Source organism: Cryptomeria japonica, chromosome 8 (assembly GCF_030272615.1).
Source record: "Cryptomeria japonica chromosome 8, Sugi_1.0, whole genome shotgun sequence".
Classification (NCBI taxonomy): Eukaryota; Viridiplantae; Streptophyta; class Pinopsida; order Cupressales; family Cupressaceae; genus Cryptomeria; species Cryptomeria japonica.
In genome coordinates this window covers 86,777,932-87,066,289 of record NC_081412.1, presented here as the reverse complement: position 1 = coordinate 87,066,289, position 288,358 = coordinate 86,777,932, and the positions used below count along the sequence as shown (strand labels likewise).

Sequence of the window (288,358 nt, the reverse complement as noted above, 5' to 3'; positions counted from 1 at the left end):
CTTCCCCTTTTGTCATGGGCATTTAAGCCCTTGACATTCCAAGATAAAATCCTCATTTATCACAAGGAGAGCAACATGCCCTCCTTGTTTTGACTTGGGAAGAAAATTTCTCTACAATAGTGGATTAAATACCAGCCGCAATATCCTCCTTGATTTTAGCCAAAATAAATATTAAACTTATTAAATTAATAAATAATAGAAAAAGGTAAAAGTAATTTTTAAATTTATTATAATTGAAATGCCGATAAAATTATATAAATTAAAGTAAAAATTTGAATAATTAAAGATTAAATTAATTCTAATAAACTTTAATTATTATTTGTAATTTCATAAAAAGACAAACAATTAAATAAATTCAATTTAAATATAAATTATAAATTACAATAAAAAACTAAATGCAAAGTTAAAATATATTGAAATCTCAATATTAATAAAATAATAATTTTAAAAATTAATAGCTAATACTAAAAATATTAAATTATTCAATAATTTAAAATATATATTTTCATTGAAAACATAATATCTACGTATGTATTAAAAAATTAAAGAAATTTCATTCAATATATATTAACATTAATTATATATATAAATATATTATAATGATTAAATTAAATTAAAAATATAATAATATTAAAAAATTTGAATATATAATTGTTTACTATTTGTACTATATATACATATATACATAGTATAAAATAAAGAAATTTAAAAAGTATTTAAAAAAATTTCAAATAAAAAAAGGTTTAAGTTTTTTTACGTTAGTGAGCATAGATATTTTTTTAAAATAATACATACGTTGGAGTTAATGCCCAGTCAGCATAGATATATTAAAAAAAAATGCGTTAATGCTCACCAAACGATAAACGCCTCGGTTTTGTATGGTTTTGTACGAAACTCTTAATCAATGACATTGAAAAGTGGTGATGTCATGTCAAATGAAGCGTCGGGTAATTCAGAAATTAAAACAACCAATACCCAAAAAATGGTGAATAGTTTTGCAAAAATCTGACAAAAAATGATAAGGACAGAATGAATGGCTCGTATTTCTCCAATCGTCTTGCATCGTTACGGATGCAATGTCAATCGTAGATGGACTCTGACAGTACTATGAGTTGAGAGCTGTGACAACATACAAAAGCCATCGTGAATAAAAAAGCCAATAGAATTTAATTGTATCTGTCAGTTTTAAAAGCACAACCATCGATGCAAAACCTAAGGGATGCGTGCGAAAGAATTGCATTAGTTTGCATGAAAGGAAGGCAGTCCTTTCATGCAGTGACACTGTATGTAGACGATGAAATAGGGAAAAGAACAATCAACGATGAAAACATTTCCAATGGTCTTGCATTCATTTTGGCTAACTTTTAGCCATAGATTTTAAAGATCACCATATTCATCTCATATAAAGAATGCCTCCGGCGTAATAATATTAATTTAAATATCTATCCAAATGCAAATTACACCATTTAATTGAAGTAAATGATTTTATTTTAATTGAAAATCCCAAAATTCCTCCCACTTGCATTCTCCTACAAAATCCACTTGCATGCCTAAATCCCTTCTAGATTCTTCTAACTCTTCTAATTAGCCTAATCCTATCTTGATCATTGTCACATTCCTAAATAAAAGGAAGTCACTTCTCAAAAACCTCCAAAGTCTTCAATAACCATCAAAGGCTTTATGTCTTCAAATGGTTAACCTCTAAAGTCTTCCAAACCATTAAAGACTCTTACATAACCATTTATGGTTAACTCACCTTTCACCTTTGGTTAGAGACTTTCCTCTAACTTAACCATCCTTTTGACTCATGGGTCTCTTCAAAGCATTTATTTCTTTGACTAAGGTACCATTTAACCCTTGCACATTCATTTATCCCTTAGATAAAAGGAATATCCATTAACCTAACCCTAACCCAACCCCCTAGGGTAACCATCATATCCCCTCAAACATTTAATGCTCCTTATCTCTCCTCTCAAGCCTCCTCATGGTGAAACTTGTCAACACGAGATTGGATTGAAAGTCTCACATGGATTGAATATCTTTCAATCCTAACCCTTGTTAAGATTTATCAATCTTAACCCTTAATTTCCCCATTTCTTCTATAAATAGAACCCTTATCCTCAAGCAAAGGAGGAAGCATTAGAGTATTGTTACTATACTGGTATTAGCATAGAGCTTTTTCATAGCATCACTATATACACTTGCATAGAATTTGTTATATCCAACCATCTTGAATCTCCATATGGCATCTATGGCTAGTGCTAAAAGCTGAGAGCTACACTCATTTGGTACTTGGAGAGGGGAGAAACAAGGGAGAAGCATCAAAAGGCATTATGGAAGCATCTTAGGGAGGCTCTTCTCCTTTCTTTTGTTTTGTTAAAATTCTTTCATGCTTTTTGAAATCTCTTTTGATATGTTTGGAATGGTTTTTAGTTCTTTGTTTTGGTTTTTATGGTTGAAACTAACTTATTAACATTGAACTTTGTTGTTGCCTTGTCCCCATTTCCATGACATAAATACATATATACATATATATATACACATATATATACATATGTATACATACATACATATGTATACATATATATATATATATATATATATATATATATATATATATATATATATATATATATATATATACACATGCATATATACATATATGTATACATATATAGATGTGCATACATACATATTCCTGTGAGTTATTCCGGTGAGTTTGGGAAGAGTTTTTGGTCTGGTTTTGTAGTTTGGTTTTGTTGATCACTGTTTTGCAAAATCCGGTATTCCCTCCAGTATATTCTGGTATTATCGGATCTTGTGCTGAGACTTTCAATTATTGTTTGGGATGATCTTGTTTATCTTCATTTTAGATGGTTCATGATTTGGTGCTCTGCAAGTTATCTTTCCTCGTGACAGTTGTTGATTGGTTGTGTTCTTGAGCTTTGAGACGTTGACCGATGAAGATTTGAAAAGAGGAGTTGGTGCAACTTTTCCGGATGATTCTAACATTCTTGCTTGTGTTTCCTATTCATGTCCTATTTTTTTTGGCAATCCGCATTGATCGTTGTGCAAGTTTTTAGTAATTTCTATGAACCGGTGATGATTTGTGTGTTATGTGGTATTTATGGTAGTGTAGTGTGTTGCAAATGATCTTGGCGGGATTTATGGTGCATGTAATCATTTGGGAATTTAAATTAGGTCCATGTTATGTAATGTAAATCATAATATTGGTTCAATGGTTGATCTTTTTATCGTGCAATATAATTTTTGTAATTATGAGTTGAGGGTTGAGGGTTTAGCCGACCTTGTTATCAAGGTTGATGATTTGTATATATAGGTGAGATGCTTATGTAAATTAGGTGTCGGTATTGTGTCTGCATTATCAGAGAGATGAATGTGTGAACAAGGATATATCATTCTTCGAAGTGTTGAGGTGTGTTTGGTGTTGCAGAGTAGACAATTGTGCTTAACCAGAACTATTATCGGGCATTTGTAGATGCTATCGTTGCAGTTCATTCCTTTCGGATTGTAGTCCGAATCATATTGTAAGTCAGTGAGACTTCCTTGAAGGTTGTAGCCTTTCGGGCATATATGTTTTGAGCAATTATCTCTAGGTAGTGTGGGCATAAATGCATGTGTATTCCCCATTGTAATATTTTCACATACTACTATAGAGTATCATCTTACAGTTGGTAGGTTCCTACCGTGGTTTTTCCCTTAACCGGGTTTTCCACGTCAAAATCTTGGTGTTGTGTGTTGTGTTGTTAATTTGCTTATCTATTTGTTACTACAATTTATCAGTTTATGTTTTGAAGTTTAATCTGTTGAGATCTGGTGAAGACTGATTCACCCCACCCCCTCTCAGTCTTCCTTCTTGATTGCTGCTAAAAATTGGTATCAGAGCTAGATCCTTTGGTAGAAGATTAATCACTTGAGGAGATCTGGGATGGCAGCTCAAGGTATTCTTTGCAAGAAGGATAGTTCGAGGTTTGATGAAAGCAACTATACTATGTGGAAGAGATAGATGGAGGTGAATTTGAAATGTCTTAGAGAATATTATTGGAAGATTACCAAGAATGCCTATGTTGTTCCTCAGAGTGGACCATCCACTCCTGATGAGGTTAAGGATGTTGAATATAACATCAGAGTGAAAGAATCATTTCTTAGTGCCCTGATTGATTCTGAATTGACAAATGTTATAGAACTTCAGACCGTACATGAGATCTGGGAGAACCTTGAAATCATGTATGAAGGTGATAGTCAAGTGAAAGTTGCTAAGTTGCAGAGTTTAAAATGAAAGTATGAGACATTGAAGATGGGAGATGATGAGAATATACATTCATACATGGCTAAGGTGAATGATCTTGTCCTTGGTATCAGATCTGCCAATGGAAAGATTGAAGAAGGTGAGATTGTTGCTAAGGTGCTGAGATCTTTGCCTCCTGCTTATGAACATAAGGTTGTCGCTATTGATGAGGTTCGGAGTGTAACTACAGTAACAAGAGATGTATTGGTTGGGAAACTTGCATTTGAGCTGAGCGAATTTGGATAATCACATGGAAAGTTTGAGACAACATACAAGGTATCAACATCTGTGTTCGGTAAATAGAAATATGATCCTAATGAGTGCAGGATATCCAGATATGAAAGAGAAAGGACAGAGATAGCAGAGCAGGAAAGAGAGATAGATGAGCTTGAAGCATTGATTGTCCAGAGATTGCCTAAAGGTGCTGGTAAGTATGATGGAATTTTCCCTTGAAATGTTTCTCTTGTAATAAGAAAGGACATTTTGCTTCTAGATACCCAGAGAGAATGGCTAAGTATGACAGACATGATAAGTTTGATAAGTTTGATAGGAATGATAGATATGAGAAGCATGAAAAGTATGATAAGCCTTATAAATCTAACTGGAAGTTTGGGAACCAAAAGAACTATTATTATGTTGCAGATGAAGATGTTACAGATGATGAATCAGAAGGAGATGAAGTTGTGTTTATTACCATTAAAGAAGATAGCGTAATGCCTTGCCAAGAAACCCTAAATGAAACAACTACAAACACTCAAAAAGAGTGCAAAATTTTTTTAATTTTTTTTAAATTAGAACACATTAACGTACAAGATTAAGATTGTAATAGAAGCTGCACAAATGAAAGACTTAACATAAACTCCTAAAGGGTTTCCCAACGCGAATTAATTAATTAAACTAATCTTTCCTTAAGGTTAATTATTCCATTTTAAGATATACATTTAATCATTAAGTACTTAATTATTCAAATCGATGATTGTTTATATTTTGAACGAGATAACAATAACACTACTATACTTCATTCATATTAACACATTCAATTACATTACAACAATTATTTAATTAAAGATATAAATCCTAACATCTAAATCACATCATAATACATGTGTTTACATTGCAAGGATACTTAATATTTCAATAGCACTTATACCTCAAGTCACATATATAAAATTACATAATTATTACATCAAATTACAACTGCCACGAAGGCATACATACAACAAATGATACAACCGACCACATAAGGGTCCAAGAAATACAAAAATGATCCAAGGAAACAAAGAGGTTCCAATTGGTATAACGGAATGAAATGAATCCAAGAGAAACATCTGGAGCACCTGCGAAGCTAATCCATCGCAAGAAAGCACGAACAAAATACCCAATGGAAAGTGGCACTACCACCCGACCATATGGCCAAAAAAGGAAACACCCCTCCGTGCTAGGAGATACTACTAAGGCCCTCAAGCAAGCCACAACAAAGCATCACATGATCTCGCATACACATCAGGTACTCACATAAGACATAAGCATACAAATGTGACTCTCACAAGAGTGCTCCAAGAAAAGCCAACACATGACTACACACTAGTGAACATAAGGGAAGAGTGTCATTGCATAGTTGGTAAGGGTTATCCTGGCAGGCCTCCCTAGGCCCCGTCCCCCATCCTGGGTTATCTTGGTAGCCTCTCTCGAACCCCCGGCCCCCATCCATGACTCATGCAGACCCAACAAACCTTTCATGAAGACAAGGTAGTTGGTTTGCCATTCTAGGCCTTCCCGCTGCATCTTGAGTATGTACTATCACTCAACCACGAGCGGAGCACAATTTATCTTGATTAATGTTTGTAAAACACAACCCCTATTTTTTAATTAAATTATCACTTATTACTCAACTTTCAATGGGTTATCCTACTAACCTCTTTGGGCACGGCCCCCACTCAAAAGCCACTCTTCCTTATGACACTGCACAACCTCCAAAGAACCCCAAAGAAAAAAACAAAATTCAACTAACACATGGAGTTCAAAAACAACACTGAAGAACAATTTGATTTAACAAACCTTCTACCAAGGCTAAACCACTGGAGGTGTGAAACGAACAATTGGTCTAACCACAACAAGACCACAACCCAAATAGAGCAAGTATGACCACAACCAAAACTTTACCAAATCCACTTGCACGATAAACTTACATACAACAACATGACACGAAAATGACTTGCAAATCAGCACCAAAAATCTACCAAGCAGAGTAAAAACTCAAACAAATATACTTGCACTGTAAACTCATCCATGTTAAGGAATCATAATGATTACTCAAAATATAATTAAAAATTAACATTCTCTAATTGCAGCTCTTTCAATAACAGACTCTTTCGTGATAAAAACACCACAATAGGGAATAACACATAAAGTTGATCTAAGTAAACATACACTCAAATAAACTTGTTCAATACTTGATTTTAAACCATACACCTTAAAAATAATCGCAACAACTCGTAAGCTAATTAAGCCACCATTCAAACAAATATAACTCTTTTCCAATTAAAGCCAATTTGGCTATAAACAACAATCTCATTTGCATTCAAAATTTCTAATAATGAAAATAACCATTAAATACATTGGAGAATTAAAATCATTATTTAAATGAAAAATAAATCTTTCCAATTAAAAATCATATTGACTACCATTATGGGTTGAGAGGCACCACGTTGTGGTGCCCTTTGCCCACATCCGTGGGGTTGGGGATGCACAGCGCCCCCCCATGATTTTGATATATTTAAAAAAATTAAAATTAAAATTGAAATAAAACCCCAATCTGCCAAATTCGACTTAATAGTAATAATTTTTTTTCTTTTTAAACAAAACTACATAACGAAATTTTTACAACACTCCTGGAAAAACAAAACAAACCCTTCCCAAAAAAATTAGCAGCATAAAATCACTGCCCATAAACAAGGTATGTGGTTTTGATAATAAATCGAATGCCAATACATCCAAAATTTTGCCAACAAGAATCTCATGAAACTAAAATCCAACTAAGAAATGTTGAAGTAATTCTCAAATTCCTCAATTTTTCCCAAACCATTGCTCTCAAGAATTGGTAAATTGGCAAACCCCCATACCCAAATTCACAAATAGACAAAGAATAAGTTGAATAAATTTCCATCAAACTTAAATTGATAACATTTAAAAGCCAGCTGTAAGAAATTTTACAAACAAATAACTCTTTCAACCAGACAAGGAAGAAAACAAACAGTTACACAATCTCAGAAAACTAAAAATGAACAACACAAAAGATTCAAGAATCCAACCTTCAAAAGCTTTCCATGGAGGAGTTTGAGGAAGAGAAAACTTATTCCTTCCAAAAGCCAAAATTCTTCAACGAAGAATAAAAAACTAAGTTTTTTTTAATCCAAGAATCTCCTCACTCATTCCCGTGAAAGACCCAGCATAAAATAGAAAATTTTTACCAAATATCTATTTTAGGTTAAAAGTATTTTTTCCAATCATAATATTTTCCCTAAAAGAAATTTTGAAAATCTTTTTTCCCAATATGAGTATTTTCCAATTTAAATAAACCTAAATTCCAACCATTTAAAAAGTTAATGAAAGAAGATATTTTATTTTCAAAAAGTTTATTTTTCTTTTCTAAAATGCATAACCCATATTTAATTCCACCATGTGGTATTAAACAAATACTCTAATTTTCTAGCTTGATAGAATTGATTTATCAATTTATCGTAAAAACAATGGTCTCATTTTTTTTTGTCCCTTATTTAAATATACAAAATAATACACATTAACTATTAATTCCCTTAAGGTATAATAATTAATTTCATATAAAAGACACTAAAGGATAATATAACAATCACAAAATGCATAACACGCAAACTCAAATAAACTAAAATAGAACATGACCCACATACCAATGTCAGAAAAGTGTCCTACTTGGCAAACCGACTAGGTAGACAAAAGACTGACGATGCTCACAATAGATCAAGGCTAGGGTTAACATTAGGGTCTTAGAACTACCTCCTCTACTTCCATTAGGTTAATGAGGTACACTCAAACCTGTGGAGCTAGGTGGAGTCGATACCGTGTACCTGCAATTCCCTGCATCACCAAACCACACATACATATATATACACAAACACGATAAACACACCGGTGAAGGAGAATTGTGACGTTTTGTGTCTCACCGAAATGAGTGATGGAAAATCATCTCCTCGCACCCCATACACTTTCACACAACATGAAGACATATACATAAAGCAACTCGCACATGAAGCAAATGTGTTAGTCCGTCGTTAGTAACACAAATAAAATTAACATTTCCTCATTAATAAAATATGATGAAAAGGCAAAGTTTACAACTACTCATCAATAAGCAATAATGCATAATCAAATTCACTAATCACACTCCAAAGCATATTACCAGAATAAAGCATCACGATCACAATAAACCAACCATCCACATAAGCCACTGAAAAGTCAACCTTGTTCAACGAGGTCAAAAAGGGTCTGAACAGGGTAGGGGTACTGCATTCTCCCCCCTAGGGTTCGAGTTACTCCTGGAAGTCGTAAGGCTAGGATGATAAAACAAGGACACCAAATCGTCACACTCACATATCATAACCCAAAATCATAACTTATCTTAAGGAGAATACAATCCACAAAATCAATATACTAATGTATAGAAATCAACATTCGAGTCCTCTTACTTAACAAAAAGGTTTCCTGTCTTTACTATGTCAATTAGTTAACATAGAAACAATCTTCATTTTATGTTTCTTAATTACGGAAATTAATGTGTTAAGAGAGTTACAACAAGATGCATCATCTTTAATTGCCTAGGTTAAATATACTAACACCCCTATTCAACTTATAGGAACTACTATTCCAACATACATCCATACAAGAAAAGATCTTCTATAGAAATCATTATCCAAAAATATACATATTATATTGAAAAAAAAATCATAACTTAGTTTATCCAAACATGAAAATATTTATTTTATATCAATAAGCATCATAAAGATGGTATTTACATGTCTACTGCAATATCCTAATTATACACACTTCCTACATTACCAGGTTAAGCACAACATACTCTCAAATTAATCTTTAAAATGCAGCTGTAACTAATATTTCACACTACCTCTAAGGTACATAATACATACACATTAAACGTATAAAGGTTCATGGTGTGGAATCGCGTCAATAACAACACTCGAACATCACTCCTGATACAAGATACATTCTCATACAGAAGAATAAACAAATATGATTACCTACATCCAACCATCTAAGGTCTACTTAATTCAATTAGAACCCATGTAGGCTTTTCAAACACTCAACGAGACAATAAATCTATAGATCAAAAATATTTATCTAACATTTATCACACAATCTATAAGATCCAATTCACACTTCTTCCTACTACATCTTAAAATTCAGACAATTACAAACCAATTTCAGCAAAGAAAATACACTTATTTCCTTAACTAATCTCATTATTTATTTAGTTGCCTCATTATGCCTAGAATCACTCTCTACAGTGTTCTCCCTTAACACACTATCAGAGGTTCAAGTGAACATGATAGATATAACGCTTAACACATAGCTAGGGCAAGCCAATACAAACATTCAAAATGACCACCAAAGATCTCAAAAGAACGTCATCTGAATGATGATTGTAAAACACGATGATAAATAGGAAAAATGTCGGCAATTTCAAAAATCAACAAAATCAAAAACATGACAATTGTCAAATTAAATTAAAAAGAATGAGAGTTTAGTAGTCATTTCGTCATAAGAAATTTCAAAAGAAGATGCTAGCCCCATAGCCACAAAACACAAGTCAAAAGATAGTCAAAACACTGCTGCAACAAAAGAACAAAACAAAGTGACAATTTTCAGCCACATCATAGGGAGTAACCGCTACACTACATCCAAGATCACATGTCCTGAGTGCGTTAGAGAATGAACCATAGACACTAAGGCTATTAGACTAACTACTTTACTTTAATACCATGCAATCTTAATTCACAAGTGTCACCTTCCCAACATTATCGTTTATCCATATTACTAAAATTCGCAAATCCATAAGGTAAGGAATAACATCTTTTCTATATTTTCTTTAACCAACCACTATATTCTTATAGTTCTTAACAATTACACAAAAAATTTACAAAGCTAAGAATTCTATTTTTCAAAATAAAATGGAATCACAAAAGATTAATTTCCTATTCTCTACACACATTCTACATGCAGTGATAAGATTATCTTAATCAATATTTTTTTCCCTTCATGATCTATCAATCATCTAAATTACATGGACTACCTAGAGAGTATATGCAAAAAGTATTCTATTTACTTACTCACTCAACATGATGCACTCATAGGCAAAACAAAACACTTTGGTTTTCAATGCAGAATGAAATAGACACTCATTAGTACATGCCTCATAATATTTGTTGCAAACAATCAACTATTTCTATTTAATTTTTTTCCAATTACAAGATTTACTAGCATTTCTATAAATCTTCATGTAAAGCGGAAAAATCGAACCCTAGTTGTTCTCCCCTCCCCAACTCCAAGGAGAGAGAAGGGAGGTCACTAGGGTTGATGGTTTTCACTTAGGAGAGACTTTACATTCAAAAGAGGGGTTGAAACCCACAAGATCCAATCCCACACAATGCAGGATTGGATTCTAAATGAGTTTCAAGGGTTAAGACATCAAGGATACCCTCTTTTGTAAAGAATATAGATAGAATGATTGAACTAGGAATGTGTGTAGAAGCAAGAAAGATTTGCTTATAAACAGAGATAGGGATACGGGATGAAGCTACGGACCTGGAATTAGTAGTAAAATGTTGAGATGATGTTGTTCTGCAAGTTTGAGTGAAAGTTGACGGCCGCCCGGAGTGCACACGGTCCTCCGAAAAATCCGCGAAACAAAGGTGGATCTGTTCGTCTCTGCACAAGGATTCCAGATCTTCAATTACAGCCGCGTACCTACAACCTACACACAGAAAAGAGAGGATGATTGGGAGGTTAGGGATTAGGGGTTTGCCTTTAGGTCAAACTCCAGTTTTGGAATTAACCAAGAAATGAGAATGTTGTAAATGTAAATGTTTGTAATGTAAACAAGTACTGATACCTTGTTGTAAGAATGTTTGTATTCTTACATGCGAAGGTGTAATGTATGTTGTCTGTTGTATGTTGTATGTTGTATGTTGTATGTTGTATGTTGTATGTTGTATGTTGTATGTTGTATGTGATCTCCTCTTCAGTGGTTGAATCCTTGTCTTGAATGCAACACCTAGCCTTGAATGGAGACCTAGAATGCTCAATTGCTTGAAGGAATACTTGAATGCTTGAATGTTTGAATGTTTGAATATAGCTTCCGCGTCTTGCTCTTGCTTATTCCCTTCCTCCTCTTTTAGCAGAGGAAAATTAGTTTATATACTTGTCAATTAGGGTTGAGAGACTGATTTTCCCGACCTTAGGCCGACCTAGAAACATTATTTTCCAATTTGCAAACTTCAAGACCCGATGCCCAAAAGGAGACCGGGCCCAAAATAGGGCCAGGGACCAGGGCGCTGGGTGCCATGGTCCCACCTCCCGGGACAGCAGGGTGCAAGGAGGGATCATGCCAAGGTGCAGAAAAATGCAGTTTTTGGTGTCACAAGCAGGTTTTGGGGTCTCCATTCAGGCTTAACGTTGCATCGCCATCGTGAAGACCCAAATGCAGTCGAAATTGCGAGTGTCGCAATTTTAGGACGCTACATTTAGCCCCCACTTTAGTGGGAGTATAAGCGTACGCCAATACTTCCGGTAAAGTACAAGGAAACAACATTGAAAAACTTTCACCACGTTAAGGAGGCAAGATACACCAAGCCCCCAGTGGACTAAGGATCTTACGACTTCGATTGACAAAGTAAAAGGGAAGATCATGAGGGAGAACCATGACTATCAGTAGTAAGGTTCCCTCACTATGAGTCATGTAAGAAAGATATCAAAAAATTTCAAGGCAAAGCTAAATTTGTCAAGAAATTTTCAAGTATCTTGAAAAGATATGAACGGGATGTATGCCCCCCTACGTTAAAGCGATCACACACGCCTCACCAGGGGTGATTGCTTTAAGGTAGTGATACATATAAGAAATGAGAAGGGAGCACGTTACCACAAGGATTTAGCCCCCAAGTGTGAGATAAGCCCAAGGATAATAGACACAAAACACAAAGCACAAGGTGACTTCGCTGTCCTCGGGGTCAGTATGCTGTATGATAATTCATGTATATCATATGTATGTATGCATAATTGTTCTTCATTCCCCAATCAAGGAAGGTCACCTAGAAGAAGGGAACACATGTGTCTTTTGAGTCAACATGAGAGAGACCAAAAGAGATCTCAATGTTTTGCATCGTCCTCAAGTAGACAACACTAAGGACAACAAATAGAAGAATAAGAATAACACATAGAAGAAGTAACAAAAGAGATCAAGAGAGGAGGAGAGAGTCTGCTATGCTAATGAAACTAGTCTAGCACGTCATCCACCCCCCAATCTTGCTGATCAATATTTCGGGAAGGCAGGAAACATGCTAGAGGAGGAACATCCAACACAGCAGATGGAGCTATCACAAGATCCAAACAAGGGCTATGTTCATGTTCCACGCCACGTTGTTCTTGTCTAGGAGCTAGGATAAGTGCTTTAGAAAATTCGTTAGATAAATGGTTATCAACATCAACATATTCATATTCACTATCAGAGGAAAGAGGAGTAACATTTTCATCTATATCATCATCAAGATTTATAAAAATAGGATCTTTAACTCGCACAGGATCAAGACCATCATGCATCTTATGTTTAGGAGATTTTGGCTCAATTTTCGGCTGAGGAGAAAATGGAATAATACTAGCTGAAGGTGTTTTTGGGGATTGCAAAGTTTGAGAAGCAGCTGCCTGAGCTCTAAGACGACGCTTTCGTCGGCGTTCACGTGTAGAATGATTTCATCTAGTCTTAGTAGGAAGTTGAGGAGATTGAGGAGGAGGAATGTTCTCATCCTTATCACTTGGGTGTTTAGGTTGTGGTCTCTTAGGTTGAACAATAGGAAAAGAGGAAGGTCTCTTCTCTCTATAAGAGGAAGGAGGAGGAACTGCTCCATATAAAGGAGGAATATTTGGTTTAGGAAGGAGACCAAGTCCATCATGATGAGGAGGTATAGGTCTACTTTTAGAAAATTTATTAGTCATAGACGTAATCACATTCATAGGGATGGGTTGGGAATCTTCTTGAGGAAAGACTTTAGTTTTATCTTTCAAAGGAAGAACTTCCTTCTCAAGAATAATAGGAATATCGAGTTTGGGTGTTCTAGGTTCACTTAGAGATAGGATCATATCTTTTTTCCACTTTTGATAAGATTTGAAAAGATGATCACTCCGCGGTGGAAGAGATTGGAATTGTTTAGGCCAAAAATAATCAATAGGAACGCTAGAAGTTCTTTCAGCTGGTTTAAAGAGACTATGATTGATAGTAACAACTTCACCATTATGGGGAAATTTCAAACACTTGTGAATAGGAGAAGCAATAGCTTTCATGGAAGATAGCCAAGGATAGCCTAGCTTCACACGAAATTGTTCAGATGATGGAATAATAGCAAAGTCCACATCAAGGGGTTTGTTATGGACCTCAATAGGTAATGTAATAGAACCAATTGCAGGAGAAGAAAATGCATCAAATAGTTTCACAACCACATTTGTTTTGTCATAGATCACTTGATTCAATTGCAAAGGAAAAAGAAATTCTTCAGTAATGACATTAACCATACAAGAAGGATCAATAAGCACTCCATGGCAAGGTGTATTCTTAACTTTTGCAACTATATATAAAGGACCATCAGGTGCCCTGATAGTTTCACTGGAATCAAATGTGATGGAAGGTTCTTTGGGGATTTTTTGCTGTTCCACAAAGTTAATCACATTCGGAGTCATAGACACAAGATCATCAAGTGAGACAGAGGAATCATTAGTATCAATCACATTAGAGGTATGAGAAGGTAATGGATCGGTAAAAATCTTAAGATTTTGGTTAGGAGGAGCTACAGATGTGTTGCCTTTATCATTCACACCAGAAACAGAGATAGTATTATTATCAATCAGATCTTGAATTTTACCCTTTAAAGAAAAACATTTTTCAGTATCATGCCCAGGTTGACGATGAAATTGACAAAAAGATTTGTTATCAAAATAGGGTGAATTAATCTTTGCAGGATCTATTTGCTTTATAGGAGGAAGAGTAAGCACATTTTGTTCCAATAACTTATTCATAATACTATGCAATGATTCATTCAAAGGAGTAAACTATCTTTCTTTCTTGAAAAACTTGGAAATAGGAGGCACACCTGATGCTGCATTCACATTGTTGTTGATGATGTTTTCATTGAATTTAATTGACTCTCTATTCGGTTTAAACTTCCCAAATGGTTGTTGACTACTATCACCCTTATCACTCGGAGCCATAGGATTTGCTTGTTCCATTTGACTCACAGTCAGTTGATAATTGTGAAGAGTTGCGCACAACTGTTGGAAAGAAGTAAACTCAGAAAACAGAAGTTTTTCTCTAATATCTTTTTGTAAATTAGAAATAAATATTCTTTGAATATCATTGTCAGGTACTGGAAAAGAAATTTGAGAATACAAATGCTTATATCTACCAATGAAATCAGTCACTTTTTCTTTAACACCTTGTTTACAATGCATTAAATCAATCAAAGTAACTTTAGGACTTATATTGTTTTGAAATTGTTGAATAAAAGCATTTGCAAGTTGTTCGAAAGAAGTAATAGAATAAGAAGGCAACGAGCAATACCATTGTAAGGCTTTATCTCTTAATGTTCTAGTAAACAGTTTTGCAAGCAACCTTTGGTCATAAGCAAAATCGGTGCATATTGTTTGAAATGTCTTAACATGTGTTAGAGGATCACCCTTACCATTATAAAGCTCCAAATGCGGGATTTCAACATGTTTAGGATAGCTCGAACAATGTCAAGAGAAAGTGGGCTCGCAACATCAAATGTGGGCACACTAAACTTAGATTGATTCATAGAGGCAATTTGTTGCTGTAAAGAAGAGACAGTTTGTGCAAGATTGTTAATGGTCGCTTCAGTCGAAGAGTTCATATTAGACGTGTTAGATAGTGATGGAGGTATTATGTTATTGAAAGAAGGTATTGATTGAGAGTAAGGTGGTGGGACACTATGATAGTTAGTCATAGGAGATGATTGGAAAGGAGGAACACTACAAGGAGGAATGGAATGATTAAACGAATTGCCCCCTTGCGTCATGTTCATTTGTGGTGATATAATAGGAACACTCATTGAAGGAATGAATGAAGAAGTTGGATCGAATGAAGGCAGAGGGTTGATTGAAGAAGAGGGATTGCCCCCATGACTGGTGATCATAGGTGGAATGTCTTGTATTGAAGTAGTCATTATGTTTGATGTAAAAGTAGGTATACTAGCAATAGAAGTCGTCAAAGGAATAGAATGATTGACTTGAGTAGCAGGTTGTGTATATCCTAAAGTTTCGGCACAACTTTTCATAGGCATCACATTCAAATCTACAATGTGTGCAATACCACGCAAAATATCAATTCCATTCTTATCACTTTGAACCATACGTTTTAGACCCTCAATTAATGAAAGAGCTTGACTATCAGGGTATTCTTGAGACATCCATTGTCGAAAATCATCAAATTGGTTATCCAATTTTGAAAGTTGTTCTACAGAAACCTCATGGAGAGCTTCTTCATCATTAAGAGGATTAGAGGAATTACCCATGTCCTCGTTAAAAAGGTCATTCAAATTAGGTTCCATCTCCTCAGTAATTAAACCTTGGAAAGACTTAATTCTAAGGCTTCATCTAACGGGAATAGTGTAAGTAGGGCTTATTGTTGTAAAACTCATGCACTAAAGAGAGAGAGAAGATTTTGAATTTTATAGGTAGCAAATTTCAATAAAATCAGCCAATCTCCTAGATTTAAGCTGTTAAATACAATCAGGACAATCTCCCGAAATTTCGGAAAAAATGTCAGGGACCGTGGCGAACGGAGTGCACACGGTCCTCGCAACTTTTTTTCAAAATTTTCAGGGATGAAAGTTATGATGATTTTAAAGCCAGTCTGAAAAAATTGAGTGATTTTACGATCTGTAGATAGGCCAAATTAAAGTTGCAATCTCAAAATTGAACCCTACCAAGATTGTTGAAAAATGCAAAATTTGAATTTTGAAAAAGAGAGGGAAACTGAAATTTTGAATTTTATGATTTTAGAGGGAATACTGAAAGCAATGCAGGCTTTGAAATTTAAAAGTTGACTCAATTTCATGCAAAATTCAATTCTGAAAGTGGAAATCAAGGTTGATGCAATTAAACACTTAATTTCAAAAAGTCACAAATTGTAAAAATTTGAATAAAGCACTGAAATTTTGAATGAATGCCAACACACTTTTCAGATTTAGGACTATAAGAAACACAATTTTGACACAAATTTCAATTTCAACAATTTTTTGAATGATTATAAGCCTTTATCCAAGCAATCACTAGACCAACTTTGACTTTAATTTTGAAAGTGTTAGAATTGAAAAAATCAGCCAAAATTCTGGATTTTAGCAGAAAAATATAGTAAGATCTAGCTCTCGAAATTTCGGAAAAAATGTCGGGGACGATGGTGCTCGGGGTACACACGGTCCTCGCAACTTTTTTCCAAATTTTCAGGGATGAAAGATATTGTGATTTTGTTGCGGAATCCAAAGTTACAGCCGATTTGGAGGTGTTTTGATCAGTGAAATTATCAGTCAAAGGTTGAATCAAGAGGGTTTTAAAAATTAGGGTTTTAACACTTAACCACTTAATTTTCAGAACTAAAGCACAAATATGAATTGACAATTTGCAATAGAAGGATAGATCTGAAACAAGCATTAACAATTAAACATTTCACAAGCTCAATTACTAAAAAGAAAATTTTAGGGTTTTTTATGCAATCAACCTCTAAAATTTGCAAAAGATCAAACATGGAAATGTAATTAAGGAAGCAAACTTTTCAGATCTAACCATGAATAATCAGAATGAGGATGTTCACGTTGGGTTCACCAAAATGTAAAGCGGAAAAATCGAACCCTAGTTGTTCTCCCCTCCCCAACTCCAAGGAGAGAGAAGGGAGGTCACTAGGGTTGATGGTTTTCACTTAGGAGAGACTTTACATTCAAAAGAGGGGTTGAAACCCACAAGATCCAATCCCACACAATGCAAGATTGGATTCTAAATGAGTTTCAAGGGTTAAGACATCAAGGATACCCTCTTTTGTAAAGAATATAGATAGAATGATTGAACTAGGAATGTGTGTAGAAGCAAGAAAGATTCGCTTATAAACAGAGATAGGGATACGGGATGAAGCTGCAGACCTGGAATTAGCAGTAAAATGTCGAGACGGTGCTGTTCTGCAAATTTGAGTGAAAGTTGATGGGACGATGGCGCCCGGAGTGCACACGGTCCTCCGAAAAATCCGCGAAACGAAGGTGGATCTGTTCGTCTCTGCACAAGGATTCCAGATCTTCAATTACAGCCGCATACCTGCAACCTACACACAGAAAAGAGAGGATGATTGGGGGGTTAGGGATTAGGGGTTTGCCTTTAGGTCAAACCCCAGTTTTGGAATTAACCAAGAAATGAGAATGTTGTAAATGTAAATGTTTGTAATGTAAACAAGTACTGATACCTTGTTGTAAGAATGTTTGTATTCTTACATGCGAAGGTGTAATGTATGTTGTATGTTGTATGTTGTATGTGATCTCCTCTTCAATGGTTGAATCCTTGTCTTGAATGCAACACCTAGCCTTAATGGAGACTTAGAATGCTCAATTGCTTGAAGGAATACTTGAATGCTTGAATGTTTGAATGTTTGAATATCGCTTCTGCATCTTGCTCTTGCTTATTCCCTTCCTCCTCTTTTAGGAGAGGAAAAGTAGTTTATATACTTGTCAATTAGGGTTGAGAGACTGATTTTCCTGACCTTAGGCCGACCTAGAAACATTATTTTCCAATTTGCAAACTTCAAGACCTGATGCCCAAAAGAAGACCGGGCCCAAAATAGGGCCAGGGACCAGGGCGCTGGGCGCCATGGTCCTGGGGGACCAGGGCGCTGGGCACCCTAGTCTTGAAGGACCAGGGCGCTAGGCGCCATGGTCCCACCTCCCGGGACAGCAGGGTGCAAGGAGGGATCATGCCAAGGTGCAGAAAAATGCAGTTTTTGGTGTCACAAGCAGGTTTCGAGGTCTCCATTCAGGCTTAATGTTGCATCGCCATCGTGAAGACCCAAATGCAATCGAAATTGCGAGTGTCGCAATTTTAGGACGCTACACTTCATAACTAAATAAAGAGAGAAGGGAGATAATTTTTTATATTCAAATACTTCACGTGTATGCATGTATACTAACAAGTTCACACAAGAATGATTTGATTTATCCCTATATGCCTATCAACTTTATTGTACTATTTTTCATTTCACTATCGAGATAAAAGAATGTAAATTGTCTTATCATGATATTTCCTTATATTAAAGATGCCACTAATGTCTTAGTTTCCAAATGAGATCTATAAAAACAATCTTTCCTTGTATGCTAAATTTATAGTGACACCACTCACTACTCTTAATTGATAAAACGCATCATTAACTATGACTATTCATTGGATGTCAAAACATGAGGAGATGACGGAAAATTGAAATTAACCATTAACTAATATAGGGTTATGTAGGCACACCATACACATTCTTCATTTACATATCCTATTTATACAAAATCAATTTAATATGCCAACTGCAATAACATTATTGTACTATTCTTACGGGTCATTATCCGAGGTGATCATATAAAACACACACTAAAATATTTAATGAAAACACATCCAATTCCCTCCTATACCACTATAGCATAATCCTTTTACCCATCTAAGATATCTTCTAACATCAAGTACACACCAATCTCTCCAAGATTCACATAAAGGTTTTAGGAAATCACAACATTCATTCGCAACAAGAAGATATACACATCCATAAGTACACAAAATACAAATATTTTAATTCCTAAAGAGGAGGAGATGGAAGAAATACATCTAATTCACTATGAATATGCACTCAACATTTTCTCTGCAAGCTCTCATAATTACGACACTAACTACAATTACAAGTATAACATAAGAACGCAATCAAACTTTCAGACTTAAGACAATGCATTATTCAAACTATTCAGCTAGTCTAAATAGTATAATATCAGTTACGAAGGTACACCCAATTATCTCTAAAAATGAGAGTAATTGTAGACCTAAACATCTTAAAAGAAAACAATGCACATATAATCACACAACAAGCACTAATCATCAATCAGGAAGAGCAAGAACTGCATACACATGTTACACTTGTTTAGGGTCTTCAGAAAGAGTGAGAGAAGAAACAAAGCATGAAAATCTAAGATCTTCAAAATCCCAAGGGTCAATCACAATCATACATCAGAGAGAGAAGCATACAACGAAAAGACTATATAGTGCACACCAAACTAAGGGCACAAGTTACACTAGAGATCCCAGTGTTTACAAACCTTGGCTATGATACCAAGTGTAATGCCCCGCCAAGAAACCCTAAAGGAAACAACTACAAACACTTGAAAATAGTGTAAATTTTTTATTTATTTTAAATAATTAGAACACATTAACATACAAGATAAACATTGCAATAGAAGTTGCACAAGCGGAAGACTTAACATAAACTCCTAAAGGGTTTCCCAACATGAATTACTTAATTAAACTAATCTTTCTTTAAGGTTAATTAATTCATTTTAAGATATACATTTAACCATTAAGTACTTAATTATTCAAATCAATGATTGTTTATATTTTAAACGAGATAACAATAACATATTATACTTCATTCATATTAACACATTCAATTACATTACAACAATGATTTAATTAAAGATAGAAATCTTAACATCTAAATCACATCATAATATATTTCTTTACATTGCAATTATACTTAGTATTACAATAGCATTTATACCTCAAGTCACATATAAATTACATAATGATTACATCAAATTACAACTGCCAAGAAGGCATACATACAACAAATGATACAACCAACCACATCAGGGTCCAAGAGATACAAAAATGATCCAAGGAAATAAAGAGGTTCCAACTGGTACAACAGAATGAAATGAATCCAAGAGAAACATCTAGAGCACCTGCGAAGCTGATCCATCACCAAAAAGAACGAACAAAATACCCAATGGAAAGTGGCACTACCACCCAACCATGTGGCCCAAAAATGAACCACCCCTCCATGCTAGGAGATAGTACTAAGGACCTCAAGAAAGCCACAACAAAGCATCACATGGTCTCCCATACACATCAGGTACTCACACAAAACATAAGCATAAAAATATGACTCTCACAAGAGTGCTACAAGAAAATCCAACACATGACTACACACTAGTGAACATAAGGGAAGAGTGTCATCGCATAGCTGGTATGGGTTCTCCTAGAAGGCTTCCATAGGCCCCGGCCCCCATCTTGGGTTATCCTGGTAGCCTCTCTCAAACCCCCGGCCCCCATCCATGACTCATGCGGACCCAAAAAACCTTTCGTGAAGACAAGGTAGTTGGTTTTCCATTCCAAGCCTTCCCACTGCATCCTGGGTTTGTACTAGCACTCAACCATGAGCGGGGCACAATTTATCTTGATTAATATTTTTAAAACCCAACCTCTCATTTTTTAATTAAGTTATCACTTATTACTCAACTTTTGATGGGTTATCCTGCTAACCTCTTTGGGCGTGGCCACCACTCGAAATCCATTCTTCTTTATGACACTGCACAACCTCCAAAGAACCCCAAGACAAAACACAAAATTCAACTAACACATGGAGTTCAAAAACAACACCGAAGAACAATTTGATTTAACAAACCTTCTACCAAGGTTAAACCACTGGAGGTGTGAAATGAATAACTAGTCTAACCACAACAAGACCACAACCCAAATAGAGAAAGTACGACCACAACCAAAACTTTACCAAATCCACTTGCACGATAAACTTACATACAACAACATGCCATCATGACACGAAAATGACTTACAAATCAGCACCAAAAATCTACCAAGCAGAGTAAAAACTCAAACAAATGTACTTGGACTCTAAACTCATCCATGTTAAGGAATCGTGATTACTCAAAATATAATTAAAAACTAACATTCTCTAATTGCATCTCTTTCAATAACTAACTCTTTCATGATAAAAACACCACAATAGAGAATAACACATAAAGATGATCTAAGTAAACATACACTCAAATAAACTTGTTCAATACTTTATTTTAAACCATACACCTTAAAAAGAATCGCAACAACTTGTAATCTAATTAAGCCACCATTTAAACAAATACAACTCTTTTCCAATTAAAGCCAATTTGGCTATAAACAAAAATCTCATTTGCATTCAAACTTTCTAATAATGAATATAACCATTAAATACATTGGAGAATTAAAATCATTATTTAAATGAAAAATAAATCTTTCCAATTAAAAAAAATATTGACTAAACATTATTGATGGTTATTCATGTAGCCTTGTTTTCACAAAAATCATTTACAATTATATCCAGACAGATTTAACATTTTCTTGATATTGTAAATTCAAAATACATAGTATAAATACACACACACACACACACACACACACACACACACACACACACACACACACACACACACACACACACACACATATATATATATGAATATACATATATATTATTTTCATCTCACTGAAGGATGACATCGGGATATTTTACGTCCCCGGGGAACAAAATGCGTTCAAGGGTCGAATGGACCCATCTTAGGGCCACCCTAAGAGGGAGGACAGGGGCACCACACCCCTATCTTAGGTCCTTCCCTATCTTGGGGCCTAGATAGGGTCTTGAGGTGTCATCACAACTGAGATGGGAGAAGACTCAAGATGAAGGTGCAAAGAGGTGTCTCAGTCGAGTAGAGAGATGCAATCACATAAGTGAGGGCCTAAGATGTGGTCAAAATTGTGAGGCTCACAATTCTATGATGCTACATTTATCCCCAACTTTAGCGAGAGTATGTCTTATACCACTACTATCGGTAAAGTAGAAGAAAGAGAGGGATAAATATGGAGAGGCACAGCAATACCACAAGGAGTATAAGACATCACTAATCTTGAGGAACAAAAGCCACCAATCTTAGGATCTTAACTCACTCAAACATATGCAAGAGCACACAAAAGAAAAATAACAAGACAAAGCACAAAAAACACACGACAAAAAAAAACACAAGACCATACATCAACTAGCCAAAGAGACGTTGATAAAAATGTCTCAAACAACTAACTGAAACACAAAGACAAATGCCATCACATAAACACCAATAATCACATAAAAGAGAAAAGCTAACATCATCCATGAACCATCAATAGTAAAACTATGAGCTCATGAGAGGAAGGAGAGAGAGGACATGAATACACACTTTGGTGATCCATGATAAGAAAGGCGAACGAAGGGAACCATGGACATCTTGCCCCTAGAATTAGGTGATCCATGGATAAAAGAGGACGTGGAAAACTAGCCCCTAGATTTTTTATAGGTGATCCATGTAAGGGAGGAGAGTGATAACACTGTTAGTTCCACTCAACCTCATGTGCATGTGTGCAAGTGAGGTTCGAAGCACCTCATAGGAGTTTATGCCTGAGTATGCTACAACATGTACAAGATGTATAGTACAAATTTCAAGAAAGTGGTGACATCTCACTCTGAGAGGCTGCCCTCTGGTTTCGAGAATGACCCATTGTATAGAAGAAAAGTGGCGACATTTTGCTCTAAGAGGTTGTCCTCTGGTTCCAAGAATATCCCACTGTACAAAATAAAAATGGTGATATCTTTCTCTAAGAGGTTGTCCTCTGGTTCCAAGAATATCCCATTGTATAAGAGAAAAGCGGCCACATCTCGCTCTAAGAGGCTATGCCTTGGTTCCGAGAATGACCCAGTGTACAAAAGAAAAGTAGCGACATCTTTCTCTAAGAGGTTGTCCTCTGGTTCCAAGAATGACCCACTGTATAAGAGATACAATGTGCAAGAGAAATATAGTACAAAAGGAGCAGTGTGGGTGACCCCCCCTTAAAATGTGAACATAGTTTATTGTTGATATCTTAAGGAAAGTAGAAAAAGGATACCTACCTTCAACACAAAGAAGATATCCATTATGCAACAATGTCATAGATCCAAGAAACAAAGGGAATACTCTTCCAACAAGGATAAGATAGTTGAAAAAGAGATATCTTGCTATAAGTGTAAAGGAGATCCTTGGAGAAGAAGAGATCTTTTCTCAAAAAGACATCTACCTCCAAGAGGAGTTGTCTTAGACAAGTATAACATCATCTAGAATGAAGCACAAAAGAGAACAAGAACTCAATCCTTCCTCCTATTGCTAGGTGAAAGGGATTCTTGATGAAGGATTAATCACTCTTATCCCAATGGGGAAGGGCGAATTTATTATAGATGTACATTACCAAGTGTGAAAGAGGTTGTAGTCAAGGAGTTACACCTTCATCAGGTAATAAAACTCACACCAAAGTGAGAGAAAGAGAGAGATCATTGCCCCCAAAGTGTAGGGATAATTAGAAGAGCTTACACAATCTTATAGAGAGATATTAAACATAAGCAAATGTGCAATGAACTTACATGAACACATGCAAGAAAAGACATTAGTCGATGCAAAATACACGTCTCGAGAAGTGGTAATCTTCTAAGAGAAGAGAGAAAAAGCATCACATACTCCCCAAGATGGATTAATCATAAGTACATACCATTGTTAGAAATGATAATTACATATGAAAAATGCAGCGCGTAAAAGAAATAATGATAAATGAGATAGAAGAAAGAGAAAGGAGCGAAATCCTTTCCCCCCAAGTGAGAAAAACAAGGAGAAGCGCTACACATCTTCTAATGGTGATTATTTTCAAGCGATATGCCCTCCTTAATGGAACAAGTCCTCACAAAGAAGAGGTATGTACTTCACAAGAGATCATTCCATGCTAGGGGGCATATCATACTTGTAAATGATCGAAACCGAAGAAGAGGTAAGTTTTCCAATAGAATTAAGAGAAGAAGAAGAAGAAGTGCATTACCCATTAAAGATTCTCCTATTCAAGCAAAGAGACAAAACCAAAGAACAAGTATATGCTCATATCAAAATAACTATATGTAGGAGAAGAGATTTAATAATGAATAATGCATAAAGATAGAGATAGATCCATTGAAAAAAGAAGAGAAGTGAACTCCATGTTGCTACCCCAAAGTATTTAAAATTGAGGCAATACCACCACAAATAATAGATATCCCCCAGTTAAGTTGGCTAGTTATGTCATATGGTGAAGAGCAACATGAAGAGAAAAGAAGTGCTAAGGCACTATGTTTAGGTCAAGGAAGACAGCTAGATCTATTGTAAGAGAAATTCGTGCATGGTCATATTGCTTTTGAACAAATTTCTTAAATGCATGACATTTTCAAAGAGAATGTGAATATGAATCATGAAAAATGCAATATTCCTCTCCTTTCACTTGTTGAAGATTTTGGTTTTGGTTTTCAAGAGGAAAGGAAATGTTTTTATCATATTTCAATCTTCAATAGATTCTTGTAGCTAGTCTATCAAGATGGTAAATGTGTTTTAGATCATTGTCTTGACATGAAGGAGAAGAATTATTAGAAGAAGAAGGATTATTATCTACGATCCTAAGTTTTCCACTATCTATCCCATCTTGAATAGATTTTTTAAAATTAGGACAATCATCAGCATTATGGTCACAGGTTTGATGAAATGAGCAAAAAGGACGTTTTGAAGAAGAAGCATTCTTGTGGGCTCTTTTGATTTGTGACTTTGGAGATAGATTTTGAAGTTTTGGAGCTTAATGAGTTTATCCATAAAGAGAGAAGTCTCATTTCCTAGGCCTTCTTTAGTAGCTTGCGTAGGAGGGATACAAATTGCTTGCTCAAATTCCCCAATTCCTTGTCCTTGAAAACCTTGTTTTGTTATTATATGAAAGCCACAAATATAAGAATTTTGCAAATGAGTAGTTTGGGGAATAGGATCATGAATTTCTGTAAAATCTGATGTATAAGGGGGAATACAAGGATTTGTAGATGAAGAAGGAATGTCACTTGAAGGGTCATTCTCCTTTCTCTCATCATGCTTATCCTTTTTGGGAGATTAGGAAAGAACATTTTCATCATCTAAAGGTTCATCTTTACTTAGTTCTATGCGAGGGGAAAGATCATGAATAAAATGCATAGCATCATCCTCTCTACATATATTTTGATGTTGAAGATAAGTCCTAGGAGAATAAGGAGGGTCTAAAGATGGAAGAATTTTGATACTTTGATTTTGCCCCCCTTGCTCAAGGGTATGTGTATAAGAACAAGATGGGTCCATATTATTTTCCAATGATTTCTCTTTTTAAAAAAGATCATTGGTTGAAGTATTAGCTCTCATCTCTTTCTAAGATTGGGATCTACAAAATCTTTAAGGTGATTAATATATGAAATGCATTTTGTTAATAACATCACCATAATGCAACAAAAATGATACATGAAAGCGTTGAGATCAATTTGAAAAGGAAAGACTTTGAAATCCTAGCAACACAATATGACCAAGTGTTATTAATGAAAAGAAGCAACATGAAATGAAAGAAGCCATTATCAAACACATGATTGTAATAAATATAAGTTAAAAATAATGTAATCATATGTGAAATAGCAAATAAATCTAGTCCAATGATTGCCATTGAAAGTCTCTTAATTAAAATATTAATTTACTTGGAAAGAAGATTTAAAATTAGGACCTTTTTATGAAAATTAATTAAAAAGTTGAAAGTATTGAAATTTGAATTTGTTTTTGACCTAAAGGGGTGTAAAAATTGATAAAGTACTCCAATTTTTTGGATTTAAGCAGAAAAATACAATCAATTTCATCTCCCGAAATTTTGGGAAAAAAGTTAGGGACCAAGTGCAAAGTGTACTTGGTCCGACCAACTTTTACCGAAATTTTCAGGGATTATAAAAATTATGATTTTATTGTGGAATCCAAAAAAACAGCTGATTTGGAGATGTCTAGATCGGTCAAAGTGGCAATCAAAGGTTGAAATAGGAGATTCTTAAAAATTAGGATTTTGCTTTTTAACCACTTAATTTGCAAAATGAAAAGACAGATTTGAATTGCAATTTTGAAATAGAAATCAGATCTAAAACAAGCAACTAAAATGCTACACTTCACAAGCTCAATTTTCTCAAAATGCAAAATTAGGGTTTCTATGCAATTAACCTCTTAAATTCACAAAAAGATCAAAATTGGAAATGAAATTTTGAAATTCAAATTACAATTATTCAGATTAATAACAAGAAACCAAAATTAAGATGTAAGACGTCGAGTTCACCAAAATGTAAAGTGGAAAATTGGATCCTAGTGGTTCCCCACCTAGGAGAGAGAAAGGAAACCACTAGGAGGATTTGCACTTGGGAAACACTTTACATTCAAAAGAGGGGCTTTAATCCACTAGATCCAAATCCAAGGATGTGAATGCCAAGTGGAATGCAAGGGTTGGAATGTGATTTACCCTCTTTTGTAAATAGATATGTTGACTCGTTGACTATGTAGAAAAGGAGATAAAAATGGATGAAATAGGGAGCGACCAGTTTAGGATCGCGTTGTAATTTCGGATCTGAGATATTTAGAATGATATGGATCTGCCCTGCAAATTTGGAGAAAAGTCATTGGGACCAAGTTGAAAGTGTACTTGGTCCTCCGAGAAATCTGCGTGCCAAAAAGGGTTTTGCCATCTCTACAAATGAAGTCCAAACCTGCAATTACAACTACGTATTTACATCCTACACATAGAAAAGAAGGGGGAAAGAGTTGTGGGTGGGGGTTTGCCTCAGTCAAACCTCGGTTGAGGAATCAACCTTGAAAGAAAGTAATTGCAAATGCTTAAATGTAAATAATAGAAATGTATACCTTGTAGATCTGCAATTGATTGATGATCGTTGCTTTGCTTCTTGAATGTAATCATAAATGTTGTATGAAATGGCATGTAACATGACCAAACCCTAACACACACATTCTTATAAATGAATGTTCTGATTAATTGAGAAAAATAGGTTTTAAGGACCTGAAACCTTTAACAAAAGAGAGAAATAACAAACATTAAGAGTCCAAAGCATAAGAACCACTAACAGAACGACTGGCAAAAAGGTCGGCAAACCAAAAAGACAGCTAAGAAAAAAATAGCAAGGAAACAAAGAAAGTGCTACATAGCTATAGTCTTCAACAGATCCTCCGCCTTCTTCACCAATTGGTCATAGGTGGCCCCAACAGCTTTGAGTTCATCCAGGTCCTTGTTGGGTTTCTTTTCTTTCTTTTTTCCTCTGGTCTGGGTTTTGGGTCCTTGAGCTTCCCCTGTACCTTCCATATTCGGTTCAATATCCAGGATCTCCTTCTCTTCGTTCAGTTTACTGATGAGGGTGTTTGTATTGTTAGAAGAAATCTTCAAGATACTTAAGCTTTGTTCGGCAATACTCTTCAGGCACTCCTCAATTTTATTGACTTTACTAGCAGTGTCCGAGACAGTTTGCTCATTAGCGTCAGCAAGGTTTTTCCTTTCCAGCATATCTTTCTCTATTTTTTCAAACCTGGGGTTAAAGGAGTCTCTTATGTTTTTAGCCTTTGCAATGGTATTTTTTAGGTCCTCTATGTAATCCGCCATGGTCTTCCCTTCCCCGGTGTTGATGGTTTCCAATATTTGAATTATGTTACTGAGTTTTTTGTTGTCGTCATAAGCCATTCCATAGTGTCCATGAAACCTTGCATACCCTCTAGAGGAGGGATATGGGGAGGATCAACCTTACCAGGGGTTTCCTGTTCCTTTTTAGGGGTGTCTCAAATAGTAGTTGTGTCTTCGACCCTAAGAGCCTCGCCCATGGTGACCTTCTTCGGGTTCTGTTCAGCTTCTAAGGTCCTTTCCTGCTTATAAACCTCCAGCTCCTTGACATTCTCCTCCTTCCTCTTTTTCTTGTTTCTAGTCTAGGAGTGTGCTTTAGATTTATTTTTCAGTGACCCTTGAGGATTCTCCTTCTCTGAGTCTTCAGAGACCTCCTCCTCCGAGGAAAGGCTAATCTGGATTATGCCTTTAGGTTTTTTTCCTTTGGAGGAAGAAGGTCTTGTTTTAATGTGTTTCCTCTTCTTACCAGTTTCATAATCCAAAACATCCATACTCTCCTCAGAATCACTCGATGGGTAACTATCAGTCTCCTCATCCACTAAAAAGGCAGAATCAGACCCATCCTCCTTAGACTCTACAAAGGGTTGCATGCGGCCAATTTGATTGGACTTGAGATGGTCATAAATGAGGACCATCAAGCCTTGGTGCATGGCAGTATCCCCCATAGGGTTTTCTTTATAGGCCTTTATGGTTGCATTCATCGAACAGAGTAGAAAATAAGGAAAATTAACCTTCTCATCATGCCTAAAGTGATTCAGCAAGACGAAATGGTACCCATAAACTTTTGTAAACCTACTATCTAAAGTAATGTAGCGCATTAAAACAAAGAGGACATCCCGCCAAGGTTTAACAAAAGCTCTGGGTGGGTAGTAAGTTTTACTTAACTTAACCAGTCATTTTTTCTCCTTCTCGGTTTTTGAGTATCTTTCAATGGCCTCCTTACATCTCTGTAGAAGTTGCACCTCCCTTCTGAGGCCCGTGGCTTGGGCAATGAGGTCTTCGTCATTTTCTACAGTCTGGTCTCCCATTTTCAGTATACCCTTTCTCCAATTTTTGCAGAAAAAACTGGTAACCGTGTCATCCCATCCATGGAGTTTTTCCATGAATTTTGAAAAACCACCCTTCTGTAGAATACTCCAGACCTCCTCCTATTTCCATTCTTTGCAGCTGCTTGGCTCATATCATCTCCTGTTACCACCCATTTTTTCTCTGTTAAGGGTCAGATTTTGAAACTTGCAGAATATATTAGCCAGAAAGCTTTTCAGAACTATCAAATTAACCCAGAAAGTGTGGGAATTGATGGACAGGTTATTATGATAAATGAGGCTCTCATTATTATAATAACTCGAGGTACTCCAATTAGACCTTTTAGTTATTATTCGGTACATCAAAAATCTTAGGAGTGCTTGTGTATCGGTCCTTGATGATGATTTGTCTGACATTTTTAGGGAGTGCTTGTTCTCCCGTCCACGTAATCATTTAATCCTTGTTAACCGTTGCATTCACTGCCCAGTCAGCAGAGCCGTTGGCCTCTTGGTAGATGTGGGATATGTGGCATTTTTTGAAAGTGCTGATGAGGTCTTTAGCGGCTTCAATAATATTGTTGATTGACCATGAGGGCTTTGAGGTCCCCTTTAGACATTTAATAATATTGTTTGAGTCCCCTTCAAGCCATAAGTAAGGGCAGTTCCATTTTTTAGCTAGGATTAAGCCTTGGAGAGCTGTCATGGCTTCATCTTTATGATTTGTTTGGCTTCCAATAGGGACAACAACCATTTCCTTGCAATTTCCTTTATCATCTCTAAGAATAGCTCCACAACCAGTTGGGCTCAGGTTTCCTTTTGCAGCACCATCAAAGTTAACTTTGAACCAACCATGAGGAGGGGTTTTCCATCTAGCTTCAAGACTTTTATTGTGGTTGGGGTCAGGGCTGTCAGCAACCTTCAAACTCCATGAGCTTAGGATGATAGATTCCAAAGAGTTGTTTGAGAAACAGGGGCCCTCCATGATCCCAATATTTTCCACAATCACCCATTGAATTTTCTGGAACACAATGTCTTGATTGAGGGATAGGTTTCTGAAGATACGATTGTTTCTTTCTTTCCATAATCCCCATAGGATGTGAAGGAGAGATAGCTGCCACAGAGATCTCAAGAAGGAGTTAGTCTAATGAAAATTTCTAGGAGGAAAACAGGTCACTGATTGTGTTAGGAAACACCTAGTCAATGCTAAAACTCTTTAGAAATCTTTCCCAGATAGAGGCAGAATAGGAATAGTGAATGGCCAGGTGGTCCATAGACTCTTCCTCCTAGAGACACAGAGCACATCTATTAGGGAAGGCGAAGCCTCTGCTCTTAAGGTTGTCTAGGGTCAAGATCTTATTTTGAAGGATGGTCCAGTAAAAGAAATTGATTTTGGGGGTAAGACCCTTAATCCAAGCTTTAGACCAATAAGGATTACCATGAGGTATGGAGGAAAGGACATACTACATAGAAGAAATAGTTAGAGAACCTTTGGGTTAATATTTCCAAATAAGAGAGTCTTCCTCTTCATTCAGCCAGACCGAAGACAGATGAATATTGAGCTTAGAAAGGCTAGAATGGATTCTTTCAATGTTTTGCCATTTGTTACCAGTCCAGTAATCAGCAACTGAGGAGCCAAAAGTTTTAATACAGGAGGGAGCAAGGGGGGCCCATTCATTGAATTCAGTCAAGGGTTTATCAAAAAACTAATGATCCTCCCAGACTTTGACTTTCCTGCCATTTCCTACTTTCCATATCACTCCTTTAGCAATGCTTTCTTTACACTTAGAGGCATGGTTCCATATATGGGATCCATTAATACTAAGATCCAACTTTATAAAAGAAGAAAGAGAAGAGGCGGAAGAGAGTACTTACTTCACCATATTTTGCGCCATTTAGTATCTGCATGGAACATTCTCCAAACCTGTTTTGACAAAAGAGCTTCATTTAAGGTTCGGATTTTCCTCATGCCAAGACCACCTCTGCTTTTTGGTGGACAAACCTGATCCCAAGCCACTAGAGACATTCTTTTTTTGTCCTCAACCCTAGACCATAGGAATTTTCTTTGAATTTTCTCGATAGTGTCAACATACTTTACTGGAATTCTGAAGAGACTTAGAGCATAGATCCGAATACTTTGAAGAGGGGCTTTAAGAAGTTGGAGCTTTCCAACCTGACTTAAAAAGGGCTCCTTTCCAACCAGCTAGTTTTTTATGAAACTTATCCACTAGAGAGCTCCAAAAAAGATCAGGAGGTGTGATGCCCATGGGGAGGCCAAGATAGGTCACTGGAAGATCAGCAATCCTACAATCCAGGATTCTACTGATTCTCTTTTGTCTTCCCTTAGGAGTATTAATGAAGAAAACTACACTTTTGACCCAATTAATGAGCTAACCAGAAGCTGAGGCAAAGTTACAAAGAGTACTCTTCAAGATTTTAGCTTTAGAGATGCTCGAATCCCCCATGATGATATTATCATCGACAAACTGTTGGTGGGAGAAAATGAGGTCAGCAGAGGAAGGTTGGAGTCCCTTAAAGGAGCCTTGTAGAACCATATTTTCCATTGACCTTCCAAAACATTCTGCCATGATGATGAAGAGGATGGGGGATATGGGATCCCCTTGCCTTAATCAACTAGAAGCTTGGAAAAAGGGGTAAGGTGAATCATTGACAAGAGTAGCAAAAGAGGCAGAGGTGATAAGCTGGTTGAGGAGATCAATAACTCTAGTGGAGAAACCAAAAGCCATAAGAACCTTTACTAAAAAGGCCAGTCAACCCTATCATAGGCTTTGGAGAGATCATGCTTGAGGATGAGACCCTGCTTCTTTTCTCTAACAAGAGAGTGGATATTCTCATGGAAAGTTATAATAGAGTCAAGAATTTGTCTTCCGGGGACAAAACCATTTTGCTGGTGATTAATCAAAGCAGGAAGGACAGACAGATGTCTAGTAGTAAGAACCTTGGAGATGATCTTACAAAAAGAATTGCATAAACTGATGGGTCTAAATTTGCCCATAGAGTCAGCACCTTGGGTTTTGGGGATGAGAGCAATGAAAGTGTCATTTATTTCTTTCAAAAGTTTTCTAGCCCCAAAGAATTCCTTGACTCCATTGGAGACATCTTTCCCGACAATATCCCAGAAATCTTGAAAGAAGAATATGGGGAAACCATCTGGGCAGGCACTTTATTACCATCAAAAGAGAACACAGCATTTTTTATTTCCAAGGTCGAGGGGATGGAAGAGAGGGATACATTCATTTGATCATCAATGAGACACGAGATGTTATGAAGAAAAGAGGATTGAGCTTCAACATCCAGACTGTGATCCCTTTTGAGCAGTTCCGAGAAATACCTTTTAGCTTTGATCCTAATTCCTTCCTCCTCAACTAGCTCCTTGTTGTTCACCTTAATTCTGGTTATCCTATTAGATGCTTTGTGCTTGATCATCGACATGTGAAATAATCTAGTGTTCCTATCTGCTTCCTTAAGCCAAATGCATCTTGATCTCTACTTCCAGAAAGTTTCCTCTTTAGTGATGATATCATGGTATTTTTTGAGAGTTTCATTCTCATTAGCAATGGACACTGTACTGAAACCATCCTTCTGAATTTGGTCCTATATTGTCTTAAGGTCTTCCTGGATTTTGCCTCTGGCCTCAAAGATATTCCCAAAGCTAGATTTGTTCCAGGGTCTTATGTTATCCTTTACACTTTTGAGCTTCTTAACAACTTTATACATAGTTGTTCCCTCAACTTGGATACTCCACCATTTCTGAATATTACTTTTGATATCTGGGTGTAGGGTCCAAATTTTTTCAAATCTGAAAGGGAATTGTCTTCTTCTGTTAATTGAATCAGCTATAAAGGTTATAGGAAAGTGATCTGACCCAACCCGAATATGGGTCGTTAGAGAACAGAAATAGTGACTGTACGAATCATCAGAGATGAGAGTCCTATCAAGATGAACTTGGATAAGATCATTGCCAATTCTCCTATTGGTCCAAGTGTAATTGCATCCCTGTATTTCCACATCATTGAGAGCCTGAGAATTAATGAAATCCATAAGAGACAGCCTGCTTTCCAGCTAGGAGGGGCTTCCTCCAAATTTTTCCTCCTCTCTCAAAGGAGTATTGAAATCTCCCATAACCATCCAAGTAAGATTTCTGAAGCTATCCCTAGCTTGTATGAGTTTTTTCTAGAAGGAATTTCTAGCCTTCAAAGTGTTGGGAGCATAAATGTTAGTAAGGACCCAAGAAGTGCCATCTTTTAAATGCTCAAATTTTATACAAGAGAAATTTTTTTCCTGGATAAGAACATGTCCTTTGATAGTATTAAGGTTCCAGATGGTAGCTATGCCTCCTGAACCACCTTCCGAACTACCACCAATAGCATTACCATTTTTGAAAAACTTCAAAGATTCAACTTTTTCTTTACTCATTTTGGTTTCTTGGATTAGAAAAACATCAGTTTTATTGTCCCTTATCATATTCCTAATGATGTCATGTTTGTGGGGATTATTGAGTCCCCTTATATTCCAAGAGATAATCTTCATAGTTACTTACCAATTCCTAACTCCTTAAGAGTCTTCTGGGTCACATCTGCAATGTTCTTGTTGGCCTCCTTGTCTCTGACTTTGTGGTTAAAGGGTCACCCTGGAGAAGAGGAGATATACCCAACATCAACTTGAGCTATTCTTCTAGATTTCCTTGGAAGAGAAGCCGAAGGAGTGGTTCCTTTCTTATTCCTATGTTTTGGGATTTTCCATTCAGTATATGTTTCAGGAACCGCTTCCGGGTGACTGAGGATTTTGGAAATTTCTTCCTCGTTGCCCCAGTTAGGGGTTCTAGAAGTATTTAAATCACTATTTACTATTTTTGAACTCTGGTCTGAGTCTGAAAGGTTCATACCCAATATTGTACATTTTTGGGCTTCTTGAATTTCAGAGCTTGGCATGAGCAGTGAAGAGTCGGTCTTTTCTTCTTGGAGGTCAGGGATCTCCCCCTCCTTAGGTTGGTTATCTTTCTCTTGCAGTTCCTCTCCTGCATAAGTGTCAACTACCACTACCGCTATTTCATTTGAAGATTCAGGCTGATCTTTCAATTCCTCTATTTGAGTAGCAATCAAGGTGTTGACTTTGGTTGACTCATTTCTTAATACATCCTGGGTTAAAGGGCTGGAGATGGAATTTGATGACACTTCCTTAACCTCCCCCAAAGGATTGAAGCGGTTGTATTCTTCTCCCTTATTCTCTGAGTTTTTAACTTGCCATACCATTTTTCAGTAGCTTTTTGGTTTTCAGTCTGGGATTTAAACTGCTTGGTTTCTACCTTCAGCTTTGTTAGACAGGATTTTGCCCAGTGACCTGCTTTTTTGCAATGGAAGCAGACAAAGGGGATAGATTCATATTCAATGTGTTGTTTCCATGTTCCCAACTTTGATACCAAATCTATCTATTCCAGCATATCTGCATCATGGGCTATCCCTACACAGAACCTGGCATGAGTGAGTCTTCTTTTTGAAGTTATGACTAGGTCTATGGAGAGGAGTTCACCAATGGAGTTTGTAATTCCTGAGAAGATGCTTTCTACCCAATATTCAAGAGGCAAACTTGGTAAATTTACCCAAACTGGAACTTGTGCTAAGAGAGATTCATTCATGTTCAAATTTGGATGCCATTTTTGAAGGACCAAAGCTGTCTTTTCTACCATCCAGGGACTCCCACATAGAATCCTAGATTTTTCTTCTTCACATGAGAAAGTAAAAGACAGGAGGCCTTTAGGTAAAGCTGAGACTTCAACATTACCCTTCAGGGCCCATTTTCATTTAACAAAAGCCCTAACAACTTCAATATAAGGACGTGAACCCATAAATTTGCCAACCAAGGAGTTCGACATGCTATTTATATTATGATCCAAAACCAGATCAAGAATAGAGATAACGAACTTTCCAGCAGAAGGATCAAAAATATTCTTGACAAGAAGTAAAGAGGATTTACCAGATGGCTTAGTTCTGAAGAGGGAAGACCATTTTTTTGTTCCGCTATCCAAGGAGTGATCACGTGGGATGGGCCCCCCCTGGACCCCTCCCCCAAAAGCCCAGAAGAACCCTTAATCTTTTCTGGAAGAGTACCTCCAGTCTGCGGGATGACAACAACCTCTAGAATGTCTGGAGGCTTATCCTTCTCTCCTATGGGGCCAGCTACATTGTTCTAGCCGCTCCCACCATTGGAACCAGAGTTCCCGCCTAGCAGAGAATTTAAATTTTGAATTCTCCCATTGCCGCCTCCTACTCCTCTAGGTCCTCCCATTCAATCCCCTTGCAAATGAATGTTATGATGTTTCTCTAATGGATGAATGAAGAAGACAGATGAAGAAGAAAACTCAATGGATTCTTGATGACGATAATGAAGACCTTCCTCTTGAAATTCGCTTATCCTTATGTATGCTTGTATATTTTTGCTTATTCCTTGTTATGCAAATGAGAGAGCTAGATCCTCTTTTATACTAGCCTAGGAGAATTATTTTCATCTCACTAAAGGCCAGCATCAGGAGATTTAAGTCCCCGAGTAAATAATACATATTAACTATTAATTCCCTTAAGGTATAATAATTAATTTCACATAAAATACACTAAAGGATAATATAACAATCACAAAACGCATAACACGCAAACTCAAATAAACCAAAATAGAACATGACCCACATACCAACATCAGAAAAGTGACCTACTTTACAAACCGACTGGGTAGACAAAAGACTAACAACGCTCACAATCGAGCAAGGCTAGGGTTAACATTAGGGCCTTAGCACTACCTCCTCCACTTTCATTAGGTTAATTAGGTACACTCATACCTATGGACCCAGATGGAGTCGATACCTTGTACCTGTAATTCCCTGCATCACTGAACCACACATACATATATATATACACAAACATGGTAAACACACCGGTGAAGGAGAATCATGGCGTTCTATGTCTCACTGAAATGAGTGACGGAAAATCATCTCCTCGCACCCAATACACTTTCACACAACATGATGCCATATACATAAAGCAACTCACACATGAAGAAAATGTGTTAGTCCATCATTAGTAACACATAAATAAAATTAACATTTCCTCATTAATAAAATACGATGCAAAAGCAGAGTTTACATTTACTCATCAATAAGCAATAATGCATAATCAAATTCACCAATCACACTCCAAAGAATAAAGCATCACAATCACAATAAATCAACCATCCACATAAGCCACTGAAAAGTCAACCTTGGTCAACGAGGTCAAGAAGGGTCTGAATAGGGTAGGGGTACTACAGATAGACATGTGCCCATTGATTCCACTAGTTGTTCTATTGAAGAGAAATATTTGGTTGCAAAGGTAGAAGAAAAGGGTGAGTGGGTGATTGACAGCGGTTGTTCACATCATATGACTGGTGACAAAAGCAAATTTGTGAGCATGGAAAGGTATGATGGTGGAATAGTTAGGTTTGGAGATGACAAAGCCTGTGTAATTTGTGGGAGATGTTATATTTCTTTTAATGGTAAGCATAACACTGATGATGTTTTTTATGTTGAAGGATTGAAGCATAATATTTTGAGTGTTGGATAGATGGTTGATAAGGGTTATGATTTACAATTCAAAGATGTTAAATGCAAGATCTTGAATGCCTTTGGTATAGAAATTGCATCTGAGCCTAAGACTGAAGGTAACATTTTTCATTTGAATGCTAGTGAGAAAATTTATTTGATTTCTAAGATAGATGAGAGTTGGTTGTGGCATAGAAGAATGTGTCATGTAAACTTTGATTCATTGATCAAGATTAGTTCTACAAAAGTTGTAAGGGATCTGCCTAAGATTGTTAAACCTATTAATCTGGTTGTAAGGAATGTCAGTTGGGTAGGCAAACAAGAATTTATCTCAAGAGTAAATGGTATACATCAGATGGATTGTTAAATATTGTGCATACTAACCTATGTGGACCTACAAATGTTAGAAGTGTGCAGGGTAATAGATACTTTATGCTGCTAATTGATGATTATTCCACAACGATGTGGGTTATCTTTTTTAAGGAAAAATCAAAAGCATTTGTGAAATTTAAGATATTCAAAACTAAAGTTGAGACTAAGTTCGGATTGAAGTTGAAGTGTCTGAGATCTGACATAGGTGGATAATTCTATTCCAGTGAGTTCAATTCCTTCTGTGAGATGCATGGAATCAGAAGACAGTTATCTGCTCCTAGAACCCCACAACAGAATGAGATTGTTGAAAAGAAGAACCCTACTATTTTAGATGCTACAAGAACCATGTTAATTGAAGGAAATGTTCTAAAGGTCTATTGGAGAGAATCTATTAGCACTGTAGTCTATACATTCAATAGAGTTCATATCAAAGGTGATACCGTTAAGACTCCTTATGAGATTTGGTTTGGTCATGTTCCTACTGTGAAATATTTCTCAGTTTTTGGTAGCAAATGTTATATCAAGAGAGATGAGGATATTGGAAAGTTTGATGCTAGAAGTGATGAAGGTATCTTTTTTTAATATTTACAAATAGAAAAGCCTACCAGTGCTATAATAAGAGACTGAGAAAGATAGTTGAGAGTGCAAATGTGAAGGTAGATGAAAACCTTGGGAAGGAGATCAGAGCTTATGATGAAGGTCAACATGTTGTTTTAGCTCCTATTCAGCATGAAGAACCTAAGCATAATGATCTGGTAGAGGCTGTTAATCCAGATGTCACTACTATTGGCGATGATGTGCAGGAACCTGAAGATCAGAACAATCGGAAGACTCTAAGGTATGTAAGATGTAATTATTCTGAGAATCAGATTATTGGTGATAAGAATAAAGGTGTGATGACTAGAAGAAGGTTAGCCACAGAAGAAATATGTTTGATTTCTAAAGTTGAACCTAAAGATGTTGTTGAAGCCTGTAAAGATGATAACTGGATTAGAGCCATGGAAGAAGAGTTAGATCATATTGAAAAGAACAACACTTGGGGAGCTTGTGCCTAGACCTAAAGATAAAAATGTTATTGGTACTAAATGGATTTTTAGGAACAAATTGAATGAAGACGGTGAAGTAGTCAGAAATAAAGCCAGACTGGTCTGCAAAGGATATTCACATCAAGAAGGGATTGATTATGAAGAAACTTTTGCTCCGGTTGCCAAAATTGAAGTTGTTAGATTGTTGATTGCTTATGTTTCTTATAAATATTTCAAGGCATATCAAATGGATGTCAAATCTGCATTTTTTGAATGGTGATCTAGAAGAAGAAGCTTACATTGAACGGCCCGATGGATTTTCACTGTTAGATGATGGAGACATGGTATGTAAGTTGAAGAAAGCACTTTATGGATTGAAACAAGCTCCTAGATTCTGGTATGCTAGATTAGACAAATACTTGCTAAAATTGGGATTTATCAAAGGTGTTGTTGATAGTAATTTGTACTTTAAGATTGAAAATGATAAAATTTTGATTGTTGAAGATTTTGTTGATGACATTATCTTTGGTGGCGATGATGATATGAGTATAAAGTTTGTTGGTGATATGCAAAAAGAATTTGAGATGTCTATGATTGGTGAGATGTAATTTTTCTTAGGTTTGTAGATTGCACAGACAGGAAAATGTATCTTTATATCTCAAACTAAGTATGTGAAGGAACTGTTGAAGAAGTTTGGACTAGATGATTCCAAACTAGTTGGAACTCCTATGGTGACTGGTTGTAAATTGTCTAAAAATGATGAATCTCCTAAAGCTAATCAGAGTTTGTACAAATCTATGGTTGGTGGACTATTATATCTTACTCAGACTAGGCCTGACATTATGCATGTTGTGTGTATGGCCGCTAGATATCAAGCTGATCCGAAGGAGAGTCGTGTCAGTGTTGTTATAAGAATATTTAGATATCTAAAGGGAACTGAGGATTATGATTTATGGTATCCAAAGAATGATGATTTCATGTTGTGTGCTTACACTGATGCAAATTGGGCAAGTGATGTTGATGATTGGAAGAGTACTACCGATGGAGCATTGTTTTTAGGTAATAAGTTGGTTTCATGGGCTAGCAAGAAACAAGATTCAGTATATTTATCTACTGTTGAAGCTGAGTACATTGTTGTTGCTAGTAACTGCACTCAGATAATATGGATGAAGCAAATGTTGAAAGATGTCAGAGTTATTTATGATGAGCCTATTGTTATATACTATGATAATTCCAGTGCTATAAACATGTCTAAGAATCTGATGCAACATTCAAAGACTAAGCATATATCAATCAAATATAATTACTTGAGAGAGCAAGTCAGTGAATAGAAGGTGAAGCTGGAATATGTATGTTCAAAGGAATAAATTGTTGATATTTTCACTAAGCCTTTACCTACAGATACATTTGTCTATTTGAGAGACAAGTTAGGGGTATCCACCCCTCCTGATGAGAATTAGATGCATTGAGTTGCATCAATTCGATGGAATTCGGAGCCTTATTTTATCTCGATTGATGAGTTGGTGTTGCTCCTCTAATGGAGTAGTTTGTTGATTTGGTTGTGTGTCCCAAGGGGAGAGAGATTCATGAGTCTGTTTTGGGAGAGTTTGGTTTTCTGTGATCTTTGACATTGTTGTCAAAGGGGGAGAGAGATCATGTGAAAATTTGCTTTATCTATCTTGATCTTAGGGGGAGTTTGTTGGTGATATCTTATTTCTTTGCATTGATTGTTTTTCACATTCATATGTTTCCATCAATGCCAAAGGGGGAGATTGTTGGATTTGGTTGTTCATTGTTACTGCTAGGATATGTTGTTGTCATTGATGTCTACATATTCTTGTGAGTTATTCTGGTGAGTTTGGGAAGATTTTTTGGTCCAGTTTTGTAGTTTGCTTTTGCTAATCACTGTTTTGCAGAATCTGGTATTCCCTCTGGTATATTCCAGTGTGATCAGATCTTGTGCTAAGACTTTGGATTATTGTTTGGGATGATCTTGTGTATCTTCATTTCAGACGATCTTGGCACGATTTTTGGTGGATGTAATCATTTGGGAATTTGAATTAGCTCCATACTATGTAATGTAAATCATAATATTGGTCAGGTGGTCAATCTTTGTATCGTGCAATATATTTTTTGTAATTATTAGTTGAGGATTGAGGGTTTATCCGACCTTGTTATCAAGGTTGATGATTTATATACATAGGTGAGATGCTTATGTAATTTAGGTGTCTGTATTATGTCTGCATTATCAGAGAGAGATGAATGTGCGAACAAGGATATATCATCCAGCGAAGTGTTGAGGTGTGTTTGGTGTTGCAGAGCAGACAACTATGCTTAACCAAAACTGTCATCAGGCATTTGTAGATGCTATCATTGCAGTTCATTCCTTCCAAACTGTAGTAGGAATCATATTGTAAGTCAATGAGACTTCCTTGAAGGTTGTAGCCTTTCGAGCATATATCTTTTGAGTAGTGAGCTCTAGGAAGTATTCCTGAATGCATGTGCATTCACTAGTGTAATATTTTCACATACTACTGCAAAGTATCATCTTACTGTGGGTAGGTTCCCACCGTGGTTTTTCCCTTAACCGGGTTTTCCATGTCAAAATATTGGTGTTGTGTGTTGTGTTGTTAATTTTCTTATCTATCTATTACTATAATTTATCAGTTTATGTTTTGAAGTTTAATCTGCTGAGATCCAGTGAAGACTGATTCACCCCACCCCCCTCTTAGTCTTCCTTCTTGATCGTTGCCAACAATATGTATGTATGTATGCATGCATGCATGCATGCATGCATGTATGTATGTATGTATGTATGTATGTATGTATGTATGTATGTATGTATGTATATGTATATGTATATGTATATGTATATATGTATATATATGTCTATATATGTATGTGTGTGTGTATGTATGTATATGTATATATACATACATATATATAAATATATATACTTACATGTATATACTTACATACATACATACATACATACATACATATATGTCACCTTTTTTTTAGGAGACATGTGTAGTGTAAGGTTTTTGGTGTCATATTTGCATACTTACATGTTGAAAGGAAAACTCAAGAACTTGATTCTACAAAGTGTTGATGATATCATACACATACAATATAGAAATCTACCATGAGAATGGTGGTAGTAAGTTACTAGCCCCTTTGAGAATCTATGCTATTTTTTTGTAGATTTGTTTGGTGTCATGGATGGACATGATCTATGAAGAGTGTTCTTTAGATTTTGGTTTGTTGGCATATGTTCATAACTGAAAACTGGTATACTAACAATTGAGGAAGTAAAATGGATAATTGAGAAGATATTTTGAGGGTCATAAAGGAAAAAAATGTGAATTTAGACTTTTAAGGATGTGATCTAAGTTGCAATGAAAAACATTAATCATGAGTCAATAGGAGCTTTGTGCATGAACATGACCGTAACAAATTATCTTCTAGGTTAAATATTGTGACCATGATGCCATCAAAAGCTCCTAAGTAAATAGCTAGATTTTTGGTGTGACATGGTTGTCATAGTCAATATATCAATGAAATATTGACATTTTTTTGTGGGAAGCTCTTAGCAAGCATGTAGCAATTTTTGTTGATATTTAAAATCATGTGTAATATTTAGAGTTTTATTATCTTTAATCACGATGCTATTAAAAGATATGATTGCTTTTAGAGGTAGTTTTGGTATTTAATTTGGATCTATCAATAAGAGATAGATGATATTTTTTTATAAAGATAAATTATGGTCCTATAAAGGAGTTCCTTGAGTCTAATTGATCATATAGTGGGATCATATAATTTGAAGTCAATCTTGTAGTTTTGAGTACAATAACCAATTTACCTTGGAATTTGATGCTCCCAAAAGTTGTGGCATTGCATTTAGATTTTGATTGACACAAGATGAATAGATGTATACTTATTTTAGATAAACTATGTAGAGTGAGGTTAGAAATATCCAGTTGTTAGGGATAAATTGTTGGAATTTGTTGAGTTATTTAATATTTTTTTAACAAAAATACTAAGGAGACTACACTTGGTGTTAAATATGAGTTCAACATGGATTTGATGAGGAGATTGTTCAAAGAGTGAGTTAGACTGATTTAGAGGAGGAAGATAAATTTCATATCTCACACTTAAGAAGGTACTCTTGGTAGAGAGTGCAACTTTATTGGTATATCCTACCTATTTTCCAAACACATTCTAGTTTTTATTTGTTTCCAAAAATATGGTTCTAAGATTATGGAGAAGTCATTTATAAGGATCATAAGTTTGAGAAGTATGGAGCATGGTTGGTTTTTAAGGAAAAATTTTGTGGATGTGAGAATTTATTTTGTTGAGATTTGCTCTCCTATTGAGAAGCTTATATTCTTAAAATTCTTTAATAGATATGGAGACGCCTTTTTTATATAGGGATTTAGAGGAGGAGGTCTAGGTTATATAGCTATAATATTTTCTTGATGTTGTAAGGACATAGTTTGCAAGATATATCTAAATATATAGGTTTATGAATGAATGTGTATTCACATTTTTATGGGAACAAAAAAATTAGTTGAGAAGAATTCTTTTACACTAGATGAGATCATATTCTTTATGTGACTGTAATTGATATTCTACTATGGTTTGCACTAGACTAAATATTTCCAAAGAAGTGGGAGTCCTCATAAGCTATATGTAATTTCTAAACATGGATGATTAGATTGTGGTAAATAGGTTATTCAACTATGTTACATGTACATTTACGAATTTAATTTACTACTAGATAGGACAAAACTTGAAAAATATAATGGATATATAATGTTCCATGGATTTTTATTGAGTAGGAGATGTGGATAGTAGGAGGTCTACTAATGGGTATGTGTTTACCTTGTTCAATGGTGTAGCAAGTTGGATGGATAATATGTAGGATATGGTAGCTATACATACTTGCAAGGAGAAAATGTATCTTCAAAGTGATCAAATATTGGGCTGAATTAAGATTAGGTTTGACTATCAAAATGTGGTTAGTGTGAAAAAGAATCCTACCTTTCATGTGTAGATAAAGTATATTGATGTTTAATATCTAAACTTAGACGAAGTATATTAATTTTTAATATATGTGTAGCTAGGAATTCGGAAATCATCAAAGCAAATAGCAAATTGGACTAGCTCAATCAAGAAAACTAAAATGTAGTGACAAATCCTAATTACATTCAATAGAGATGCATTAAAAAAACAAGACATTCAATTCAAATGCAAACCATCGCAAATGTGAATATCTCCTCCAGAAATCTCCATTGTCCTTCTTTCTCCTTCAAATTACTTTGTTTTGTGGATCTCACCTTCAAGTGCATAAGTACAATGTGAAAGCAAGATTGACAAGACGAGATGACAGCATAAGGGTACTAGAAGCATGATTGATTCGACCTTTTTGATTGAAGAAATTCATCCAATTTATAGACAAATTGGAGAAAAGACTAGATTAGCATGAAAGTGATTTGAATGGAAATTCAAATCAAGAATAGCAAAATTATGACAAGTGTATGACAAATTGCTATGCAAGGATTTATGACAATTTATGACAAATTGCTATGCAAGAATTTATGACAAGATTTTGAAATAGAAATAGACATTTAGGAATTTAGGAGAAATTAGAAAATTAAGTTAGAAATAATGACTTGGAAATTAGGAAATTGATGCAAATTAGTTTAATTAATTAATAATTTTTCATTCATTAATTAATTTACAAAAAGAGGAGGAATTAATTAGCTAATTAAATAAACATTTAATTGTGACAAGAAGACTTAGAATAGATAAATCATTTAACTTAGAGGGAGAAATGACAAACAAGGTTAAATGAATAAATCATGAAACCCTAGAAGATGAATTAGAAATGCAAGGACGACAATTAGGTCTTGACAAAAGATAATTGATGTCGATTCGATCATGATTCTGATTAACAAAGGACCAATGCTGATAAGTGATTTGATTGATAAATGCGCCAATTGATGAGGAACAATGACAAATTGATCCAAACTGACATAATTGAGAAAGACGACGATCGATGACAAACCGATCGCCAAAATGACAAGATTGAAAAGAGAACGATCGACGACAAAATCGATTGCAAAACGACAAGATTGAAAATGACCACGATCGATGACAAATCGATCGCAAGATGACAAGATTGAAAATGACAACGATCGATGACAAATCGATCACAAGATGATAAGATTGATAAGAGGACAATGATCGATGACAAATCGATCGCAAAATGATAAGATTAATAAGAGGACAAAACCCTAAGCGATTAGGATTGACGATGTCCAAAATGAAACCAAATTGACGATGTCAAAATATGACAAATGAGCATGCACATTGATGCGACAGGATAAGATCAACCAAAATCATGACTGAAGATTATTATCGACAAGACCAAATTCGAAAGCAAGACAAATGAAGAATGTAGAAGAAGGACTTGATGCTCGCAAATGATAAAGACCAAGTGCGCAACATAGAATAAATGTTAATGCGAAGCAAAAACCCTAAAATAGGGCAATGCGCAAATGTTAAAGTATAACTCCGCAAGCGTTGACCATTTTTAGAGGTCTACAATATGAAATTTGTAGTTTCTTTGATGAAGTTGATGAGAATATAAAAGTTAAGATGGTTTAGGATGGTTGTGGGGATGTCTCCTCTTTTTTGGCAATTTTTAAAATTTATGTTTGAGTCTTTATGCAATGTATACAACAAGTAATATAATTTAGGAAAATGCAGTGTACATCTTGCATAAAAATATTTTCTATTTGTAATGTTATGATCCATGTAAAAGTAGGGTGATATATTTTAGGGAGTGAAATATTTTCTTGGTAATGTTGTATGGACATTGAAAATACCTTTGATGTGATAGGAACATTTGGGAAATGTATTTAGTATTAGGATTAATAGCTTAATAAGCACATGGCTTAATCATATCATGATGATATGATATAGAAGGTACATTAGTTAAGTACATTTATTATGGGAGTAATATTAGAGAGATTTAATCAATTCTTTGATGTCCTATAAAAATTATTTGATGTAAGCATGAAGATCCATATTATTGGATGCTTGGATCAGAGAACATTTAAATTACCTTGGATGTTTGCAATGAATATTGAATTTAGAGTCAAAATTGGGCACCCATATTGGTAATGTCACTTGGATGTCCTAATTAAGGGTGTATAAAAATAGAAGGCTTTTGATGGAGGTTAGACATTTAACCTTATGTATTCTCAACTTGAAAAAAAATTGGTGTATTCATTTGGAGGGTCGAGATGGTTGTTGAGAGATCCTAAGGATCATAGATTGAGATGTGTATATCTCGTATATTTTTGGACCAATCTCACAAGGAATGCAACAATGATTGCCTATTATTATAAAATGCATGGTTTCCTACTTTATTAAGAGTATTAATTTCACATAAATGCTTAAAGCATATTATATTATAATATTATTAATGATGCATTATTTTCAATGGTTTGGAAGTTAGTGTTTTCCTAAAAATATTTTTTCAAGATATATTTGTCTCTCCCTCACTTATTCTTGTTCCATCTTTTATTTCATTTTTGCTACTTTTTTAGTGTTGTTGTACTCTTTATTTAATTATTTTCAAATACATTCTTGTTTTTCTTTGTTTCCTAAACTATGGTTCGAAGATTATGGAAAAGTTGGTTATAAGGATCATAAGTTTGAGAAGTATGGAGCATGGTTAGCTTTTAAGGAAAAATTTTATGGATGTGGGAATTTATTTTTTGGGGATATGTTTTCCTATTTAGAAGCTTATTGATGCAAGAGCATCCCTAGTTATGAAGCAATCCCGCATCAACCAAAAACATTTCCATTTCTTGCATTTCACTTTGTAGTTGTCTTAAGATTATCTTTGGATTTTACTGAATATGTTTCTTAATGCCTTGCAGATGTGGATTCACACTCTGAACATGATCAACATGGTCATCTACATCATATCCAGAGATCTTTTGATTTTCATCAAGTTATCATGTCCAAAAGCTCATTCATTTTCTAGAGCATTTTGTGTCTATGGTGCCAGTTCACTTGTGGACCCTTCCCATGACATGTAGATTTGATTGGAGCATCATTCGAGATATTTAGGACCTAGTGGATTCCTTTCCTATGGTCTAGTTTTTGTTTTCTTCTTCTGCAATGTATTTTGAGGCTGACCTGCACATTTCATCAATCTTCAGGTTTGAGACCTTTGAGGTCGACACAAATCTTTCTGAAACTTGTAAAGAATATATCATAACCTCTTGTAATCCTTCATTACGGTCAATGGTAGATTCAAAAAGACACAACATCCGCATTGAGAGCCTAGTTTGGCCAGTCCGTGGGACTATGATCAGGCCAATTCACCCTGCGTAAACTTGTAAAGCCTTGCAATGGGCGTGTGGGACCATTGTTATTTCAATTACCAGTGCATATGATGTAATTGATGTTTTTGATGATAAATATATTGATATTCTTGCTTACTGTGTGTTTTTTTATTTTCACTGTTTTGACTCTATGCTGCACGGTTGGATAGTCATGTTTCAGACCATCTATCCATGACTGCATCACTTATATTTTTCAAACTCTTTAACATATTATTATTATGTTTGACCTCAAGGTTTAACAATTAGATATGGAGACACACTTTTTGTATGGGGATTTAGAGGAGGAGGTCTAAGTTACATGGCTATAACATTTTCTTGCTGTTGTAAGGACATAGTTTGCAAGATATATCTATAGATATAAGTTTATGAATCAATGTGTATTCTCATTTTTATGGGAACAAAAAATTTAGTTGAGAGGAGTTTCTTTATTCTAGATGAGATAGAGGACATGCATCATATCTTTTATGTGAGTGTAATTGATAGTATACTATGGTTTGCACTAGACTAAACATTTCTCAAGGAGTGGAAGTCCTCATAAGGTATATGTATGTTTTAAACATGGATAATTATATTGTGGTAAAAAGGTTATTCAAGTATATTATATATACATTTAAGAATTTAATTTACTACTAGATAGGACAAAACTCGAGAAATATAATGGATATATAGGGTTCCATGGATTTCTATTTGAGCATGAGATGTGGATAGTAGGAGGTCTAGACTAATGGGTATGTGTTTACCGTGTTCAATGGTATAGCAAGTTGGATGGATATTATGTAAGATGTGGTTACTATTTTTACTATAGAGATAATAAAGTATATGGTAGCTATATATACTCGTAAAGAGAAATATATCTTCAAGGATTGATCAAATATTGGGTTGAATTAAGAATGTGGTTAGTGTGAAAAAGAATCTTACCTTTCATGTGTAGATGAAGTACATATTGATGTTTAATATCTAAACTTTGTAGTTTTTTTTATGAAGTTGATGAGAATATATAAGTTAAGATGGTTTTGTATAGTTGTGGGGATGTCTCCTCTTTTTTTGTAATTTTTAAAATTTATGTTTGACTCTTTATGCAATGTATACAACAAGTGAAATAATTTTGAAAAATGTATTGCATAAAATATTTTCTATTTTGTAATGTTATGGTCCATGTAAAAGTGGGGTGATACATTTTAGGGAGTGAAATATTTTTCTTGGTAATGTTGTATGGGACATTGAAAATACCTTTGGTGTGACAGGAACATTTGGGAAATGTATTTAATATTAGGATTTATAGATTAGTAAGCACATGTCTTAACCATATCATGATTTAGAAGGTACATTAGATAAGTACATTTAGTATGGGAGTAATTTTAGAGAGATTTATTTAATTATTTGATGTCTTATAAAAATTATTTGATGTAATCATGCAGATCCATAATCTTGGATGCTTGGATTAGAGAACATTTAAATTACCTTAGACGTTTGGAATGAAAATTGGATTTAGAGTCAAAATTGGCACCCATCTTGGTAATGTCACTTGGATGTCCTAATTAAGGGTGCATAAAAATAGTGATTTTTTTCTTCTTTCTATTTTACCTATAAATAGAAGGCTTTTGATAGAGGTAAGACATTTAACCTTATGTATTCTCAACTTGAATAAAATTTGATGTTTGCATTTAGAGAGGCGAGTTGCTTGTTGAGAGATCCTAAGGATCACAGATTAGGATGTGTATATCTCATATATTTTTGGATCAATCTCACAAGGAATGCAACAATGATTGCCTATTATTATAAAATGCATGGTTTCTTACTTTATTAAGAGTATTGATTTCACATCAATGCTTAAAGCATATTATATTATAATATTATTAATAATACATTATTCTCAATGCTTTGGAGGTTAGGGTTTTCCTAAAAATATTTTTTGAAGATATATTGGTCTCTCTCACTTATGCTTGTTTTATTCCATGTTTCATTCTTGCTACTTTTTAGTGTTGTTAATATGTTGGAATGATATTGTATTTTTATATATTAGATAACTTGTGACATATTTTCTCATAGAATTAAATATGAAATTATTTTGCATTTCATTTTGTTGTCACAATTGATTAGATCCGCACTTGCAAACTTGATCAAGGCCACTTTAGTCATAGATTCAAACCCTTCACTTTTAAAATTAAAATTAAAAATAAATTTGGTTGAATCCCTGATATCAATTGTTGTGAGTTAACCTAGTGCACGCTTGTGCTAATTTATGTGCTTGATTATTGTATTTAAGGACATTCACTCATTCATTTTAAAACCACCTAAGAATCTATTGAGAAAATCTAGAATTTAATGTAGAGAAGGGATAAAAGGAGTCTAGCAACATTATTAAAGAATTATATCAACACTCATAATCTTAAGTCCATTGCACACTCATTTTTTGTCTTTAATATTTTGTTCAAAAATATAAAGTTGGTTCATTAGAGTCTAACTAAAGAGAATTTAAATTCTACATGTCCTTACAACAATATAGATTATAGAAATCAAGGAAAACAACTTTTGGTGTGTAGAATCATCCCATATTAGATTTATTAATTATACATCTAAATCTAGACACCCGATTTAGACCTATACACATGGAGATCACATGTATAACAATAAATTTTAAGATTTTAGTGAATGACGTTCTAAGACTTGGACAGGTATATCTATATCAAAATCAAAGCTAAATATTTAAACATATAATTTGTTCATTTCTTACATTTATTTAACTATTTAATTTAACATTTCTTTTGATTATTAATCCCAACTCCTAAAACCTAGGCTTTATGGACCTTTGTCATAATAGGTATCTATAACAATCAATAAGTCTAAATAAACTTTTTCACATTTGCTCAAATGACCAATTATACGTTTACATTTTTTACTTTATATGTGTCTAGATTCATATTAATAGTGTTTCTAGTATCTTCTAAAATTTTGCACATTTAGAAATTGTATATTTAAGTTTTTTGATTGAGCTCTTTCTATTGAGTTGAATTTTTAGATCCTTTAATCCAAATATTTGGTATTCAATTTCACTTTAATATTTCAAAGGATCCATGATATTAATTTATTCTTCCTTTGCTAGTTTAAATATTACTTGTGATTTTCTTTGTATTTACTGTAGATGACAAACAATGACAAATATTTTCTTCCTTACTTTCCATAAATCTACAATGGTAAATCTTTTCTTACTTACTCTCCACAAATGTTGTCCAAGAAAGTTGGATAAATACAATATTATATATATTTTTATTTTAATATGAAAATTAATATAATATGACACAAAAACTATGGGAGTACTATCTACCTCCTTCAAAATACATTATTATATTTGCTTACCTCTCTTCTTATGAATAGGTCTAATGGAAATTGTTCTTCAATTTTTTTAAAAAGTTTAGAGCTAAGTGGTTTAGCTTATTAGGTTGAGATAAATTATTAATACACAAAAATGTTTACTTTAAATAACAACGTTGATTATAATTATATTGTGTTTTTTTAATTTAATTATCCTCTCTTCTCCTTCTCCTCGTCCAAGAATAATTGTCATTAATTCCTTTATAATACAGTAATTATAACAATTATTTAATCTCTATTTTATGAAAAATATAATATAATATTATAATACTCAAAATATTCTACTTAACCAAATTACTAACATATAAATTAAGTAGAAAATTATTTTGCATTTCATTTTGTTGTCACAATTGATTAGATCCACACATGCAAACTTGACGTAGGTCACTTTCATAGTCATAGATTTGAACTTTCACTTTTAAAATTAAAATTCAAAATAAATCTCACTAATTCCATCCTATTAGTTGTTGTGAGTTAACCTAGCTCAAATTTGTGCTAATTTGTGTGCTTGGTTATTGCATTTAAGGACATTCATTCATTCGTTCATGTTAAAATCACCTAAGAATCTATTGAGCACATCTAGAATTTGATTTATAGAAAGGATAAAAGGAATCTAGCAACGTTATTAGAGAATTATATCGACATAAATAATCTTAAGTCCATTGCACACTCATTTGTTGTCTTTAATTTTTTTTCTTCAAAAATGTAAAGTTGATCCATTAGGGGTCTAACTAAGGAGAATTTGAATTCTACATGTCCTTACACCAATATAGATTATAGAAATCAAAACAAATAAATTTTGTTGCGTAAAAGCATCCCATATTAGACTTGTGACTTGCATGTCTAAATCTAGACTCTTAGTTTAGACCTATACACATGGAGATCACTTGTATAACAATAAATTTTAAGATTTTAATGAATGACCTCCTGACACTTAAACAGGTATATCTATATCAAAATCAAAGTTAAGTATCCACACATTTAATTTGTTCATTTCTTACATTTATCTAAAAATGTAATTTAACTTTTCTTTTTATTATCAATCCCAAACTCCTAAAACCTAGGCTTTACGGACCTTTGTCAGAATAGGTATCTATAGCAATCAATAAGTCTAAATAAACTTTTTCACATTTGTTTAAATGACCTATTATATGTTTACATTTTTGACTTTATATATGTCTAGATTCATATCAATAGTGTTTCTAGTATCTTCTAAAATTTTGCACATTTATAAATTCTATTTTTTAGATTTTTGATTGGGCTTTCTTCATTGAGTTGACCTTTTAGATCCTATTATGCAACTATTTGGTATTCAAATTCACTTTAATATTTCAAAGGATCCATAATATCAATTTATTCTTTCTTTCCTAGTTTGAATATCAATTGTGATTTTCTTTGCATTTACTGTAGATGACAAACAATGACAGATCTTTTCTTACTTACTCTGCAAAAATCTACAATAACGGATCTTTTCTTACTCACTCTCCAAAAATGTTGTCTAAGAAAGTTGGCTAATCTACAATATTATATATATATCTCTCTCATTTTCATTTGAAAATTATTATAAGATGATGTAAAAACTACAAGAGTATTATCTACCTCCTTCAAAATAAATTATTGTATTTGCTTACCTCTCTTTCTATAAATAGTTCTATTGAAAATTGTTCTTTATTTTTTTTCAAAGTATTGAAACTAAATCGTGTAGCTTATTAGATTGAGATAGATTATTAAAACACAAAAATATTTACATTAAATAACAAGGTTGATTACAATTATACTATTTTTTTATTTAATTATCCTCTCTTCTTTTCCTCCTCCACCATTTTTCATTCATAGTAATAATATTTCTAATCGGAAATGTTTGAAAAGGGGACACGAATAATAGGTAAAAAGCGAAAATGGTCCCTAATAATTGAAATGTTAATCAACGGTCTATTTTATGTTGGTCATTATGTTTTCCTCCCCAAAATTATTCAAGTATTAGGTAGCCATCCTCCTTTTGAACACCTTTTTTAATTTGAGGGGGTAGTTGTGATGATTGGGAATATTAATGAGCTTCCTCTTTTGGAGGGTCTTCCATTATAGGTATTAGACATTTTAGGTTCTTTCTACTAATTCTACATAGGAAAATGACATCAACAAGAGTTCTTTGATGTTGCTTTTTTGTATTTTTATTTTAACATTGTTTATGTGCATTAAAATAACATAAATATTTTCTATAATATTAAGAGATTTTATTTTATTTTATCTTTAGATAAGAGTTGTAGAGATGTGATTGAGTTGGCTTTTACATAATCTTAAAAAAAAAAAGAGTAAATACAAGGATCATATTTTAGGTGGCAGTTATAGATTTGTTACTAAATTGTCTTCCATAAAGTATATTCTATAGTCGAGTATGAGTGGCGTAGGACTCATGAAGGTGTCAAATTTTATTAGTATGTAGTAGACTCATCAAAAGCCAATTTAACCAAGCCTTGCAATGATGGAGCAGTGAAAAATCAATTTAACTATTATATGGTGTGTGAGATATAAGATAGGGTATGCCCCTTCAAATTGATTGCATGTGTGACTATGTGATCATTTGTATTAAATAAAGATAAGTTCTTAGGAAGCGAAAATGATAGAAGAAATAATATATTAGCCTAAAAATATTGGTGAAATATGTGATCGTTAAGTTTAGAACAAATGTGGGGGACGAGAGTTTTTTCCCTAGTATTTCCCTAGTGTGAGGGCTAGTGTTGTGTATAATATTTTACTTAATTAAAAAAACCATTACAAACATGACATGATAATAAATTTCCAATTTGATATAGAAAAAATGCTATGCAAAATAAATGCAAGTTGAAATAGCATAACAAACATATGACAATTTTTTAAAATTTTAAGCATAATGTCACATGAGACAAAGATGATGAAGTTTTTATTTAGGAAGTGTACCCTAAGGTTTTGTTTCATTCTATTTACTACTCATGTATAATTGTGTGCAACATAATGTCTTGCAAAGTAATGACACGGAGTAATATTTTATATTTTTAATGTTCTAGAATTAAATTAATAAGGAGACACGTGATAACAAAAGGAATGGTCACAATGTTGATATATAAACGCAAATCACAACAAATGTTGTGCAAAGTAAAAGGCTAAAATAAATAGTGTAAAGGACAAAGAATGCTAAAAAGAGAGGAGCATATCATTGCATAAGCAAAAAGCCAAAAACATAAACTAAACAATAAAGGGACATGTTTTTTATCAACTTGATGAAGTTGTTTTGACGTAGTTGGATAACTTTGTATCATCATAGTTCTATAAGAACGCATAATGAAAGAAGTACAACATAGACAAGAATCAATAACAATAATGAAAAAGCAAAGAGCTATTTTTTGTTCAACATGATAAGAGTGTTATTGAGGCTCTAGGAAAACACAAAAGTAGAACATGGGGAAGGAGATATATGAATGAATAATCAAATTTCGTAGCACTTATGTAACGCCCCACCAAGGAACCCCAAAGGATCTAACTAAACTAACTCAACTAAGAGTGAAATATTTTTTTTTAAAAAGCATTAAGTGTGCATCCTATAACAATCTAGGAACAATATTAAACTTTAAATTGCACAAACGGAAGGAAAACTTCTAAACTATCCTCTAAGGTTTGTCACCTTATTCAGTTGTCTGTAATTGATACATAGCCGAAGGGAACCATCCTTCTTTTTCACAAATATGAATGGCGCTCCCCATGGAGAAACACTAGGGTGGATAAATCTCGTGGCCAACAATTCCTCAAGCTGTAACTTCAACTCAATCAACTCCTGAGCGATCATCCGATATGGAGCTCTAGAAATGGGTTTTGATCCTAGCACCAAATCAATGCAAAAATCTATGTCTCGTTTCGGTGGCATACCAAGAATGTCACTAGGGAACACATCAACATACTCCCGAAGAAGAGGGTGACTATCGAAGGAAAATTTCTGACATTTCTCCTCATCCAAGTCCTCAAGAGAAACTCCAAACAATTGGCACCCTTGATGCATACACCGCTTAAGCTGCATAATAGAGATCATGCAAAGGAATATGGCTCTCTAAATCCCTACTATTTCCACTCTCCTACCATTGTCATCCAATTATTGCACTGTCTTCTAATGATAGTCAACACAAGCATGATGGGACTCTAGCCAATCCATCCACAAAACAACTTCATAAGATCCCAAAGGAATGACACAGAGGTATACTATGGTAGAGAAGGGGCCCAAATCTAACACACAACTCAAGATAAAGGAATCTACAACCACACAGGATCCGATAGCCAACTCAACCCGCCACCTATCCGCCTGCCTAGCAAACGCAAGCCCACACCACTCCATGATAGAAGAAGATATAAAAGAGTTTGAGGCACCCAAATAAAAAAGTATAGAGATAGATGTACCTCCCAACACACATGTGGTATCAATAACTATCCCCTAATGCTCTGCCTAACGGTTATCGACTGTTGCAAACATCTGATGGGATCTACCTACATCCCCTACTATGGGCTCTGAAGTTTTCGGTCTCTAACTAGTTGTCTGTGATGATCTATAAGGGCAATGTATAACTATGTGACCATGCTTTCCATAAGAAAAATATCACCTCTAATAAACCCTCTACCTCCAACTAGTGCACTAGACTGCTGATAATTGCCTCTGCTAGAAACCTGAGGTGCACTCTGGAAAGGTTGACTAGTGATACTATGTTTGGCCCGCTGCTAGTTACGATGTTTCCCGTACTGGGAATTGCCCCCACAATGACTCTAAAAGTTCTTTTGTTTCAGCTGGGATTGCTACTACTACTGTTGCCCTTCTTTAGCGGTTGCCTGAAAGATCCTAGAGGAACTTGTTGCCTGAGACTGACCACCTTTAGCCTCAAAACCTACGAATGCTGCACTACTAATTTGTACACCTTTTTGACCACCTAGAGCCATGGCCAAGTTCTGCTCCACCAGAAAAGCCTTCACTACTTCCATCTCCATGGTTTTCGGCTCAAAAACTCAAACTCCCCCACTAATGAGGGCATTCAAACCTCTAATGAAATGTTGGACTAACATAGCCTTATCATTACCAATGTCTGTGCATTGTTTAAGCTCAAATAACCTATGCTCGTACTGCTCTATAGTCATAGCCATTTGTCTCAACTCATGAAACTCATCAGCATGGCATTGCCTCCAATGATCAGACAAAAATCGAGCTCTGAATCTCTTTAGAAACAACTCCCATGATACTGAGCCTATATCCACGTGTAGCTTATGTTCCTCCAACCGCCACCATGTGGAAGAAAATCCCCTAAGGTGCATGATGGTGCACCTCGCCATGGTGTTGCTACCATACGGGTGCATGGCAAAACACCTATCCAGGTCTATCAACCATCTCTCTACCTCCAAACCATTGCTAGATCCATCGAAGCTAGGAGGACGAGACCTCAAAATATCCGTCATGTGACTGCTAGGATGGCCTCCTAATTTATTGCATCATCTTTCCTCCTAGGAGAACTCTCTCTCTCTCACTACCAATGTGCTCAAATTGATGTGATTCCCCATGCTGATAATTCTCATGTTGAACATTCTCTTGTTTAGGGCCTAAATGAGCAAGAACCTCCTAAAGCAACTAATGTAACTGAGCCCCCTCTAACTCCTATTGACCATTTTCCTGACCCCCACTCCTCTAACCACTCTGATGCTCAGAATGTTGCTACTCCTCCCAATCATTCTCATGGGAATCATGAGGAGAAGGGTTCTAGTGAGTGGCCATTTGACCACGCTCTCGACTCCGACCCCGACCTTGACCTCTACCAAGCATCTTCCTAAACAAAACACCACCAAACTAGAGGGTCAAAGATCACTATATAAGAATACCTAAAGGGGAAACACATGCACAGGGTCTAAGCAACTAGGATAACAAAATGGCCTCATATGAAACTAGACTACCCAATGTTAGAATGTGAGCTATGATACCAAATGTAACACCTCACCAAGCAACCCCATAGGATCTAACTAAACTAACTCAAATAAGAGTGAAATAATTTATTTTTTTAAAAGTGTGCATCCTATAACAATCTAGGAACAATATTAAACTTTATTGCACAAGTGGAAGAAAAACTAATAAACTATCCTCTAAGTTTCCTCAATGATGTTACTACACCACCCATACAACATTAAACAAATTAAATCTAATCTTAGTTAACATTTGATCCATTCATGAGCATAAACAAGAAAGCTAATGGAATTAAACCATCCATACACATTTAATGAATCAAGAAACTGAATTGCATTCATTTAACTTATAAGATTCATCATAAATTACTCCCCGATAACATTAAAGTCAATTTTAATCTTCAGAGGTGTTCCTGAATACAAATTTTCCCACATAACAAAAAAAATAAAAATAAACCAAATACCTAAAATAATGCTGCCATCCAACCATTATGGTAAATGGCTTATTACCCCAGACATTAAGAAATAAACTCCAATAAAATCCTAGAGTTCAAAGCCATACATAAATATGCATTTCCAGAATTTTGTAACACAAATACCTACATACGAAATATAACAATATAGCTTCCATATATGCCCTTACAAAATCAAAATCAAAAGTTTAATTGAAGACATATTTTAAAACATTACAAAGACTAACCCAGAAAACCTTAAGAATCAAAAACCAACCTGGAAACACATAATCAAATTGCAAAAATAATCTCCTGACCCTCAACTTTGATTGGTTGGTGAAGGAGACAACCAGAAAAACATTGCAGAGAGCAATGGTGGAGGAGGTGTTAGCATGGGTGACCACCCCATGCTATGGTGGAATGGATCCCATCCCATGTGGGAGGAGCCACGATGGTGGTCTCCCTCCCCATGTGGATGGGTGGAAGAACTTTACACCATGCGTGGGAACCCCCACCAAACACAACCCCCGCCCCCCCACAATTCACCATCATGTTTCTCAATCCCGAGGCATGGGAAAGAATAAAAAAAGACACAAACAAAAGAAAAAAAATGTGAGAAGGGATATCAGACCAGCAAAGAAAGATCTCAAGCAAGAGAAAAATTTAAAAAAAAACATAGAGAACATTCACATATCAATTCCAAAAGATGGCACAAAGATCAGGAATTCAGGCTTTAAAAAGAAACATATCAAAATCTAAATCGGATACTGGTTTAATTATTTTCATAATATAACATGACATGCATTTATTTTATATTACAATCTCCAGGCCAAATGAAAGAATATCAAACATCCAAAAATCACAAAACATAGAGGAAAAACAAATATGAAGCCAACTTGAAAGTGCTAAATTCAAAGCCTGAAAGCAACTTCTGAAATCTGAACCCCATTTACAGATGCTCCCACTCTCTTGTCCAATCTTCTTTTGGATCCCCCCCCTTTTTTTTTCCCAAAAACTTTTTTTTTTTTAAATTTCAATCTAGAATCCTTCTTCTAGAAATTTTCCAAAATTAAAAAGTTTCCTCCATTTTTCTAAACTCCCTCTCGAGAACGAAAACTTACTTTTAATTAATTACTTTCTAACTATAGTTTAATTCATTAATTATTTTTATTTAATAATTTCAATTAATTTCTCCCTTTTAAATTATAACTTAGTTTATCAATTATTTATGGTGGTGTTTTAGTTTAATTAATTGGATCATTAATACCAATTTGTTAATTAGTAATTAAGTAAGATTATTCATTAATATATATACAATTATATGAATATAAATTAAATTATCACTAATTTAAATAAAACCTCATGATAAATATTTATAATTAAAATTGACCAAGGATAAGACAAATCAAATCCCTAAGCAAACACATACGCATACTCATCATGACCAAGGTTATCGAATTTTACCTATGTGGCATTCCGAACAGGTAAGCACAAGATAGGAACATTGCTCTAATATTGAGCAAGGGCTAAGGGTTTGAGTAACAGACTATTATGCTATCTCCCACAACCTCCAACCAAGATTATGTAGGCACTCTCAAACCTATGAAACCAAGTGGAGTCGATGCCTCGTACTTGCAACTCTACATCACCGACAATTGCATATACATGAATAATATATATGTGCCTAACAAATACACGCACATCAGTGAAGGGGAGTCATGACATCCCATGTCGCGCCGAGGAGAGTGATAGGATATCATCCCCTCACACCAAAATCAAGATCAAACACATACAACATAATCCAACACATGGTGCATCTCATAAGATAAGAAAATATGTTAGTACATGGGTCAGTACACATAGATCATATATAACATCTAATCATCCATAATAATGAAGAGCATAATCAAAATTCATTGCGCATAAACATAGATCATAGCCTGCATATATCAATTCAAATTAGCATAACATGGTCTCATAAGAAGAATCAACATACCATAAAGTATCATCAAAACCATATGTGGAACTAAAAGAGTCATCATGAGTCCAACTAAATAGAAATAATGTTTGAACAAGGGAGAGGTATCACAACTTACGAGTAACAAGAACAAAATGGTGAATCTACATCATTTTAAAAGGCTTAAAAACAAAATAAAATAAGAACAGATATGCATAAAATGAATTGGTTTAACCAATGCATTCATTGTATGTCACTTCTTTGACGATGTCATCATCCTTGAAGTTCTATAGAGAAAGTTTGTGAAATTAGTCATAATAAAACATCTCTAGATGTGGAATCCTCATAATGAATATAAAGGTCTAAAGTAAAATTTGTTGAGAGAGGAAGAGATGAAGGATGAGGTAAAGTATCACACTTAGGTTGAGGATTAGTAAGTAAAGGGTTGGAGGAGGAGTATTACTCTAGGTATATGATTTTAGATATTTGAATAACTTTTGTTTTATGTTTTTTGTTCTTTATAGGATTTGTAAATAATGTTGTAGATGTCAAAGCATTTGGAAGTGGTTTAATCAGTGTGGGAAAAAATGCACGATGATGATAAAATTGAAAGATTCAGAAAGAGGTTGATAATAATATTATAGACAGTGACCATGATTCCTTGATGTATGAGTCTTGTGCACTGATGAAGGATTGATGTGATGAGCTCAAATTTGACACTAAAAGGCTAGCTAAGGAAAATGTGAAAACAATCAAATGTAGTAATTATGTAAAATCAAAACAACTCTCTATGTTCTATAATACAAATAAGAAGGATAATGGACCCTAAGGTATGTTGGAGGATCCAATTAAAATAGAAATTAATGAATGAGATTTGGGGAAGAGAAGGTGGGGTCTTGATAGCATCAGAAAAAATAAAATAAAAAATTGGAGGAAAATGATGAGGTATTATTTTTAGGATCCTCAACATTAGAGTCGACATGATTAGTTGAGTGTGTTGAGGGAAAGATTTGGTAAAAATTTGAAGGTTGTTGTTGGGAAGGATGAAAATTTCTTACTCATTATGAACATATTTAACATGGAACATACTATTACCAATAAGCTCAAATATTATGTCCTAGGCATGTACGCCTTTTGGTGCTACGGTCATTAATATGATATCCAAAATATTCATTGATGGCATAGCCACATGAAATGGGGACAAATATATCAAGGGGTTGAATGCGAGAGAGTTGTGATTTTGGTATACAATTTTTTTTTTTTAATAATTCCAAGAGGATCATCCTAGTGAGTAAATTTGTGTAGGGACTAAAGCTTGACAAATACAAAATTTAGTAAAAAAAAGGAATGGTTTTAAACATGATTAACATCAAGTTTTGAGAAAGAGGTGGATCCAAATCCCTTTATTCAAAATCTATTTTAATATGGATTTATAAGGGAATGTGGGAGAAGAAGAATATTAAATTTGAAAAGAAGAGCTATAGCTAATGAGTCTAGCATCCATGAGTTTAAGGTCATAATCATAAAGAATAGTATGCAAATCAAAGAAACTATTGTTGGAATCCAAGAACACTGAGAGGGGGGGTGAATCAGTGTTCTATCGGTATGATCAATTTTAGCCTTATTAAAACATGCATACACCAACTGGTATACTGGTACATATAGAATTGAAAGAAGTAAAGCAACCAATAAGACAATAACATAAATGAACACCATAACACACAAAATTATACGTGGAAAACCTCAAAGAGGAAAAACCATGGTGAGATTTGTGACCCACAATATCAATTCACTGGCCATATGAAGAGATATTACAAAATATAGGGGCCTACACTTGCAAGAAGGCTTACAGCCTAGAGCACACTGCTCAATCACAAAAGGAGCCTCATTGACTACATACAAATCTAGACTACAATCCAGAGAAGTGTTGAACTACAAAAGATAGCATCTCCTATGCCTGAATATAGTTCCAGTTAAGCTCTATTTGTTTCGGTCTAAAACCCTAAACCCTTTTACCGGAATAACCCTTACATAAATATCCTCACATACATGATCTCTCTGATATATTTTGCATCTCCTTCATTATTTCCTTGCTAATACATATTCACATCATATCACATCCGCACATATCCATTAGCATTACAATATCAAAATGATCTAATCCAACTGACCTATAGACCCTATGCAATTTATCATGCCTTATGTCAACTTACAAAGATAATTACAATATCAATATACATGTCGGCTAGATAACATAAATACATGAATATCAAAAACAATTGTCGATGTCGGATCCAAGAGATGTTGGCCTCCATTACCAATAACCACATTCTAAACCATGTCGACCTGCATTGTTGGTAACCAAATAAATCCTTCTATCTTGTCGGTGTCGGTGTCAGCATAGTGTCTATGAAGTGCCTGCAGGTACACAACTGAACCAAAACATGAAGCCGGAATAAACTACCATGTTTCCATCAATGGCAACATAGTGAAACCAACCAATCGAGTGTCAATTTCCAACAATCTCCCCCTTTGGCATTCATGGCAACACTCATGTGAAAAATGATCATGGTTTCATCGTGCCTGCTCCCCCTGAGTTAAATATTCATCAATACAAAATAATCCATACTCCCATAGTTTACCATCTATATACCCCCCCTAATGTATACAACTCCCTCATTTCTTTTTCACATCTATATCACTCTCCTTTGACATCAATGCCATCAAAATTTCCAAAAAGAATGCCAAAGATCCAAAATCGGGACAAAGAATGAAAGATATTGTACAATGAATATCCCAAAAATATCTTACCGAAGCTTAATATATTTAAAAATATCTGGGTATGCCTTCTCCAAAAGCTCAAGGTAAGTATCCCAACTAGATTTGAAAGTGTCAGAAATAGATGCAAGTCCATTTAACATATGGGCAAAGGACTCTTTCTCTTTTAGCTCTGTCGATGTGGGCTTTCCAACCAGATCTATACACTCCTTATGTACACCGAGTGAATCCAACCGAGGACTCACCAAACCTCTCAGACTTCTGGCTCTTCTTATAATTTTGTCTTTTTCTTTCTCCAGGGCGGAAATTTGAGCTTCCAAAACCAAAATTTGACCATCAATGGATGTAGTCAATGAATTCAATCCATCAAAAGAATTGGCTATACCTGCAATTTTCTCTTGAAATTCCTTAATCTTCTTATCCACATTAACTGTAAGTACATCTGTGTTACAACATACCCTGTAAATATTTATACCCTGCTTTAAAGAATTGTCTACCAGTTTCAACTTTTCATCAATCTTCTTCCTCTCAGACTCAATCATTTGATCAAATGCATCTCTTTTAGCCTATGTGAACCTCTCCAGTGCTTGCCAGTTTGAAATCTGTTGCAAGGATTGAAAATCCTTTGAAATGTGCTCAGTAATTGTCTTAAGCTTGCCTTTCCTTCCTGGTTCTCTCTTTTCTTCCAGTTGAACTATGTTTCAACCTCTTGTGTCTTCTGCTTAGCAATACCATGGGGCTTCTTAGCCTCATCAACAAGTACATCAATCAACATTTTTGCATAAGCATCTAAAATCTGTCCATCAACTTCATAGAACATTTTCTCAATCCAAATCTTCCAGGGCTTGACCGCTTCCATGAGTGTTTCATCTTTCTTTACTATGAAGCATATGTTAGTTGAGTATTTCTCAACAATGTGCTTAGGAACCCTTTCTCTAGATTCCATAGCCTTATGTAATGCCTTAAAATATCCCCATACTTTGTCATCTCTCTAACTACCTAATGTAGCAATTGACTGTTTCAATTGTCTCCCTACCGGGACGTCAAATGCCCATTGTCTTTTCCCAAAACCGAGGGTCTCATTCATGAAAAATAGCATTAAATAGACAATTAAGTTTCCATACCGGAAAGTTCCTTTCTTTTCTCCTTTAATCTTTCCTAGGTTTATCAATAATTCATCTAACATCCAACCACATAGATCCAATTTCTCATTTTCTCTCATCATCTTATAAGCTACGAAAATGCAAGAGCTAGAAATAGAATTTAGTCAGTTTGACTGAGTTACCTTATAACTGATGATCATGATACCGAATCTGATGTTTGTGTCGGTAATAGTGTTGATTCTCATAGACCTCCTGTCTGATGTTGCGCCAGTGATTTTATTTACATAATCATTAGAAACCTTCTTATCTGGACATTGCCAACCTATGGTAAACCAGTTATTGTTGTTGGGAATAATCATTATGTTATGTTGTCATATTATGTTTATGTTGTCGTCGGTAATAATGAGTTACGACAGTCAGTTAGCTAGTCGTCCCAAAGGGCAGTTGGACGCGACGGTTGGTCGCACCCCTTTGGGTATAATATATTGCATATCGTTCCTTCTTAGTATCGTCATGATAATCGTATCTGGGTTTAATGTTATAAGCACTTGATGTAAATGGACTATTGAATTAATACAGAGACTAGTTATTTAATATTTTTCCATTATGTTCTGTGCATTTATATTATGCATTTAATCGTTTACCCGTATGTGGCAAACAATGATTGCCTTGATGGCTTCCTTGGTGATCTTGTATGGTTTATCCAATGAGATAAACTCTCCATGTACTCTACTCAAAATATACCTAACTATTTCATCTTTGAATTCCGGAATGTCCAAAATGCCAGTAAACCCTAAGTCTTCAATGTGCTTGTATTTAGGTTTGATCTTTCCAGAATCTCCCATTAGCTCGCTCATGTACATGCCCTTTATGTCAAATGTTCCCAAGTCCTCAATGTGACAGCGTATGTATGCCCTAACATCTTTGACATACACAACTCCTTTCAGAACACGAGAAAATGCTCTAGCCGAATCTTCCAAGGTAGCCACATGCGAATACCGCTTGAAAATTGGCCTAGGATGGTACTTGACCTCAACAACAGTTGGATTTGCAACAAAGATAGGAACAAATGATGATCCTGCACTGATTAGCCATATTTCTAAATTTTCCACATGCATAACATTTTACATTCATTATGCAATCTTTTGTCTTATGACCATAGTTATTACATTTAGAACATTGATCGAGAGCAGAATCAGGGGTTTGATTTGCTCTGTTTCTACATTGCCTAGCCATGTGACCAAATCTATTACAAACAAAACATCTACCATTAAATTTATAAGCATTGAACTGCCTTACCGATGCCTTATGGTTTTGATCTTCATTAGCAGTACCAGAACTTTGTCCTTGCTCAAATCCAAGTCCACTGGAATCTCCATTATGCCTTTGTCTCTTCAACAACTCATCTAGTTGTGTTGAACTAAGCTTGAATTTTTCTTTATACTCACTTGCAATAGTTAGATCATCTCTTAGAATTATCATTTGTCTCTCAAGCTCTTGTTCATTACTCTTGGATTGTACTAAATCAGTTCTCAACATTTCATTCTCATGAACCAACCTACCACATTCTTCAAATTTGTTCTTCAAAGATACAACAAGATTTTCTTCCTTTTTCTTCTGGTCCTCAATCTCTTTAGATATTCTCATAGACATAGCTTGCATTTCATTTTTCATGACCATGTTCTCCTGACTCAACTTCTGACACTGTTCCTTAAGTGCATCTTTCTCTTCATCATCCTGATTTTGCAAAAGTTCCTTCCTCCTAGCTTGAATAGATGACAGCCTCTCCTATAGGACAAGAATGAATTCCTTAGCAAAATTCAATTCATCTTGTAGCTTTAAGTTCTTCATCCTTTCAGCATCATAATCTTCAAGTGCCATCTCAAGTTGCTTTTCCAAACCCATATCCATGGATTTTGGATTCAGGATCTCCCTCAAGCTATTAAACTTCCTCTGAGGCACAAGGCTTTGATACCAATTGTTGGAATCCAAGAACATTGAGAGGGGGGGGTGAATCAGTGTTCTACCGGTATGATCAATTTTAGCCTTATTAAAACATGCATACACCAACTGGTATATCAGTACATATAGAATTGAAAGAAGTAAAACAACCAATAAGCCAATCACATAAATGAACACCATAACACACAAAATTATATGTGGAAAACCTCAAAGAGGAAAAACCATGGTGGGATTTGTGACCCACAATATCAATTCACTGGACATATGAAAAGATATTACAAAATATAGGGGCATGCACTTGCAAGAAATCTTACAGCCTAGAGCACACTGCTCAATCACAAAAGGAACCTCACTGACTACATACAAATCCAAACTACAATCCGAAGAAGTGTTGAACTGCAAAAGATAGCATCTCCTATGCCTGAATACAGTTCCGGTTAAGCTTTGTTTGTTCCAGTCTGAAACCCTAAACCCTTTTATCGGAATAACCCTTACATAAATATCCTCACATACATGATCTCTCTGATATATTTTGCATCTCCTTCACTATTTCCTTCCTAATACATATTTGCATCATATCACATCCACACATATCCATTACCATTACAATATCAAAATGATCTAATCCAACTTACCTATATACCCTATACAATTTATCATGCCTTATGTCAGCTTACAAAGATAATTACAATATCAATATACATGTCAGCTAGATAACATAAATACATGAATATCAAAAACAATTGTTGATGCCGGATCCAGGAGATGTCGGCCTCCAATACCGATAACCACATTCTAAACCATGTCGGTCTGCATTGCCGATAACTAAAGAAATCCTTCTATCATGTCGGTGTCAGTGCCAGTGCCAATGTAGTGTCTGTGAAGTGCCTGCCAGTACACAACTGAACCAAAACATGAAGCCCATATAAACTACCATGTTGCCATCAATGACAACATAGTGAAACCAACCAATTGAGTGTCAATTGCCAGCAACTATTATATTAATTAATCATACATTTGGTTTTAATTTTTTGTAGCAAGTTCTCAATGAAGATATATTAAATCTCGCCATCAAGGAGTTGGTAGTGAATCTTAAAAATTAACAATTAAAATTAAATGACATAGTTATTAATATATTATGTGGTTCCTTTCTTATGGTAATAGTTGTGTTGAAGGAAAAAGTATTGTTCATGGAACATGCTTACAATTATCCATTTGAAAGTAAGGGCCCATAAAAAGTTGGGGAGAGAAATAGGAAAAAAATTCAAATGAGAGATGGTTATGGTTAAGGTTTAGAGTAATATTTTTAGAGAGAGGATGGATGACATTTACCTTATTTTTCCTTGAGTCTAATTATTAAACAATATGTTAAAGGGAAATCTCAATGGGAAGGGTGACAAAGGTAATAATGATCAATGGGTTATAACAAGAGTTTAGGTAGGGGAAAAAGAGTAGACATAATGTCGATGGAATGAAAGGTGGTTGGTTGGGTCCTTGAGAGGTATGGCGATAAATTTTTGGTGCAATGGGTGAGATGAGGAAAGTTGGGAGGAAGAGAAAATATGAGGGGTTGAGTTAAAGGAACATTTAAGTGATAGTTAATGACATAATTATTGGGTGTGGGTTGGGAGAAAAATAAAAGTAACAAAAAAGTGTGATTGGGGGTGAGTAGAGGAAGAAAGTTAAATCATTGGGAAGAGTGTGATTGGCAAGACAAGGTAGATATTATTTTGACATCTAGAGGATAATTTAATTATTTTAAGTAAAATATAAGGGTTTTAAAGTGATTTATAGCTACAAAGCATATTTTTTGAAGTGAGGGACTAAAATCTTGTATTGGTAGAGATGGTAATACTTTCTACAAGTTAATAAAGCTTCATTGTGGAACCTAGAAAAACCTTACAAAAATAAACACCTGAAGCAACTTGAAATATTAAATAATGTGGCTTAGCCTCCTTTTATAAGGTTACAGGAACAAGTCCCTTTCATTTACCACTTGTGAAAGAATCCAACATATGTATGATGATAATAATCATGAAACCTAAAATTTGCTCCTTCATAGTCCATTTATTGTTTTCAAAATATAAATTTCCACTTAGAGCCAAATTTATTTTAAAAACATTTGATAAATCCATCTTGACCTAGATATGAGCATAGATAGGGTGTGTGTGTGTGTGTGTGAGAGAGAGAGAGAGAGAGAGAGAGAGAGAGGGGTCTTTGAAGAGATAGCTAAAAACAAACTAGAGCTTCACTAATAGCTTCAAAAGTAGAGGCAATAAAAAATTATAAATGAATGTTTGACAATTATACCTAAGCCAAAATCATTGATAATAAAAAAATTTAGAGGGTTGAGTGTAAGAAAATATAGATTAATTAAAAGAACATCCTCAACCCAAAATATAAACCCTTAATTAAGAAGAAAATGCCTATCTTTTTTAGACTTAAAATCCAAAATTAAAAAAACTTACACATCGGAATTGATTTCAACACCCTAGTTGAGGATAAGCTTCTATTTTTGAGACATCTACACAAGAAGGTTAGAAAATTTGGGTCAACATTGCTTGAATCTAAAAACCAAAACTGATAAGAAACCAATTTTTCTCATCCATTGTCTCTAATCCCAAAATAAGTTGAAGAATTATTCACAACCCTTTATTGAGATCAAAACCTTCATCAATAAAGCATTACTCGTAACCATCATAGATGAGGTAAAAACAACCTTTGTTTGGATAGGTAGGTCTTCTACAATTTTGCTAAAGTAGCTGAAATATAGGTGCACTAAGAGGATGAAACACTACTCCAAAATGCATAACAAACAAAACATGAAGATTTTATCTCACACAACTAGGAGAAACCAAGATGTAATAAGGATTTAAAACACATATGTGATCATGAGCGGTTGAAGAAAAAAAGGTAAGAGTAATAAAATGGAGATTAAATGCAACCAATAATGAAGTACATAAAATATGTTTTTTTATTGTATTACAAAGTTGCTTAGCCTTGTTTTCTAGCAACTACCTACCAAGCCATCCTATGGGAATATAAATTTCCAAAACTAATTTCTAATAAATATAATAAACTAACACTTGTTTATAAAGTTCCAACATTTGTTTTATTTATTCATTATCTAACCCTATCTTATAAAGATGTAATATTCCAACACCCTCCTTATTACATTGATTCAAACAAAGGATGAAACAATTCATGAATTGAATACATCAACCCATTTTGAAACTTGATGAAGTACCTCGTACAAATCTCTTTGCTCATTCAAGACACACCAAACTAAACCCATCAAAGGATGTCTTGAGTATCAAACCTAAAAATTATTTCTACCACATGAGAGACTATCATCCATGCATAATGGGAGAAAAAATATCCTCTAAGTTTCCATCACTCCTCTGAGCATGCTAAAATTTGTCCTTTTATGATTGCATATGTGAGAACAACTCTATTCCATGAATCTACTTTCCTCTTAAAGTGTTATTATCCCTCCTCTAATGTACAAAAGAAAGTGAGCCAATGTAGATACACTAATTCTGCCCTATTTTTAATATTACACTATGCACAAGTATTTTCAAGAGATGTCAAGCCCCCTTTCTCCATGAAGGAGCACAAAATGAAACCAATGTTTCACATCCAAAGTATCTTCTTTGAGCAAGAAATTAGTTCAAGATGATAAAAAAAATTGTCCAGCCTTTGATGCCTCCAACCTTCAAGTTTACATCTTTTCATTCTATCTACTAAATATGACATGTGAGTCTCTAAGAACCTCAAAACCCCTTCTTTATTCTCTATCATTCCTATATGTAAACAATTGTTAGCTGTGAGAAGATAACATGCCTTTATAAAAATAATGATAATGAAGACTTGTTATGAAACCTAATATCTTTCCTTTGTGCTTTAATATTGTCTATGACTCCATTTAAATAAAAATAACCAAATGCTTCTTTCTTAAATATAGTCATGTATAAGATTCATGCCACTACGTTATTTCTCTTTTTTTATATCAAGATGCTGATTGAAAATAGTAGCAGAATTATCAAATTATTTATGGGTTTTGTTTTCCTATTCATTAGCTTTCCAAAACACTTTAAATTTTTTAATTTTGTTATTAAATGAAAAATATGTCATGATTTTAATGATACAATATAATTAATTTGAACCCCATCATGTTGGAAAAATGGTGTGTCAACCTTGCATTTACATGAGGTTACTATTTATAGTAAGTTTTCATTTGAGCACAAATGATGTGAAATTCTCCCCAAAGCTTCGAATTGGCTAGATAAGCATGTCGGTAAATTTCCATCGCAAGATCATAGCTAGTTTTGAAGATATTAAAATTTTCATTTTTGGAGGGTGCAATGAAAGGTTTAAATTTAATCTTGAGGACTTTAGACCCTTTGAAATGCCCTAAAAATTGGGAATAACTGGTGTAGCCAGATATGAGGTGATAGATAACTTTGCGAGTTTTCTGATGCATCAAACAATTCATCAATCAGACACTCAGTTCACAAGTTATGGCCTCCAGAAGTTTGGACTCATGAAATAGGAAATATAAAATGTATCAGATACATAAATGTGTTGTAAAATGGAGGAACACATGTTGATGTGTGTTTTGACACATCATAAGGCATATAGAATCGAGATAAGGTCAGATCTACTTTATTGGGTGGTTTTAGCCCATGGTTTTGTAATACCATTTGATATTTTCTTGTATTGTATCTCCTATATATGAGGTGTGTGAGATAGAGGTTGTGTGTAAGAGTCTTATGGTTATTGAATTACCTCTGAATCTTTGATTAGTGGTACTTATGTGAAGAGCTTTCTCTACAAGTATATTGTAATATGTTATTGATTGCTAAATAATATATTAAGTTGCTTTTGGAGTGTGGGGTTTTTCTCCTGAAAGGGTTTTCCCCACATAAATCATTGTGTTGTGATATGCATGATATTATGTTTCTTTCTATTAAGTTTATGTAACTATTGTAACGATCTGTAAAAAAAAATTTATTACCTTCCTCTCAAGGTTAGTGTAGGAAGTTGTTTCGCTACTTAACTTCCTTACACAACAATGGGTTTGAACTGCCAACAATAATATCCATCCCCAACAATGATGGAGACCCTAAAATAGGATCTAAATACCCAAAAGAAAATTTCAAATGTCCAGTATTAACAAAAATGCATAAACAACAACTTTTTTGCACCTTTATATATGCCTAACAAAATAAATATTTGTACTTGTATACTTTTAGACGTGAGAAACTAAAAGAAAATAGTTAGGACATCTTGAATGTAGAATCAACTACCCTTCACATACTTGAAAATAATAATGCTTTTATATGATATGGAAGGGGTGAGAAAATACACAATATTACACCATGATTGCAACCAATAATGAAATACATTGAATTTTTTTATTGTATACAAAAACAAGTTTATAAAGCCTTATTTTACAACAACTACCTATCAAACTATCCTAGAAGAATATAACTCCCAAAACTAATTTATAACAAATATAAATAAATCAACACTTACTTATAAACTACTAGCATTTTATTTATTTATTATATAACCTTATCTAATAAAGATGTAATATTCCAACTTTGAATCACACCCTCCATCACTATTAAGGGAATGTATGTTGTATTGACAACACTTTATGACACTTGACTCTTAGGAATACCAAGATTGATAAAGGTTAAGCAAGCACATGATAATAGTTGACAACATCATAAGTTAAAATAGACCTAGGCAAAAAAAACTAAGGTTAGGATTTAAAGGTTGCTAAAGAAGAAGAGTTGTAGAGAGCAAGAGTCAATATGTTTATTTTCTACACGAAGTTTTTCATGTCTAGTAGGGAAATAATTTGACTCTAAACTTAATTTAGTAATTCTAATAAAGTGGTGATTAGATAATCAATGCAGTTAGACTCTAAATTAATTTATAAGTTAGAGATAAAAACACAGAGACAAAAAAAAATGATAAGTGGAAATGAAATTGAAAGAAATAATTGTTTACTTGGAAAATGGATCAATATGGGACATTGAATGATTTGAAAATTTGATAGAAACTTAAAATCTATAAATTAATATGAGTTGTGATTAGAAATATAACATGACAAAAATCTAACATGGGGAGCTTGGTATACTAGGATCATGCTTAAGATTTGGTATGCTTGGTGCAATTCTATCTTGGGTGGAATGATCATCCATTTATAGAACATGAACTTTGGTACACGCATAGGATATTCACTTGGGTGATATAAACGTTAGAAATATAGAGTAGTGGTACAAAAAAAAGATTTTGGATCCTATTATGAGTGCATTGAAGTATGAATATTCCTTAGCCTTGATTTAGGCCTCTAGGGTTATGAAAAAAAGATAAATGGTGTCAATGAATGCAAGTATATGTGTGATCATTTGATATCATTTGTTAGTAATTGTGGTGCTGATTTGAATAATTTGTCAATTGAAAAAGTATTTATTGCTAAAATAATTGGCATAAAAATTATGAGTACAAAAGTTATCAACTCCTTTTGACTTAGCATAAGGACAAAGGAATATACATTCCATGAAATCTAATTAAGATATGGTCGCAACTTCATCTCTTATAATATAATATCTATACAGTCAACAAAACTTAACCTATGATAAACTCTTTATAATCCATTCAATAAACCAAAAGCCAACAAAATCTAGATAAGATGTGATCTTAGCCTCGTCCTTTATATGACACCTATATAGTCAACAAAACTTAAGCTTTAATAATCTCTTTATAATCTATCGAATTTGGGTTAAGATGTGATCTCAACTTCGTCCTTTTTAATATGATACCTATAAAGTCAATAAAACAATTTACCCTATAACAAGATCTTTATAATCCATTCAACAAGCGAAAAGCCAACGAAATCTAATCAAGACATGATATCTACCTCATCTCTTACAATATGCCACATACACTTAACATAGTTTAATATATAATAAATTCTTTATAATCTACTCAACAAACCAAAAAATTCATAAAATTTAATTAAATCATGATCTCCTCCTCATCTTCTAAAATATAATACTATACAATCAACAAAAACCATTTACCAAACCAAAAGCCACTTAAAATAAGACTTAAAAGATACTTTGTAATGTGTTTCCAAGATGAGGTGGATCAAGCAAACTTTACACTCATAACCTTTTGATCTACAACAAAAATTTCAAGGACTCCTATGGGAAGCTAAAGGCCTAAGGTAAGCTATTGACTCTTAAGAGTGAGCTAAAGCCCTAAATTTGAGAATTGGTGAACACATTTGACATTATGAATAAAGAAAGAGGGCAATTAGGATGAAATACGCATGGTGACATCTATATTGAAAACAATGTTGGGACAACCCCCAACTGCCCAATTATTTTTTTAATCCATCACCACTAATTTAAATTCATTTCATATCAATAAATAAGTGTTTGCGTTGATTATTCCAGTGCATGGCTTGAATGCTTCTATGGCTGATTTGTTTAGTTTGTTTGTGCTCAAAAGCATACTTAATAAAAAATGTGTTTTTGTGAAGTATCTTCCACCCTTTGTCTACATCACTTTCCATCATCAATAGTGAACAAATATAATTAAATTTGTAACACCATTAAAAAATATCTATCTTTTGGATTAGTTCCATTCCATTAAATTATTTGGGTGGAGCTTTGACGTTCATTAGAATATGTCAAAGATGAGCTGCATTGTGGTTTTTTGTTGTATGTTTGGGGAGAATGTTTAATGGTATTGCATTACTCGGTTGATATCTTTGGATTGAATAAGGTAAGAGAGGGTTCCCGGAAAGCTCCTTTAATGAAATAAAATTAGGGAAAAAAATGAATTAAGAATGAAATTTGGCATTGATAAGGATAGTAAAATAGATATTTGTAAATTGAATGATAAATAAATGATTTAGATTTTAATTTTGTGAAGTGTTTTTCATATAAGAAAGTTGTGATTTTTAGTTGAATGGTTTAAAATATTAAAAATTATGTCTAACAATGATTAATTTGTCAAAGGTTCAATAGATTAGCGGGGAGGTCATCAGATAAAGGAAAAGAGTTCATGGAAACGAAACTGGTGAAGATCCTAAGGTGGAGAAGGAGACTAAGGACTTTGAAGATGAGAACTATTCGGGGAAGACCACCAGTGCCCACTTAGAGAGCACCAATACAGAGCCGCTAGACCTGACTGAGGATGCCCACCTATCGAAGGACGACTGCTCGATGGAGAAGACCTGCCTAGCTAAGGAGACTCATTCTTGTGTTAAATGTGATGCTACGATTGTGGCCTTGGCTACCTTTAAAGCGAAGGTGACTAATTTGGAGAAAAAGATGGTGCATCTTCCCAAATTAAATTTGAAGGTGACGTACAACTCGACCACCACTTTGTGTTTGTTGTAGAAGAAGGTTCCTGGAAAGGATGTTGAAGATGAAGACAATTACAAAGATCTATTTAAATTTCCCATTGAGGATTGGGGCAACCCCTTCGCATAGCCACTTGGTAGTTGTCTTTTTTGGTGTTTATTGTTTAAGTATTTTAAACTTTGATACTCATATAGACTCTTACATTTCTAAGGTTTTTGGTTTGGTAAAAGTGTTTTTGATATTATAATTATGAACTATTTGGTGTTGTTAATGGCTAGTTAAAGCTATCTATGGGTTGTTTGTATATAGGGTTAACACCTTTGTTCTGATGCTTCTTAATATAAAAAATGATGATTAATTTTGTAATTTTATAGTGATTTGTGCAATAACAAATTGATCGTGTAATCACAAATCTTATTCTTTTGTGTTGATATGATTTTTTTTCTTTTAGACTATAATTTTGTTTAGCTTGAGTATTGGAACTTGCATAAGAAAAATATGTAGATAACAGATTTTGCAAGTTACAAATATATCTTTTTATTATCAAACTCTTAAGTTAATGATCAAACAACTTTATACATCATATTATATTTCTGGAATCCTAATGTATTGTTGATGTCATAATGAATAATAATATAGTTCTTTGATATGATCTAGATGATCCAAAAGAATTAAGGTTAGCCATTAAAAACTATATCAAGAATTCAATTGTATATTTTTAAATTAATGCAAATAACTAAAAATGAGGAGACAAATGAACTCAAAATTTGAAATTCGAAATGTAAAAATTCAATATTTATTTTCACAAATTGTATAATTAATTTAAATTACTTTTACTAATGACAAATAAATCTATATTTTAAAATAAATAAAATTGAAAATTGAAAATGAATAAAATTTTATTTTTATTACACTGGATTATAAGCAATATATTAATTATATATCACATATAATTAAATCAATATGAGTCCAAATTGAAAAAAAAATAATGAAAATTTCAATATTACACTTATAAGAGGCACTTAATTACCCATTTATATTATTATAAGTATGAAACATTCTTATCAAATTGAGAAAATGACATATTTTAAAATTTCTTAATAGAACTTTTTATAATACAAAGACTCTTTTAGTAGTGGTTGGTATATAGAAGAATTTTTAGAAGTGAATTGCTATCTTCTTGTAAAAATGTAATATTTGAAAAAAATATATATTGATGGAAATTTAATAGATAATACTTATGAGTTAATAAATTTTAATATTAAATGTTATAAAAGTAAATGTAATAGGTAAGAATTTTAGTTTAATGATGATGTAGAGTATGGAAGATTATGGATGATTTTGTATCATTTAAAAATAATAATTTTTTAATTTCTTTGTTTCGTTTTAAAATTTTAGTGTATTTTGGTAGGAAGAAAATTTATAAATTTGGACAATTCAAAATAGAGCTTAAAGTGGAATTAATCACAAAAGTTTAAAGTCTGAGAGTTAAGTCAATAATCAAGGAAGGCTAATGGTAAATGATTTTACTAAACCCTAACAAGGATAAAGGTAATTGGGGTATCAACCATCCTCATAACTTCAAAGGCTTTGATGAAAGGTAGCATGGAGGCACAACTAACCTCGAAAAGATAACAACCCAAAGGTGAGATAAGATGTTAGGCTATCGATGAAATTGATTCCTAATAACTAGAATGAGTAGGGAGTTTGGGTGATGGTCAAACCAATAAACCTCAATTTTAAAGGATTTTATTAGGCTTTCACTCAATGATGTATCTATGGCCATGGGTTGACATCAGGTAGGGTACCCATTCAACCTTGATACCTAGGTGAGTTATCAAACTTCAAGCTTCCAACTGACCACCTACATGTCGACACTTTAGAGAAAATGAGCAAGAGTTTCAACTAAATGTTGACCATGACATCTAAGCGACTCATCCAAGATATCACCATAGTGCCTACCTTTGATGCCTATGAAGACAAAGATGCATGGGTTATTCCCAAACCTCAACCCCGACAACTATCTCAACTGGCAACAATAAAATGATTATATAAAGGTCATGGCATGTGGTAGATGATGGTTCAACTTCCATTTGATAGTTGAATTGCCACCAAAAATCATAAAAGGGGAAGAATGACATGAGGGAATGGGTTAGCCAATATTATCCAAGATTAGAGAAAGTTGGTACATGAGGAAAGGAGAGCATGTGAAGAAAGGAAGGTCGACCTAAGATTTGGACATGTTGCAATATTTGTTTGAAGTTATAATTATGATATTTCTTCTTGGATTTTAATAATCGTTTAAAATATTATATTTGACAAATTAAGTAACAAAGGGCCCTAAACCCATTTAAAAAAAGTTAACCATATCAAAATGGAGCCACACAAGCTACAACAAAAAATTGACTATTTGACCAAGCCAGAAACCTACAAACAAGAAAGGAATGGTAGGATTACAAAATAAACACAAGATTCAAAAACTAACAAAGATAATTTCAATCTTTTGATATGGACTCTGTTGAATCCTACAACAAGTAATCTCTTGATTTTTGACAAATTTAATCTCTATTGCTTTCCTGCTTCTTTACATTTGAACGTGTTCTATGCACGGTGTTTGATCTGGGAGGACCCTTGTCCCCCCACCCCATGCGCTATTTGAGACTCCCATTGAGCCCCTCTTGTGTTCTTCATGCAAGGGAACTACTTTTGAGGAAAACAGGGTACCTTTAGGTCCCCCTATCAACTCTGGTTTAATGGAGTTTCCTAAAGTTGTTTATTGGGTCATGTTGTCTAAACCCCTTTGTTGAAGAGGTTTTGATGGAGGATAAGGTTGTGTCCTCTATTGTGGCTGAAAGTTTGAAGATTGTACCTCTTGGTGGTCTTGTGAACAACTCAAAATCCAAGGGATAGAAAAACGTTCTTATTGGTGGGGATAGAAAAATGTTCTTATTGGTGGATAGAAAAATGTTCTTATTGAAGGTTGCCCTAGAGTATCTTGAGATTGAGGAAGGTAGTTATATTAAGCTTCTTAAATCAATTGTAGATACTATGATGTAAATTATGGCTAGATACTAAAGATTCATTTCAGTCAATTTCTCACTACTTATGGCTAGATGCTATGATGTAAATTATTCCAATTTAATTATTATTAAACCATTTAGTTTTAATGAAAATGTAAATTTATATTCTAGACATTTGTATCTTTATAATATGCTTATATAAATGATGATAGCATTTTGATGCATGCATTTGATTTTATCTTGGTTGATAAAGCTAAACAACACTTGGTTTGATTCTGTTGGTTAACATATTTATCACCTAACTCTATATTCTCATGCCCATAAAGGTGACAAATGTAACCACAGTTGAACCAGTCTAAATAAACTATCTACTAACTGATTCTCTTCTTATTTTATAAGGTGGCAGCTACCTTTATATAATATTCAATGAATAAGAATTAACCACAATGATTTTAACCCGAAAGCAAGTAAGGAAAGAGCTTTTAAATAGAAAGCTTTGCAAAGGTGCACACAAATAAAAGACACTATTTTTTAGATTTTCCAGATTTTGAATCAACCAGATTACCACAAATTTTCATTTAGAGATAATATTCTTACAGCAACATAAAATTTAAACTATTCACCATCTCAAATATATATTCATCCATTGATAACTATTCAAAATAACAAAAGGCATCCACACACCATAATTCAAAGATTACGTATATCTGAAAGCCACCAGCAGTTTTTCTATATTCAAAACAGTCAAACAAAAATATGCTTGAGTAATTTTATGTTCTTAAGAGTAAAACGAAGTGTAGTGTCATAAAATTGTAACCCTAGCAATTTTTGACTACATTACGGTCCTCACGCATGCGAAATCGAATCCCCTAGCCTGATCGGAGACCGAAGACTGCTCAACCCTCGGAATTTGCTTCTCCCTTGGCCTCTACACCACCCTGTCTGCACTCTGCTCTGGAGAAAGGAGTAGGAAAAGGGCGTGGCACCCCTATCCCTGCCCTATTTTGGGATAGGACCCTTTCCTGAGATTGCATTGTAGGTTGTGCAATGAGCGGGAAAACTTTCCAGATGTTGGCCTGTGACAAAAATCAGTTTTATTAACCCTAATTGACATGTATTTAAGTTGCATTTTCCCTCTCATTTGAGAAAAAAAATAAGTTGAATAAGGTGAAAATTTGCGATCAAGCATTCAAGAGCATTCAAGCATTCAAGCATTGAGCATCTCAAGTCTACCTTCAAGGCTAGGCATGGCATTCAAGTCAAGGATTCAACCATTAAAGAGGAGATTGATTCCAACATTCAATTCCACACAATCATTTCTTATCAACATTACTATCACAACCTCCCTTGAGGTGATTTACATTTCAATCTTTCATTTACATTTACTTGCAAGTACTTTCTTTCATTACTTGGTTAATTCCAAAATTAGGGGTTGACATGAAGGCAAACCCCTAATCCCAACCCCTTTTCCTCTCTTTTATGTGTGTATGTTGCAGGTGTGCAATTGTACTTTCGGATTTGGACTTCGTTTGCAGAGGCGAAAAAACCCTTTTCATTTCACAGATATTTTAGAGGACCGTGTACATTCCCGCCACGGTTCGGGCAACTTTTCCTTAAATTCACAAGGTGACTTTGTCTCGACATATTGCTTCTAGATGCAGGTGCACATCTTCATCCCACACTTTGATCTCAAGTTATAATCAGTTCTTTGTCACTTTTGCACTTAGTCTCTGTACATAATTCAATCAATTCCTTTCCATTTCAAATAGAAGAGGGGATTAACTTATCATTCCTATTTCATTTGGAATTCTATCTTCTTCTTTGGAGGTTGAATCTAGTGAATTTTCCTCCCCTCTTCCAATGTAATGCGTGAAAAGTATTTGAAGGGAATTCCATCGTGAAACTCTCATCTCTCCTTAGAGGGAAAGGGTAGTTTTCCTCTTGAATCTCTCATTCACACATTTTCCACCCACTATTACATTCTGGTGACATTAGATTTTGGTGAACCCAACATCTTGCATGCTTTCCTTTGAACAAAATTGTATATTTTTCATTTGCAAGTTTCAAATTTTTGCAAACTTAGTGGTTAAATCATTAAAAACCCCAGTTTTTAAAATTAAAATTGAACTTGTGATTTGTAAAAATTGCTTGTGGTTATCTTAGATCTGAAAATTGTTTTGTTTGTCAAATTCAATTTCCTCATTGTTTTGTTCAATTTGCAAATCAAATTTACAAAATTAAGCGATTACTTGTTAAAACCCTAATTTTCAAAAATCATCTTGAACTTGTGCAAAATTGGATTTCCATTTAATTTTCAGATTTTTTATTGTTCTAAGACTTGTTTTCATTACTACAATTGAAATTTTCAATTTCCCTCCTTTTTCCCAAAATTTAAATTTCAAAATTAAGTGGTTAGGTCATAAAACCCTAATTTTCAAATTTAATTGGATTTTGTGCAAATTTCAATCAATTTCATTCCAATTTAGATTTCTAAACATTTTCCAAGGTGTCCCTATCCATTAGGTTTGACATTTTTCAAATTTGCAATTCAATTCCTCTTTTTCTTCAAAACCCTAATAGGGTCCTATTTTTACATTTGAACCTTAATTTCACCCATCTAGAAATCGTAAATTTTGCCAATTTTGGGGGGTTGGCTTTGAAATCATCATAATATTTATCCCTGAAAATTTCAAAAAAAGTTGGTCGGACCATGTGCATTCCCGCCATGGTCCTTGGCTTTTTCCCCGAAATTTTGGGAGACTGTTATGACTATATTTAATCACTTAAACCCAGAAGATTGGCTGATTTTGTCAGTTTTTTATCCCTCTAGAATCGGAAATACCTCCAAAATTCAACATTTCAAATTTCAAGAAATTTTTTTAAATTAAGAGGTTAATTATAGTCTGACCTAATTTTAAAAATTCTGATTTTAAAATTAAATGGTATTCCCTTGGCCCTAATTTTAAAATTCCAATTTCCTTTCATTTTTGGAAATTGTGTCATCCTCTTCTTCCAACAAAGTTCAAATTGTTTAATCAGTATTTTCTTATTTGCATTAATCAATTTTGTAAGCTTTTTACCAAAATTCAAAATTCAAATTTTCCCTCTAGTGCATGAGTTTCACCACTATTAGTCCTACCTATACTATCCCCGTTAGATGAAGCATTAGAATTAAGGCCTCCCAAGGTTTAATTACTCAGGAGATGGAGCCTAATTTGGGTGACTTCTTTAATGAGGATCATGCTAATTCTTCCCATCCTAATCATGTGCCTATTCACCCCATTGATGAATCCCATGATGAAGAGGAAGCTTTAACTAGGGTCCCTATAGATCAACTTTCCACATTGGACAATCAATTTGATAACTTTCAACAATTGATGTCCCAAGAGTACCCTAATAGTGAAGCTCTTCCATTAATTGAAGGCCTTAAGCGCTTGATTCAAAGTGATAAGAATGAAATTTATATATTGTGTAGCATTGCACATATTGTTAATTATAATGTCATACCTATCAAGAGTTGTGTCAAAACCCTAGGTTATTCACAACCTTCAACACAAGTCAATCCTTCAATTCCTTTGACTACTCTTATGACTAGTATTCCCACTTTTACCTCCAACATCATGGCTACATCAACTCAAAATGTCATTCCTACAACCATTGGTCATGGGGGTAATCCCTCTTCTTCATTTAATCCTCCATCTTTACCTATGTCTTCCATAAGTATTCATATTATTTCTCAACCAATCAATGTGACACAAGGGGGCAATTCTTTGAACAACTTTGTTCCTCCTTTAAGTGTCCCTTTTCCTACCCAATCATCACCTATGCCTACTTATCATAAATGTCCCACCACCTTATTCTCAGTCCATGCCTTCTTTCATTAAAATCACACCACCTTCTCAATCAACTATGTCTAACATCAATTCTTCTACCAAAGCGATAATTAACAATCTTGTTCAAACTGTGTCATCCTTACAAAAACAAATTGCTTCTATGAGTCAATCCAAGTTTAGTGTGCCCACCTTTGATGTTGCGAGCCCACTTTCTCTTGATATTGTTAAAGTCGTGTCACCTAAACCTGTTGAGGTCCCTCAATTAGAACTCTATAATGAAAAAGGTGATCCTCTTACGCATGTCAAAACATTTCAAACCTTGTGTACCAATTTTTCTTATGATCAAAGATTGTTTGCAAAATTGTTTACAATAACAGTAAGAGATAAGGCTTTACAATAGTATTGCTCTTTTCCTTCTTATTCTATCACTTCCTTTCAACAATTGGAAAATGCTTTCATCCAACAATTTCAAAACAACATTGGTCCTAAAATCACTTTGACTGATTTAATGCATTGTAAACAAGGTGTTAAAGAAAAAGTGACTGATTTCATTGGAAGATATAAGCATTTGTGTTCTCAAATTTCTTTTCTTGTACCAGATAATGATATTCAAAGAATTTTCATTTCTAATTTACAAAAATATGTCAGGGAAAAGCTTCTTTTGTCTGAGTTTACTTCCTTTCCGCAGTTGTGTGCAACATTCCACAATTATCAACTAATTGTGAGTCAAATAGAGCAATCCACTCCTATGGCTCTGAGTGATAAGGGGGAGAGTGTTCAACAACCGTTTGCAAATTTAAAACCAACAAAAAGATTCATCAAGTTCAATGATACAATCAACAACCACAATGTGAATGCTACAACAGGTGTGCCTTCTATTTCTAAATTTTTCCAAAGAGAAAGACAATTTACTCCTTTGAATGAATCTTTGCATAGTATTATGTCTCAGTTGTTGCAAAGAAATGTTATCAAACTTCCTCCTACAAAACAAGTTGATCCTTCTAAACTTTCATCCCCTTATTTTGATAACAATCCATTTTTGTCAATTTCATCGTCAACCTATTCATGATACTAAAAAATGTTTCGCATTGAAAAAAAGACTCAAAATTTAATTGATAATAATACTATATATGTGGCAGGTGTGAATGATAAAGGGAATAAATCAGTAGCTCCTCCTAATCAAAATCTTAAGATTTTCACTGATCCCTTGCCTTCTCATACCTCTAACGTTATTGAGATTGTTCCTAATTCTTTCTCTTCTAAGGAATTCACCTCTATGGCTCTGAACTTGGTATATATGGTAGAAAAAAAAGATACGCCTAAGGATCCTTGTATTAAATTTAACCCTAGTGAGACCATTAGAGCACTCGATGGCCCTTTATACATAGTTGCAAAGGTTAAGGATATCCCTTGTCGTGGTGCCCTTATTGATCCCTCTTGCATGGTTAATATCATCACTGAGGAGTATCTTTTCACTTTACAATTGCATAAAAACCAATATATGATGCCTCTAATATGGTTGTAAAGTTATTTTATGGATTCTCTTTTCCTTTCATTGGCTCTATCACCCTTCCTATTGAAGTTCATACTAAATCCATGGATGTTGAATTTGTTATCATACCCTCTTCTAAGCAATTTTGTGTGAAATTGGGCTATCCTTGGCTATCTTCCATGAAGGCTATTGCTTCTCCAATCCACAAGTGTCTGAAATTTCCTCACAATGGAGAAATCATAACCATGAACAATAGCTTATTTCGTCCATCTGAAAGAAGCCTCGGTGTTTCTATTGATTTCTTTTGGCCTAAACAATTTCAATCTCTTCCATCAAGGAGTGATTCTCTTTTTCAATCTTATCAAAAATAGAAGAAAGATATGATCTTATCCTTAAGTCAACCTAGATCCCCAACACTTGACATTCCTATTATTCTTCAAGATGAGGTTCTTCCCCTCATGGATAGAACTAATCTCCCTCCTAAGGAAGATCGTCAACCTATTTGTATGGATGTGACTATACCTTCTCCTAAGAAGAAGAACAATATTCTTCCTAAGGTTAGACTTGTACGTCCTCCTCATGATGGACCTGGTCTCCTTCCTACACCTAATATTCCTCCTTTGTATAGCGTAGTTCCACCTCCTTCCTCTTATGGAGAGAAGAGGCCCGCTTCTCCTCTTGTTCAACCTAAAAGACCTCAACCTAAACCTTCAACTATCAAGGAGAGAAACATTCCTACATTTTCAAGTGTTCCTCCTCCTTCTCAGCCTTCTGCTAAGACTCGACCAAATCTTTGTGTGAGAGAACGCTGATGAAGACGTCATGTTCGATCTCGTGAAGTTGTCCCTCAAAATACTCAATCTCCTAGAACTCTGACAGATGACATGATTCCCTTTTCTCCTAAGCAAGATGTTCAACCTACATTTCCAAATCCTAAGTTACACAAAACATGTAATGGCTTTACTCCTATTCATGTTATTTCTCCTCTTTCTCTAAACTTTGATGAATGAATGGGTGAAAATGTTATTCATGATGACAATCCAACTCCTAATGCTTTTGATAGTGAGTATGAATATGTTGATGTGGACAAGCATTTATCGACTTAATTTTCACAAACCCTAATCCTAGCTCCTAGACTAGAACAAAGTGACTTACAACATGAGCATAGTCCTTGTTTGGATCTTGTGATAGCTCCATCTGTTGTGCTTGATGTCGCTCCTCTGGCATGTTGCTTGCCTTCCCGAAATAGTGATCAACAAGATCGGGAGATGGATGTCGTGCTAGATTAGAAATATTAGCACTGTAGATCTTCTCTCTCTCTCCTTTCTTGCTCTTTTGTGACCATTATTCTATGTGTATCTCTATTCTTCTATTGTTCCCTTAATGTCTACTTGGGGACGATGCAAAGCATTGAGATCTTTTCTTGGTCTCTTTCATGTTGAATCAAAAGATATCCTCTCTTCCCTTTCTTCCAAGCAAGTTTCTTTTCTTTGGGGAATGACAATTATTATATGCACATATACATACATGATATACATGAGTTATCATACAACATACTGACCCCGAGGAGAGCGAAACTACCTCGTACGTCATGTTTTGTGTTCATTATCCTTGGGTTTATTCCTTGATTGGGGGCTAAATCCTTGCGATAACGTGCTTCCTCTCTTCTCTCTCTCTCTTGGGTGTATCTTACCTTAAATTAATCGCTCTCGATAAGGCGTGCACGATTGCTTTAACGTGGGGGCATACACTCTGCTCATATTTTCATTCCTGATAATTAGAATTACTTAGTGAACTTTATGTTGCTTTGTAATCTTTGGTATCCTTGCTTTCATGACTCATAGTGAGGGGGAATTTTCTACTTGTAGTCATGGTTCTCCCCTTCTTGATCTTCCTTTTTACTTTTTCAATCGAAGTCGTAAGATCCTAAGTCCACTGGGGGCTTCGCACATCTTGCCTCCTTGACGTGCTTAAAGTCTTTCAATCTTGTTTCCTTGTACTTTACTGACAATATTGGTGTACACTCATACTCCCGCTAAAGTGAGAGCTAAATTTAGTGTCATAAAATTGCGACCCTAGCAATTTTCAATCGCATTAGGGTCCTCACGCATGCGAAATAGAATCCCCTAGCCTGATCGGAGACCGAAAACTACTCAACCCTCAGAATCTGCTTCTCCTTTGGCCTTCACACCACCCTGTCTGCACTCTACCCTAGAGAAAGGGGCAGGACAGAGGTGCATGCCCCTGTCCCCCCTAGGATAGGGGCATGGCACCCCTGTCCCTACCCTATTTTGGGGCAGGGCCCTTTCCTGAGCTTGCATTGTAGGTTGTGTAGTGAGCGGGAAAACCTCCCCGATGTCAGCCTGTGATGAAAATTAGTTTCATTAACCCTAATTGACATGTATTTAAGTTGCATTTTCCCTCTCATTTGAGAATAAAAATAAGTTGAATAAGGTGAAAATTTACGATCTAGCATTCAAGAGAATTCAAGCATCCCTTTCAAGCATTGAGCATCTCAAGTCTCCCTTCAAGGTTAGGTGTTACATTCAAGTCAAAGATTCAACCATTGAAGAGGATATTGATTCCAAATTTCAATTCCACACAAGAATTTCTATTAACATTTCTATCACACCCTCCCTTGAGGTGATTTACATTTCAGTCTTTTATTTACATTTACTTGCAAGTACTTTCTTTCATTACTTGGTTAATTCCAAAACTAGGGTTTGACCTGAAGGCAAACCCCCAATCCCAACCCCTTTTCCTCTATTTTTTGTGTGTAGGTTGCAGGTGCGCAACTATACTTTTGAATTTGGACTCCGTTTGCAGAGGCGGAAAAACCCTTTCTGTTTCGCAGATTTTTTGGAGGACTGTGTACATTTCCACCACGATCTGGGCATTTTTTCCTCAAATTCACAGGGAGACTTCCTCTCGACATATTACTGCCAGATCCAGGTGCACAACTTTATCCCACACTTTGATATCAAGTTATAATCAGTTCTTTGTCACTTTTGCACTTAGTCTCTATACAGAATTCAATAGATTCCTTTCCATTTCAAATAGAAGAGGGGATTAACTTACCATTCCCATTTCATTCAGAATTTTGTCTTCTTGTTTTGGAGGTTGAATCTAGTGAATTTTCCTCCCCTCTTCCAATGTAATGCGTGAAAATTATTTGAAGGGAAATCCGTAGTGAAACTCTCATCTCTCCTTGGAGGGAAAGCGTAGTTTTCCTCTTGATCTCTCATTCACACATTTTTCACCCACCATTACATTTTGGTGACAGTACACAAAGTTTGCCCAAAAGATCCCCAAATGAAACTAAGTCTAACTATTTAAAACATTAAAAGTAACGGTTTCTTGAAGACAACCATTATTTAAAATAAGTCTTTAGACATCCCAACCAATAATTAAGAAAAGTAATAAAACAGTAAAATTATAAAATTGCCACTGCCTACTCTGCTCTCAATTCGTTATCACCAATGATCTCTACCTCTTGTCCAGCACATTCCACTTCCTAGGCCTTGATTCGTAACCTATTCTTTTTCTGTACTCACGATACCTATTCGTAACTGGCTCCATGTTTGGGTCTTTTGGCATTGTTGTGATGCACAATCTCGTTCTCCATTTTGAAATTAACTAGTTGGTAGTGGCTATGTTCTTTTGCATTTCATCAATCTCGGACTCAATGGAAGTGATATGCATTTGCAGGTGACACAATCCTGTAAAGGATTCCAAGGAGATGTTTTGAAGATCTCTGACATTCTTCTGATAATTATCTTTGAATTGGCCCACCATTTCACTGAGTTCCCATACATTTTCCTCAAAGTTTTCCATGAGGTCAACATCCAAAGCACTGAGGTTATCCTTTATTTTTAGCAAACCAATCAAGTAATTTTATAAATCATTATCAATGTCATTGATATAATCATGATAGATCTTCTCTTTCCAATCCAAAGCTTCAAGTCACGTAGGGTCATCTTCCTTAGGATGTTCTACTAATTTTACAGTCGTTAGTGTGGCATGGTTCAATGACATGATCTCCACAACCTCCTTTGAAAGCACAAATATGATTCCATGCTCTTTCCTGATTTGCTACAACTCGGCTAATAACTCCTTTCTTTTATTCCAAATGTTCATATATAACATTTTGAATTTAGTGATGTAACTGACACCAACCCTATACATTTCATCTATCCACTCAGTGACAGCTTTAGCATACCCCAAATTACCTTTGACCTTTCTCACAGTATCTGGATCAATTCCCAGAACATGCGAACTTGAAGCCTCCCTAGTAGCAGGATTTGTGATAGATGAAATGAAATCCTTTAATGACTGCACTTGGGATTGCAGCTCCAAGTTCTTTTTCTTCTATTCTTGGGCCCTTTTAATCAATGCATGGACTGAAAAGTTGGCATGATAGACATCCCCTTCTAAAGTAGAAGGTCCCATATACACATGACTAATCTTATAATCATTTTATGTTATGTCACTTGCATTCATGTCTCTTATAAGGTCAGTAATTTATAGGAGTTGATGACCAAATACAGAGTCAAAAATGATCCAAGACATTCGCTTGGCCCTTTTAGGCTTGCGAGAACTTTATAACAACAGTGTGACTGTATCTATCTCACTAGAAATAGGGGTGGCCATTTTTCTTTTCTTTTCTACCTTTGTTTTTAGCCATGATGGAGAGGTTGTTTCAAGTCTTGATCCTTTATTAATAGTGATAGGAGTATTTTGCACAGGAGAGGAGGGGATTTCAAGCAAATCAGAAAAAGAATGATCATCAATTATTTGTTGGTAAATACCTTCATAATCAACGAGAGGTGATTTCCCTTTGGGTGGCACAATCCCATCATCCTGCTCACAAGTCGATTTCAGTCTGGCAACGGTTTCTTCAGGTCTCTCTCCATCGCCACTTGGTTGAGAGCTTTGGTTCAGTAACCTATCTGCAAACTTAGTTGTTGATATTGGAACATGGGAAGAGGAAACTACTCCTTGCTCACTGTGGGATGATGACTTTTGGATTTTTGAGAAGCCAACTTGTTGCTTCCACTTACCATTTAACCATTCAGACGTCCTCCTTAACATTGGAGCGGTACGAACCATTAGGTCTGAGACTTCTTCTTTAGACCAATCAATTTATGTGGGGACCGCATCAACAAAAGTATGATACTCTAGGTCGGTAATGATCTCATTGTCAACCACATCATCAGGAACATTAAAGGAAACACCAATAGTTTGGATTTGTTGCAGAGAGATCCTCATGAAACTTCTCTTAAACACTTCGGCATCATCTAGAAAATCCTCCTAGAAATCTTTGATCTCAGGCTGATGCATATAACCTTTGGCTCTATATAAATAATGCTTCACATATCCCTTACTGTCAAAACTACTTCTAGATGACAAAGATAGAAAATAAAATTTCTCTAGAATCATTCTCACGACCTTAGCAGTGCTATTTGTTTTGCAAGAGAACTAAGTTGTGGATAATGGGAAGGAGTATCCTTTCTTCCCCATGTTTAGGTATTTAATATTTACAACAACCATCTAGTGGCAAACATCCAGAAACACAATATAGTCAGACGAAAACTGAGGCAATTTTAGTGGAGCCTTCTCAAAACCCCCAATTCTAAGGTATGTGAACTTGTTGAATTGGGTGTAGAAACTCCCAAATTTTGTCACATAGGTAGAAAACTCATGGGAAATCCGTAGGCCAGGGTTTCCTTCTAATTTCCTGACCATACCAATTGAGAACACATCATTAACATGGGAAAAAGCTTGCATACCCTTTCGCATGGTTAGATAGGGGAATTTTCGATAGACGGATGTGAATGTAGGAGAGGATAATACAATTCCAGACATGACCAAGTAGACTCTTAACTAGCTAGGACAAAAATAAAATATGAACACATATGAAAAACCAGGGACTGAGGAAAATTCTGCAATTGTTCATTCAAGTGATAATTAATAATAGAGGCCCAGTCAATAAAACTCCCAAGAGAACAAATTACCAGAATGAAATGACACATCCAAAACTCAAAATAATTAGTGCAAGCATTTCCTACAACACGGTGCAAGAGGGCTATAGCATCTGCAACTTCGTCCTTAAAGTGCATCCTTTTTTAATTTGGCAGGCAATTGAGACTTACCTCCCTTTTTCAAACTTTAACTAAGTCATGGCAATGCAGTTCATACACTAGTCCCCATGCGTTCGGAAATAATCTTTGCTAGCTAGGACATACATGTTTTTGGAGGCTTCTCTCTCAGAAAGGAACAAAGCATGGGAGATGCTTTCAGAATTAATTCGTACAACAACCCTACCACCCTCTACTCAGATTTATTGTGTTTCTGGGTCATGTCTTTCAGAGCATGCAACAATTAAATCTGCACAGGGAACAACAGATGGAAAACCAGCTGCAAAATCCAAGCCACATTGAAAAATTCTCTCCCGCAACGAATTTCTCTCGCTTCCTTCAAGCTCTTGCAAAAAAGTTACTAAGTTCAATTGCTCTACTTTTGTGTCTTGCACGCCCGCCCAGTGATTTTGTATCACACTCTGCATGGACACAAGCTAGATAATGCACCTTGTGAAAACTCAAAAATGAGGGTTGGTTGAAAAATCATCCGCCACCCCGTCTGTGTACTCGAGTGATGTGACATGCCTTAAATGTTGCATTTACTTCACCTTTTAAAACGGTCCTTTAATTCGGCTTATTCCTACTAACAAGGAAAACAACGCTAGTCCATACAAAGACTTGACACAAAGGTGGTGCTCTAAAACCTAGGTGAAACTTGACAAGTCGCTCAGTTGGGGAAAATATGAACTTAAGAACCTATAGTCGACACTTACAAACTTTTCACAACCCGCGTTAGAGCGACTAAAGCACAAGACAATGGGAGATCGGGTGATCGAAAACTTTTGAAACTTTCTAACCCCACGACAAGTTTAGAAAAGGGACACAATGCGCAATATGACTTCAAAAACTCATAAAGCCCGCGACCGGAAGCTTGAAACATGAAGTGAAAGGGTTAGGATAAATTGGATGGTGACTCCAAATTTTAAGAAAATGGGGGCAACATATTGGATCTGAATGGGGACAAGGACTATTTAGGATACTAAGGATCTAGAAAAAATTGGCATAAGCCTTATTCATTGGGCAACATAGTCGAAAGAAAACAAGACGCAACAGAATAAACTAGGGGAATTCATTATGTGTTGCATTCATGTTTTGTCATTGATGTCAACACTAGCTGTTTGGATGCTTTATCGACACCCTTCTGGTCTTGGTAGGTTGAGTAGTTTTTTGGTTAACTTGGATCCGGCATGATTTGGTAGACTCCGGTATAATTTGGTGATGGAATTGGCTTGTTCATAATGCTTATACTCATATTTGGTCAGTTGGTTTTGGTCTGGTGATTAGATGCTATACTGCTTACTTAGAAGATTGGTTTTTAGTTCCAGTGAGGGTTTCACCAGCAGAGATTTTGGTGGAGATCTTTGATGCATTGCATAATTGGTGTTGGTGTAGATTCTAATGGAGTCTCAGGATGATGTTGGTGATCATGTTCGAGACGTTGTGTTTGGAGATCATTGTTGAAGCGTGTGGACCTATACTTGGTCGCGGTTAATCTAGGTTATGGATTGGCATTAATGTAACATGTGGATAGGACCTATTGTTGTATTTTTGGGATGTCTTGTGTGTGGATATTATTTGTTTGGTTTAAGGCCAACATGGTTTATAATTATGTAATTGGTTTATTGTCTGGTGGCTAACCTAATTGTTTATGGTCGAGGGTTTGTATAAATACGATGTAAGATCTCATTATATAGCATGGTTAATGTAAGAGGTCATGGTTAAGGAATATAATGTGTGAATAATGTAATATCATTCAGGCAGAGGAATTGTTCGATCATTGGAGATCCAATTGGGTTTGTGTAAGAGGATTTATTCCTCTAGTATTGAGCTTAACCGAAACTGTACTCAGGAATAGGAGATGCTATATTTTGTAGTTCAACACTTCTCCGGATTGTAGTCTGGATTTGTATGTAGTCAGTGAGACTCCTTTTGTGATGAGCAGTGTTCTCTAGGTTGTTGGCCTTCCTGCAAGTGCAGGCCCCTTCATTGTAAATTCGCATACTTACTACAGAAGTATTATCTGACTGTGGGTAGGCTTCCCACCATGGTTTTTCCCTTTATCGGGTTTTCCACGTACAAATCTTGTTGTTGTGTAGATGGATTTTATAAGTGATTATCGTTTATGCTTAATTGGATTAACTGATATCCTAGTATTATTGTTTTGGGTTTCGGTATTAAATTTTAAATTGCTAATGCTTCCGGTAATCAGTGACAATTGATTCACCCCCCCCCCCTCAGTTGTCTTTCGGTTATCTAAACTGTCTAACACTATGTACAAAAGGTGATGAAACTGCTTCAATTAAAGATTTTCCAGGTCTTGCCTATTATAGGCAAGAGGTAATGGAGTACCATCAGGATAGGTCAACAGAAAATCATTATTGCGAAGGACTTGCCTGATCAGAAAAGGTCCTTTCCATAGTGAATCAAACTTCTTGTGTGTACCCTTTGGTTCTCTCCTCTTGTCCCAAAGAAGTACCATATCTCCAACTATAAAATTTCTCTATCTGGCCCTTTTGTCAAATATATTCTTGACCATCTGTTGATGCTAGGCAATTTTATCTATCACCACATCCCTTTGTTCTTCCAGCTTATTCAAGTGCATGATCCTCTTCTCCACCATAGACTGAAATTTCTCATCTTCAATAGCCTTTTGTAAATTGAGTGTGGAGAGTTCTAATGGAAAGGGAAAAGGACTCTCTACTCTGTAAACTAACTAAAAAGGAGACATGCCAATATCTCTTTTGTACATTACCCTATCAGCCCATAGAGCATCATATAACTTTTTATGCCATCCCCTCTGGTTCTCATCCACTAATTTCTTAATGATGGAGACAAGATTCTTGTTGCTAGACTTAGCCTATTCATTCCTCTAAGGGTAGTAATCTGATGAGTGTGCCAGACTTATGCCATTCCCATAGAAAAATAAGGTAATTACAACTGATGAAAAATAACTGCCATTGTGAGCAACCAGTTTCTTAGGTACTCCAAATCTCACTAAGATGTTCCCTTTCAAAAAATTGCACACCACCTCCGAAGAAGTATTCTTCATAAGGATGGATTCTACCCATTTGATAAAATAATCAGTGGTTGTTAAAATATGAGTATATCCAACACAAGAATGTGGGTTGATTGGGCCTATAAAATTGATGCCCCATTGTTGAAAAGGTTCATCAATCACAACAGGTCTCAGGGGTAATGCAGCTAGATAAGGTCTATCAGTAAACATTGCATACTTCTCACACTTGGCTACCCATTCATATGTATCTTTGAACATACCTGGCCAATAAAACTTGACGGAGAATCTTGCAAGTTGTTATAGAAGCAAAGAAGTGACCCCCACATGCCTCACTGTGAAAGAATTCCAACAACTTCTTTTGTTGTTCTTTGTCTACACATCTTAGGAAAGTGTGGTCAACTCCTCTTTTGTACAAATTTCCTCCCCAAAGAACATACCTTCTATCCTTGAGTTTCAAATTCCTTTTCTCCTTTGGGGAGAGATGAGGAGGACAATCTCCATACGTCAGGAAGTATGATACATCTGAGAACCTTTCATCCATTGTGCTAGTAAACAACACCAAAGGGAGGCTTTCTTCTTCAAAGGGCTAGCTTTTTGAAATTAACTTAGCTAAGCTTTTTCCTCTATCCAAATTAGTGGGTTTGATATCCGCATCTTATTCCTGCACTTTGGCTATCCAGGATCCCCTCTCATTAATCTCATGTTGAGTAAGGATACTTTTCACAGCTACCTCTGGTACAAAAACAACAACATGAGAGTGTAAAACATAGAACCTAAAGCTCTTAAGAGCCTTAAATACAACATAATCATGCTTCTCAAGAGGAGAATAATTCAAATCATACTTCTTTAGAGGAATACTCATAAAAGATATCAGGGCCTCAATACCCTGTTCATTCTTTTGCAACAATATAGTCGAAAAGGTATGTTCTGAGGCATAAGAATATATAATGAAATCTTTAGTGAAATCGGGGTATATTAGGGTGGGTGCATTTGCAATAGCCACATTTATATCCTCAAAATATTGTTTTCCCTATAGACTCCACTTGAAGGAAGGATTAGTCAACTCAGCAAAATCGGGACTTCCTTAAGAAATTCACTTGACCAAAGAAATACCTAATACCATATTTGTTTGCTAGTAAGATCAACTGCATAATTGCCTTCACTCTTTTAGGGTCAATCTTGATTCCTTCCCTTGAGACAATATGACCTAAGAGTTTCCCTTCACTCACAATGAAGATAGACTTCTTGGGGTTCAAAGAAATACCTTCCTCCCTACATCGTTGCAAAACTATCTCCAAATCATGCAAATGATTGGCTCTCTTTTTAGAGAAGACTGTCAGATCAGCTAGGTAGATTACAATGATTTTATTTTTCAAATCTCCAAATTAAAAATACATAACCCTCTGGAAGGTGGCACCAACATTGATAAGACCGAATGGCATTCTATGATAAGAAAACACTCCAATAGGGGTAGTGAAAGCGGTCTAATGTTGATCTTCAGGGGCTACTTCAACCTAGTTATAACCTTGGAAACCATCAAGCATGGACATCATTTCCAAACCTGTGACTGTCTGTAAAATATGGTCCATGACAGGCAAGGGGTAATTATCCTTCAAGGAACCCTGATTCAGATTTCTGAAATCGACACATATTCTTATTTCCCCATTCTTTTTTCTAACAGGAACAATATTGGCAATCGAAGTGGAATGATGAATAAAGTAGATGATCTTTGCATTCCATATTTTCTCAATTTCAATAAAAATGGCATCAAGGATCTTAGGGTTGTAACTAAGTTGTTTCTACCCAAAAGGTGTGACAACAGGTTTCAAAGGAATTCTATGTTGAAAGCCACCATTTCTAAAATTTTTCAAGTTAGCGTAACTCTAGGCAAAGACATCTTGATAACATAGCAACAAAGTAATATGTTTCTCCCTTTCCTTAAGGGAGAAACATTTACCAATAAAAACAAGATTTGGATTCTCCTCAGTCCCAATGTTGACCTGATCATATTCAACAGAGGTCGAAATAGGCGTGTTATTCTGCTTTAGATACTGATCATGCCTATTGAAAAGATCCTCAAGATAGACCAATCCTTTAGGTATTTTATTCCCTTTCAACTACACCACCTCCGCTTCTTTCCCTTCATAATCAATAGCCTCACCTTCCAACACTTCGTTGCTCTCATAAGAATTTCCTTCAAAATAACAATGAGCAAATGATTTAGAATTCTCAAAAAATTCAATTATTTGTCAATCATCGTTGAATACCTACCAATGATCAACATTGTCAGGGACACTTGGTCTATACATCACCTCCACTTGAAATGACTTGTCTACAAAGTCAAGGTGAGGCAAGAGTAAAGAGGTCAAAATAGCCAATAAATCAACTCTTGTATTCTGACTTCTCGAAATTGATTCAATCGAGAAGGAATCAAAGGTTTTAATGCAGTCCCAAACCCTATTTCTATAATGCTTCAGACGACTATTTTTCACAGTATAAACCTTTCTAACCTGTTTGAAAATCAACTCAGCATAACCTACAACCTTCAATTGTTTAATTCCCTTTTCCTTAGCCAACCCTAAGCCAAAAAGAAAGGATTCATATTCTACAAAATTATTAGTATTGGCAAATTCTAGTTTGAAGGCATATGGAAACTTGTAACCATCTGGTGAGACTAAGACTACCCCTTCTCCTGATCCAACATTGACACAACTTCCATCAAACTCAAGTGTTCACAACTCATCTTTTAGATTAGGGGTGATCTAATCTGAACTATCACAAGGATTTGAGAAATACATATAGGTGTCAGGCCCGGTCTCTACAAATAATATATCAGTTGTAGGTTCTCTAGATTTCAATATAGTAAACTTGGCTTTAAGTTCAGGGTTAAGACGCATCTTCTTCCCTTCAAGTGGAATCAAAGCATGGGACCAATCCATTTGAATCTCCCCCAAAATCCTTACAAAATCTCCTACTTAAAAGTACCCCATAGCTGGTAGGTATATCAACCACTAGTATTGTCAATTTTAGTCTATTTTTGGGAAAGGTTGCAAGGGCTACTTGAGCATCTTTGATCTAACCTATGATTGGGACTACAGAACTATCCATAGAGTAACATTTCCCTTGGGAAGAGGTAATAGATAAACCTAAAGCCTGGGTGACCTGAGCAAGCATTACATTTTTGGAAGCACCAGAGTCAATAATATAATTGCTTAACCTAAAGCCAACAATAAACAAAGAAGCATAGAAAGGCTTTGGCCTAGCAGATGGATCTTGCAGACAAGAAGGGTCATTTCTAGAATTGGAACAAACTTTCTCTTCCACATTGACTTCATCATCATAGGATAACTGGGCATTGAATTGAGATGATAGGGTCCCCTCTTTGACATATTTGACCAATCTATCCAATTCCTTTTGGTTAAGCCTTAGATATTTGTCTTGGGAGATTTGGATCTTAGTATTTTTACAAGACTGAATAATATCAAAGGGACTAGAGTTTAATACAATAGGGGTAGAAGTAGAAGGAGTTACCTTAGCCTGAGATTCTTTGGGAATTCCTTGGTCTACTTTCTTATGTTTAGTCAAGATAAACTTTGGAGTGGAGGAGGAATTACTTTGTTCTCCTTTTTCATGTTGTGACCTAATGAATATAATACAATTAGGATCTTCACCTCTACCAATACATATTCCTTATCACCATTATCAGGCAGGTACTCAAAGAAATTTACACCAGCATCCTTGGATGAGCTGAGCTCCTCTACATAAGGCTCTATGGCATGCTCACTTGTGGAAAGAAACTGCATGTATCTTATCATTTATGGGCAAGTACTTCCTGTTAGCAACAAAAAATAAGGAAGACTAAGAGGGGGCATGAATCAGTCATCACCGGATCAACAAACTTAATCAGAAAAATAGATCCGATAAACTATAGTAACAACAAAGATAAGCAAATTGAAAGCACAACACACAAAACCAAGATTTTGATGTGGAAAACCCGATTAAGGAAAAAAGCACGGTATGAACCTACCCACAGTAAGATAATACTCTGTAGTAGTATGTGAAAATATTAAAATGGGGAATGCACATGCATTCAGGCACACTTCCTAGAGCTCACTGCTCAAAAGATATATTCTCGGAAGGCTACAACCCTCGGGGAAGTCTCACTAACTTACAACAAGATTTGGACTACAATCCGGAAGAGATGAATAGAAAGAATAGCATCTCCAAATGCCTGATTGCAGTTCCAGTTAAGCACAATTGTCTACCCAGCAACACCAATCTCTCCTCAATCACAACATTAAAAGATGAATCCCTTGATCGCACATATATCACTCTCTAATAATGCAGACACTTCCCCTTGATACCTAAATTACATGACTATATCACCTATATATACAAATCATCAACCTTGACAACAAGGTCGACTAAACCCTCATCTCATAATTACAAAATTACATCACACGATACAAAAATCAACCACTAGACCAATACAATGATTTACATGGCATAACATGGACCTAAATCAAATTCCCAAATGGTCGACTCCATCGAAAATCACACCAAGATCAACTGCAACACGCTACACTACCAGAAATACCGCATAACATGAAAAATCATCACCAGTTCATTAAAACCACCAAAAAATCGCACAACGATCAATGCAGATCACCAAAACAAATAGGACATGACTAGGAAATACCAGCACACATGTTAGAATCATCATTAATAGCTACGCCAACACCACTTATCAAATCTTCAACTGTCAACGTCTGAAAGCTCAAGAACACAACCAATCAACAACTATCATGAAGAAAGATAACTTTCAGAGCACCGAATCACAATCCATTTGAAATGAAGATACACAAGACCATTCCAAAAAATATCCCAAAATCATAGAACAAGATCTGATCACACAGGAATATACCAGAGGAAATACTAAACTCTGTAAAACAATGATCGACAAAACAAAACTGCAAAACCGGATCATAAGATCTTCCCAAACACACCAGAGCAAATCACAAGAAAATGTTGACATCAATGACAACAACATATCCTAGCAGCAACAATGACCAACAATCTCCAACACTTCCATCATGGTCAGATGTCAGGTGAAAAATACAATGATTATTTAATTTGAAGATGAAGAAGAAGAGGAGGGACCTTCAATTGCCAACCTCTGACTTGGACCAGCTACAGAGAGAATCTTATTTTGAGCTCCCTGATAATTATAATCCCTTCTAGGAGCATCTTGATAAGAGGTTGAAAAAACTTTAGGCATCTACCTTTTCAAGGTAATAATATCATCAGCTAATCTTTGAATCACAGGATCAGTGGAATTTACTGGCAAGGGCTTCCCAGTCTGTAGCTCTTTCTTCCATTTCCCTGCTGTAATTTGAACATCTTCAATTGTTATGGCCAAAGTTTGAGCAGCCTCTATGTTATTAGCACCCTCCCTCCTAATAGTGAAACGTATACCAGGTGGTAAGGTGTTGATAAACATTGTTTTAATCAAGTGCTCACTAGGCCTCATGTTGGTGGTCGTTCTATTAAACAATTTATTGACCCTCGCCACAAAGTCTCTCATGGTCTCGTGTGCTTCCTTCTTCATAGAACCCAATTGAGAAACCAAAACTGAATCATCTTCAACTTTCTAAATCTACTTTCAAACTTGTCCCTCAATGTATTCCAACCATTTATACAACCATCAGGTAAAGAATAGAACCACAGGACCAGTCAAGGATTCTACAAACAACCTCATTGTGACATCTTCGTGTAGCACTGCCAAGATAGAAGATGCAACAAAGAAGGCCTTTAAGTTCTTCTTAGGAGAAATTTTCCCATCTCCATTAAACTTAGGGATAATTTTCCCAAAGCCTCTTGGTAAATCATGGAGTTGGGCCCCAACCCCAAATGTGATAGGACCTATTGCTACACCCCATGGGATAGGTTGAGCCATGGATTGAATATTGTGAGTTGGGAAACAAACTTGAAGAGGTAATGTGGTGCCTTGCAATACAAGGATTTGGCTAAGGGTATGCAAATTGGCAGGAGCAGGTCTATTAGGCTTAGGAGGAGAAGGAGGTCTATGAACAACTTTAGTCTTCCATAAATGTGGGAAAGCTGAAAAGATGATGGACTCTAAGAATTAAAAATCTTTATCAACAATCCCCTTTTCCTTATAAGCCCTAGTGTATCTTTTTGAAGCCAGAACTTCACTAAACAACAAGGCTCAGAGTCACCAACTTCTACTTAAGTGGAAGATTTAATTATTTTTAAGGATTGGTAAATGGTGGACCTCTTCGGCTATAATTATTACTCCTTCTTGAGAAATGTCCAGACGCACAACGTTTTCTCCAAACTCTTCTTCTTTTTCCAAAACAATATTAACCCTATGAAACTGACGATCAATTCTCCTTTCCCAAGCAATATGTCGAAGAGTTACAACTATGTCCTCTTGATTATGGGCCAACCAACCTACATTAGGTTGCAACACAGGGGCAACATGTCTTGCTAAGCCCATGATTGACTACTACACAAAACTTCATAATACTAGTTTATTTATATCCCCAATAGATTCATATATACTTATTATACATTTTTTCATGATTTTTCATGTTCTTTCATAGATCACTTTTGTATTGGCCCTAGACCATGTTTAGTCACAATTGTTTTTCTTACCCTTTTAATGGTCCTTAGTGGATCTTATAGATCTTTTTAAGTGTCATTATAACATACCACTTCTTGATATAAACTCATCTTTAGATCCTTTTGTACTTTATTATGTTATAGAATATAATTCTTATACAACTCCTAAATAAGCACACAATATAGAAATGCCTAAGGATGATGAATTATAGGATCCATTATATTTGTTACTAGCTATATTTTAGGATAATAAGACATTAGTTGTCACTTTATACTTTCCTACAATGTATTTTATAGCTATTGTTGAATACATTTGTATACACCTCTTATTGAATAAACACATGACTTAGACATACCTAAGGATGAAGAACAACATGCAAATTTATTACAAATTTTATTTCATATATTTCATAATCATTGGTGATGCATGTTTTGCATCCTCCACCACTAATACACATGACATGATGCATATACATATGAACACATATATTTTCAGCATGCCATTTCACTTTATGAAGACTACATCATCATTTTGATTTACCGTCTAATATTTTCTAAAATATTTAAACATGAGATGATACTCACAAAATATTCTACAATCCTTTGGCATATAATACTTACCCTTCACCAAGTGGATTGTTGGTACCTTGTTTTATAGAATATGATGGTAAAGGTGATCCACCACATCATGTTGAAGGACTTTACTACCATATACTTTTTTTTATTTTCACTAGGATTGATTTGTAGTGCCCCTCTCTCTTTTGGCTTGTCAAACTTTAGATTTATGAGCTTTTGGTGTTGGTTGATTTTGGTTTTGATGTGATCTTGTCTATATTTCCTAGATTTATATGTGACTTTGATACCTTATATTATATGGAATGTTAGAATAATGATGTCTTGATCATGTGATGTTATTTGATGTATCTATGCTCTGAGTGTTAGATGATTATAGATGGATTATTTATGTAATGTTAAAATTTGATCCTGATGCTCTTAGATGTATATTTGTTTTGATCTTACATTGCTTATTATCTCTGATGTGTTTAGGGTGAAGGGGAAAAGTGTTGCACTGCTCTTTATGGGCAAGCTACGTCACTTTCATTCCCCTTTCATGATGTGATGCTATATGTTATATGCACATGTTTTGTTAGTCCCAACCGGTGCTGAGAGGGGAGGGGTGAATCAACACTATATCGGTTTGTTCTATATTTAAATTGAATAAAAAATTCTATTCAAACTTAACACTTATCAACATGAGCATCATTTAATAAGAAGTATGCATACAAAAAATCAAACACACATGACTACCAAGGTTTATCACATGGAAACTCAAATGGGAGAAAACCACGGTGTGAGTAGAAACTCACAAAATCTACACTCTTCTGAAGTATGCCCAGTGAGGAGCCATCCATGTTAGGAGATTACAAAGACATTGTTAGGTGCCACTCGATTAAGGGATTTTCTTTAAGGCCTATTAGAACCTTTACCTTGTTAGAGGTAGCCTTGTTAAAGGACTTAGGATCATCATTTAAGATGTCACCCGGTTAAGGGATTTTACAAAGGGACTTGTTAAAGTCCACCCGGTTAAGGGATTTTACTATTGTAGTTATTAGAAAACAGCAGAGAGAATGATTTGATGTAATAGCTACTCTTAGCTTGATTAGATCCAAATGAAGCTCTTCAGTTTGATTACCGGTTACACTAACTCTGCTCTCTACTAGTGCTTTGCATTCTTTCTTTGCTCTTCACACTATCCAAGCTCTGCACAATCTCTTCACCACTCTGCTATTCACTTAGCAGTTCTATCTTCTTCACCTTGCTGGATCACCTTTCTTCAAAATTGCACTTTGAAAATTTTACAATCAGTCTTTTTGGTTTTCACCAAAAACCTTTATACCATATTTTTCCAACACATACCCATTGATTCCTCAATCAGTTTACACCTAAGACTTGGTAGATTTGAAATTTAAATCTTTTCAAATCTTCCCGCACTATCTCTACATGCTCTATATCAATCTCGCCAGCAACTCATCCTTATCTGCCTCTGCAATTCATAATTTCACCAACCTCTAGAGGTCGTGTTCTCTCCATTTAATGTGAACCGAAAAATCCACACAAATCTCACCTTAACTGGTTGTTAACTACTGTAGACTTCACTATCTGTTTGTTTGATAATGACTCGTCATGACTGACTCACCTTTGGTCATCGCATCCATCTTATTGGTCACCACTCTGAGATTCTTGGTGGATATCAATCTTCAACCTGTATCACTGGTTCACCGATGTAACTCTTCATCTTTTGCCACCAGTCACTGATCATCAATCAGACTGATCACCTATCTGTCCAGAGTGTTTCAATTGTGCATAAGACTACTAAACTGCAATCTGAGTCACCTCTTGTGACCGCATCATCATTTCATCTGCGAGTTTTAAGAAACAGATCTCAACACCTATCAGGTGCTTGACTGACCGGTTAGCTACTATATTTATCCTTCAACAGATTAGTTCTTTGACCAACACACTGCTTAAGTATGCATATTAGAGAAGCACTGAATCCTCCATACTGATTGCACCCATGAGTAAACCATTGTGGTTTACCACACCTCTTTGCTTATGAGTTTGACCTTATTCACCGGTAAGTGTTTGTCATCAATGACAATACTAACTAATGAACCAGTTGTGCCAACATCATCAGTTATGCCAACATGTTTGATGTTTGTTTATGCAACTATAGGTACCGAGCATCGACTCCACCTGAATCTTCAAGTCTGAGCGTTCTCTTCAACCCAATTGTAAAGTGGAACCAGAGATATCAGTCATACCCTAGACAAACTATTTGAGAAATGATATCATTCCTGTTGTGTTCCATTTAATTTTCTTAGTCTTTTGGGGATTGAAGGAATTTTGGTATTTTCTATGCATTGGTATCTCTGTCTATGTATTGTTGTAGTTCTGGAATAACTATATTTACCTCTATTTGTCAATTCTTTTGTTATCAGAATTATGTGTATATAAATTTATTCAAGTTCTTTTACTGGTTTATAACTTCATGTTTTATTTATCATGTATTATGTTCTATGTCCATTATGGTGAATTCTGGACATTATATATATATAGTTTATTGATTAAAAACTTGTATTGTTTAATGTCTTCATATTTTCTTTTTATCGTGGAAGCCTCCCATGAAATTGTGAGAAGTAACTCCCACAGCCGTGGGGGCTACCCACAGCCTCTGTGGGTGCTACCCAGGGTCTGTGGGTTGTTACAACCACAGTCGTGGGTGCTTCCCACGACTGTGGGGAGTAACCCACAACCATAGGTATATCCCACAACACTCCCCCTGTATTCATTTTGTCGACAGCCTTATTTTGGTTTGTTAAAAAAAAACTCTACTTCAATGATGTTTAAAGAAGTTTTTGATAGAGGCTTATTTCATGTTAAATATATAAATATAAATATATATATATATATATGGGTGTCTTTTGTTCTTAATTTCACGAACAAATTTATTTCTAATTTATCTTTCTGAGTATGTAGTTATAATATTGGCATATATACATAATAGCGTGTATATTCAATCTGTATGTATGCCTTAAAAGAATGAAAGTTCCTTATTTATTTCTTATGATAATTGGAATTTGCGTAATGAAATTGTTGAAAGAAGTTTTGTGTTCATACATGTAAAAATAATAAAATATTAATACTTCTACTAAAAAGGTATTCTTGGATATGAATTGAGACTAAATGAATTTGTGGAGTGATTTGGAAATCATGACAGATGGGAACCTCTGGTGATGTTATATAATTGAAAACTTTTAATGAACGACTTAAGAAAGTGCTTGCTTCTTTAACCTCATTGATGGAATAATGTAGTTTTTTACTTGATGCAATTGTGTCAACCTATTGGCTGATTTAATCCTTTTAGTTTGGCAATTTGAGACCTTAATCTTTTTTTTTTTGGGTGTATTATTTAGTTCAATGAATTTATGTTTAGTTCTGGAGGCCTTGGGAGGGTAATTGTGGTTTTCTCCTTGTAAGGTCATGTTTCCTTCCTTGGATTAAGATGATATTGTGAGGATCCGGTTATTATTGAGAGCAGGGGGGTGAATCAGTATCAACAATAAACTAAAATCTTTTATCAATCTGAAAACACTTCTCAAAAATAATTCATAACCAGTACCGGTACCTACTCAACCAATCACTTAAAGCAGATTTACCAAACTACTCATTCATGTGTTCATCAACATGTAAGCAATGTAATGATATCAAATCCATACATAAACAAATCAACCACCATATGAACACATAGTTTTTTCACGTGGAAACCCAAATGGGAAAAACCATGGTGGGAATTGGTACCCACAAAATTTGCACTCTTTCGGAATGCGCCCTGTTAAAGGCCTAGCTCGGTTAGGACCTTTACAATAATGTCTAATTAAGAGTAGACCCTGTTAGGAGTCACTTGATGAAGGGATTTTAACCTCATCTCTGTTAGGAGTAACCTTGCTAAAGGATTTAAACTCAAGTTAATGAGCCACCCGGTGAAGGGATTTACAATATCAGGCCTATTAGGACCTACACGGTTAAAGGATTTTAATACTGTTGTAACTGTTAGGGAACAACAGGTGAATGATCTGATCAAGGCACTCTTAGCTTGCTAGTACATATCCTTTTTAGCTCCAATCTGCTTCTCGCATGCAGACACCTCAATCTAGTTTGACACACTCTTCTATGACCACCAACACAAATCGCTTCTCAAACTCAACCTAAATACACTTTTCAACTAGGTCGGTTACATAACCCTAACTTACAATGAATTTATATCATAGATCATATCAAATCATTACAAATCATTATAGATCATCATTTCCGACCATTACAATAAATTTCAAGACAATTACAGTCGTTGAATGATCGTAACACATCATTGCACATCAATTTGATAAGTTGTCAAACTCTTATCACATTCTGCTAGGCACTTCATTGTTTCCCAATAAATTCGCTCCTTGATCATGCTCAAACAACATCTTATCTATTCACATGGATTCTGACATGTCACCATTAAGTTAAGATCATGAAAAGATTCACCGCCAAACCATAAAACATCACTGGTTAAAGATCTTGTCACCGGTTCTCAAACCCTACACTGAATATACAATAGTCAATTACAAACATGACTTTCAGTTCTCCAAATATGATGCGGTTCCTGTCATAGACACATTATAATCTCATAAAAATACATTTCAAACTGCAACACCTAACTCAACACAGATATTTACCGCAACCATCTCCTTCTTTGTTCCTGCTTACCGGTTGACTATTAACTTAGCAAACATTCCATTACCGGTTAGGATTAGATAACTTAGATGATATACCAAACATAAAAAAACATGTTTTTCATCAATGACAACACAAATAGCTAATCATAAAGCATCATATCACAATTATATCATCACCAATAGTCCATCACAATTATATCATCACCAACAGTCCATCAATATATCATCACCAACAGTCCATCAATCTCCTCATATCAACATCATCCTTTACCGATACATAATCATCTCTATCAATTATGCCAATATGCCAACATTATCCCCCTTTGGCATCGATGGAAATAAAAGAATGCAACACCAAAACAATCAACTGATGATAAATACCAGGAACTCATCATGACATGTTGTACTGATACGTGCTTCACTTGATCTTCTCCTCCTTTGCATTACTTATTCCCTGTCATTGTTCTTCTCCCCCTTTGACATCAATGCCAAAGGTGGAAATGTATCTTTTGTCTTCATTTTTGTTGCTTCATCTTTGCTGCTCCCCCTGAGGAGTAGCCCTCATCTCATCAATCCATAGTGAAAGATATTCAATAAGTCCACTGGATTGATGCATCACTAGCATCCTAGTTGATTTTGTGTAGGGGTATAACCCCCAGCTTGCCTATGAGATATCCAAAGGTTGCCTTAGGTAAAGGCTTAGTGAATATATCTACCAACTACTCCTTACTTGACACATGCTCCAATCTCACTTTCTTTTCCTGCACTCTTTCTCTCAAAAAATGATACTTTAATTCAATATGTTTAGTCCTAGCATTCAGTATTGGGTTCTTAGAAATGTTTATAGCACTAGTGTTATCACAATGTATGACTATTGGTTCTGTCATATCCTCCTTGATCCTTCCATCCATATTGCTTGTGTACAATTCATGGATGCAACCACATACTCTGCTTCTGTTGTAGACTGAGATATACAACTCTATTTCTTACTAGTCCAAGATACCAGTCTACCACCTAGAAAGAATATACCACCTAATGTGCTTTTTCGATCATCTACATTTCCTGCCCAATCTGCATCTGTGAATACCTTTTGTAATGTCCCAACTTCGCAAATCTAAGAAAACACGTAAACAATGAATTTTAATGTTTGATTAATTCATCTAGGGTGTAATTTAGTCAAAAATTTCATTTGAGCTCATTTGTTATCAATAAGTCAATTCCATATTTAATTCCTAGTGGGATCAAGAGGATAAGCTACCTTAGGATGCCCGTAGCACTTATCAGGCCCAAGGGCGGTACACTCCCCCTTGGCCCTCTTGCCAGAAGCCCTTTGTCAACTGCAGTGGGTGGCCTACCTGACAGAGGCCTAGTTCCTGCTATCCCTGTTGCCTAATTCCTCATTTATCTCACTGGGTTTGGATATGTAATTACTTAATTTATTATCTTAGTAGAGATCATTATTCTAGTCCTTAATTGCATAATGTGGATCATTCTTAATTAGTAATTGTATATTATTTATTAATTTATTTAATATGTGTAGATGTATTTTTTGAAAGGAAATGACTCAGAAAACATGGGATGAATAAGCAGACTGTAACTTAAATTTAGTTCATTTACTGTTACTGATTCATGATAATAGATCCTATTTATCAGATTGTGAACATATGAATTTATGCAATTTAATTAATTGTGGTCGAAATCATCCTTATCATATTAGATTTTAGGCAGCGTATATTTTTTATTAGACATACAATGATCAGAAACATTAAATAAAATCCTTTACCCAGTTGCCAGAAATATTTTTACTGAGATAAGAAACGTTCTGTGTTTTAGGTAACCGCCATATTATTAACATTATAATTTCTAAAAGAATGGAAAGAGGCCTGTTCACTCAAATATCATATTATACTATCTGATAGATATTCTAATTACATAATCATACACACCCAGAATGAATTAATGCAGTTCACTTAACTAGGGCGCAATTCATGCTACTAGCGTGTCATATGAATTCAAATAGATGCAGTATATAATACCATCATAATACAGAGATTAGAGTTGATGCAATCACAGTGTTGTTATGACACTTGGATTGGAGTTGATGCAGTTACAGGTTTAATAACATACTAAAACCCAATCTTTCCATTGAATCTAAGTATGCGAACATACCTGGATCGTGGGTTGTTTTTTGCGTTAAATCTTCGTCACTCTCTCCATTCGCTCGTCTTCTCTGCCTCTACGTCCGTGTCTCCCCCCTTTTCCTCCCTTTCGGCTCGCATCCTTATACCCGCGGGGGGAGGCGTTTGGAGTGGATACCTCCACGGGACGTGTCTGCTGGTGGTGAGCGGTGGTGACGGCTCCCTCTTCCAATCGCTACCCTCATGGACGCCCCTGTGAATCGATGCCGCTGTTTTCCATGCTGCGTCCCTTTCTTTACATAAGTTTTAATCACAACTTGTTAATATAATAACTTTAGATTATGTGCGATAGTGTTAATATAATAACTTTAGATTATGGGCGATTTTAATATCGTAGTTTATATTTTGTTTAATTATTATTATATGATGAATATAACGTTATATTAATATGATAATTTATTTTGTTTTGTATGATTTATATTATATTATGTGTTAATATTTTATGATAAAGCTCATTTAATATTTAACATTATTTAATTAAAAATATGATCAATAGATATATTAAGAAATAAGGAGTCATTATTAATTAATTTACAATAATATTGAAAAATGGAAATGTTTTTATTACAAAATTGTGGGATCATGACACCTTCAAAGAAACATTTCCTCTATATGGATACCATAATCCATAGTCAACTATCCTTCTAAGATATCTGAATATTCTCTTCACTGTTGTCATATGTGTCTCCTTAGGGCTCTTTTGAAATCTTGATGCTAAACCAATTGCACAGGCAATACCCGGTCTACTATGAACAACATAACAAAGTTTCCCAATCATAGATCTGTATTCCTTCTCATCCATTAAGGGTGAATCATCTTTTTTTGTTAATCTGCAACCTGTAACCATAGGTGTTCCAACTGATTTACAGTATTCCATTCCAAAGGTCTTTAACACTTCCTTCACATACTTAGACTGACTGATAAAAATTCTACCTTCTAGCTGTTGGACCTACAAACCAATTAAAAATTTAATCTCACCTATCAGAGACATCTCAAACTCTTCCTTCATCTCATCTGCAAAAGTCAAACACATATCATCATTTCCTCCAAATATGATATCATCAACAAATACTTCTGCAATCAAGATCTTGTCTCCTTCAGTCTTCAAATAAATATTGTTGTCCTCCACTAGTTCTCTGAAATCCAATCTTTATCAGATGTGAATGGAGTCTTTCAAACCATGCCCTTGGTTCTTAATTTAATCCATATAATGCTTTATGAAGTTTCATACCATATCCTTGTCTTCAGTCAACGCAAACCCATCTAGTTGTTCTATGTAAACTTCTTCTTCAAGAATACCATTCAGAAATGCTAACTTTACATCCATTTGGTAAACTATTAAACCTTTAAAAGCTACAAATGTAAGTAGCATTCTAACTCCTTCAAGTCTAGCAACCGATGCAAAGGTTTCTCCATAATCTTCACCTTCTTCTTGTGCATACCCTTTGCAAACTAGTCTTGCTTTGTTTCTAACAACTTATCCTTCTTCATTCAGCTTGTTTCTAAATGCCCACTTTTTACCAATCACATTTTTATCATTAGGTCTAGGAACAAGAAACCAAGTGTTGTTTTTCTCAATCTGATCAAGCTCTTCATTCATTACCTTTATCCAATCATCATCCTTAAGAGCTTCTCTTACTGTCTTCGATTCAACTGTGGAAATCAGACAAGAGATTTCTTTGATGTTTCTTCTAGTCTGCACTCCAACATTCTTGTCACCTATAATATGATCTGCTGAGTGATTCAACTTTACATATCTAGGTATAACTGGTTTCGGTATAGAAGTTTCTTCTTGTTCATCATCTTCATTTTCTTCATCTACTGGTTGAGCAGAATCCTCCACACTATTATGCTCAACATCAATCTGAATCTCCGGTTCAATAATCACTATCTTCTTTTCATCTACTGCATCAGGGTTGCTGGTAACATCAGATTTCCTCACAACTAGGGTTTCCAAATTGAATGCTCTTCCACAATCTTCACAATCAACTATAAATCTCACCAAAGTAGCAATCAAAAGTTCTTCTGTGTTCTTATTGCTCTCCAGATGTGCTCTCAAAAATGCTAAGTGAAAAATGAGACTATTAAACACCTTTTTATTTTCCTTTTACTAAACCGGTTGAACATACCCTAATCATTGTTCAACTCTAAAACTTCATACTTACACACATATCACATCCAATTTATAGATTTGAGATGTAACCGATTCAAAATCACTCCATAACATCATATATCATCAAAATATGTAGATTTGACGTACCACACACTATTTAAGGGGTTCGGAAATGGATCTAACAATATGCTCCCCCTAAGCTTCATCATAGCTTAGTTTACGAGTGAAGGATTCTCCACACTAGGTGAAGAATTAGATTCCTCCGATGGTTTCACCTCACTTTTCTTCTTCCATATTTTATTCATATCACTTCTGGTTTCTTCCACATCTATCTTCTTCTTCCCTTTCTGGTCAACATACTGATTAACTGGTTTGTTCATTCTAGCTCTACAAAACTTTGCAAGGTGTCCCTGTTTGTGACAATGGAAACATGCCATTCCAGATGCTTTATAGGGTCCAACATTGCCTCTACCAGTTCTTCTTCAGGAGTTCATAGCTACATAACCAAATTTGTGACAGATTGAACAAATCACATTCCATCTATTCTCCATTTCATATGGACTAGACCGGTTCACATAAGGTCTCTTCCAAGTAGGGTTCCTCCGGTCATTGTAAGATCTCTACCATTCACCATTATACCTCTGACCCATGTAAGATCTCTTATTGTTCACTCTTGACCTGCACTCAACAGCTCTATGCCCGTACTTGTTGCAATTGAAGCAATATCCATTAAAATTCCTAGGCTTATATCTTTCATATGCATTAGATCTATATCCATCAAAAGTACTAGATCTATTTCAACAAACATTAGCAGTATGACCTACCTTATGACACTTAAAATATACTGGTTTGTAGGTTCTCTTACTGGTGTTCTTCTTTTTAGTCTTTGGTATAGATTTGGCTTCATGCACGGTGTCCTTGGTACTAGATGACTCTCCTTGTTCAAAGGTTGTGAATCCCAAGCCATGCGTATCTTCATTATGCATTTGTGACTGAATCTGCTCATCGAGCATAGCAATGCTCTTGTTGCATTTAGCCAACTCCTTGGTAAGTTCTTCATTCTTATTTGTAAGACTTTCTCTAAGAGACATAGCCATGTCTAGATCAGCTTGTATTTCCTCTTTTTTCTCTTTTTCCTCACAAAGTTGTGCATGCAAGGTACTAATCTCCCAGTTCAGCTTTAAGATCTCATGATCCTTATCTCTTATTGTGTCTTCATCTATCCTTCTGGCTTCCAACTCTTGGCTCATCCTAATGGTAAGGGCTTCCAGCTCTCTCCTCAATCTTGTCTTATCATCATTCAACTTTTCCACCTCATTAACCAAGGCATCAATGTTTGCTTCCTCAGATGAATCGTTTTCACTAAGTTCCATCAACTGCTCAGCCAAATCTCTTCTCTTAGCCAATGAAGCTTTGTATTTGACCTTTAGTTCATAATAGGCTTCTTCAGATTCTATAAGCCTATTTGAAATTTCTCGTTTACTCATTGAACCTTCCCCCATGTTAGCGTTAAGGATCTTTACCTCAATCGTTTAAGCTTATGCACACAGAGGACCTAATTCTCTGATACCAATTGTTATTGTGAGGATCCAGTTATTACTTAGAGGGGGGGGGTGAATCAGTAATAACAATAAACTTAAATATTTTATCAATCTGAAAACACTTCTCAAAAAAAGTTCATAACCTGTATAGGTACCTACTCAACCAATCACTTAAAGAAGATTTACCAAACTACTCATTCATGTGTTCATCAACATGTAAGCAATGCAATTATATCAAATCCACACATAAACTATCAACCACCAAATGAACACAAATATTTTTCACGTGGAAACCCAAATGGGAAAAACCACAGTGGGAATTGGTACCCACAAAATTTGCACTCTTTTAGAATGCGCCCTGTTAAAGGCCTAGCCCAGTTAGGAGCTTTACAATAATGCCCTACTAAGAGTAGACTCTGTTAGGATTCACCCAGTGAAGGGATTTTAACCTCAGCTCTATTAGGAGCTCTACCCTGTTAGGAGATCTACCCTATTAGGAGTAACCTTGCTAAAGGATTTAAACTCAAGTTAATAAGCCACCCGGTGAAGGGATTTACAATATCAGGCCTGTTAGGGATTACCCGGTTAAGGGATTTTAGTACTATTGTACCTGTTAGGGAACAACATGTGAATGATCTGATCAAAGCACTCTCTTCTTGCTAGTACAAATCCTTTTCATCTCCAATATGCTTCTCACATGCAAACACCTTGATCTAGTTCAACACACTCTTCTTCTCTAATCACCGACACAAAATCTCTTCTCAAACTCGACCTAAATACACTTTTCAACTAGGTTGGTTACATAATACTAACTTACAATGAATTTACATCATATATCATATCGGTTCATTACAAATCATTATGGATCATCATTTCAAACCATTACAATAAATTGCGAGACAATTACAGTCGTTGAATGATCATAACACATCACCGCACATCGATCTAATAAGTTGTCAAACCCTTATCACATTCTGCTAAGCACTTCATTTTTCCCCAAGAAATTAGCTCCTTGATCATGCTCAAACAACATCTTATCCATTCGCACGGATCTTGTCACCAATTCTCAAACCCTACATTGAATATACAACAGTCAATTACAAACATGACTTCCGATTCTCCAAACATGATGTGATTCCTGTCATAGACTCATTATAATGTCATAAGCATACATTCCACACCGCAACACCTAACTCAACACGGATCTCTACCACAACCATCTCCTTCCGTGTTCCTAATTACTGGTTGATTGTCAACTTAGCAAACATTCCATTACCGGTTAGGATTAGATAGCTTGGATGATATACCAAACATAAACAAACATGGTTGCCATCATTGACAACACAAATAACTAATCATAAAGCATCATATCACAATTATATCATCACCAACAGTCCATCACAATTATATCATCACCAATATTCCATCAATATATCATCACCAACAGTCCATCAATCTCCTCATATCAACATCATCCTTTACCAGTACATCATCATCTCTATCAATTATGCCAACATGCCAACATAAGATTCCAATCTGAGTGTATATTTGGAAGCTAGATGGTAATTCCTAGCCTTATCTAAATCCTCCCTATGAATTCATTGTTTATTCTAGCAAGAGGGTCATGCCTTGCTATGGCGTTTTAGAGCTTATCCTATTGTGTATTCCCATTTGAGATCCTGATTTGTTTTCCTAGGTACTTTCATGAGAGAGTGGCTTTCATTGGGGGTCGAGACCCAAAGTGGTCGCCAGGGTAACTCAATGGAAGTTTGCAATCAAGTGATAACTTAATTTAATGAATTGGGGATGGGTAGTTGGTTCACATTAAATAAGATGATTATTTGGATGCCTCTCTTATTTTTGAACTCTCGTATAGGTTCGGGGTAAGATGAGAGGGCTTGGAATGGCATCCACCAATCTTGTCTCCATGAAAGGTTGGTGTGGTCCATTAGAGTTGTATGGAGGCCGGGGGTCAGGAGAGGTTACTAGGGTAACCCAGGATGGGGGTCGTGACCGAGTGAAGACCTACTAGGGTAACTCATGACAACCTAGTGATGACACTCTTCCCAATTGCATACCCAATGGATTTCTTGGTTGTTTCTCTATGTTTGCTTAGGCCTTTGGAAACTGTAATTGATTGTTGTTCTTATGTTTTCTTTATTCCATCTCTGCGAGTTCCTTGGGAGTCTCTTTTGTGAGCTTGATGTTGTACTTGTTTCACTTGTATCTTTCTCCTGTCTTGGGTCTGATTGATACCTCCTAGCATGGGGGGGTGGACCTGATGGTACCACATGATTAGGTGGAGTGCTATTCACTCCCATTGGGTTTGGTACGAGTTTCTTCATGTTCGAGATGGATTGTGGGAAGACTAAAGACCTACCTTGCACTCCAATTATTGAGTTTTAGACATCTTTGTATTAGAAGATTGTATCCATAAGGATACCTTGTAATGTAATTTATGATAATTTGTATATTCATGGCTATGTAACCAGAACCATGCTCCTTGAGCAAGATAATGTAATATTATTTGTAATAGTTTCTTATTCCTTCAATTACATTTTTTTTTGTTATGTGAGTTATATCATTGTGAGGCCTTGAGGACACTTATATGATGTTTTTTTTTTTCTTGTTATCTACTTCTTGTATCTTTATGATGCTCATTGTAATGTATTGTTATTTATTCCTTATAAAAAAAAAATCGCATTTTATTGGTTATTTATTGTTTTGTCCTCTGGGCCTCATATCGGGGGCATTACATAATTGCTTATCAAATTACTTATGACAAGTTTAAGTGTTCATTCTTTTACATGATTTTATTTTTTGCCTCACACTTATATCACTTATTTAAGGGATTGAGCTATTTCCTTTTGTAAAGAATTATTATTGTAATTGAGTGTAAGACATCTATCACACCAACCATTGATGTAATAAACAAGAATATGATTCATTTCATGATTATATCATAACAAATTCAAGCTTTGATTACCAATTTGAAATTTTAAGTTAGAGGACTTCTAGCTTCAATATATACCCCTAATCAACAATGCTTACATATGTTATACTCCTAATCACAAGTCTTATCTGATGATGTTTTTCATGTTTTATTATGGTCCTCATCAAATCTTATGATTTGCATCATGCACATGCTTACACAATTTAGTACTATCATACGTATCTCAAATATATTTCTTGTTATGATCTTATAAGCCTTATCATTGTGATACTTAATCCTAACTTATATCTCATGTTCTAATTATGTGTTAATACAACCATATCTAGCTTATGAATCCATCTTATTGATTTCCCAAATTGGGGAAAAATATTAGGGTATCATGCCTCCCTTGTGCTACATGTGCTCACACAATTATATTTTATTCAATTATTTTATTGCTTTTACCTCAAATATCATTATCATATATCTTTTTTCCTCTCCTCCAATTCCTTACATACATTAGATTCAACCAATTTAAGGGGCATATATTCTTCCTAATACTTTTCATGGTTAAGATTTAAGATGGAATCTTGTACCATATAGAGAATCATTACCATATATGGATAGAAGCATATCATTTTGCAATGACATGCCTCATCGTGTATAGTCTTATCATAATACATTACCATGCAAAGTTTTACCACATTATTGCATAATGTATATTTTTTATTACTTATTTACATCATACAAAGCCTTATCACATCTTCACATCACATAGTTTTTCATCACTTGTTGAATAGGAAAATTCCCTATCACTTCTTTTCTTTTCTCATTTTCTTGTAGAGTTATCGTATTTAATGCTCATTTTGATTATAAGATGTAACCTACTTATTAATTTGTTTTGTTGTGCAAGATGGAATACTTAAACTAAGAATAACAAAAGAAGAATCATTATATACCTTTTCATAAAAAATATCCTTTACAAGTGTTTAAATGATTGCTTTTCATGTTGCTTAAGAATGTTTGTATACTTTGAAACACATGTTCATTTCATATTTGCTTATATATCAATGGAGGGGAAAATATAATGGTCAAATTAGCATACACATGCTATTTTCCATTTGATCTTGTGTCTACCTTGATGGGAATATTTTAATGTAATAACAAATTGAAAAGTGAGACATACTTGTACATTGGACTTGACTCCCAACCACATACCCACTCATCTCCATTTCATCCTTATTTCCCAAATATTTATTTCCTATCTCGATATTTTGACATTACCCCTATAATCAATTCCGCAAGACTCAAGATTGATTCAAGGATAATCCTAAGGATTAAGCAAATGATAAATCCAAATACCAAAGCTTAGTATTCAAATTTAAACTCTCCCACCCTTTTCCAATTAGCCATTATGAATCGACCTAACACACATTTCAATGCCATGGTATTTACAAACATTCATTATGAACCAAAACATATAAATGACAATATCAAAATATAAGGTGTATTATTAGAACACTTGAAAGGACAATAAAGGAAGCTAATTTACGTCATCATCATTGCATAGGCCACTTGTATGTTTGGTTGTCCATGATATCTCTCATTATTGTTAATTCAATTTGCTAAGAGGTTTGATCTAGAAGAATCGATTCTCCTATTTAGTCAACAAATTTCTAATTGAGACATTACTTTGCGAAATTTAGACATTTAGATGGGGAAGGTGAGCAACTTCAAGGACACATTTTGTTACATCATTACTATTGAAAATGAGATAAAACTATATAGTGAAAAGATATTGATAATTTTATGCATCCAAATAAACAGATAGCAATAAATTGTAGATGAAAATAGATAACAAAATAAATGCAAACCATACCTCAAGAATTACGTGGAGAAACCCTATGGGGAAAAAAATCCACACCCAAAGAGATCTAAGACTTGTATTAATCCTTCTATTGAGTTACATCAATACAACTTCTCTCTGAATTTGTTCAACACTTCTTTGCTTCAATAAAATGTGAATAACATGTTTTTCCTTCAACTCGAGCACTAAATAAATAGGCTTGAGAGAAACCATAAATCACAAATGGTTTCAAACACCACTTAGGCACAAATCACAAAAAAATAGAAAGCTTCCTCTTTCAACTTTTGTTTTTATCTGCCTTTTGAAAGATCTTCCTTATCTAAGCAAGCTTTCATTTATCTTTCTCCTTTTTCACTCTTTTACTATCTTAACAATTAAGATTTTTTTTACAAGATGTCCCAATTGCATTTTGCAACTTTCATGACAACTAGAGGATAATTACAAATCTTCAATTAATAATTTAATTCAAAAATAACAACAACAAGGTTGAGACATTTTCTCAACATTCTCCCACTTGTTGAAAACCTTGCAAAAAGCATAAAGGGAAACAAAAAAAAAAGCTTCAAAAGAGGTGAGGCCCATGGCCTCTCTACACCGACTAAATTTTTCTGTGCTAACTAGTTTAGTAAGAGAACCTACAACATTCTCTAAAGTGTCTACTTTCTGTAATATGAATCTACCGCCCTCAACCATTTCCTAAACAAAGTGATACCGAACATCTATGTGCTTCGTGTGGGCATGATACATTAGGTTTTTAGTCAAACAAATGACACTTTGACTATCACATCTGATTCTTACTTGTTTACACTAAAATCCAATACCTGAACACAATCTCTCTAACCACACTACCTCTTTACAAGCATGTGTTGCAACCATGTACTCCGCTTCCATAGTGGGCAATGCAACTGTAGGTTGTCTTTTGCTCATCCAACTAACTGCTCGTTCAAACAAAGTAAAAACAGAGCTATTTGTTGATCTTCTGCAATCTAGATCACCGCTAAAAATCTGAATCAACACAGCCATGCAAATCAAGCACCCTACTTGTATAATTAGTTCCATGATAACAAATGCAATGATTAGAAGTTCCATGTATATATCTGAAAACCCTTTTCACATAATTCCAATGTTCTTTACCAAGATTTGCCATAAATATACTAAGAACTCGGGCATTACTTGGGCAATATCTGGTCTTGTACAGACCATAACATACATAAGGCTTCCTACAACACTATCAGATCCAAAACTTTACACATCTCTTCAAGTTCATCATCTTACATTGTTCTAGAGATAGCTTAGTGCCAACTAGAAAGGGAATATTAACTAGTTTACAATCATGCATGGCAAAACGCTACAAAATAGTGTTAACATACTTCTTTTGACTTAACCATATTTTTTGTTAATCTCGTTCCTGTTGATTACCATACCTAAGATATATTTTGCAGCCCCTAAATCTTTCATATCAAATGTACTAGATAATTGACTCTTAAGTTCTTTAATCATCCCCTTATCATTTCCAATAAATAACATATCATCGACATAAAGGACAATGACTAGTAATTGATCATTAATTAGTTAGAAATAAACATAATGATCTTCTTCACTTCTAACAGAGTCATGACTCGATGCAAAAGCATCAAATTTTTTACACGACATTCTTGGTGATTGCTTCAAACCATACAAAGATCTCTTTAACTTGCAAACCAAGTGTTCTTGTCCCTTCACAATAAAATTATCAGGTTATTTCATAAATATTTCCTCATCAAGATACCCTTGTAAGAAAGTTGTTTTAACATCCATTTTCTCTACTTCTAAATCAAAATCAACAACAATAGATAAAAGGAATCTAATGGAGGTTAGTTTAGCCATGAGAGAAAAAATCTCATTTGTGAGTAACCTTTTGCCACTAACTAAGCCTTGTATTGTTCCAACTTACCATCTGCTCTAAATTTCTTCTTAAATACCATTTGCATCCAATGGATTTTCTCCCCTTAGGCAAGTCAACTAGATCTCATGTGTCACATTTTTCCAAAGTCTTTATCTCATCTTTCATTGCTTCTAACCAAGACTCATGCTCATCTGAAGATAAGACCACTTTCATCGATCTAGGTTTGTTGTTAGTGCAAGATAAAGAAAAAACACAACCAAAATAAGATGGACTATATCCATGCCTATCAATGGGCTTACGTTGTCTAGTGGATCTTCTTTGAGGTGTAACAAGATATTCTAGTTGTTCATCTTCAAGATTCTCTTCTAATCCTTCTTACTCACCTTCATGTTCATCAAGTTGTTCTACACGTGCATCTTCTTAAGGTTGTTCTACCTGTGTATGTTTTTGTGGTTCAACCTTAATATCAAAATGCACTATTTTGTTAGGCTTCACTTGAGGTTTTTTGAATCATTTTTAAATTCCTTTAGCTCCCTGAAAAATTACATCCTTAGAATATACCATTTTCATTTCTACAGGATCCCAAAGCTTATAACCCATAATGTTTTCACCATAACCCACAAAAATACACTTGTTACCTCTGAAATCAGGCTTAGAACATTTTGCTTTAGGAACATGAACATATGCTTCATTGCCAAAAACTCTAAAATGAGAAATTGATGGTCGTTTACCTATACATACCTCACAGGGAGTTTTATCAACACGAGCAGAAGTGGGTGATCTGTTAACTAGATAACAAGAAGTGTGAATTGCTTTAGCCCAAAAACATTGTTCAATATTTACACTACTTAACATGTTTCTAGCTCTATCCATTAAAGTCCTCTTCATCCTCTTTGCCACTCCATTTTTGTTGTGCAGTATATGGAGTTGTTTTTTGCCTGCACTTCCTGCATTCTTACAATAGTCATCAAAAACCTTAGAGAAAAACTCACCACCATCATCTTTCTCAACAAGTATTTTAAATTCTTTAAATATAGAAAATACAACAAAATTTTCCTTCAAAAAGTAAATCTATGAATATCTGGAATAATCATCAATAAAGTAAACATAGTAGCGAGACTTTCCAATAGATGGTACATCCACATGACCAAAAACATCACTATGAATTACCTCTAAAACTTGTTTAGCTTTAGTATTTTCAGATTTAAAAGATACTCTATGTTGCTTTCCATACACACAATGTTCACATAAATCAAAATAACCAGAGTAACCAGACAAACCATTAACCATCTTTTGATTTATGAGGGTTTTAAGACCCTTTTCACCAATATGGCCCATCCTATGGTGTCATACCTTACATGATACATAGTTATCAATTACATTAACAAAGTTACATAAAGTAGAAGCATAAAGTCTAAATAGGGTGCCACACCTATGACCCCCAACTAAAATCAAATTCTATCTACTTAACTTGCAACCACTCTTTTCAAAAGTAAATGCACTCCTAAATCATTCATTTTAGATACAAAGATTAAGTTTCTAGCTAAACTAGGAATGCAAAATACATCTTTAACGGTTTTAACCCTTCCATCACTGAAAATCAATTTTACCTCCCCTCGATCTACAATCTTCCATGTGCTATTATTCTTGAGGAAAACTTCCCCACCATCATAAGCTGAATATGCTGAAAACCACTCCTTATTGAGAGTCATGTGGTAGGATGCGCCCGAATCTACTAACCAAGAGTCATCATAAGTCATATTAGCAGAAATAATAAAAGCATGAACACCTTCATCATCAAAGGATTTATCTCTAGAGGAATCATCATTAATTTTCTTTTTATTCTTACTTCCTTTTTGAGATGGCCTTGCTTACAATAGTTCCAACACCTCAATCTACTCTTATCAAGTGGAAGATAATTACAATTTTTCAATTAATAATTTAATTCAAAAACAACAACAACAGGCTTGAGACATTTTCTCAACAATTACCACTAGATCAATAATGTGCAGCATATTAGGTTTGTGATTGTTAGGATCAACCTTGTAGAATTTGGAATCGTTCCACATAACTTTTTAGAATAATTAAGAGTCTAAGACTTACATTAAATCGGGACAAATTGTTTTCATAACCATGACAAATTGAGTCGTAACATTATCAACATCATTTGTCCATCATCAATCTTTAAACTAAAAAAACACATATCCTTTTATTAATTGTCACATTTACTTCAATCCAATAATAAGTCCCAAACTCCATTTACTTATGATTCTTGATGACACCTTTAATTATCTTTAATTAGCCTGGATAAGCTCGTGTAAAGCATTTATAGGAGTTACTCTCTTTGCAATAATAATATAGAAGGACATTTCTATATCGCACTTATAATTAAATGGTATTTTATCTATAGTAAAAATAAAAATAATACTAGTTCTCCTTTCTTTATGTTTTATTTATGAAGTTAAAAAATACCGGTACGGTAACCGGCTACCGACTAATTTGATACGAATCCGCTCCTATCGAGCGGTAAACAGAAAATCTGTACGGTAAGGTGCGCCACTAAAAACAAAACTGCAATGGATTTAAAATTTAAAATTATTATTATCAAGGTTAAATAGTGCGTAGGGAAAGGACAGAGACTAGATCAAAAAAGCTTACATACAACAAATTCATGTTCTTCTGCAAATGATCGGATGATGAATGCGCTCCCGCTTAAATATCTTGTTGGCTTTGGCCTTGAGGAATATAATTTTTATTTTGAGTCTTTCTGAGCGCCTGAAGATTAATCGCTGTGTTTTCTCCGGTGCATTGCTTCAGAAGAATTAAAATTGTTGCCATTGAAGCAAAAGCTTGCAGAATAGTGTAAACCTGACAAATTGAAGGAAAATTTCAGTTAATTTGAAGGCCTTGTAATTTTGTGAAGATCAAAAAATGCGCGGAAGTGGCCTTTTCATGCATTTTCTGCAGGGGATCTTGTGTTAAATAACTTGCAGCTTTTCCCACGGGTTGTGTCATCCTTCAGGCCTGTAACAATTTGGTCTGCAAGACAGTTTGAAATTTTCGCAGTGCTTGGCGGTATTGAAATCAGAGCATTATATATATAGCCGTTAATTTTGAAACAAATAAAAGATCAGTGCGGTGTATTCTGAGTTTTTTAAGCTCCCTGTAAGGAAATTCAAATTCTGAAGTGGGTAGTTGGTCGGTGGTAAATATTATTTATCTTGCACGAGGTTTTTTTTGGTTTTTGTTTTTGTAGCATTTTTGGAAGGCCAGTTAAGCATCGAGCGTCTTCGCAAGGATTTTGTAATATCTTCAAAATCACAGAAATTATTGTGCCAGGAGGCCAAGGTTTGTAGTGCAGATAAAAAAGAGTAGAAGAAAATTAGTGTGTGAAATAACGATGAATCATCTGCCGCTGAGTACCGCGCTTCCACCGAGAAAACGAAGAGCTTCTCTGCGTCGAAAGCAAGCGGGAAGAGCTTCTTTCCGAGCCAGTTAGGCAAAGTTATGCTGTTCTGATATTTGAATTTGGCCGAATTAAAAGACATAATATTCAGAACGAGGAAATGAGCGTGATTTTACAAGACAACCTGAAAAGTCTCTGCCACAAGAATGGATGGTGTTATGCCGTTTTCTGGAAGCTTAAGCGGCGAGGTCGCATGTAAGTTAGTGATTTTGGACAAACATGACTAACAATTTCTTCTGCAAAGATGATTTTTCTTTATTTATTTGTGCAATTTTGTCCAAATTGTTGTATAGATAATGAGAAAAGAGAAACTATGTATTTCTATTTCTAGCTTCGCCTGGATGAAGAATTCTCTGTAAATCATATTCTGGTACAGTTCGTTGGGAGGAAAGTCAAGGTTCCAGATTATTATAAGGAGATGAATAGTTCATTGGTAAATCACCCCAGGAGCATATGGTGGAGGTCTAGGTTGAGTCTTACATGGTTTATGGAAATTAACGTGCTTTAGATCGTTAACAATATTTGAAAACTTTTGTTCTGGTTAAATTATAACACTCGTAGCTGTCCTCATCCACTGGGAATGTACTGTCAAGCTTAGATCACCTTTAGGCTTAACCAGGCTAAGAGGTTCTTGCTTTGCTGAATTTGCCTGGAGGCTTAACCCTACCTTGTCGACAGATTCGTAGTCTCAGTAATTTACAATTTTACCACAGAGCATGTCCATCGGGTTTGAACTTAGGTTATCAGCATCATCACGGCAATCGGTCAATCTTAACAAATTTGGCAATAATACTTGTATTTATTTTCTTTTACTTTGTGAGTGCAAAACCATGCAGCGGGGTTTCTACTCTGTCGGATTCACAGTTTTTACACTAGGAGCTTGTCCAGCAGGGCTTGAACCCGAGTTATCATCATGGAAACTGTGCTTAAGGTTTTTTTGTGTGAACATCATTTTTAATCTATTCTCCTTTGTATGTGCAACCTTAAGCTGCGAGCACGATAAGCTCATCCATTTGATTTCCTCCTCTTTAGTTCCTTACAACCTTCTGCATCTTATTAAGAAACTGGCTACTGTCCCAAATTGGCTATATAGCGGACAAATAATCGACAATTCGAAATTAAAGTGTACATAATTTTACATTAAAAACTGGTTATATTTTCCTTTCTTCTTCAAGAAATGCATCCTATATTATGCCCAAGAACATGAAAATTACATCTGGTAAACGTAAGAATTACATGGAAAATCTCTCTCTAATGGCTTAGGATCTTTGAACATTTGAGCCATTGCACCAAGAGAGAGAGAATCTGCATCTTTGCAAAAGTAAGCGGTTTTCGCTTTGACATGCATAGCCAAATCTCATTTAAAAATCCACATACCTACCAATATGAATTTGGAACGGTCGTCATGGAAGGTTGTCTTGTCTTCTAAAGGAACTCAATTGCAGACAACCACATTGAGTGCTTTAGTGTTTTCTTGATCATCCAAGTTCTTCGGAAAAGAGGACCCCACCGAGAGAGGAAATCCATAATTAAAATATTATGCCTCCCGTATTATCTTCCAACTGAAATGAATGGCAGACAACGGAATTCTATGCCATAGTGTTTTACAACCATCCACAATCATCTGAATATCCCTTAAAACACGACTTTGCCAATAAGAGGGATCCGGGATAATTTCGTAAGTCTCTTCTTGCATCTTTGTGCTTTTAAATGGTAGACCGTAGAACACTGAACCTTTTGCCGTTAAAGTTTACAACTATCCTTGATCATTCAACTATACCCTTAAAGAGAACACTGCTAAGAAAGAGGCGCAATAAATAAATAATTAATTTGGCTTTTAATCATGTCCAACAAATCCTGACAATGAACATTCCAAAAACCATGTTAAAGTGATTATTTTCTCCCGCCTAAAGTGCATAAATAGTCTTGAATACCAGCTTCATTAAGTTCTAATTTGATTGCCAAGTCTTTGTGAACCAATAACCGTCTCACGCAGAAATTGGTTTGCTAAGATACAAAGATTTTTGTTTTGATTAATTGCATAGTCCATCTTATTTTTACCTCGCTTTTCTTGGATGCTGATACCCTCACAAGACAGCTGATTCCAACAGATCGGATGACTTTCCTTTTGAATATGAGAAGTTCCTATAAGAAATTACATTTCTGATACAGTATTCTTGTGTGCAATGATTTTTTGCTGCACTATTTTACCCTGTCTGATAATTGTGATCTCACCTTGTTGTTTTTATTTGGATGGAAACAACTGGATTACATAGATATCGTCATCTCTGCCTTTTCATTAAGTGAATTACAACTTGATGAGTAAGTGTACATCTAAACCAGGGGCTGTCCTTTGACTATGCTGCCGTGATTAGGGGGAACCAGTTTGTCAAAGTCACCCAGGGGTCAAACCTAGCCCAATCGTATTTCCAGGGGTTTGAACCTTGCTGGATGGTGTAATCAAGGAACATATCATCATCCTCACCGTTGGATGTTCAACTTTTGGTCTCCACATTCTTTTTGCTTTTTGGAGTTTCAGATTTTGTGTAGTAATGTTTTGCATCCTCTATAATACAGCTATTTTCACTGCATACCATGTACCCAGAATGGTATTTTAATTAATCTTTCAATAATCTGATCACAGCTTCTGAGCAGAATAAGAGTTCACTCAAATTTGTTCGTTCTTGACAAAGCAGAGCTTATTCACCTTTTTGTCTAATTCCTAGTTCATGAAATTTAGTTGTGAAAGGGCAGTCGATTAATTCACCAGATTTTCAGAACATAAAAAATATTATGGTTGATGGTGTTTACATTTATTAACATCCTTTGCTGTTGACAAATGTTTCACTTACGTCAATATTATTACATCTTTGATGACTTGTAAGAGGACATGGAGTATTTAACATTCATACTTAATGTTTCACCTTAGTCCAAGTTGATAGATAGAGTAGATATACATATGCCAGAATGACATTTTCTTAATGCATTTAAAGAAGCAAGTGAAAATTTGAAAATTGTAGTAGACGTCAAATCAATAATTTTGGAACAAAGGGTATATTTGTTGGTATTGACTGTTTTTCCTTGGTGCTGGAAGTGCAGGTTGTTGACATGGGAAGATGGATACTATGAATTTGCAAAATCATCTTTTGCCCCAAATGATTATTCTTGTATCGAATCACTTTTTGACAAATTTGAAACTGGAGGTAGTTCACATGACTACGACATCTGTGGTCAAGAGTTACGCTCCATGAAAGATAAAATTGGTCTGGCTGTGGCCAAGATGTCGTACCAGATTTATTCACTTGGAGAAGGGTATGTACAAATATGTTCATATTTTCTGTGAATTGTTGAATCTTCTTGTTTATGTAAAATGAAAACTTGCTTAATAATTCTGCAAAATATACATACTAACTGCCATTCGATTTTCTTATGTCATGGTAATATTCCTTTCTGAGGTCTTAAAGAGTTTCCAATCCTCTTATTTTAAGAAGAGAAATGATCATGCTAATATACATGAGAATTCATCCTTTAATTTTACAGTTAAGAGTATAGACATCGATTACTGATACACTTTATTTATAAGTCCTGTTGATTGAAGATTGCTAGACTAAAAAATTGAATCTGCATCATTCAGTAGCTTGAACATGGGAACTTTTAGATTTGTGGTAAAGGTACACCGGGTTGTTGCCCTTGCATTCTAGATGCACTGAATTAAAGATTCTAGCTTTAGGTTTGAATAGGCTCTTTAGACAAAATTGGCAATAATTATTAGCTCTTATAACTGTATATCAAGTTCAAGGATTGGATTTTATTTTTTCATGATAACATGTTCGTGAAATAGAGCTTAGCCAAAAGGTTTAGCTTCCAAGCATGGAAATTTAATAAATTAGTATTCTATGTGCATTCCTTGTTCTAATGGGTGCTTATAGCATTTCTTTCTCTTCAAGGAATTTAGAGGTATATTTACTCTGGGAAATGTGTTTTGCTAATATTTTGTTTGGTTACATATTGTCATTTTTTTTCAAGTAATTAACTGCCATGTTATTTTTTTTAATTTGTTGCAATTAGTGGGCAACTTTTGGCTTTTCTCTAGAAAACCAAAAACTAATTATTTTTGGGCTTGTGAATTGGTAAGAACCAAATATCCAATGTATAGAAATAATGCTGAAATATAAACAAATAGCATAACACAAAAGCTTGAGATATGTGGGGGGCCAATGTGCCTTATTATTATAGCAAGGCTACATAATGCATTATTGCTTAGTAACATTATCGCCTGAAGAGATCTTCCGTTTTAAAAGCAAAATATACGACACTGCTCTATCTTTACTAACTCAATTTAAATGATTCATAACCCTGATGACTTTACAATTATACGAGCCTTTAGAATGATACAGGCCAATTATATATGGCCACTTGTCTGCTAATAGCGGGATGAGGATAAACCCTTAAGATGCATCTTGCACGTTTGACTAACCCATTCCACATAGCATGACCAGCCAAAGTTAATGTGTGCCACAAATTGGATAATTCATAACCTTATAAACATCATAATACCATGGGCCTAGTTGTATGGCATTTCACCTCCTTGTATTTTGTCCTTGAAACTTTAGAAGATGCAAATAAGTAAATCTTTCATAAATTCACGCACATTTGAAACCATGCCTGATTATCTGTCAACTTAAATTAGATGACACTCCTTGATGTGGCTATCCTAGTTTTAGGTTACTTTGGTGCTGGACTTGTCTATAGGTGATGCTCCTTTGACATTGTCAATTATTATAGTTGTTGCTTCTCTAATTCCATCTACGTCATGGTCCTTGCTCTTTTAATGCTAAGCATATCCATAGTGGTTGCTTCTTTGAGTCAAATTCTCTAGACTATGCCTCCACAATTGGTCCCTCTTATTGGTGATGCATATGTCAATGGCACAACCTCTATAGACTTAGCTCCTTTTATCTTTTTTAATTTGTCAACCGTATCTTCCACCTACTACTTTAGTTTTTGATTAGGTCAAGGGTGTGGGCTTCCTTCCCAATTACTTAAGTTCTCATGCTATTTTCATATTCTTCCTTGTGCTCTTCTTCAGATTTTACCTTGTGCTGCTTTAAATTTTTTCTTGAACTCTTTTTCAAATCATCCCTCGTTCTCTTCCATATGGCTTTCTGTATATTCTTCATTGTCTTCTTTTATATTTATCCTCTTGCTTTTTTTCAAGGTTCTTTTCATGCTCATTGTGTATGTGATGGAGTAATGCCTTGTAACATCAACTTGCACATTATTGTTAACACTTTCAAATACTCTAACCAAGGATACCGAGCACAATATCCAAAGCATATAACACGAAATTTAAAATTTAAAACATGCATGTTCATAGTGAGCTTCAAAGCTTCAAAAACATGAACCTGTTCACCATATATGCTCATTTATCCTTCATAATCTTGATTTTAACATATAACCTCTTAGCCCAATTGGTGATGACAATTTTTTACTGTAGGTCAGATTTATAGGGACAATGAATTACTCCTTTGAATATATCATTGAACTTATAAAACCTTAGAGACTTTTAACTGCTTTTCTTAATCTATTGTTGGTGATGTATCTTCTTCCTGATCTCCACTTATTTATTTCTTCTATAAAGTTCACATCCTCAGATAGGAGTTTGAATTACATTCTTCAAATTTTCTACTTCGCTTGCTTGTTGCACTTTTGAACTCAAAAGTTGTTCTGCTTTTGAAATCCTCATAAGTGATTCAATTCTATTTTTTAATTTGGATATGTTTACAACTTTACATATTTATTTATCAACTTACTTTTAGCTTTAGTAGTTTGTCTTGTTCCCATTTGGATAAGAAAACTTGTTCTTTCCAACTGAAAATGGTTTACCTGACATTGAAGTTAGTCCACCAAAAGGAAACTTCTGCAGTCAGACCCGATGCAATATTAACACTCCTTTAAGGATTATAAAATTTCTGATATATAAATATAAAGCATAAACTACCACTTTCGCATCAAAATATTCATTTCTAGAAAACATAGTTGCCTATACGTGTCACAAAAAGAAAAGCTAGGGCTTCAATAAAACTTATATTCAATAGGTCTTCCTTTCTACCACAAATTTGAATATAACCCCAAATTGGAAATTAAATTTGGACATTTGCTCTATGATGCCAAAAATGTCATGCAATTTTCTCACATAAATTGAAATATATGATGATATTCCCTATTTTTATGAAGGTTGTGATTGCAAAAAGTGACAATACCCTAATTTTCTAGGGCCAACTTCTTGTGATCTTTTTGTTTGGGCTTGTGCTCCCACTTGGACCGTGTAACTGGGACCTGCATTGTCCTGGGCCTTGTGTCTAGTGGTTTGCATGGTGATTTGAACCCAAGTCTCCCTTGTGGTAACACTTATCCTTTACTACCGAGGTACACCCATTGGATATAAAATAGGGTAAATCTTACAAGAAAGCTTTAAAGTGTGCATGAGGCAGGCATGGGTTCATAATATCATCTAGTGTTTCATCTGGTTCACAATATTAAGTTTGATCCCTACCTGCAAATACCTTTGTTACCACTTTAAGGTGCCTAGGAGCCTGTGAGAATGAAACCTTGGTCAATGATGTGATACTCATTTTTCCCATTGCATGCCACAAACTCATAAGGGCCAACTTCTTGCAATCTTAAATACCTTACTACTGTTTATATTTTTTTGTTGCAGCCACCTAGTGGAAATTTTTTCATGGTGCAAGAGTCCTTTCTGTTGTAAATTTGTGCTAAGAGAAGTCTTTGTTGCAAGGTGAGGCATCTTTCTAGAGACAAATTCAACAAAATAACTTCTGAAAACCTTCACCTACTCTATAAATAATAAAGTATCCAATATATAGCAATTTCGCTGAACGTAATTAGTTGGTTTTAACTTTTAAATCAGCAAATTTCTCCTCTAGCTTTGTATGGACCTTTTCATGTCTTTTGGAAGTAAATCATTTGCGAGTTGTAGTAAATATTTTATTCCAACTGCATAATAATGTGGTATACAGGTGGTACAGGCTATTGTGACTCTATTAATATGTATGCTCCCCTTGGTTTTCTTTACAGTGTTGTTGGACGTGTTGCATTCACGGGAAAACATCAATGGGTTATTAGACAAAAGAATTGCATGATAACTGGTCAAATGCTTGAGGTAAGGAGCCCATAGTTAGCTATATTACTGGTGAAGATAAATCTAAATTTCATTTGGATTGCTTAAATTTTACCATTAGTAGATTTTTAGGTCCAAGTTATATCTAGTTAGATTTTGAATTAAGAAATACATGTTTAAGGACATTGTAGGCTATCAAATATTGTAGCTCATGTCTTCACATATCAAAGATATAATTCTTGTATACTTAGAAATATTCACTGGGGTAAAATTACAATTTCTAGTGAATCATCCTTGCTCGTCACCCAAGCAATGATTTTTCAATCCCTTGTGTGTTAGATAATAAAGTGTTTGATATAATTCTTCACTTGTGCTAGATTGTTAAGTGTTTGATCTAATTCCTTATCTAAAGAAAATGTTCTAGAACTGCTTTTGAATTTGATTTGAATGCGCTTGCCCCATTATGGTGTACAATTGTCGAAACAAATTATTGAAGACATTTTAATCTTACAATTCATACCCTAATCCCTAGTACTCGCATAGGTGGATGTCTCTTGACATTAGTAGACTTCAGTTGACATTTCCTAGTGTTTTTGTATGTCTTCTGAAAATGTCCTTCAAATATTGATAAACTTCCTATAGAAGTTTCTTAAATACATTATTAACTACATTGGTTCTTTCTTCAAGTGCTGGTCGTTGGTGGATGAGAGTTAAAATAATTAAATAAAAATAGTAACAGGTAGGTTTTCTTCTATATTTTTACTTAACAATTTATGGTGGTATTATATAGAAGATTTAAAAAAAAAACAAATTGAAAGAGGGATGCTCCATTGTAGTAGGTTGTGCTACGAAAGGCATAGTTTATAATACTATATCATAGTTTTAAGACTCAGACTTGGCTCAGCAGCCCAAAATTTTCACTTAGACTCGGGATTCACCAAAAAAGTGGTATTTAAAAAAATATATAAACCATAAAATAAATTAAATAACATGCAAAATACTGTCCTTGTGCAAGGGTGAATAGGAAAAAAGGAGTGTAAGAAGGATTTGAGATGGTAGACTTGAATGGAGAGTTTAAGTTGAATTTTGATGGGGCCTTTAAAGGCGATTTAAGAAAGGTAGGGGCTGGATATGTGGTTTGTAATCAAGTTAGTAATTGTTTGCCCTCTCGGGTGAATACTTAAAGCATAAAGTACGTAATGTAGAACAATGCCATAGATATCAGACAAGTATCAGTTATGTTATTCTATTCATAATTCATGTCCTTCACAAGTTACAATCGGGAGTATATAAAGATACCGAGGGGGTGCGAGCGCCAACCGTCGCACCGCAACTGCCACCCCTCGGTTGCCAACTAACAAACCCAATTACGACTTAATTAACTATTCTTATTCCCGTATACAATAATGCGGCTAACATCATCCCCCCCAAAAAGAAAAGTCGTCTCCAGGCGACTTACAACAAAATAGAGAATACATGGAGCTCGCAAAAATCCAGAGGAAGAAAAAACTAAGGAAGGGCAGAAGGCGTCCCTGATGAAGAAGGCGCCGGTGGTGGTGTAGCAGTGGACGCCAAGCGCCCATGGAGCTCATACACCTGCTCCGTCCTCCTCTTGAGATCCCGTTCCGCAACCATCTGCCACTCCATAGCAGGCTTTACCATATAGGCTGCCTCGAGCACCTCCTTATCCTTCTTGTCCACATTTTCCAAGGCACTGACCAACCGAGTCTCCAACAGCTCCCTCGAGGCCCTCTCCTCTTCCAACTGTATCAGCAAGGCAGACTTCTCTGCTACTAAAATGTCCACTGCTGCCTGGTCCTGTGCCATGGTAGCCTCTAGCTTGCGAAACCTGGTAGCCAGCTCCTCCCAAGCTGTTATTGCTGCCACCCTCAAAGCCTCAACTGTAGTTGTCGTCTGTTGTGACCTCCGAAGCTCCAGATAACCTTCACGGAAGGCCTGCTCTACCTCTCTCACCAACGACTGAATCTGGGTCTTGCCAACTCCCTCAGTGAGGCGCCAAGCCTCCAGCATCGCCAGGCTCTCCGTGTCTGGCCATCCGGCACACTCAAAACACCTCTCAAACTCAGCTCGGCATCCCGTGTGGCCAAAGGTCAACAACCTTTCCATCCGCTCAACCATGGTCGCATCGGCCTGGAGCGTGGCAGATGACACAAGCCGCTGTGCTCCCAGAGTCATCTTAGTAATAAGCTACTCCAACTCTCCACCCTGCTGACTTTCCCACGGGCACCTCCTTTGCTCTGTACGGACTGGTTACTACCACCGCAGGGGGTGAAGCAACCCTCTGAACTGCCCTGCTGCTCCGGGAACTCCCTTCCTCGAGATCAATGACATCCAAGGAATATGTGGTCTGCCCTGGGGATAGAGTGGCCTCTCCCGGTGCCACGAGTGCCATTTGGTAACGACTCAACTAGCTAGTGAGGTCATCATGAAGAGTGCCTGCTGCCGTCATTGCCTCCTGCATATATCCGGGCAACCCTGGCACATCCGACACCTCGTGCACCATGGAAGCCTCTGCACTTGCCAAGGTCTCCACCTGTGGTGGTGTCATGGCTATTGTCGCTCGAGGCTGCCTGAAACTAGGAACTGGTACCGTGGTGACTACACTCACTGTCTCGAAGGACCGCGACACCGCCAATTGACAAGTCTCTGGTAAGCGGGCTGGTGTAAAGTGGACCTGCACCTGTGATGCTACAGGAGACCCTACTGTACTTGCAGACTCCACTACCCCTTCTTCAGGCAGCTGGTCGCCCCTTCTCCCTGCCAGTCAGAAACTCCCTCCGCTTAACTGGGAGGTGTCTGCGGATTCCTCCCTGCCACTTTCTGCATCCTCAGCCTCGGACTCTTCCGTGTCGGACTCCGTATCGGACATGGCGGCCTTCTTTCTTTTTGTACCCAAACGTGCCTCCGTGCCATGTGCCAAGATGTCCAAGTGGGACCAATAGAATATGGGCGGCTGGTCTGGTGCAACACGCCCCTGTGGCTCCAATGGCTATGAGCCCGGGGTGATCTGCGTGCGGACTGTGTCTAGGAATAATCCAATGGCGTGATGCGGCATGTAGAACTTCTTGTATTGCAGCGTCATGAACTCGTCCATCCTATCGGCCAATAGTGACGCCCAATCGTATACCACTCCATTGTGCAACCCGTTCATCAACACTATCTGTGCAATGGCTATGTTCGACGCGTGGGTGGCACCTGTGAGGCGACTCTTCACCACCGACAACAGGCATCGCCATACGCCCTTGGCAAAAAATTGTTTCTTCACTCCTCGACTCTTGCCTACACTCTTGAGGCTATCTTTCTCGCCTTGGGTAAGGTTATCGCGCAACATCAACTGGAGCAGTGTGGCACGATTCTCTGGGGATATTTTCTGTGAAGTGTCTATTTTCTTTCCTTTTATCTCCGGTATGCCAAATACCCTAGTGAACTTGCTTGCCGTGAATGACACTGTTATCCTCTGATGTTGATAATCAAATACCGACTGGTGGCGATGTCTGTCATAGCTGCCAATCATGGCACGCAAAACCACCTCAAAGCCCTTTATCGAAAAAACTGGCATCTGGACGGCCCAGTGTACCTGTGCCTGGCGAAGGCTTTTCTTTATTAAATCATCCTGAGGTGTCTTTGCCCACCAGTTCCGACAGTCGATTTCATTCAAACCCTCGAACATAATATTATCTGCCGTTATTTCATCTTTGTCCTTTGTCGCCAAGGGTTTGGGACGATGCTTCTTGCTTTTTTGACTGGTGCTCATATCGAGACTACCTGCAATGCGCACCCCAAATGGTAAAATCCGTTTGCCTGTGTCTGCACTGGTTTCTTTTTGCCCTCCCTGCAACTTGTCTTCTAACGGCTGCAACCATTTCCGCCAATCTGCCTTGTTCCTGTTTATGTCCATTAGTACCAGATTACTTCTTCAATTCTGCTTTTATAACCTTTTTTTTTTCAAAACTAAAACCTGTCTGGCGTAGCGGCACAGACTTGTGCAGCTTGGTGCGTGCAGGCTTGGCTGCGCGTGTGCGGGTTGTGCGGCTGTAGCTGTGCGGCGTGGCGTCGTTCTTCCCCCTGCGGCTGTTCCTCTTTCCCCCTTGGATGTGGGCTTTTATTTGTTTCCGCGGGGCTGTGCGGGCTTTTGTGTGTGGTGTGCGATGACCACCGCACGGTGGCATCCACCACCGGTGGCCCCACCGCACGGTGGTTTTTTTTTCTCTATTTATTTATTTATATATATATATATATATTTTACGTCTTTTAAGCATCCGTCATGGTCCAGGCTCCCTCTGTTCGTGGTAAATTTTTAATTTCGACCCGTTGACGGCATCTGGTATCTCTTCCCCGTCCAGCGTCCACAACTTAATTGCCCTGTTGGTATTGACCTCGCGTACCTTGAAGGGTCCTAGCCAATGCACTTTGAATTTCCTAGGTTTGATTTCGTTCCTTCCGTTGAATTTCAACACTAATTGCCCAGGAGTAAACTTCATTCGCCGGAGATGCTTGTCGTGCCAAACCTTTCGTCTTTGCTGGGCTGTCTCTGTCGCCCATTGAGCCATCATCCTTCGTTCGTCCAATTTGTTCAAAGCGTACAGTCTCTCCCTCAGGCTTTCCATGTCGCTAAGTCGATTATCGATGGGAATCCGGAGACTCGACACCATGAATTCAACTGGCACCACGGCTTCTTGTCCATACATTAGCTGGAAGGGAGTCTGTCCAGTAGTTACCTTGTAAGTTGTTCGGTATGCCAAAGTACTGACGTTAGGCGCTCCTCCCAGTCATCCTTCTCCACTCCGCAAGACTTATATATCATCGACATGATTATTTTATTGGTCGCCTCGGCCTGCCCGTTCACCCGTGGATAGTAGGGGCTTGATAAGGAGTGGAAGATTTTAAACTCCGTTGTTAGCAATCGGATTATGTGATTTACAAAATGGCCTCCTCTGTCACTCGTTAGTTGGATTGGAATCCCATACCGCGTAATGATGTGTTCATAGATGAATTTTGCTGTATTGACCGCCGAATTGTCGGGTAAGGCCCGCGCCTGCACCCACTTGGTCAAGTATTCTGTTGCCACTACAATGTATCTGCATCGTCGGGCTCTACTTGGTTTTAATGGTCTGACGAAATCCAATCCCCATCTCTCAAACAGTTCCTGGGCATTCGATGGGTTGAGGGGCATAAATACCCTTTTTAATGGCCGTCCGGCCCGTTGGCATGTATCACAGCTTGTCACCCACTCCCTGGCGTCATTATGTAGTGTCGGCCACCACAGTCCAGCCAACAAAACTTTCCTCACCATGGTGTTGGGCCCCATGTGTCCACCTGCGGGACTTCATGTGCTTCCCTTAGGACGCCCAAAATTTCCTCTTCTAGGACGCATCGCCGTAGGATTTGATCGGGCCCCATTTTATACAAGAGGCCATTAATGAATTGGAATGTCCTGCTCCTCAGTACCAGTTTCTTTCTTTCTCCTGGTGGCATCTCCCTCGGGAACCGTGATGTCGACAAGTATTCCCCTACGCTTGCATACCAGGCGGGGAGAACCGCGATGCGGAATAAGTGAGCGTCTGGAAAATCTTCATTCACTCCCTCAGCTGGTTCTCCTGACTGGATTCTCGACAGCTGGTCAGCTATCACATGGCTCTTCCCAGGTCTTACTATAATGTTGAATGTAAATTCCTGCAGCAATAGCAGCCATCGACTGATTCGTCCTTCGATAATTGGCTTGTTTACCAGATACATTAAAGCTTGGTGGTCCACATAAAATGTGAATGGGGTGGCGAGCAAGTAATGTCGAAATTTCTGGACGGAGTACACCATCCCGAGGGCTTCCCTTTCTGTGGTGCTATAATTTTTCTTTGCCTTCGACAGGAGTCTGCTTGCAAAGTAGACTGGGTGATCTAGCCTGTGGTCGCCAACCTGCGCAAGTGTGGCCCCTATGGCAAAGTTGGATGCGTCAACGTGTACGTGGAACTCTTTGTCCCAGTCAGGATATGTTAGGATTGGCGCACCCACCAACCGTGACTTCAGTTCTTGGAAGGCCTCCTCCTGAGCCATCCCCCATGTATACCGTTCACCTTTCCTTGTTAGCTTGTCCAGAGGGTAGGATACTCGAGCAAATTTTTTGATAAATCGCCTGTAATACCCTATGTGTCCTAGGAAGGATTTGACTCCCGTGACATCTGTGGGTGCCTCCATTTCCACTATCTATCACCCGAATCTTGTCTGGGTCAGTCTTGAGTCCAGCCTTACACACTATGTGTCCTAACAGCTTCCCTGGAGGCACCATGAATCTGCATTTTTTGGGGTTGAGTGCTAGGCGAGCTCGCCTGCATCTTTCCATGCATTCGCCAAGTGCGGCCAAATGTGTATCTTGGTTACTGTAGATGGACCAGTCGTCAAGGAACGCCTTGAAGTTCTCTACTGACATCTTTTCAAATATGTGAAGGATAATCCGTTGAAAGGTCGCTGGTGCATTGCATAATCCGAACGGCATTCAATTATACGCGTACACGCCATCCTCCACTATGAAGGTGGTTTTTAATTTGTCTTCTTCGGTGATGGATATCTGGTTATACCCAGAAAATCCATCCATGAATGAATAAATTTCATGACTGGCCACTTCTTCCAAGATGCTATCCGTAAATGGTATTGGAAACGGGTCTTTTATGGTGACGGCGTTAAGGCATCTGAAATCCACGCAGATTCGGATCTGGTTTGCCTCCTTTTTAAGGGATATCACTATGGGCGATACCCATTTGCTGGTCTGCACTTTAAAAATAATCCCGGCTTCGAGCATACGTTCAATTTCATCATTCACTCTTGCCGCATAGTTTTTATTCATTCTGTATGGCCTCTTTCGTACAGGTACGACCCCAGGTACGAGTGAAATTTGGTGTACGCATAGTTTTGGCGGCACCCCTTTGAGGTCCTTATACGTCCAAGCAAATACATCCTTGTATTCCATGAATATTTTAAACGCAGCGGCTTTCGGGACTGGATTCCAGTTGTCGCCAACCAGGATGTTCCTTGGCTCTGCTTCTGTGTCGAGGTTTGTAGGTTTTACGGACTCTTCGTACCGGATTGGTTTTGTCATGTCAAACCTATGTGCTGGTACTTCGTTGACCGGGGCATCCCCTTCGGTGTATTCCCCGTACGTTGGTGGAAATTCGTTCTCGTCCCGATCCTCGTCAACCTGCAACATGTTACACCCATACAGCTGCTCGTAGTCCTCCATTTGCCAGTGGAAGAGCCCATTAAGGGAATTGGTCTCGTCCTTAGAACATCCTTGGATTCCGAGAACGCCTTCCTCGTTCAGTTCCCTTCCGTACTTTCCTTCGTCAACTCCACCTTCGCCGTCTGATTCCAACTCTGACACGAGTTCTTCACTCACAAGTTGTGTTTTCAGGTCGATAATAAATTTTCTCCCGGCTTTCTCCATTGACAACGTGTTACGCTTCCAGTTGTGATTCACTCTGGCTGCCACCAACCACCCTCTACCCAGAATGGCGTCATATCCTTTCTTGGCTAGCGGAATCACCACGAAGTCGAGGACAAATGGTTGTGTCCCGATGGTCACTTGTTGCGCCATGAGCGTTCCAAGGGGTTTGATACCATGTTGATCCGCTCCCAGTAAGTTGAAGGTTGACGGCCATAGTGTCGGTTTGCCAAGTTGCTTCCAGGTTTCTTCCGGAAGCACATTCACTCCGAACCCGCCGTCGACGATAGTGTCAGTCAGAATGGTGCCCAGTATTCCCATTTCTACCACCACTAGGTGTCGGCCACTGTATAGTGTTAGGACCAATGGGTTTGTAGGTGTTCTGCCGGAACCATCCGTATTCCGGGTTGCTTGACTGTGCGGGGTTACTTGGACCGTACCTAGGAGTGTCGTACGTAATTGCGGCATCATTTCCAGGAGGTCCTTCATTTTCACCGACACTTCAATCTGTAGCATGTGCTTCAGGATATTTTCCTCCGCCTCAGATCGGGAAGTACTTACCGCTTCCTGGGTGCTCCTTTGTGCCAACATTTCCTTCGCCACTTCAGCCTTGGCCTCCAGCGCCCGCTGCTTCTCCGTGCGAGGGTCCGGGTATGTGGCCTTCTTTGCCTGTGACCGTGTGATTGCCAATACCCGTTCCTCCGTCCTGTCAATGTTGAGCAGGTTCACTCCCGACTTTGGGCAAGTTCCATCATCGTGGTCTCTAGGCCCACACCATTTGCATAGTTTTTGTGGAGTTTCTTCTGAGGTGCATTCTTTGGCAAAGTGGCCCCATTGATTGCAGGCTCGGCACTGGATCATTGGCCGTCCCTTTGCATCATATTGGATTCGGCTCCTATTATTATTATTGGTCCTCCCCCCTCGCCGGTTGTTCCGGTATCTGCCAGATAATGCATTATTGTTGGCGGTTTGCGAAGTTTCGACGGCCGGCTGCTCTTGCGTGAAGAGAACTTGTTGGTTCCTGATTTTCATATTGTAGGGACATTCCTTTGTCAAATGTCCCACAATCTGACAAATGTCGCAGAAAGCCTTTTTGGGACAGGACCCCTTGGTGTGTCCATCACTCCTACAGTCGGTACACCACACGTCATTTTCTTCCGTCTTACTTGTACTCCCTTTCATGGCTTTGAATTCTTTCAGCATTCATTCCATGTCCTTTTGGAGAGCGTGCACCTTTTTATTTGATTCGCCATCGCTGCTGCTTTCCCCGTCAGAATCTTCATCATCGTCAGATGAATATTTATTACTTTTCTTCTTCCTTGATGTTTTGTATTCGCTCTCTAGGTCCATCGCCCTATTATAGGCGTCGTCATATGATGTCGGGGGTACAATTTTCATTTTTTTCTGTAGGGAGGATTTCAATCCTTTAACGAACCATCGTTTTTTCAAGCCCTCAGTCGGTTGGCTTTCCATTTTACCCAACAATTCCTTCAGTCTCTTGTTGTATGCCCGTACTGTCTCCTTGGTACCTTGTTTGGTACTGTATATCTCCGTTACAATTTCGTTGTCATCACGGAGCAACCGAAACTCCTCCGTGAATTCCTTCTGTAGGTTGGCCCACGTGGCCACTTTTTGCTTATCTACATCGGAGTACCAATCTATGGCAACTCCACGTAACGTGGCTGGGAACTGCTGTACCCAGTCATCCTGGTCTGTTACTCCGTTGGCAGACCAAATGGTTTCACATGTATGGCAGTGCCGTAAGGGGTCTTCCTTGCCGTCCCCTGTGAACTTTGGCAATTTTTGTTTACTCGCCATCCCAGGTCGTCTTCCTGGGGGCGGTTGTATTTGTGTCTGTGACCCTGCGCTGCTTCCTCCGGTGGCGTCGGTGGTGTGTCCTGTGTGGGTGACTGGAGGTACGGTGTTTTGCCTGTCGTGTGTGGCACCTACACTCGTACGGTTGCCCTCCCCTTCGCTCTCACACACGCTCACTCCTGGTTCCCGTTGGTGATCTTCACTCTGTGGCGTAAGGGATAAGTTTCTAAACTGATCCCAAGTCTCCTCGACTAGATTTCGCCGTAACCTTGTTTCTTCCAGAAACTCTTCGTGGCTCCGCGTCCTACGATGATCTGGCGACGCGTAGAAATTTCTGTCGGCCTCTACACCCTCTGTGACACCTCCTTGGTTCCCCTCGGGCCACCCTTCGGCAGGTCGTCCTTTGGCAAGTTGCCTTAGCCTCCGTCTACGTTCTACTTGCTGCTCCAGAATCAAGGCCCTCTGCGCGGCCTCCCACTCGTCTGTTTTTGGTTTTTTATTTCTATCTTTATTCAATAGGTTTGGCATTAATTGCCGCACATTTCCATAACTCACAATACATAAATCAAAACATGTCTTTATTAATTCATCTGCACAAATACAACTCGTGTCAATGACACTTTTATTTGAAAATAAAAAGTTCAAGGTTCAATTCCCTCCTGGCCTGGTGCCATCCTCTTCTGTTTCCTGTCAGCTGTTTTCTTCGTAGTTTCGAAGGATTTGTTGGCGTCGCTCCTCCTAGGCAATCTCCTCCAGGTGAGCTTGTTGTGCCAGCGATGCCTGTGCAAGCAACCGGGGGAGGTGGTTCATCAATCGGTTTACTGCCGGGCTAACCTCCAGAGCTGTCCACACGACACTTGGTGGGATTTCCGCCTTCGCCGCCTCTCGTCGGACGTAGGTCTGGATGGCTACCTGGAGTAGAATTGAAAATTCTCTCGTTGCCATGTCTTTTCCTGTGTAAAGTTTTGTTTGCGCGTCGTCGACCTCTAGGTTTATTTCACCAACGGGTAGGCCCATTGTGTCTGTGCGCCATCCGTGTCTTCCGTTCCCGAGTACGTCTAGGCAACGACGCCAAATGTTTGCCCTCTCGGGTGAATACTTAAAGCATAAAGTACGTAATGCAGAACAATGCCATAGATATCAGACAAGTATCAGATATGTTATTCTATTCATAATTTGTGTCCTTCACAAGTTACAATCGGGAGTATATAAAAAATCCGAGGGGGTGCGAGTGCCAACCGTCGCACCGCAATTGCCACCCCTCGGTTGCCAACTAACAAACCCAATTACGACTTAATTAACTATTCTTATTCCCGTATACAATAATGCGGCTAACATGGATATGTGGTTTGTAATCAAGTTAGTAATTTTGTCTTGGGTGGTTAGATATACTTGGGTGAGAAAACGAATAACTATGCAAAATTGGTGACTTTGTTAGAAAGTCTCAAGATTTTATATACGGCTACTTTTCGGAAGATTTCATGAAGTTGACAGAGACTTCCATATGGTGATAAATGTTGTCTTAAAACCTATTTGTCCCAAGTGGAAGTTGAATGCAATATTAGAGAAAGTGAATAGATGGAGTTCAAAGTTTCTCTCTTTTAAGATTGCTCGTTGCTCTAGAGTTCTAAATTTCATGATGGACTATATGGCTAATCGAGGAGACTTGTGTAATGTCCCCATTTTTGCGCCTTCCTAAGCATCAGTTATTTTCAGAGTTTAGCCTATTATCACTGGTCCTTGTAGGCTAATGTGGTGATTAGGGGGCCCTTAGAGGGTAATTCAGGGTTCTTCAACAAACACTTTGGTGTATTTTCTAGTGTTCTCCAACTTAGTTCACCATTTGGTTCTTGGATTGCCGTCTAGGGATCATTCAAAGCTATTTGATAGACACTTACTATTTTAGTAAGTCACTTGGATGTTGGGGTCCATACTTACTATATATAGTAAGTGTTGTGACCTTTTCACACATCGTCCCATTGCAAATGGGGATTGTTGATGTGTTTTTATGCATTATGCAACACAAAATAAAATACCAAAGGCACTCTATCCTCTCTTGATCAAAATCTCCTCGGATGCTAAATTATGTGATCAATTGAGATGACTCCAAGGTTTCTATAGTCAGGTCTTGACGTGTAGATAGCTCAATGGTTGTGATGTGATTTTGCTGGAATCACAAGGTGGACTTACATTAAATCTTGAATGCTTGAATATTGCTGGAATGTGAAATTTTACTTTACTTGGCAAAAAGAGCAAAAGGATAAAGGGCTTAGGAAACTGGTCTAATGTAATCCTAGGAATGCAAGAGCAATGGACAATCTTTGGTGAAACTCAACTAAACTTAGCTTTACCATGCGAAGCAACAAATCCACAAAGTTTAGTGTGATCTCCCAAGGTAAGCATATGATGTTCAAATCACCATCACGAACATAGACACCATCAAGATGATGCATATCAATGAAGAAGTAGCAATTGAAGTTGAGCTTGGATAAACGAGATGGATCCAGTTGACTACGCAAGGCACTTTACATTCAGCAAAGTGATAGTAGTATGGATATACAAATTTCACCATTGATCATGCACAAAGCTCTTCCATTTATCTAATTATCATTATTTAACACGAGGATCCAACAAGAAACGAAGCAATTGTAGAAGAAACAACACATTCCACTATAACTTCAATGAAGAGGAAATTTATTTACAAGTTTGGCAACAATTTCTGCCTTCCCCTCCTACTCTACTCTACTTCTAACTTGCTGATCTATCAACTCTTCTAATCTCTAGTTCTTCAACTATTAACCTTTACAAATGAGAGGGAGTGAGCCTTATATAGTTCTCCCTGTTACAATGAAGGGCCAAGATTAAATCCACATCAATGGCCAAGATTACTAGATGGAAAACCCTAATTAGGGTTTGTTGCACCCATCACATAGCATTTAATGCTTGACCAATGATAAAATTACATAAAATAGGACACATGTCCTCCTTTGAATTCCAACCAATAGATGACAGGGGTAGGTACTTTGAACTTTGTGCCCATGTGGTAGTTATCCTCTTTGATGGATGAGCTAGGTACATTGAATCTGGATGCCTTATTCCTAAAGTGATGTTTAATTGGATAGGTGATGACTAGGCGCCACCTCAGCTACTTGCTTCTCCTGTAACTCATCACAAGGAAGAGTTTGTGATGGAGGCATATCTCTTGATACATTTCCTAAGTTCGTGATGAATGAGATGATGGGGGGAGATATTCCCAAATTGCATCATCTGCTAACTTTGATTAACTCTTCTGAAACTATCTCCTTGAATGTCTCAATGTTGAAAGTCATAAAGGTGCAAGGGGTATATGTTGACTTCTTCTTAGTCTTGAATCTTGATACCCCTTTTCCTTCGAGAAGTAATGAAAGCTTTGAATGTGCTTAGCTTCTTGATATGATTGAAATTCTCCTCTCTTTGTAGCAATCTGCTCCCACTTAACTTTTTTTTGAACCTGTTGATCTCCTTCACATTGTGAAGTTCTTTGTATTACTTGAAGCTTGACCTCAATCCTTTTACAATTTTGAGTCCTCGAATATCTTGATGTTATCTTTCCTCACATCAGACCTGAAAAACAAATACATTTTAAATCAAAATGCGATCATAATATTTAACACTTGTAACTCTCAAATCTGAAAATATAGGTCTGGAAATGTGGATTGTTTCAGATCTAGAAAATTGAACTTAAAATGAAAGCTACAGGTCTGGAGTGAATGGTGAAATCTAGTTCAATCTGCATGTATATTTTCTTCACCAATGTATTCTCCCAGTTTTGTACTCAATTTTCCCCAATCTGCACCTGTCAAATTTCAATTTCAGATTGCTGATAACGTTCAATGATTGCTGGTAATTGCCTCAAAACCTGATATAAATAATCTCCCTTGTTTGTAAAATTTATTCCTCAATTTCTATCTCAGGTCCGAGTTCGCCTACGATGGATTAAAATTTGCTTCCACTTAACTAGAAATCATTCTTATGTGTCACTGAGACCACCTTCTAAGTATGCTTCTGATTTGATTTTCTTTGAAAGTTGCCTTTAATGTCTGGTCTGATTTTACCTTGATCTGCCAAATTCGCATCTGCTCCTAATTCACTGTGCATTGAATTAAACTTGATTCGATGCCTGGCAATGAACAAATTTATCCTCTTCTTATATACCATTCCTCAAGTTCGATTTTGCACTCTTAATATTAGGCCGACCTGCACACTTGGTGGTTGGGAAATGAACTGATAAAATGTCATTTCAATAAGCAACAATAAGAAAATTCTTTGTTAGCAGAAAATCACGATAAGCAACAAGAGAATGTTGTTTCAATAGGTGATTCTAATGAAGAATGTTTTTTGTATGTTGTGGAGACTCAAGCCTCCACTTTTGAAAGTCCTATTTGGTATGTTGATTTTGGTGCATCCAAACATGACAGGAGAATGAGAGTGATTCTACAACCCCACCCTATCGATTCAAAGGGGTAAGTTTCATTTGGTGATGATAAATCCTATGAAGTGTAGGGGATTGAGGGCATTTCTCTACCACTCAAGACTCGCAAATTTTGACTTATGAAGGTTCTTTATGTTTGAGGGCTCACTCTGAACCTGGTGTCAGTAAGTTAGTTGCTAGAGCACAACTTGAAGTTTGAGTTTGATAGACATAATGGTGAGAATATTTGTCTCATTTGGGATGACTCATAATGGTGAAGTTGTTGCTTGTGTCTCAAGGGTTGGTAAAAATTTTCAGTTGGTTGATGTCACACATGAAGACAAGGCCTTTGCAATGAAGACAAATTCATCCATTGCTTTTTGATATAGAAGATTTGGCCATCTCAGTTTGGGGTACAAGTAAACAAGATGTGCTGCAAGGATGTCACCCCATGAAGAAAATAGTTCTTTGTTCCAATTGTCGTGCTAGGAAATAACGTTGAGCTTCTTTTTTCCTTGTAGAGACAAGAGCTTTTGGTCTCTTAGATTTGATACATTGTTTTTGGTATGTTCGTGTTACTAGCTTCCCCATTATTTGCTTGGTTTCATTGTTGCCTCCATTGTTCTGATTTGCATTCATATTTTGCATCATTAAGTCATCAATTAAACTAACTCTTGTTGTCCCCTACCAAGATCATTAAGAATTTGCATTGTACTACATTATTGTCCCCCATGTTTCTTGGAGCCTCTTCTCCAAATAAATCTGCAATGGGAACTTCTCCTATAATCTCGGGATTCTCTGGTAGATTGTTTGCTCTTCTAAAATAATACTTGTGTGTCCCTTCAAGCTGCATAAGAGACTATCTCACTAAATACAATTGAAATTCCCCACAGGCTGGCAGGGAAACCAACTCTGATACCATTGCAGTACCCCTTATTGGTTTGTTTTATCAAAGATTGCTTTGAGATAATAATTTTGATTATATAGCATAAATGTTTGCCAATTTTACATTGCCAAGATTGACTTACAATGATAACAACATTATACAATTTTAAACAAGGAACACAAATAAATTGCTAGAGAAATTTTTGTAGTAATTTTTTGATATAAGGAATTATCAATACACAACCAATGTTTATGCCATACACAGAGTTGACACAGCTATTACTTTCTAACCCAGTACACTGGCTCCTATAACACATGGTTATGCATAGAAACTTGTATTTGGTGGCTGGTTATGCACCTCAAAAAACAAAATAATAGTCTCCAACTTACGTCCCCTTTTACCATTTCCACAAACTCATCATAATCTCTTTCACTAGCATGGTGGCAAACCATCAAGTAATCCCAATAGTGGTGGCAATCATACATACAATTCTCCAAAATTGGCACGACTCTTAGAAACTCTCAAGACTTTTCCCATGAGACTTGCTACACAACACATAACACATATATACTTTCGGCTAGTATATTTGCTCGATATCACACCTTCCCAAATTTTGCAAAGACCCACAACTTCCTCTTGTAACACCACACAAAGCTTCGCATTCAATAGGTTTGAGTATTCAATGTAAAATGAATATCCCTAATATTGCATCCAAAAAGTAGCTGAAATTCCCTTGATAAAGGTGGCTAGACCAGAAAATAATCTTCCAAATGTCTCTAACCTATAATAATCTCAATTCAATAATTTATTGTTTTCCTGCAAACTTCCAACCAATCATTTTTCTATTGGCAAAACCCTGTATCCATAAGCAACTCCTATTCTCTAGATATTATGTCTGTGATAACCCCCGTGTTATCACCTGATGTAAAGTTATGTAATAACATTAAAGGATATGGATCAAGTAAATAAGATTATTGTAAATACATGATTAATACGATAATATAAGTAATATATTAAATAGAGGAAATATATTTATATAATAAAGGAAAGTATTATTTAATATGTAATATATTTAATATATACATATAATGAAAGAAGTGTTATTTACTATACATATATATATAATAACAAAAGGAAATCATTATTTATTTAAATACTTCTTAAAGAAAAAGCAAAACAAATAATATGTTAACGGACTAACAAGCCCCCCCTCGAATCACCCCGCACAAAGAGGTGCGACGGTAATCGCAGCCACCGCACCCCTTCATGCGGAAGGGGATCGTGGAGGGTTACAACCCTTCACGAGGCATTAAAAAGGGAGGCAGCCGCAGCAGTGAAAGGGGGAGGAAAAGGCACGGGAGGTAGAGGAGTGTGAACAGGAATTCTACTGCAAGCAAACAGGTAAGGGGTAAATATTACCATTTACTAAGGACGTAATTAAGTTGGTATATATATATATATATATATATCATGGAATATAGGCAAGGTATTTGTTAATGATAATTATTGTATATTTTAAGGGATGCAAATAATTAATATTATAATATAAATAATTAATGGATGTAAATAATGAGTATTATAATAAATGCATTAATCTAATAGATAGGTAATGAAGGGGAATAATAAATGTAGTTAATGTAAATATATAATATTTATGTTATTAAATGCTTTAATGAAAGGATTTCAAATATTAAGGAATATATGTCAATGCTTAGTAAAAATATATGTGAATATGGGTTAATGAATGTTTTTAAGGAATATATGAAGAAAATACATGTTAAATCAGGAATATGTACATATGGAATAAGGAATAGGAAAATATTAATGAAAGGCAAAAATATATTATCACATGATGGAGACTATAGGGATGAAACTTCCTTAGTTTAAGGGAGGGATTATGCTAATCCCTAGGGCAGTATATACTGAATATTGAAATGCATATGTATGGCTTGGTTGATTAAGTTCAACCAAGAGGAGATGGATCTGGCCAGTCCACTTTGAGGACTTGGGTGATGGGATGCATCACCCAAGGCAAGGAATGAACACATGGTCTTCCTTGGATGGCTTGGGTGCAAGAGGTTACACCCAAGACAGGAATCAAATTAACCTTCGATTTCTTGGAGGGCTTAGATGTAAGAAATTACATCCAAGACAGGAATCGAATTAACCTTCGATTTCCTGGAGGGCTTGGATGTAAGAAATTACATTCAAGATAGGAGTTGAATTCACCTTCAACTTCCTGGAGGGCTTGGAACCAAGATGGGTTCCAAGAAGGCGAGCTTCACGGCCGCCTAAGGACATACTTTGTATGGCATTCGTATCCTTTTTATTAGATTAAAATTATGATTATGTTAATTAAGTAATTTAAAGTTAGATTGCAATTTAGATTAGTTATATATTTATATGCCTGTTGTAGTCTGACAATTTGTTTTGCAGGATAGTGATCCCTAACTAGTGGGGACATTACAATGTCCAATTGTGAATCCACTTGCAATTTGACTAGGAAGAAATCATTTCTTCAAAGCCAAATACTTTTGAGTTGAACAAAGATGTTGAAATGACCAAAATGCCAAATCCTCTTTTTTGTAGCTTCTTTTAAATCCTTCTTGTGAACTTTCGAGAAGTTTGTAATTTTTAAATCATTTTGGGCAGAAGTAGAAATTGTCTTTTTGGGCAGAAGTAGCTCAAATCCCTTTCTATCTCCACAACAAAAATAGTGATAAAAATGGGCAACACAAATGTTGAAAACGTCAAAGTTGATGAAATTGGCAAAATTGGAACTAGAAGTAAATACAAGGCTCAACAACAAAATACATCTTGGGTATGAAGATTAATAGAGATTGGGTTGGCAAAAATCTGCTTAGTTAGAGTAAGTATGTTGAGACTATTTTGCAACAATTTTCTATACAAGATTTGTAATTCAGTGAGTATTCATTTACCTATTGGTACTAAGTTATCTTTAGATCAATTTCCTAAGTTTGATGATAATTTTGAGGACATGACTAATGTTTTTTATGCTAGTGTTGTAGGTAGCCTAATGAATGCTATGGTCTATACAAGACTAAATATTGCCCAAGCAAGGGGAGTTTTTAACAAGTTTATGTCTAACCTTGGTAGAGAGCATTGAAATCATGTGAAAAAGGAGTTTTTAATAGGTTTATGTCTAATCTTGGTAGAGAGCATTGGAATTATGTGAAAAGAATATTTGGATATTTCTGGACTTCTAATTAATTTATTTGTTATCATGGAATTGATGATATGGGTAAGTAGCTTGATATACAATGCTTTGTTGATTTAGATTGGGTTGGATATTTGGACAACACGAGGTCAACTAGTGGTTATTCGTTCACTTTGTTTGGAGTTGTTAGTTGAACAAGTGGCAACCCATGTGTGTGTTGCCCACTTTAGAAGCAGAGTACATGGCTATGTCAATTGCTTGTAAATAGGCAGTGTGATTATAAAGATTGTGTTTAGGTATTGGCTTTGAGTGTAGATAGACTAGAGTTGGATGTGAAAGTTAGACTGCTATTTTTTTGGTAAAGAATTTGATGTACCATTCTCGTACTAAGCATGTTGATGTTTAGTATCACTTTATTTGTGAGAAAGTTGAGGATTGTAGAGTCACAATACAAAAAAATTGACACTTCTGGTAATGTAGAAAATTCTTTAACTATGTTAGTGAGCATGATAAGTTTATTAGTGCAAAGAGGCTATTAGCCTTGCTTCCTCTAGCACATGATTTGTTCATATTTGTTTCCTATTATGGCTTTGCAATGTAAATGTTGTAGAGAGCATACAATGCCTATTATTATGTTTTGATAATATTGGTTATTTGAATATATATTAATTGTTTGTCAACTTTGGGTAGTTATCAGCGTCGGTTGGTTGATGGTTGTGTTCCTCCTGGCAACTGTAAGTTCCTTTAAATAGATTGTGTGTCGTCAAGGAAAGTAGTATGATCTACTTGGATCACAGACGTGACTCAGTTGGCTGATGTGATTGCTGGTAATCCAAGGGGCCTTACGTTTGCATCATTCTTTCACTTCTTTGTTGTGGCGGGAACTCCATCATCAGATATGGCAATTCTGTGATGTTTTTGCTTCGAATGGACTAAAATGAACTGGAAGTAAAGGGGAAAGGGTTTAGAAAGATCTAAATCTACTCCTGAGGGCAGTGATAACAATGAATAGTGCTCTGGTGGACAAATTCCAAATAAACCAAGCTCTGCTTCGCCAAGATCAACTACAACTCTGCAAGAACCGGTGCAATCTTTTGGGGATGCTAGAGGATTTTCAAATCGAAAAAGTACATTTGAATACCCAAAAACGGCACAATCCAAACGACCATTCACAATCGAACTTAGCACAAATTTAGGGGGTTTAGGCTAACTTTACACTACAATTTACAATCAGCAAGATGCAAAAAGTATGAACCATGGAAATTCATCAAACACCATTACATTCTCCATTGAAATCAAAGCACTATACTACTACTCTAAGTGAGGAAGGTGAAACCATGCAAGCTTTGAAAAGATAATTTAAGTGGACACCATCAGAGAACAATGTTTCACTGTTATTATCTCAAAACTTATCGCAACAATTTCATACAAGGCTCCCTCCTTTACAAATGAGGGGGGTCACCCCTTTATATAGGCCTCGGGCCATGATTACATGCAAACCCTAATTAGGGTTTTCCCTAAACGATTCTCCACTCAAGATGCAACAAGGTGGGAATCTCCAATTAATAACCCATCATGCCCATATACAATTAATTCAAAAGTACCCAAAATAGCATCCATTGCGCATTAAATGCACCACCTCTTTCAAATTCACCCAACATGCGTTGAATATTCATCCATGCAAAAATCACCCCATTATGTCATAAATGCTCCATCATTTCCACATGCGGCGGCTGCATGCAAAAGGAATCTGCCATAAATTCAACATGCAATGACCGGGTTGCCATTTGGTCAAATATTCCGGCAATGAATGCGCCACTCTATTGCCACATGTTCAATAGATACTCGCCATGCAAGTGGACCCCGCAGTCGTATATCCGCTCATGCATATCTGGAATTGTTGGAGGGAAAATTCGATTGAGGAAGATTTTTCTTGAAGTCTCCTCAACTTTCCTTGCTTGAAGAAGGTTTTCCATCAATTTTCACCATCTCCTATTTTTTAGGAAAATTTCCAAATTAGGGTTTCAAGTCTAGGAGAGAGAATTCTCCTACGAATCCAAATCTATGAAATTTTTTGAAATTTGGATGTGATTTGGTGTCTAAAAATAGGAATTTTCAAAATTATTCCTGAGGGGATTTCCTGCATTTCCATTCCTCCTTGACCCTCGAAATTTTCATGCCTTAGACAATTTCTTTAGTTTTCCCGCTTGAGCATGGAATTCGTGGCGGAATTCATCACTTCCTTGATTTTTTTTTTCTGACTTAGCCATTTCAACATCCTTTCTTGGCCAAGGCGTTGATCCCTCCATTCCCTACAATCTTGAATTTTCTCCATCTTCCACGCCTTGTGTGAATTTGGCGCCTTAATGAACCCTTGGGCGCAAATTCTCCATGGAGGAGGAATTAATGAGTTTGAGCATGCCTTCATGGATTTGGCGCCCCATCTTGTGCTTGGGCGCTAATTTTCTTGGGTCATGGATTTTCATTGTTCTTTCATTTTCCTTCATCTCTCTTGTTTGGCGCCTTGATCATGGCTTGGGTGCTATTTCACCTGAGGAAGGAATTCACAACTTTTCCTTCCCTCCTTGACCTCTTTACTTCAGCGCCCTACCTAAGTGTTGGGCGGAATTTTGCACTGGAGGAGGAATTTTGTCAATTTGTGAATCCTCCACGAGACATCCATTTTGGCACCTGTCCTTGGCCTGGGGCGGAATTTGGCCATGAAGGAGGAATTTGATGTTTTCTACCAATTCAGGACATGTATATATATAAAATATCATTTAAGTATACTTTAAGTTATATTTCATATATATTGTCAGGATGTTTGAGAGTGGTTTCAAGTCCCTAGGAATCATAACGCAAATTTTGGATTTTGGAAGATTTTTCAAATTTCCAGACTTAGTCAAATTTCAGGCCATTTCCGGATCAGGATGACATTGGTGGATTGATGTGAATATCTAGACTTGGATGATTTTGCATGCTTTCCTCTTCTGGAATAGGAGTTGCAAACTTAACCATTTTTTTGATCCAACTTGTCCACATTCTGACTCTTCCGGATTTAGAAATGATCTTTGACTCTTCTGGATCTAGAAATGATCTTTGACTCTTCCGGATTTAGAAATGATCTTTAGGAGCGTTCAGTCTTCAACGTCTTAAGGGATGTTTAGTTTTCAGTGTTTTCCTTTAAAGAACCTGCCAAAAATAGATTTTCCCAAATAGTAAGTGTTTCAAAATGTCAAGGTTTGGGCAAAATAGGTCAGAAAAGCACTTGCTAAAAATAGAAACTTACTAAAAATAGAAACTACTAAAAATAGTAAGTTTGAGTTTTGGCAAAATTAGACCAATCCGGGAGGTAGTGAAACTTACTAAAAATAGACTTACTAAAAATAGTAAGTGCTCAGAATTCGCTCAAATGTTACTGGGAGGTTCCTTGAAGGGTCCTGATTCCAGTTCTAAGTTCAGTTTCTCCAAAACCCTAATAGAAACCCCTAAAATATAGGACAAAAGACAAAAACCCTAAAAAAAGACAAAACAGGACCTAGACTTCACCAAACTCGCTCAAACGAAAAGCAGATTTAATCCAGATGACCCTCAAACACTCGCAAACTTAGAGAGAGATTGACGAGACTGCTACGAAAAGACCCAAAAAATGCAAGCCAAATGATCGGGAGGGCCTAAAAAGTAGGGGGTCCCCATTTGCAATGGGGCGATGTGTGAAAATGTCACAACACTACCCACTAGTGCAACTATACTGCAAGGATTGGCATTGTACATGTTGGTTGAAAATTTTGTACACTTGGGGAAATATACAAAATTGTGGTTTCAACCACAACGTGTGAGTAAAACTCTCCTAATTAAGGGAAGGCTCCCCCTATCTAACTACAACTTTGAAAATGAAATGGGATGGGACAACAATCTTTCTTTTTCCTTCAAGAAAGACAATATCCTTTTCTCTTCACAGAAAATGATAGTGATTTGATATAAACAACAGTAACCACTTTCAAAATGAAATGAGAGAAAGGAAATGAAGTTTCCTGAAAGCGCAAAGACTTCTGTCATTTCCTTCGGGACGAGACAGCAATATCAAGCTCAAAGACTTGATTATGTGAAGTCCTATCTACCCTTTTCTATACTAATGTTATAAAGAACAAATTATAACAGCTCAAAGACTGGGATATCTTATTCTTTTCTACTTAAAACAATGGGAAGTAGTATAAGCTCAAAGACTCACAGCTATTTCTCACAAAATCTACTCCTAAATTCTCCTAAGAACAAGTGAAAGCACAAAGACTTGCAACTTCTCTCAACAAAATATTTATTTTAATCTATATTAACCTCAACTACTTGCAGCACAAAGACTACAAATCAGATGTGATTAAGCTCTTTAAGGAACACTTGCAAGAAAGATAATATAGAACACAAACTCAAGTATGTAGCACAAAGACTCAAAGATTGAGCAATTTTCTTCTATTCCTTTCAATTCTTGAATATACACATGAAAGCTCAAAGTCTTCTTTGCTGTAAATTTGGCAAAGTTTTTGCTTGCTTTCCAAAAGATAAAAATTATAATAGACCCCTTAAGTATTTATAGAAGAAGAGCCTTGAGAAAAAGGTGGGAGGATCCTAACTAACTTGAGAGATTCTCTCAACCACCAAGACTTATTCCAACTATAGTCCTAATTGAACACAATTTGTAGTTGCTTTACATGTAATTACAAAAGTGCAAGTAATGAGTTAACTTGCATTTTACAAAAAGACTTTTACATGTAACTTGTCAAAAGAAAAACTACAACTAAAGATTACAAATATGGAAAAATACAACTAAGTGTTGAAAAACACTTCAGTTGCAGCACGTGAAGACACAAATCCTTCAAACTTCTGGATGATCATTTGTAGTTCATCGGGATCCGGTTCATGGGTGTTCTTGGCAACAACCATGGTCTTCACAATAGTATAATGACATCGGAGGAGCGCAGAGCTGTTTTTATCCAGGATGGACTGGATTTCATGCAAAAAGATTTGGTGTTTCATCAAAATTTGAATTGAAGCGTCCGAGAATTGTTCGCTCCTCCATTCATTATGTATCCTCATCTGTAAATCAGCAAGAAATTCTTCTTCTGGAATCAGCTCTCCATCCTGACTTAGTATGTTGCAAGAGGCCTTTTCACAATGAGAGACAATATCTCGGAAAACTTCACTTCGTAATCTCATCGTATCTCAATGAGGGATTTAAGAACAAGGGCCTTATTTTCCAGAAGCTCTTCAAATTCCAAGTACATGACCCTGGAAGAGATGATGGCATGCTCCTGTAGATCGCTCAACTGTTGTTGGGGCATGGTACGCCAGATTGTCAAACTATCTTCAACACTTTCCAGATTATTTTTGAAAGTATCGGAAGTCTGATCCAGTTTCTCTTCAATGGTTTCCAACTTAGACATCATCTGAAAAATGTCTTTCATCACTTGTGTACATAGATCATGACGTTGATCAACCTAGGAATCCAATGCTTGTACCTTCTGAGCAACCCTTTCCACTCCACGAATTGATTCTTGGGAACCGGAAGAACCTATGGAGTTACTCCCTTCAGCAACAGGTTTTGTGATTTTATGAACAACTGCCATAAGTTGTCGGTTTTCCTCGTCTAGCTTATCTTTCTTTGCTAGAACTTCATCACACCACTGTACCAGTGAAATTACAGAAAATTGAGCATCATGTTTAATCACCTCATGCATTTGCTTACCCAATTCTATCCTTGTAACTTTGTAATCAGCAACTGACATTTCTTCAAGTGGCTTATCTGCAATGGGTTCAACAATTTCAGCTACCTTCATCTTTTTGTTGTCAACAGTTACTCTGGATATAGTCTTGGCCTTTTTAGCAACCTTGGATTTGGACTGTTTTAGTTGCTGATAATCAAAGGCATCAGGTGAGATTTCTTGCTTCTTCCTCTTTGGAGTAAAAGAACTAAGCCATGGAGTTAAAGCCATCAACTCTCCTTCTGTAGTAGTTGTAGGCAAAGGAGAAGCAGTTTCTGTTTGAATAACCGTGGTCATCCTGGAAGGAATATTTGTTTGGATGGCGACCACAGTTTGCTCAGTAACCAATGGGCATGAAGATTGCCTCATGAATTCTTCAAAACCAGAAGTGGAAGTATCAATTTCTGACAGTTGGACACAAGCAGGAGTATCTTCAAGAACTTCCTGCACATTCTCTTGTTGATGATCAGGAGGAGGCTCGTATGTCGAAATAGGAATGGCATTCTGAGGAGATTCATCAACAAGCAAGTCAGGAGGAGATAGGGGCGTCTCAATGGAAACTGGAGGAATAATCTCATGAGGTGAGTCAAATGCTGGAGACTTGGGAGCATCATCAGATTGCTGCCCTTCTTCTGGATTATCTAGATCGATCACCTGAACATGAAATCGTGACTTTTCCTTTCCACGAACTGTCGCCTCCTCAGGAGAAAGCACTACTGCCCGACTAACTCGCAACTTGATCCTTGTGCCCGAAGATGATGCACCTTCCTTGTTGTCAACCTGAATCTCAGACTTACGTCCAAGAGGCCCCATAGAATCATCTTCTTTTCCAATCTTGATTTTTATGAGTCTAACAACATTACTTTTCAGTCAAGCGTTGGTGTTAGCCAAGATAGGCTGAAATCTTTCAAGAATGGATATGCACTCTTTGTGTGACCATTGGATTAAAGGAAGTGGAACTTCCTCAACCCTTTGTGAAATATATTCAGGATCAAGCACATGCCCATCGTCAATCATCCCTTGGGGGATATCCACAAAGTTAAAATCAACAATTTGCTCAACAGTGAGCCTACAATAATCCATCTTCAGAACCTTGACCTTTGTGCGAAGATCTACCCAGATATCTTCAATGCGATGCACGTGCACAAAGGATTTTTTGATCTTCTCCTTTATACCCCTGTAATCAAAATCAGCTCTAGGTTTAAACCTTTTGAGCTTAATTTTTTGCATTTCAGTCTCCATGGCCTTAGCTTTAACGGATGTGACAAGAGAATACCGGCCAATTTTTAATGGGTTTGTTGTAGAGATCCCCATTCCAACCTTGTGTCTAGCAGACTGATGGGTGTGGACAGCCGTGATCTATCTTCCCAACTCCATAAGAATGATCCTATCAGTTGGGTATCTAGGAAGCATATATGGCTGACCACTATAGCATCCGATTCTCATATAGGTGAAGGTGGGGAACTGTAGAAACAAGCATCCATACTCGCTCACCCTTTCCCATGCCTCATCTGATACCCTTTTGTTCCTTAGATTTTTGTCAAACTGACACATGAAGTAACTGAAGGACGCATCTTGGACTCTTTTGAAATGCAATCTGCTGGGTCTCAAAGGCAACTGATCATAATATTCCCAAACTGGTATAAGCGAGCGATCACCCTTGGTAGAAAGACTTGGAAAGTGTCTAAGTGATGCTGGCAAGTATACCAAATATGAGTTCATGTAGAAAGTCATGGTGGAAGGAATTGCTGCAAGTTGTTCACACAAAGCGTCGCTGATGACTTCTCCACATGATATATGATGAGATTGCCTTATGAACATGATGAACTGGTACATCCAGGGCTCAAAAACATTAGAATGCTCAAGGCCCATTATCCTGCTGAGAAGAGTTATGATGTCTCCTATTTCCCATTTGAAATCACAGCGGTACAACTTAGCCCACCTTGAGAAGGAGGCTCGTGGCTCTTGGATCCACCTGTTGATATGTCGTTTACAATCTTTTTCTCTTTTCACATAATACTCAGCTGCACTTTCTTTGAAGATTTCCATGTAAATAGGTGTAGGAGGTATTCTGAAGACCACCTCAATTGTGTCTGCATCAAGGCGGATTATTGCTTCGCCATCATCATATTTGATGATTCTCGTTTCCTTGTCAAAGTGATGGGCGCAAGCGAGGACAAATTTAGGTTCTAGGGCAGCCGCCGGGAAAGAAGATGCATGATGGATATGGCTATTCAACAGTCACTGCATATTGTTAGCTTGTGGATCTTCCACCCTCTTGACAAACTCTGACATATCCACATGCCCTATTTCTGTATCTCTGATACTCTCCAAAGGAGAGGAAACTTGGGAAGGCGCAACTTTGTTTTGGTACTTGTCATATTTGTACTTCATCTTTTTTGGAATTGGAGATGACGACAAATCTGACATTGATGGACAACCTGGAATACTGCGATGAAGACTTAAAAGCGTTAAGGCAACATCATATTCAGCTGCAAATAAAAATTTTCCTTCTTCAAATGGGAAAAACTTCAACTCTTGAACTTCATGGCTTTGTGAGAGAAAGAGGGGAAATAAATGGAAATAGGGGAATCTTGACTTTGACCAATTTCGGATCTTGGGGAAATTTTCACAAGTATACAAGTTGGAAAGAGCATACATGCAATCGGATTTTTAAAACCCGAATGCAAGTACACTTGTAAATTTGCAAATGGAGAAATGGATGGAAAATGGGAATTAGACTTGCGGAAAATGACGAAAATGGAAAGTACGGATATGGGTGACATGAATGGATAAAAATTGGGAAATCCGAGAATGTCATTTTCATGAAAATGGGAAGAACTTTTCAACATGTAACCCGGTTCTTAAAACCCGATTTTGAAAGGAAGGGTATTTCACACTTTTTCAACTTGGAATTTTAACCAAAAATGGTTAAATTCTTCAACCGTAAGGGAAGAACAAAGATTTCTAGCCAACTTGTAATCGGGATTTAAAATCTCGAATACAAGTAAAGAGGGAAAATGGGGAAGAACAATGCAATTCAAAAATTGCATATCAAGGGGAAAATCTCTCTCACAAAACCGATTTTTGGGGGAAGAACAACATATTTACAAAAATACAACTAGAAAGGAAAACTAAGAAAACAAGAAAATAAGAAAAAGAAAGAAAGAAAGAAAAGAAAGCATACCTTGTTTCAAACTGAAAATGACTCTCAAAAAGATGCAATCAATCTTGGAATGAAGAAGACAATCCAATAAATAGAGACAATCCACAACCCAAACCCTTGCCACGTTTTTACAAAAACGCCATTTGTATAAAAACGTGGCAGCTAATCCAAAAGAAATGGCATAGAAAGTGAATAAATCTCCCTCTAACCTCAACGCCTTAGCATGAGATGCAAAAACGACTTGGGAGATTGCTAATTCGTGGCATCTTTGAAGGAGAAAAATGTGGTTTTTGGTAAAAACGTGTTTGCATTTTTGACACCAAGAAACCAGCAATAAATCAAACTCCCCAAACCCTAGAGTGGCGTAAAAGATGTTTGAAAATGCACAAGAATAGGGAAGAATCCCAAACGCCTTCTTCCTCCAAAAATTCCTCCACAAAATCTTGCTTGAAATCCTCAAAACCGTTTTTTCCTTGCAATCGGGTTTTGGAAAAGAAGTGCAAGTTCGATTTTGCATGCACTTGTGAAAATCGGGTTTTTGGAAACAAATAACAAGTTTAAAATTTCACTTTTTCAACTATAAGGCAAAAATCGGGATTTTTAGACCAAATAGCAAGTTTAAAATGTCAAAAATGCACTTTATAGGCAAAATTAGGTTTTTTAGAACAAATAGCAAGTTTAAAATCTCACTTTTCTCATTCTTAGGCAAAATCAGGTTTTGGAGAGAGATGTGCAAGTTTAAAATCACTTGTAAAGGGAAAATAAAATCCCTACAACAAGTTATAATTCACTTGCACACATGTAATAGGGGTTTAAAATCCCTATTACATGTAAAAACCATTAAAAGTAGGGGTTTTAAAAAAGAACTACAAGTTTACTTGTAACTTAACTAAAAAATCCCTATTTTAACTGAAAAAGCCAAAAAACAACAAAAACAACAAAGGGGAAATAAAAAGCAAATTACAAGTTTTTATTTTCCAATAAAATGTGCATGTAATAAGCTAAAAATTTCCCTACAAAGACCAAAACAATGGAAATCATTAAAACTTAGTTCAAAGAAAATTCTCCACCTGCAGTCAAGGAGAAAAAACCCAAAATTGAAGGAAAGACATAGCAAACGAATCCAGAATGCAACAAAATTCGAAACGTAGTTCGAGGATGGACTGAGGATTAAGCCAGTCCAAGGATTAGTCGAAATTCTGCCTCGGGAAGCATGCCATAGAGTAAAATTTTCATTTTTTCACAAAAATTATATGTAATGGTCCTTCATTTTTGAAAACAAAAATGAGGACAACAGTACATGCACCTATGAATATGCATGTATGGATGTCTGAGTAAATTACAAACCTCCATTAGCATCATCACAAACTAACTCCTCCTTAAAAGGATGAATAGCATATGATAAGCAACATTGGAGAGTCAGGTGTTGTAGGACTTGAGCTAGTCCAATTATAAGGTTGTACATGAGGCATGGTTATCAAATTCAATCGCTTGAAAAATACTGCAAAAATGAGGTTCTTCAAGCTATCACCATTGATCAAAAAAATTGGTGGTTGCCCTTGCACCCGCATTTGTGAATGGAATATTGTTGATGTATTTTTTAGAGACCTTTAACACATAATAAAATACCAAAGTATTTTACCCTCTCTTGAACAAAATCACCTTAGATGCTAAATATATGATCAACCGAGACAACTCCAAGGTTTCGAAATGTCAGGTCTTGACGTATGGATAAGCTCAATGGTTTGATGTGATATTTTTGGAATCACAAGGGGACTTACATTGAATGCTTAAACATTTGAATGTTACTGGAACTTGTTCATCTAATATTGCAATCTTGTGATGCTTTCTCTCCCAAACTAACTTGAATTGGAAAAAAGGACAAAAGGGGAAGGGTTTAGGAAGACTAATCTAATCCTAGGAATGTAGGATGTAGTGGATGACTTGGTGAGACTCTACTAGACTTTTCTCTGACATCAATGAACAATTCCACAAAGCTAGTGTGATATTTTAAGGTAAATATATAATGTTCAAATTACCAGCAACAACATAGACACCATCAAGGCAATGCATATTAATGTGTGAATAGCAATTGAAGTTAAGCTTAAATAAGGATTTTGGTTGACCACGCAAGGCAAGTTTATAATGAGCAAACTGCTAGTAGTATGGATATGCAAATTTCACCATTAATCATCCACAAAAAGATTTCACCATTATATTCAATGATTGTGGACCAATAGATATTGGGGGTAGGTGCCTCGGAGTTTGTACCAACATTAAAACAAATGAGAAGTAGAGACCATGCAACATGTTGAATCAACATACGAAATTCACCATAACTTCAATGAAAAACAATGTCTCTTGCAACAATCTTTACCTTCTCTCCTAATCTACTTCTTCTAATTCCTAATGTCTTAGCAACTATTCTTCTACTCTTCTAACATTAACCTCCACAAATGTGAGAGCTAAGCCCTTTTATAGAAGCCCATATACAGTGAACGTCTCAAATTGATTCACAATCAATAAGATCGAAAGATAGAAACCCTAATTAGGGTTTGTTACAACCACCATTATATTAGCCAATGAGAGATGAGGATAGGTAAGATAACTAATATTTGATGTAGCGCCATGTGTCAGTTATCCCCTTCTTGAATGAATGTTGACTTGGTATCCTTTGATTGGATGAATGGTGATTGGAATGCCACCTCAGCTTGCTTTGTGGACCTAATCAATTTGCCTTGAACATTCTTCATGATGTTTGGAATTCCTTGTGATACTTTGCATTTTATCGTTATGTTAGGGAATTCCTTTTACTATCCTTAATGTTCTTTGACTTTGAGATCCTTTGATGTAGTTCCTACTTCATGATGTGGAATCCCTTGTGCTCATGTCTTGGATTTGTCTTTCCTTCATTTGTTCACCATCATAGTGAAGCTTTCTTCTTGTTTGAGCTAGTCCTCATCCTTGGTTTTTGAAATCCTCTTCTCGTCCTTGAAATGTTGGTCTTCCTCATTTGCATTTGTGATGTTGTCCTTGCAATATGCTTGTAGAGTCATCTTGGAGTTGATCCTTCATCATTTGTTGCTTCAAAGTGTTGAGCTCTTGGTATCCCTGCAAGCTGCATCCTCTTTCACCTCAAGCCTTGATCATCGTGCTTCCCTTGTAGCAGACCTGCAAAACAAACAAATATTGAATCAAACACCTATGGGATAAACCTTGTGTTCAACCTTGGGAAATCGATCCTTGTAGGGACTAATTCAGTCCTTGAAATTTATCACTGTCTTCATGATCATTTTCTCATGATGGAAATTCGAAGGTCATAGGGACTCCTTTCTTTTAGCAAATTTCACTTCATTTTGATGCTTTACCCTTGGAATGGAGATTCGATTTCCATAGGGACTCTTCATTCCTCGTAACATATGCTCTTCCTTTGTAATTCTGCTCTCAAGTGGAAATCTGACCCTCATCGAGACTCATTGTCCTTGAAAATTTTGTGTTGATTTGATCACCATTTGATGGAGTGGAAATTCGAACCCCATCAAGACACTTCAATATTCCTTATTTTGTCCTCATTCCTGATGGGTAAGTTGATTTTTATTCCTGAGTGGAAAATCAAACCTTTGGGACTTTTTGCTCCCAACTTTTGTCCCAGCTTGTGATAGGTAATTTGAACAATTAATTTTCCAGAATTAATTTAGGTTCTGATTTCAATCAGAAAATTGGAACTATGTAACACTGATTCTGGAAAATGTGAAGGTCTCAGTCTAAATTTGGAAATTTTGCCTTTATGAAAGGTCTGATTATGATTTCCAAGTCTGAATTTATCTTTTAACTCATAATTTGGAGTGATGTGACAAACCAATTCTCTGTCTTGAGTCTGATTTCTGAGTGTAGAAGTCTGAAACACAGCCCAGAAATCGTTTTTAATCCTAAGTTACCAATTCGGGTTCAGGAAATTTTTTTTTGCCTTTTGGGTTCATGGGCGTCCGTGTATGTATATATATATATATATATACAAAATTACAAATCTGAATACATTTAATAGTATGCTACTTCATCATTGATCAATGCCAAATGCCAATTCAATTGATAGTGCAGAATTTCAATAATATCATATTATGTCATATACTCATATGCCATATAGTATATATCGATGTATCATAGATTCATATATGTCCAGGTTCACGATTCAAATGAAAATCATTACAATTACAAAATTGACAATAAAAAATAATTTGTCTTGTATCTTCAATGTTTATCTGTAATATCCTTGATAATTTTTGTTTTGTTTTTAGCAATAAGATTAACAGAACAAACATAGTAACCCGTTAAGGTTAGAGAAATAATCCAGAATAACGAAAAGAAACCCTTCCACCTTTCGTTCACCGAGAGCCCAATCTGGGAGGGTGAGAGCATACGGTGTTTCGGGGATCGTTAGCACCATAAACCAACTTAAAGCTGAATACAATAATGGGCGGCAAGCCAGCCCCTTCCGCTTATCCAACAGGTAAACAAAAAACTTGGCGGTAAACCAGCCAAGAGAACAACAACACACCAAGACACAAATCACTCAACCACAATGTTTCAGTGGGAGGATTGAATCACATCAAAGCTCAACTCGACCGCTTATTCAGCGGGAGGACCATTACAAACATAAAATCACTCGACCACTTACTCAGTGGGAGGATTGAACTTCATAACTGAATTACAAAACAAGAAGGCGGCTAAGCCAGCCTCTTCCACTTATGCAGTGGGCAAGCAACACTCCAGAAATGGTTAGTAGTACTACTACTTAACCTTACAATTTAGAAAGAGAAGATTAGAGATGATATCCAATGCAGATTACAGCAAGAAATAACTAACAAATTAACTCAAATCATGTTACTACTGCTGTACCAAAAATCTGAAGTCAAACAGGCATGACTAGTCTCAACCGGCAACACCAAAATGATCATAACTCACTCAAATGAAGTCAGAAACACACCAAATCAAATGCGAATGAAAGATATAACCTGGACGATGAAACATGAACACAAAACCTGCAATCTAGTCGCCTCAAAACAACAACACGCATCCCATTGCATCCTTGGAATGGTACGACCCAACTGAAAGGTACAATTTACCACTAAAAATCCAATTTTCCAAATTAGCGGCTATAAAATTGCAGACTATATCGCCTCCATGCCACGTTTTGATAGAGCCAATACCCAGAATGAAGGAATTACTTGGTCAAGAGGTACGAGCAAAATAAGGTTTCAGCAACTCCACGACCAGCAGCAAGGAAACACTCCACACTCAGCAAAACACTCTCCAACAACATTGGAAATATAAAAAACACAGCTAGGTACTATCTCCCAAGTACGAAACTGAGACTTAGCTAGGAAGCCACACTTCGAAGCTCAGATTTCAGTAGCCAAACTGGCAGCATAACGATGCAATTTCATAAGATACCAAAATGAGAGTCCAAGGCTCTTATTTATAACACACTCCAAATTCAAATTCAAATGGCGCCCATAATCCATTGCAATTCAATTTCATTTCATGTCATAACCTCCACTAGACATGGCATCTAATTTCCCCAACTCCCTAGGCAAAGTTTGAACTTTTTCCTAGGTGATAATTTGAAACATAAAATAATATAAACATGAAATGTCCTATCATCCTCAATGCCACCTTTTTAACGCCACTGACTTAGAAAAATAACAATATTGATGGCAGATAGATATTTTTCCCTTAGTCGCCCACAATACAATTAATCAGTAATAAAATAATTAAATATTAATATTTAATTCAATAACTTATAACTCCATTACTGAATATCATAAAAAATCAAGGATGAAGCTGTGCTATGAAAACCACTGAACTATGTTGAATCAGAACCCTGTCCGAGATTGTCAAAAATAGAAATGCTGAACACAGCCACTTACTAAAAATAGTAAGTCAAGAAATACTGCTCCGAAAAACATGATCTTTGCACCCGGAGAAAGAGCTTGGAAAGCTCAATAGAACCTTATCATCCAAACAACCAAACCCAAACTTATTCAAAATAGTAAGTTCTCACTTCACCAAAGAATCACATGCATGTTATGCCACCTTGGAGTTCATGGAAAACCTAGAAGGAAACTATAAAAAGAATTGAAGAATTCCCTCCTGACAAACCCTAAAAAGCTCGTGCAGAACTCAACAGAAGTTGGAAACTCTAATTCTTCTTTCCAAATAGCCTACGGGTCTTTGGAATAGGCCAATGGACCACTGAATGCACATCACTGAGAAGGGGACATTATATTATCAATCATCAAAAGGATCTAGATCAAGATCATCATCATTTGCTCCAAGTTCAAATTTAAAATCATTTGAACCCAAACAAGTGCCACTTCCCTAGCTCCATCAGTTGTAGGTATCTCATCATCATCTTTTAAAGTGACTCTAACCAGATCATCAACATTTGCATCCAAGTTGGTACTCTTAGGGGTTACATCCCAAAGCTTCATTGCCCCTTCCTTGTATTGTTGTCCCTTATGTGTTAGAAGATGCAAATTGGAATGAATATAAACCAAGTCTTCTGCTCTTTTTGAAGCCAACCGATTATGCTCCATTGAGTGGATAAAGGAGTATGTACTCCAATTCTGTTCAGCAGCGAAATAACTTGCAACTTGTTGAAATTGGAGGGAACCAACAAAACTTAAAATTAAAAAAATGCAAAATAAATTAAAGAATATTAAAAACTTAAAAGCAAGTACTTGTGATAGTATCTGTTGATGTGTTTTTTAGGCACATGCGAACACATAATAAAATACCATAAGTATCTTATCCTCTCTTGAACAAAATCTCTCGGATGCTGAAGATTAGCTTAAGGATCACTCAAGAAGACTCCAAGGCTCATGAATGTAGGGTCACTACGTGTGGATAAGCTCATTGGTTTGATGTGATTATCCTGGAATCACAAGGGGACTTACATTCAAATGCATGAATGCATGATTTGTTGGAACTCGATCATCTGATGTTGCTATACGGTGATGCTCTTTGTCCTAAACTAGCTTGATTTTGAAAAAATGGCAAAAGGTAAAGGGTTGAGAAAGCCTATTCTAAGACCCAGAATGTAAGAACATAGATGAATGACTATATGGAACCCTACCGAGCGAGGTCTCACCATCAACTTGAACAATTTGACACAAACTCAGTGCAATCTTCTAAGGGTATTCCAAAGATGTTCGAATCAATACCATTAAACATTAATCACCATTCAAGTTAATGCATAAGCAATGAATGTAGAACGATTCGAAGTTAAGCTCATATCATTACAGTTGACCACACAAGGCACGCTTACAATCAGTAAGAGGCTAGTGGTATGGACTGGGGGGATTCCACATGAATACATTCAACAGCTTCTTCCATTCAATCTAATCAACATGAAAATAAATTGAGAAGTAGAACCATGAGGCTTGTTGAAATAACAAATTTCACCATAACTTCAATGAAAAGAGTATCTCATTTACAAGTCATACCAACAATTCTTCCCTCTCCTAATCTACTCTAATTGCTATTCTATTCGCTATTCTATTCACTTTCACTACTCTATTCACTACTAGCTAACTATTCACTATTAGCCTACTATTAACGTTTACAAATGAAGAGTCTGAGCTTTATTTCAAAGAGCTCATTTACAATGAATGGCCAGGATTGAATCTCTATCAACAACCAAGATTTTACAATGAAACCCTAATTAGGGTTTGCTATAAGAAACTCTCTTTAGCCAATGAGAAAATTATATTCAATGATTGTGGACCAATAGATATTGGGGGTAGGTGCCTCGGAGTTTGTGCCATCACTAGTGGGTCAGGTACATTGAATCAAGACATGCAAAGGTAGACCTTCCCTGATTGGTGAGTGGTGACTGGCATGATGACTAGGACGCCACCTCAACTCGCACTTTGTAGGTTTGGAAGATTTGATACTCGACATTACAAGCTTGCTCAAAGTAGTGGTGATGGGATATCCTTCACTTGCTTGCCTTGGAGTGATTGTATAACTTATCCTCAACATTCCTTTGATCTCATCATGCCTCCAGGATGTGGTGAGAATACTTGAGATTCTTCCCTCCTAAATACCTTTGCGTTTGATGAAGCTTCCTCTTGATCTTGCATAGTGGTGATAGGAAGTATTTGTCGTGGTCAACCTCCAATCCTTGCTTGTAAATCTTGCCTTAGAATGGTTGTATGATCTCCCTTTTGCCATCTTATGATCTCTCCGTGTCAATGTGATAGAATGAGAAGCTTGAATATTTCCCGCTCTACTGCTTGTAGGTGCTTAGCACTTTAAGTCTTCTTCAGGCACTTGAGGTGTTCTTGATGCTGATGGAGCTTCTTTAAGAGGTCTTCCTTGTATCTTGTCCTTGGTGTTGAAACTTTCTCCTTGACGTCTTTACTCCAATCTTCCTCCATTTGTTTCTTCATCTCCTGCAAAACAAATAAGCAAGCATCAAATGATGTCCCTTGTATTATAACCTCCTAGTTTGATATAATTTGCAGGTTTAACAAGAGCATCTATAGAAGGGATCACTCCTTGATTGAAGCAAATTTGTTGTCTTCTTGATGAATTCGCTCCTCCTAAACATCAGATCCACATCTTCAATGCTTAATTTGTCTTCCTAAACTCGCTAATGTGCTGACAAAATTTGATGTCTATCTGAAGAAATTCGCTGTCTTTCTGATCAGATTCAGTAGATCTGCTCAGAAATTCGCACTTGGAGAGAAGAATATACTTGAATTAATGGTTGAGATGAATGTTTTAACTTCTCCTTTATAGGCGCTTAAGATGAATGGATGTGTCTTTTACCCTAAGGCAGACTCTGTCACATTAAAATAAATAAAAATTACCTTTGGCTGACCTGCCTCATTTGATTTCAAATTTGTTTTGGGCACCTAAGTCATGCAATAGTCAATTTCACTCCATTTTATCAACTCATGAAGTGCACTTCGCTCTATGTCCTTTCCAAGGACATGACCTATATGAAATATTCGCTCTCTTGCTAAGGACAGGACCTAAATCACAAATCGCTGGCTGACCTTTGCAAGGTACATTCTTATCAAATGAGCTTTATGTCTCATGGGCGGACAAGGTCAAAACAGGCAGCTCGCTCCATGTCCTTTCCAAGGACAAGACTCATATTCTAGTTCGCTCTGTGTCCTTGATGAGGACAGGACCTATACCATAAAGTTCGCTCACTGTCCTTGATAAGGACAGGCTCAAAATGATCAAGTTCGCTCTATGACAGCTCTAAGGACATGATCAAGTTCGCTCAATGACCCTTCTAAGGACATAATCAAATGATTAATTTCGCTCTTGGACCAAGGTAAGGACAGGCTTGAAAACAAAATTCGCTCTATGTACTTGATGAGGACAGGCCCTAAAACAGATTGCTCCATGACTGTCTTAAGGACAAGATTGATAAGACAGTTCGCTTTGTGTCCTTGGTAAGGACAAGGCATGATAGATGAAACTCGCTCTCAAACCTTTGGAAGGTACATATTTGAACTTTAACAAAATTCGTTTTGAACTCCTTGAAAGGTACATCAATTGAAGCAATTCACTCTCAATGAAAAGTTCGCTCCAAGGGGTTTGGAAGGGATATGATGAAATTCGCTCTGAAAGGCCAACAAAGTACATGGTTTGATGAAGAAGTTCGCTTCAAGTGGTAAGTGAGGTACATATCCTCAAGAAAATTTGTTCCAAGCTTTCTCTAAGGTACATAGAAAGAATTCTCTCTAAGACCCTTGCAAGGTACACCATTTGGTGAAATTCGCTTTGACTTGCTTGTGAGGTACATGTCCTTGGAAAATTCGCTCTAGGAAATGAGTAAGGTACATAAACTTGTGTTGATCCCCAATTCGATTCCTTCAATTTTCTTTCACTTCGTTGATTTTAGCAAATGAAAGTATCACCAATTTGACCTTCAAGAGCACCTATGGAGAAAATTCGCTTGAATCCTTGAGCAAGGTACTTGATCTCATAAAATTCACTCCCAATGCCTTGCAAGGTACATTGCCTTCAAAAATTCGCTCCTAGAGGCTTGTAAGTTGTAAGGTACTTGTCTTAATGAAGAAGTTCTTAACAAAGTTCATCACTTGGCCTTATTAAAATTTTGCTCTAGGCTCTTTACAAAGTACACGACCTTGTGTTAGGTACCTTGAGTGAGGTACATGACCTTGTGCAAACTCTTCACTCAACCCTTTCCCTTGACTTGACGAACATTCTGGCTACTTATGAAACTCTAGCCCTTCAATGCAAAGACTAATAGCAAAGACTCTAACACAACCGATAAAGAAAAAAGTGGGGGTCCCCATTTGCAATGGGGTGATGTGTGAATACCTCACAACAGTATCTTGATTGCAAGAGGTTGGAGGAACATAAAATCTTGACCATGGAGGTACCACCATGTAACTCCATCCATTTTGGATTGGTCATTAATGGCACAACGAAAGATTCCCAACCAGTCTGCACTGAAATTTTCTTGAATCTATACTGCTGTAATGATGTTTTGATACTGTTTTTTCTGAGAGTTTTTGCTTGGGTTTGATTTCAGTAGTTTGCTATTTTGCATAATGTTTATTCATGACCAATTACCAATAAACCAAAATTTGGAAAGCACAATACAATAATATAATTGACTGAATTTAATTTCAGAATTCTGATTTGTATGACAACAATTATAATGATTTCCAAAATCAAGAATTATATTACATCAAAGCATAACAAACATACTAGGAGTCCCAACGCCTAGCTAGAAGAGGGGTTCTATTGAATAATCTTGAATAAGACACAATGGATGAGCGCCCAAGGATGTCCAATGACTCCAATGAAGTTTATTTGCATCAACAATAACTACTAAAAAACAAATTTATTGAAATTGCTAAGGAATGTGCCTGGCTTCCAAGCAAGATTATTGAATTTCTTAAGTTTTCCTCAAAGAATCCTTGACCTAGACCTTGATTGACTTCTGTAGCCTGTAAAATGCTTCAAACCCATGTAGGAAAGTGATGACAATAAAGATTACAACAATTTCCAGCTTCCTACTGAGTTGTACGGTCCAAATGATGAAGCCAGAGGGCTGCAAGTGGTACGGCCAGCAAGGAGGAGGCACAACTGGCTCAAGAAATAGTACGGCTGCCCCTGGGGGTCTCCAAATCATCCTGAATCTGCAGTACAAAGTCTGAATCTACTGATAAAGTTCTGAGTTTGCTGGTATAACTCTCAACTGAAGCACAAACAAGAATCCTGTATGAATTCCCCACAATTATGAACCGCGTTGATGTTAAGTTTTGGTGATCAGATTAGATAGACAAAAATTCACACAATTGCAGAGTGTATACCCTGGGAAAACCTTTCTCTTGAAGGCGAAAAAAAACCCAGAAACAAAGTAGATATTTATTCTTTCAATAAGACTAGCCTTTACAAGAAATTGCCTCACACTTTGAAGCTAAGTGATGATACAAGTTCACTCTAGACTGCAGTGAGGAATACAAACTGCTGTATGATAGTTTATGCTGATCGATCTAACTTTAATACAATTTGATCCGCCTTGATGATGAGTGTACACTGCTAAAGAAAGAAGCCAATCTGCAGAAGAAGACTTTCACACAAGTAGTGATAGACACGATGTATGGAGTGAATGCAAACTGCTTCAGAATAAACTCGGACTGCAAGTAGAGAGAACACGAACTGCTTGATTGTTGACACAAATTACTGAAGGTGATGGAGAGAATGAAACTATATACCAAACACGTCTTGTCAACCAACGCGACTTGTCTCACAAGTCGGCTTCTTATTAATCAACACGCCCTTTTGTTAGGGAATGATTATATTTAGTTACCACATCTTATATTAGAACAGATTCAATTCCAAGAGACACTTCTTAATCGGTAGATTACAAACATGTCTCAATTTTTATTTGTTAAAAAAATCGATAATATAAAATCGGCAAGATATATAAATTGATTAGGTTAAATGTGTGTAAGGCTGATAGGCCAATCACACATTTACATTTGCAATTGCTATGTCAGCTCTGAAGGAGTCCGACCATAGCTATTATTATCAACACTCTCTCTTAGATAAGGAGGAATCCTTCTCAATATTTGAGTCACATAGTGACATCCACCATGGCTACTCCCAGAGGGTGGGTCCATCATGGCTACACCCATGAATGGAAATACAAATGAACACAACCACCATGGCTACTCCCATGGATGGTGAAAGAATAAATATCATCTCACTGTGATATCAACCATCATGGCCTTCCATGGATGGTGTAAGAATAGATATCACCTCACCATGATATCAACCATTATTGTGAGATCGTCACCTCACAATGATGGTAAAATGCACAAGTGTTCATCATTGTGAGATTGTCACCTCACAATGATATTCACCATAGCTCATCCCAGAGGGTGAACACACAAGTACAAGAAAATCATCACAGACTCTCTCACGTGATGTTGTCATGGCATCACACACATGATATCCACCATGACTCATCTTAGAGGGTGGAATTAAGGGCTTTCACCTCAAATCTCTCTCAAATAGAAATGCATTAGCAAGAGCTTACACTTTAAACTTCTCTCTCAAAAGAGAAGAATGCATTAGTATAAAATATAAATAGATCAATGATGCTGAGACTCAATCTTAGCTAGGATTTCATTCTCTGCCATACCAAGCTTATCGCGAAAGTACACAAAATTTATCTTGGAGAGAGGCTTGGTGAGAATGTTTGTCGTCTGCTCATCAGTACTATTGTATCTCAACTGAATAGCATTCCTTTCCACCATGTCTCTAACATAGTGATACTTGATCTCCACATGCTTTGTTCTGTCATGAAACAGGGGATTGACAGAAAGCTTTACACAACTTTGATTATCACAATGGATGATAGTAGGCTCTAAGGATTGTCCAAACAGACTTGCAAGAAGCTTCTGAAGCCACACTGCTTCTCATGTTCCCACACATGCTGCAATATACTTGGCCTCTGTAGAGCTTAGTGCCACTAAAGACTGTTTCCTGCTGCACCAAGAAATCATGGCAGAACCCAAACTAAAACAACCAAAGGTACTCTTCCGATCAGTGACACACCCTGCCCAATTAGAATTAGTATACCCATGCATCTTCAAGTCCACATCAGAAGAATATCTTAGGCCATATCCAACTATGCCACGCAAGTATCTTAGAATATGTTTTGCCGCAACTAGATGTATTTGCTTTGGTTCACAAATGAATTGGCTAAGTGCACTTATTGCATAGCAAATATTTGGTCTAGTATTGACTAGGTACATCAAGGACCCAATCATCTGCTTGTATAGTGTAGAATCCACCAGATCCGAAATAGCTGCAACCTCTCTTAACTTATGCAAGTTGGTCTCCATAGGTGTGGACATAGATTTACAATCCATCATAACAAATCTCTTTAGGATGTCAATGGTGTACTTCCCTTGACTCAGAATGATTCCATCAGATTTCTGCCAAACTTCTAACCGAAGGAAGTAGTGCAATAAACCAAGATCCTTCATCTCAAATTCAGAAGCTAACTCCTTGCATTTGATAATAAGATGATCTTCTCCAGTGATAAGTAAGTCATCAACATAAAGAACTAGGATTAATGCTTCCCCATTAAGTACCTTGAAGTACAAGTTTGAATCTGCCTCATTCTTGGAGAAGCCTAAGCCCATCAGGTAACGATCAATCCTTTCGTACCAAGCACGTGGAGCCTGCTTAAGGCCATACAATGCCTTCTTCAGGTTGCAAACATGAGACTCCTTCCCATGTACCACAAATCCTTCAGGTTGCTGAATATATACTTCTTCCTTGATTACACCATTTAGAAAAGCCGTCTTTACATCCATTTGGTGAATCTTCCATCCTTTAGATGCTGCAATAGCAATGATGGTCTTGACTAAAGTATATCGGGCAACTGGAGCAAAGGTTTCCTCATAGTCAATTCCCTCCTTTTGAGAGAATCCTCTAGCCACAAATCTAGCCTTGTATTTCTCAATACTACCATCAGTAGCATGTCTGATTTTAAAGAGCCATTTAGAAGAAACAACAGATTTACCTTTTGGTCTAGGTACAATGTCCCAAACATCATTCTTTAGAATTGATTGATACTCTTCTGCCATGGCATCTTTCCAAACCTGTTGACTAGTAGCTTTCTCAACACTGGTAGGTTCTGATTCAATGATTTGACTCATCAATGCAACATAGCTGGAGAACTTATGAGGTCTCTTACTTTCTGTAAATGTTCCTCTTGGGGCTGCAAAACTTTCAGCCTCTTGCATCATTTTCCTCGCCCAAAGATGTCTTTTCTTACCAATCACAATGTCAGTAGGCCCATTAGTAGGATTCAAGGGCTCATTTGGATCATCATCTTCTTCAGGTTCAGAAGTCTCCCTTTGAATCTCAGGAGTATGCTCATCTTCCATATTTTGAGGAGGCTCTTGATCTTCATTGTCCATCTAATGGATGCCCTTGGATTTCTTGAATGCAACATCCTCTTTAAATGTCACATCCCTCCTTAACTCAATCAATTTCTGCCTTGGAATATAGATTTTGTAGGCTTTTGATGTTTCCCTATAGCCTACAAATATTCCCTTCTTGCCAGAAGGTTCCAACTTTGTCCTTTTATCTTTGGGTATATGTATCTACACTGGACAACCAAAGATCCTCAAATGACTTACTTCCGGCTTCACCCCTGTGAATGCTTCTTTGGGTGTCTTATTCTCCAAAATACGGTGAGGGCATCTATTTTGAACATATACAGCAGTTCTTGAAGCCTCAGCCCAGAAAAAGGTTTGAAGATTTTGGTCATGGATCATGGCTTTGGCTACTTCCTCAATAGTTCAATTTTTCCTTTTCGCCACACCATTCTGTTGAGGATTATAGGGAACACAAAACTCCCTCTTAATCCTAGCTTCAATGCAAAAATTATGGAAGTTACCGGAGGTGTACTCTCCTCCATTATCGGATCTCAAGACTTTGATCCTCTTCCCGGATATGTTTTCTACTAGAGCTTTGAATTCCTTAAATCTCATTAGTACCTTTGCAGATTCTTTACTTTTCAAGAAATAGATCCAAGTCTTTCTCGAGTAGTCATCGATGAAAATAACATAATACAAGAAACCACTCAAGGACGCAACAAACATAGGACCACATAAATTTGAATGAATGAGTTCTAAAATACATTTGGATCTACTTTCATTACTACGCAATGTACCTCTAGTATTCTTACTGTTGTGCGTTGCACACACTCCCTGTTGCCGACAGGATCCCCCTCTTTGGTTTTCAGCCTTCGTCCTGCTGAGTTTCAAGGTTTGATTTTTTGTTCGCTGTCCCTTTTTGATGGGATCCAGGAAGTGGTGAAGCAATAAGCCTTGTAGCCATTAAGTGAAAGGGTGTGTTTGGATTTTAAGCCGCGTGGATTGGGAAGTCCTGCGTGGAGAGTCTCACATTTTGAATGCCCAAAATCAATCCAAGGGAGATCTGGTTATAGCGAATCTTGGGAATTTGCTAGGCAAGTTAAACGCTTTAGTTTCAAAACCTTTCGAAATGGCCATTTGGGCCGATTTTCGCCAAATTGGAGGAAAATGTCAAAGTGAAAAAGTTCGCAAAAAGGCCTTATGGCCCGAAAAGGCAAATTAAATAAAGAGTTTGCAAAATCCCTTAGGAGGCCGATTTTCGCCATGAAGTAAAACGCTTAAGTTGAAAACTTTTCAAAAATCGCCTCTTGGCTGATTTTCACGAAATCTGAGGGCAAAGTTAAAGTTTTGAAAAGCTTGCAAAAGGGTCTTCAAGGCCGAATTTCGAGGCACAAGTAAAACGTCAAACTCAGAAGAGCTTTTTAAAATATTCTTTTGACTCGAATTTCGCCAAACACAAGTAAAATGTTAAAACCCAAGAAAGTTCGCAAAAGCTCAAAAGGGGCCGAAATTCGGTGAATAGGAGGTAAAGCGTTTAAGTGAAAACCTTTTCAAAAGGGCCAAAAGGGCCGAATTTCGGGGCCCAAGCTAAAACATCAAACTTAAGAAACTTTTCAAAATCGCTATCTGGCCCGAAAATGCCAATGTCTTAAAACGGTGTTAAGTGTAAGAGTTTGCAAAAATGTCATTTGGCTCGAAATTGGGCAGGAATAAGTGAAAATCGCGAAAATAGCAAAGACGTTAAACATTTGCGAAAGTCGGTTCCAACCCGAAAATGAGGCAAGTGAAAATCGCAACACGAAGTAGGGCGTTTTAACAAAATCGCCCAAATTTGCAAAGTGGTCTTCAAGGCCGAAAATGTCTAAACTCGCGCAAACTCTCAAAGTCGGCCCTCTTAGCTTAAGTTGCGAGGAAAATAGAAAGTTTTTAAAGGGGCCTTTTAGGCCGAAAATGACTTAATCTTGCAAAAATGGCTTTTGGGCCAAAATTGGCATATGAAGTAAAAGTTTTAAATCGCGAACTTTTTCAAAACCTTTCACCCCGAAAGTTAGGTAAAATCGCTCCAAAGGAAGGCTTTTCTTAATGCCTCTCTTTGCTGAAAGGAAATCGCGTGAGAGAAGGCGTCTCTTTTTTCTGCAAAAGCGACTCTTTGCCCGAAATCGGAAGGAGGAGAATCGTCAACTACGCAATTTGCAAAAATCTTCCTTTCCCTGAAAATCGCCAAAAATCATGAAATCGCAAGAGGAGAAGTTGGGAGTTTTCATGATTTGAACTTTGGATAAAACCCTCTAAGCACTGAAAATGCGAAGTAAGGTAAGGCGTTCAGTTTAAGGGGCTTTGCTAAGCGTCTCTCCCAGCCGGAAATCACGTGAGGAAGAGGTGTCAGACCCGCGCAATTTGCAAAACCCCTCCGTAGTAAAAAATCGCGATAAAAGGAAAGGCATTTTCAAAATTTTCAAAACGGACCTTGCTGGCCGAATTTGCACAAAGCCTTTCTAACCCGAAGTTTGGGGAGATCGCAGGATAGACACCTTGTTCGCAAGGTAAGTGCTTTTCGCATTAAGCGTAGCGCAACAACAAACTTACCAAAATTAACCTTGCATGTCAAAATTCAAACTTAGGGAAATTTTGAACATTTTGAAAACTGAACCGTAGCCAAGTAGCAAATTTTAAGCAAAAAACTTAATAGCATTTCCCTTCCAAATTAATCGGGCTCTTGTGTTGAAGCATCGTACCTTCTTCAAATTTCAGTTTTCCATTGATCCTTATGAGCTAACATCATCCTCTATTTCGATTAGCCTGTTTGTTTCCTTCATCTCGTCTCTTAATCCACGTCCAATTGTGCAGGATAAATGCCTAAATCTGTAGTAGAATACTCATACGCCTGGTGCAACCGGACTGGGAGGATAGATTGAGAATGGATAAGGTCCCATACTCCACGGAGGACCTGGATTTTGCCAGTGGATTGCATTCAAACATTTTATGTTTTGAGGCTCATCGGTTCGACTGGAAGGATGGGTTAAAGCATGTAGATCGCCATTTGGAGGGTATGCAATATAAAATACGCCATCCTCCTATGCCTCAATTCATGGTGTTGTTCCAGCTATGCATCAGATTTCAAGACTATGTTCGGGCAGAACATGCGGTAGGTCGGGACCTTTGGAAGTAATATTTGCACGCCAAGGATGAATTTCTTGAAAAGGGGTCTACAACAGAAAAGGAGAAAGTGCTTTCATAAAGTGCAAAATTTTTGTAAAATCTTAAAAAAGCACTTTTTGACCATAAAGTTCATTTCTAACTGCCAAAACAGTTGTAAATCTTGAGCTCCGTGCATGTGCACTTTTTGAGTTGCTTTTTGGTAGTTATTAATTACCTTTTTTGGGTAGTTATTATTTCTCCTTTGGTGGTTGTTGATATTTTGCCTCCCATTTATGGGCATGGGTACTATGTTGTATTGATGAATCTGGGCCACTTGTTTTGTTTTAATTTTGGCCATTCATCTAAGTTTTGAAACTCTATTTAAAGGGGTTGGTTTTCCCTTATTTTGGTAAGAAGTTTAAGATTGTTGTTGAAACTCTGGCGAAATTCATGCAAAATTAATGGAAATTAAAGCTGTCTCATTTCTTTGTGAGTGCATGGTCTCCTTCTTCACCATTTAATATTCTTGTTATGCATTTTGCTTTCAGATAGTATTTTTGGGATAATATTTGATAGAAACCTTGGTGTTCATACCATTAAGGATTGGCTGATTGCCATTTCCTCCTGCATGGCTAGTTTGAACCCATTTATGTGTTTAGTTCGGTTGTTAAACATCAAATAAATGGATGTCAAGTTCTGCATTTATGTTTAGTAGCATGAAAATTCAGCTCCCTTTGAAGATTGCACTAGATTTTACAACATTGTGCTTTATTAGCTAATAATGTTAAATCTGGTTTTTTTGAGGTTTCTGTCTATCTTCCTGAATATGCTATCTTAGATAAATTAATTAGATATTCTCTATCTCTTTTCCCTTCCTTTTTCCTTTTTTTTTAATCAAAAGAAGCCATACAGTCAAGCTAAGATAGTATCAATCCAAGCAAAATCAGATGATATAGGACTGTTGAACTTTAGGGAACTCGTTCGAAACCGATTCCGTCTAACCTTAAGTCACCTTTGTGTTTCCAGCAAAACACATCAAACCGCTAAGCTATCCTGCAGTCAAGACTTGACAACCAAAACGTTGAGGTAATCCCCATTGATCAAATTAACACAACATTAGGGATTTTCTTATCTCAAGAGAGGATAGGATTCTTAGCATTTCTATTCTGCGTTGCCCGGATGAAGTCGCAAGTTCAACGATTTTAGACACGTCAACACTTATCCAATGCACAACCTTTGCAAGTGCCTTCATGCTCCTGGTTGAGTTTTGGAAGGCCTGTAACTATCTTCTCCATTGTAGGTAGTGCACAAAAGTGAAGGTGACCCAATCTTCTATGCCAAATCTTACAAGTACTTGATGAGTCATGAAGTAAGGCTTGAGGAAGATGAGTGCAAAGTCTATAAAGACATCCATAACGAACTCCAATGACTTGAGCCATCTTGATGTTTGATTTCTTTGGCCATGCAAGTACTTTGCCGTCTACGAATGCAATTCGATATCCCTTGTCTTCCAAGGCTGATATGGAGACAAGATTTCGCTTAATTCTTGGAACGAATAGTACATCATTCAATTCCAAGGAAATGCCTGAATTTAAGTGAAGAGAGGAGGTCCCAACTCCTTTCATGGAGTAACTAGTATCATCTCCAATGATTACTTGTTCATTTGAATTTCTCTCCACCAAATCATTTAGATGTCCTCTAAATCCGGTAATGTGGCGAGATGCATCGCTGTCAATTATCCAAGTGTTGTGGTTGGTAGGCACATTACTTGAAAGGGCTGAATAGAATATGAATCCATCTGAATCTTTTTTTGGAGGAGTCTCACCAACATCCGCAATGGAAGCTTGGGGCATAGGCCTAGTTGGACATTATTTTGCGTAGTGACCATACTTGTCACATCTAAAGCATTGTACTTTTGAAAGATTCTTCCTTCTTTTGAATGTAGAAGCACCATTGGATTCCTTATCTTTCTTCCTTTTGTAATGACCTTTCTTACCCTTTTTCTTTGAAGAGTGAGAGGCAAGAACATGAATATCTTCTTTTGTAGAGCTTTGGCCAATGCCTCTTGTAGCCAATCTTGACTCTTCTTGAATGTAGTCTATTTTCAATCGATCAAACTTAGGGAGTTTTGATCTTGCGCTTATCCCTATTATAAATGACTCCCATGATGAAGGAAGGCCATTAAGTGCCAACATAGTTAATTCTTTTTCGTCTATAGTGTGTCCAATGGTAGAGAGTTGATCTCTCAATTCGGTAATCCTCATGATGTATGAGATGATGGATTCTCCTTTCGTCATCTTGATGTGGTGAAGTTATTGCTTTAGGGCGAAAAACTTGACTCGTGTTGTTGATCTCATACATCTCCTCTAATGTCTTGAACATGTCATATGTCATTGTAAACTTGGAGATGATTGGCACAATGTGATCTTTCACAGAGTCAACCAACATTTTCTTTGCTTTGGTGTTCTTTCTCTTCTATTGAAGCTTCTCATCCTCTTCGGTTGGTTCCGGTACTGCTATCTCCACGAATTTGTCTAATTTGTTTTCCTACAAGGCAAGCATAACTCTAAACTTCCAAGAGACGAAGTTTGATGCACCCTTAAGTCTGTCTTCAACTTTAAGTCTGTTCACCATTTTTGATAGATGTAATCAAACTTGAAGGCAATAATGGAGGATGACCCTGCTTCTAAGAATCTGATCTGATCTTTTCTTAAGCTTGCTTTGATACCATGTTACGTTTTGGTGATAAGATTAGATAGACAAAAATTCACACAATTGCACAGTGTATAACCTGGGAAAACCTTCCTCTTGAAGGTGAAAAAAAAACCCAGCGACAAAGTAGATATTTATTCTTTCAATAAGACAAGAGCCTTTACAAGAAATTGCCTCACACTTTGATGCTAAGTGATGATACAAGTTCCCTCTAGACTGCAGTGAGGAATACAAATTATTGTATGATAGTTTATGCCGATCGATCTAACTTATATACAATTTGATTTGCCTTGATGATGAGTGTACACTGCTGAAGAAAGAAGCCAATCTGCAGAAGACATAAGTAGTGATAGACACGATGTATGGAATGAATGAAAATTGCTCCAGAATAAACTCGGACTGCAAGTGGAGAAAACATGAACTGCTTGATTGTTGACACAAATTACTGAAGGTGATGGAGAGAATGAAACTATATACCAAACACGTCTTGTCAACCAACACGACTTGTCTCACAAGTCGTCTTCTTATTAATCAACACGCCCTTTTGTTAGGGAATGATTATATTTAGTTAACACGTCTTATATTAGAATGGATTCAATTCCAAGAGACACTTCTTAATCGGTAGATTACAAACACGTCTCAATTTTTATTTGTTAACAAAATCGATAATATAAAATCGGCAAGATATATAAATCGATCAGTTTAATGTGTAAGGCCGATAGGCCAATTACACATTTACATTTGCATTTGCTATGTCGTCCATGAAGGAGTCCGACCATTGCTATTATCATCAACAGTTGACGTCCAGTTCATTGATCCCCAAGGAGTTTTCGTTCCATGGAGGCTTGTGTATTGCTGAAATCCATTTGCAGAGTTCAATTCCCGAGAAGTTGATTGTAAAATGATTCAAAGATGTCAAAAATGGAGCCCAACACATCACTTTATTACTTCCCAACCCTAATTGTACATTTTTGGGCTCATGTTTTAATTTAATGAAATTTATTAAATGTAATAAACTCCTTGCCCAATCGCCCAACTTTAGGGTCTTATATTTCATTGACTTGGCCCCACCTTTTAAAACACTTTATGGTCAGGAAAATGTGCCATGGGGTTCTTTTTAATAACTTAATTCAACTTTGCACTTTATTTCATAAAAGTCACTTTAATTAATTCTTTTTTTTCTATTTTTAGAAAAAGTGACTTTATATTATAATAACATTATAATATTAAATAATAACACTATCAAGCACCCAAATGCAAAGTGTAGACCCCCATGTGCCATCGCTATCATCTCCTATTCATTGAATTCACCTGTGGAGATGGCTAACGGGTGAATCTCCAAACTTGGAGTGATCTACTAGGAGAGAGGGGACATTACACACAAGGACTATTACTTCTTCCTGAGATAAACAACCCAAACTCTTTCCTAACACTGTCCACCACTTCAGGATCATTGTAGAGTCTAGTAAATGCTTGCTTGTACCCAACAACGTTTGGATCTATATATGGTTTAGTTCTCTCTGGCAAAGAAAGTACTTCACTACTATAGTACATGGGAGATAAAGCATGTGCAAGGAGGTGCAATGGCGTGGTCATCTTGTTCCATTGATGATGAATGATTTGTTCCACCCTTTTGAAAAATGCTTCTTGGGGGTCCTTGTCTCTTTTTGCCATTACGACTTTGATTTTTTCAATCATGGTGTCCATGCCATCATAGACTTCCCCTAAACATGTTGCATCTGTATCAGTATACCTGTGCATACTCATGATAGGCTAGGTGAAATTCAATATATATCCCACATTATCTCTCTAATTGAGATTCAAGATCAAATCGCTAACCTTTTGGGCCCTCATTGAATTTGATTGCTTCCAAATGTCCTGTTGCTCCTGCACATCTTGAGAAATCATGTTAGGAGCTGTATATGTTTAGGTCTTGTGAGTATTGTTCGTCCGAAATTTTTGTTAGATTAGGTTTCCTTGTTTTTGTCCCCTGTGTGGGTTTTGGCTTTCCTTTGGTTTGTTTTCCTTTTGTTTTGCTTTGGGTTTTTGTTTTTGGCCTTTGGTGCTGGTTTACCTTGAGCTTGTTCGCTCAAGTGGTTTTGCTTAGGTTTAGGGTTTCGGAGTGGCCTAAATTGTTTGGAGTTCCTGTTTGCGGGTAGAATCGAGGATGTTGTATTCCACTTATGCTATCAATTGCTCTAAGTCATTCAAATCTTTTAGGAGAAGTTATGGTTGGTGAAAACTTTACATCTTGCTTCAGCACCACTGGAATCTCCAAACCCCTAGTAGGCTTCATTGCTTACGAGCCAGAGGAATTGACGGAAATGAAATGAAATATCAAAGGAAAAGAAAAGATGAAAAAATGAAAAGAAATATCAAAATATTGGCTTTGGGAATATGCGAATAACTCCACCGTGGCTATGGACGCTTGGCTGGTAGTGGAGCAATATTCATGGAATTCCAGAGACATCCTCGTCGGAGCTATGGACGCTTGACTGGCAGTGAGGCAATGTCCTGGATGCTTTTGAAGTATAGATACCTATAGCTTGCCATGACTAATTCTAGAAGTCTGGATGGTCTAGTGAGATTGGATTAATTGATATGCACACACATAATCAGATAAACGTGCTTTAATTTGTGTTTTGCCCTAAAGTGTTTTTCAACACTTTCCCTGTGGATTGGATTTTATCTTTGAAAACTTGAAATGTTCAGGAACATTTATTCAGGTGGGGGCTAGATGTTGTGACGTTTTCACACATCGCCCCATTGCAAATGGGGACCCCCTTCTTTTTAGGCCCTCTCGGTTTTTTGGCTTGTGTTTTTGTGGTCTTTTCGCAGCAGTCTTGTCAACCTCTCTACTTTGCAAGTGTTTGGGGGTCATATTGATTAAATCTGCTTTTTGTTTGAGCGAATTCGGCTAAGTCTAGGACTCGTTTTGTGAATTTTAGGGTTTTTTGCCTTCTGTCCTAGATTTTAGGGGTTTCTGTTAGGGTTTTGAAAAAACTGAACATACGACTGGAATTAGGACCCTTCAAGGAACCTCCCAGTAAAATTTGAGGCAAAACGTAGCAACTTTCTATTTTTAGAAAGTTACTATTTTTTAGGGATTTTACTGAGTCCCGAATTGGTCTAATTTTGCCAAAAATCAAACTTACTATTTTTAGTAAGTTCTTTTTTTAGTAAGTTTCTATTTTTAGTAAGTGCTTTTCTGACCTATTTTGCCCAAACCTTGACATTTTGAAACACTTACTATTTGGGAAAATCTATTTTTGGCAGGATCTTCACAAGAAAACATTGAAAGCTGAATATCTTCGAAGACGCTGAAGACTGAATGTTCTTGAAGACCATTTCTAAATCCGGAAAAGTTAGAAGGCAGACAAGTTGGATCAAAAATGGTTAAGTTTGGAACTCCTATTCCAGAAGAGGAAAGCATGCAAAATCATCCAAGTCCAGAAATTCACATCAATCCACCAATGTCATCCTGATCCGAAAATGGCCTGAAATTTGACTAAGTCTGGAAATTTGGAAGATCTTCCAAAATCCAGAATTTGCATTATGATTCTTATGGACCTGAAACCACTCTCAAACATCCTGACAATATATATGAAATATAACTTAAAGTATAAGAAATATGTTCTTATACTTAAATGTTCTATTTCATATATATATCCTGACGAAGAGCTTGAAATGATGGAAAAATCCATGAATCCATGAACATGGTGAAAATGCGCCCAAGACTGGGCTGGGGCGCTAATTTCAAAAATGCATTCACAAGTGGAAAAATCCACTAGTCCATGGACAGGGCCAAAATGCGCCCAAGACTGGGCTGGGGCGCTAAAACCAAGAATGCATTCACAGGAGGAAAATTCCATGTATCCATGGACAGGGCTAAAATGCGCCCAAGACTGGGCTGAGGCGCTGAATTCAAGAAGGCATTCACAGGAGGGAAATCCATGAATCCTTGGCATGGTGAAAATTTCACCCAAGCTAAAAATTGAAATTTTGCCTAAGGCATGGAATCCAAGGAGTCAAGGAGGTATAAAAATCAGAATTCCCCTTGGGCGAATTTTCGATTATCCTATTTTTAGACACCAAATCCCGACCAAATGTGGAAAATTTTATAGATTCAGAATCGGGGTGAAATTCTTCATCCAATGAACCTAGCTCCTAAATTTTAGGAGGATCCCTAAAATTGGGATGTTGAAAAAGAGACATGGACAATTCACAAAACAATGAATTCCTTCCTCAGGAGGAATCTTAGCCCCAGCCTTGTGGAGGGTGCCAGAATGAAGAGTGCATGGAGAAACAAGAAAATTGCAAGAATCCTTGACCAAGGCATTTTAGCGCCCAAGTGAGAGAAGGAGCGCCAGATAGAGGGATGCAAGGAATCCATGGAATTGAAAGAATTCCCCACCAAGTGTAAAATGCCGCCTAGGAACACAGGAGTGCGCTAAAATGATCTTCGCATGGACAATGCACAAAGAGATGAATTCCTTCAGGGGGGAAGAATTGCACCCAAGAAGAAGAAATTCCAAGAAAGGTGAAAATTTGGCTAAGTGTCGGAAATTCCTTCCTTCATGACAGAATTCTTGGAAAGGTGAAAAATTGACTAAGTGTTTGAAATTTCTTCCTTTAGGACATAGCTCTTGGAAATCATGAAAATAGGCTAAGGCATGAAGAATTTCCTTCCTCAGGGTAAGGAACAAATTTATTTCCAAAGGAGAATTCCTCCACAACAAGAAATGACATCCAAGGATGAATTGAAGATAAAATTTCTAAGGCAAGGAAGGAATCAGGGATGAACTAAACAAGAAATTTCCCCCAAGAAAAGTTTTTAAAAATCCATTCCTGGGCATCAAATCACATCCAAATTTCAAAACTTTTTACAGATTTGGATTCGTAGGAGAATTTTCTCTCTCCTGGACCGTGGAACCCTAATTTGGAAATTTTCCTAAAAAATAGGAAATGTGCAAAATTGATGAAAAACCTTCTCTGAGCAAGGAAAGTTGAAGAGACTTCAAGAAAATTCTTCCTGAATCGAATTTTCCCTCTCCAACAATTCCAGATGTGCAGGAGCAGATAAACGATGGCGGGGTCCACTTGCATGGCGAGGATCTATTGAACACGTGGTAGTAGAGTGGCACATTCATTATCGGAATATTTGACCAAATGGTGACGCGGTCATTGCATGTTGAATTTATGGCAGATTCCTTTTGCATGCAGCCGCTGCATGTGGAAATGATGGATCATTTATGACCTAATGGGGTGATTTTTGCATGGATGAATATTCAACGCATGTTGGGCAAATTTGAAGGAGGTGGTGCATTTAATGCGCAATGGATGCTATTTTGGGTAGTTTTGAATTAATTGTATATGGGCATGATGGGTTATTAATTGAAGATTCCAACCTTGTTGCATCTTGAGTGGAGAATCTTTTAGGGAAAACCCTAATTAGGGTTTGCATGTAATCATGGCTTGAAGCCTATATAAAGGGGTGACCCCCGTCATTTGTAAAAGAGAGACTATCGTCAGAGATTGTTGCTAAGAGTTTTTGAAGCAAACACTTAATACATTGTTCAATTGTTGGTGTGTTCTTGTGTTGTTTTGGAACTCGCATGGTCTCGTTCTCTTCATAGATTAGATTTGTTTTCATGCTATTAGATGAACTGGATTTGATAGGATTGCTTGTTGCCAAATTCTTGCTCATACTTTTGGTGTGCAGCTGATTGTTGCATACCGTGCAAAGTTAGTCTGAGCCTCGTCATATGTGTATGTTCAACTTCGATTGTTAGAAGAGATTGTTCTATTTGATGGTTTCTTTTGACGATTTGAAAATCTTTAGCACTTCCCTTGAAGATTGCACTGCCTTCGTGTAAGTTGTGCTTTGCTGGCGAAGCGAAGCGCGGTTGGATTTTGCACAAGTTATCCTCTCTCCTTGTTCATAGGGTTAGATTACCTTTAGTTTAGTTTCCCTCTGCCCTATTCCTATTTACTTTCTGCATATTTCAAAATCTAAAATCTAAAACTTAGAGCTTTATTGCAAATCATCCGCGTCAATAAATTCTTGAGCTTGCACAAATTTCTTCGACATACGTAAGGCCCCCTTGGATTACCAGCAATCATATCAGCCAACCGAGTCACATCTATAGCATAAAGGAACCTTGGAGTCGGTTGTCTGATTCTCCAACTATATCAGCATGCAATCGTACTTTGATCAAGAGAGAGTGAAGTGACCGTTGGGCAACTTTATTCTGTGTTGGACGCTGTCATAAAAAACACGTCAACAGTTGATCTCTCAATTCGGTAATCCTCATGAAGTATGAGATGATGGATTCTCCTTTCGTCATCTTGATGTGGTGAAGTTATTGCTTTAATGCAAGAGCTTGACTCGTGTTGTTGATCTCATACATCTCCTCTAATGTCTTGAACATGTCATATGTCATTGTAAACTTGGAGATGATTGGCACAATGTGATCTTTCATAGAGTCAACCAATATTTTCTTTGCTTTGGTGTTCTTTCTCTTCCATTGAAGCTTCTCATCCTCTTCGGATGGTTCCGGTACTGCTATCTTCACGAATTCATCTAATTCGTTTTCCTCCAAGGCAAGCATAACTCTAAACTTCCAAGAGACGAAGTTTGATGCACCCTTAAGTCTGTCTTCAACTTTAAGTTTGTTCACCATTTTTGATAGATGTAATCAAACTTGAAGGCAATAATGGAGGATAACCCTGCTTCTAAGAATCTGATCTGATCTTTTCTTAAGCTTGCTTTGATACCATGTTAAGTTTTGGTGATAAGATTAGATAGACAAAAATTCACACAATTGTAGAGTGTATACCCTGGGAAAACCTTCCTCTTGAAGGTGAAAAAAAACCTAGCGACAAAGTAGATATTTATTCTTTCAATAAGACAAGAGCCTTTACAAGAAATTGCCTCACACTTAGAAGCTAAGTGATGATACAAGTTCGCTCTAGACTGCAGTGAGGAATACAAATTGTTGTATGATAGTTTATGTCGATCGATCTAACTTATATACAATTTGATTTGCCTTGATGATGAGTGTACACTGTTGAAGAAAGAAGCCAATCTGCAGAAGACACAAGTAGTGATAGACACGATGTATGGAATGAATGCAAATTGCTTCAAAATAAACTCGGACTGCAAGTAGAGAAAACATGAACTGCTTGATTGTTGACACAAATTACTGAAGGTGATGGAGAGAATGAAACTATATACCAAACACGTCTTGTCAACCAACACGACTTGTCTCACAAGTCGTCTTCTTATTAATCAACACGCCCTTTTGTTAGGGAATGATTATATTTAGTTAACACGTCTTATATTAGAATGGATTCAATTCCAAGAGACACTTCTTAATCGGTAGATTACAAACGCGTCTCAATTTTTATTTGTTAACAAAGTCGATAATATAAAATCGGCAAGATATATAAATCGATCAGTTTAATGTGTAAGGCCGATAGGCCAATTACACATTTACATTTGCATTTGCTATGTCGTCCATGAAGGAGTCCGACCATTGCTATTATCATCAACAATTGACGTCCAATTCATTGATCCCCAAGGAGTTTTCGTTCCATGGAGGCTTGTTTATTGCTGAAATCCATTTGCAGAGTTCAATTCCCGAGAAGTTGATTGTAAAATGATTCAAAGATGTCAAAAATGGAGCCCAACACATCACTTTATTACTTCCCAACCCTAATCGTACATTTTTGGGCTCATGTTTTAATTTAATGAAATTTATTAAATGTAATAAACTCCTTGCCCAATCGCCCAACTTTAGGGTCTTATATTTCATTGACTTGGCCCCACCTTTTAAAACACTTTATGGTCAGGAAAATGCGCCATGGGGTTCTTTTTAATAACTTAATTCAACTTTGCACTTTATTTCATAAAAGTCACTTTAATTAATTCTTTTTTTTTCTATTTTTAGAAAAAGTGACTTTATATTATAATAACATTCTAATATTAAATAATAACACTATCAAGCACCCAAATGCAAAGTGTAGGCCCCCATGTGCCATCGCTATCATCTCCTATTCATTGAATTCACTTGCGGAGATGGCTAACAGGTGAATCTCCAAAGTTGGAGTGATCTACTAGGAGAGAGGGGACATTACACACAAGGACTATTACTTCTTCCTGAGATAAACAAACCAAACTCTTTCCTAACACTGTCCACCACTTCAGGATCATTGTAGAGTCTAGTAAATGCTTGCTTGTACCCAACAACTTCAGGATCTATATATGGTTTAGTTCTCTCTGGCAAAGAAAGTACTTCACTACTATAGTACATGGGAGATAAAGCATGTGCAAGGAGGTGCAATGGTGTGGTCATCTTGTTCCATTGATGATGAATGATTTGTTCCACCCTTTTGAAAAATGCTTCTTGGGGGTCCTTGTCTCTTTTTGCCATTACGACTTTGATTTTTTCAATCATGGTGTCCATGCCATCATAGACTTCCCCCAAACATGTTGCATCTGTATCAGTATACCTGTGCATACTCATGATAGGCTAGGTGAAATTCAATATATATCCCACATTTTCTCACTAATTGAGATTCAAGATCAAATCCCTAACCTTTTGGGCCCTCATTGAATTTGATTGCTTCCAAATACTCCATTGGTTACTAATAACCATGGCACTTAATGCCTCTTTCACCTTCAAAAGTCGTCTCAACATTATTGTATGTGACGCAAATTGAGTCTCAGCATCCTGGGTTCATGTAAAAAATATGTTAATAACACATTTTAAAAAATATAAAATAAAATTAAACATGGCATTAATAAAATTATATAGATAAATTAAATTTTCCTTCAGCAATTCTAACCTCGAGTAGCTCCTGAAAATGGCTAGTGACATATGGTGGTTTGTCACTAACATTTGGATCTCCTCACCCTCTTGGTAGATATCCTTCACCCAATCTATTTGAGTGCCAATTCCTTGCATCGCCAAGTTGAGGGAGTGTACGATGCATGGTGTCCAAAAAATGTGTGAATATCTTTGTTCAGCCAAAGCACCTACAACCCTACAAACCTTTGCATTGTCTGTGATGACTTGGACAACATTTTCACGTCCCACCATATCTATGCAATCAAAGAGGATTTTGGAAATGAATTTTGCATCTTTGATCTGCCCCTCACAATCAACTGCCCTCAAAAACATTGTCCCTTTGGGGGACACTGCAATAACATTTATCAATGGATGGTTTTTGCCATCCTTCCATCCATCAGAAACAATAGAAACACCTGATTCACCCCCCAAGAATCTCTAATCGGTTTCAGTGATTGTTCTACAAAATTCTTCTCTCTTGCCAATAAGGTGGTGTGGACCTTTTCATACCCAGGACTTGTGAAACCAGAAGGTGCATTATTGATTGCCATTACCATCTCCCGCCAATATGGTAATCTTACCAAGTTGAAAGGAAGACCATTGGTATAGAGGCAACGTGCAATTTTTTGCTCTGCAATATCTTTTGATTCCATTTTGAATGCTTTCTCCAGTGGGCCTCTTTTGCAGGAAAGGGAATTTTCTACTTCAACTTTATCTTGCATAGTAGGTATCTTCAAGAAAGGGTCATGGGGGGCCTTTTCTGGTAGTGTATGATCATCAGCTAAAGTCATTGGTGTTTTTCTTGCAGATGGATTAGCTCTTAGTTTTTCTCTTGCTATAGCTCTATCAATGTCTTCTTGTTCTCTAATGATGCTGCTATTTGTGTTGTAGACAACCCTTTCTCATTTGGCCCTACACACATTTTAATCCCTTTCCTAGCAAGGCCACAAAAGTGACGTCTCACTCGATAATACAAGCACCAATGATTGGTTTTACAAAAATTACAAGTTCATTCATATCCCCCACCTCCTGGAAGTTGTGCATGCATTGTAGTATAATTCCATAAAGGAGATCCTCTATCAATTTTAAATTTTTGGTTTTGAGTCTTGTAACCCCCACCCACTGAACTTGAACTTGTTGTCATTTTGTTTTTTTGCTATTATAAGAAATTAAACATTTTTAAATTAGAATTAAAAAAAAAAAAAAGCAATATTACACAATGTAAAAGCTAATATAAGTATGAAAAAACATTATAAAAAATAATAGAACTTGTTTATCTTTTTCTATAAGAATTAAAGAAAAAACAAAAAAACTTGACAAAAATCGTTAAAAGATCAAAGAATAGGGATAAATGCTTACCTTAAGTGCTTGAATCTCCTTTGTGCAAGCTCTACATCTTCGTCAAGCACTCCACTAACAATCTCCTTTGAAAATAATCACTTGCCCTTCAAAATGCGAAAATGAAACCAAGAGAGAATAGATGAGCAAATGAAGTTGTTTTGGGTCTCAAATGTATGTAGCAAGGGGCAGATTAGGGTTTTTTTACTCCAAAAAGGTAAAAAAAATTTAATTTTTTAATGTTTAAAGTCACTTTTGGGTGACTTGACCCAGCCCCACGCTTGGGTTGCAAACCCACAACGAACCCAAGGTCCCTAGGATGAACCCTAGCCGGACCCAAGGCAAACCCAACACATACTTGGACCCACGCAGACCCGGTTCGCATCAGGAGCCCAATATGGACGAACCCGACAACGCTGAAAGTCATTCTTCTCCTTTCACGATTCTCATCGTTGATGCAATCCGCATTTGCTTGTCTGGAAATGATAGGTTTCCCCCCTAAGATGATGGCTGGTAATGGTGTTCTCAGCCAGCAATGACGTCTTTAATGATGCTGAAAATGTCTCTAATGGTGGCGCTATCAGTGCCTTAGGCAAAAATCGCACCTCTTCCTCCTTAGGCGATCTTCAATCTCCTTTCTTCCAGCTCTCTTAATCTCGAATCAGCGATTTAACGATATTATATTTGTAACATGCAACAAACTATGCAAATTTGAAATATCAACTTTAAAATCTTTCAACTGAAAAGAGGGAAAACAATCGTTTTTTTTTTTTGAACATCAATAACTGAAAGGAAACTTTATATAATTTGAAGCTTGATATAACAAGAACTATGCTCTAAGAATGAACAATAGATATGAAAGTAATTTTAAAAAATCATTTTTAAGGAAAAAGAGAGGTTTTAGAAAAGTACATTTCATTTGATGTTAACATTCTGAATTTCATAACTTTTTCAACATACTAGTGAGGAGGGAAAGTATCATTAGGGCGCTTTTCCGCCCAACCACGGACTAACTAGTCCCCTGTGCCATATCCGATTGGATTGGCCCAACCCTTCGAAGGGAGGTAACAAGAGTCTAACTCATGCCATCCGAGCTGGTGGATAATCCTACACAGATCCCTAGTCGGTCATATGCTATAGGCTACCCCTAACTAGTATGACCTTTGACTGGATTGCATATGTGGATTAAGAAACTGGTTGACGCTTGCAAAAACAAATCCCTTGGTCGACAGCTTCTATGTTAAAGCATTCATGCTAGATCATGAAGTTAATTGTTCGTTGTCCTGCTTGGTTGGATTAAATTCCTGAAGGTATCCGAGTTCTCATGTCTGTCACTATGCTACTGCATTTTGACTCTATGAGACTTATTGTCTGTCATAAATGTTTGGACTCAAGCTTTCCATGCTGGTCAACAGACTCGAGATGACTATAACTCTTAGAATGAAATCCTTCTATGACAAACCCTAGGTTAATATAATATAGAGTTCATACTTGTGCCCTTGAGCTAGCAACCTACTCTCTCACATGAACAAGGATGAATACAAGATTAATGAGCATGTAGAATTCACCGTCCTTTTTATGAACCAATGATCTGTACAAATTTACCAGTCTTGAGTACAATAGTTGAATAGTTCGTATTTCCACAATCTCAATGTTGTTTACACAAAAGAAGTAACCCATATTTGGCCTTTATTAATTGCATCCACCATTAAGTTGCAAATGATAAACATACGATGCCCTTCTCCACACATGAATATCTATAGTCAATAGCTCTCCTAGTTTGGCACATTTGATAGTTCCGGCTGGTACTCTGCCTCATCCTGAGGTCCAAGGTCTTACTTTATATAAGTTGTAAATTGTTCTTTTTAAGTTTAATTGTAGCATGGTTTAAACTTGTAAACTTACCTTGGTGTGGGAAAGATGAGATGGACAATAGGCTGTTCTCCCACATCAGCATAAGCTTCTAGGTTCTGGCGTATTATGAGCATTAATGCTGCTACAATACTGTTCAATGAAACTGCGTATTTGTTTGAATGCCAACCGCATTAGGGGGCTGTGAAGCTATGTATTTTTATACATAGAATTATCAGCATTAAGAGCGTTATAAGTTCCCTTGCCTATCAACCCCTTTCTCACTGAGGTAATATTGACTAAAGTCTAAGTGCTCCCATAATGTTTATTATGCCCAACTGCATTAATGAGCTCTGAAACACTATTCTAGTTAGACGTTTCTTACCAAGCTGAAGATAACTTAACCATCTTGATTGACACTCTGGTATGAGGACACCTTTGGCCCAATAGTTTCCAAATAGCTGCAATTACACTTGTGAGTGAAATCATAATTACTCCCTTCATGACTGCATTTAAAGGGCTCTAGGGCATAGGTCTAGAACACGTGAGTTTAATTTACAGTTGACCATATTTGCGCTCACATGGAGACTATAGGTCAAATAATTGTTTTATGTTCTTCTCGTTATCAGCACCAATTCTCTTAAGGAGTTCTGTTATATTCTACTCATTCAGGATTGCAAAATAATTTGCAATGATACAACTAAATCCCTGGGATGGGAAAATAGGGGGCATAAGAGCCGCCAGCTGTACATCCATCTCATAAGTATGGAATGTAAACCGTGCCTGACATTTTTCTGCTGTCCTGGCATCTTGAGAGTATTCTTCAATGGTGACACTATCTGTGTCAAGGTACAGCGGTACCCTTCTACCCACTACCCTCCTAGTCTAGGGTATTAGTTTTATCATTGACATGGGATGATAATTCCCAAAGGACATCCTTACTGCTGTTATGATTTCCAGACTTAGATATTTCTGAAATAGCTCCATAAGGGGTAAATTCTTCATATTACAAGTCTCTTGGGTCAGTACATCCTCTTTACTAAGGCATCATGTTTTTTTATGTCTTCAATCAGCTTTATTCTACAATTTTTTGGTTATAACCCGAACTCATTTACACTCCAAGTATATGATAAGTATATATATATACATTCACTAATAAAACTTCATGTTGTTCCAGCTAGAAGGTAAATCTAGTTTTCCACATTTTCAGGTAAAAATGAACCCAACCAGCCCTGCTGTTCTTAACTCAATACATCTTTTTACTGACAGAGAGTTGTTCTCAGCTGTAGCTCTTAACACAATATGCTAGTGTTTATGGTTCAACGGTTTTTATTTCAATACTTCTTAATCATAAAATATTAAGCCCTGAGTCTAGTGTATCACATTTGTGCTCATTTCTAAGACAAAAATTTAATTCTCAACCTTTCTGAGAATGCACAGTCATACTGTACATGCACAGCCTTGCTGTGTATGCACAGTATGGCTGTGCATAATCATCTGGTGCATTAATAAATAAATCGTCCATGATAAACTTATTTTGGTAACAAAGTTAATTTCTATGGAAGCAAGGAAGAACTCCTTTAAGATTCTGATTATTCCATTTTAACTCTACAAGAATTCCAGCTTTTTGCTAAACAAATGTAGACCACTAAGTAAAGCATTTCTTCTTTTAAGAAAATCAGAAATGCAGAGGTTTGAATTAAAGAAATCAGCACCCCAAAACCATAATCCTCTATCTTATGTATTAATAAGACATTTCCCTTTCTTCACTTAAAATTAACCAGGAAATTCAAGCTTTAAGAAGAAATTCGAATTGCTAGGGTTTTATCATAACACATGACCTGTATTAAGAAGAGAAAATGTTTGAAGGATGTTCTCCAGCCCTCTCCCCCTTAGCAAAACCTTCAGTTTCTGAAAATGCAATCGCAGAAAATGTGAATTCGCAGAGCAAAACCCTCCTCTTCCCTGCTAGAAAGCCATGAAATATATATCGTTCATTTCCAAACTTTGCTTAAGTATTCCCCAAAACACGTTGTTCCTCCTCATTGTGCCCTAATACCAGCTATTCTCCTCCCCAAATCTGCCAGGAAGTGCCACCCATTTTCATGCCTTGGCGTGAAGGTGAAGATAGGGTAGTCACGCAAATGATGCCCGATTGAAAATATCTTTTATTCATATCGATTATATGAATATCCCCCAAATTTGCTTATGCCTCCAAAAATTTAAGGTTATGCTATATCATTGTATTATATGCCTTACGTTTTTTTTTTAAAACAAACTTCTTTTATTTTTGGCCGATAAAAATATCATCACCAAATAATAAGGAACTTGTAAAATATTGTGCTTAAAAAGGTTTCATAATTTCCTTTAAAATATACCACGCCAAACTCACTTATCGGCTTAGGGGTGATTAAATAACATGCTTCTCCTTTTTTATAACCAAACTATAATATCGCCTTTTGAAGTGATAGCTTCGGTCGGTATATTACTAAGCTGACTTAGACAACTAAATTGTGTAATTGGCCTAATCGGCCTTAGACAATTTAGTTTCACCGATTAGTTAGGATAAAATAATAATTAAAATATATTCTAAATGAATCGATTGATATGTGAATCGATATATCAGATTTTATTCAACACTATGAGCAGGTCGGATAAGCAATACATCGAACTGAAGACCCAAACAGATCACGTACTACTCTGCAGATCATATCCCTTGTTCTGCGAACTCTCTGTCATCTCCCAGTCTGCATTATACAACCTACAATCAGATTGAGTTCTCTCTTGTGACGTGATTTCTCTGTCTACCAGCAGATCATCATTAATAGAGCAGATCAAACGCATAGTTTGAACTGTGTAGAGACTATCTTATGGGGTGAAACTAATTCATTGTCAAATAATTTTGTAAACATAATCTGATCACCAAAACTTAACATGGCATCAGAGTAGGCTTGAGCAAAGATCAGATCAGATTTATAGAAGCAAGGTTATCTTCTACTATTGTCGTCAAGATCAACTACTTCTATCTGTAAATGATGTTCAATTCTCAATTCAATATGCAAGATATATTGTAGTTATAATTTTCTTGATCTATGTATTGTCTATTTATATGATAAATCTGATTATCTTCTTTTGTATGGCAGGTGAGAGGAGCATTTATTGATTTCTATGTCCTTTTTCTCATATGCCATATGATATATATATATGAGGGGAGGATCAAACTCCTTGATCCTCCCCTCATATATATATATATCATATGGCATATGAGAAAAAGGACATAGAAATCAATAAATGCTCCTCTCACCTGCCATACAAAAGAAGATAATCAGATTTATCATATCACACCCTTTGGTATATAATATCAACCGGTATTAAACATATTTGTCAGCCCGATATTAATCGGTGATCACATAACACACAACATATTTGCCAACCCGATATTAATCGGTGATCACATAACATATGACATATTTGCCAACCCGATATTAATCGGTGGTCACATAACATATGAACATGTTTAACCGATATGCCAATCGGTATTAATGATGGTGTTTGGTATAGCAAAGTAACCGAAGTGAATCGGTGTCTATGTTAACCGACACCAATCACTTAACTAATGGTTATATTCATTTATCATTGATCGGTGTATTACTATGCCACCCGATAGTTATATAATAATCACTTGTTGAGAACAAATCCGATATAGATCGGGCTAGATGATTAATGAGATAACTATCGTTGATTACCAATATGCCATGGTTATCGATGAGGAATAATCATCAAATAGAATAGCTTGAAGTTTTTCTTAATGGTTTAATCGATAGGATAAATGATTGAATGAGAGACTTCATTTATCTCTCATTCAATCATTTATCTTACCGAAGCTATCATGCATTAACACTATCAACGTCAATATGGTGAATGGAATTAGAGTTGAAGACAGACTTGAGGGAGCATCAAACTTTGTGTCTTGTAAGTTTAGAATTATGCTTTCCTTGAGGGAAAATGAATTAGACAAATTCGTGAAGAAAGCCATACCAGAACCAACCGAAGAGGATGAGATACTTAAATGGAAGAGAAAGAACCATAAAGCAATGAAGATGTTGGTTGATTCGGTTAAAGATCACATTGTGCCAATTATCTCCAAGTTGGAGACAACATATGGCATGTTCAAAGCACTAGAGGAGATGTATGAGATAAACACCACAAGCTGAGCTCTTGCACTAAAGCAACAACTTCACCATGTCAAAATGACAAAAGGCGAATCCATCACCTCATACTTCATGAGAATTACAGAATTGAGAGATCAACTCTCTACCATTGGACACACTATAGAGAGCAAAGAGTTAACCATGTTGGCACCCAATGGTCTCCCTTCTTCATGGGAATCATTTATTCAAGGGATAAGCGCAAGTTCAAAACTTCCTAAGTTTGATCGATTGAAAACGGGCTACATTCAAGAAGAGTCAAGATTGGTCACTAGAGGCATCGGTCAAAGTTCTACAAATGAAGATATTCATGTTCTTGCCTCACATTCGTCAAAGAAGAAGGGTAAGAAAGGACACTTCAATAGGAAGAAAGATAAAGAATCCAATGGTGCTTCTACATTCAAAAGAAGGAAGGATATCTCTAAAATTCAATGCATTAGATGTGACAAATATGGTCACTATGCAATGAAATGTCCAACTAGGACTATGCCTCAAGCTTCCATTGTGGATGTTGGTGAAACTCTTACACAAAAGGATTCAGATGGATTCATATTCTATTCAGCCCTTTCAAGTAATGTGCCTACCGACCACAATACTTGGATAATTGACAGTGGTGCATCTCGCTACATTACCGGATTTAGAGAACATTTAAATGATTTGGTGGAGAGAAGTTCAATTGAACAATTAACCATTGGAGATGATACTAGTTACTCCGTGAAAGGAATTGGGACCTCCTCTCTTCACCTAAATTCAGGCATTTCCTTGAAATTGAATGATGTACTATTTGTTCCAGGAATTAAGAGAAATCTTGTCTCCATATCAGCCTTGGAAGACAAAGGACACTGAATTGCATTCATGGATGGCAAAGTCCTTGCATGGCCAAAGAAATCAAATATCAAGACAGCTCAAGTCATTGGAGTTCGTCATGGATGTCTTTATAGACTTTGCACTTTTCCTCCTGAAGCCTTACTTCATGATTCATCAAGTACTTGTGAGATTTGGCATAGAAGTTGGGTCACCTTCACTTTCATGCACTACCTACAATGGAGAAGATAGTTACAGGCCTTCTAAAACTCAACCAGGAGCATGAAGGAACTTGCAAAGGTTGCGCATTGGGTAAGAACACTAAAACTATATTTCATAATAGTGAAAGTAGATCCAAATGTATTTTAGAGCTCATTCATTCAGATTTATGTGGTCCTATGTCTGTTGCTTCCTTGAGTGGTTTCTTGTATTATGTTATTTTTATTGATGACTACTCTAGGACGACTTGGATCTATTTTTTTAAAAGTAAAGAATCTGATGAAGTACTTGTGAGATTTAAGGAATTCAAAGCTCTAGTAGAAAACATATAAGGAAAGAGGATTAAAGTCTTGAGATCCGATAATGGAGGAGAGTATACCTTCGGTAACTTCCATAATTTTTGCGTTGAAGTTGGGATTAAGAGGGAGTTTTGTGTTCCCTATAATCCTCAACAAAATGGTGTGGCAGAAAGGAAAAATAGAACTATTGTAGAAGTAGCCAAAGCCATGATCCATGACCAAAATCTTCAAACCTCCTTTTGGGCTGAGGCTTCTAGAACCACTGTCTATGTTCAAAATAGATGTCCTCATCGTATTTTGGAGAATAAGACTCCCGAAGAAGCATTCATAGGGGTGAAGCCAGATGTAAGTCATCTGAGGATCTTTGGTTGCCCAGTGTACATACATATACCCAAAGATAAAAGGACAAAGTTGGAGCCTTCTAGCAAGAAGGGAATATTTGTAGGCTATAGCGAAACATCAAAAGCCTACATAATCTACATTTTAGGGCAGAAATTGATTGAATTGAGTAGGGGATGTGACATTTGAAGAGGATGTTGCATTCAAAAAGTCCAAGGGCATCCATGAAGTGGAAATTGAAGATCAAGAGCCTCCTCAAGATATGGAAGAAGACCATACTCCTGAGATTCAGAGGGAGACTCGTGAACCTGAAGAAGATGATGATCCAAATGAGCCCTTGAATTCTACTGATGGGCCTACTGACATTGTGATTGGTAAGAAAAACCTCTTTGGGCAGGGAAAATGATGCAAGAAACTAAAGGTTTTGCAGCCCCAAAAGGTACTTTTAGAGAATGTAAGAGACCTCATAAGTTCTCCAGCTATGTTGCATTGATGAGTCAAATCATCGAGTCAGAACCTTACAGTGTTGAGGAAGCCACTAGTCAACAAGTTTGGAAAGATGCCATGGCAGAAGAGTATCAATCAATTCTAAAGAATGATATTTGGGACATTGTACCTAGACCAGAAGGTAAATTTGTTGTTTCTTATAAATGGTTTTTTAAGATCAAACATGCTGCTAATGGTAGTATTGAAAAATACAAGGCTAGGTTTGTGGCTAGAGGATTCTCTCAAAAAGGGGGAATTGACTATGACGAAACCTTTGCTCTAGTTGCCCGATACACTTCAGTCAGAACCATTATAGCTATTGCAACATCTAAAGGATGGAGTATTCATCAAATGGATGTAAAGACAACTTTTCTAAATGGTATAATTGAGGAAGAAGTATATATTGAGCAACCTAAAGGATTTGTGGTTCGTGGGAAGGAGTCTCATGTTTGCAAGCTAAAGAAGGCATTGTATGGCCTTAAGCAGGCTCCACATGCTTGGTACGAAAGGATTGATCGCTACCTGATGGGCTTAGGCTTGTCCAAGAATGATGCAGATTCAAACTTGTACTTTAAGGTAATTAATAGGGAAGCATTAATCCTAATTCTTTATGTTGATGACTTATTACTAGAGAAGATCATCTTATTATCAAATGCAAGGATATAGCTTCGGAATTTGAAATAAAGGATCTTGGTTTATTGCACTACTTCCTTGAATTAGAAGTTTGGCAGAAATTTGATGGAATCATTTTGAGTCAAGGGAAGTATACTATAGACATTCTTAAGAGATTTGGTATGATGGATTGTAAATCCATGGCCACACCTATGGAGACCAACTTGCATAAGTTAAGAGAAGCGGCAACTATTTTTGATTTGGTGGACTCTACACTATACAGGCATATGATTGTGTCTTTAATGTACCTAGTCAATACTTGACCGGATATTTGCTATGTAGTAAGTGCACTTAGCCAGTTCATGTGTGAACCAAAGCAAATACATCTAGTTGTAGCTAAACATATTTTGAGATACTTGTGTGGAATAGTTGGATATGGCCTGAGATATTCTTTTGATATGAACTTGAAGCTACATGGATATACTAACTCTGATTGGGCATGATGTGTCACTGATTGAAAGAGCACCTCTAGTTGTTCTTTCAGCTTGGGTTCTACTATGATTTCTTTGTGTAACAGGAAACGGTCTTCAGTAGCACTAAGCTCTATAGAGGCCGAGTATATTGCAGCATGTGTGTGAGCACGAGAAGCAGTGTGGCTTAGAAAGCTTCTTGCAGGATTGTTTGGACAATCTCTAGGGCCTACAATTATCCATTGTGATAATCAAAGTTGTGTAAAGCTTTTTGTCAATCCCGTGTTTCATGACAGAACAAAGCATGTGGAGATCAAGTGTCACTAGTTAGAGACATGGTGGAAAGAAATTCTATTCAGTTGAGATACATTAGTACTGATGAGCAGACAACAGACATTCTCACCAAGCCTCTCTCCATAATTAAGTTTGTGTACTTTCGAGGTAAGCTTGGTATGGTCCAAAATGAAGCCCTAGCTGAGATTGAGTCTCAACATCATTGATTTGTTTATACTTTTATTGTACTAATGTATTCTACTCTTTATAAGATGTTTAAAGTGTAAACTCTTGTTAATGGATTTCTCCTTGAGAAAGATTTAAGGTGAAAGCCTTATCTCACCCTCTGATATGGTTCATGGTGAATGTCATGTGTGTGACTCCATGACAAACATCACGTGAGAGAGTCCATGATGATTTTCTTGTACTTGTGTGTTTACTCTTTGGAAGAGCCATGATGAATATCATTGTGAGGTGACGATCTCACAATGATGAACACTTGTACGTCTCAACATTATTGTAAGGTGACGATCTCACAATAATGGTTGTATATATCATTATGGTGGATATCACGTGAAGTGATATCTATGGATATGCCATAATGATTGATATCTCATGAGGTGATATCTATGGATATGCCATAATGGTGGATATCATGTGAGGTGATATCTATGGATAAGGCATAATGGTGGATATTACATGAGGAGATATCTATGGTAGATATCACTTGAGGTGATATCTGTGGATAAGCCATAATGGTGGATATCACATGAGGTGATGTCTATGGATAAGCCATGATGTTTGTTATCACGGTGAGGTGATACCTATTCATTCACCATCCGTGGGAGTAGCCATGGAAATTGTGTTCATTTGCATTTCCACGCATGGGTATAGCCATGATAGATCCACCCTCTGGGATTAGCCATGGTGGATGTCACTATGTGACTTAGATCTTGAGAAGGATTCCTCCCTAGCTAAGAGGAAGTGTTGAAGTAATAGCTTCGGTCGGTATATTACTAAGCTGACTTAGACAACTAAATTGTCTATTTGGCCTAATCAGCCTTAGACAATTTAGTTTCATCGATTAGTTAGGATAAAATAATAATTAAAATATATTCTAAATGAATTGATTGATATGTGAATCGATTCAATGATAAATCGTATTAACTAACTATTAGTCATTAGACGTGTTGTTTAATGCATAACTAATCTGAGGGGAGAGGCATGATGTTTGAAATAAAACGTGATGTTTGGAACATACATCTTATTGAATATATAGGATCAGTCTCTCACTCTATTAATAGATCGATAATAAGAAGACATAAAGTATAGAAAATACATTCACACATTTAATATATCAGATTTTATTCAACACTATCAGCAGGTTGGATAAGCAATACATCGAATTGAAGACCCAAACGGATCACGTACTACTCTGCAGATCATATCCCTTGTTCTGCAAACTCTCTGTCATCTCCCAGTCTGCATTATACAACCTACTATCAGATTGAGTTCTCTTTTGTGACGTGATTTCTTTGTCTACCAAACGGGACTCGGACTCGGCTCGGACTCGGCAAGGCCGACTCGGACTCGGACTCGGGACTCGGCATCAGACTCGGCTCCAGACTCGGCTGGACTCGAGAAAGTGAAAAACTCAAGAAATTTAGAGATTTTTTAAGATTTAAAACTTGTTTCAGACACCCTTTATTGAATACACCTTAAAGACACAAAAACATCATCAAACTCGGCTCATTTGATTACATACACAAGTATACATCAATCACATAACCATAAACGCAAATTGTAGCTGAAGAAAATAACAAGCATAGATATATAAATATTGTCAAATGTATACAATATTACAAAACTCATGGAATAAAAAATCCATGTCATCATATGATCATCATCAAATGTTTCATACAAATACCAAAGGTAAATAGTAAATGCTAAATACAACTACAAGTGTACAAGCCTATGGCTCAGAGGGCCGTGCAATTGAACCCTCTCGCCCTGGCCCCCTGCGAAGGCGTTTAAAGTAGGTCCTGGATGATTCAGTAGCCATAGTTGCTCCCCGTGACACCATGCCATGCTCACCAACATCAGGAACAACTGTGTCATGCTTGCCAACATCAGGAACAATTGTGTCACTCTGAGTCTCAGTATTTCCTGTCTCTGCTCGTGCTCTCTGCTCCTCCTCTGCCATGGCTACAGCCTCAGCCTCTATATCTACCTGGTCAATCCAATCAATGTCATCATCACTAAATACAGCTGTAGGAGTCCTAGGAGCTGTCTGATTCTCATTGGCCCACTCTGCTTCAAGATCAACCTCATCTAGAATGATAGGAGACATGTCAACTATTGCATTCTTTCTCATTCTCAGGCGGAGGTTGTAGTGAACAAAGACAAGATCATTCATCTTCTCCATAGATAATCTATTGCGCCTCTTGGAGTGTATGTGCTCAAACATACTCCAATTGCGCTCACAACCTGATGCGCTGCATGGTTGGCTCAAGATGCGAATGGTTAACTTTTGAATATTTGGTGTCTTTGGGCCAAAAAAGTTCCACCAATGATCTGAGTTTGAAATGAGAAAAATAAATAAAATCAGTCTCACTCATGAACTCATTTAACAAGTTACAATAGAGTATTGAATAAAACTAAAATTAAGCCTAACAATTTATTTTTACCTGGCATCATAGTTGTCCTACCATCTTTGGCGACAGGATGAGAGAAGGTTTCCCCTTGTGCATTTGAGAACATCTGTAACTCTCGAAAAAGGTCTATCTGAGAAGTACCAGCAGGTCCCATCTTCTCCATGATTGCATATAGCCCATTAAGGACCTCCACATCAGCCTTGAAAGAAGGGATAAAATGGAATGCCGGATTCAGATAATAGGCTGCCGCATGGATGGGCCTATGAAGCTGATGATGCCATCTCCTATCAATGATCTCCCAAATGGGACCATACTTGCTCTCATTTGCTCCATAGACGAATCTGATGGCCTCCTTCGCCCTATCCATGCCCTCATATATATGGCCCATTGCGGGCTTATCTCCATCCGCAACTCGCAACAAAACCACCAAGGGCTTAACAACTGCAAAATTGAAAATATTGTGTAATTTAGAAAAATGAGCAAATAAGAGAATACATATAATAAGTTATAAAACATGAAGTTAAATTGTAGAATTTATAAAAAAATTACCTTCACTATCTCATCACAAGGGACCCAAAAGCCTTGCTCATCAAAATTGCAGTCTGCCATCTCTATCCCTGTAGGGGTGGTAGCATAGGATGAGGAAGACCACTCCTCACCAACAATCATACGTCTCAAGGCAGACTTAGACCTAAGCATGGACTGCAATGTGAGGAAGTTTGTGGCAAATCTTGTGATTCCTGGACGAGCTAACTCCTTTTGCTCCTTCTGCTCTGTGTATTGTCTCATAAGAGTCAACACCCATGAATGATTATATACAAATTTGCAGGCATTTCTTGCCCTTTCTACACATCTCTCGACCCATGGGATTTTTCCAATATCCTCCAACATGAGGTCAATGCAATGAGCAGCACATGGAGTCCAAACTATAGATGGGTGCCTCTCCATCAATAGTCTACCTGCAGCAACATAATTTGTTGCATTGTAAATTGTAATTAATGGAGGTACAAACTACAAGATAGTAATTAATTTGCAAACAAAATTAGTTTGTAATCAAAAGTTTACCCGCAACAACATAATTTGCTGCATTGTCGGTCACCACCTGTACCACGTTCTCCTCACCCACATCTTCAATCACCTCCTCTATCTGCTCACATAGGTAGGTGGCATTCTTGCAATGGGCAGAGGCATCAATGGACTTGATGAAAACGGTGCCCCTTGAAATAAAAAAATAAAGCTAGGTCAATGATCATTCAATAAACCATTAGATAAAAAATAAAAAATTTAAGACTATATGAAACTAAAATTAATCAATCACCTGCGGAAGAAACAAGAAAATTAAGGAGAGTTCTATTTCTCCTATCCGTCCAACCATCAGTCATGATGGTGCAACCTTTAGTGCTCCATATGTGGCGTTGTTCATCTAAATCTTTTTTCACATCATCCACCATTTGAGACAAAATGGGTCCCCTCAAATCACTCTCACTAGGGGCTTTGAACCCCGCCCCGCATATGGTAATGGCATCAACCATTTGTTGCCAATAAGGAGACCTGTCGCAAAGAAACTCAATGAGATAAGGTAAGTATAAAAATTAAAACAATCAAAGTTATCAAACATAAAAGTTAGTAAAACATTCACCTGGCTACAAAGAATGGAATATAGCTGTAGCTCCAAAACCTGCCAACTGCCATTTTAGCAGCATCATGGACCTCCTTGTTCCAACCCATGCCCTCAAGCGACGGTTGGGACCCAGGAGTAGTGCGAGGCACAAAGAAGGAATCCAACCTAGATTTACGAATCCTAGGTCCAATGGTAACATTCCCACTACAACTACTAGTGGTAGGAGCATGAGAAGTGGCGGTGGCACTGCCACTTATAGAAGTAGAAGTTGAAACGGAAGAACCAGCACTAGTAGTAGCAAATTGAGTGGGACGATATGGAGGTAAGGAAGAAGGGCCTCCAACACAACCTAACTGTGTCCCTCTTCCTAAAACTGTCTCTCTCCCAATGGCTGCTCGATCCTCCTTTTGTTTCTTTTTTCTTTCAATCTCCTCAACCATTACATAACAATCACGTACGACCTCAGGGACTGCTTTTAGGCATGGTTCGGCATCATGTCCACGCACACCAGCAATATGGTATTTCAGCCTATATATACCTCCATGGAATATTGTTTTGCAAAACATACATTTTGTTTGCCCCTTCCCTTGCCCTGGAAAATCCTCATGATATTTCCAAGTAGGGTCCTTTCTAATGGGGGGTCTAGAAGCTGAAGTAGACATTTTAGGATAGTTTTGTGAAACTTGAAGTTGAGGCAAATTGAAATAATAAAGTGAAGTTTGCTGCAATAAAACATTACAAATACAAAATAAAATTAATACATATTACATACATTCAAAAAAAATAAAGTAGGGTTTGGCAAACCCTACTTTAAAAAAAAAAAATTTACAAACCCTACATAGTACAACACTACAACTACATACTACATGCTACATACACACACACACAAAAGATTTTGAAAGAAGATGTAAAACTTTCAAAATAAATGGATACAAAATTGAATTTTTGCATACAAGAAACAAACTAATCTTCAAAAAAACAACCGTACCTCTTACAACAAGCTTGAAACGAGCTGCAAAGTCTTCCTATCCAACTCTTGATGCACCAAATCTAAACACAATGCAGCTCCAATGTGACAAATTGAAGAAAACTTGAGCTTCCTCCTTGCTGGTTTTTCTTCTATGCACCCTTGTTTTTCTTCTCAACTCACTTTACTCTTCCTTTTTTTGCAAGTGAATGAAATGAAAGTCACTTTTAGGGCTAGAAGACAATTAACATAAAAAAACGGACTTAAAAAAACATTGCAAATTTTTTTTTTTTGTGTTTTCATTTTGGCTTGATGCCGGCCAAGTCCGAGGCTCGGGGCTCGCCGAGTTTGGTGAGTTTGGGCCAAACTTGCCAACTCGGCGAGTCTGGCGATTTTACTCGCCAGACTCGGACGAGTCCGAGTCCGAGCCCTTGGGACTCGCCGAGCATGACTCAGACTCGGACTCGCCGAGTCTGGGCGAGTCCGGGCGAGTCCCATTTCTCTGCTACCAACAGATCATCATTAATAGAGCAGATCGAACTCATAGTTTGAACTGTGTAGAGACTATCTTAAGGGGTGAAACTAATTCATTTTCAAATAATTTTGTAAACATAATCTGATCACCAAAACTTAACATCGCCAAATATAGTTGGCCTAAGGTTAATGATTTTATTTATTTTTAAATAAATAATAAGTTTTTTTTCCATTCCTTTTATTTTTAAGGTTACTTAACCTTTCCAAGAATATTGTATAATATATTCATAGATTTACATATATGAATATATAAATATATTTACATGATAAAAAATGAGCCTCTTGAGTTATTTAAAATAATAATTAATTAAAAATTCCTTAAAATAATAATGAGTTACCTCGAAATGTAATAAAAAACCTAGGGTTGCGAACCCTAAAATCTCTGCACGACCAACTAGGGTTACTTGACGTGACGACAGACGAAGTTTGACAAGTCAATCATAAGTCTACTTGGCTCAGGGTTAGGGTTTCAAAAGGTATGAGTTCTTTCTTCCCTTTACCTCCCGACCTGATGATACTTTCCCTCCCTTCGTGGAGGACGACGATCTCCTGCACACACTTGGCCAATTAAATCAGTTAGATCAAAATCTTGTCCTATTTTGACATTTCCTAATTCATTGATAAAGGTAAAACATCATGTCATAATGTTAACTATCAATTCATCAATTTACCAATTAAGATTCATCAAATCATCATTATGAGCATAGTTGACATTCAAATATGCATGAACAGTTGAGCATATTCATTCAATTTAAGCATGAAAAACTAGGGCACTTCCATTCTATTTAAACACGAAAACTAGGGCACATTAAACATCTTTCACGTATAGAAAAAATGCACTAGGGCAAACATATATCATGGCATAAATACTGCACATTAACAATTAGGGCACAAGTGGGATGTAACAATATTGCTTGCTAGCTTGTGTTCTTATCCAGCATTTTACCTTTCACTTTCACCACACAGTAAATGTCGGATAAAAAAAAATGTTACCTTCAACAAGGTGTAAAATCAATATGCATTGGGACATTTAAACTTAGCTTGATTTCCCTTTCATTTCATCCACCAAATAAAATGTTGGAAAATTGCTCTCCATGGGGACTGATTTTCCCTTCAAATCATATTCATTTTGCATTAAAAAAAAACTCATTCAATCTTGCAAGAGGGAAAATCAGTAGCCATTGGGACTTTGTTTTTTTTTACCATGAATTCACTTTTCCTTGCATATTTCCTCTTTAGTGGAAATTCTTTAGTCATCAGGACTGATTGTCCCTAAGAATCTCATGTTATTTGATCTGCAGCCCATCGCATGTTTATTCATTCTTACCTCATTTTGTTCCAGTCCACAATGAATGTGGGATATTATAAAATACCAACCTGGTGGAAAAACTTGGGTAATCAGGACTCTTGTATACTTGTGCATTTTCATCATTGTAAGTCAAGTGGAAAACGACCTCAGGACTCTTAATTTCTATTGTTTTGTCTTGAGTGGAAATTCTCTAGTCATCGGGACTTTGCACAATATCACTTGTAAATTTAGTCTTGGAGTGGAAATTCAACCTCCATCAGGACTTTCCTGATCCTTAACATTAAATTGGTATCTTCATGCTCAAAATGGAGTGGAAAAATGACCTCCATCGGGACTTTCTTGATTTTCACCTTGATTGCTCAGTGGAAAAACGCCTCCAATGGGGAATTAGCTGATTTTCATGCTTTTTGAGTCCACAATTACTCAATTTCATCAATTTATGCAGTGAAAATTCTATTTCCATCGGGACTTTATGAATTTTCCCAAGTTTTCAAGGGTGGAAAATAGATCTCCATCGGGACTTTGTGCATTTTTGGGTCCATTTCACCTCCTAGGAGTGGAAAAATAACTCCTATAGGTACTTTTAGCATTTTCGCACAAAATTTCCTTCAGTTTGCAACATTTTGATCATTTTTTGCTCAAATTTGAAGGCAAATTAAAATTCAACATTTAGAAAAATAAATTGACAAGCTAAGGCAACTTGACACTCAGGATCATTTCTTTGCAATTTTAACACCCTTTTGCATTTTGATATGACACCCTTTCATAAGCAAAGGCAAACACTAGGAAGACATTGCTAAGGTAGGACAACCTAAGAAAAACCCTTGCCCTAAAAAGCAAAAAAGTGGGGGTCTTTTGGAATGGGGCGATGTGTGAAAATGTCACAACAAATAGTTGTTTTGCTTCAACTTTTGGGCTAGGAGGGTTGTTTCTGTGGTGTTGAATAGAATGTTGGGATTTGTCAAAGATTTTATTTGAGGTCTCCATTTCGTCATCCTCTAATTCAACCTACGTAAGCAAAGTGATTTGAGCATGGCACTTAGTTATTTTTGCTTTTGTGTTTGTCACACCATTTACCTAGCTTGGATGGTGTGCTCTTGTCCAAAGGTGGTGTTTTCTTTGGTAGGGAGATTGTTTCTCATTTGCCCTTCTACTTGAACTCCTTAATGGTTTCTGCATAGTGATAGGCTTCTCCCATCATCTTGACTTTAACTAGCTTTAATTTGGATTAAATGGATGGTTGCAGGCCACTATGGTACTTTAATACTTGATATTGCTCTAATTCAAATGAGCCCAGTCTTGCATAGAGATCATGGATGGCATCAGTAGAGGCTTGGACTGATTGGTCATGTCCTTGTCATAATTGTGACCACTGCATGTAGTGATCATCATAGACATCTTTTGGGTAGTATTCAATGATTCATCCCTGGAAGGCTGCTAGGAATGTATCCTAGGTAGGCCTAAATTTTCCTCTTGTCTGATCTTCCTCCCAAAGCGCATTGACTTGTCAGCAACTCCACGCAGCAACCCTGATAAATACATATATCTGAATATGGCAAATTCAGAAATCTCAATTTCATAGCCTTTTGACCATTTCAGTATTATTATTATTATTATATCCTAAAAAATGGGGACATTACAATGTAGTTATCATCATAGACATCTACCGGATAGTATTCATCTTTGGAAGGCTGCTAGGAATGTATCCTAGGTAGGCCTAAATTTTCCTTGTCTGATCTTCCTCCCAAAGCGCATTGACTTGTCACCACTTCTTGATGGGTGAAGAGACTCTTAGAAGTGCAGTCTTGATATTTTCTTTGTTAGAAAAGTCACGTTCTTGTTTTGAGTGGGTTGTTATAATTTTAATTTTAATACTCAATATGAGGCAGTCACATGACCAACATTAATATATAAAAGAAAAGGCATAATGTAATAAGATGTTTTCTATCAATTATATAACTCTTTAATTACCTTATATTCTTCTATTTCTTCTCAAATCTATTAGGTTGTTTGAGCTAACATAAAGCACTACAAGAAATTATAAGGATGCTTCTTGTCTATCTAATTACATAGTCCATAAAGCAATAGATAGTTCCCAAACTAATTGTTAAGATTTCAAGATTGACTATTGAAATTAGTGGACATGTGTATCATCCATGTGTGTTGCCATTGACTGACCTGGACTTAGCCTATGCAATTTGTTTGCATTAGCCACCTATCAACATGGAATGAATGTCATCAATAGTGTCCTTTCCCTTCAACTAGTTTGAGTAATAAATTATACCATATAGATGAATTGTGCATCATCTATTTCTTACATGATAGAGGACTTCATAGCCTAAAAGAACCAAAGAATTTTTCATACAGCAAAGTCAGATGCTTTGATGATGTACACGAGATGCTAGATGCATCGCTGTTGGTTTTATATATGGAGAGATGACCATATCCTAATGGCATGAAATTAAGTTGGATGTGCTGATACTAAATTTCATGGTTGGAAAGTCAACAAGTGAGAAAAGATTCCTATTTCATGTTTGGATCAGAATGTTATTTGAATGTCCTACTACTTGTTTCCTAAAAAAGCTAAATAGACAGAACATTTTATTTTATGAAAATTTATCCATTCATGTTATTTCCATTCTTTGATTTTGCGTTTCAAGGAACATTATAAACCATGGGTGATGTCACAGAGAACACTTAAAGCTATTCCATAGATTGATTCCTTAACACTTGTCCTGTTGAATCTAATAATATTCTCTTGGAGAATGATTCATGACATTTGCCATTGTCAGAAATTGTTTTTTTGTCAATCTGATTTGTCTAATTATCCTATCGTAAAATTACAGTGTCCAACTGGATGGCAGAATCAATTTGACTGTGGAATCAAGGTGAGAGTAAACGGATTTTCAAACGTCTACAATGGGGGGTGGTATTTTCTTCTCTCCATTAGATATGTTATTTTATTTTCTTATAATTAGTTTACAAGAACCCTGTGATGTGTTCCTTATAAATTGTACCGTTATCTTGCAGACAATAGCGGTTGTGGCTGTAGTACCACATGGTGTGGTGCAACTCGGTTCCATGCAAACGGTACTGAAAAGTCCTTTTAAGACAGAACATGAGTATTATATTTTTACACTGCTGCTTATTGTATTCTAATAACAGGCTCACACAATTACTAAAAGACATTGTTATGTAACTTGAGTAGTGTCTGTTTTGTGTCTATTTGAAGGATTTACAATACTTTCTCAGAGATCTCTCTGATTGTTTAAAGATGTGGAAAATGTATACCTTACTAAGTTGAATTATCAAATAAAATGCTTTCAGATGAGTGCTGAGTTTATGGTCGCACAGGGTACATATATAAACAAATCAACTTGACAGACAGATGGGGACAGTTGTGATCCATAGTTGTTTGGATATTCCAATGCACAATTTGCCAATAAGGACTTATCATGTGTTGTTCCAAAGTTACATGCTACTGAAACAACTATCTAAGTCTGTAAACAGATACTAGACTACAACAGTATGTCTTATAGCTACATCATATATCAATGGTTCCATTGTGAACATGCTCATGTACATTGCCTACCTTGCCTTCACCTAGATTTCATATCCCTTTCATTATTCAACAAGACCAATGAAGCAACAAAGAGTATGTTGCTGCATTAATTTATGCAAGATTGAATTAAACTTCTATTTACTCTTATGAACAAGTACTATGATTGTAATAGGAAGGTACCATTCTTATGCTTTCTGAAATGCTTAGGTTAACAAAATACTTGCTTTGAATGAAAGTAAGAAAGCAAATGAATCATCAAACGCATGCGAAAAGAGAGATTAACACAAGGACATACAATAGAGAAACATGATGCGATAAAAATCAATGAGTGAAGCTATGCTTCCTCATCTCAACTATCATCTTGCAAGTTTTTACAAACCATTTGTTCGGTGAGAGCCTTCAAATCTATCGTATCTTTTGCTAACATGTCCACAATGCTCATCTAGCCTGCCTTGTTGTGGATCGTGGATTACTTGCTTATTCTACATGCTCAACTGCTGGTCTCAGCTTTGCAATAATCCTCTACCTCACAAACCCATGAAAAGGCTCTTGGTCAAAGTTGCATGGACATGGATACAGATACAAATATGGGTACGGTATCAGATATGGATACAACCATTTTTTAAGACCCCCAATATAGATACGGCTGGATACATCATTCATAAAAAACACACACATATATTTAACACAATTTTCTAATTTATTAGAGGAGATTTTCATTACTCCAAAAGCAATATAGACACATAATTGCTACATAAATTATTATAAGTTGATTTAACAATTTTCAATATGCAAAATAGTAGAGTTCCATTGGAAGATAACCCATAACCCAAAAAATGGGTCACTGAAATAGAAAAACATTTCATTTGTCTTTCTCATTTTGTGTCGGATTTGTTTATACCATTTTTTTTTTTGAAATGCATAAATGAAGTTTTTAAAATTAAATTTAGGAATATTTACGTCAAATTTTTAAAAAATCAAATCACACGGCATCTGGCATGGTTAGAAAATCAAGGTTTTTTGGGCACAGTATCTGACATGTATCCGTTTCAGATACGGGGATACGTGCACCTAAGGAGGGACAAAGGAGTTTCTGGCTACTCTGCTCTTGGTATTTGTTGGAACTGACCAAAATCCTCATTCATGTTACCTAGGGTAATATTTATGCAAGGGATGAACAAATGAATCATACAAATGATTCTAAACACCTTCCTCTCAAAGAGACAGAAGAAGTAGTCTGTTACTGTTACTTTGTCCTCTACGGTATGGTTTCATACTGAGATGAGCTCATCTTGTAACCCTATTCCATGTTGGTTCATACCAACCCAAATTTGTATGGCTTTGTCATGAGCTGAATTTGTTATTAGGACTTTTTCCAACAGTGTGGGATTTGGATTTTGAATTATCCTCAAGTTCCAATGCACCTATTCTTCTTCTCCTACATCTGCCTTCACATTTCTGCCTTTAGTTCTTCTTTAGTCTCAGAAAATAATTAGCAAAGCCAATCAACTCAATCACTTGAATTATTATGATTTTCAGGATCCATTTCAGATCGAATTGTGTTTAATGCATGGAGAAAGTGCAGTTTATATACATAATAAACAATTTTGCATATAGAATCATACACATGTTATATCTAATAAGAATAACAACTCACGTGATAGAAAACTTAAGCAGCTCTGGCTTTGTTTGGTATTAGCTTTTATCACAATACTTAGTGACCTTATTATATATATTGTCAAATACTCTCATCACTGTTGAAGGTTGATCAAAGAGTGCTAATATGTAGCTCATAAACTGATTAGAAAGTCTTGTAAAACTAATTGGTTGTACGCAAGTTTAAATTTTCTGACTTGGAGTAACTAAGCAGGATTAAAATTTTCAACTTGGAGTGATCAAGCAGGATTCAATTTCTCTAAAGGAGTTTAGATGATCCCAATCTCATCCACATGCATTCAGAAGTGATTAAATTAACAGACTTTTAGTGATTGTTTTTTGTTAGAGCGATCATATTTTTGTATGGAGGTGTTAAGTCAATGGTTACCATATCAGTATGTAACTGTTGCCAGTATTAATTTAGAGTTTAGGGTTTATAAATAATGATGTACATGACATTGCGTGGCATACATGATGTATGCAGGCTGTGGGAGCCAAATCTGAAAGGTCAAAGGAGCAGCTGAATTGTCATGAATTTGTTAAATAATGTCAAGAATATGATTTGTCATTGCAGTTCATAAATTCCATTGTAGATATTGTATCCATGCTTCTGCCCTGTTAAATTATACATTTGTATTTTTTCTATGTATGTATCAGTTCATGATTTAAATTTGACCATGTAGTTTTAGTGCAGATTTCCTTAGCCTACGTGGGTTAGCAGTTGCAATGGTAGACTCCAATGTACGGGAGTCTACAAGAGCTAAGCATTTGTTCTGCCGCTTCTTCCTCTCTATTATATTGTTGACAAGGGTTTCTGAAGTGGTTTCCAAAGTTAGGCTATATGTCGAAAACTGTTTAAGATGTTACACAAGCGTCTTGATGATTTCAGAACAATTTAAATTTTATATTTAAGATAATGCCCATTATGGCATCTAACAAGGAATATGGTACTCTAATATCTTAAATACTTATAATATGTAGGGTAAATGTTGAGACACGCCATGCCTGATACAAATATCATTTCAACAACGATCTATGAATTAGTGTCTTTTGTATGTTATTTTCTTGGTGAATTAAAAACATAGATTCTAGCATACAAGGTGGCAGTTTCCAGCTAACACAGCATATGATTGATGCTTTGTTTTATTTTGTAATATGTTGGCCAATTTTTTCTAAACCAAAATATTGCAATTTTCACAAGTTTCGGTGCACAGACATTTTGTCGAACAGTTTGTGAAGGATCCCTGATGGATCTTTTAAGCTGACAGGCTGTAATTTTTAATTATTTGTTTTAAAATAAATTCTTCCTGTTTATTAAATGATCTTTCAGAGAGAGACAAAAGTTGTAGAAAGGTTGTGTCTTTTGTTTTTGTTTGTATTTTTCCAGATATAGGTAAACAATGAATAACAACAGCAGCAAATATGAAATAGGTTGGAAAATAATGTGCAATAATATAATATTCAGCCAATCTAGAATAGCTACAAATCGTACCAGGCAAAATACATAAATGATATGCCAGCAAAGTATCTACCAACCAAAACAATGTTGCTGGCTGCAAGAAAGACCATCCACGCACAATGAAAAGAGATGGCTGATGAATATCAATCAGCAACCCACGTGCCAACTGGGAGGAGGCCGTACGGCTGCTGCAGTCACATCCAGGCAGCCAAGGAACTCCCACGTGCCAAGCAATATACCCAACGTCCAAAGCCAAAGCTCTTCCAATGCTGAACTTGCACTCCAATCAAAGTCTGAAACCAAATGAAGCTGCTGAAACCTTCTATTGGGGTTTGCGTCCCAATATCCAAGCCCTGGGGTTTGCGTCCCAATTCTCTAGAAATCGCTCCTCAGAGCAAATTCACAAATGCCAAGTTTGAAGATGTAAAAAGATAATAAAATAATGAGCCAACATCTCCTTTTATCTCCCTCTCAAAGCTACTCGAACCCTAAAGGGAGAATATGCTTTTACCTTTATTAAATAATGGCATATTCTTAATTAAAAGGCCTTTATGTATAGGAAAAACACCCCTTTCGTCAAATAACAAAACTCAAGGTGCCAGAAGGTCTCCGGATGATGAAAATAAGTTATAATAATTCAAGACCTTTCCAACGAGCTATAACACATATGCCTGCCTGACCAGAAGAAGCCAAAATCCCCTTATTACTCCAATTAGCTATATAAATAGCTTTATTTAATTAATAAGACGCTAACTTAGGAAATATTAAAATATATCCCAAATAGCCGTATAATGCTCATCTGACTCCACAAGTCTGAAACGGAGCCTGCTATCTGTCTGTGACTGTTGTCAGAAATCATGGATCCTCGAGCAATCTTGTCCCTAAAATCTAGGGATGCTCCTAGAAGCTAGGAAACATACCCAAACCTGAAACTGAACCCAAGGAATAATCTCATGGTAACCCAACCCTAGGTACTGTCAAATCCTCCTAAATAGTAGGAATAGCCTCCACAAAAGAAGGAAATGCCTCCTAAATTTAAGGAACTGCTCCAAACTGGTCCACTACTGCCAGAATACCAAATCCCAAACACTGAATATCCTCTCTGAGTCTCTATCCACCACTGTCAGCCTACAAGACCCCAAAATAAGCTGACTCACATGTCTCTGCTAGACAGAGCTAAAGAGGGGACATGACAGTTTGCATGTAGTGGTGTTTTGACACAGTTTCATTAATAATCATAATTGAACTGATTTCTCCCTTACCAGTACTAATAACATTCCCTTTCTCAATTAAATTCCAAGTAAAATGTGCACATCAGATATTTATTGATGAGTTTATGAATTGCTACAGCAAACGGAAAATTACAGAAAATTACACATAGGCTTTGAAATTACAGAAAATTACACATAGGCTTTGAAATCACAGAAAATATTACTATATTAATTTTCTGAACTCATGACAGCTTTCCACAACCCAAACAGATATCGAATTTGACTCCAAACTGCTCCTTATATGTGGTAGGGCAGTCCCCTAAGAAGTATGGCCTCCATTTAACGTGTATGGCAGCTATATTCTAGTTGGTGACTCCTTTATATACTACTACGCTGGCTAAAAGGGGGCCCACAAGAGTTGTGTTGAATTTTCCAAGCCTTAAAGTCTTCTCAAACGATGCCTCGGCCCTTTTTGTTTATGTGTACGGTAACTCTTGGGATATTTGAGATGTTGTGTCAAATATGGTTAGGCTTAGAAGCCTCCAATAAAATACATCGATCTACCTTGCTGAAGTACATGAATTGTACGGCTCCCTTGGAATAGCTACAAAAGGGTTTTAGAAAGGTACAACAGGTTTGAGGCTGATTTGGTACTGCTGGCTATATATGCTTGGCATAGATAAAATATTTGCTTCATATATCATTTCTCAACTAGCACATTTTGCATTAGCATTTCTTTAATCTTTCACCCTTATCATATTTCGAGATGACAAATATATTATTTTTCTGCAAATCTCAATAAATTTGTACCTGGAAAACCGATGCCAGCAAGTACAAACGTATCCCTTTTTTCTCCGTTTAGGCACAATTGTGAATCCACCATAGACTTGACTAGGAAGAAATCTTTCATCTCTTAATCCAAATACTTCTAGAGTTTTCATCCTAGGGTTTGAAGTTGAACTCACAATCCAAACTTTGCAAAGAGAGCAATAAAATGTCCTAGATAGGAAAATGAGCTCCTTCATTCCCCATTTATAACTTCCGAGAGAACTTTCGAGAAGTTATATTTTTAAATTTGCCTTTATTAAAATTAACTGACTACAAGTCACCTGTAACTTAATTTAATTATATTCCCTTCTCAATTCTTTATTTTTATTTTTTTACTTTTTGTATTGAAATAATGCATAAAGTCATAGTTCAACTACTCACCAAAAGCAAAAACTTGCCAAGGCCCGAAAAAAAAAACTCAATGAAAACTCAGCAAAAAACTTGGCAACTTAAAAGATTGCTTAAATTTAATTAGAAATGCATTTTTTTGCAAAATTCAATGAGGAGATGCATCCAATGAGTCAATAAATGAGTACACAAAAGAAACATGCCGAGTCTAGATATATTTGATTGATTTAAATGTGAATTGGGTACAAAATGGCATCCTCTTGTGGAATGTTGATGGTTGATAGATTGAAACAAAATGAAATAGCAAATTGTTTTTGAAAAACTAAAAGTAAATACTATAAAATATTTTACATCTTCCTCTTCCCAAATCTAGTGAAAACTAGGGGGGAGATAGAACTAGAGGATCTAGTTCTAGGAGTCCGATGTGACTTGCCCACCTCGCCAAAATGAGGTTGAGGGTAGCACCCCTCGTGGGGGTCTGATGGTGAAAAAGTGAGGGGTAGAGAGATAGGTATAGATCTTGGGGGAAGAGAGGAGGGAGTGAGATAGAGAGTGGTAGAGATTAAGGAAGCAATAATCGTTTGGGGAATTAATCGGCAAATCAAAAGTATAAGATTTTTTCAAAAAATTGGGAAAAAATTGGGAAAAAATCAGATTTACAAAAAAATGTAAAAAATTGTTTTTCATATATATATTAAGGCATTTCCATAGCATAGAGATATTGTAGGCAAATAAAATAGACACTTGAACACATGAATTGCAAGAAATAGATTTCCGTTGTTTATATTCATATCACTGATTACGTTGCACAAAATATACTACACCATAAATAATATCTAGGTGGTGATAGATGTCAAAATGTCAATTACAATATAGTTTGTGACTTTGAACAAAGTCAACTTGTAAACTAAGTACAAAATTCCAAAATATCAAATGTAGGCAATGACATGCTAGAGGGCAGGAGGCTCTGATGATGAAGCTCTCGGGTGAGAGCCTGTCCTAATTCGATCAATCCATTGATGACCAAAGTTGGCTTGCCTCATGATATCAAAATCTTCAGTCTCAAGTGGACGATCAACAACAACATCATCATCATCATCAGCATCATCAACAACAATCAACTCACACTCTGGATATATCTCATCGAGGTCAATTGGCAAGCCATCCTCAATAGATCCTGATTTTGCCCATGTAGAAATTAGTGTTTCCCTTACAAGTGAAAAACACAATGAATAGTGAATACATTTTAAAAAACTGCAACAATATATTAATATTCTCACCTTGAGCTTTCCTTATCTTCAAGCGGAGGTTGTGATGAACAAATACCAAGTCATTCATCCGTTGTTGTGATAGGCGGTTGCGTTTCTTGGAGTGTACGTGTTCAAAAACACTCCAATTACGCTCACAAGTCGAGGAGCTGCATGGTTGGCTCAAAATGCGTATTGCCATCCACCTTAAATTTGGTATTTCGTCTCCAAAAGAAGCCCACCATGCAGCTGAAAAACACATTACATGGAAATGATATTGTAAGACTGAGAATATCTTATAATCTTGTCAGCTTTATTGAGCATGTTGGCAAAATAAAGAGATTGTCAAAAGTTTATAGAGTCTACTTGGTTGAATGGTCTTCCTGCTTTGTATAGCAGCCCTAGAAGAGAGAAAACCCTTAGAATGCTTGTACACTTCCAACTCTATCGTAGCTGCATCAAATTTTTCCAAGTCGGGAAACATTTTTTCCATGCACTTGAAGAAGCCTTGTTTGATCTCAGCATCAATTTCCATGAAGTCAGTCTTATAGAATAACAAGGGATTGAGCAAGTATCTCACAGCATGGAGAGGAGTGTGCATCTGTTCATCCCATCTCCTATCAATTATGTCCCACAACGGCATATACCTATCCCTGTTATTTTTCATCTTACTCCTTATCACCTCCTTGGCCCTATCCATGGTCTCATACACATCCTATGGGGGGTTTTCCCCATCCACTAGTCTCAAGACTTTTACTAAAGGCTCTGAAATTCTACAATTTGTTCAATAGATTCCCAAAAGGTGGTAGAATACATATACTCTGCCACTGCTATGCCATTTGCTTGAGTTGTGAAGCCAGACTCCATCCACTCAGCTGAAACAAACATTTGCCTCAAATTACCTTTTTGTTCACATAATGTTTGTAATGCAAAGAAATATGTTGCAAATCTTGTCACCCCTGGTTGAACTAGCTCCTTGCCTCCTGTGAAAGAGCGCATTATAGCCAAAACCCTCGTGTGATTATAAACAAATTTGGTAAACCTTGTGAGCCTTCTGAAATGTCGTCTTAACCCATTCAATTTTTCCATTGTCCTCTAGGGTTAGATCAAGGCAATGTGCTGCACATGGTGTAAAAAACATGGAAGGGTATTTATCTGTCAGAAGTCTCCCCACAACAACACAAGTAGCAACATTGTCTGTGATAAATTGAACCACGTTTTGTGGCCCTACATCCGTAACTACCACCTCATACATCTCAAACAATGCAGTTGTGGATTTCATCATGTTAGATGCATCCACAAATTTCAGAAAAATAGTGCCAACCTGACAAGAGACAAGGAAGTTAATGAGAGTTCGGTTTCTTCTATCTGTCCAACCATCTGACATGATACTGCAACTAGTCCTAGCCCACTGTAACCGATGTTGTTTAACAACATCTTGAACATCCTCTATTGCATCTTTCAGCATACCAACCCTCAATGACTCGTAAGATGGGGCTTGAAACCCAGGTCCTACAACTGCAATAGCATCTACCATGGGTTGCCAATATGGATTTCTGGAAGCATGGAATGCCATGTGAGAGGAGTATCAAAAATTACCAATTGCCTTCTTTGCCTGTTCAGTGACAGTTTTCCTCCATCCTGTACTCTCCAAAGTGGTTTGTGATCTTGGTGAAGTACGAGGTTGGAAGAAAGTATTAATGTTTCCTCCACCCGTGTTTGGTCCACGTGCTATAGAATTAGGTGTTGACCACACTCCCTAAAATTCTTATCTTCACCATCCTCACCCAAATGGTTCGTCTTGGGATCTGCAGAACTAGAGCCTAGTTCAACCCCAATTCTTGCCTTTTTAGCCTTACTCTCAGCAATCCCATCAAGAGATTGTTTTGCTTGATATGAGACATTTGTAGGGCATGCTTTGCATATCACGGTGTTATTTCCTCGTTCTTTGGACAAATGCCATTTGAAACGATAAATTCCACCACTGATCTCTTCTAGACACCAATTGCACTTGACCTTCGTGCTACCAGGAACTGTTGTGCAATGTGTCCACACAAAGTCTTTTTGACGTGGCATTGTGATCAAGAATCAGTTCTACAAAAACATTTTAGTTCAGTCTTTCAACAATTTCAATTGATACTTTTAAAGATATGAGTTTTTATGACTACAATCGATGTTCGGAGCAGACTAAGAAAAAGGTAAAAGGTCTCATTTGCTAGACTAAGAATGGCAAAACATTTTTGTCTTGGTTTGAAAGTCTCTCAAATTCCATGGCTATGAAAAAGAAAGTTCTTGGCAGCATTCTAAAGTTTTAAACAATTGATTAGGAATCGATTCTATCCAATGTGTCATAAGGAAGAAAAGGGTATGAAATGTCTTAAGCAAAAAGAAATTCAAAGCATACAAGAATACACTTGCAAATTTTATAGAAGGGCTATTCAAATGGGTTAAGATGTGTTAGAATAAGTACAAATGAAATATATCGGTGTGATGGATGGAGAAGCATTGTTGAACATTAAGTTCTATGTCAATGGTGTTAAGGTTAATTCTTTGTTTGATTCATGGTCACAAACTAACTTTGATTGCACAAAGTTGATGGACTTGCTTTGGAAACTAAATTTTTTGCTAGTTGTTGGACAATTGTCATATTGTTGGTTGAGAACATTAGACAACATCGTCAAGCTACAAATGTTATCGTGACTCTCATGCTGTCAATAATTTTCTCTCTATTTTATTTTAAAAAAATGTAAAATATGTTTTTTACCAAGATAAATCTCAGCAATTTTTTCTACATAGCGTATCAGCGATTTTTCTACACTAATACTAATACTATATCCACAGTCCCTCTACCTCTTTTTTTCTCACTTATTTTGAAAAGTAATGGAAACCAACTAACTAGCAAGTTGTAGAAATCAACAGAATGTGCTTAAAGGCTTCTGAGAGAACTGACCATGTTCTTTTATAACGCCTTATCCTATTTTAAAATTTCCATGAAGCTGTGTATTTATAATGACAATAATTTACGTTGATTCATTTTAAAAATAAAGTGATTTGATAAACCTATCAATAGAACTAATATTTATTCTTAGCATAGAATTTGTTTCTCCATTCTTATCGAAGACAGAATATGCTTTTGCATTCTCCATGACAATCAGAATGTTAATAATGGTTAACTTGTTCTTATCGAAGACAGATTATGCTTCTACATTTTGCTTAAAAAGAAAACCGGTGAACAACTCAAACAGGAAATCATAATTTTGCTATTTCAAACTACAAAATTTCATATTGGAAACAATAAATCAATTACTCTTAATTGATCAGAAAACTTCAAAATTATTTGATGAAATGACATCAACTGCGTCATAGAAATGTATACAAAATGGGGAAGCATTAAATGAAATCTATAATCTATTTTCTGAAAAAGAAAACTGATAAATCTTAGAAAAAACAAGCATTAAGTTTAAAAAAACAATACTTATGAAATAAACAAAGATACTCATGAAATAAACAAAAAAATTGATAAAAATAAATAAAAAACCTGCTATAAAGAAAATTCTTTGTCGACTTGTAGATGCCGTCGATTTGGCAGAACACTTGCAGGTTTTAACTTTTGTCTACTTCGCAGAAGACTTGCCCATGTATGGAATGTTATGTGTGTGCGTTCTTTAAAGAAAACGCGGGCCAAAATATCTTTTTTTTCATGCGGTTTAGGGTTTTTTCTCCGTCACGGTTTTTGGGGTTTTTTTTGCATTTTAAATGGGTTTTAATCGCGATTTTTGGCGATTTACAATGCAAAAAATCGTTGACTGGCATTGATCGATTTTTATCGATTTATTTGGGGAAAAAATCGGCATTCTCGACGACTCCCGATTAATCGTGATTTATTCCAGATGTTTGCTTCTATGGTAGAGAGAGGGGATAGAGGAAGAGTGATAGGGAGAAAGAGAGGTCTAAAATTCGGGGTAGAAAAAGTGAGTGAGATAGAGAGAGCAAGAGAATTCTGATAGGAGCCTACTGATTACTGAAAATTTAAAAGATCTTCTAAAACCTAGAATATGCATTTTAACTCCTAGAGTTCTGAAACCACTCTCAAACATCCTGCCAATATATACATGAAATATAACTTAAAAAGTATAAGAAATTTCTTTCTTATACTTAAATGTTATATTTCATGTATATATTTTGATGAAGAGAATGAGATTGACTTAAAAAAAAATTAGATAATTTTTTGATATGTTTGGGCCTCTTTTTTTTATGCAGCCGAGTTTTTTCTAGAGACTCGCAAAAACTCGGCGATTTTTTTGTGAGTTAATGGTGTTGCCGAGCAAAAAAACAACATAGCATAGCTGAACCAGAAAATACAAGACAACAGCTGTAGAATAAGTGACAGCTGAAAGAACATAACAACAGCTGTAGAATAAGTGACAGCTGAAAGAACATAACAGCTGCTGTAGGAATATTAAATAACAACAAAAAGAACATTAGCAGCCTATGTTTTAATGCCACCAGCAATGACATTAGCAATCTTGCAAAGAAGACCTTAGGCCCTGAGCAATGACAACCTTTCCTTTACTGAGCAGCATCTTGACTTGAAGTTTGATTTGTTGGATTTGGGGATCAATCTTTAGGTTCTTTTCAGCCTCAGTCTGTAATTGAGAAAAGAGTGAAGTCAGACAGTAAAAAATGTTCAAGTAAAGCCCTAGAAATGTAGCTTCCTGGTGAACATTTAGGTTAGTAAAAATAGCTTTACTCATGTATCTCCATATAAGAAACAAGATAACATGCCTAACTGCATCAGCAATAATATTAGAATGCAACCTCACACCAAGAAGGGCTTCTTTCCAATTTAATTTGTTTGCAAAATAGCTGGCAAATCATTGAAAACCATATTTCATTGTTTTTTAACAAACTAACAACCCCAAAAGATATGCCTTATATTTTCTTGCCTTTGACAAAATGGGCAATTAACTGGTTGTACCAGCATACATTTCACCTTGTCTGCAATAGGCAACTTGTAATGTAAATCTTCCAAGCAATTAATTGAGCATCTGAATGGTCTTTTGATTTCCAAATCTGGGCTTTTAATTCTTGGAATTAGCCTATGGGAATAGAATAGGCTAATAATAGTCCCCAAATGCCTAGGTTGAAGAAGGGGAAATTACCTATCCTCAAATTTTAATCATGCCAACTTTAAAATTGAGTCCTCCATGTTTAATTGCATTAGTCAAACAATCTTCTTGAAGGTTATGCAAGTACTTTGAATGGTTTATAAAAAAATCTTTTTGAATAAATGTTATTGAGTTGAATTTTGGGGTTTTTGGCACCTTGAAACAAAAAGACTAAATGTCAAATAGTCTCTGTGGTAGGCAATTTAGGGAAATTTTGGTCAATGAAAAATGTTTAAGTGATGTAGGACTATCTGGATTCATGAGCAATCTTGCATCATCCAAAAACAAAATAAGTAGGTTGAGATTAAATTTTGGTTTTAGTGTGTGTGTGTTTGGTGAAATGGTACATTTGGGCAAATTGGAAAATCAAGGGATGTTCCAGTTAACTTTGTTAGTAGTAGAAATATGTAGTGCATCTTTTGCAGGCTCTAACTTTTAACATCAGTGAATAAGTTTTCAACTTTTGTAGTAACTTACAAGTTACTTATGCAACCAATGCTATTGTCTTCATCAGCAACATGGATTCACTTTAGCAACAACTTGCAATTCATTTTTGTAGCAACATCTTCAACAAGAAGTTCGTGAGTAAATTCAATAGCATCATGAACTCAATTGGATTGCACTATAACTAAAATTTCTGTAACAACTAAGTCAAATTCTGCAGCACAAGTGAAGACAGTTGGCAAAGGCAATCTTGATGACGTGGATCTCGACAGACACTCGGCTTTATCCTTGTCCAACTTGACTTCTTTAATACCTCCAGTTGTCATATGGGTTGTATGGTACAGTTTTGGTTAGCTGTATTCATTCTTCAAACATTTTGTTGAACATCTGTCCATCATTAAAACTGTAGCATGATTTCAACTGGGTCAAACAGAGTAGATGAAGATTTTCAAACAACAATATTTCTTGGAGAAAAATATCCTAGCAAGAACTCAGCCGTTATTTTTAGCAGCCATATTGTGCACAGGTTGACATTTGGTAATTAGGGTAGATACATTAACCCAAAAACCTCTGCAAAACAAAATGTAAACAAAAGAGATGAATTCACACTGTTATTGGCAAAAATGTGCCCTAGTTTATGAGCAGCAAGGAGTAAACACACACAAAAGACACAAACTTCCTTAGAGGCCACAAGGGAAAAGAGAGGCTGATAAAATTTTGAATAGAGGCCATTGAGATATGATTAGGAAAATAGGGGAAGAAGGTGAATAACCAACAGTAGAAGAAAAGCTAGTTCACCCTCCATGCACAGAATAGATTTATGTCATTTCTCAATTTGTTATAGCTAGGGTTTTCGTTCTCAACATGTTTGTAAGCCATTGAAAGCTGATTTTTCTATGTTAATGCAAATTAATTTAATTGTTGTTCCGGCTGGCAAGTGTGTTATTTTAAGTAGGCTGCTAGGTTAGGTTGTCTTTAATTAGACACCCTGATCTAGACTTCACCACTAAGTCATTGTTGGCTTGAATGCAGAACTTCAAACTAGTTTTGCAGTTTTGCAATATGCAGTTCGCAATTTTGTAAGTTGGTGCCAAAAGTTTGAGAATGTGATTGGCAGCCATACTAAGGATTTCCAGAGCGTTTGATGTCCATGCTTTGTGCATCATTACTTGAGCATTTCCCATGCTTGTACTCTATGGACACAAAAAAGCATATGTTGGCTAGATAAAACAATCTTTGAAGAAGTCAAATTTCAAATTGGTTTACAAATGCCAGTTTGTCTGTCAAAACTGATGGTGGAAGATATCTATCTATAGGAAATGGGGTCATCTGATATGGATGTTTCTACCAGAAAAGAACAAAACCCGATAAAATTTGCAAACAACATAGATTTTAATTTGCAAATTACAATTGTGTTCATGCTGAGTTTAGAAGTAGATTATGAACTTCCAAATTGAATTGACATTTCTAAAAATATCAGCAGCGGTGCGTAGGTAGGTTTTATTGTTCACACGGTTGAGAAGATCATGTGTATACATACGTGGGTGGAAATCAGGAGTTTTTGTGCATATTTAGAATTTTTTTAAATATTGCATAAAGACCCCAAAAACCTGACAACATAGAAAGTGCAGGTATGTGGGGTTGTAGTGCAATTTGGTATTATTTTAAAGCTTCTAATTTTCTCATGATTCCTGAAATCTTGGCAATGCGTCTGTGGTAGTTTTCTGTTGTCCATTTTTGATTGAAAAGTCAGATGACAAAGTGTAAAATGGTGAGGATGCAGAGTTTCAATGCAGTTTTGCATTTTTTTGCAATAATACATGTAAAGCCTAAAAGCTTTGAGTAGTACATGAGCAGGAACCAGACTTTTATGGAAGCTTTCCAAACTGCTCTCCCTTCCCAAAAAATCCAGTGCCATAAAAATGACAGTTTCTATGTGCAAATGTGGTTGAAAACCTGCTCAACATTTTAGCATGCACATACATTCAAAAATCCCAACAAGTATGATACAAGCCTGTGTAAGCATAAGACACAGCTGGAAAAAATCAAGGAAAGACAAGCGAATATGGAAAGGCTAGTAAATGTGCATTGGGACTTGAAAACTCTGGCAGTAAAAGGCCATTGGGATTCTACCTACATGTGCTCACCAAAAGCCCACCATGTATGTCACAAATGCATGCTCAAAATCAATAAATGGGGATGAAGATGACGAAGAATACATTGTCTTCAACTTTGTGTCAAAGAATGTCTCTGCTGTAAACAGTACTTGTATCTCTGCTAAAAAAGAAACTAGTATTCCCAGTGGAGATTTTTGTCCAACATGCCAAGGAGAATTGCAGCTTAACAGATAGATGTGCCTTCCTTTACTGGACTGTCAGGCAACTCTATTAATGACAGAATCATTTCAGGCTAGTTGAGAGAAATATGGCATGACATCAAATTCCATGAACTACTTGATAGAGTGATAGAAATGAACATGGTGGTACAAACTCTCCATTCTCAATTGCCAGGTCACATATACCAGCACCTTTCCTCCCACCTTGTGCTAAAATACAAGCCTTTGGAATAGAGTATAGACATCCATCGCCATAAAGGATAAAGGAATTTATCAAATGTTGTAATTCCAACTGCCATGGTAGATATATATGCAAAATGTGGAGGCATAGTCAAGGTGCATGAACTGTTTGAAAAATTGCCTTAAGGAAATACTGTCTTAAGGGGCCACAGTGATTGGAAGGTGTTTGCAAAATGAGTTTGTTGAAATGACTAGAGAAATTTTTGAGCACTTGCAATTGGTAGGTGTAAATCCAAGTTCCAAAACATTTAACATGCTCCCAGGCTATGCCAAATGGCAACCTTGAAACATCACATGGGCATCTGCCAAAGCATAAAGGACAGAGGAATTTCATCATTTTATGTTGTGGTTGTGACTGCCATGGTAGACGTGTGCAAATTTTATAAGCATATTCAAGGCACATAAACTGTTAACCATATGCATGAAAAATATGAAAGTGTAGGCAAGGCCTGTAAACTATCTGACAAAAATGAAGTTGTGGAAAGACATGCCCAAAATCGATTTATTGAAAGGGATACGAGAAGTTTAAGCATTTTTAATCAACTGGGGTAAATACAAGTTCTAGAACACTTTTCGCATCATTAAAGCAGGGTATATACATCCATCACAGCATCATCCAAAATGGCTGATTTTTGTCTAATGTCGTAGTAATTAAATGCTGTTATAAACGTGAATACATAGTGTGGAAGCATATAAAGGACACTGTTTGACAAAATGCCTCAAAGAAATATGGTGTTTGGAATGGGATCATAGTGATGAGATACCATGCAATACTGTCGAAGGCTATAGTTGTGTTAAACAAGTTGAACTGGAGGTACAAAATTCAGAGGATGTTAGTGGCTTTCTGTTCAAAGAAGGGATGTCACAGAATTTGGTTAATAGACAAGAATACAAAGTGTTGAAGGTAAACAAAGAAGTAAATGAGCATACATGAATTGATTACAAACTAAGGTATATCTAGAAAGAGAAGAAGATCAAGTTGAAAGTAGCATCATTGCAATTGAGAATACTCCCATTTACATCATCTAAGAAAACAAATTTGAAAGACATTCATCTGGGTAGAAATTGATCGCAGGGATTTTACTATTGTGTTGACATATAAATTGTTCAACAAAATACCTCAGAGAAATGTAATCTCATGGAATATCAGAGTTGCAAGACCATGTGGCTGTATAATGACTTGAGATAGAGCTGTGGAGAATAAGGCCAATGAATATTCAGATTGACCAGCTGCAAAGGAATCAACTTCTTCAGAATACAACAAATGATACAATTTAAGTATATCAAGTTTAATAAAGTATTTTTTAAATACTTTATTATGTTATTAAAGTCCTATTTATAAACATTCACTTTTAGAAAAAGGCTGGGACAAATTATAAAAATCAAAAGCTACTTAATTTTAAGGCTACTTTATATTTTGCAAATATATTAATTGAAAAGCCATTATTCGTCTTGGTAGGGGGACTGCTTGGTGATTTTAGGATTCTTTTTGTTATTTTACACAACTTTGTAGAGGGAATAGGTAGAGAAGACTTTGTGCTTTCTTTTTGAAGAAATAAGAAGGATATTTGCAGAACTTTGTGTCTTTCTTGTTCTTTATGGGAATTCATGTTATTCTTAAGTTTAGCATGAATTCATTTCATTGTTTCCTTATATTTTTGTGTTATTGCAAACAGATCAAATCTTTATTCACATGTTAATGGTGTATGTAAGAATTCAACTTTGCCGTTACATTTAGTTCTGCATACATTTTCTTTTAACCTTTTTCATTCTCTTTCTCTTGCCATGCCTTTTTCTATTTTGTTTCCTTTTTGTACTTTTGAATTAAAAGTTCGCAAAAAACCCAATAACCTCTATCATACTAGGGAGCTGTCCCTCTTTAGACTCAGGAAAATCACCTATCTCATGGTGTTTTCCCCCACTGTTGTAAGCTCATGTCATTGCCTCTTAGGCAAGTCAAGGAAATAACCACAACTGCTGCTGTGATCAGTTTACTTCCCAACACTTTGGAACTACAATTGTTTCAATGAACTTGAAGGTTAATTTAAATGATCATTTTGGCAATGAGGTTGGTTTTTGTCAAGTAATTGATTACGCTATATATTGTTATTGTAAGATGATTGGTTTTCATGATTAGATGATGTCTAGAGAGATTGGTTATTGTTAGTAGGATTTTAGTTCTTTCGATCTTATGGTATAAACTCATAAAGGCTAAAGAATGGAGGAAAGTAGGGATAGGAAGGATTTGTATCAGGGCAATTAATTTGGATTGAAGATAACCCTAAGATGTAGAATACTGTTACAATGGATTTACTGAAGTAAATTAGCATAATAAAATATTCTAACTTGTCTTATACATATGACTGTATTAATCTATTGTCTAGAACACTGAAAAAGTACTGCATTGATTTTAAATATCGCTTCAGATATTGTTTAGGATTGTAGTTAATAGTCTTTAATGGTGTGTCAATATAAATAGTTGTACTTGAGCTCTCTTTCTCTAGATTGTGTTTCTATAGTAGTTTTGAAACCATTTCTATATTCTGTTACAGTAGTTGATTATTTGTAGCATCTTGTGACCAAAATATCATTGTTTCCAGTTCAAAGCCAGGTGTCAGTGCTCTAATTTCAGTTACCTACTCCCTTTCTTTTTGAATATTTTCAGTAATTTTAAGCCCTAATGATAATTTGTTTGTCTCTTGAGGATAATTTTTTGGTTTCTTAAACTGAATTGGTAGATGTTGCTGGTGTGCAGATTATGGAGGATGTGGAATTCATAAGCCACATACGAAATGTCTTTGGTAATCTTCAAAATATTCCAGGAGCATTTCAGCCTGACTATTTACAAGAACCTTTAAACAGGAAGATTCAAGGCTCTGTTTTTCCATCATTTTCAACAAAACCAACAACAGATGGTAATCCCTACCAGATGCCGATAAGTGCTTCAAATTATTTTCAAGATCATCTTAATAAACCTAATTTGAAAACTCAAGATCCCAACGTTCTTGATGGATTTGGTGATCATTGTAGTATAAGTGAATTGGATAAGAAGATTCAGGCTAAACCTTGTTTAGTGTCTTCCCAAAACATATCCAGTCCTTCAATAGAAATATCAAATCAACACTCTGAATTGCAGCAAAAGCATGAGAATATAAACAGCTTTAGTTGTTCTGTTACCATTGAGATGGGAACTTGTTGTGACGTTTTCACACATCGCCCCATTGCAAATGGGGACCCATGTTTTTTGCTCGTTTTGTTCGTTTTCGCTTTGCTTTTTTTTAGGGTTTTGTTAGTTTGTTAGTTGTCTGGATTTAGGGTCAAGCCTTAGGGTTTTAATTACCGTCTTTTCGGACCAGAATCCAGTCGCTTTTGAGAGCTTTTGAGTTTCCTTTTCTAGAATGCAAATTTTGAATGAAATGAATTCGCCAGAATGGTCTAATTTTCAATTGGAATGTTGACGCAGAGTCTAAATTCGTCTAAGTGTTGATGATGAAACATGAATTTTGTCCAATTGAGTAATTTTGACCAAATTTTGACTTTTTTGATTTTTGATCCTAGGCATTTCAAATGATTTGTTTTCGCCTTGTGAAGTGATAAAATGTGTAAAATCATGATATTTTGGCCTGTAGGAGCAAAATCGCTCCTGTCCCTCAGTGAAGGACCGGAGCTACAAATCCAATTTTGCTTTGTCCTTGCAAGATTTTAACGTCTTGACGATGTGAGAAGGTCCAAAGAGGTACATTTTATCAAATGAATATAACTTGAAGTGCTGTCGGGGAGATCAACAGGGTAGCAAGTCCGGCTTGAGTGAGGTCCTGATCCTGAAATTTGGCTAAGTCTGGAATGCCCTGATCCTGAATTTGACTAAGTCTGGAAACTGAAAAAACCTCCAAAAACTAGATTTTGCAATATAACTCCTGGAGGTCTGAAACCACTCTCAAACATCCTGAAAGTATATATGGAATATAACTTAAAGTATAAGAAAGAAGAAACATAGAAGGAAATGTCACTTATATTTAAATGTTATATTCCATTAAAATTGTCCTGATCGAGAGTGCGACAAGTCAAATTTCGCTCGTGTCCCTCACCAAGGGACCAGAGCGAAAATGCTTAGTTGAGCCATTCCTGACCTTGTTTGGACGAATCGAGACATCAAAGGCATGGTGAAGGACGAAATGAGCATGATAGAGCATCCAGACTTGATCAAAAACAATGAGATGATGAAGTTTTGCCTAGAGGGTCAAATTCGCTCCTGTCCCTCACTGAAGGACCAGAGCGAAATTCTTCATAAGGTACGATCTAGGCAAAGATCAAGCAAATTTTATGTTCGAAGGCAAGAAAGGAGGTCAATCGAACCCGTTGAAGACAAATTGAAGATTATCAAACGTCAACAAAGGACCAAAATGCTTAAGTTCGCTCCTGTCCCTCAGGAAGGGACCAGAGCGATTTTTGTTGTGGATGACTTTCTTGCACAGTTTGAACCGATCTCAAGGCATGGATGAATAGAAGAGCACATTACGAACCCGTTGAATATAAGTTTTGAAGGTGACAAAGTGAAATAAGGCCCATAGAGCTAAAATCGCTCCTGTCCCTCTCCAAGGGACCAGAGCGAAATTCTTATGAAGGCTTAAAATTTGAAAGTTTATCAAGCATCAAGTGATCACGAAGGATCAAGGAACTTTATTTTGCACGATGATGGTGATTGCAAGTTGGAGAACGCAAGCATGAACCCAAAGACTTGAAGTTCGCTCCTGTCCCTCAGGAAGGGACCAGAGCGATATTGATTATAGTTGCTAATTCCTTCAAAAATCACGTTAAGTCAAGGTTTTGCAAAGGGGTAAAAGGTACAAGGTGTCTTTTGAAGATGATATGCAAGAGTTTTGAACGTAAAAGTGTTATCAATTAAGTTAAAGGACTCATATCGCTCCTGTCCTTTGGACAAGGACCAAGGCGATTTTTACTAAAACACTCATGTTCCGACAAAATCAAGACAATGCAAGGATAGCTAAGGTCAAGGACGTCCTTTAAGAGGCAATGAACGAGGAACCAAGGATGAAAGATGACACGTTTTGGCTAGAGCTTCAGGATCGCTCCTGTCCCTCTTCAAGGGACCAGGGCGATATCACATCTAAGGGACATTTATTTGCAAGACAAGTCACTCAAGTTTGAAAATCCTAGCGAAAATGCCAATTCCAACGTGAGGTTAAAGGCTTTGAACGTCAAAAGTGCAAAAAATCAAGACCAAGTGATGGATCGCTCCTGTCCCTTAGTCAGGGACCAGGGCGATGAGGTACATATTTTCCATGTTTTTTAAAAATTTTGGCGCTCAAACGCATTTTTGAATTTATTTAAATGCTAGGAAAATCGATATTTAATTAATGGCATTTAAATTTAGCGCTTGGTATTAATTGATTATTTTTGCCTTGTAAGAAAATCGAATTTATTAATTAAAAATGAAGGCATTTAATAATTGATTATTAATTCATTAAAAAATTAAATGGAGCGCTTGGTATTTATTTGTTTTATGGAGGTCGGCCCTTGTTATTCATTTAAAAATCATTTAAATTGCTTTATTTTTACAAAGTCGGCCTAAATGGTGGTGAGAGGTGTGAGCGCTATAAAGGGAGGGGTAGTTTATTTCATTTTCACATCATCATTTATCATCTCTCATATGCGACTTGGAGAAGGCAAAGGAGGAACGAATTTCATTTCAAGCTAGAAGGCACTAGTAACTATCCAAAGGAGAGGCGAACTTGAAGTTTCTATTTGAGCGAAGTTGCCTAGGACGTCAAAGACATATCAAAGATGGCGAAATTGCTAACTTGAAGAAAAGATCACGTCCAAGGCTTGAAGGGTGGCGAAGTTGATAAGAGGAACGTTCTTTTGAAGATCACATCAAGACTATCGAATTTCAAATTTTGCCTAGGCGAATTCCTTTATTTTGCATTTTAGAGTTAAGCTCTCAAGTAAGGTATGGCAAGATCTCTTGTTTTAATTTCAAATTTTGATCGTCATTGCCTTAATTTTGAATTTTGAAATTTTGTTTTGCCTTAGCTCAGTTGTTTTTAGGAAATGATTAATAAAGGACTTATCATTAAGTTTCCTAAAATTTGCTCTCTAATTTATGTTATGTATTGCAAAATCATGTTACTAATTTTGAAATGTTGTGTAGGCGTCAAATGGAGGTCTCTTCAAGGAAAATCAAGCCGGATCAAGGACGGTCTTCGCCAGGACGATCAAGCCAAGACATGGGCGACCTCTTCCAATCCAGCGTTCCAAGGCGAGGTACATCATCCTGCACATCAAGGACAAAAGGAGTTAGAACAAGAGTTAATCAAAGATAGCCTCTCAACGACATCAAATTAAATATCTAGCAAGCTTCAAGTGTCAGATGAGGTGGCGTCCTAGTCATCATTTCTCCAATCAGAGAAGTCCATCTCAGCATGTCCAGATTCAATGTACTTAACTCATGGAAGGTGGCACAAACTCCGATGTACCTACCCCGGCTATCCATTGGTCGATTTTTCTAGAAGGGACATGTGTCCAAGCAATACAATTTTATCATTGGTCAAGCATTAAATGTTATGTAATGGTTGTAACAAACCCTAATTAGGGTTTTCATTGTAAAATCTTGGCCATTGATCTTGAATTGATCTAAGCCATCAAATTGTATTGTGGGCACTATATAAGCCCAAACATTTCATTTGTAAAAGGAGAATTAGAGTGAAAGAGATTTTTAGATAGAATTAGAGAGATTTGTAAATAGTTGAAAGTAGTTAGAGAGTAGAATAGGAGGACAAGGCAAGAAATTGTTGCCATTGATTGTAAACAAACTCCATTTTCATTGAAGTAATGGTGAAATATGTCGTTTTTCTTGCAATTTGCATGGTTTCTTGTTGAGTCTTCAATCTTAGATGGTAGATAATTAGATGAATGGAGGAAATGTGATTGATTGATGGTGGAATTCGTACATCCATACTACTAGCAGTTTGTTGATTGCAGACTTGCCTTGCGTAGTCAACTGGAATCATTCAGCCTAAGCTCAATTTCAATTTGTTGCCTCTTCATTGATATGCATCAACTTGGATGGTATCTATGCCTGCGGTGATAACTTGAACATCATAAAGCTCCCCTTAGAAGATTGCACTAGTCTTGTGTAGATGTTCCATTGATGTCAAAACAAGACCTAGTTAGAGTTTCATCAAAAGGTCAAGTCATTGCTCCTACATTCTTAGTATTAGGATTAGATCCTCTCTTCGCCCTTATCCTTTTTCTATTTTTTTTAATCTAAGTTAGTAAGAGCCTGTGTCCAGCAAAGCAGATCGGAAGTTCAATGTAAGTCCCCTTGTGATTCCAGCAAATCACATCATACCACTGGAGCTTGTCCACACGTGGAGACCCCACTAAAAGAACCTTGGAGTCTACCTAACTGATCCTTTACGCGAATCTTCAGCAGTTAGAGACTATTTTCTCAAGAGAGGATAAGATGCCTTTAGGTATTTTATTCTGTGTATGATTGTGTACAAAATACACGTCAACAGAATTGGCGCTAGAAGGAGGGCTGAGCATTTGAAAGTCCGATCTTGTCAAGAACTTTTTACCCTCCTCCACGCTCGACAGATTGAATTAGGAGTGCTTGACAGTGAACACGAACTCTTGAATCCAAGGAAGATCAGTGGAAAGCTTTTTCTCAAACACTCGAAGGAAGGTGACTGCTGGATCGTTAGTTGGACTTACGCAAGAAGGAATCAAGCTGGAACCAGTTGAACGTTCAAGTTGAATCCGAGATATTCAAGATCTCTCTTATTCCAGAAAATCCAAAAAAAAAGCGAAAAATAGAAAATCCAAAAAAAGTGAAAAATAGAAAATCCAAAAAAATCAAAAAATCAAAAAATCAAAAAGAAGGATTTCTCAATGGAGCGACAACAGTTTCACGAGGAGCAACAAGTTGATTTTCCTGAACTTTGGTGGAGGTTAGATACACAACTTTATCCACGTAGATTGTCCGAGTTTGCAAGACCAGGGCAGTGTCGAGTTCACGAGACAGAGGAACATGATGAAATGCATTGCTTGAAGTACTTATCAAGGATGGAATCGGCAGCACAGGGAAAAATCTTCTTTTGGGATGTCCCAAGGCCAGAAACGGAAGAAGGCAACTTCAGTGTCCCAGAGACTAAAGATCCTCTTCTAAGCTTCATGTGGATGATCGAGAGTCAACTCGTTTTGGATGGTGAAATGCGTCTGGAAAACATATTGCTACCATTGTGGTGTAGAATTCACAACTCACCTCACTCGGAATTTACTTGCTTAGTATGTGAAATGGCTATCAATCAAGTCATAAACCAGTTTGGAATGCCAACTTTGTCCGAGGAAGAATGTATCATGAATGGATCTTGGGGTGCACATCTCGCAGCCGAATTTAGGAGAACCTATGAACAGGACATTGCTCCAACATCTGAATGTGAGAAGGATCAAGTGTACGTTGACAATACCAATGCACCTGATGATCAATGTATTACAATGGATAGCCTGCCATGCCTTGCACCTGAAAAGGAATACTATGAAACAAAAGTTGAAGAATCAGTTGAGAATATTCAAGCAATAATAAAGGAAGATCCAGGAGTTGAACAAGCAACTAAAGGAAAGGACGACTCATTCCTTGAAGAATTCTCACTTATGCTACAAAAGGAGATCCTTGAAATTGAATTGCAAGAGTTTTCGAATGGCCTCATTGAAGAAGACAATCAAGTTGAGATATTGAGTGAAGAGCTACAAATTATCATAAGTGAGCCCAGGTATGAAGAACAATTCAAAGGGGCGCTTGAAGATTTTATCACCATTATGCTATTTGAGGAAGCATTGAAAGATTTTGCAGAGGAAACACAAATGGAATCACTGCCAAAATTTTTTCTAGATAAGCAAGTTACTGGGAGTGATATGATCCATCATCAACTTCGACCTCCCGAGACTATACTTGAAGAAGAAAGGTCACCTGAGATTATCTTTGATCCACTAGAGGAGATGTTTGAAGCTCAATCTATCAAGGAGACTCTCATTTTTGAAGATATGCTAACAATATTTCATGAAGATGCCTGGTTTATGCAAGATATCTCAGTGAAAACAGAGAATCTTGAGCTATTCGAAGGGGCGCTGAGCTTGTTTCAAGAGGAATTTCCTAATCAAGATCAATATGTTGTGGATACTCGTGGAATGATTCGTCATCAATGGCGACCTCCTGAAGCAGTTGGTGACCTCGCTTCCGACAATACAATGTCGTCTGAGCCTGAAATACGCCAGGTTGTCTCTTTCCTTAGTCCTAGCCTTGAAAGTTATTATGATTTTGATTATGGGGATTTTGGGAAAACAACTTGCATCTGGATTGATCATGGTCCTAACGAATTACCTCAGTTGATCATTTTGAGTGAAAACTTGCTTGAGTATGAGATGTGCATGGTGAGAGTTTGCCTTTTTGTATTTAAGGATGAATTTGCCCGATTGAGAACCATCACGTTTGCCATGCTCCTGTTGCACAACCTGAGAAATCATGTAAAGTCATGTACATATTTTGCTTCTTTGAGTCGTGTCGAGTCTAGGACTCTTGTATATAGGTTTAGAGTAGGTTTTCTTTTTGTGTTTTTAGATTAGAGGTCTTTTGAGCCTTGTTCTTAATTTGCCTTGAGTCATTTGACTCATGATCTAGTGTGGCTCAGGTAGTTTAGTTGTTTTCTTTTGGTGTGCGTTTTAGTTTAGTTTGCTTTGGGTCGGTTTGTCGGTCGGTTTGCTTTAGTTTAGGTGTCTTGAGTGGGAGCCTCCATCTTGTGAGAAGGGCGTTTGTGTTGTTGCCCGCACGCTGGCAATATCCTGGATCTTATGTTAGACTCATTTCTTAGATATCTATTCATGAAGTGCTCGGAATCCGAGGTTGTTCCTCTTCAGCTTTATCATCTGATCAGGACCTGTATTTGACTTGGAAGGGAATCATTTTCTGTGTCTTGATGCCGACATCTGTTGATTACTATATCTTCACACATTAATAGACTCCGAGTCATTATGGTTTTTAGGCAAAGCTGTGATTGGTGAAAAATCTAAAATCTGGCTTCAGCGCCACCGCAATCCTCAAACCCCAGTAAGCTTCACTGCTTACAAGCCAAAGGAATTGACGAAGAGAAAAAGCAATATCAAAAGGAAAAAATGAGAAAAAAGAGAAAAAAAAAAGAGAAAATGAAAGAAAAAAATGAAGAGAAAAGTGAAATGAAACGAAATATCAAAATTGGCTAAAGGGAATATGCGAGTAACTCCATCGGGGCTATAGACGCCTGGCTGGCAATGGAGCAATGTTCGTGAGCTTGCGGCGATAACCTCGTCGGGACTATGGACGTCTGACTGGCAGCGAGGCTCTATCCAGGATGCTTTTGAAGTTCAGATATACTACGTAGCCTATCACAGGGGAACCTGAAAGTCATAGTTGTCTTGTCGAGAGGAATGAATACACTTGCACACACCTGGGTAATCAAAGACTAAGTGTCTAGATATGGTTAAGGATTCTCCTTCTACTTTGAGTACATTTTCTAATCTCTTGATGAGCTAGGTTGAATTTTCCAGAGGTTCTAGGTGTCGATTGAGTCTTTATCTCTGAAATGTTTTTCAACATTTATTCAAGGTGGCGCTAGATGTTGTGACGTTTTCACACATCGCCCCATTGCAAATGGGGACCCATGTTTTTTGCTCGTTTTGTTCGTTTTCGCTTTGCTTTTTTTTAGGGTTTTGTTAGTTTGTTAGTTGTCTGGATTTAGGGTCAAGCCTTAGGGTTTTAATTACCGTCTTTTCGGACCAGAATCCAGTCGCTTTTGAGAGCTTTTGAGTTTCCTTTTCTAGAATGCAAATTTTGAATGAAATGAATTCGCCAGAATGGTCTAATTTTCAATTGGAATGTTGACGCAGAGTCTAAATTCGTCTAAGTGTTGATGATGAAACATGAATTTTGTCCAATTGAGTAATTTTGACCAAATTTTGACTTTTTTGATTTTTGATCCTAGGCATTTCAAATGATTTGTTTTCGCCTTGTGAAGTGATAAAATGTGTAAAATCATGATATTTTGGCCTGTAGGAGCAAAATCGCTCCTGTCCCTCAGTGAAGGACCGGAGCTACAAATCCAATTTTGCTTTGTCCTTGCAAGATTTTAACGTCTTGACGATGTGAGAAGGTCCAAAGAGGTACATTTTATCAAATGAATATAACTTGAAGTGCTGTCGGGGAGATCAACAGGGTAGCAAGTCCGGCTTGAGTGAGGTCCTGATCCTGAAATTTGGCTAAGTCTGGAATGCCCTGATCCTGAATTTGACTAAGTCTGGAAACTGAAAAAACCTCCAAAAACTAGATTTTGCAATATAACTCCTGGAGGTCTGAAACCACTCTCAAACATCCTGAAAGTATATATGGAATATAACTTAAAGTATAAGAAAGAAGAAACATAGAAGGAAATGTCACTTATATTTAAATGTTATATTCCATTAAAATTGTCCTGATCGAGAGTGCGACAAGTCAAATTTCGCTCGTGTCCCTCACCAAGGGACCAGAGCGAAAATGCTTAGTTGAGCCATTCCTGACCTTGTTTGGACGAATCGAGACATCAAAGGCATGGTGAAGGACGAAATGAGCATGATAGAGCATCCAGACTTGATCAAAAACAATGAGATGATGAAGTTTTGCCTAGAGGGTCAAATTCGCTCCTGTCCCTCACTGAAGGACCAGAGCGAAATTCTTCATAAGGTACGATCTAGGCAAAGATCAAGCAAATTTTATGTTCGAAGGCAAGAAAGGAGGTCAATCGAACCCGTTGAAGACAAATTGAAGATTATCAAACGTCAACAAAGGACCAAAATGCTTAAGTTCGCTCCTGTCCCTCAGGAAGGGACCAGAGCGATTTTTGTTGTGGATGACTTTCTTGCACAGTTTGAACCGATCTCAAGGCATGGATGAATAGAAGAGCACATTACGAACCCGTTGAATATAAGTTTTGAAGGTGACAAAGTGAAATAAGGCCCATAGAGCTAAAATCGCTCCTGTCCCTCTCCAAGGGACCAGAGCGAAATTCTTATGAAGGCTTAAAATTTGAAAGTTTATCAAGCATCAAGTGATCACGAAGGATCAAGGAACTTTATTTTGCACGATGATGGTGATTGCAAGTTGGAGAACGCAAGCATGAACCCAAAGACTTGAAGTTCGCTCCTGTCCCTCAGGAAGGGACCAGAGCGATATTGATTATAGTTGCTAATTCCTTCAAAAATCACGTTAAGTCAAGGTTTTGCAAAGGGGTAAAAGGTACAAGGTGTCTTTTGAAGATGATATGCAAGAGTTTTGAACGTAAAAGTGTTATCAATTAAGTTAAAGGACTCATATCGCTCCTGTCCTTTGGACAAGGACCAAGGCGATTTTTACTAAAACACTCATGTTCCGACAAAATCAAGACAATGCAAGGATAGCTAAGGTCAAGGACGTCCTTTAAGAGGCAATGAACGAGGAACCAAGGATGAAAGATGACACGTTTTGGCTAGAGCTTCAGGATCGCTCCTGTCCCTCTTCAAGGGACCAGGGCGATATCACATCTAAGGGACATTTATTTGCAAGACAAGTCACTCAAGTTTGAAAATCCTAGCGAAAATGCCAATTCCAACGTGAGGTTAAAGGCTTTGAACGTCAAAAGTGCAAAAAATCAAGACCAAGTGATGGATCGCTCCTGTCCCTTAGTCAGGGACCAGGGCGATGAGGTACATATTTTCCATGTTTTTTAAAAATTTTGGCGCTCAAACGCATTTTTGAATTTATTTAAATGCTAGGAAAATCGATATTTAATTAATGGCATTTAAATTTAGCGCTTGGTATTAATTGATTATTTTTGCCTTGTAAGAAAATCGAATTTATTAATTAAAAATGAAGGCATTTAATAATTGATTATTAATTCATTAAAAAATTAAATGGAGCGCTTGGTATTTATTTGTTTTATGGAGGTCGGCCCTTGTTATTCATTTAAAAATCATTTAAATTGCTTTATTTTTACAAAGTCGGCCTAAATGGTGGTGAGAGGTGTGAGCGCTATAAAGGGAGGGGTAGTTTATTTCATTTTCACATCATCATTTATCATCTCTCATATGCGACTTGGAGAAGGCAAAGGAGGAACGAATTTCATTTCAAGCTAGAAGGCACTAGTAACTATCCAAAGGAGAGGCGAACTTGAAGTTTCTATTTGAGCGAAGTTGCCTAGGACGTCAAAGACATATCAAAGATGGCGAAATTGCTAACTTGAAGAAAAGATCACGTCCAAGGCTTGAAGGGTGGCGAAGTTGATAAGAGGAACGTTCTTTTGAAGATCACATCAAGACTATCGAATTTCAAATTTTGCCTAGGCGAATTCCTTTATTTTGCATTTTAGAGTTAAGCTCTCAAGTAAGGTATGGCAAGATCTCTTGTTTTAATTTCAAATTTTGATCGTCATTGCCTTAATTTTGAATTTTGAAATTTTGTTTTGCCTTAGCTCAGTTGTTTTTAGGAAATGATTAATAAAGGACTTATCATTAAGTTTCCTAAAATTTGCTCTCTAATTTATGTTATGTATTGCAAAATCATGTTACTAATTTTGAAATGTTGTGTAGGCGTCAAATGGAGGTCTCTTCAAGGAAAATCAAGCCGGATCAAGGACGGTCTTCGCCAGGACGATCAAGCCAAGACATGGGCGACCTCTTCCAATCCAGCGTTCCAAGGCGAGGTACATCATCCTGCACATCAAGGACAAAAGGAGTTAGAACAAGAGTTAATCAAAGATAGCCTCTCAACGACATCAAATTAAATATCTAGCAAGCTTCAAGTGTCAGATGAGGTGGCGTCCTAGTCATCATTTCTCCAATCAGAGAAGTCCATCTCAGCATGTCCAGATTCAATGTACTTAACTCATGGAAGGTGGCACAAACTCCGATGTACCTACCCCGGCTATCCATTGGTCGATTTTTCTAGAAGGGACATGTGTCCAAGCAATACAATTTTATCATTGGTCAAGCATTAAATGTTATGTAATGGTTGTAACAAACCCTAATTAGGGTTTTCATTGTAAAATCTTGGCCATTGATCTTGAATTGATCTAAGCCATCAAATTGTATTGTGGGCACTATATAAGCCCAAACATTTCATTTGTAAAAGGAGAATTAGAGTGAAAGAGATTTTTAGATAGAATTAGAGAGATTTGTAAATAGTTGAAAGTAGTTAGAGAGTAGAATAGGAGGACAAGGCAAGAAATTGTTGCCATTGATTGTAAACAAACTCCATTTTCATTGAAGTAATGGTGAAATATGTCGTTTTTCTTGCAATTTGCATGGTTTCTTGTTGAGTCTTCAATCTTAGATGGTAGATAATTAGATGAATGGAGGAAATGTGATTGATTGATGGTGGAATTCGTACATCCATACTACTAGCAGTTTGTTGATTGCAGACTTGCCTTGCGTAGTCAACTGGAATCATTCAGCCTAAGCTCAATTTCAATTTGTTGCCTCTTCATTGATATGCATCAACTTGGATGGTATCTATGCCTGCGGTGATAACTTGAACATCATAAAGCTCCCCTTAGAAGATTGCACTAGTCTTGTGTAGATGTTCCATTGATGTCAAAACAAGACCTAGTTAGAGTTTCATCAAAAGGTCAAGTCATTGCTCCTACATTCTTAGTATTAGGATTAGATCCTCTCTTCGCCCTTATCCTTTTTCTATTTTTTTTAATCTAAGTTAGTAAGAGCCTGTGTCCAGCAAAGCAGATCGGAAGTTCAATGTAAGTCCCCTTGTGATTCCAGCAAATCACATCATACCACTGGAGCTTGTCCACACGTGGAGACCCCACTAAAAGAACCTTGGAGTCTACCTAACTGATCCTTTACGCGAATCTTCAGCAGTTAGAGACTATTTTCTCAAGAGAGGATAAGATGCCTTTAGGTATTTTATTCTGTGTATGATTGTGTACAAAATACACGTCAACAGAACTAAAATGGAAGAAACAGGGATTTTACCAATGGAAACAATAAGTCATTTTCAAGGAATGCTGGGAATAAATAAGTCCTTAGCTGATAATCAATGTGCACCGCTCACTGGTTTGGGCATAAGAAACAACAACCTTGGAATTATGGAGCAACATTTGCAGATGCCTGGCACTTCTACTGTAGTGCAATATGAGTCTAATAACATGTTAGCAGCTCTGCATGAAATATCTACCTTGAACTCTAATATTTATCAAGTTGAATCAAAAACTGAGAGGGAACCATCTGAAATTGCTGGTCAAGAACTGTTTGGAGAAGCAATGGTTGCAGTGAGGACTTCTAGCATAAATAATTTACATGAGAAAAATATGCTACCACCTGCTTCAGCACTTCAGTATGCTGCTAGTCAGTCTGAATCTTCAGCATCATTGAGTCTGATTCCATTTACAAACAAGTCAACTGGGGTAAACACAAGTCCTTTGCCTAAGGTGGAGGTGAATGTCGAATGTGTTTACAGATATCCTACAATTTATTCAGGCTGCATTCAAACTTGTGCTTTTGATTGTGGGGAGAATTTCATGAGTCATCTCAGTGTGGGATCACCAGACTTGTTAGACAGTGGTCTTTTAACTTCTGAACCAGGTAAAATAGAACAGCAGCCTTGGCTTGAAGAAAGTAGTCAGAAATATGAGGCTGTCTTCTCTGAGGACGGTTTAGTTGAAACACTGAACTATGCAGAAGGAAGTTTTGAAGATTTAGAATCTTTCTCTCAAAATCATTTTGTCATTAGATATGGTCACTGTGATTCCAGTGAGGATGTACCCAGTGACTGTAAGCTTTTAAAATCAGTCATTAGAGACCAAGACTATCTGCCAAATGCAGTTTCAAAACCTTTTGAAATGGATAAGGCATTTCAAACATTGGAATCAGCCTTAGTAACAAAAACAGATACAGATGCCAGGGATGAAAACTTGTTGTTGGAAAGGAAACTACCAGAATTGCGTTGTCTTCCTCAATTATATGGAATTTCGTCTGGTTCAACTTGTCACTCTGTTGTGACACAATGTATCAGTCCATCTATGGATACAGATATGGAGGGAGGTCTTTCATATGAAACTAACTCTGAACATCTTTTAGATGCAGTAGTGGGTAATTTATATTCAAGAGCAAACCATGGTACAGATGACAATGCATCCAGTAAGATGACATCCTCAGGATTAAGTACCATGGGTGTTCTGTGTAGCCCATCTGTTAGAACTGATACATGCTTGGTAGGGCAAGCAGATGGGTTGAAACAAACAGAATTTATAGTTGCCAGCCCTTCCCAGTGTATGTTAGATAAAGGAAACATACATAACTTTTGTAACATTGATAACGTTCACCCTGTGAACCAGGATCACACTGTCATAGAAAATTTAACAAATGAGTCCCCATCAATCACACATAAAAACTCAGGGATTGATGATTGTGAAAGTTCAAGGTGTGATGATTCATTGATTTCACAAGCAAAAACATCTGCCAGTATGGTCAAAGTCAATAGGAAAAGGGCTAGGTCTGGTGAAAGTGGCAGGCCAAGACCAAAGGACAGACAGCAGATTCAAGATCGAGTTAAAGAACTGCGGGAGATAATACCAAATGGAATCAAGGTAAATAAACCTCCTCTGTTGTAACCTGATATTGTTTTTACTTGCATAGTCTTTTTGTCGAAAACTTTAGTCCCTGAAAGTGTTTGGTGCTAACATTTGTTTCTTCAACAACACAGTGCAGCATTGATTCCTTATTGGCACGCACCATTAAACACATGATCTTTTTGCAAATTGTAACCAAGCATGCTGAAAATTTAAAGCAGAGCTGTGAGAAAAAGGTTGGATCTTGACAATATTTTAATTAAATTTGGTTTTAAGTCTCTTCCATGGTTAGTTATTTATTGTAAATATAAATATTAGTAGAAGTAAAGATTTTTTGAATGGTCATCAATACACTTATTTCATTCTAACGGCATCAATATATTTTTTTGACATGTTAACTTTCCATGCTAATTAAAAATGTAATTTTACTATCTTTTGAAAGCATGTCTTCTATGATGTACCGGCATCTATATTCTCAAAAAACTCTAGCATCGTACTGTGCCCTTAAAATGAGTCTTACAAGATAAGATTTTGACTTATAACTAATCTTGGATTTTTCTTGGCAGTTGTAAGAACCCTGCTGGTTCTAACTCTCCTGAAATACTATTGCTGATTTGTTTTTGGATTTTCAAGGTTTTTGAACAATTTTAAAGCAAAAAATAACAAGTGTACCAGGCAAGAGTTGCACATAAAACTGAATAGAAACAAAATTGAGAGCAACTGCATCTAAATTATGAATAAGATAACAGATACAATTAATTCTACTGCTAATAGCATACCCGTACATCCTCAGCTTATTTTAAATGAAGAATTCTGGAGTTTTCCAGCCAAACTTGGGAAACTAACCAAAATGAGTGTACAAATCTAGAATGTGATTTCTCTGAGCCAGAAAGTTGATGGAATAGCCCGAATAGGCTAGGCATTGGGAACTGTGCACTCAGAATGCAAATTAGGTAGGCGTTCCAGCCTCCCAGGAAAAATGTCCTCTTTTTGGAGCCCACGTGCCAAGTCTGATTGGTATGGCCAGCAAATGGGATTTGTATGGCTTGCTTATTTGATGCTAACTACTGCTAATTGGGGTGTCTAAGTCTGAAAGCTCTTTCCTTTCTGTAAAAATCTGCAAATAACTGAAATTAAGAAACCCAGATGAAGCACATTAAGACTTCAAGATGAAGCCCTCTCAGTTTGCAATAATTCAACTGATCTTTCACAGCCTTGGAATCACAGATCCATGAAGAAACCCTCTGAGACAAGGTCCTCTAAAACCCTTGTCTCAGACAATCCACAGAGCAAAATCAAGCAATGTCAAATAATCAATAATAGAGTTTGAATTGCTTTCAATTTCCTTATAATCCCCAAATGGCACAATTTTCACTAAGTACGCCCAAATGCATTTTAAATACGTTAAAATGTATTAATTAACTTTGCATAGTTCAATAGTCAACTTGGGCACCCAAAATCATTTAAGTGATTTAATAAAAATCACTTTATAATATTAAGTGGCTTTTAATTTAATAAAGTCACTTTATGACTTTATAATAACCATATAAGTTAATTAAATAACTTAGCCACTAGAATATTAATATCTCCTTCATTATTTAGTCTTTTGACGTGCCGTCTGAAGCTGGAGTCAATACTGAATAACCCCCATGTCTCCAGGTGCTCTGAGTAAAATTAGCACAATTGCCAGATTGACTTACTATAAATAGTAAGTCCCTCAACTAAGCCCACACACTAACTGCTAAGGCCCTGGAACTGAACCCGAGACTAAATTGAAGAAGTGGAACTGCCACTAAGACCCTCTATCCAAAATGTTAGCCTACGAGAGTCCAAAATAATAGGCTAACCCATCAGTCACTGAAACTGTCTAGAGTGAGGACATCACAGCAGTCCAAGGTAGGAATATCTTTTCATTATTGGGTTCAAGAACTCCCACATGTTTATGCGTGCCTTCCAACTCAAAGCAAGGAACCCACTAGTGTGTTTAAGTTTTATTATATATCTGATTGTTTTTCTATGTAACCATCTTGGATATTGCTTAGTAGTCTAAGGTAGGAACAACATTTCATTATTGGCTTTGGTAACACTCACATGAACACAAATATGAGGAGCCCCTAGTGTAATTAAGTGATATTATTTGTTAGGTTTTTCTGTACAACCATCCTAGGTAAGTGTCAGTGGGCATTCTACTATATGATCAAGCATAGTTGAAATACTCATAGAGTACTTGGCGCGAGTATTTTTGCTTTGCGAGTTTTAATTTTTCAGCTAAAAACTCGCAAAGAAAACTAGGGGAGTCTAGCAAAAAAAACAATTGCATAAAAAAAAGAGGCACATATGTGTAAAAGAATTATCTAAAAAACAAAATTTCTTCAAGTTAGTCTCATTCTCTTTATCAGAATATATATGTGAAATATAACATTTAAGTATAAGAACTTATACTTTAAGTTGTATTTCATGTATATATTGGTAGGATGTTTGAGATTGGTTTCAGATTTTAGGAGTTATAATGCAAATTCTAGGTTTTAGAAGATCTTATAAATTTTCATAGTCAAATTTTAGTAATCAGTAGGCTCCTATCAACATTCTCTCGCTCTCTCTATCTCACTCACTTTATCTGTCCTGAATTCTAGACCTATCTCTCTCCTTATCACTCTTCCTCTATCCACTCTCTCTACCGCTCTATGTCTCATTCTCTCCTCTCTTCCCCAAGATCTAGACCTATCTCTCTACCTCTCTCTCACCCCCAGACCCCCACGAGGGGTGCTGCACTCAACCTTGTTTTGGTGAGGTAGAGGAGCCACAACAAATTCCTAGGACTAGACCCTCTAGTTCTACCACTCCCCTAGTTTTCACTAGAGATGGGAAGAGGAAGATGTAAAATGTTTTGATGTAGCATTTTCTTTTAGTTTTACAAAAACATTTTGCTATTTTCATTTTGTTTCAAACTATCAGCCATCAGCTTTCAACATGAGGATGCCATTTTGTACCCAATTTGCATTTAAATCAATCAAATATAACTAGACTTGGCTTGTTTCTTTTATTTGCTCATTTATTGACTCATTGCATGCATCTCCTCATTGAATTTTGCAAAAAAAATGCATTTCTAATGTAATTTAAGCAATTTTTTAAGTTGCCAAGTTTTTTGCCAAGTCGTATTTTTTTGGGCCTTGACGATTTTTGGTCGAATCCAAGTTTTTCAACTATGATATGATGTGTATTCCTCACTGTTGTCATTTTATGAGGCTTGTTGTCCATAGCAAAATTCAATAGTCATTTACCAACAAATTTAGGACAAGGTGATTGTCTTAAGTTCACTTTTCACACTTCTACAAAGATATTGTCATCAATGATGATGAGTTATGTGGTAGTCAAGGTCTATCGAACATATTTGTTGCTCTCATTAATTCCCACTATGACATGTAATGGCACATTGACACATAAAATGGGACAAAATAAATTATTAAATCATACAAACTTTTGAGTTAAGATGAAGTCGTTTAATGCATATGCTTTCCTCCCGCCCAGCTCTGTTGTTTTGGAATTTAGTTCTAGCATGGTTTTGGAAATTTTGTTGTAGGGTTTGTCACAGCATGGCAAGCTCAAGCAGACAGGTAACAAACAAATGCCAACCAACGAACATAAGTTTTAATTACTTACCACGGTAACTAAATCCAGACATGAACCTGTAGGATACAGATCTAGTGATTATTTTATACCAAAACAACCTTCAAAGTCAATATCCAAGGTAACGAGTTCATTATATCAAACATGATTCAGTACCTCCAATGTGTTAACATGTAAAACACTAGTGAGTACTCATAGCCAAGGTTTATATAAGTCTATAACCTCAAAACCTATTATTCAATTCCATGTAATTCATTGATTTTGGTGGGTACGCTGGTCTAAGCATATGGAAACACAGGAACAACTTAGGTTTCTGAAACGGATACTCATGCCCTTTTTAATGTTTAAAGAATCTGAAACTCAAGGAAAGGCTTTGTGTTCTAGAAGCAAAGATGAATGGACAGCATTTGTTATGGTTAGGCATGATTTCAATACTCTCCACCTCTAGGGTGGAATAATACATGGTCTCAATCTAATTGACGCAATGCTACATAGACAGTTTGTCTCCTTTTGGAAACTGTAAGTTTGTAGTCTCCGGAAAACTAATAGTACAGTAAAAGGATACCAATAAAATTAGTGAATTTATATTCTCCAACTGAGTTAACGATTCTAGTTTGGGTTTGGGTTTGGGTTTGAAGGTTCAGTTCGTGGGTATGGTAAAAAAAAAATTAGGCTGGGTTTGAAGATGGGTGCATCCATAAAATAAAAAATTTATACATATTTGCAGTAGTAATTAAGTTCAAAATACACCACCATATTAATAGTCAAATAACATAGCAAAATAGACCACCATATTAATAGTCAAATATTAGTCAAACTCAAATGCCATGATATATATTAAACTTTAAAGTTAAAAATGTTAAGTGTCTACAATCAGCCATCATTAATCAAATATCATATGGGCCATCAAAAATATCATCATCATCCATATTAGATGATCTAAGTTGTGATAAATTAGAAGAACCACAAATAGTGCCACTGGCACTACCACTAGCACTTTCAAGCTCATTAGGTGGCTCATAGTCATCATCAACATCAAGTGCAGTAAAGTGGTTAGTGGAAGTATCCAAGTCTATACTCTCTGGCTTGATAATTCACTTCTTTGTCTCCCCTTCTTTGTAGCCACTTTGCTTGTGTGTAAGGAGCCACAAGTTTGAACGCACAAACACCAAGTACTCTGCCTTTACCGTAGTCCGATGCACTTTATTGAGTGGATGGAGTATGTGCTCCAATTCATCTCAAATTCAAATGAACAAGCAATCTATTAAGACAAAAGTAGAGAGTTAAGAGTTACAAAATTATAAAATTTAAATATAAATAAAACTTAAAATTTTGGAAAAAAGATCTTTTTTAATAAAACTTGCTTGTGATAAAATTTTGATTGCAAGAGGTTATAGATGCATGTATGTTCTGTCATGAAAGTACCACTAACTATGAGCATCGACCATATATTTGTCCTGAAGAGCATCAAGACCACAGTCATTGGAGTATGCAAAATCCATGAATTCAACACTCACTACATCTTGCATGTCATGATCAATGGAGAGTCTATGAAGTGCTACCTATTGACGTGCATTGTGTGACCATGCCCAACACAGAATAAAGTTTCTCAACAGTCACCTTATCCTCTCTTGATCAAAATCAAATGTATGCTAAGATTGCAGGAAGATCATACATTGACTCCAAGGTTCCAACTGCGTACTAGCGACTTTAATGTGGATATAGTCTCGTTTGGCTTTTATGTTTGCTGGTAATCCAAGGGGACTTACATTTGATCATTCTTTTGCTTCTTTGTTGTGGCTGTAACATCATCGGATATAGCAATTATGTGATGCTTCTACTTTAAACGAACTAAACTAGAATGAACTGAAATTAAAGGGGAAAGGGTTTAGGAAGACTAAGCTAAATCTAGGAACTCAATAGATAGCAATGATTGGGATGAGATCTACAGCACTTCACTTTGCCACTAGAAGACAACTACATGAAGCAGGTGCAATCTTCAGGGGTTGTGTTTGAAAGATTTTAAACTATTGATGAACACCATCAGAGAACAATATTCATCCAACAATTTAAATTAAGCGCACACATAAAATAGCTCAATCCAACCTTGCATTGTTGATAAAAATCATCTATCAACAAAATGTATGAGCAATTGATCTGTACCTTAAAACATTGCAATCAACTTTGTTCATCTAACTGCTTGGAAAATAAGATTTTATTCTCTGTGAGGAAGGTAAAACCATGCAAGTTTTGAAAAATAACTTAGCGAACACCATCAGAGAACAATGTATCACTATTATTATCTCAATAACTTATTGCAACAATTTCATACAATCTCCCCCCTTTACAAATGAAGGGGTGACCCCCTTATATAGGCCTCCAGCTTGAAATTGGATGGCCTTGATTACAAACTGATCAACGACTAAGATTCAACACACAAACCCTAATTAGGGTTTGACCAAAGATTCCAAGTTTATGACACCACATAGTGGGAAAATACATTAATGATGCACTACGCCCATTATCAATTAATTACACTTTCTGCCAAAAATGGTGCCCTTAATGCAATAAATGCGCCATTATGCAAAGTTCGCCCATTGCGCAATGAATGCACCACTACCCCAAAGATCAGCCACTATGCAATTAATGCTCCACCATCCATATTCGCCCAACATGCAAAAGATCATTTATTTCATTAAGTATGACGGCTGCCATGCATTGAATTAGCTGTCACCCTGGTCAAATATTCTCGGCAATGAATGCGCCACTATGCCATCATGCGGTCAAAAGGCTTTCATCCAAGAATGGACCCCGCTGTCATAGGAACTTATATAACTTTTCGGGTTGTGCTTCATTAATACGAAATATTCTCTGTGCATGTCACCAACTCATCCTTTACAAGAATCTTTCCATTCCGGGCTCACAAAAGGTATTTTGGAAGATTTTCCTATCTTGGAAGAATTTTAACAATCTTTTCCACCTCTGAAGGATTCCTAAAAGCCTGGAAATTTTGGAGAGAGAAAATCTTTCCAAAGAGTTTTTTGTCCTGAAGGAAAATTATTGTATTCTCGCGCACACTTCGTGTCCTGAGGAAGATTTTTCCTTCAACTGACCATTTTGTTTTCATGTCTGAGGAATTTTGTCAACCTGAGTCTTGAAGAGAGAAAATCTTCTTACTTAGCTAATTTTCCTCTTGCCTTGGAATTATTCTCCTTGGATGCATTTCTTCCTTGAGGAAGGAATTTTTTTTAAATTTTTAAATTTTCCTCCCAAATCATGGTTCTGCATTTTCTGCTTGTCTTGGAGGAAGGAAATTCTTCATGCCTTAGCCAACTTTTACTATTTCCAAGAATTATGTCCTAAAGGAAGGAATTTCCAACACTTAGTCAATTTTTTACTTTCCTGTAATTCTTCAACCTAGGCAAATTTCTTCCTCGAGGAAGGAATTTTCTTGAATTCTTAATATCCTCCTCCTTGAGTTCTGAATTTCACATCAATTTTGTGTCTGGGTGCTATTTGTCACTGGAGGAGGAATTAATGATTTTCTTGCTTTTCCTCCCCTTCACTTTGGCACTCCTTTCTTGTATTGGGCGCCATCTTGCCCTATGGAGGAATTCTATCCTTGGAGGGAAATTCCTCCTTTGCCCTTATTTGGCGCCCATCACCTTGCTTGGGCAGTATTTCTATCTCTTGAAGGAATTGCACACTTGGATGGAAATTCCTTCCTTACCTCTATCTGGCACTCTACCCTCAATTTGGATGCTAGATTCACCTTGTCAAAATTTGAATGCCTTTTTTCTTCCTTAGGGTTCATGATTGCATTGAAGTCACACATGAAAATGAGGTGTTGGGAGTGCACTAGTGCCCAAATATTTACTTCAATATACTTGATTCTCAGGTTCCTCATTAGGGTGATATGTTTAAGTGTATGTTTTTTCATGAGTAAATGAACTGATTACCCCCCAAATATAAGAGTTGTGTGAAATGCTTACACATGATCACTAACTTCTGCTTTGACGAGAGCACATTTGTTTGCTACCCCAAAGCCTGACAATTTTGCCTATTTGATGCTATCAAAGTAGGTAGTTTCCAATAGGATTATGATGTCAATTAGTTTTCTATTGCTTTGAAGTTTGAAGGTTGGTGAGATCTGTTCCCCCCACATTCCAGGACAAAATTTGCATTATTATATTGAATTTGGGTCTGATATATCCATGTCTTTTGCTTCATTCTGCTTCGACAAAGCTCCTTTATCCCTTATTCATAGTTTGTGTTGGGCTGCTTATGCCTTGAATATAATCTCTTTATGGGTGATTTGACACTGTTGTGTATCATTTTTTTGGGTGATAGCTATTACCTATGGATATGTTATTTCTGATTCACCTACAACAATGTTTATCTCTTCCATAATTTCCAAGGCTGCAAAGGTATTTGCAAGTTGAATTTTGTTAACCTACATTTTTTGCACTTTTCTTTTTCTTTATTATGGTTTGCTAATGTTTTTGTACATCTGCATTTATTAATTTTCCTTGTTTTAAAGGTTTGCTCAACATTTTGCCCCCTATTCCTTTGTTGGGGTCTTGGCTATGGCTTGCCTTCCTTCACACACACAGATGCTTGCTAGATGACTATGTTCATGGCAGAATCTGCAGTAGAATGGGAAATTTTCATGGTCAAAAGGCTGCTACCATTTTATTTCGGAAGTGTCAAGAATGAGCCTATTTGGAAAGTGTCCAGATCTATATTCACTTTTTTTGACATCGTTTCAGTTCTAGTTCCTGGTCATCTTAGAAGACACTATGTATTCTACTATTGCCCCACCTATTTTTTCTGCTCCTCCTGCCAATATCCACTTGATAGCAATGGAAGGTAGACCAAAAGGAGGACAATGTGTGGTAAATCATCTATTCAGTTGAAAGCAGGAGCCCAATTTTTCATGAGGAGGCTAGACTTGTTGAAGAACTAAGGATCTTCTTGGAAGATTGTTGTTTCCTTGCTTTCAGATGAAGACTGCCATGAAGTACCCATTGGCCATCTTTAAGGTTCCAATTCCATGCTCTTAGGATTCTAGGTCCCAAAAAATCACTCAAAAATTTGCAGATTAGGGATCTTTTTTTCCAACTTCCATAATTTTTTTCATTATTGTTGTCACAAAAGTTTGCACCCTTGCTGAACTATGAACTTAGCAACCTTGTGAAACATGGAAACAACCCCGAAGTGTGGGGCCTTGTGCAAGGGGGTTGAATCTCTGGAGAAGGCCAGCTTCCTTCTCAATCCAAGTGCAAGTGTTGAACCAACTCAACACTCCAAATTCTACTCCTTAACCTATCCTAATAGCTTGCAGAGGAAAAGAGGAGAAAGAAATGCTAAAATGAAAGGAGGTGATGCACCAAGATAAGAAATGTTTCTCTCTCCACCCAAAAATGACACACAGTCTCAATCGAACTCCTAGGAATGCTTTGGATGTTGAAGGCCTCAAATCTTTCAATCAAATTCCAAACCCTTTGTATGATTTAAGTTGTTCTTTGTTATGTTTTGAGCTCTAATATGATTAACAACTAACTCACTATCCCCAAATACTTTCAAACATTTGATTTTTCTTTTTTGTGCAAGTTGGAGACCTTGGACTAGGGCTTCATACTCAACCACATTGTTGGTGCAACCAAAATGAAGCCTAAAAGAGAAGAAATATTTCTCCTGCTCAGGAGAAACAAGCATCACACCAGCACCTGCACCATTCCTGTTTCTTGAACCATCAAAAAACATGCTCCATAACCTCTTTGAATCTTCTTGTGTCTTGATGATGTTAGGAATAGGAGTATCCTCCTCATGAATGCAATAGGTACCAAGCCCAGTCTCCTCACTTTCAGCTAATGGATCAAACTGGAAAGCATTGCCCCACTCATCTATCAAGCAATCAGGAACCTCTTCTAGAAGAGTAGCAAGCTAACAGACAATAGATTTCTCCCCCTCTTCACACAAAGTGCAATTCATGTTTATAAGGCTAGGGGTGTAGGGCTCAATGTGGTTTTGTGCAGTGGGTTCTGCTTTTCTGATAACCTTGGTACCATACCTTGTTTGAAATAGCATGTGGGACCAATCAAAAGACATGTATCCACCTATCTTGGCGGTGAAGTCTCTAGACAGACAAATGGCAAAGAAGGCGGGGAGGTCTATGACTGATATGTTTTGTAAGACATTGCAACTAGGGCATGCATGTAAAGTTAACTTCAAATTTTTAACAACCCTTACTGTCTTAATAGAAGTGCCATCCAATTGGACAATTCCCCTAGTCACAGGTTCATATTCTATACCAAGAAGGTCAACTACCTTCTTAGGCATGACCGAGCTGCTAGCTCTTGAATCTATCATACAATTGTCAACTAAGTTATCTCCTATGATTAAAGAGAGATATAAGGGGGGAGGCTTATTGATCTTGTTTGAATCTTCTTCCTCCTTGGGTTGTACCAAACTAGTGGAGACTGTCTTCCTGTTGACCGCAACCTCATCACTTTATTGGTTGATGTCCTTCAATGCCTCCTTAAGCAAATCCCTTTGAGATGGGATGGAAAGGGCCTCCCACATAGTGACATTGAGATTGGCCTTCTTCATTTGGTCAACTATATTGAAAGGAACACCAGTTGATTTTGAAGGCCCCTTTGAAGCTATAAGGTCTATCTTTGTCCTTGGGACGACCTGGCCTCCTCTTGCCTCCTGCTCCCTTGAATGGTAGTTTGACTTGTATCTTAGACTGCTACCTTGGGTGTTGGAGCTTGGGTAGATGTTGAAGGTGAGGCACCCTTTATCGCTTTCCTTTTTGACCTTGTGTATTGTAGCATAGCATCACCATTTGTCTGGTTTATACCATAGAACTTTGTCTCTTGCCAATTGACGAAAGTAGAATCTCCTTATATGTGAGCGTGATTGCCAACACTTGGCTGATTTGGATCATATTGCTGGCTAGAGGTGGTTGGCTCATTCTGCACTACTAGAGCGTGGACAAGCTCTCCATTTTGGCATGCACCTTGGTTGTGTGGCAGATTACATGGTTGACACCATAGTTACAAGACTCAGACTCAGCTCGGACTCGGCAAGTTGATTTTTTACTCGGACTCGGACTCGGCGCCCAGACTCGACAAATTGAAAAACCCAAGAAATTCAATTTTTTTTTATGATTTAAAACTTGTTTCATGCATCCTTTAATAAATAAACATTAAAGACACAATAATCTCATCAAATAGCACATATACAAGTTTACATTGATCACATACGTATAAATGCAAATTTTAGGCTTGAGCTGAAGGAAATAAGCTAAACTAAATAACACATTAGAAATATAGATAGTGTCAAATGTCTACAAATTTAATGGAATATGAAATCCATGTCATCAAAAGTTCAAAACATATATCAAGTTCAATATAAAAACTAGATCGTAGAAGTCTTAGGCTCAAAGGAGCCAATAACAGTGATCACTCAATCTCGCAATTGTCCTACGTGTGTGTCTAAGATAGGTCTTGGAACGTTCTGTAGCCATGATCTCTGCTTGTGTCTCAAGCTCAGCCTCAACCTCAATGACATCCGCATCCTCATGTTATATGGAGCCTAATCAAACTCGGAGGTTAAATTCTCCCCACTTTTATTGGCACAGTTTTCCCTCAAATTATTCAATGGGGGTTTGGGGGCATCGCCCCCGAGTTGAGGTCAAGGGGCAATGCCACTTGCAAGGTCCAAGGGCAGCACCCCTGGCGTGCTCCCTGTCACGGTACAGGGCGGTGTCGACTTTTATTATTTTATCATCCTCGGTCTTGTTGTGATGTTTTCACACATCGCCCCATTGCAAAAGGGGATCCCCCTACTTTTTAGGCCCTCTTGGTCTTTTTGGTTTTCGTTTTTGGGTCTTCTTGTGGCAATCTCATTGGTCTCTCTGAGTTTGCAAGTGAGTGGGGTTAGTTCAATCAAGCCTGCTTTTCACTTGAGCAATTTTGGCGAAGTCTAGGGCTCGTTTTGTTAGTTTTAGGGTACTTTCCTTTAGTCCTAGATTTTAGTGGTTTCCTTTTAGGGTTTTTGAAAACTGAAAGTTGCAATGGAAAATTCTGCCCAAGGATGAGTTAGGGAGCTAAAGGAGAGGGGTCGTGGAAAACCAAGAAGAATCAAAATTCCACCACAAGAGGAAAATAGCGCCCAAGTCAAGGAGAAAATGTTAAAATGACAAAGGCATGGAAATGATCAAATTTCTCCACTTAGTGGATTCCACGCCCAAGGTTGGAAATTTTCCAAGGCAAAGGGGAATTTGAAGGTCAAGAATGGAATGAAGGAGCAGGAAATCCCCTTGCAAAATTTTTAGAAAAATCCTTTTTTAGACACCAAATCTCGATCGAATTTCAAAATTTTTGTAGATTTGGAATTGTGAGAGAGTTCTCTCTCTTGGAGACTCACGTACTAAAAAATAGGAAATGTGGCAAATTGATGAAAAAGCCTCTTCGGAACAAGATGAACTCAAAAAGCACAAAATTCCTTCCTAAAGGAACAAATTTCCAAAATTTCTTCTCCAGTTCCGAAATGTGCCTAAGGTAGGAAGCAGAACATGAAAATCAAGGTTCAGAAAGGAAACTTAAAGAATTCAAAAAAAAATTCCTTCCTCAAGGAAGAAATGTGCCCAAGGTGAAGAATTCGAAGAAAGTGGAAAAATTGACCAAGTGTTGGAAATTCCTTCCTTCAGGATAGAATTTTAGAAAAGGTGAAAAATTGCTCAAGTGTTGGAAATTCCTTCTTTCATGACAAAATTCTTGGAAAAGGTGAAAATTTGGCTAAGTGTTGGAAATTCCTTCCTTCAGGACAAAATTCCAAGAAAGGTGAAAAATTGACTAAGTGTTGGAAATTCCTTCCTTGGGACGAAATTCCAAGCAAGGAAGAAATCACACCCAAGGATGAATTAAAGATAAAATTTCTAACGCAAGGAAAGAATCAAAGATGAACTGAACAAGAAATTTCCCCCCAGGAAAACTTTTGAAAAATCCATTTTCAAGCATCAAATCGCATCCAAATTTCAAAATTCTTTCACATCTGGATTCATAAGAGAATTTTCTCTCTTGGAACGTGGAATCCTATTTTAGGAAAGTTCCTAAAAAATAGGAGATGGTGGAAAATCATAAAAAATCTCCTCCAGAGCAAGGAAAGTTCGAAAAACAGTAAACTTCAAGAAAATTCTTTATGGATCAAATTTTTCTCTCTCCAGGGGTTTCTCGCCAAGTGGCAATCAAGTCGGCACATGTTGAGTCAATGGAGCATCTTTTTGCATGCAGCCATCGTGTGAAGGCATAGTGGCGCATTCATTGCTGGAATATTTGACCATGGTGGTGGCTAATTCATTGCATGGCAATCGTCGTACTTAATGCAATGGTGGAGCATCTTTCGCATGTAACTATCGTATTCAAGAGATAATGGAGCATTTATTACACATTGGGCGAATTTGAAAGAAGTGGTGCATTTAATGCACAATGGATGCCATTTTGGGCATTGTTGACGTGTATTTTGTACACAATCATACACAGAATAAAATACCGACAGGCATCTTATCCTCTCTTGAGAAAATAGTCTCTAACTGCTGAAGATCTGCAAAAAGGATCAGTTAGATGGACTCCAAGGTTCTTTGATGTAGGGTCTCTACGTGTGGACAAGCTCCAGTGGTATGATGTGATTTGCTGGAATCACAAGGGGACTTACATTGAACTTCCGATCTGCTTTGCTGGACACAGGCTCTGACTAACTTAGATTAAAAAAAATGGAAAAAGGATAAGGGCGAAGAGAGGATCTAATCCTAATACTAAGAATGTAGGAGCAATGATTTGATTTTTGATGAAACTCTAACTAGATCTTGTTTTGACATCAATGGAACATCTACACAAGGCTAGTGCGATCTTCTAGGGAAGCTTTATGATGTTCAAATCATCACCGCAGGCATAGATACCATCCAAGTTGATGCATATCAATGAAGAGGCGACAAATTGAAATTGAGCTTAAGCTGAACGATTCCAGTCGACTACACAAGGCAAGTCTGCAATCAACAAACTGCTAGTAGTATGGATATACGAACTCCACCATCAATCAATCACATTTCCTCCATTCATCTAATCATCTACCATCTAAGATTGAAGACTCAACAAGAAACCATGCAAATTGCAAGAAAACGACATATTTCACCATTACTTCAATGAAAATGGAGTTTGTTTACAATCAATGGCAACAATTTCTTGCCTTGTCCTCCTATTCTACTCTAATTGCTATTCTATCAATTATTTACAACTCTCTCTAATTCTATCTAAAATTCCTTTTTACAAAATGAAATGCCTGGGCTTATATAGTGCCCACAATACAATTTGATGGCTTAGATCAATTCAAGATCAATGGCCAAGATTTTACAATGAAAACCCTAATTAGGGTTTGTTACAACCATTACATAACATTTAATGCTTGACCAATGATAAAATTGTATTGCTTGGACACATGTCCCTTCTAGAAAAATCGACCAATGGATAGCCGGGGTAGGTACATCGAAGTTTGTGCCACCTTCCATGAGTTAAGTACATTGAATCTGGACATGCTGAGGTGGACTTCACTGACTGGAGGAGTGATGACTGGGATGCCACCTCATCTGACACTTGAAGCTTGCTAGATATTCAATTTGATGTCGTTGAGAGGCTATCTTTAATTAACTCTTGTTCTAACTCCTTTTGTCCTTGATGTGCAGGATGATGTACCTCGCCTTGGAACGCTGGATTGGAAGAGGTTGCCCTTGTCTTGGCTTGATCGTCCTGGCGAAGACCGTCCTGGCGAAGACCGTCCTTGATCCGGCTTGATTTTCCTTGAAGAGACCTCCATTTGATGCCTACACAACATTTCAAAATTAGTAACATGATTTTGCAATGAATAGATAGAGAGCAAATTTTAGGAAACTTAATGATAAGTCCTTTATTAATCATTTCCTAAAAACGACTGAGCTAAGGAAAAACAAAATTTCAAAATTCAAAATTAAGGAAATGACGATCAACGTTCAAAATCAAAACAATAAATCCATATCGTCATACCTCTTTGAGAGCTTAACTCTAAAATGCAAAATAAATAAAATTGCCTAGGCAAAATTTGAAATAAGATGGTCTTGATGTGATCTTCAAAAGAACGTTCCTCTTATCAACTTCGACACCCTTCAAGTCTTGGACGTGATTTCCTCTTCAAGTTAGCAATTTCGCCATCTTTGATATGTCTTTGACGTCCTAGGCAACTTCGCTCAAATGGAAACTTCAAGTTCGCCTCTCCTTTATAGTAGTTTCGCACCACCTTTGATTGAATTCGCTCCTCTTCTTGAATGATAATTTCGCCCTTCCTTTATATGAAATTCGCTCCTCTTTTGCCTTCTCCAAGTTGCATATGAGAGATGATAAATGATGATGTGAAAATGAAATAAACACCTTCCTTTATAGGCGCTCACCTTCATATTGACCTTAGGCCGACTTTTTGCAAAATATAGCAATTAAAACGATTTTTAAATAAATAATAAAGGCCGACCTTGACAAAATAAACCCAAGCGCTCCCTTTTGATTTTTATTAAATTAATAATTAATTATTAAATGCCTTTATTTTTAATTAATAAATTTCGATTTTTTACAAAGGCAAAAAATAATTAATAAATACATACCATGCGCTATTTAAATGCTTTTAATTAAATATCGATTTTTTTCTAGCATTTAAATAAATTTAAAAAATGTGTTTTAAGCGCCAAAATGAAAAAGTGAGAAGATACGTACCTCATCGCCCTGGTCCCTGACTGAGGGACAGGAGCGATCCATCAATTTGGTCATGATTCTTGCAATTTTTACGTCCAAGATCTTCATCCTTACGTCCAAATCGCCATTTTAGCTGGGTCCTTTGAGTTAGATTGACTTGCATGTGTGAATGAGTGCCTTTGGATGTAATATCGCCCTGGTCCCTTCCTGAGGGACAGGAGCGATCCTAGTTTCCTAGCTCAAATTTGCAAACTTTTGATCTTTGTTCTTCATTCATTGTCTTCCAAAGGACGTCCTTGACCATGCCTATCTTTGCCTTGTCTTGGTTTTGACGGAACATGAGTGTTTTAGTAAAAATCGCTTTGGTCCTTGTCCAAAGGACAGGAGCGATATAGGCTCTTTGTGCAAATTGGTAGCATTTTAACGTTCAACACTTTGGTATATCACCTTCAAAAGACGCCTTAGACCTTTTACCATCTTGCAAAACCTTGGCTTGACGTAAATTTTGAGAGACTTGGCCAATATAATCAATATCGCTTTGGTCCCTTCCTGAGGGACAGGAGCGAACTTCAAGTTTTGAAGCTTGTCCTTGCGTTCTTCAACTTGCCATTACCTTCAATGCGTGAAATGACGTCCCTTGATTCCTCTTGGTGGCTTGATACTTGTTAAACTTTCAAAATCTTGGTTTTTATGGAAATTTCGCTCTGGTCCCTTCCTGAGGGACAGGAGCGAATTAGGATATTTTAGAGCAAATCCCTCAATGTGGCGATCCTTGTAACTTTGTGCTTGATGGAGATGCTTCGAAACGTCCTTGGTACCTTGTTCTTCGCCTTGGAGTGTCCTGATCTTGGAGGGACGGCAATATAATCATCATATCGCCCTGGTTCCTTGGAGAGGGACAGGAGCGATCTTGGCTTTGTATGCTTCACTTCACTTTGCTAGCTTCCAGATTTATATTCAACGGGTTCATAATGCGTCCTTCCATTCATCCATGCCTTGGAATCGGTCGTAACTTGGCGAGAAAATCATCTATAACAAAAATCGCTCTGGTCCCTTCCTGAGGGACAGGAGCGAACTTAAGCATTTTATTGTTTTGATCAAGTCTGGATGCTCTATCATGCTCATTTCGTCCTTCACCATGCCTTTGATGTCTCGATTCGTCCGAACAAGGTCAGGAATGGCTCAACTAATCATTTTCGCTCTGGTCCCTTGGTGAGGGACACGAGCGATTCGCCTTGGTCCCTTGGAGAGGGACAAGAGCGCTTTTCGGTCTGGACCCTTGGAGAAGGACACGAGCGAAATTTGACTTTTCGCACTCTCAATCAGGACAATTTTAATGGAATATAACATTTAAGTATAAGTGACATTTCCTTCTATGTTTCTTCTTTCTTATACTTTAAGTTATATTCCATATATACTTTCAGGATGTTTGAGAGTGGTTTCAGACCTCCAGGAGTTATATTGCAAAATCTAGTTTTTGGAGGTTTTTTCAGTTTCCAGACTTAGTCAAATTCAGGATCAGGGCATTCCAGACTTAGCCAAATTTCAGGATCAGGACCTCACTCAGGCCGGACTTGCTATCCTATGTGATCCCTTGGGCGACGCTTCAAGTTATATTCATTTGATAAAATGCACCTCTCTGGACCTTTTCACATCGTCAAGACGTTTAAAATCCTGCAAGGACAAAGCAAAATTGGATTTGTAGCTCCGGTCCTCCACTGAGGGACAGGAGCGATTTTTCCCTTGGAGGCATTTCTGTGCTCATGAAAATCTTCAATTTATATTCAATGGAAAGATCTCGCCTTTCTCCATCACTTCCAATTCGTAATTCATCTTGACCCTGCAAGAATAGTAAGATATTTGAAAACGAGCTCCCGTCCTTCACTGAGGGACAGGAGCGATTTTGCTCCTACAGGCCAAAATATCATGATTTTACACATTTTATCACTTCACAAGGCGAAAACAAATCATTTGAAATGCCTAGGATCAAAATTCAAAAAAGTCAAAATTTGGTCAAAAATATTCAATTGGACAAAAAATCACATTTCATCTTCAACACTTAGACAAATTTAAGCTCTGCATTCAAAATTCCAATTGAAAATAGACCATTCTGGCGAATTCATTGCATTCAAAATTTGCATCCTAGAAAAGGAAAATCAAAAAGCTCCCAAAACCGACTGGATTCTGGTCCGAAAAGACGGTAATTAAAACCCTAAGGCTTGACCCTAAATCCAGACAACTAACAAACTAACAAAACCCTAGAAAAAGCAAAGCGAAAACGAACAAAACGAGCAAAAAACATGGGTCCCCATTTGCAATGGGGCGATGTGTGAAAACGTCACAACAGGCATGTAGAATTAATTGTATATGGGCATAATGAGTCTTTAATTGCTGATTCCCACCTTGTTGCATCATGTGTGGGCAATCTTTTTGGGAAAACCCTAATTAGGGTTTGCATGTGTACTCAAGGTATGTAGCCTATATAAAGGGGTGAGCCCCCTCATTTGTAGAGGAGGGTGATTTGTATGAAATTGTTGCGATAAGTTTTTTGAAATAATAACAGTGAAACATTGTTCTTTGATGGTGTCCACTTAAGTTATTTTTCAAAACTTGCATGGTTTCACCTTCCTCACTTAGAGTAGAAGTAGTATAGTGCTTTGATTTCAATGGAGAATGTAATGGTGTTTGATGAATTTACATGGTTAATACTTTTTGCATCTTGTTGATTGTAAGTTGCAATGTAAAGTTAATCTGAGCCACTAAACTTGTGCTAAGTTCGGTTGTAGACAGTCGTTTGGATTGCGTCGTTTTGGGTATTCAAATGCACTTTCTCGATTTGAAAATCCTTCAACATCCTCAGAAGATTGCATTGGTTCCTGTGGAGTTGTAGTTAAACTTGGCGAAGCAAAGCTTGGTTTATTTGCTATGTTACCCGGGGATGCATCCCCGATGTTTTTTCAGGCATCCCCATCCCAGGGACAGGGGACTGCTAGGGGACATCCCCACAAATTCTGCATATTGATGGTGAATTTTGACAATGAATTCTATAAGCAATTTGACTTTGACTCTCAATTTAACACAAATTTGGCATAAGAAATCTACTAGTTCTTATATGTCAAGGTTCTATAATGTATATGTGCATGCTTTATCCATGTTTTCATATGAATATTTTAAATTTCCCTATATATTTTAATTTTCCTATTTTTATATAGCTGTCCCCTTTGTTGTCCCCTAGCCGTCCCCAAAATTGGCAAAATAAATCACCCTCCCGAAAACGCGAACCCCTGTCCCCGTCCCGGAAACTCGGGGTAACATAGTTTATTTGGAATTTGACCATCAAAGCATTATCTATTGATATCACTTCCCTTAGGAGTAATTTTAGAGCCTTCTTAACCCTTTCCCCTTTAATTTCAATTGATTCTAGTTCAGTTCATTTGACAAAAACATCATAGAATTGCCATATCTGATGATGAAGTTCCAGGCCATAGCAAAGAAGTGAAAAAAACGATCCAAACATAAGGCCCCTTGGACTACCAATAAATCACATCAACAAACTGGGTCACGTTCGTTGCATTAAGGAACCTTGGAGTCAATTGTTTGAACTTTTTGCAATCTTAGCATACAATCGCACTTTGATCAAGAGAGAGTAAGGGGGCCGTTGGTAACTTTATTATGTGTTCGACGTAGTCATAAAAAACACGTCAACAAGTCTTAGGGTCCTCCAATGGGTCTCCTTGTGATAGGAGATGTGGATTGACCTTTTATTTCACTTAAAACAAAGTCATTTTTTTATTTTTTTGTGTTTTTTATTGGTGTTGGGCGGCAAAGTCCAAGGCTCAGGACTCGGCCGAGTCTGACAGACTCAGTGAGTCTATGCAAACCCGGCCAGACTCGGTCGAGTCCGAGTTTAGGGTCCTCTGGCCTCGAAAGAGGTGACCCGCCTCGAGACTCGTTGAGTTTGGGCCAAACTCTGCGAGTCCTGAAACTATGGTCGACTCCAATCTTGCTCTTGGACGAGATTGTTTTGCATTGGAACTATTGCCTTTGAGTTATTTGCAGCTATAGGATTAAAACTATTTAAGGGCCTGACATTACTCCATTGGTTTTGCCCTTGAAAAGGTGGCCTATTCTACTGGTAATTCTAATTTTGTGCTTGATAAGGCCTACTATGCTGAGCCTATTGCCTCTTAAGTGTCACCAACTCATTGCCAAAGTTTTGCAACAGAGCCTTGACCTTGTGGAGCTCATTTGAGGATGAAGTGGATGTGGATGGATGGCTTGTGGGTGCCATGGGGATAGGAGTCAAGGTGGGTTGTTGAGTAGAAGCTTCTGGGAATAGAGGCATTGGCGGCCTTGGAGCTATCTTCCTAGCCTGTATCAAACAATTTTTTGCCTTTATGGCTATGTCATATGCATCTGGTAGAGAAATTTCGCCCATCGATTATATCATGACAGCTACATCACTATTGAGAGCTCTTAGATAATAGAAGAAGGCATGATTGGGAGATGGCTTCACTAGAGTAGGGATTTTATCCCATGTCTTTTGGAATCTGAAATTGAAGTCTCCCATGAATTCATGAGGCTCCCTCTTGATTGTAGTTAGTTACTCAACTAGGGATAGGTGATCACTTTTGTTTTCAAAATGATCACAAAATTTTTCCCCTAATTCCTCCCAATTATGAATGGAGTTAGGTGGTAACCATCTATACCACTGCAAAGCTTTTCCTTTCAAGAAAGTGGCCAAGAGCCTAACAACAACATCATCCTTGGTGACATTATGGATAGAGCAGATGTTTGCAATGTCTTGAATGTTCTCTATAGGAGTAGTAGTTGTTTCACCATTGAAATAGGGTATACTCTTTAATACAGCCACTAGTATATCATTTCTTTGGGTTAAAATGAGAGGACATCCCCCATTGAAAGTAACAAAAACTTGATTTCTAGCCATTTAAAACAATGGTCTATTGATATGGGTGGTGGGAGCCCTAGACTATAATGGTCTTGTAAATGGAGGGGTAGAATGAGAGTTGGGTGATGGAGTGCTTACAACCTTGACACCCCGGATTGGTGACGATGAAGGTGTACCTCTCCGTCTTCTAGAACTTGAAAATGAGAGTTCTCAAAATTGGAAATTGCCTCTAGAAGATGCCCATGTATGAATTTTGAGCATGAAATTAGCAACGGGTCATGAACAAGAGACTGGATCTGTGAGCAGAGTCGCCAAGAGCTTGAATGATGATTGCCTCCAAATTTTGATATACTAAGAACGACACTGAATCCTTAGCATGTAAGTTGAAAGTCTGTCCCACCGGGCGTGCCAGAAACTTTTGTCACAAAAGTTTGCACCCTTGCTGAACTATGAACTCAGCAACCTTGTGAAACATGGAAACAACCCTGAAGTGTGGGACCTTGTGCAAGGGGGTTGAATCTCTAGAGAAGGTTAGCTTCCTTCTCAATCCAAGTGCAAGTGTTGAACCAACTCAATACTCCAAATTCTACTCCTAAACCTATCTTAACAGTTTACAGAGGAAAAGGAGAGAAAGAAATGCTAAAATGAAAGGAGGTGATGCACCAAGATAAGAGATGTTTCTCTCCCCACCCAAAAATGACACAAAGAGTCAATCGAAATACCCAAGAGATGCACAAACTTTAATTGCATGAATGATCCCAAACGCATGTATGGAGGTTAGAATTTGCTAAATGTCAAAAGGGCGAAGGTTTCTCACAAGTCACACCCAAAAACAAGTTAACATAGCATATACATGAGAGAAAGCCACAAAACATACACTTACAATGAAGGTAAGAAAACATACTCAACATGCATAAGTTGAAGAAAGGCAAGAATGATAATTTCAATTCATTCAGAGGCCAATGGCCAAACTTACAGTTGCAGAAATGCAAAAAAAATATACAATCTTTAAAAGAAGTGAGAGCATAGAGTAGCTCAAGCTAGCTAGGAGAGAACCCTTTACAATGAGGCCTAACAGCCTATATATAGCAAACTGACCATAGAGGAGAGACCAATGGTCAAGGAGAGGAAGCCTTGACCCTGGTGTGCATAGAGGAAAGTCAATTAGGGGTGGCAGGGAGATGCACAAACCTGACATGATCAGCATGCAAGCAACGTGGCCATGCCCTGACAAGGCAATCCCAAGAAGAAAAGTACTTCTAGAAGGTGGATTGTCTGACATTCCAAAGTCAGGGTAGGCAGACCTGACATGAAGGCCATCAAGTAACCATAAATAAGCATGGCCTTGGACTTCACTTGATGGCAATCCTGCAAAAAACATTAAATGCGCCCGTGTAGCTCCACGAATGAAAGTAGACAAGTTGCAAGAGTTGGTGGAGCATTCAAAGCCTTGAGTGTTGATCACGCCATCTGGAAGTGTAGATGTCACTGGAGGTCAAACGTTCGGCCCTGCTACAAGGGTAGAGGAAACGGGAACCCCAGAATTCCAAGATTTCGGATTCAAGGAAGGAAAAAGGCTTGAGAACAGGAACCTTGGAATTTCAAGATTTCGGGTTCAAGGAAGGAAAAAGGCTTGAGAACTAGGAATTTCGGGATTTCGAGATTCCAGGTTCAAGGAAGGGAAAAGGCTTGAGAACTGAGAATTTCGAAATCCCAGAATTTCGAGTTCAAGGAAGGAAAAAAGCTTGAGAACTGGGAATTTCGGGATTCCGAGTTCAAGGAAGGAAAAAGGCTTGACAACTGGGAATTTCGAGATTCCGGGATTTAGGGTTCAAGGAAGGAAAAGACTTGAGAACTTCTGCCCCCTAACAAAGGCAACACTTAACATTTCATGATTCCATTGGTTTTGTCCCTAATCAACTATGTCATGTCCCCTCCTTGATCATTATATATATATGTATCCTAAATGAACCAATTATTATTATTAATTAATATAATAATTACCAACAAATGATTATTTAACGTTTATTTATTTAATATATATTATAAACATAATTTATATATTTGTTCACTATGAAGATAATCATCATGGCATCTCAATTCTACTTGAAAATATACTGACAGAAGATTAAAGCCAATCGACCATAAAACATCAACATAAGAATAGTCGACACTAGCATCTGATCTGTCATGGTTTAGTATCATGTTAAGTATCGACCAGAACTAGAGGAAACCGATAATCACGTATCTCTGATGACGTCAAGCATTATACAATACAAATCGGAAATCAATTAAGGCATATACAGTGGAGGGAAGCAAAGATATCGATGAAATCTAGGAGGCATTGATTGATCTAAATAAACAGCAATTATAAATTGTGAGCAGTGCTGATAATGGATAGAGATTCTTTTATCAAGGGCGTTGTAATATATGATTACAAGTAGACCAACTAAGGCATCCTAACAAGTATCGATTAATAATTTAGATTAAACGATATTCCTTGATCAACAAAAACATTAGCTATGAAGAAGTTCGATTGGGAAGAGAGGTGTCTCATTGAACTCCAAAGAATGCCATCCTTTCGGGTGAGAGGTATATGAGCAGGTTCAAACACATTCAATCAGGGAGGATTTAAAAAGGACTCCGACTAGGTAAGCCACGTAAAACTCTATACCAATAGAATAATAATGGCAACAAAGTATGAGGAGATTAAAATATAGTATCAGCAATAAAGATAATAGGCAGACTAGTATTTTCTGAACATATACAAGTATCATCAGATCATTAATTTGTCAATGAACTATAGAAAATTAATGATATAAATCTGAGGCCTCAGTATGTACTAATAATAAGGAAAAAGCCACGGGAATTCATCTTTGAAGGTTAATGCATTTTGGGATAAGTATGTTTAATATATGAAGCCCCATAATGCCTTTATGCAGAATTTGAATAATAATACTAACATAGAAATATGTATTATGGTAATACATAATTTCATGACAGTGGCAGACCAGATCTGACATGCGTCAGTTGTGTCTGCCATTACCAGCTACTAAATATATTAATAACCAATATTTTTAACCAGTGATAGTATTAATAATTTATAGAATAGGTAATTAGCAAGTACATAAATTATTGGTAATATTATTTAATTCATTTATTTATTTATGTATATATATATATACCAATCAGAATAAGGAATAATATAAGGGTTATAAATATGGATATTGTTATGATAATAGATATTACTATAATGATTATAATTAATATAATATCTTTTAGAAATTGCTCTGCAGTAACACATAATAATTCATATAATTTAAATATGTAAACAACTTATAAATGAATCAGAATAAGATTAATTATCTAGTATGGTAAATTAGCAAGTATTTGATAGACTAAAGAAAGAATATCACAGATTTGTTTCATGTTAAGATAGACTTGACTCTTAATCAAGCTAGTTTAAGTCATAAGTACTTTGAAATAGATCAATTATGATTAAAATCGACCAAATCCTAGTAGGGGACATTACAAACTGGGGCAGCGCTGGTCCATGGAGCATATCTCTGATCGGTTCTCACAAATGGACCAAGGATGTCATAAATTGACAACAATTTCTTCCAAAGAGAAGTTGTTTCTTGGTCCAGTATCCATTTTCAGATAGCAAACATTTTCCTCTTTGGCTGGGAAATTTGGCCTACTAATAGTTCTCTTTGCAAAATATAGCATAAATCCTTTTGCCTTTTCTATACTAATCTATATTGATTCTAGCATTGTCGCATTCTTCAAGGACCTCTGGTTTAGTAGAAGGTGGTTTTAGGAGGAGGCGATGGCCTTCTTTGCAGGGATGTAATGGATTCTGAGCAGAACCTTGGAGATGTTTTGGGTCTGGATTTGGTAATATGCGAGCATAAAATGTTTTTATCTGATCAAAGGAATCTTGCATTGATCACAGAAATATCATTTGGTGGGTTACAGCCTGATGTTAGAGGGCTACACCATTTATGTTATGATAGAGACAGGTTGGTATGAGAGATAATCATACAGGGTAGATGTCTTCAGATGTATATATAGGTGGGATTTGTGTTTCATCTATTGTTAATTACTCAAGTGCAAAAACAATGTTTGATATACAACGGGTACCCCCTTCGCCTTCCCCCTCCTCCTCTCTCTGTATGTTGAAGTGAATGATTATGGAAAGCTAATGGAATAGATTGTTTTTTTCGTCTTAGCATTACCCCAGAGAAGTGAAGCAGATATTGGGTAAACAAGGAAACCTGTTCTGACATCTTATGTATGAATAATTTATGGTAATTAGTTCCATTCCCTGACTCCTTGTCCCAAATCTGAAAAGGTTGGCCTGAAGATAAATTAGACTCTTTAGGGATTATATTTCTGGTTTTTTTTTTTGAAATTACAGAAAGCTCGCATATATACACAGAATAGCTTTCATTATGAATCTACTGTTCAAGTTTAAGCTCGTCTGCTAGATTATGAGAGTCTTATAATTTGGAGTAGGAAATGTGTTTTTTAATTCCAATTGTTCCTAGAGTAGGCCTGTTAAATACACTTTTAGAGAGAATTTTAGATAATTTTCCCCCCTCTTTCTAATTTTTTTCTCATTTTCCTCTGTTTTATCCTTGCTATTCTAGATTTAGTTGATTTGTATGTACAAATGCTTAATCACAATTTTTCCATTTTACAATACATTAAGTCATCAATTTGCTGATTTGAAACTATTGACGTTCTTGAGAACTTTCATCATTTGAGTCTTTTGAATTTACCAAAGCTCCTGTGTATACTAACTTCTGTTAGGAACATATTCTTTCAAATTTGAGCATGTTTCTGCTTATTCATTTTAGATTATGATAGAATACCTTTCAACTGAGTCTGTTAGATTTACGTTATAGAGAAAAGTGAAGATCGTTTTAATTTTCAATATTTCATATATAGTTTTGAATACAAAATAGTATCTAATTTGGTTCCTCGTACAAGGTTTTTGATATGGATAACCACATACTCGCAAGAGATAATCTTGAAGGTGGTGCTAGTTGGGCACTAGAGCTCTGTGGTCGAACTATGGGGTGTCCTATTATTGTGGAGGAATCAACTCAACATCGACAAATGATTATAAAGGTTAGATGAAAATAATTTACAATATCTCAATCTTCTTGATTCATTTCACTTTTTAATTAAATAATGTTCTTTTTTGCAGATGGTTTGTGAGGAACAGGGACTCTTTCTTGAAATAGCAGATATCATTCGGAGCTTAGGGCTTACTATTTTGAAAGGCAGCATGGAAGTTCGTAATGAGAAGATCTGGTCACACTTTATTGTTGAGGTAGAATCATCACTGTTGAAAGATTATTATTGAATCATGCTTGGAATCAGTATTCATAATTGCGATCTGATGTTTGTCTGTAATCTTCTTGACTTTGCTTTTCAGACTGCCTTATATTTCGATGCAAACATTATTAGATTCTGCATTGACTAAAAAATATTTAAAAATTTACCACCATTATATCAGATAAATTCTCCTTGAATTGTTTGCTTATTGGAAGACAGCCCTTTTCTTTCGAATTGCCAAACTTTAGGCATATACACTTGGTAGAATCAATAATGAACACAGATGGAGAACTTCTCAAATTTTCCTGGTTTAATTTCTGGGTAAAGATTATTGACTGTCAATTCTCACCAAATTGGAGAGTTCCCCTTTCACTTGAATGAAAGTCAGCCACTTTTTACTTGCCAATAGCAGATATTTGGTATCAATATTTTGCATGTTGAGTAAGATTAATATTTTGATTTTTAAATTCATTAACAAGGTTGAAAAGAACATTGTGCACTGTGTTTCATTATGATATTGAAACTTGGGCTACCTGTTTATCACAATGAATCTCTTGTGTAACATTTTCCTTGCTTGAATTGGAACAACAGCAAATGCTTCTATCTGGCACATAGATCCTTATAAGTCCGTGATTTTGGCATCCCATTTCCATTGAGGCCATTGATTTCAATATTTGGTCTCTCTATGTGATATGCCCATAGTTTAGGAGTTTGATCTTTCTTCATATGTGCCCTTTTTGGGGGAATCCATTATTCCCTTAATTGGAATCAAGCGCTTTTGCAGTGACACATCATCTGTTGGTGAGTAAATAATGCCTTCTGAAATCTTTTAGAAAGGTTTTGTAGGCCTCGAATATGTGCTTGACACGATCTCTACTTGGACAACAAGTCTAACTATTAACCTGTAAAGAACTGTTTTATGTAACCTGCTTTCCATACATCGGAGAAAGGTACCTCTATGAGTATTTTGTGAATAAACTGAGGAATAGTATGAAACAAATGTGTGGGGTAGCATAATTTCTAGTATCTTGTTCTTTTATATTTGAAAAGAGCATCACTTGGATGCACCTTTTGTTAATGCATGATAGCTTTGGTAAGATAAATGATTGAATGAGAGATAAAATGAAGTCTCTCATTCAATCATTTATCATATCGAAACTATGATAAAACCTTCAAGCAATTAATTCCTCTTTAATAGCCATTCTACATTTGCATATAAACAACCTATTGATAATCATACTATATATTTTGGTTATGTTCATCGATCTATTAAATCTTGTATTTAGATATATATCGATTAACATAAATAATATTAAATAAATGATTAATGAAAACACCGATTAAATATCGAGTTGCATATAATATATCAGGCTGCATATATTATCGGGTTGCATATGATATATTGGGTGGCAATATAACATCACCGATAGTTATCGGTGTGTTAAGGCTAACACACCGATAGCTATCGGCTGTTAGCATTAAGCCAACACCGATAGACAGCGGTTGTAATACCACTCCCACCGATTGGCATTAACATGGAACATACATTTGTTTAGTATAAACAAAGAGCCATGATCAAGTAATGTCTTGATCGGTCATGACCGATCGAGGCATTGCTTGACCGTGCCTCATTTGTTACATACTTATATTGAGTGGCATTCGTGAGATAGGACATAGAAAAATATTAAATGCTCCTCTCACTTGCCACAAACAAGAAGATAGTCAGATATATACATTAAGGAAATATTAAAATTAGTCAATAGAATATAACTTGCATATTGAATGTAAATTGAACATCATTTACATGGTATCAGAGCTATAGTTAAATCGAACCTGAGGCTGTTCAATTTTACGTAAAATTCAAATCAAGTATATATTCAACATCACAATCCTATCAATGGCCAACGCTATCAGATTTGAAGACAGACTTGCAGGAGGAGACGACTTCTCTACATGGAAATTCAGAATTCAAATGATTCTAAAAGATAACAAAGTTGAATCATTTGTAAAGAATGAAACTAAAGAACCTGAGACCGAACCTGATCAAGCAATTTGGAGAGAAGGAAATGATAAGGCTATCAAAATAATAGTTGATGGGGTAAGGAACAATATTATGCCCATTATAAAGAAACACGAAACAACCTTCAACATGTTCAAAGCACTTGAAGGCGCTTTTGAGATATCCAATGCCAGTAGAACCTTGGCTCTAAAAAGAGAGATAAATCATATAACCATGATAAAAAGAGAATCAGTCAATGCCGATATCTACCTTAAGGGATGAACTAGAAACTCTTGGATATGAGATCCAAAGCAAAGAATTAACCCTCATTGCTTTAGATGGGTTGCCTAGTATCTGGGAAACGTTCGTCCAAGGCATCAGTGCAAGGGATAACTTTCCAAAATTCGATAGGGTAAAGGTTGACTCTCTCCAAGAGGAATCAAGGCAAAATAAGAAAGGAATCAAACAAAAGAATATAGATGAAGACCTTCAAGTTCTAACTACGAACTCCGACAGAAAGGGCAAGAAGAAGCAATTCAAGAAGAGAAAAGGTCATCACAGCAAGAACTCTTTCAAGAAGGACCTCTCTCAAATTCAGAGTTACAGATGTGACAAATTTGGGCACTATGTTGCCAAATGTCCAAAAAGAGCTAAATAAGCCACATTTACCAAAACAGGAAAATCAAAAAGGGAAGAGAACTCCGAGAAGTATGTACTCTATTCAGCACTCACAAATCACGCATCAAACAAAGTGAACTCTTGGGTGATCGACAGTGGCTCATCCAGACACATCACAGGATTTAGAGAAGTACTAGACTCCATGAAAGTGGAGAATGATGAAGAGGTAACCATCGGAGATGACTCCACACACCCTATCAAAGGAGTTGGAAACTGCACCATCAAACTAAAGTCGGGTGTATCATTACAACTTAGAGGAGTGCTATATGTTCCAGGTATTACGAGGAATCTTGTCTCAATATCAGCACTGGAGGACAATGGATACAGAGTGACCTTCATGGACAACAAAGTGTTGGCTTGGCCAAAGAACTCATCTATCAAGAAAGCTAATACAATTGGTCAAAGACAAGGCTACTTATATGAGCTATGCACAGAGCCTTACTTAGCCCTAATTCATGAAACTACAAATGCCAATGAAATATGGCATAGAAGATTTGGCCACCTAAATTTTAGAGCTTTATCATCAATGGGAGACCTTGTCACGGATCTACCTAAGCTAAAGCAATATCATTCAAGGGCATGCACAAGATGTGCCCTAAGTAAAAATACTAAGGGTGCTTTTCAGAATAGTACTAGGAAAACAAGTAAAATTTTAGAGTTAGTTCATTCTGATGTATGTGGACCTATGTCTGTAAATTCATTGGGGGGATTTCTGTATTATGTAATATTTGTTGATGACTACTCTAGGAAAACCTGGATCTACTTTCTGAAATGTAAAGAATCAAAAGAGATCCTTAATAGGTTTAAAGAATTCAAATCACTAACAGAGAACTACTCAGGAAACAAAATTAAAACCCTAAGAACTGATAATGGGGGGGAATACACATCAAAATTGTTTAAAGAGTTTTGTAAAAATTCAGGGATTAAGAGGGAGTTAACAATACCTTACAACCCTCAACAAAATGGGATAGCAGAAAGGAAAAATAGGACAATCGTTGAAGCTGCCAAAGCTATGATTCTTGATTAGAATCTAAATATCAATCTTTGGGCAGAAGCAACTAGCAGTGCAGTATATATTCAAACAGATGTCCTCACTCTCATCTTGAAGACAAGACTCCTGAGGAAGTCTTTACTAAATCAAAACCAGATATAAGCCACCTTAGGATTTTTGGATGCCCTGTCTATATTCATGTACCTAAGGAGAAAAGATTAAAATTAGAGCCCTCTGGAAAAAGGGGAATCTTTGTAGGATACAATGAAACCTCCAAAGCCTACAGGATATACATACCTGGTCAAAAGAATATTGAACTAAGTAGGGATGTGATATTTGAAGAAAACCTAGCCTTCAAAAGAGCCCAAAGCTCTCTAGATCCTGAAGTCTATATTCCCAACCCTAGCTTAGATAGAGATCCTACTCCTGAGCTTCAGAGGGAGAATCCTGAGGAAACTATGAGTGAAACTCTAAGTCCACCTAGAGAAAACCTCAAGAAAAGACCACTATAGGCCACCAAAACTGTAGAAGAAGCTCAGAAGTTTGCTGCTCCCTTAGGAACCTTCAGAGAAAGCAAAAGGCCTAATAAATTTACTAGCTATGTTGCCCTTATGAATGACCTCTCTAACGTTGAACCAAACAATGTATTAGATGCACTTGAACATCAACTATGGAAGGATGCCATGTCTGAAGAGTATCAATACATTATGAAAAATGATGTTTGGGAGATTGTTCCTAGGCCAACCAAGAAATCTGTGGTTTCATCTAAATGGTTATTCAAAATCAAACATGCTGCAGACGGCAGCATTGAGAAACACAAGGCCAGATTTGTAGCCAGAGGCTTCTCACAAAGGGAGGGAATAGACTATGAAGAAACCTTTGCACCTGTTGCCAGGTATACATCAGTAAGAGCTGTATTAGCCATTGCAGCAGCAAAAGGATGGAAGGTACACCAAATGGATGTTAAGACATCATTTCTAAATGGTGAGATCTCAGAAGAAGTCTACCTAGAGCAACCTAAAGGGTTTGAAATTTATGATGCAGAGTCTCATGTGTGCAGACTCAAGAAAGCTCTCTATGGGCTTAAACAGGCTCCGAAGGCCTGGTAAGAAAAAATTGACACCTATCTCTCAGGACTAGGCTTCTCTAAAAATGATGCAGATCCTAACCTCTACTACAAAAGAAATAAAGGTGATATGCTAATGTTGATTTTATATGTTGATGACTTATTAATCACAAGAAATGATCATCTTATAGATCAATGCAAGAATGATCTATCCAAAGAATTTGATATGAAGGACTTAGGACTCCTTCATTACTTCCTAGGATTGGAAGTATGGCAGAATTCTGACAACATTATACTAAACCAAGGAAAGTACACCTTGGATATTTTGAAGAGATTCAGAATGCTAAATTGTAGAGCCATGACCTCTCCTATGGAAACCAACTTACATAAACTTAAAGAAGCAGCAGCAGAGTCACAACCCACTGATCCTACTCAATACAGACAGATGATTGGGTCCCTGATGTACCTGGTAAATACAAGACCAGATATCTATTATGCAGTTAATGCTCTAAGTCAGTTTATGTGTGAACCGAAGGAGATACACCTAGTTGCAGTGAAACACATTATGAGGTACCTACAAGGTACTCTAAACCTTGGTCTCAAATACGAGAAGGTTAATATAGACCTACATGGATTTACAGATTCAAATTTGGCTGGAAGTGTAACAGACAGGAAAAGCACTTCAGGGTGTTGCTTCAGTCTAAGTTCAGCTATGATATCTTGGATCAGCAGGAAGCAGTCTTCTGTAGCTCAAAGTTCCACCGAGGCAGAATACATTGCAGCTTCTATGGCTGCCTGAGAGGCAGTATGGCTTAGGAAGTTGCATGTGGGGTTATTTGGAGAACCTATGAAACCCACTGTTATACACTGTGACAACCAGAGCTGCATAAAACTCTCAGTAAACCCAGTATTTCATGACAGATCCAAGCATATTGAGATTCCATACCACTGTGCGAGATATGGTAGAAAGGAATGCAATCCAACTGGAATATGTTTGTACAGGAGATCAAACTGTAGACATTCTGACCAAACCCCTTTCTAGAGTAAAGGTTGATCACTTCAGAAAAGGCTTAGGTATGATAGAAAGGTAATTTGCTTTGTAATCTATCTTTGCATACCTATAAGATGTTTAATGTGTAAACCTCTTTGTCATGTTAGGACAATTTTTTGGATTCTATCCCTGGGTTCACATCTAAGAGGTGACGATCTCTCAAGATAGTGAACACTTGTATGGGGACATTATAAGGTGACGATCTTGTAATGTACAAACCAGTTATCACGTTGGATCTCTGGTGTGTCATGGATGTGCCATGATTGTGTTGTGATAAAACATTTGTATAAAGTGTTAGTGCACATATCACAACTTGGATAAGGTGAGAAATTAATCCTTCTCATATGATTATCCTTAAGTATTGCGTGTGTAGGCAATACTGATATCACATGCTTAGGTGATATTCTGTAAATCACAAGATTGATGTGATGTACTTTAGTATCACGTGTTTAGGTGATACTTCATACCATATGACTAGGTGGTATGATTTCCCATGAATGTCTAAAATGATTACTCTCAATTGAATTGTGATGCTTGAATATATTGTCTACATTCATCTTACCTAGCTAAGAGGGAGTGTTAACGCATGATAGCTTCGGTAAGATAAATGATTGAATGAGAGATAAAATGAAGTCTCTCATTCAATCATTTATCATATCGAAAACTATGATAAAACCTTCAAGCAATTAATTCCTCTTTAATAGCCATTCTACATTTGCATATAAACAACCTATTGATAATCATACTATATATTTTGGTTATGTTCATCGATCTATTAAATCTTGTATTTAGATATATATCGATTAACATAAATAATATTAAATAAATGATTAATGAAAACACTGATTAAATATTGAGTTGCATATAATATATGGGGCTGCATATATTATCGGGTTGCATATGATATATCGGGTGGCAATATAACATCACTGATAGTTATCGGTGTGTTAGTCTCCACCGATAGTCATCGGTTGTTAAGGCTAACACACCGATAGCTATCGGCTGTTAGCATTAAGCCAACACCGATAGACAGCGGTTGTAATACCACTCCCACCGATTGGCATTAACATGGAACATACATTTGTTTAGTATAAACAAATGAGGCACGGTCAAGCAATGCCTTGATCGGTCTACACCGATAGTCATCGGTTGTTAAGGCTAACACACCGATAGCTATCGGCTGTTAGCATTAAGCCAACACCGATAGACAGCGGTTGTAATACCACTCCCACCGATTGGCATTAACATGGAACATACATTTGTTTAGTATAAACAAAGAGCCACGATCAAGTAATGTCTTGATCGGTCATGACCGATCAAGGCATTGCTTGACCGTGCCTCATTTGTTACATACTTATATTGAGTGGCATTCGTGAGATAGGACATAGAAAAATATTAAATGCTCCTCTCACCTGCCGATCAAGGCATTGCTTGACCGTGCCTCATTTGTTACATACTTATATTGAGTGGCATTCGTGAGATAGGACATAGAAAAATATTAAATGCTCCTCTCACCTGCCACAAACAAGAAGATAGTCAAATATTAAAATTAGTCAATAGAATATAACTTGCATATTGAATGTAAATTGAACATCATTTACACCTTTTATGGTGTGAGATCACAGAACAATATCTAGTCATAGAAGTTGGTCAAATTATGCAGTAGAACCCCTATTCAGACCCTAGGAATGTCTGACCTATCACATGACATGTTTTCTAAACTAGTTAAAGCTTAATGTCTGCTGATTGACATGTAGTATTAGCATTAAATCACATAGCTGTTGTGTTTGTAAGTGGTTGTCTATATAGCTAAATAATAGTTTGGCAGTGTGCACATGACTAAACTCAATTTAGTCACTCTTTGAATTCCATATCAGCAACTTTTAGCATTATATACATTTCAAGTAAGAGAAATCTAGATTTAATTTTAGGAATATGTATCGGCCATTTTCTCTTGATGTTTATCTTGTCTATTGCTTGTGTGAGTGCAGGCAAATCAAGATGTTCACAGGGTGGAGGTTTTGTGGTCACTTGTGCAATTATTGCACCTAACTCCAAGAACAGATCAATAACTTGTATTCAGCCTGTTTCACCCAGGTCTCAGGGCATTGAAAATAATTTTCAATCGTACAATATGCTCTAGCAATTTCTGCAACGCTCCTCATTTGACGTATTTGACACATGGAGATATCTCCAATATTCTCCTTCAACCATGGCTGGGAGGTTGCAGACATAACTAGCTATGTGTTTTAAATAAAATCATGGCTGATCTAGTTTCTGTTTTTGCAAATGTGAATAAGTTTATTAATGACTTATTGATGAACTGGTCTGCCTCTTGTGAATATCACTGTAATGCAAGTTGTTTCTAGAAGTTCCAGGATTTGTATTTTCTGCAGGATTGAAACCAAGTTAACCTTGCGATTAGTGTTTTCATTTTCTTTCCGTATGGAAGAATGAGATTAAGTCATTGTGAAATTCAATTCACAACTCTGACTAAAGGTATTGTGGAGGCCTCTTAGTATTTAACGTGTTTCTTATCTGCTGGGAAAATTTCTATTGAACACTTCCCCACTTGTAATATATTTTGGTTATTATATTCTGAATATCTAGGGAAAACTTTTCCATTTTGCTTTCTAGTTGAACATCTGAGCATTTCATAGTATTATGAGAGGGTTACAAATTTGTTTAGGTGCTAGTCTAACAGTTAAGAAAATCATAAGATTCTTTGTAGAAGTTACATGGATTCTGTTTTCTGGTTGAATGAAAAATGGTACTTCTATCTGAAAGAATGCACTCTTGATTGAATTTCTTTTCTTAATTCAGTTTACCTCAGCATGCTTGTGGTTGTTATTAAATTGCCATTCGGCTATGAATGAAATAAGAAGCGAAGTCAGGTGTTCATAGAATTTTTTGTCTTCATCAGTACCCATTAATAAACAGGATATCATCTGAATGACTAAAACAGTCATTGTACTGTCCCCCTATATTAATTGGTGTCTACTCTAAGCTCCATCATACTAGGCCAATGTGTCACATTATAATAGTGAATTAAGTGAAGTACCTTCAATAAATATTTTGCTTATGGTACACGTAGTGTGAAAACTGAAACCATTTGTCTGTGCATTTTTCATAACTGATCCTATGTTCAATTACTTCTATGTTTGTTAATGAGGAACATAATATCAGTTATTTTTTCTTTGCTATTGAAAAGGCTATTATATTTAATATTATAAAAGGAAAATAGTTGCATGTGATCATCATACTGAAGTGTCTGAAATAAGAGCCTGAAGCAGTGTCTGATAAAGCAGCATAAGACCTGAGAGAACTTAAAAGGAGTAGAAAATATTTATAGGTAGAATGGTTGGGAAATTTTTCTACTTCAATAAATCAGGAATATGTATATTACATGCAACGTCCAAGGAAAATCACATGTTTTAGTAGAAAACACATGTATATTCTGGCAACTACAGTAACTATGAAAGCATGGTGAACGGCCCTTTTTTTAACCTTTGAGAAAACTAAATTAATTGGCAAAAAGACAACCTAAATAATAAATGGGAGAATTTCAATATGATAACACTGTATTTAAAGAATGTAGGTAAAGTATGTCGAAAGATATCATATTTGTTTAGTAGTATAATTTAATTATTTGGAATAAATTGTTATGTTTTTTGAGCAATTCAATTAAAATAATGATAAAATTAAGAGATGGTAAAATTAAAATAATATTAGTATAACATAAGGAAAACTCGTCAATTTAGTTATTTGGGTTGGTTTATTTTTATTTTTTTGATAAAAGTGGATTTACCACTAAATTATATTAAAATTTTAATTTTTACATGGTGTCTAGTTCAACGACAAGCACTGGAGGGAAAGAACCAGTAAGGAAACCCTCCAGTATTGCTCCAAAAAACCTAAGGCCTACCTACCTATTACAAAGAGGCTTCCCGGCCCCAAACCCCCCCCCCCAAAAAAAAATTACATAGCAATACCATTAGATACAAAAGAAGCTGCCATAAATGGCATATAAGAAGATATCATATGCATAATCATCCTTTCAGCTCACTGTGAAGAACACCGCAACAATGGAATAGAAGACCAATTACCAATTACAACTTTAAAACTGCAAAAAATTGAAACATCCTCGCACCACCCCTGGTTACTTGGAACGAATCTCCAGTCCATTTATTAGCATAAAATTCAAGAAAATAAATGAAACTACTGTAAGTGTAAGTGAGCATGCCATAATGAAAACTATAACTAGACGGAGAATAACCCAAATAAGGAGAGCAAGATGTTGAAACCTTGAAGAAATCAACAAGAGGCTAAGTTAAAAGAGTAACTATAAGAAGACCCATGCAATCAAAAGAAAAACAAGAAACTATTGCATATACTGTAACACCTGCACTTTACATGATCCAAAACTCAACCACCACCTTCCAAGCCTCATGAAAATCATCTGAATGAAGCAGATTACAATCCCACCCAAATTCCTCATCTTAGAATGCATGAGAAATGACAACCTCCGGAAGGAAAGAATCAACAAGAGGATGAAATGCCAAGATCGGAGATATGACAAACTCATATATATCTCAAACTAAATGAGAGATGGCATCATAACAAATATAGCTTGAAGAGATGCTTGAGATCTCACATAAGTCGAGATAGACAACTTGCACAAACATAATTACCAAACCAATGATCCCAAGCTACGATTAGCAGCCGAGATAAAGAGCACACACATTTATAATCAACAAAACAAAGCTCCCAAGATATGAACCACAATAATGATTGCAACAGTACTGAATGGAGAAGAAAATAGATCATGCATGATAAGCAATCAATTTCCAATATGCAACCACAAAAACCCAATCCAAATGAAAAAAGAATGAGGACAGAGGAATCATGAAAGAGACAAACTGCATAGATAAATTCCATCATAGGAAGATCATAGAAGGCACCACCCTTCGTAGAGAAAACACTTGGAATGTATGGCATCAACAAAAATGTTACCACAAAATAAACAAGTGGACAACGCCCTTCCTAATGTAACACATACAAGTATATCCACTACAAAAAGGGTGCATGACAAAAGTATCAAACCATCAACTGTCATGATTACAAAGCATTATGTCGACCAAACAAAGCTAATATAAAATGTTTATGCAAGAGGAGGGAATATTCGTAGGGGAGACCTCCAAGTACTCCAAGCACTCGATTGTTCCCTTGTTAGCAAGAAAATCAGCAATACAATTAATTTCCCTATAAAAATGAGAGATAGTAAAGGATCCAAAAAACTTTAATTGAGCAAGAATTCGATCTAAAAGGTATTGTAATTGTCAGGGGGCACATTTATTATTGGAGACCGAATGAAAAGCCACCATAGAATCACCTTCGATTACAATATCCTTAATGTTCAGAGAAATAGCTAAATCCAGACCAAATGAAGAAGCATGGAATTCTGCAAAATTGTTAGAACCAATACCAATATATTTACAAGCAGCCTTGACAATTTTTGAATTATGATAAAAAATGACAGCTTCTGTCCCATATTTGCTCGGATTGCCTTTAGCAACCCCATCAAAATTTAATTTAAAAGAGAATTGCGGAGGAGGGGACCATTTAGCAAGCCTATGTTTGACAACAAAAGATAAACCTAATGATACAGCCCCGTGGGAGTGAATGACTCGAAGAGCCTCCCAATTCCATGTCACCCAATTATCCCAGTGAGAAAAGGAACGCAAAAGATTCAAATTTTTATAAATAAAGGAGAGCACCACTTCAAAGATGGAAGATTCAATCCTGCCTATCACATCCACCGAGGAAGCAAATTTTTGTTTGAAAATCCTATAATTCCTCTCAAACCAGATATTCCAAATAACAATAGACCGAGAAACAATCAGGAATAGAATGAAGTTAAATACATTTGGGTTGGTTTATTATTATATTATGATATTGTTATTAATATTCAATCATTATTAAGATAAGATTATATTATTATGTTTTAATATATTCTTATTTTTATATTTCCATTAAACTCTCTACAAAAGTTAAAAAACTTCTAGTATCAAATTATTATTATTAACATATATCATATTTGTTCATCATCTTACTTAAAAAATTATTATATTAATTAATATTATTTTATATACTTTTTATTTTATGGTTGCGAAAAATGTGGATTTTATGTAGGACACTTTCATTCTTTCATAAATAATAATATTATATCTTATCTACTATTATACTACTATTTTATAGATTATCTATATTGATAGGGGAGTGGGAGTTGAGAGGTGAAAGTGAAAATAAAATAATATAAAATTTAAAAAAAATAATAAGTTAATTTTTTTATGATTATATTTTTTTAGAGCAAAGTATATATTTTTTATTAATATATTTCTATGAAGACTACATTATATTTTTATTTTATATTCATTCTTATCTTTAAAAAAGTGGATTTTATGGGACATTCAATCCCTCATAATTAATAATATTATTTCTAATCTATTATTATACTACTATTTTATAGATTAACTATATCTATCAATGGTGGAGATTTGATTGCATGATGGAGATAGACAAAATTGATTGGTCAATTAAACTGTGAGTGGGAGTTCAAAGGTGGAAGTGAAGATGAAATAATATAAAATTAGAAAATAATAATAAATTGATTTTTTATTTCCATGCAATTAAGTGTCACGAACATGTCAAATTCAATGCTTCTATCTTTTTTTACGAGCATTTTTGCATCCATATGTGAATATATATACCTTAGGCATAAAAATATTTTAATAATCAAATATAGTGGTTTATGTTATACTTGGAAAACTCGCACATGGCAACACAAAATTTTGACTTTGACTTATGGGACTCAAAAATAAATAAAAAATTAATGCATGTGAAGTAAAAATAATGAATTTAGGGAACATGAGTCTCTATTGTGATTGTTAGTTTGTTGTGATTCAAAGATTATTTGTCGTATGAACTTCAAACACTTAAAATCAAAACATTATAAAATTACAAAAATTAATTCTATAACTTATGTAATAATTAGCTAAGTACATTAAACATATTCTTCCACCTCTTGGTACTAGTACTATCTAATTTTGTACTAGAAGGAATGTTTGAATCATTATGAGGAGTGAATGATTCATCAAGTATGTATTGCTCTAATGCCTCCACCATTGGTGTACTCTCTCCAATTCAATGAATATCTCTCTCAGCGAACATTATAGCCACTTCATTGACAATTCAATTAGCATATTGATAGATGGCATCATAAGAAAGATCACCTTTTGATTTGAAGGCAAATGTTGTATCGGATGAAGACAAGGTCATTGGCACCCCTAGGTTAACTTATCTATCTTATTGTTATGAATGCTCTTAAATAGGGTTCACTTGCACTCACACTTGGAAGTGTTATAGGGCTATGAAAAAATACAATAGCTAGCCTCAAAAGATTTGTTACTACAGCATCATATTTATCCCACCATAAATCTGCAAATAAAACATTTAAAAAATACAAGTATTAAATAAAATTAAAATTAAGAGTACATTTATCAAACAAGTGTATGGTTGAAGCTTAAAACTATATTTTTATGTTGTTGTTGGATTTCCCTCGAAATTCATGGAAGTGATGAAAAAAGACTCCCCTCCACACCCTTGTAGACCTCCAACTCACTTATAATTCTCTTTGAGTCTTTTGTTTGGTGTCATCCTTTCTAAGCATATAGTAAGGCTCACCAAGACCTTGTTAGTTTTGGGTTTAGGCAATATACTATAGCATATATTGGTTTCATATTTTTTATTGTTACCATTGAATAATGCAAAATGGTCTCCTTGGCCTTATCCATAGTCTCAAAGATAGCCTATTGACATGTTATATCTATTGACCAAATGCAAAACCTTAACAAAATGCTCTAGATCATCTAAAAAAGATTAAATTAATAGAATTTTTTAATTTTTTTTAAAAAAGTTAATAAAAAACAAACACAAAATTCCCTATAAAAATTTATGCTTGTAAATGTTACTTATCTTGAGTACAACCTTTCCATTATTGGAGAACACCTTATCAAAAACTATTGTGGCCTCCCATTTTCTTTTTTGGGATCATGAAGAGCTCATCTTCACATTGTTTACAAACTATTACCCAAGACAAGGTATTGACCCTAAAATGCTTGGCAAAGTGATGAAGTTCATGGAAAATTGTCACCTTTGATTGCATAAGCTTCTTGTCTTTCATGTACTCTCTCATTAAACTAAGGACCCAAATGTTATTATAGATAAATAAGGTGATTTGTTGAGTATTTTCAAACACACCTTTAATCAATTTGATCTCTCCAATGCTCTCGATCACTAAATCAAGGCAATGGATAACACAAACTAAAAAATGGTGGGGTGTTTCACTTAAACAGTCTCTCCACTACATATGTTATTGCATTGTCCATAATAATTTGGACCATAGCTCAAAAAAAATTGACTCTCCAAAACTCGGTACACCCGACTCTAACTTAGGTTCAATGACTGAACTAAACTAAACAACTTAAAAATACTTAAATTCCTTACAAAAATATGCAAAAAAAAATAGTTACACAATGTATCAAGCGAGTTTGAATACAAAGAGTACAATATTGCATTAACACTCATATATAACAATCGATAAATTTGATGTGTATTATGATGATTGAAAAAAATCATAAAAAATTGCATATCCATGCAAATTACAACAATTTACAATTCTCTTTTGTATATACATCTTGGTGATAGTGTGGATTATACTCTTCAAAGTTGACTATGGTTGTACCCTTGTAAGAAAAGGTTGTATATCCACCCTTGAGCTAGAAGGTAATGACTCTGCTAACTTCAACATCATGATCTTCCCTAATGCCATCCAATCCAACATCCATGTCTTTTGTTGCACCCTCCTCTACTTCCCTCACAAAACTGACAATCTTGTCTTTTGTAAATGATGGGGTCCTCATGCTATTTATTGTAGTCACTACATGGGTCAATTTTATCCAAGTCAATTGACTTCTGAGTAGTTATGTCCACCTTTTGGGGGCAAAGGTATAGTTTCACAGAGTTTCCTCATGAGGGGATGTGGGGATAGGTTCTTGGGAGGCGACCAAGGGCCTAAGTTTGGGGACAATGCGGAGGACGATGATGGGACGACACTAAAATACATATAGTAATTAAAAAAGTTTTTAAAATATATACAAGTATGAGAATTACAAATAAAAATTTTGTGAGCTAATTAAAACTTATAAACTACTAAACTTTGAAGTGAACATTAACAATTTAACATTGAACAATGAAAATGTTGAATTTAAAATTTATATTATATTCAATATTTCTTGATGATTATTATAATGAGTACAATGATGATTACAAATATTAAAAATAACAAAATAGAGTGAAGTGAGGCCTCTAATTATCCCCAAAATCCTCATCACTAAAACTAGTGAACCCCAGCATTGTCTGTGTAGTATGCTCGTCAACTTATGTTGGCTCTGCTTATTCTACATCCCACTACGATGCTAGAATTCCTTGTACAAAAGTATTTTGCGATCAATGAGACACAAGGCCCTATGTACAACCACAAGGCTCTCTATGCTCCTAGAGGTAAGTTTGTTCTCGTTAAGAGAGTGGGTGAAGCTATACGTAAACCAATTCCTCTTAGCAACAGATGAACTAGAAACTTGAGATATAAAATTAATGGCTAGAGAGGTAGTCAAAGAATTCGGTCCATTCATATTCCATCACAAAATTGGGTCCTCCTATGCCATAGTCGCCCTATCCATCTTAGCCTCAAAATAACCCCTACGAGGGAATTTTTTCCACTCAATATGAATGAGATTGACCTCATGAAGCCTAACTTCACCTTAAAATCCTATATGGGTGTAACTCTGCCAAAAAATTACACATACCACTTGGGGTTCAATGGATAGGTATCCATATGCAAGAGAGTGTTGAGCTTTGCTCATCTCTAATGAGTAACTGGTTGAATGTGGTCATTGTATAATTATGATGTTAGGTTCTTGTCTTGCATAGCAACATTCATTTTTTCTACCATAGAATCAATGCACTCATATACCTCTCCAAGGCTAGGTGCATTGGCATCCCCATATCTAATCACCAGGAAGATTGGAGTAGTGATGGAGGCAATATATTTTGCAACACCTCAAAAAACATCATTCTTTACTATATCCTTCACCCTCTTTCCCTACATTGTCGCCACTAATTCCATTTTGTTGTCATAACCATTAGTTGCAATATCTTTTACAACTCAAGCATTCTCCCTAAGAGAATGAAATAGAATGCATATTTAGTCTCAACAAGTTTCAAGAATTCCTTCTTAGGGAAGGTCTTGAAGAATGCATGTGAAATACGGTGGTTGCAGATAAACATCTACACATCTCTAGCATCATTGGCCATTGTTTTGATGAATTGAATCTTCCCATGTCCTTGAGTGCATTATTCATGGCATGCACACAAGGGATCCACCAAATATGTCTATAAACCCCAATTAACTTATTTGCAACTTTGTGCACATGGACCAAATTTGTTAGCACTTGGACCACATTTTTTGGCACAACCTCCTTTATAGCATCTTTGAGAATTTGAAAGTAAAAATTGACATCCTTATGATGCCCTAAAAAATAAACTATTTAAGAAAATAAGGTTTTTGAATATATAACCATGATATTAATGAGATGATGATGCCTAATGTCCATCCACCCATCCATGACTATACAAAATCCATTTATAACCTAGCTTTACTTCATTTTATCTATTAACATATTTATCTTGAAATAGTTCTTGTCCAAGATTATGGTCCTCAAATTTTGTCTCCCCTAGTGACACATATGATTGTTCTACCCTTGCTATCTTCACCATCACCTCCTTATAATAAGGAGATTGAACCAAATAAAATAGAATGCTATTAGAAAAAAAAATTCCAATGGTGTCAATTGCCTCATCATTAAATAATTTTGCTAGTGGGTTAGGAGCATTACATATCATCTTGTGTTTCCCTCTAGCCTCTACTAACCTTGAAGTGAAAAAATGAAATATGTGCAACTGGCCTCTACAAAGTACAAGAAGTAGAACCTTGTCTTTGATGACTCCTCAACCTTTAAGACAAAGAAGTAGATGTAGGTGCATTCTCTTCACCACATGGACCACTCCATAATTTACATATCTCAACCCTATAGTTCAGATTTTTTTGTCAATCTTTCACATACTTCTACACCTTTTCCTCAAATAAGGAGGTTGACAACTTAGCTTTAGTAATGTTGCCTTGAAATTCAAGCTTACAAAAATGGTACTTCCATAATCCAGTTCCTCCAAACGCCCTAGGCTTGATTTGCAATTTTGTTGCAATTTGTCTTAGAGGAGATTTAGGACCAAAGGGACCCTTGGAAAATTTTGCCAATACTTCAAAAGAGCAATTCATAGTTGCACTAGCAATACAATTAATGGTATGGGTTCCATCGTCACCCTTCTCTGCTTCCTCATTTTCAACATGATCAAGTGCATAATTATATTAGGTCTAAGCATCATCTTCAACTTCTTGAGGCTCAAGTGCAAGCTTATCCTCACTTATGCCATGATAACTCATACTGATACTACAATAAATGATATAAAATTTATACTTTATAATTTTAAAATTAAAATTTAAACTATTGATAATGCAAAGGATTGAGACAAAGATTTTGTTTTTGTTTTTCCTCCTCCAAGTCGAGTGAAAGCATAGAAGTAGATGATACACATTAAAAAAATTGTCAACCAAAGATTTCGCTTTTGTTTTTCTTACTTCAGGTCACATGAAGCGCAAAAGCAAATCATAAATTAAAGTTGTAATCCTAGTTTGGCAAAAAAAAAATGATAATATAAACTAATAAAAGTATATTTATAAACTTATAAAAAAAATATGACAGCTTGTTGTTTATAATTAAAAAAAGTGCAAAATTGAAAAATTTTAAGCTGAACTAATACTATTGAATTTAAAATTTAAAATTAAATTTTGCATCTTAATATATGATTTTTTTTCAATGTTGATGACAATATGCAGCCGTGTCGTGGATTTCATCAACATGAATGATTATATACAACCATGTCTATGGATTCTAACAACATAATGACACTATACAACCATGTATATGGATTCAATCAACATACATCATGAAACTCATTAAAAAAAATTAAAAATTGGTCATATAGTCCTATCTCTTGATTAAAAAATGCTTGCTACTCAGTGTCAATCTTCTTTTTTTCTCTTCTTCTTGCCACTCCTTAACCCTCTTGCACTTGCAGCTCTCACTCACGCACACACTATCAACTTCTTGTTGATTAATTTTTGTGAACTTTGAAATGGGATAAGAGGGTGTTTTATTAACGATCTTCTAAATGGGTTCAAATTTTGCTTTGTCCCACTTGTAGCAGTTTTGGATAGTTTCTTTGATCTTATTCATGGCCTTATTCATGGCCTTATAAATGTTCCTAAGTAGCCCATGAAGCCTAATCACCTCTTTGGAAAACAAGTATGCAAAATTTGGTGCTTTATACTCAAAAGATATGGCATAAAAGTGCATGTACTTGGTCAGTCTATCCAATACAACATAAGTGTAATCCTTAACCTACACCTTGAGTAACCCTGCAATGAAATCTCTCAATATATTCTCCCACTTCTTATCAAGGACAAACAAGGATTGCAATAAACTTATTAGGATACCATGCTCAAATTTATTCCATTGGCAAACTAAACACTCCAAAATATGTTTGAGGACATCATCCTTAAATCCTTTCCAAGAAAATCTCTTTCTAACCTTCCCATAAGTTTTGAAGTAGTCCCAATGACTTTCTAGAGATGTATCATAAACAACTCTAAGAATATTTTTCTTCATTTTTTATATGGACACCAAATTGATTTTATCCTATAATAGATCATGTCATCAATTACCCTGTATCAATCATCTCATCCATAATTTCACATGCAAAAATGTTCTTAGAGTATTCAAATAGAAGATGGGATGTCCAATTAGCTAAAATCTTACATAGAGCACACAAAGTGGGTTTCCTAGATAAAGCATCTACTACCTCATTTTTCTTTCCTTTAATATATTCAAATATCAAAACCACAAAATTACTTCATCCAGGAAACCCACTTTGTGTGCTCTATTTGGTGGTTTTGATATTTGGTGGTGATATTGTTTGAATTTGTCCAAGATGTGCATGATTGTGAGCATCTCCTTATCATAAGCATAATAATGCATCTCAAAATATTTATGATATTTGGTTGAACAACATACCCAAGATGTAAATGAATTAAGGTAATCAAATATAGAAATTAGAAATAAGAAAGAATAAATTGCATTCTACTTAAAAGAAAGAAAATTTTACGATGAGCATGAGAATGAGATTGCAAAGAGAACTCCTTGGTTATATAAGCCAAGGTGAGACTCATGATGCATTGATATTATGACAAGTTTTGTCATCGTGTGAGGTGTGAGAACATTTGACAACTCAAGGTGATTGAACCCCAACAACATTGTCCCTTAGTAAAATCTAGTGTAAAGAGGATCTAAGTGGATAACTAGCTAGGAAATGAACTAGTTAGATAATTAAAGTGCCATGTTCACACTAATACGTCCCCTTAAGCACAACTTAGAGGAAATATTGGCAAAGATGGGTCTTGACTATAATGTTTAATGAGGTATCCATGTATAATGAAATCTCTCACAAATGGAGAAAAGCATTACCCAATGGGACAAAACTCATCTCCAAAAAAGAAAAGAAAAGAAAGAAAAATGCTCTCGCAAAAATGTGAAGGACAAAATCCCATGTAAGAAAAAAGTCCTCATAAGAGAGAAGGTTAAGTGACCCCCCTAAGTGTACAATCGCTTGCACTAATGGTGGATGCTCGACATGGAACTATGAAGATGGTCCAAGATTGTTAAAAAAAATCCCTACCCTTATAAAGAGATAGAGACAATGATGCATCAAGGATATCTTCTCATTCCTCAAAGGAATATATGGGAAGAAGGATGTAAGTCTCTAGCAATAGTGTCATCAAATGTCACAATGTCAAGAGTCTTAATCTTAACTAAAAAAGGTGACAATGTAGAACAATGTGAAGACTAATGTAGAGCATGGACCAAATATGATGATGAGTCCTCCAATTATTGCTCCAAAAGGATGTTGAATAGTGACAAGCATTGATATAAAGCATCAAGTACTAGTGCAAAAGAGGTCAACATGAATGGAGATTGAGTTGAAACTATCAACTGATGAGTATCTACAAGATTTGTCACCATGAAAGCATATGAATATGGAGGAGTAAGAGGATCTAAATATATCCATTTACAAACTGATGGGAAAGGAGAAAACCCACTAGGAACAAAACTTCTAACCAATTATGTCCAAACTCTAGAAAGCGGATGAAGAAGTTGTAACTACCAATGAAGAACTGATAATTAATCTCACACTGCAACAACAATAAGATCAAAATCAAAGAGAACATTGCATGAGTATCAATTGGGCACTCTAAATGCTTCAAATTATAGATTGGGTACATAATATGTATGAGTGTTTCGAATTATAGACACTAATCAATTAGATATTGGTTGAAAATATAGGTACCAAATCTTTAGATGTAGAAACTAACCTTCTGAATACATTAACATTGTTTCCATAATAGGAGTTTCTATATCGTATCTAGTCCATCATACCAAAATGCATGGATAACCAACCGATACACTTGTTGTGTGTGTAGGAACTTGCACTTGTTACATAAATCAATCCAAAGAAGCATGCAATTTGAAAGATGTAGCAAATTACACTGAAGTGACAAGATTGTGGAACTTTACTTTAGTTCATTTACAACATAGCTTTTACATAAAGGAGTTTATTTGGACAACAACAATGATGCAAATCAAGAAACTTTGATAAAGAATATGCAAGAATCTACTCAGCAGTAGATGGTCATTAAAGATGCCCTCTGACTAGGATATCACCATAAAGGAGCAACTAATCCCTATTGGTTGTGGGTTGGAGGAACAACGTGGATGGTCCAGTATGGAGCTTGGTAGTAAGTAAGAAAAAAAATGAAATTTACTTATTAATGAGACTTTAAAAAAAACTTAATTAAAAGTTTAGTTTAAAAAATAATATTAAAAGCTTTATTAAAAATAATAATAAACAAAGGTATTTAAAAAAAAATTTATTAAAATGATTTAAACACAATTCTTATTTAAATATTAAACTTTTTAATAGAATTTTTTTTAAAGAAAAATTTAATAAATAAATATTAAAGAAAAACTTTGTTTAAAAGGTATTTAATTAAAAAATTTATCTAAAATGTTAATAAAAATAAATAAATTCAACTATGAAAATAAAAACATTTTAAAAAAGTAAGTTGGTGGGAGGCCCAAGTCTCCACCACACTCACATGGAGTTTGTTTTATTTTTAATTTTTTTTGGAAATTTTACATGTCATATCCCAATGAAAGATGTGTGACACCCTATAAGTATGTACTATCTTAGGGGCATGAGGCCTTATAGAGTACCAAGGTGAGACTTGAGATGTAATACGATTATTACAAGTGTTGTCATCTTGTAAGATGTGAAAACATGTGACAACTCAAATTCATTAAACCCCAACAACCTTATCCTTAATTAAACTCACTCTAGTGTAAAGAGGACCTAAATGGATAACTACTGAGGAAATCAACTAATTAGATAAAGTACCATGTTCATACTAACAATCTCTAGGTTTTTTGCTCTCAAAGGCTATGGGATGTTTTTCTGCATAAGCACGATTTTAATCCCCTCTCTTAAAGTATCATATTCTAGCACAAAGGGTTGAGAGAAATCAAGAAGCACTAATACAAGACAAGTGCTCATTACCTCCTTAAGGTGACCAAATCCCTGTTGGGATGAATTTGACGAAGAGAAGATCCCTTTTTAGACATATTCGTAAGGGGTGTGGTTAGCTATGAAAACCCCTTCACAAATATTTAGCAGTAACTACATAATCCAAGGAATCCTATCAGATGTATAAAAATATTTGATAGGGTCCAATCAAGGATAGTTTGAATCTTCTTCTGGTCCACCTTAATTCCATTGGCACCAATTACATGTCCCAAGTATGAAATCTCTATCATTTTGAATTCACTCTTGGATACCTTAGAAAATAGTAATTGTGCCTCCACAATGCCCAAAACCTCATCAATGTGTGAAAGGTGATCTTCCTAAGTTTTTTTTTTAAATCAATATATCGATGAAGAACATGAGCACAAACTTTCATAACTACCTATTAAATGCATGGTTCATGTAGGATTGGAATATAGCAACAATATTGGTCAATCCAAATGGCATATGACCAAGAATTTTCAATGCCCATAGTGGCTCTAAAAGCACTCGGGACTTTTTGTACTCTATTGTAATCTATCATCCACATCTTCTAATGGTGGCACGTTTGGATCTCATTATGTCTGATTTCCTTCAACATTTGTCAATTTTCTAGCATTTACAACAAAAGATGAAATCTCTTATGTAACTTCCTTTTGTACATTTAGGCCTGTATCTTCCTCTATCTAATTCAAAGTCACTTCTTCCTTTGTAGGGACCTCTTTTGGTGTTTTATCTTCAAGTAATGACTCTCATCTATCCTTTCTTTCAGTTGTCTTGTATGTAAAGGTATTTGTTCTTCTTGAGATATTTCACCCATATTTGGATTCAATTCATCTATGTTGCCTTGTGCAATATCAGTGATATGAGGTTGATCTTCAATTGCCTCATGGGACATATCCTCTTACATTCTTATTTGTTCCTTGTATACCAATATGCTCATCTTCTTTTGGTTGATCATCTTCTCCAATTACCAATTCAACTTCCCTATCCATGCTTTTTTGTAGCTCTTCACTTCTTGGGCTAGGTGATTATGACTCAAAATAGCTTTATTCCCCTTCTTCTATATCCACTATGGGCATTGTTTTCACAGGGGTTATAGTCATTTCTTGTTTCTTTCTCTCTTTGAGTTCTTTATTTATTTTTTTATATCCTTTCCTCTAATACTCTGAGTTCTACTATATTTACCTGCAGAGCAACCATTGATAGTATCTTTGCTCTAGGTATCTGATAACTAGATGTTGAATGAATAGGAATGCCTATTGGCTTCTCAATCAAATTTATCATACTTCTCTAGGTCATTAAACTAGGATCTTCGTGTGGGGTGATAACAATAACTCCAACATCATCTAATTCCACTTCCTCTAGGAGATCCTTAGGGTATGCTTCTTGAGCAATTATTATTTTTCTTTTTTTTACCATGAAATCACCATAGCTTGTTTTTTATGTAGTCTTTTTTCTCTTCTTGTGGTCATGAGGATTGGTAACTGTGACTCCTTTATCTCTTAAAGCCTCCATATAGTTATTTAACCACTGTTAACTGGCAACCATGATAGGTTGGGTAATTTCATCAACTATTGTAACTTTGGGTTGATTCCAATCCACTTATTGGATAGGTTGGTCTATAATCCTCAATTTATTATATGCAGAGCTAAGGATATTTTCATCATCTTCATGTACCTAGATGGAACATTATGTGACCCTAGTGTGACCAAAAAATTTAGTGTGAGCCCTTGGTATATTCTCATTCTAGCTTCTCTATCATCTTCTCAATTGATTCAATGATCTTCAATGTGAAGAACATGAATAACCTTTTATAAACATATCTTTGTATCCTTCCTACTATATCATATAAAGACCTAGTAAATTTTAAAAATTACAAATGGTGAGCTAACAAACCTCCTCACCCTTCTTTACATTAACCAACAAGGCACATACTTATCTCCCCATATGAACAAGGAGCTTAAAATTATTCTTCCTAGGTAACTTGTAGAAAGCTCCATAGAATTCCTACTATTTGTATTGTATATTTGGTTAAAACAATTATGACTATTGGATACCTAGGTAACATAAATGGCTCACTCATGAGTCCTTGTATCCTAAGGTACCTAAAAGTAGGGAATTGGATGTACCAACTGTAGACACCCAAATTTGTCCACTTAGTTAAATGAATACTAGATATTTATTTGATCATTTAACCATCATTCAACTATTGATTAAATTAATGTTTAATTAATTCACCCTAGCCCTCTTCTTCTATTAATTAAATAAATTATTAAATTTATTTGATTTAAATCATTAAACCATGTTTTGACAATTAATTAAATAAATAAAGCATATTTGTTAATTAATACCCCCTCTCACATTTAAATAAATTAACATTTATTTAAATCCCTAAAATTTCATCTCTTAGATTTAAATAAATAAATATTTATTTAAATTCCTAAATCTCTCATCCACTTGCACTTTCTAAAAAATGCAAGTTGCACACTAAGCCTTCTCCTAATCATGTCTAAACCCCTATTATAACAATTCAGAATGGATCTTCTAGTGAAACCCGCATTGCGACACTTCTAGAACCTAAAACAATAAAAATAAAGGATGAATCCAATGGTGAAAACCTTGCTAAGGTGCCCGAGGATGGAAGATTTGACATTCTCCCATTCAGCACAAAACAAGATCGATGATCTATCCTTGTGGAAGAAAAAAAAGAAATAAATCTAGGAACAATAGAAAATCCCCACATAATACACTTAGCAACATCATTGACTCTAGACGAAGATCCTAGCTTTGCATAATTATTTCAACAAAGACAGATCAACTTTGCATGGTCCTATGCAGACATGCCAGGACTAGATCTTGATCTAGTGATGCATCACTTGACAATAGTAGAAAGAGCCAAACCAGTGAAACAAAAGCTAAGGAAAATGCATCCTCAAATCGCACTCTTAGTAAAGATTGAACTCAAAAAGTTGTTAGACGTTGGTTTCATCAGGCCAATTGACTATGCAGAATGGATCTCTAATAATGTACTAGTGGCATGACCAACTGGGGGCATTCTCATTTGTATAGATTTAAGGGATTTAAACAAAGATTGTCCAAAAGATGACTTCCCCCTTCCTAACATTGACATGATTGTGGATATGATTGTTGGACATGCAACGGTATCACTCATGGATGGATTTTCCAGGTATAACCAGATCAAGATAGCACCCAAAGATTAGCACACAACAACCTTCACTTGTCCATGGGGCACTTAATATTGGAACGTGATGCCATTCAGCCTAAAGAATGTTGAAGCTACATATCAGCGCACTATGACCACTATCTTTCATGACATGATGCATACTTTAATGGAAGACTATGTAGATGATCTCCTAGCAAAGTCTTTAACAAGATAGAATCACCTAGTGGTCCTAGACAAGATCTTCTCAAGGCTAGATCAATACAAGGTCCGTTTGAACCCAAAGAAATGTGTCTTTGGAGTAACCTCTAAGAAGCTCCTAGGATACATTGTCTCGGATAAAGCAATTGAAGTTGATCCTCCAAAGGTGAAGGCAATCCTTGAAATGCCACCTTCGAAGAAAATTAGTCAGCTAAGAACATTGCAAGGGAGATACAATCTATTCCTCAGTTCATTGCGCAGTTGGCCAATAAATGTTATCCATTCACACATCTGCTACATAAAAACATTTAGTTCAAATGGGATGAAAAATGACAGCAAGTGTTTCAGCAAGGGATTAGGGAAGAGTTACTTCTCAAAACATTTAAGGCTCTTACAAGGTCTTAAAAGACTTTTCTCTTCGACAAGCTAACCCACATGGGTCTTTGACCAACCTAACCCACCTTAAACCCTTGCACATTGCCCAACTCCTTGGTTAAAGGATTATCCCTTAACCTAACCATCTGTGGTAACCCTCAAGTCCCCTCAAGCCTTAAAGGCTTTGACCAATCTAACCCTTTAACCCTTGCACATTCCTTTATGTAAGGAAGTTAAGTAGCAGAACAAATTCCTACATTAACCTCGAGAGGAGGGTAATACAAAAGCTTTTACAGATCATTACAGCAGTTACATAAACTTAACAAAAATAAATAAAATATCATGCATACCACAACATGATGATTTACATGTGAAAAACCCTTTCGAGAGAAAAACCCCACACTCCAAAAGTAGCTCAATATATTATTCAAGAATCAATAACAGATTACAATAGACTTGTAGAGCAAGCTCTTCACAGGAGTACCACTAATTAGATACTTAGAGGTAACTCAATAGCTATAAGACTCTTACGCACAACCTCTATCTCACACACCTCATATATAGGAGATACAATACAAGAAACCATCGAACGGTATTACAAAACCATGGGCTAAAACCACCCATCAAAGTAGATTCGACCGTATCTCCATTCTAGATGCCCTATGACATGTCAAAACACACATCAACATGTGTTCCTCCTTTTTACAGCTCATTTATGTGTCCAATGCAATTTATATTTCCTATTTCAGGAGTCCAAAATTCTGGAGGCCATAACTTGTGAACCGTGTGTCTAACTAACGAACCATTTGAATCACTAGAAATATTGTGAAACTCTATCACCTCGTAAACTGCTATGTCATTTACACCCACTTTTTGGGGAGTTTTGGAGCCTCTAAAGTCCTCAAAATTAATTTTTAAACCTTTCATCGCACCCTCCAAAAACATAAACTTTGATATCTTCAAAACTAGCTATGATCTTGTGACAAAAATTTATTGGCATGCTCATCTAGCCAACCTGAAGCTTTGGGGAGAATTTTGCACCATTTTGTGTTCAAACAAAAACTGACTATAAATAGTAACCTCATGTAAATACAAGGTTGAGACACCATTTTCCCAACATGGGGGAACTCTTAGCACAACATGATCATGATGGTAAAGAAAGAGATATATAATATATTAGTCAAACATTGGTTGTTTATGAGACACCATTTTTCCAACATTCTCCCACTTGTCGAACACCTTGCAAGAGCAAAGGGATTATCAACACAATAATTTAATTGTTAGGGGCCATGAGGTCCATAGACTCTGAACTTCTTTGTGCTCACAATTTTAGTTAAAGAATCTGCAACATTCATCAAAGTCTCTACCTTATCTAGATTTACCCTGCCATCTTCGACCATATCTTTGACAAAATGATACTAAACATCAATGTGTTTGGTCCGGGCATGAAATGTCGAGTTCTTAGGTAGGCAGATCACACTCTAACTATCACAATAAACTGTCACTGCACCTTGTTTTATTTTAATATCTGAACATGGTCTTTTAAACCAAGTGGCTTCTTTACAAGCATGAGTAGCTGCCATATACTCTACTTCTGTAGTGGAAAAAGCAACCACAACTTCTTGTTTACTCATCCACCTAATTGCACCACCAAATAAAGTAAACACATAAGCACTGGTGGATCTCCTGCTATTAGTATCACTTGCCCAGTTTGAATCCACATAACCATGAATATCAAGGGAAATTACGTCTCCAACCAAATTACCATGATAACACAAAGAATACTCTGAGGTACCCTTCAAATATTTGAAGACTCTTTTGACTATATCCCAATGAACTCTACCAGGATTAGATATATATCTGGAAAGAAGTCCCACTTCTTAGACAATGTCTGGTCTAATACAGACCATAGCATACATCAAACTTCCAACTGCACTCTGGTAAGGCACTCTTCTCATGTCTTCCATCTCAGATGGAGATGTAGGACAATTTGAAATGGATAATTTTGTTCCAACTATGAAGGGAACACATAATGGTCTATAATCCTGCATGTTGAACCTTTGTAATATTGAATTCACATACTTACTTTGGCCTAGCCATAGCTTTTTGTTCACTCTATCTCTTCTAATTTTCATCCCAAGGATGTGTTTCACTGCACCAAGATCTTTCATTTCAAATTTAGCGGCAAGTTGAGGCTTTAGTTTTGAAATCATACTTCCCTTTACCAATGAATAACATATCATCAACATATAATGCAATGTACAGAAAATGATCATCGTCAGATTTATAATAAACATAGTGATTTGATTTAGAACTCTCAAATCTCAAACTCAACACATATGTATCAAATTTCTAGTACCACATTCTAGGACTCTGTTTGAGGCCATACAAAGATTTCTTCATTTACAAACCAAATTACTTTTAACTTTCACCACATAGTGCTCTGGTTGTGTCATATAGATATCCTCCTTCAAATCACTGTGAAGGAAAGTAGTTTTCACATCCATTTGCTCAACCTCTAAATCATAAGAAGCAGAAATAGAAAGCAAAAATCTAATGGACATGTCATTTTTGCAATAGGACAAAATATCTCACCATAATGAACACCCTCAACTTGAGAGTGGCCTTTTGCAACCAACCTTGTTTTATATTTCTGAATGCTTCCATATGAACCAATCTTTTTCTTGAACACCCATTTACAACCAACAGGATTTCATCCTTCAAGCAGTGGTTCAAGATCCCATGTATCATTCTTTTCCAAAGCTGTCATTTCTTCTTCCATAGCAATCTTGCAGGATTCTACATCATTCATACATAATGCCTCTTCTACATATCTAGGTTCATCCATATTAGTATTCAAAGCAAAAATACATCTCCAATCATCAGGTGGTTGTCTATGTCTTGGAGACCTTTGAATAAGTTGAGTTGGAGGTTCGTCCTCCTCTTTTGAAGATTCAGAGCTAGATGAGCTCTCCTCAACTTCTGTCCTATCAAGTGGTCTCGATTCAACTCTTTCAGGCATAGAAGGGAATTGAAACACATCTTCTTGTTTAGTCTATTCTGGCTACAATGTAA

At 36.4% G+C, this 288,358-nt stretch overlaps 1 protein-coding gene across 1 annotated transcript; it reads left to right on the top strand.

Moving 5' to 3' along the window:
• The first annotated feature begins 117,191 nt into the window (after nucleotides 1-117,191).
• On the top strand, nucleotides 117,192-268,241 carry LOC131038424 (uncharacterized). Its single transcript, XM_059210200.1, has 12 exons — nucleotides 117,192-118,231; nucleotides 121,136-121,348; nucleotides 125,135-125,219; nucleotides 201,873-201,914; nucleotides 202,057-202,116; nucleotides 220,280-220,726; nucleotides 226,213-226,319; nucleotides 232,544-234,185; nucleotides 234,302-234,403; nucleotides 259,479-259,619; nucleotides 259,699-259,824; nucleotides 267,606-268,241. The coding sequence occupies exons 1-12, from the start codon at nucleotides 118,137-118,139 to the stop codon at nucleotides 267,684-267,686; spliced, it is 3,141 nt and encodes a 1,046-aa protein (XP_059066183.1). The 5' UTR covers nucleotides 117,192-118,136; the 3' UTR covers nucleotides 267,687-268,241.
• Nucleotides 268,242-288,358: the final 20,117 nt, after the last annotated feature.

Coding starts and splice junctions, on each gene's coding strand:
- LOC131038424 (XM_059210200.1), top strand. CDS start 118,137: ATGAGCGTGATTTTACAAGACAACCTGAAAAGTCTCTGCCACAAGAAT. Junction 201,915..202,056: donor AATTTGACTGTGGAATCAAG/GTGAGAGTAAAC, acceptor GTTATCTTGCAG/ACAATAGCGGTTGTGGCTGT. Junction 259,620..259,698: donor ATCGACAAATGATTATAAAG/GTTAGATGAAAA, acceptor TCTTTTTTGCAG/ATGGTTTGTGAGGAACAGGG.